The sequence below is a fragment of the Diadema antillarum genome, unplaced genomic scaffold (assembly GCF_040938485.1).
Source record: "Diadema antillarum isolate AM-2024a unplaced genomic scaffold, OU_Dant_1.0 seq00001057_RagTag, whole genome shotgun sequence".
Taxonomy (NCBI): domain Eukaryota; kingdom Metazoa; phylum Echinodermata; class Echinoidea; order Diadematoida; family Diadematidae; genus Diadema; species Diadema antillarum.
The window spans coordinates 439,444-718,303 of record NW_027271885.1 but is presented as its reverse complement, the minus strand read 5'-3'; the positions used below and the strand labels follow the sequence as shown (position 1 = coordinate 718,303).

At 39.3% G+C, this 278,860-nt stretch overlaps 5 protein-coding genes across 5 annotated transcripts; 4 read left to right on the top strand and 1 right to left on the bottom strand.

Annotated features, from left to right (window-relative positions):
* Nucleotides 1-1,314: 1,314 nt before the first annotated feature.
* Nucleotides 1,315-7,070, bottom strand: LOC139743202 (uncharacterized; the record flags this gene model as incomplete). The annotated part of the gene is made up of 7 exons (XM_071653700.1): nucleotides 6,900-7,070; nucleotides 6,305-6,433; nucleotides 5,361-5,492; nucleotides 4,144-4,337; nucleotides 3,314-3,529; nucleotides 2,210-2,326; nucleotides 1,315-1,377 (listed from the first exon to the last, which is right to left on the bottom strand). Coding segments are annotated over exons 2-7 (849 nt in total), but the record flags the coding sequence as incomplete, so codon positions are not given.
* Nucleotides 7,071-20,835: 13,765 nt separating this feature from the next.
* LOC139743201 (uncharacterized) lies at nucleotides 20,836-34,442 on the top strand. The gene is made up of 3 exons (XM_071653699.1): nucleotides 20,836-21,208; nucleotides 23,706-23,805; nucleotides 34,295-34,442. The coding sequence occupies exons 1-3, from the start codon at nucleotides 21,067-21,069 to the stop codon at nucleotides 34,440-34,442; spliced, it is 390 nt and encodes a 129-aa protein (XP_071509800.1). The 5' UTR covers nucleotides 20,836-21,066.
* Nucleotides 34,443-36,112: 1,670 nt separating this feature from the next.
* On the top strand, nucleotides 36,113-60,831 carry LOC139743199 (uncharacterized). The gene is made up of 9 exons (XM_071653698.1): nucleotides 36,113-36,212; nucleotides 48,574-48,861; nucleotides 49,920-50,030; nucleotides 51,253-51,465; nucleotides 57,245-57,391; nucleotides 57,886-58,054; nucleotides 58,563-58,841; nucleotides 59,477-59,605; nucleotides 60,519-60,831. The coding sequence occupies exons 1-9, from the start codon at nucleotides 36,113-36,115 to the stop codon at nucleotides 60,769-60,771; spliced, it is 1,689 nt and encodes a 562-aa protein (XP_071509799.1). The 3' UTR covers nucleotides 60,772-60,831.
* Nucleotides 60,832-61,357: 526 nt separating this feature from the next.
* LOC139743198 (uncharacterized) lies at nucleotides 61,358-212,429 on the top strand. The gene is made up of 140 exons (XM_071653697.1): nucleotides 61,358-61,568; nucleotides 62,358-62,465; nucleotides 63,035-63,215; nucleotides 63,824-64,050; nucleotides 64,978-65,115; nucleotides 65,660-65,824; nucleotides 66,515-66,664; nucleotides 67,392-67,766; nucleotides 68,397-68,614; nucleotides 69,140-69,332; nucleotides 69,737-69,919; nucleotides 70,857-70,976; nucleotides 72,296-72,523; nucleotides 73,625-73,849; nucleotides 76,259-76,444; nucleotides 78,270-78,500; nucleotides 79,455-79,571; nucleotides 80,379-80,571; nucleotides 82,269-82,444; nucleotides 84,925-85,186; nucleotides 85,969-86,249; nucleotides 87,307-87,402; nucleotides 87,999-88,304; nucleotides 88,955-89,123; nucleotides 89,995-90,173; nucleotides 90,755-90,910; nucleotides 91,846-91,959; nucleotides 92,781-93,008; nucleotides 93,637-94,008; nucleotides 94,546-94,710; nucleotides 95,868-96,140; nucleotides 96,792-97,031; nucleotides 97,505-97,666; nucleotides 98,289-98,456; nucleotides 99,249-99,482; nucleotides 100,573-100,731; nucleotides 101,603-101,899; nucleotides 102,397-102,543; nucleotides 103,180-103,281; nucleotides 103,873-104,301; nucleotides 104,802-105,104; nucleotides 105,715-105,898; nucleotides 106,695-106,846; nucleotides 109,428-109,625; nucleotides 110,616-110,811; nucleotides 112,151-112,356; nucleotides 113,175-113,414; nucleotides 113,921-114,124; nucleotides 114,907-115,074; nucleotides 117,068-117,350; nucleotides 118,038-118,285; nucleotides 118,910-119,047; nucleotides 119,489-119,678; nucleotides 120,580-120,761; nucleotides 123,226-123,450; nucleotides 124,142-124,285; nucleotides 125,261-125,389; nucleotides 125,780-125,948; nucleotides 126,824-126,918; nucleotides 127,573-127,737; nucleotides 128,407-128,559; nucleotides 129,408-129,587; nucleotides 130,565-130,786; nucleotides 131,592-131,939; nucleotides 132,398-132,685; nucleotides 133,253-133,388; nucleotides 134,345-134,501; nucleotides 135,166-135,469; nucleotides 136,158-136,374; nucleotides 137,552-137,637; nucleotides 138,397-138,747; nucleotides 139,377-139,514; nucleotides 140,785-140,940; nucleotides 141,473-141,688; nucleotides 142,374-142,559; nucleotides 143,092-143,271; nucleotides 143,703-143,900; nucleotides 144,659-144,775; nucleotides 145,320-145,522; nucleotides 145,928-146,276; nucleotides 146,999-147,157; nucleotides 147,683-147,914; nucleotides 148,502-148,695; nucleotides 149,432-149,626; nucleotides 150,379-150,480; nucleotides 151,313-151,513; nucleotides 152,022-152,279; nucleotides 153,998-154,048; nucleotides 155,588-155,725; nucleotides 156,149-156,274; nucleotides 157,474-157,587; nucleotides 158,002-158,133; nucleotides 158,652-158,801; nucleotides 159,748-160,217; nucleotides 162,205-162,372; nucleotides 163,115-163,297; nucleotides 164,145-164,262; nucleotides 165,194-165,476; nucleotides 165,783-165,945; nucleotides 167,234-167,422; nucleotides 168,111-168,291; nucleotides 169,595-169,740; nucleotides 169,953-170,090; nucleotides 171,480-171,590; nucleotides 172,146-172,261; nucleotides 172,854-173,014; nucleotides 173,832-174,059; nucleotides 175,753-176,088; nucleotides 176,673-176,939; nucleotides 177,344-177,505; nucleotides 177,999-178,169; nucleotides 181,008-181,162; nucleotides 181,632-181,772; nucleotides 183,171-183,312; nucleotides 184,273-184,406; nucleotides 184,992-185,168; nucleotides 185,615-185,821; nucleotides 187,061-187,223; nucleotides 187,840-188,018; nucleotides 188,635-188,754; nucleotides 189,418-189,524; nucleotides 190,278-190,443; nucleotides 190,943-191,053; nucleotides 191,721-191,868; nucleotides 194,376-194,488; nucleotides 195,936-196,154; nucleotides 197,253-197,348; nucleotides 197,901-198,143; nucleotides 198,807-198,986; nucleotides 199,652-199,771; nucleotides 201,854-202,048; nucleotides 203,016-203,180; nucleotides 204,307-204,470; nucleotides 205,189-205,351; nucleotides 206,247-206,463; nucleotides 206,932-207,153; nucleotides 207,776-208,164; nucleotides 208,685-208,897; nucleotides 209,846-210,009; nucleotides 211,102-212,429. The coding sequence occupies exons 1-140, from the start codon at nucleotides 61,358-61,360 to the stop codon at nucleotides 211,451-211,453; spliced, it is 26,976 nt and encodes an 8,991-aa protein (XP_071509798.1). The 3' UTR covers nucleotides 211,454-212,429.
* On the top strand, nucleotides 211,892-238,720 carry LOC139743197 (paired box protein Pax-6-like). Its single transcript, XM_071653696.1, has 8 exons — nucleotides 211,892-211,930; nucleotides 229,400-229,586; nucleotides 232,220-232,378; nucleotides 234,463-234,620; nucleotides 235,415-235,553; nucleotides 236,345-236,550; nucleotides 236,897-237,073; nucleotides 238,206-238,720. Exons 1-8 carry the CDS (start codon nucleotides 211,892-211,894, stop codon nucleotides 238,518-238,520), a joined length of 1,380 nt encoding a protein of 459 aa, XP_071509797.1. The 3' UTR covers nucleotides 238,521-238,720.
* Nucleotides 238,721-278,860: the final 40,140 nt, after the last annotated feature.

Here is a 278,860-nt window from a genome sequence, read left to right as displayed (position 1 = left end):
AGATCAAGGAAGTCCTCTTTCGTCATGTGGGTAACTTCATACCGATTCCTGTTCCTTGCTGTTTGAATAACTGGTATCCACTGGTCGGGGTGATGGATTGTCACTCCCCTTTTGTTCCTTTCGATGCAGGAATGCATCGCGTCACATTCCATTTGAGTATGTCCGCTGATCAAGAATTTATGGTCAATGATGGCAACATTAGTGTGCAGAACTGCATATAGCAAAGTGCAAGCTATAATTCTGTTCCGATTTTGGCCTCCACAGCAGTCAGAAAAGAAACTTATGTGTGTGGTATCAGGATCAAGTGACTGCATGAACTTTAAGAGGCATGAGCCAATCTCACATGCTCCCCGCTTCGCTGTAGTCTCATGCCAGACAAAGCAATTTCCACATGCAGTAGCCTGGTTGTATACAGTGAAATTATACGTAGACATTTTCCGCTTGTAATAGAACGAAGATGTCTGGCCATAGGGTGTAGTCAAGACCTGTTGAAGATCAAAAGTAAAGGAGCTAAAGCTAAGATTGGATCGATCTTTGCTCGTTCCTTGTCTCTTTGTTTCTCTTCTCTTGCACTTTCCTTTTCAGCAATGTGTTTCTTGTAGTTCTGCTCTTTAACTTCCCTTTCTTCCGGAGTTGAATTATTGAATGAAGCACATGTGTTACATTCATCTTTCTTCGGATGATGAAATCCCAAATTATATTGGGAATTGAAAATGTTTCTATACACTGCGAAGGAAACTGGTTTCGATACAGACGATTCGTACATTGCGTACATCTTGGAAACGCTTAAAGAAGGGTCCAGATATTTCCTTTTTGAAGACGCACGACAGTAATGTGATTCAACAACAGGAAATGAATCAATGTGTTCACATACTTTCTTAACATCTTCTTCTGAAGTTTTGTTCACTGACGGTAACTTTCCCCTCCTGTCTTCTCGTGCAAACGGGCCTTCATACTTCTTCAATGTATACTCAATAAGCTTGGAACCAATTCCCAAAGTACTGAGAAAGAAATGTTTGCACACTCGTTCCCTTTGTGATGTGAGCGGGAGATGGTATTTGTACATGTGACGCACTCGCTTCTGACTTTTTCTCTTTTTTCTAGGTATTGCTTTGGACCGAGAAATATGGTGATGAATAAAATCTCGCTGACGGGTGTAGGAGCCCGTTTTCCAGTAATCCTCGAACAATGTTTTCCTGTCTTCATCAGAGAACTTAGAGAAGCACTTATGGGGACATTTTGTGTTACACTTCTTTCCTATCTTTCTGGCAGGGATTGTTTTATTACGTACAACATATTCCTCTCCCCGATTACGTTTCTTGACTGCTGTCTTTTCTTCCATTCTTCTGGATTCCGTTTTCTCTTCCTCCCACGTTTCTGAAATAGAAAATAACACATGATTAACTCTTTCTTTCTCCTTGCTACAAGTAGCACACAGAATGTAAAAAGGAAATTTGTTTCATAAGTTTATTGTAAAAAAGTGGGAATATACTGAAGGTTCAAAAATAATCCACAGAAACATGTCAATATGCAAGTGAAAAGTCAATATTAGATATGGGCCATGTTTCGTGAATACAAAGGTACTGTCCTACACTGAACCGTTTAGCGTCTAAAAACGTATGCGTTTTTCAGCGAGTTTACAGACGTAAATTAGAGGTCGAAAAAACGGCACGAGGCAGTTCTCATATTAGTTTCCCTAAAATTCTGCAACAGTAAGTAATAATGATAATAATGATTGATGAGATTTGTAATGCGGCAAATCCACTCTGTAGAATGCTCCACGCGAAAATAGAAGAGTAAGATAGAAAGTAAATTATTAATACAAGGCATGGGTAATCAAAAGGTAGCATTAAAGAAGTGAGTTTTAAACTACTTTTAAAGGACTCTGATGAAGAGCAAAGTTTATCTAACTAAAAGGAGATTATTCCATACAGTGGAACCAGTCTGATCCTTGTGTGCCCCAAGTTGTAGCGAATTTTGGAATTTAGAATTTAGAAACTAAATTTCTGGCGCGTTTGCAATGGACTTGATTGTAAGCTATTGCAAGTCTGTAATTGAACTACAGTACATAACCCGTGTATGAAGAGCCAATCACACTTTCCGAAATAAGCAGTTACTAAGTGTAGATAATGATTTGACAGAGATTTTTGTTGTTGAAATACTGCTCATATTATCATAATTCATGACACCTTTTATATCATATAATCACCTCAGACTGACTGTCTTGAACCTCGTGCATGTTATCTTCATGTTGGGTATGCTGACCCTCTTGATGCTCGAGGGAGTCACGGTCACCTTGATCTTGCTCCGTCTCATTTATTTCATCCTTCGAGTGATATATGGAGACAAGAAGCCAACGTAAGAGCATTATCTGAATATCTAACTGGACTCAGTAAAACAAAAAGAAACAGAGAATACAAAAAGGGGGTTAAATTTTTAGCAAAGTTTTCATTAGCCTTTCAAAAGCTTTGAAGGTGCCTGTGATGACATGTTAATAGTTTTAACTGAAAGCTCATGCTGTCTTCAGGGAACTATGTTATAAATTCACAAATCTATGAATTAAGAATAAAAAATATCGCTTTTATTCAAAACACGGGAAGAGGCTGCTATCGTTCTGCCTGGCTAAATTTGAAGGAGCTTAGTCAATTGCCGTTATGCCATCAGGAGAAATAAGCAAAATGCTAGTACAAGCACAATTGATATGATTGTTTTAATAAGTTTGTGATTTAGAGGACTTATTGATAAGGAGAGCCTTAAAGACATTATGTCCCTTTTGCATTGAATTTGTGTATACAATTGGTGTAAAACAATAAGGTATATAATGAAGAAGACACTGTTACAAAAACCTTTGTGTAGTTTTTAGACCTGTAGGGTCTTCACTTGTGAAGTACAAACTACCGTTATAATTTGAATTTATTTTTTCGAACCTCGAAAAAATATATTAGTCTCTGACACAGTCCTTTTTAATTACTTTTTACAAAATATTGAATAATGTCTTCTATAATGTACATTATGTTCATAATGTGTTTTGTAATTTAAATTACACACAGATAACTATTATTTCAAGAAACAAAACTTCCAAGTGTCTGAGCAAGACTATCTCTCATGCACTGTTTACGTGCATTATTTGAATTTTACATGATTTAACTATTTCACATTTTGAATATACAACCTGCCCACCATGCTCTAGGGTTTACAGATGTTTGGATGGTTTTCTGCTGATCTGCAAAAAGGACGATATGTCTTTAATTGTGTGATTGCTTGTTGTCACACTGATTTATATTTGAAAGAGAAGAAAAAAAATCCGTATTACCTTCTGCTGTTCAGCATCATCAAGGTTAAGTGAGACCTCCGGGTCTGGCTGCTCACGGTCGCTTCGCTCTCGCTCGAAGTCTGCATGGTTAAGTGAGACCTCCGGATCTTGCTGCTCACGGTCTCTTCGCTCTCGCTCGAAGTCTGCATGGTTAAGTGAGACCTCTGGATCTTGCTGCTCACGGTCGCTTCGCTCTCGCTCGAAGTCTGTAACATCCTACATATATATAATTATATATATATATATATATATATATCAGAATCAAACAGAAATTTAATTCTCATAAAGAACTAAACGCAATTTTAATTATCTATAATTAGTACGAGTCACACACAATGCATCAAAACATATCTGGTTTCAATTCCGACACTATTTCCGTTTACATGTGAACGAAGTGTTGAAGATTTCTTGTTTAGTTCTTATGCTATCTGCATTAGTTTGTTCGCAAGAAGAAATCAATATTAGAAATATTAGTTCATTTCCATTGACTTAAGTTTTTGTTTGATTTTGATTACAACATAGAAACATTAGAAATAATCATATGTTGTGGTACAGTCTCTGAAGAATTAGAATAAATATTGACTGGCAATGTTTATCACATTCAAGTTCATGTATGCATGTGTATATTGAATAACGAGCTCCAAGCTTACTGTAAGTCACCATGACAATATTTTTTATGAGAAGTTCATGAAAATAACAATAGTATGTCAAGGTCTGTCTACTATGTCAAGTATGTGAAACCTCACGCGGAATTATTGGTGAACTGTTAGTATTTAGTTTCTTTTTGATATTTTTAAATTAAAGCTTAGACTTAACGTGCTAACTCTTACCTCCCAAGCTTTGCCATCGTGACAACTGCAAGGATCCTTTGCGACAAAATGTTCATAGCAGATCAGCTTCCAACATGTCATACATTCCTGGTAAACTTCACGAGTACATCCTCTATTACAACAGAACATAGGTAGGCCCTGTTGCAGTTCATACAACGACTCAGGAAATGCTTGACTTATATCCAAGAAAGTACCTAAAATGGAAAACAAGTTAACACTCGTTGCCGAATTCCAATCACTTTAACTTTTCATTTATATTTCCATTCAATTGATCAAATGCCTCTTTTTAGTAAAACAACTAATTACTTTGAATGATTCCAAACACATTATCAAATGTCAGTTGCCTTATTGCTCACTTGTGTTTTAAGGGGGCGTGGCTCATTTCCATTTTGGAGATGGCTTACTTCAAGTCTTCGACAACAGATTCATTTTCATGTTTTCACACTAATGAAATTATAACCTCTTCGCCCGATATGTTACAGAGGACTTGTATGTTGTTTTATCTTACACTTTCAAATCAATATTCCCTTATGACCATGAATTAGGTAATTACGTAGAATGTGACAGCCAACATTGTTTTAACTAACTGTTACCAACTCATGGCTTAAGTAATACATAAAATTATATTTCACACGAATAATACCCCACCGTCGTTACCAAGAAAAATGGGGTAGCACTGGAAAATGACATATGCCACTTATTCATATTAATTCACTTCCAAAATTTTAATAAGATTTTGTTGTTGATATTATAACCATGTGATATTTATTTAACTGTAAGAACGTATACATGAATTCTGTATCGTGTCTGCTTTGCTATCCTGCTCCTTAATTCAGTTTCCGGACTGCATACAATAATAATTTTATTTCACTAGGGTTTGCAGACTTGACATCGAATGGATGGTCATAAATGGAATTTAACAAAATTGTAGATGAATTACCCGAACTTGTGTCGATTTTGTTTTCTTTTAAGACACATACTGTCATACAGTCCCATTTGTAAATGCAATAATATATAATTTCTATTCAAGCAACCTGACCAGTTAAATTCAAGCCATTTACATTTCTCTAATTCCCATAAACTCTGGCACATGCCCATAAAACGGCTGTGCGTTCTGCCAATAATAATTTCTTATCATATATATCCACTATTGATCTTTCATTCAGGCTATTCGCAAAGTATATGTTGGTTGACAATTCTTAATCTTAATTGAGTACCTTTTGGGGTCAATTCTGGTAGAGATGACTCATCTCCACCATCCTCGTCATTAGTATCTGTTCCCACCGCTTCCTCAATAGAGTCTCCAGAAAATTGCATGGGCTCAGTGGCCTGGTAAATGTGGTCCATTCCTTTAAAAAAATGTTACAGAAAACTCTAGCATTTAGTTCATGTTTCCTTTTCAACAAATTATGATAAAAGCAATTGGATAGGTTTCACGAAGTGCTAGCAATTTGTTATCATACGCACTGCTGCTAATTAAGGGGCTTTCACAATCGGTCATGTGATCGCTTGCGATTGCTTGCGATCCTGTACAAAGTATACTATCAAGAAATAATGGCAATAGCGATCGCACAACCAATTGTGAAAGCCCCTTTCCCCAGACAAAAGGGGTAGCCATCGAAAAATTACATGTGCCACTTATTTCCTTTCATTGTCTTTCAAAATGTGAACAATATTTTGTTGGTGATATCATAACCATGTGATATTTATTCCAACTGTAAGAACGTATACATGAATTCTTTATCGTGTCTGCTTGGCTATCTTGCTCCTTAATTCAGTTTCCAGACTCCATACAATAACCACATTTATATCACTAGGGTTTGCAGATTTGACATCGAATGGATCATCATAAATGGAATCTAACAAAATTGTAGATGAATTACCCGAACTTGTGTCAATTATATTTTCTTGTCAAGACATATACTGTCATACAGGCCTATTTGTAAATGAAATAGATATATAATTTCTATTCAAGCAGCATGACAAGTTGAATTCAAGCCATTTACATTTATCTAATTCCCGGAACTCTGGCATATGCTTGTGAAACGGTTGTGCTTCTGTCAATAATAATTTCTGAACATCGTATATCCACTCTTAATCTCTCATTCAGGCTATTCGCAAGTTATATGTTGGTTAACATTTCTTAATCTTAATTGAGTACCTTTTGGGGTCAATTCTGGTAGAGGTGACTTATCTCCACCATCCTTGTCATTGGCTGTTCCCACTGATTTCTCAATTGAGTCTTCAGAAAGTTGCATGGGCTCAGTGGCCTGGTTAATGTCATCCATTCCTTAAAAAAAAATGTTACAGAAAACTCTAGCATTTAGTTCATGTTTCCTCTTAAGTATATTATAATACAAGCAATTGGATAGGTTTGACCAAGTGCTAGTCATTTGTTATCTATTATAATTATGTCACAGGAAGACTTTAGAATACGCAGTAGAATACTATAATGAACCTGTCCCTAAAAGTATTTTAAATAATGCAGATAAATTCTCACGCTCATTTAAATTTATGTGTGTGCTAATTTATATTTATATAAACACACTTTGTTCAGTCAATTCTGCCAAGGACAGCTCGTCAGCATTACGGTAGTTGGTTATGTTCATTTTTATCATATTTCATTGACCAGAATGACTCAAATCCAGACCTGCACTTTGTTGTGATCAACATCCATGGACGAATTAAGCTAGGCAATTACAAATTGGTATAGTGCAATGTGTTTTAATTTTTATTTTAAATTTTCCTTTCCATACCTGGCTTAATCAATTCTGCTAGGGGCAAGTCGTCGTCGTCGTCACCACTGTCGTCTTTGTCACTACCATGTTGTCTGGGCTGGGTTATGTGGTTCTTTCCTGAAAGAGTATGCAACAAATCACTCGAAAACAATGGCAATTTTTAGAATGTTTTCTTCCAGCAAATCATAATACAAGCAGTTCGATAGGTTTGACCAAGCTCTAGTCTTTTATCATAATTATGCTCAGGAAGACTTTAGAATACGCAGTAGAATACTATAATGAACCTGTCCCTAAAAGTATTTTAAATAATGCAGATAAATTCTCACGCTCATTTAAATTTATGTGTGTGCTAATTTATATTTATATAAACACACTTTGTTCAGTCAATTCTGCCAAGGACAGCTCGTCAGCATTACGGTAGTTGGTTATGTTCATTTTTATCATATTTCATTGACCAGAATGACTCAAATCCAGACCTGCACTTTGTTGTGATCAACATCCATGGACGAATTAAGCTAGGCAATTACAAATTGGTATAGTGCAATGTGTTTTAATTTTTATTTTAAATTTTCCTTTCCATACCTGGCTTAATCAATTCTGCTAGGGGCAAGTCGTCGTCGTCGTCACCACTGTCGTCTTTGTCACTACCATGTTGTCTGGGCTGGGTTATGTGGTTCTTTCCTGAAAGAGTATGCAACAAATCACTCGAAAACAATGGCAATTTTTAGAATGTTTTCTTCCAGCAAATCATAATACAAGCAGTTCGATAGGTTTGACCAAGCTCTAGTCCTTTATCATAATTATGCTCTGGAAGAACTTCAGAATATGCAGTCAAAATAGTATAATGAACTTGTCCCTGATGTTAATGGAATTGAATATCTGTCAATGATTTTTTTTTTTTTTTTAAAGAGGGAAATTACAAGGACGTTACTCTCTACCACTTTACCGTAGCTGGGTTTTTTTTCTGTATATACCTGGCTTGATCAATACTGCTAGGGGCAAGTCATCGTTGTCGTCACTGCTGTCGTCTTTGTCACCACGATGAAGCACTGATTCATTCTTGGCATCGGTAGTAGAAAGTTCCTTAAGTGGGCCTTCGAAAAGTTGTCTGGGCTGGGCTGTGTGGTTCATTTCTGAAAGAGTATATCAGAAGAGAAGTGTGTAAATAAATATTGGCAGAGTAGCACAACGTTAACCAAGGTACACAGACCATACGTGTTCTAATTGTTCAGGAAATTATTGCACTCGGTCCTTACACATGTTATTGTTTGAACTATACAATTCTGGTTTTAACAATCAACTTTTTTGGATTCTTATTAAATTTCTTGTTCTACCATTTCAAATCTTATCTTTACTTAACACTGGCCGATGACTTTTGTTTTGAACATATTAATTGTAATACTCACTTTACTCTCCTTATCAAGCTGTGACAACATCTCAGTCTCAGCTAGTTGTATTTCAAATTATTACAATCACATCAACACACCGAAGGTGACTGAGATTAGTTCCATTAATATTGAATCCTTTGTTTTCGTTATCCTATCATTTTAAAGAAATACATTGGTTGATATGGGATGCCCCAATACAATCTCGCACAAATCATTACAAACCTTGTTGGGTTGAATTAGCACGAGGAGACTCCTCTTCTTTTTCGATGTAGGAGCTGGTACTTGGGGCTTCATCATCACTGCAGTCATCATCATAAATTTCCTCAGTGTCTATAATTGTCGCCTTCCAGATGTCCTTCCTCCTTTTACCACATTTCATTTCTATTGTATTCCCTGGTAGAGGAAGTCCGATACATTTCACCTCACTCAGTTTGACGACATTGCGGGATTTATCTCTTTTCCATTCCACATACATCAAGAGGTCAGTTTCAGGTCCAGGGTGAACACCACTGTCACCACTGACGTCTTTGTCACTACCATGTTGTCTGGGCTGGGTTATGTGGTTCTTTCCTGAAAGAGTATGCAACAAATCACTCGAAAACAATGACAATTTTTAGAATGTTTTCTTCCAGCAAATCATAACACAAGCAGTTCGATAGGTTTGACCAAGCTCTAGTCCTTTATCATAATTATGCTCTGGAAGAACTTCAGAATATGCAGTCAAAATAGTATAATGAACTTGTCCCTGATAATGTAGAGTTGTAAAAATGGAATTGAATATCCGTCAATGATTTTTTTTTTTTTTTTTAAAGAGGGAAATTACAAGCACGTTACTCTCTACCACTTTACCGTAGCTGGGTTTTTTTTCTGTATATACCTGGCTTGATCAATACTGCTAGGGGCAAGTCATCGTTGTCGTCACTGCTGTCGTCTTTGTCACCACGATGAAGCACTGATTCATTCTTGGCATCGGTAGTAGAAAGTTCCTTAAGTGGGCCTTCGAAAAGTTGTCTGGGCTGGGCTGTGTGGTTCATTTCTGAAAGAGTATATCAGAAGAGAAGTGTGTAAATAAATATTGGCAGAGTAGCACAACGTTAACCAAGGTACACAGACCATACGTGTTCTAATTGTTCAGGAAATTATTGCACTCGGTCCTTACACATGTTATTGTTCGAACTATACAATTCTGGTTTTAACAATCAACTTTTTTGGATTCTTATTAAATTTCTTGTTCTACCATTTCAAATCTTATTTTTACTTAACACTGGCCGATGACTTTTGTTTTGAACATATTAATTGTAATACTCACTTTACTCTCCTTATCAAGCTGTGACAACATCTCAGTCTCAGCTAGTTGTATTTCAAATTATGACAATCACATCAACACACCGAAGGTGACTGAGATTAGTTCCATTAATATTGAATCCTTTGTTTTCGTTATCCTATCATTTTAAAGAAATACATTGGTTGATATGGGATGCCCCAATACAATCTCGCACAAATCATTACAAACCTTGTTGGGTTGAATTAGCACGAGGAGACTCCTCTTCTTTTTCGATGTAGGAGCTGGTACTTGGGGCTTCATCATCACTGCAGTCATCATCATAAATTTCCTCAGTGTCTATAATTGTCGCCTTCCAGATGTCCTTCCTCCTTTTACCACATTTCATTTCTATTGTATTCCCTGGTAGAGGAAGTCCGATACATTTCACCTCACTCAGTTTGACGACATTGCGGGATTTATCTCTTTTCCATTCCACATACATCAAGAGGTCAGTTTCAGGTCCAGGGTGAACACCACTGTCACCACTGACGTCTTTGTCACTACCATGTTGTCTGGGCTGGGTTATGTGGTTCTTTCCTGAAAGAGTATGCAACAAATCACTAAAAACACACAGGCAATTTTTAGCGTGTTTTGTTTCAGCAAATTATAATACAAGCAGTTCGACAGGTTTGACCAAGCTCTAGTCCTTTATTTTAATCATGCTCAGGAAGACTTTAGAATATGCAGTAATAATGGTATAATGAACTTGTCCCTGATAATGTAGATTAAATGAACTTTCAATTTCACGCTCACTTATCTCTACATAAGTGCTAATTTATGTATATTACACACCCTGTTTAGTAAATTCTACCAAAGGGCAACTCATCAGCATTACGGAAGTTGGCTATGTTTATTTATACATTAAATTTTAATTGACGAGATCGACTCCAATCCTGCAATTCGTTGTAATCAACATACCTTGAAGAATTAAGCTAGGTATTTTAAAAATGGAATTGCATATCTGTCAATGATTTTTTTTTTTTTTTTAAGAGGGAATTTACAAACACGTTACTCTCTACCACTTTACCGTAGCTGGGGTTTTTTCTGTATATACAGTAAACCTCGGATAAGTCGACGTCGAGTGAGTCGAAAATCACTTAACTCGAAGCAAAATAAAAAGTCCCGATTTTTCCCTATGTATTTTCTCTAAGAAATATTTGGATAAGCCGAAGTACGAGAGTCGAATTTCGGCTGTGTCGAAGTAAAACATTCAGTCCCTTTTGTACAAAATATACGTAGTTTACATCACTTGAGCCGAAGAAGATTTGTCTGGCCTTCTCATTACATTTAGAAGAGAACAAAAAAATCGGCATGTCGCAGAACCCCGTCCCTGGCCTGCTGCAGGTAAGCATGCACACTCACCGTACCGCTCTGCACGCATGTCGAATACATACACATGTATACTAGTACATGTTTACACACAGCACATCGATCCATATACTTTATCCATACACACAGCACATCCATACTTTATCCATGTCAAGCCAGAACTCCTTGGTCAACCAATCGCTGCTTTAATATTTTAGTGACAGGCCAAGTGGGCGGAGCTTGTTTGTGCGTGCCTGGCTGGCTGTATAGTTTTGTTCAATGGAGGTGGGATGGGCCTGGGAGAGTGTTTGTCTCAGGGTAGGGTGACAGAGATGTTGCACCATAGACATAGCACATCGGCACATTGCCACATTACAGCGCAGACATTCTCAGAACTACGTTTAACTACTAGTATTGATACAAATTCCATGTTCAATTTAGAACAAAAAAAAAAAACATTATCTTCAAGAACAGACAAATTTGAATGCAAACACACATACGCACGCACGCACACACACACACACACACACACACACATATGCATGCAAATGTACTATAATACATGTACATAACTGTGAGTCGAAAAAAAAATCGACTCTCGCGAGAGTCGAATTTCACTTAAGTCGACGCATTTTCGTCAGTCCCGAGAGCTTCGACTCATGCGAGGTTTACTGTACCTGGCTTAATCAATACTGCTAGGGGCAAGTCATCGTCGTCGTCACTGCTGTCGTCTTTGTCACCACGATGAAGCACTGATTCATTCTTGGCATCGGTAGTACAAGGTTCCCTAAGTGGGCCTTCGAAAAGTTGGCTGGGCTGGGCTGTGTGGTTCATTTCTGAAAGAATATGCAATAAATCACTAAAAACACTGGCAATATTTAGAATGTTTTCTCTCAGCAAGTTATAATACAAGCAGTTTGATAGGTTTCACCAAGCTCTAGTCCTTTATTATAATTATGCTCAGGCAGACTTGAGAATGTGCAAGTAAAAATAGCGGGATTTATTACTTTTCCATTCAACATACATCAACAAGTCAGTTTCAGGTCCAGGGTGAACTGGATGAGTGAAACATACAAGTATTTGAGTACTTTTAGAGTACGGTAATTGGGTTAATAGTTTCTGCCAAACTTCATTTCAGTTATTTGCTCTAAAATTAATAGATATTAATCTGCATTCATGCCAAGGAATAAACACATAGATATTCCGTTTAACTTTAAATTACATTTAGCCACTTAGCTGCATACTAAAGTACATCACAAATGTTATAAATATTACAAAATTATTACAAATTAAAAGACGGAGCGAATAGCATTCTTATACATCATGACATGGAAATGTCATACATTCCCCTCCCCTAACATTTGAAATTGAATATATCCGGCAACAAACGATGGATCAATTTTAAATGGCATTTTCACCCTTACCATCAGACTTGTTCTCCAGAGGCCCTTCCATGCTGACGTCTATATGATTGTACTGTGAGGCTTCCAGTAACAGTTAAATGGTGTCCTAAAATGATTTAAGAGGATACAGATACAGAAGATTTACATATATTTGATATTTTATATGGAATTCACGAGCCCACTGTAAATCTGAAAATGGTATAGATCTAAGGGTTGTCCAAAAGGTCAAGTAAAGAGGGTAGTTTTCAGGGCAGCTGGACATGTCATGTACGCAACGTGAATACTGAAAACGGTATGAAATTCAGTCATAATGGCTGTCCAAAAAATTGTATATTTTTGTGCTGTTACGTACTTACGGTCCACTCCAGTGTCATTTTTTGTTTTGTTAAATGCAAATGGACAAATGGATGGGTTTACGCAATGCAAATGACGTTTTTTTTAGAAAAATAGAATGGTGTTCCACGTCTAGATAGAGATCTAGACAAACTCAAACTACAGTAGATCTAAAGACTTAGCATATTATTGAGGTAGTGGCTATTCTTGCGACGAGTCATCGCTCGCACAGCCACTGACTTAGCTACAGTCGGTATTTTGTGTATCGCGAGATAGCTAGCGATAGACGAGTCTACTTGTCTAGTCTCTAGAGCCTAGTAGAGGCATAGATCAATCTACTCGTGAAATAGGCCCCATCACTACAAATACATATGATATGGGACCTTACATGCTGATCGATCATAACTCTCTATATCAAATTACTGATCGCGCTCAGAACCAACAGATGTGAATTGTACAGACTACAGCTAGGGCCTACAGGATTTATACGGCAGTGGGGCTGGTGAGCACAGTATCATAGATCTACTCGTGTTTACGACCCCACCAAACGGCGTTTGCGCGCTGTTACCACATTGGTGGGGCTGATATCCACCGTGCATCTTTTATATAACCCTAAACCTAACCTATCAATATGTCGCGATTTCCTTAACCCTCGGCCTTGAATCAGTCTCCTACATGTATATCAGGATTTCCCCAACCCTACCTAGGCCGTGAGTCTGCCTCCTTATCGCGATCTTCCTAACCCTAGGCCGTGAATCTGTCTCTTATATCGCGATGATCGATTCAAGTAATGGGGCCGGAAACACGATTTTGCCTCTCTAACGTTAGAATCTAGAAATATTACCTAACGCTAGATCTAGATTTTACACAAAATAATGAATGGGGCTGTGCGAGTGACGTGACAATGTAGGACTTAAGTTCGAAGCCGATATCGACCCTACCCGTGATCCGATCTCGCTCAAAATTTGGAAGACTGACTTGATGTTTGAGAACATTTCCTGCGAGTGTAACTTATTTAGATCTAGATCTAACCACTAGTGTTAGGTCTATCTAGAGTCGAGCCTCTAAATGTTAGGTCTAGAAATTTCGTGAAATTCTACTCGGGAGAACATATATTATGAGCATGGATACGAAACTAAATTAGCGCCCAAACTAACATCTAGATCTAGGGTCTATACATATCTATACATATCTATATTCTATAATATTAAAATTATAGACCAGATCTAACTTTAGTCTCAGACTAGATTATAGTCTAGGTCTATCTAACTACTTACTAACTTAGATCTAGATCGAGGTCCAGCAAATCTAAATTGTAAGTAATCCTATGAGAATCATGCTGCTAATTCTACAAAAAAAACCCCAACAGCAATTAAAATAGTGTTAACATAAAGTCGTCTAACTTAATTAGATCGGCATTATCGTGAAATAAGTCCCCAGTCCATTCACTGCCGTTTATTTCGTCAGTGCTGTTGCCCGTTACCCTCTCCCATCGACTTTGTATACGGAGCGAGCGCACGAGCGAGGTGAGTGGTGGCTGATTTCACGATTTGGCCCTTAGATCGATCTAGATCTACTAAGGTTTATCCTTACCATTTTTCCGATTCGTCTGAACTCTGACGTTCGTCGTCGATCACGGGTAGATCTACGGAGTATGAGATAGTTGACGTCCTTCAATTCAGCAGTCCAATGCAATTAATGATATCATATTGAAGTCAATTTTAATACCGGTAGACTCTGCGTACTAACCGTACCCATTATGCATACTGTACATGATGTACATGGCATATTGAGCATGCAGCCGATGCGCTAGCTCATCTCAGGCGGCGCGCGCGCGCGCGTCAGTACAGTTAGAACGACGATAACGCCTTTTCACTTGTCAGGACGCATTGCAAGCGAAATTACGAGAAAGCGTTATGTGGTTGTGCATGAACGATAACCCCTTTATGCTTCTCGTACCATGCTTTAGGCAAGAGAAGCGAAAGAGCGCATTCACGTTAACCCCTTTTTGCTACCACAAAGACGTGCATACGGCACGTTATCGCCTTTTTCTTTTGGGATTTTTTACAAAATTAGATCGAATTTGACATATCTGTTGATATGAAAATGTAGCTCATGCCATCTGCTTTCGAATGACAAATTTTTATTTTCTTGGAAAATTTGAGCCCGAAGGTGCGCTAACCCCTTTTTCCATTGAGCCGACGGTATAATATACATAAACTATGCATGTACACAATGGTACAAGGATAATGAAAATGGAGGGTCCCAATAAAAAGCCAAGCAAAGCAAAACGAATAATGACTTGATGAAACTACGAACAGATATATGAAACAAAATCAAAGAAACCGATGTCAACTGACATAAAATCAAACTAGGAAGGAAAGAAAACTAAAAGGCAAAAGAAGAAAAAAGAAAAAAAAGAAGAAAAAAATGAAACTACAACACGCGCCATCGTGGACACAAGCAAACTTGATTCCATGATGCAAGAGTAATGATAAGACGCACCCTGGATTGATATTGCGAAGAATTGTGTACATTAATTATACCGGTAAGAATGCAGACGACATTAATGCAAATGATAAGACTATGCAGACGATAATAATGTTGAACGGTGGTTACCATGCCAATGCTCCCAATAAAGTGCCAAGCACTGCCAATATAAGCTGCCAAATACTGTATACGCTATAATTTTCGCGTACATAAATTTTCGCGAATTGCCGCTGTCACACATTTTCGCGAGTGGTTAAATTCGCGATTGAGGGACCAGAGAAAATATGAAGTGGCAAAGAAAGTGAATTTTCAACTTACTAGCAAATAAGAATGATACTAGTTATACACTGCATGAAAAAAACTCACCAAACGCTGCGAACTAGTAAGTTAGAATTCAACATTTTTGAAGTGGTTAAGTCCATTGCGCTAGATTTCTGACGAGTGGTCCCCTTGCGATAATGGATTGGCTCTCTACAGTATTCATAAGTAGACGTGGACGTGCGGAAACAAGCTTAGCCAGTATGGTCTGTTCGTAAAGCCATGACATAGTATACTAGTACTGAAATGTTCGTATCATCAAGGCAAGGGATTCATTTTGGAAGGTAATATTTTCACGTGTTGTTAATTTCGCGAATAGCTCCCGACTCGCGAAATTCGCGAAAATAAAACCCCCGCGAAATATATAGCGTATACAGTAAACAGTCAACCGAAAATAATCACTTATCTATAGCGCGCTCTACTTCACACACACACACACACACACACACACACACGTACACACACACACACACACACACACACACACACACACACACACACACATTCACCTATACAGTATACAGTCATTATTACAGGCTGACATACTACAGACATAATCACAATGAATTATTGATTAGCAATAATTTCAAGGTCTTCAGTAAACTGATAATTACAATGGCTCCACACACGGAGTTCATAATAAAGTTCAACCTATATGCAGTATTTCTCGCTCATGATAATTCGCTTATGATTGTTCCGTGATGAAATTAATGTACAATCAGGGCTCATTTCAACAAGTTTTGTGAAGCTTTGATACCATTAAAATAATTATGCAAGAAAGCAGAATAAGTTCCTCAGTCCAATATCATTTTTATTTCTTTCTATTCTGTCATTCTTCTTCCTTTACCGCTTCTTTTTTGTTCTTTTCTTAAAAGACTGTTATGAATAATTAGGTTATCCACAGAATGATAAAAAGATTATTAGGTGAAGCGTTTCAACAAGAAAATCTAAACTGTAATTTGAGTAAAATGCTAATAAAGTGAAATACTATGTAACTGATTTTGCAAAAAGGACAAAATGCAACAGGATTAAGCATTGGGCATGAAATGCGAATCTCTGGTTCGTAATATGTGCAGCCTGAATAAAAAGTTCCTCATTCAGCCGCGAAACACAGTCACCGAATTGGTGTTGCTGCCCTCTATTGTCCGTTTGATACACACAGACAACACAAGGCTACCCAGTCATTCAATCAGCCGCTGCGGGTCGCAGCCACAGAACTCTTACACAAAAGTTCTGTGGTCGCAGCTTGTCAATGCATAGTGGAAAGCATACATTGAGCGAAAAATCGACAGAAAACATCGACGATCAAGAATGAGAGGGAGGGAGTGAGGGAATGAGAGTATAAAATTAAAGGTCTGGAGGAATAATCAAGAATGTCCAAACGCGACTTCGAAACGGATGCGAGAAAGGAAACCATAGTTGTAATGAGCACGAATAAAGATACTGTAATACAAAATTATTAACGCTAATGACGATAATAATGGGACCTACAGTATATCTAGTAATAAAGCACAATCTCAAATAATACACTGGTCCCGCTTAGGGTAAACTAGAGAATTTTTTCTCGCTCTTTTTTTTTAAAACAACAACAGAGAAAACTTGATATAATTACCTCTAACTTGCTTTTCAATGTATTCATTTTGTCTTCTACTATTTTCTTCCATTGCCCATTCAGGCCTACGTGTCCCATTTGAGTGTGTGTGTGTGTGTGTGTGTGTGTGTGTGTGTGTGTGTGTGTGTGTGTGTGTGTGTGTGTGTGTGTGTGTGTGTGTGTGTCTGTGTGTGTCTGTGTCTGTGTCTGTGTGTGTGTGTCTGTGTGTCTGTCTGTCTTTTTGTGTTTTGTGTCTGTATGTTTGTCTGTCTGTCTATATCTATCTATCTATCTATCTATCGTTATTATCTATGTATATATATCTACCTATCTATCTAATTTTCTCTTTCTCTTATTCTTTCGTGCTTACTTGCGTCCCACCTAAAGCCAATTAGGGCAGCTTATTATATCCCAAATACGTTTTATCTTCACTAATGAAGTTCTGTATTGAAAAAAAAAAAATATTCCGAGATATTGAATATGCCATGGTCATCAAAGTATATGAGGGGAAAAATAAACCAGTGTTTGTTTCACAATGAAAACGTTATTTGAGCCTTATGACGGACTATAATAAATCTTTCATTTCAATCCATCATATCAATATTTCCGGCAAGAGTATGCTAAGAAGCCGATTCTCCAAGTCATTGCAACAGTTTCCCCTATATTTTGTTTACCATTTGATGTAGTTTGTATATGCTGTTATTTTCGTGAGGGTTTAATTTTCGCGAATTTCGCGAATCACAGTCGGATCGCGACAACATACGAAAATGTCGCGTTCGGCTAAGGCACTCAGGTAATACTGCTTTGACGATACGGATGGTTTCTGTTCTCGCGAAAAATGTTTCTGACCTCCTCATTAATATCTGCACGCGAAAATAACAGCATTGTCATATTTGGCACATATAAGAAGAGCAACTCAAACTCTGACCTTACCTTTGAACTTTCTCAAGCTCACCCATAGAGCACTATATTCACCATCGAAAGTGTAAAGAAATATATAGAAAAAAATTCCATGGCCATGTTTTCCTTTAAAGTTTTCTTTATCATTTGTCATAATACTATTGTCATATTTTGCATATGAGTAGAGGAACTCAAACGCTAAAAGACTTCACTTTTGAAATTATCAAGGTCACTGATTAAGGCGATATTCATCACAATATAAAGAAATACATTGAAAATATGCTGAAATCACGTTTTTCCTATTATATCTTCCTTATTAGACCAATCATTTTCATATTCTCCACAAAAGAAGGTCAATTTAAACATCACTTTTTGTCATGGTTCAAATTGTTAAATGTCACCACATGGGGGGTGCTATTCATTACAAAGATCAAGAAATAATTCTATGCTACTTATATTATGGGAGAGGGATACACGTATGACAGCAATTTCTTCAGTTTGTCTCTCTCTACAAAATTGAAGGATTGCAACTGCTGACTTTAATGATATCCAACAAATAATGCATGTCTGAAAAAAAAAAATAACCACGGGACTCGAACCTGTCATCTACTGCTTTCTGAGCAGCGACACTACGACCAGCTTTTTAAAACCCTGCAGGTTGCCGACACGATGAACTTGGAACAAAATAATACCCAAGCTCCGAGTTGTCCAAGGCGGACCAGGCATAATGAAAGCGAGAGTTTTAAGCAGAGAGTGAAGGCTTGAGTGTGAATTTTTCTTCAATTAAGGGTTTGTCTCCCTCCACAAATAAAATTTGTGAAATCGCAACTGCTGATTAATGATGTAACCATGTCGAAAAAAAAAGGAACCACGGACTTATCATTATTTCATTATTATTAACTGAAATAGAAAAAAAAAGCCACCAGTCGAGTTTGTTGTTGCCATGACACCTATAGCGATATCGGACATTGCTATACATGTATGGACGAAAATGTTTGCAATAAAATGTATAGGAAAAGTCATCAAATTTAGTTGAATTGAAAGCTCGCTACATACTTCTGGACTCATCATTGATATTAGACCTATATGTCTCGTCGATCTCACGAAGTACGGCTAACAAAGTGCATTCACACTGAATCATGTTTCGACCGAACTGTTGAAGACGTGTCGTGGTGTGACCTCGGTTGTGGGAATTCCCGCGAGCATTTCCCATTATGAGCTACGTGTATATCCCCCTCTACCCATCTGCGTTATCACTACTTCATTCCCATAATTTTCATTCTTTTCATTTCATTTATTTTCTGTTCAATTTTCAACAAAGACTGTCAATGCACAAAACATAGCATGCAGAAGAATAGTCCTATATAATAATTTCACATAGGCCTACATCGAAATACTATATAAACACAATACATTGAAGAAGAAAGAGGAAATGCTATTTACTGCATAATGGTGGAAATGTTGAAAGTGAAGGGTGAGCTAAACAGCAGAGCTTGCATTGCTTTCCTTTTATTATATGTTTCCATTACTCAGCTATTCATGGTATGAAGCGCACTATTTCTTCCTCATTTGAGTAGTCCTACATTCATAATAAGTGAGAAAAGAAATTAAATTGTTCTATTTTTTCTTTTTTCTTCAAGAGTGTAATTTAAGGAGGAGATTTCTTTCCCAGCAAATCAGTGATACATTTTGACTTACGAATTCTGACTGTTCTTTTCTGTCTGTTTCGGGGTCTGTCTGTCTGTCCGTCTGTCCGTCTGTATTTAAGTCTGTATCTTTTGGTTAGATCGTTAAACACATGAAACCATAATAATAGTATGGTAACGTAATATACTATGTCATCAGCATAATATATTATGCTGATGACATAATGGTCCTTTTTCGTTAGATAGGCATATACAGTGATATTGAAATTCATAATATACTTTGTTTCAGATTGGTTCTAACGTAGGTCCTGTTTATAGGCAAACCTTGTAATAACGGACCTCTTCTTCGAATACTGAGAACGAATATGCTATAACATCTAGTATAGATAATGTTCTTGTAAAGTCATTCATCTGTGTTCTTTCAAAAATGGAAGAACGGGAAACGAGAAAGACGGCCGACATGATGCGCTTTACACGTATATTCCGGCTTTGCTGTGCTGACGTCGAGCATAATTACACATTATACTCAATGTTCTTATATCGACATGTTCATTGAACATATTCATATGTTCATAATTATACGCTGTATATTCATATGAACATGAACATATAATTATGTTCATATGTTCATATATGTTCATATGAACATAATTATGGATTATGTTCTTGACTACTATAAAGTCAAAGTATTTCATGGAAACCCACGTGTAGGTAACCCGGGTGCCGGACGAATATCTCGCCTTGTTAAAAATGGGATATTTATGCACCCTGGAAGTGAGAAACTCATTTCTTGTTTTCTCGGGGAAGATCGGTTGTGTTAAGTAACAAAGACTTGTCGACCAAGAGATTTCAAAAGACCATTCACAAGTATGTGCAAGTACTAAATAATGGACATGGGACACCTCAGACAGGATAGATCATAAAGAAAGTGCACTGAAACTTACGTCATGATTCCCTAACCAATTTTACGCAAGTCTCCGGTGTGCATAGAACCACTCGATTGTTCCACCATTTCATAATACAGTACCCTTTCCATTGTACAGGCCCTTGAATATTGCTATGCATACAATACAGTGTACGACGATCGCGAGCGCGAGACCCCCCAAATCCGGAATCGGTCCATAGATAGTGTACATGGATCCAAGACAACCATGACGTTACAGCAGTACTGCCTAGCCCACTGATTTTTAACATACACCTGTAACGCATGAAACTCCGTAATGTGCTAATAGTACGCGAGATCAAGAGGAAGTTTGACGAAGTTTACGCAAAGCCCTCAGAGAACGGAGAAAAAAATGTGCATCGCTGGTCGATGATCTTACCAAACAACATGGAGAGCATTTGACGAAGGAAATAATGAGGGTGACATTGCAATTTATTCAACGATAAGATACATATTTCTTTCAGCAAAGTGTGAGAAGAGAAAGTCGCAGGGAATACGAAGAGTGGGTTGCACGGCGACGAAGCTAGCTACCCACGCGATAATGGGGACCGCGCGGGTGAACACACTCCCCTGGGGTGACGGGGCAGCGCGCCCGTGGATCATGCATTGGAATTTACCCCTGCTCTGGAAATTCTTTACCATCGTGGCTCTTTGTGTGGTTTTTAACACCCAAAGTGTTGCAGGTAAGGTTAAGCTAAACAGTTTATTAGATGCTATATAAACCACTGTTGTATCTTATCTATTGCAGATTCTTGTATTATTTTTCAGGAAGGAATCATCATTGACCATACTCGTGTAGTGATGTGAAGAGATTGACGGGCGTTTTAAATGAAGAATTGGTGAGAATACATAGATGGTTAACCAGAAATAAGCTCGCTCTTAATGTTACAAAGTGTGAATTTCTTTTAATTGGGTCAAGAAAGAAACTCAACTCAGTGGAGCCACCATGTATTAAGATAAAGGACACTGTTATTACTCGTGTTTCAAATTGTAAATATCTGGGTGTGCAAATTGATCAATATTTAGAGTGGACAAATCACATCGATTCATTGTATCAAAAATTACAAACCCTTTTATATTTGTTAAAAAGAATTCGACCTTATATAACAGAGCAAATGGCATTGATTTTCTATAAAACTATTATTCAAAGTAGGATTGATTACTGTAGTATAATCTGGGGAAACGCGGGGAAAATACGTATTGATAAAATTCAGAAATTATTGAATAGAGCATTGAGAGTTTCTATGAATGTAAAATGGAGATTTTCGAGTGAAGCATTATTTGATTTGATACAAACAAATGCAAAGTTAAAGATAGATACATTTATTGAAAGAAGTGATAAACAGTTATTGTATGTGATGTATAAAATTGTAAATAGGATTATGCCACAAATTGTATGTAATTTATTTCTATTTAAGCAGACTACTTACATACTGAGAAAAGGAATATTGAAACTAGATGTACCACACCCAAGAACTAATTTTAAGAAACGTAGTGTAACATATCGAGGCGCTAAATTATGGAATAATCTATCAGATGATGTAAAGCAAAGTGTATCTTTTCTTACATTTAAACATAAGGTGGATAAATTATATACGTAGTAATTGTTTGCATAAACTGTAGCACTGTGCATTAATCGTTTTCCTTTGTTTTCTTTTTTCAGTATCATTCTCATTTTCTTTATGTAGTATGCATGATTTCCTATGATATGTTTTTGAGTGTCTGTTTGTTTGATTTTTGTATTTAATTTTTTCTTCTTTTTTTGAAAGTTTCCTATACTATGTATAAAATGTTGTATTTTGTAATTGTATGATTTTTTACTTCACGGACTCACAGAAGAACAGCCATTGGCTGAAGTGAGTGACCCGTGGTGAAATAAAATAAACTCAAACTCAAACTCAACTCATCAGATAATTATGACCTAGATTCTATGTATTGATTGTCATGTCACTGTATAAAAAGTCACAATTTCACACCATACACACCACTAAATACTGAAGATGCAACACTAACACACAGTACGTTCTTGTTGAGCCGTGGTAAAATACATTCATTGTAGCAGCTGCAACACAGCTAATCTGGGCGTAATGATGATCAACTGTAAATTGCATAAAGTTGTCTATTATAAATACATTGTGTACATTGTAATTGTACTTTGTAGTTACTGTAAAACGAGAAATTTTCGCGTGCATTTTAATTTCGCGAATTTCGCGAGCGCCAAAATTCGCGAAATTAAAATGCACGCGAAAGTTTTTGTCTACACTACATGCATTGAACGCCAGTGGCAATTCGCGAAAATTTCATGCCGCGAATATATCATGTTTCACAGTAAAAAGTTTAGAGGGTAGCGGATAGTGTCTAGTGATTTGGAGAAACTTTGGAAATTAAATTTATGCTACATTATCATTGATGATTGTCAAATTGCAAGCAAAAAGCATCCTGTTTGAGAGAAATATCAAAGGTTCTTCAAACATTGATCATCACATCAGAACTTTGCCCTCTAATCTAGGTTGTATAAAATCACCACAAGTGGTAAATGGACATCCGCAGTGGTGCAATCACAGTTTGAGGAAGGTTCCGGCAATGCATATATCAAGTGTATCTCTGTGCTAATATGTACATACAGGTATTGATGATCCCAGGATTATAGAAGTACAAATTTTAATCTTTTGGTGCCTGTTTGTTACTGTGCCCTGGGCTATGTCAGTGATGAGGTCTCTCTCTTTTAGTTTTTAGATTAAAATTGAATTGTGTCTTCATCTAAAATCCTGAAAAGTCAATGTACATTCATCTGAAATACATGATTACCTCTGTCATTTGCAATCCTGTATGGGTGTGATGCAAATTACCCTGTATTCCATGTCATACATCAAAATATTCATTCGGTAACAAACTCTCATGCATAAGAAAACATGCAAAAAATTTTCTGTTGTACACGTGTACTCCTGTTTCAGACATCTGAGCAGTGAGTATGCAAATTCACAAACTGGATGTTTTAGTCCTTTTTGCAGTCAATTTCTTGTGGGAAGTCAGATATGGCCTACATTGTAAGTGATGCAAGTCCATCATATACTTTGGATCTGGGTATTTCACCCCTCTTTGTGAGATGAGCTGTAAACTTACAGTTGTAGGTCAGTTTGTTTTGCATCTTTGACAATGACTGTTCTTTCCGATTGACAGGAGTTTGTGACTGTGGAACTGACTGCGTGTCCAGCTGTACTGCGGGTCAGTACTGGGACAGTAATGCCACAGCCTGCATCGAATGCCCCCCTGGATACTAGTAAGTTTCTCAATAAATCTCCTCTTCCTTGGCTGCATGTCTTCCATCCTCATCCCACCTTATCACCTCCTCCTCCTCCTCTTGCTCCTCCTTCTCCTCCTCATCATCTTTATTTCCCCCTTCCACCTCCTCGTCTTCTTCCTACTCCTCCTCTGCCTCCTTTTCTTCCTTGCCTTCCTCCTCTTCCCCTCTCCTCCTCTTCTTTGTCTTCCTCTTTCCTCCTACTCCTCTCTTCATCCTCCTCACTCCTCTTCCCCCTTGTCCTCCATCCCTCCTCTCTTCTCTCCCTTTCTCCCCTTCTTTTCCTCCTCTTCCTCTTCTTCTTCCTCATCTTTTCGTGAGCTCCTCCTCCTCTCCTCTTCGTCATCCTCTTGCCCTTTCCCCCTCATCCTTCTCCTCCCCCTTCTCTCTGCTCTCTCCTTTTCCCCTTCCTCTCCTCCTCTCCCCCTTTCCTCTTCTTCCTCCTCCCTCTTCCTTTCTCTCCTTCTCTCTTCATCCCCTCCTTCTCTCTCTTCCTTTTCCCCTCCCCCTCATCTTCCTCACTCTTCTCTCTCTCCTCCTGTCTCATCCTCCTCCTCTTCTTCTTCTTCCCTTCATTCCTCATACTCTTCTTCTCTCTCCTCCATCTTCTCTTCTCTCATCCTCCTCCTCCTCTTTTCCTGCTTCCTGTCATGCTCCCCCTCTTCCCTCTGTTCTCTTCCTCCTCCTCCGTCCTTTTCAAAATTCCTCTCTCTTCCTCTTCCCTTTTCCTCCTCCTCTTCCTCCTCCTCCCCATCTTCTTCTTCTCCTCCTTTAAAAAATTCCTGACTGCTGTCTGATTGGAATAACTCCACAATAATTTTGCAATTTGAATGTTACAAGAAATTGTAGTTTATTGATTTTACATCCATTTTAAAGAGAAACTGAAATTTAGTAAAGATTTGTGTACTGGTCAGTGGAAGATTTCTAAGACAAAGACATTGTCACTTCATCTTGAAATTAGAATAAATATGAGAATCCATATCACTATTTTTGTACAAACCTATGGTTTGTAATATGAAGCGTAAAGTCTCCATGCAAACACTCTCTTTAAAGTTCAATTTTAGAATTTAAACTTCTTTTATTCTGTAGTTGTTAAACTGAAGATACAATTTGTCAAGTTAAAAACTATGCAATTTCAGACCATGGCTAAAATCATCTTTCATTCAATATGAGATGATAAAATCCAAGTGTTTATTTCATAATTTGCAGAATTTACACTTTAAGCCTTTGCTTTTAATAAGTGGAACTCTTCTTAACAACACTTTGTAGGGCAATTAGAGCTTTGTAAATTATGTTCCGGGCATTTCCGTGAGTTGTGCGACATGACCACCAAAATTTTACCCGCATATTTCAGGACAACTGATAATCTTACTTTGTTCGCCATAGTTTGAAGTGTGTGAAACCAACTTTACCTTTAAGAAAAGTTCCCTTTTGTGCATTTTTATACCTTTTGAAACCAGAAAGCATTTTTCGACCTAAAAATCCCTAAAAATGCATTTTTGTTGCTCTCTGTGATTATTTTATATATTTGAGGCTCAAATCAAACTTTGTTTGGTTTTACAAATCAAAAATATATCAATCTAGCAGTAAATAAAGTGGAGACCTCGATATAAGATATGTACTTCGGACACCAGCGTGCTCTTACATAGCTCGAGAAGCTGCTGTAACGTGAGTTACCGAAATATGAACTTTTTAACCTAGCAATTTTACTATGCCCAACTGAGACATGGTATTTTGGATTATCAAATAACTATGCAGCACACATCCAAGAAATATAATGGGACTTATAGTCTTTGCTTCAAATTCTCATAACAGAGGTCTTAAAATTGTAACGTGAGTTACCATGTAACGTGAGTTACCACAATGTAACGTGAGTTACCGACATGTTTTTTTCTTTAATACCAAGAAATGATATGAAGTTTGTGATTGTAAGTAACCAATGAGTACATGATTACTGAACTCTTTCTATTTCCAGTAGATTGTTATTCTCTTGGTCTCTCTCTATCACCAAACAAACTGGTCTACATTGTACATGTACAATGTATTATTAATTTACACATGTTCATCACATGTTAACTTCTGAAAGAAACTGTTCCATATTTACTCTTTAATATTACAGTGCATGTATACTGATCTGTTACGAAAGTTGTTAAAAGACATTTCTTCTAAAGCTGCATGGACCTTGTTCCAGCAAATTATCAAAATTTTGTGATAACTATTAATAGCCTCCTGATTGGGATAATCACTGCATGATTACTCTTGAAAAGTTCTTGTTTTTGTCATTCAAGTGATTACTATTTGACATTTCATAGTTTACATGTATACCTACAACTTGTACCTGTATAGACCAAAGCCATTGTTTATGAGGCTGAAACATTAACATGTATGAACAAAATTTTATTAAAGATTGGAGCTCGCTTCCTGCTGTTTTTTCTGAGATTTTTGAGAACTGAACATTGTGAATTGGACACGCTTATAAATGTGTTTTATACTATTCTACTCTCAGGTTTTAGCTATATTGTTGCAAAATCCTACAATGAAACTTTTCCATGTTTACTATAATTTACTTTACATGCTGATCTATTACCAAAAACTTGTTGAATGTGAACCTCATTATCAGACATTTTCTTTAAGAGCTGGACAGTCATGTACCTTAAAGCAAACTATCAACATTTTGTGATATTAATAGTTAGCCTCCTGATCACAAAATATTTGCTATTCATGTTTTTCATTGGGATTTACTGCTTCAGTCTGCTTGAGTCCTCTAGAAAATACTGGTATACTTTTTACATGTATGTACAATTTAAATAATGGCTACTTGACATTTCATAGACCAAAGCCATTGTTTTTTAAGGCTTAAACATTTATGAACATGTTTCATTAAACTGATCAATACTGGTAGCAGATAACTAAAATTTATCTGCAGTTTCTGTAATTCAAGTCTAATTTCTGTACTAGTTTAGTATAAGAATTTGTAAACAAATCAAACATACAAACAGTTGATTATTGAGTAATTCAAACAATTATCAAATAATTACAATATAAATTGCATTGTATAAAAGTTAAAAGATTTATTGAATATATTCATTTCTGAACCTTTAAACTCTCCACAGACTACATGTACAGGTCTCTAGTCTCGTGACTCAGTGTATTATATTGGAATAGTTTATGGATGACTTGTTTTATCTAGATAGCCTGAAATCCATTTAAATCTAGTAAAATAAAAAAAAAAACAATCAAATCAAATTCTCAATCAAATCCTCAATTTTGATGCATTTGTTAACTAGAAAAGAGTGTAATTTAATGAAATAGTCTCTGTTTCATATCATTTTGTTGAATACTATTTTTGTCTCAGTACAAATGAAAGCTTGGAAAATGACTCAATTAAAAATGAAATTTATCTTCAAGTTGGTATTCTAAATGTAAAGTTTCCTGCCTTTTGGTAAGCTCATGGATAAAATGGGATTAATTACTGTCAGATCAATGTTCAAATCAATTTAGATTCTTTATTCATGGAGTTTGTTTGTGAAAAAAAGTTGTCTTGGTAAGTTTTCTTTGGATTATTAAGACAAAAAATCGTCTTGTGATCATGTGGACAAACTGTAACGTGAGTTACCGTAACGTGAGTTACCCCTTCACATGACGATACCTGGAGAATGTAAGACAATTGGAATTTTTACCATACTCGGTGATGTATGTTGTTAGTCCATGACTTTGACACAATAGATTTAAAGTCTCTCTGTTTCTTGTTTGAGGAAACTTTTGAATATAAGACATGCCAAATTTTTGCATGTCCAAATTATGTAACGTGAGTTACCGACATTTGTAGTGTTTTATCTCATAGTTCTCATAAGAGTCTGTGGATGTAATGTTGCTGTGAGGTAGGATGGAGGTGCATGATACTCATTCACATATAGTAACTCATATCACTAATTAGGTTTTAAGGATATTGATCTCAACGACCTAATTTTGAGTTCAAAATGTAACGTGAGTTACCGTGGAAATGCCCTTCCTCTCACAAATGGATCAAATTTTTGTAATTTTCCTTTTGTTTTGTGCTTATTTGATGCATTTAACAAATGCAGCAAAATTCAAAGTTGCCACTTCGATAATGACCAGAATGATGTATAATTTCTGTAAGAAGGTTCCCCAGGACTTACTGTACAACTGTTTGTACTGGTTTGAAAACTGGAATGAGGGATGGCTTTCATTAGGCAGTTGCCTGCTGTTTCTTTGAAATTAATTTCCTTCTGACAAATTGTATCTGTTCATTTTCTCTCTTTCCTTCTTTTGCTTCTGTCTACCTGGTACCTGCTCTATTTAAATAGTAAATTTGTTCATTTATTTTTCTCTCTTTCCTACTTTTGATTATGACTGTGTATCAATCTAGTACTTTATATGTCAGCTCAATTTCACTTATTCTTTTATCATCACTTTCTTGGTGGTTTGTTATTCTGATTTTCTGCAATTATGTGACCAAAAGAATTTTACCTTTAAACCGCTCCTCTTTAATAATGATCATTGCCTTTCTTGTGAATGAATGAAGCCCAAAGTAATGTGCTCAAAACATGAAATGTTCAGATAACAATGTATTCATGCACTACTTGTACAGTACATGTATACAAGTAGGTCTTATATACAGTATCTAGTACAATGTATTACTATTTTTTTTTACTGTACATCATCAAATAAAATAATACATTCCTGAGCAATAAGCTTTCCAATTCCCAGATATTTGTGTGAAAATGACATACCAAGACAATTACAACTGAGCACTGGATGATTGTGAAGTTTCCTGTGAAATGACTTAGAATACATCCCATCATGCCTCAGTCCCATGTTGGTATAATTTAATTGTTGATATTGTGTACATACAATGTACATACAATGTATGGTAAAGGGGAAAATAAGTACGTATCAATGTGCACAGTGTAGCCACATCTGAAATAAATGTATAGCAGTTTAGCCGTTTACAAGCAGTATACTGCAGTGGTCAATAAAATGTGTGTTTGGTAGTTGAATCAAAGGGAATAGAAGGAAGGTATAATTGAATCATGCATGAATGCAAGAATCAGAGTATCCTTATTTCAGGAATCAAAGTCCAGTTATAAATGACCTCACTAAAACATATCAGTCAAGTGTCGTACAGTCTGTACATGTCTGTAGAAATGAAGAGCTTCTAAGCTCTTGTCTTTGTTTACTTAGAAGAGAAAAATACACCAATTCATTTGATAGAAGATAAAGATAGATTGCCGGTTAATGTTGAATGGCATTGATTACTGTGTCATCAGGTTACTGTCAACTATTGAAATCATCAAAACCTTTCAACTATTCAATTCGGCTAGGATTTACAGTTCCGAGGGGGAGACAATTTGAATCTAACTGTCTGTTTGTCCTGCTGTCTGTTTGCACAGTAGCCTTTCAACTGATGGAAATGCCTGTTATTTCCCCAGTATAGAACAAGGCACTTTAAGGCATCACAGACTAATTGTTGTCGAGAGTTTGTAGTTACTCAACCTTGCCGTGCGTGCAGAAAAACCTCGTGCACACCGATAGAGCTTTATATGCCAAGTGGAGGTGCTGTACAGTGTCATGGCGACTGGACGCTAAAGCGAAAACACGCCTCTTTGTCTCCTGTTTACTCAGGGTTCGCTTGCTTTCTTAACTATCCCAGTACAGACTCTACAGGTGCTTCAGTCCGTTTGTACAGGGTCCTGGTTTTATTTAGCTTCCCCTTTTTAAGGCTAGGACTGGTGGCAGAGATCAAGAACCACTTGAAGGTTGTCTAGAGCTTTGCCTGTGTGTGTGTGTCTCTCTCTCTCTGTGGAATGATTCATTCACCTGCTAATTGTTATCTAAGATAAATCATTACAATTATTTTTGTGAAAGCTAAATGATCAAAGAGGTTGAACTGAAAATGGCATTAAACTTTTGATCTCGATACAAACTACACCTGCATTCTGTACTTCTAAAGATTTCAGCTGTTCACGCATCAGTGGAGTGACAGATGAGCATCGATCTATTCCAATGATCAAAGAGGTTGTTGATGTAAATTTTGGAAGGGGAAAGAAGTTGCTTGTGTGTGTGTGTGTGTGTGTGTGTGTGTGTGTGTGTGTGTGTGTGTGTTTTGATAAAAATTTCATTTATCTTTGTCTATTGTCTTCTTGACATTATTTTCTTTTAATGTAATTTTTTTTTGTACATTTCAATGGACTGTTAAATGGAATAAAAGAATACACTGAAAAAAAAATAAAGTGAGGAGAATATCATTTGGGATGGCACAACATAAATGATATCATGTATGACATGGATCAAGGTTTTTTTTTTTTTAATTGCTCAACTGTAGCCTACATAGTACACAAAGTTACAGTTTGATTCAACAAAATATCCAGGGGTCGCACTTAACTTTTTTTTTAACTAGCCAGGTGGACTACTGTGTAGAATCAATTTTGACACTGAAGCAATATTTTGGCTAGCCAGACGGACTAGTTACTTCAGAATTTTATGATTTTTAGCTAGTCCGACATGATTTTGGGTGGCCAATGGCCAGTGGACCATCGCCAATTTCGAACCCTGATATCTGAAATTTTCTAGCTAGGTTTATTCTAAATCATTCATTCAGATTATCAATCCTCCACAGGTTGTGTATCATTTAAGATTAGAAAATATGTAGAACTGTTGGGCCATATCTACTGGAAGAGTAACCTACATATATTTTTGTACAATGTACAGTACACTGTATGCAGTGAGAATTTAGATGGGATTCATTTTCATAATGTACTAAGTTGAATACTACTACAATTGTATGTACATTTTCAAACATTCTTTCATCAGTTCAATTGCAAGGCAACTACTGTACATTGCGTAGTTCCTCCGAAAACTTGGTGAAGCATCTGAAAAAGAAATACCCATAAACCCTCCGAAGTGAGTCATTTTGCTATGTATACATATTAAACACATATTTCCCATAGACACCTGCTATATAAAACCCTCTATACGCTCTTTTTTTTGGGGGTCATTTACATTGTACTTGTACAGTGTATGTGCTAATTAATGCTTGGTACACTTGAGGAAAATCCAGTTTTACAACACTGTAGGTCAGATACAGTATGTCCTGCCCATTTGGGCTCTACATTTGAGAAGTGAGGTGGGTTTATTAAGAGTCAATTTGAATTTGTTGTTTTTGTACATCATCCACCTGTTAATTGATTCTGCATTCACTAGCACAAAGAGTGTGTTCTAAAGGCTTTGAAGCAATCAAAAACAACAAGAAAAAAGTAAGACATGGATGAAAATAATTTAAATGAAGAGCAAAACCATCCATAAAAGATTAAAACAACCAAAGTAATCTGAAAGTTTTGAGGACTGTTTTTTGCTGACATCTTGTGAAGCCAAAGAAAAAAAAGAAGGAATTAAAGACAATTTTGTTTCATGCATTTAAGGAGACCAAGCATTTTCCCCATTTGGCCACCAAACTCTGGAATAACTTACCAAATACAGCTGTATAGAACTTTATGGAAATCCCAAACTGAAACATCTTGATAATGAAATGTAATACCCTTGATCTATTCATTGAACTTTTCATTTGTTGTTTGATCTTTATCAGGAGCTCTTGCAGCACACAAGCATACATTGTACAATACATTGTACTGACAGTATTTATGGTCTCCACAGAGCTCTGTAAATTTACATCATCATCATCAACTACACAAGTATGACTACAATGTACGTTTGTACCATTGTACTCGATAAGGATGAAATGTACACCAAATGACATTGAATCTAGACTTGCTAGTACATGTTGGCTTTCGTATCCTGCATGCAATGTACAGTACATTGTATGTCTTGACACCAGTGGGATTAATGAGGGGAATTGCCCAAAGTCTAAGATTGTTTCCCGGATACGATGTATTATCAAAGGTTGCACGTTTTGCGAAGTGCCATTGTTTTCCATAGCAACGTGTAAACAATCAATAATGCATAGTACCACTGACGCTGAAACAGCAAGGTGCTGAGCTCTGTATTAAGGCTATAAAATAGTTCAAGCTTGTGACAGGTACATGTATGGGAATATTGATGTGAGCATAATATTATCTCTCTGGGCAGAGAGAGGGATAGAGCTATAGAGAGAGAAGGCAAAGCCGAGATACAAATAATGCAATGTAAATCCAGAGTAGTGTGAAGTTGAAAATGCCCTTTGCATGATAGTGTGTTCAAAACATTGTGGCTTTCTCCCAATGGATTAAAAATGAAGTAAAAATTAAGATTGCATTCGTTACAGTCTACGGAGTCATTCAGTTTAATAGGCAATGTGTCATTCTGTTAGGCATTGTTTCAAACAAATGTTTCTTTTTTTAAAGTTTTATTGGAGATCAAAGATCAATCCTGCTCCAACCGTACATTTTGTATTTACAACACAATATTTAACAGTGTACAATGTGTTTACAAGCATATTACACTGCGTAGCTAGACAGTTGTGTAACTGTAGGCCTACAGTTTACACTAAACACCTCTGGGCTGGAATCGTTGATGTACCCAGTTTATGTTCTGTAACAACTTGTGTTTATGATACGTACGTGTACAGTACCAAGTAATTGACATTTAAAGGACATTCCTGTTGTAAATTGCACACATGTATTACAGCTGTACATATCCGATATACATACACTGTATTTTAGTATGAATTACTGGTCACCATCATCATCACTTCCATCAACAGAGCCTTAAATGTTGTAAAAGATCTTCAAAGATGACTACATGCTGTTCAGCTGGAAGTTGCAACATCATTGTCTTAAATTTACCATGAGGATTGTAATCAATGCTTTCTGAACATTCAGAAAAAATGCATACATGTATTTGTACATAATGTACAGCCTAATGGTTCTTTTTTCTTTGAAAACTCAAAAAGTATTGTACAATACTGTATTTCAAATTTTGCAAATGGTTGAGCTACACATTATGATGTACATTGTAGTACATGTACAATTTGTATCTCATGGCAACTTTCATCCGAGATGTCCTACTCTTGATATTTTGTTGAGATGCAAGTACCTCTGTACATTGTTGTACATTGCACATACCAGGTACAAGTTGTATGTACCTACATTGTAGTTAAGAGCAAGTCAGTCAAGAGGGCCCCTTAACCCGTTGAGGATGGACTGATTTTGCTGCAACATGCATTTGCTATAGACACCTGCCTGAGTACTCGGTATACTCGGGACTCGTTCTCAACAGGTTAAGGTTTCAAACCAAAGTATTGTGTTAACTTGCAGTACTTCTAGCAATTCATCGTTGATCTGAAATGAACAACAAATCTTGTTTTGACGATATTGTAAGTGATATGCCTCAAAAGTGTATTTATAAATCACTTCTAGCAAAAATCAATAATTCAAGATCTCTATCTGTACACTGTGCACCATAGAGGAGACGTGATATTGATTTTCTGAAGCCAGTGTTGTAAAACTCTTCAGGGCCTTAAATGTTTTCAAAGGCTTGCTGAATACAATAAACTCTAGACCCCCATAATACAAAATGCATATTTGCAGTACTTTATACTTTAAAAGTGTTGAATTGGAAATCATTCATTCAATTTTTTTTTGCAAAGATTCCATTCCCGTTCAATTGCTTTTCTTTTTTCCCTTTGAGTGCAGGATAGAAAAAGAAAAATCAATATTTCTTTCGCTCCTTGATGAAAAAAAACAACTCTATGTTGTCAAGGTTTAATGAATACCCCAAATCAAGTAAACGTAAAACAAGTCTACATTTGCAATAAGCTAGGCCTGATGAGATTGTGAGTGCTTGACTTTATAACCTCTGTACTAGTTTAAAATGCACAGGTCAATTCAATTCAAATCAAATCTAATTTCCAACATCTACAGTTTACATTGTGCCTTCAGATACCATAATTGAATCAAAACTGTGTTACTGCCTGGTAAGGTTACTTTTATAGGATCAGGATTTATTAGCATCATGCTTCACACATCATGCATTTTTAATTCTTAATTCAATTTAATGGTCAATTCATTTCCATCGGGAAAAAATGCATTTACATTGTATACAACAGGGCCGCATACTACATTGTAACTCATTTCTTCTACTGAGTCTGACCTGTCAGTTGGTCTAGTAGGTATCTATTTTTTTCCATTTTTAAACTGGTAGATTCCAAAAAAAAAGTTTCTGAGTCCGACAGTGTTTTTACTGGTCAGGGACCGTTGGACCAGTGCCAGTGTGCAGCGTTGGATACAAAGTGGTACATGTATCAATATTTGATGACACACTGCAGAATTGCTCCAAATATTTCCAGCACACTAGAAATTATCACAACATTTTGGGCAGTATGCAGCACTGCCCTATCATGGATCCTACTAAACCAGTTCACTTTATAGAAAAATGTTTAAATGGGATGTCCAAGCACAAAAAGGTGTAATTTGCTATAAATTAAAACTGATTTTCTATTTTCTCTTTTCAGTTGTGCAGGTGGGAATGCTGCCAGAGTGCCGTGTACTGCAGGGACTTACAACAGCCTCGCAAGTCAGGATGAAGAGGCGGACTGCTTGGTGAGACCCAACCCTTGCCTCATTGACCAATCACATTCTTACTCCTGCCAGTCATTATGAATATTCATGAATATCATGCATCGTGAATATTCATTGTGAATATTGAATTCAATATCAAAAATTAAAAAAGTTATGAAAAAATCATATTGTCTATTTACACTTTGTACTACAAGTGAAAGCCATTCTTGCAAGGATTCTGCAGTAAAATCAATATTAAAAAGGGAAAGAATTGATAAAGTATATAGATCTCATACTACTTAGTTTAGTCTCCATTTATTATATAAAATAAGTACAATGTACCATGACTGCTGAACATGTATTCTTCTAACAGAATATTATCAAGTTCACACTTTGAAGCATTCAACAGCCTAAAGTCTGGCCTGACAAATACAATGCACATTGCTGTAAATCTTGTTATCATTTTGATTATGGAAGTCATTCAATGCTACAAAATTTTGATCATTTTGGATTACTCACAAATACTGTATTGCTCACATATTATGATGTGCCTTAATTTTATGAGAGTACGTGTAGTAAGCTTCTCTGTTTATCATAGTTTAGTTGAAAACTGCAATTTGAAGTGAATTTCTTTAAGGTTTTGAATGAAACAATGCAGTGTCATTTTCCTTTTGATATGGTATCAAAGTTTGCAGTGTATGAGCTTTCTTTGAGAGAAGTGGATTCAGTAGTGTTGATGTGAATGTTATCAAGATGAGAGAGGCTTCTTTAATAATTTCAGGACTGTGCTGCGGGTACCTACAGTCGGGATGCTGCTGAATTCTGTGAGTGGTGTCCAGCCGGCTTTGCCTGTCCCACCGACGGTCTCTCAGAGCCCATAGAATGCGGTCAAGGTGAGGATGAATGTCAAGAGTTTTCACAAAATGGAGCTATTTTAATTCGTAATTCTCCCTATGGCATGATATGAGATCCCGCTCGTGCATGCGCCAACAATTCGCTTGCAATATGGTGCCGTACTGAAATGTCCATCGCTGACTAGTTTCCAATTCGTAATCAATCGCATTGCCTTGACATCAATGTTATTTTAAGCTTCTACTGTTTTGTATCATTATGATGATCACACCAGAAAAGGTTGCATTTTGTTTTGGTACATGTATCTATTTCATTTAAAAGAACAGACGAAACAATATAACATAACAAAGAAAAACAAATCAGTGAAGACAAACAACCTAAATATTACAATTTTATACAGTACTACTTGTTAATGCAAAGGAAACTTCCAAATGAAAAAGGAAAATTAAAAGAGAATCTCTAAGAGAGGAAAAAAACTCAACCCAGCCTGGTTATAAATTCTTTTGATGGTGGCCTTTTAAACCTTAACCTTTTTCATTGTTGTGTCTGTGCATGTGTGTGTGTGTGTGTGTTTTTGTTTTTGTTTGTTTGGCATTGTTTGTCCACACTTTGATGCTCTGAAGAAAGATAAGTGTGGTTTATTTCTTTTCAGTTTGTGTCTACATGTTAAGTGAATGAGGAAGGGACAATATCAATGAAGTGTGCAAAGGATGGATGATAATGTTAATATAATCTTTCTATACCATGAATGTTTTTTCACCTCTCCACAGGCCAGTATTCTTACAATGGGAGTGACACCTGTAACCTGTGCCCCATCGGCCACAAGTGTCCCTCCGCATACCAGGACCCCGTGCTGTGCGAGGAGGGGTACTACTCCAATGGCGAGGGCCAAATCGATTGCCAGGAGTGCCCCGCGGGGTATGCCTGCCCGGACCGGAACAGCACCCAGGAGTGCGGGGCGGGCTACATCAGCCGCCTGGGGGATGGCTCTTGCTCCTCCTGTAGCCAGGGATACTACAGGTGAGAACCACTGTTCATTTTTTTAAAAAAGCATCATGTACAGGAATACGTCTGATTGAGGAGAGGTTTCTTCATTGTTTCTTCATTTTTTCCTCTAGAATGAAGGCACAGAATTTGTGATGAAATGATGACAATAACATTGGTGATTGTAATTAACAATGATAAGTTTTTGTTATCTTCATCATTCTTATGCTATTATTGATATGAATATCATTATTATTGTTGTTGTTGTTATTATCATTATTATTATTTATCATAATTATCTAATTTGTATCACTTGCTACTTTTATTATCATTATTATCATCATGGTTGTCATTTTAGATTATTGGACAGTTACTGTATTAGATGGTTGAAGAGTGTTTCAACTTTGACAAAGTATAAATGGCTGGTAAGGTAAGATAGGTTTGTGACCTTGGGCAATAGTCTTTCAAACAGCAGTCTTGATAGAAATGTGAGGTGTTTTTTTTTTTTCTGTGCTGAGCGCACAAAAAACATATTAGCAGGCTCTTGAATTTGTGCTGTGCAATTGTCAACCCATTCAAAATGTGGGGACAAAATTGAGAAGATATCTTTTCGAGTTATAGAATTAGCACTAGCCAAAAGAAGCGTGAAATACGCGAAAATTAATCTACTGCAAAAAATTCCGCGTTTACAGTACTGACCTCTTTCTGGCTGACTGAAGATACATGTAATATTTATCTGTTATTACTTTTGTATGTAGATATCATCAGAAGTATAGCCCGACAAGTATTTGTTTAAGAAATCTTGAATACATACTCGTGTAAGATAATGACATGCATCTTCGTGAGTGTATGTAACACTCAAATGATATTGCTAAACTCATGTGTTTGTACAAAATGTATATTGGACTGTATTGTGAAGCCTACATGTACATGTAGGTATGCTAGAAAGGAGATACCCCATCAATTGCTATGATCCTCAACGAACTAATGCTAATAAAAATTGCCAACCATTGTTATTCACAATCAACTTTTGTCCCAGTGGGAACAAATTAGCTGTGTGCGTGCAGGCGTACTATACCTACCCTGTACCTCGTCATTGTTATTATCCACCAACCCATGCGATTGTATTCGGAATAAAGGAAGTGAAATTCACATTATACCTCTCTTCCACATGAGCGTTGTGTTCCCATGGTTACCATTATGTAGATGTAGTTGGTCGACCTTCTGTCAAATTGCTAATGGTCGGTTCGAAGTTGTAGTCGTTTTTTTTTTTAAAGCATTTGATTGAAACCTCAAACAGGTATGGTCAATAAGTATCGTGGAAAGGGAACTAGAGAACATTATGTGTTGTTTGAAGGGTTGAGAACATTTGTATCCGTATACCTTGTTGTATGTGTTTGGAGGTGAGTCCTTTTTTTAGACTCGTATTACCCATCAATAACAAAGACGTTCTCATCTTCAGTGTTATCAAACAAGGTTGGGATAATCCAAAGTACACATTATTCAGTGTTTTCAGTTTCTAATTTAAACCAGCAATTTGTTGCTAATATTAAAAAAAAAATTAAAAGCAGAACATTGTCTTGGTTAAATACACAGATTCACAAGGTTTTCTGATGACTGATTGCAATCTCTTTGTTCACATATCTACAACAAAAATAACAGCCGGTTTTGCCTCTTAAAAATATTTATTCTTTTGCAATAGTTTTTAACATACAGTAATTTGCCCAATACCCTTTTGAAACTGATTTCTTAGAATTCAATGCTTACTTCTGGAGAGGGGATGGATTAAATTCACAGTTTTATGATGGATGTACAATATTTGCAGTACCAATTGTGTGGAGTTTTCTTGATACTAAGAACATTTTTTCCTGTCTGTACTTGATTCATTTTGTGTTGTCACACTTTTATTTTTTATTTGACTATGTGCCAACTACTGCTGTACGTACATGCAGTCCAGACATTGGTAAATATTTGATCGAAATCCCTGACAATACTGGTACAGTGTTTGCAGATACAACACTTTTCCCATCATATTGGCTTATTCCATTATTTCAAAAAAGAATTGATCAAGCCACTGAATATTGCATTTTTTTTTCTCGTGGCTGTGCGAAAGCTGAGCAAGCTAACCTCATTAATAGACAATGCAATTAATTTACAGTGACGGATAGCTGTCGCCCAGCCTTAGAGTATTGGATGTGTCGTAGTCTGATTCACCAGGCAGCATCAGATTTTAAGAGATTATGGAAGTTGTCATGGTAACTATAATTATTAAGATTGAGCATTTAAAAAGGCTCATAAATTATCATGTGTCTATAAAGGTGTTTGTATCCATTCTCCATACTGATATGAGTTCAGGTTATGAAGCAGACATTTAATAGTCTCTAAATGGTTTTTAACAGAGTATGGCTCAGAGACTAGCATTATACAAACTGTAGATCACAGTATTTGATGAGTTTATTGCCACTCATTGCTGCAGGATTAGTCTGTTTTGGCAGACTCTATCATTGAATGTGTACAAGGTATATTTGATGATTATGTAGTAGGTGGATATCAAAAGCTCGTCTGGTTAGGTGCAATTTAGCAAATTGAGTGCAGTGATATAACTATGATTGGACTGTCACAACATTTATCAAATGTAGGATATGAAATGTTGAATGCATTAATAGCGAATGAACTGAACTCAACTCAGCAGTGACTGAAAGGCTGCTTTTGGTTTAAAGGGACACAGTCCTCACGAAATTTAAAAAAATATGTTGTTGTTGGTACCTCCAATGAACTACTTTCACCAAAAACAAACTTTAAAATCACCAAATAAGCTCGTACATTTTGGTTGAAAAAGTGTGACTCTGCATGGTGAATATGCTAATGAGCAAGTCTTGGCGGAGAGTCATACGTCGTCGATGCACAACTCTTCCCAGCCGTGTTCTGCTCGTTATCCGTACGCTCCCTAGTTTACCCGGATGCATGAAGACGTCGGTGGCTACTCCGACTCGTATTTGACATTGTTTCTACGTTGTGTGTGTGTGTGTGTGTGTGTGTTTGTGTGTGTGTGTATGTATTGTGTATTATATTCGCACGTGTGGACGGTACAACTAGATGATAGATCTACGGTAGATACGCGTACGCACCCCGTACGCGGTTTGCCCTTCGCACTTTTCCAGTCTCAAGCGCAGCTGCAGCCCTACCTGTCGCCGCTCATGCATGTTCTATATATAGTACGTACAGAGTGTACATATTTGTAGGTAGAAACGATTCTACACAGGCCTGCTAGTACACTACAGGGGCGATCGCATGCATTCAGCGTCGTCTGGTCAGGCTATCTTACATCAGTAGTTTTGCTCGAATCGTGCAGAAAATTTCCCAGGAATATCCTTTGTTCCGTCCCAGACCAACAAAAGTATCGTGAAAGGTGAGCTGTGTGGCTGGGAAATATCGGTACAACGATGCCGAACATAAGAAACTTAGGGCCTACAAAATCTCGAAATCGTGTTGTGACCTACCTGTGCGTGGACAATTTGTGAAGCGATGTTTTTACGTGGACCGGCAGGCTGTGGCCCTCGGTTATAAACCGAGAAAACTCCTGAAACCAGATGCAATCCTGACCATTTGCTCCCCCACATCAGTTATAAAACAGAAATACCTCGAGCATCGACTTCGAAGAAAACCGAGGGAAAAAAGCGTAGAGAGGTAAGGAAAGTGGCTAGCTATGTTTAATTTACCGTGGGCCTGCAGCCGGGGTTGGACTGCAGTACAGTGCCACTGAGCTAGCTAGCTGCTGCCAGTGCCGACTGGACATGCATGCAGGCTTTCAAGTGATCCTACTTTTCCTACTTTTTCCTACTTTTTTACTGCTTGTCCTACTTTTCCTACTTTTTTGCTCAAAATCCTACTTTTTCCTACTTTTTCCTACTTTTTTGGTGAAAAACCCCGCAAAAAAAAATGTGCATGGCTACTTGAATAGTTGATATTCAGAAATGATGAGTAGACTCTAGTTGCAGATTCTTACCGATGGGAAGAGCCTCTATCGTCAACATGAAAGAGGGATAACACAAACCAATCAACCACAAGACTGCTGCCAGCCTCAGCTTTTGCTCCTGTGAAGACCTTTTTGTGAATGATACCACTGATACTGTTGCAGCCTAGGACTTGGAGCAGTGCTTTACCAGCTCTCATCATTGCACAAAATTACCAGGTAAGCTTGCCATATACTTAAAGGTAGAATTTGACATGTGACTTCCAAAGAATACAACTGTGGGAAAAAATGCCACCTACAGCCAGTTTTAATTGATGTAGCGTTCAAGCATATTATGTCTCATGCATGTGCTGGCATGCAAATCCTCAGAAACCAGAAATTTCCTTTGCTAAAATATGATTTACCACGTAAATCGTAAAGGTCATATTAAAAAAAGAAACAACACCTTCAGATTCCCTTTGCCTGAAATCCTTCAATACTATATGTTTTGATAATAATTAACAATGACAAACTTAATTGAAAGTAAGTTTTTCACCACAGGAGCTAGATCTGGTTGATGTGAGGATGAGTAGTGCCCAAGAAAGCATGAATTGATAGGGACCCATTTGCATGAAACTTGCATATTACTGAGGCTAAGTCAAAAGCACTCTGGTGACATCAGTTTGATCTTTTGGTAAGAGTTCAAGAAAAGAAAATGTAAGTTGCCAAATTTGTCAAAAGTCAAAACTCTGAAGACTTACGAGCTTTAACATGAGACATGACTTGTGATATCCATTTGAATCAGGGACAGATGGTAGATTTACGACTACTAGAAATCTTGCTTGATTCACCTGAAGTTAAGTAGTTGAGGAAAGTTACCGTAGTTGCTGAAAAATCAGATGAACAGGGAGAAATGTGTATTTAACAGATCCCACAAATTGTGAACAAGGAATGAGAACAACAGTAATTACTCAGCCATCTTGAAAGATAAAGACTAATAGGAGAGCAGAAGCTTCTTCATGGACAATCTTAAACTTGATGGCTTTTTACATCTTACAAGTATTGTTGAAGAGGTTGAATTGTATCACATGTAAGACATACATTACCTCGAAGAACTTAGAAGAAAGCAGGAAATGGAGGAACTTCATGGAAAACAAACACAAAAACAATATTTCAGCATTGTTTAAAGCGATTGAAGTTGAAACCATGAGACGTTGAAGTCCATTTCCTGAAGACACAGAACTATCAGAAATATAGAGAGAAAAGCCATCTAAAGCATACCTGAAAAAACCTCAAACAATCAGGAAAGCTAATGAATGTTAATTCTACAAATAATAGCAAGTGTGTGAATGTTGAATTTGAATCGCCAAGAACAGTTAAGTTTGGAGGATACAACTTGCAGAAAAATTAATGGAACAAAAAAAACAAAACCAAAAAAAAAAAAAAAACAATGGAGAATATCAAAATTGAAAGGGCACAAATACACTGTATTTAAGGGAGGGGGATGAGAACTGCATGGTAAATATATGAATACAGATCATCTAGTGTGTATTTGCGTAAATGGCCAAAAAAGTTTGTTAATTGGAATTTTCTGAGAAATCAGAGAAGCTACTGTAGCAAGGACTTAAATGATAATGACAGTCACCGTTTATTCCGCAGATCTTGTAAAGAGTAGTTTATAAAATTGACAAGCTGAAATACTGAGCCAGCAAAATATCTGGAGAATAAAAAGCAGAACCTTAGCCTTGTAAAATTTCAAAGGCTGAAGGATATGATATTCTCAAAATTATATGAAGAAATTTGATTTCAAGAATATTGAATGAGCTTAAAAGTGCCTGGAATAATATTGCAAAATGGAGAAACTTCCTGAAAAGATCAAAAAGTTGTATGTATATTCAACAAAAAGGTTCATGATGAGCTGAAATGAAGTTGAATGTAAAGAATTATTAACTATCTGCGGTGAATTTGGCAAGAATTGCAAACAGTAAGAAGTCACTGGAAAGTATAGAATGATAAGTTTCTACCATTCTTTCTAGATTAACAAATGTAAGTTCATTCAAGAATACATGGAATCTAGCATCTACAGAACACCATAGAAATGAAAACTGATTTATTTTTGTTATCTACAGAAAATTATCAAAAATAGTCATTTTTGCTGCCTATAAAGTCAGTAAGACCACAGACAATAAGGAACCAAAAACAGATGTGCATATATGCTCCTTACATTTTGTAAAGTGGAGTCATTTGGTTATATTAGTCTTCTGTTACTCTACATGTGACAATACTACATTTCCCTGATTGATACTGAAATGTAAAGTATTTGTTTGTTTGTTTGTTTTTTTCTCTCTCTCTCCTTGGATGTTTTGTGTTCTGTTGGTTAAAGTGTTTCAAATTGAGCTTGCCTTATGTTTCCATCTATATCACATGATAATACCAAGGTAATCTATATCTCTGGAAATTCAGTGATGGACACTGTGACATAAACTCACAGTATTTGAGTGTGTAGATTTGTAGTGGGCCAGGATTTGCAAAATAAAGATGTTGATGCATTGGTAGGTATAATTTTACTTCGTAAGGCCTCACTGTCATGAGACAACCCATTCCTCATGCATGTCTTGCCAGAAATTATGATAACACATGCTTTCAGAGACTAATACTGACCGCTACATATAAGTTGTTTAAATTCTCCTGTTATTTTAAAATGTTTGAATACAGGTTACGTGCTTACATGTATTTGAAATTGAAGGTCTCTTAGAAAGTTAGTCTATTGCTTATCTTACGGTCATTCAGCTGGAACTTGAAAGCATACTAACCTTGTCTTGAGCATCACTTGAATAGCTTTGTCAAACATCCTTATTTCCAGTCTTCTTCACACTTAAAAATGAAACATATCTTCACAACTTCAAATGAATGGAGATAAAAGTGTCATTTTTGTTTTCGATTGCTTTTGTCAAATATCCTTATTTCCACTCTTTTTTTCACATTTTGAAATGAAACACATATCTTCACAACTTCAAAACATTCAAATGAATGTAGATAAAAGATGTCATCTTTCAATTATGGAAGTGTATAGCGTACCTTTGGCATTAGTGTATAACTTACACATCATGGAATGTTTAAGATATATTTTGTGGGATGATAAGATTATGTGACCGTGCATCACAAAACCAACCGACAATAAGTCGCACATACTGATTTTATGTTAGGACTGAAAATAGGTAATACGGGCCAACCCAGCCAATCTTGAGTGTTTCATATTTTCTAAAAGAGCAAGTCTTCTTCTATATTATACTAAAGTTTGGGATCATAAAACAACTTTTTGGCAGAATAGTGTGATTAGGTGTTTCTCATAGAGTCCTCTTTTCATTTCATTGAAAAAAAAAACCTGTCCATACTCTTAACTTTCAACTCCAATAACTTTAGAAAGGATGATGCTACTACTTTGAAAGTTGGCATTGATCATCTAGAGAATGTGTTAATAAAGCATGCACAGATTAATCTGTTAATCTCTGCATTGTTGTTGCTCCATCGGTTAACATCCTGTTACTTGTTCCATTCATTGCAGAGCTAGCACTGCTTGATAAAGATAAAGTGCTTGAATAGATGCTATACTTCAGAGCCCCTATACTCAGTTCACATTTTCCAGAGTGTGTGCTTTCATTCCAATATTAGGATAGGTTAGGAGAGTCCAGTTGAATTGAGTCATACATCATTTTGAAGCTTAAAGTTTGCTCTTTCAGAATCTGCTGTTAACTAAAAATCCATGTCTAGCGACTTTTGTTGGTGTTGCAATGCAGGGTCACATATATGGTAGGTGTTCTTGTCAATCACAGAATGATGTCTTTTCTATGCAAGTATTGTAGTAAGTGATCAAGATTCATATTGCCTGTACGATTGAACATGCATTTCTGTTTGTTTCCTGACATTGTTCTAAGGAATGTCTGCCTTTGTTGTATTTTTTAGGTTCTCCCAGGAGCAAAAGTGAGGCTGAGGCAGCAGGGTTGTGAGTACAAATTAAGATTTACATGTGACATCAAGGATTCTGGTGAGTCTCGACGAAAACTACTCCAAAAAGTCTGCACATGTCCTGATTTATTCCTACTTTTTTTTCTCAAATGTCCTACTTTTTCCCTCTCATGTCCTACTTTTTCCTACTTTTTTAGAGATTCTCTTCCTACTTTATTCCTACTTTTTTACATTATCCCGCTTGAAAGCCTGTGCATGGCAAAGTGGAGCGAAATCATATCCCTACGACCCCCTGTGTTTACCCTTCCCGGCTCACGTCATATTTTTTTTTTTTCGAGGAAAGGCGATTATCTGACTACTTACAGAAATATTGAGATACAAACAATATTTTCTTTGAAGAATTCGACTCTCTCATGCACAGGTTATCTTCGGTTTGAATGCCAAAATCGACTGGACGGAGTCGATCGAGTGTACTGTGTATTGGTATGGTAAGGATTTGCGCGCGAGAGTGGTTTCTACGCTAAGAAGTATGCAACACGGACGGAAGCTAGAAAACGACCGTGCCTATTTGATGTCAAGTTCATGGTATATTTGGTTTAAAAATACATATAAATTTATGTTTACAATATTAATTTTTCGTAAATTATATATATCTACGCTTGAAATATTTTGTTTGAAATTATAAAACCACAAACTTTCACATTATAAGATGAAATTGCAACTAATCATTTGAACACTTAAATTGGTTTTAGAGGCACGGCTGTCAACTTGGTGAGTAGGGCATGCACTACGTAGCATCTTTTTGCCAGCTCTTTCACGATCGCTTGCAGGAATTATTTTTCAAAAATCGCGTACGGAGACAATTTTTGATGTCCAAGCGTATAAATTGGTGAAAGTTAATATTTTTTACTCTTCTTAATTATCAGTACAGTGAAAATCTCAGGACTGCTTCCCTTTAAGAATCTTTGAGAGAAAAAAGAACAAAAAAAAAAGACTTTCTTCAAAAGGACCAGTTTTTGAATGCGAAGTGCCTGAAGAAACTTTTAAAATACAAAATAAATCTAATGAAAAGTTGTGACATTTTACTAAAGCTTTGATCTCAAAATACTCCAAAACAAATCATTATCCTGGCAAATCACATCAGCCAGACATGATTTTTTTTTTTTTTTTTTGTAGACCCTTTTGATATATTGCTAGCAAATTCCAAATGGTGGAAGATGAATTTTGAACTCTTTTAGAAGACGTTTTACTGTAGAGCAGTTTTGTAAGGAAATGTTTAACTGTTGATACTTGGAAAAGGAAAAATTAGTGAGATGTACAGTGTATTTACAGCAAGTGAAATACATCTGTACTGCAGCAGTTTTATGCAGACAGTACATATATTCCATTTGATGATAGAAAGTAAAAATATTTTCATGTGGCTATAGAACCTACAAGTAGCCTGTTCAGTATTGATGCTGCTGTAGAGTACCTGCAGGATCAGCTCAAATATTATTACCCTGATGTTGCCAGCTGTTGGACCTATACACCTTGGTGAAGAGGGACACTGTTAGTATACGATTATATTTTAAGCCATCTTTTCCTGGGGATGAGTGTAGAGGGCTAGAAAGTCACTTAATGAAAGATGGCCATTTTTTTTTTTTATAGTAATTTCATTAGAGCCATTGTTCAGCAATTCACAGTGACTATGATTTTTTAAACAAACCTATGTATTTTTTTTTCTTCGTAAGTTTTGTTGTGTGAGTACACTTGTACATGTATGTGCTCAAATTATATTCTTGTTTGCTTAAATCTTGTTTTGTCAAAATTGATTTCTCTTTTGGGTGAACTGTCATTCAGTCCACTGTAAAAGTGGATATTTTCACGCGACTAATTTTTCACACTTGGCCCGGTAAGAAGAGTTTCGCGTGTTTTTAATTCCGCGGCATCAAGACATCCGCTACAGGAACATATGGCAAACAAAAATATTTGAGTGCTTTTATTTTCGCGGTAGCTTCTGGTTGCGCGAAATGCGTGAAAATTTTAACACAGCGAAAATTTCCACTTTTACAGTATTACATTGTATCAGATTCAGTGGAGAAACCATGGGGATGTGGGATTTTTGTGTGTACATGTACAGTTTTATGTGAACTGATTTCGCTTCAGAGGATAATTAGGATATGGGACCCATTCTGCATGTTAGGTGTTTGCAGTGACTGGAAGTTATAGCAGTCGTGGTTACCTTAGTAACTGCTTCAATAGCCACAAATGAGAAGTTGGTTCTTGGCTGCTGTTTATGAAGTTGAATGTAATCATTGCAACCTTCCATGAATTTCCAATGATTGGCCCCAGCCTGTAAGTTTAAGTTTGATGGAAAAATCTGCCTGTTTTGCTTCAATATGCCATGATTTGACAGCAAATAATAATCTGTGAAAAACCATAAAAGATATGAAAATGTGATTTATAAGGTTTGAGGAACTTTTTGATGTTGTTTTTGTTCGTTCAAATCGTGGTTAGCCAGTGAATATTTATTCACATACAATTTATTGCAACTAGTATGGTACAATGGAGTTAAATGAGCTTAAAGAGAGTTCATGCAACAATGTTCCAACCTCCCATCTTGCATACAATGTGTAGCTATTTGTCAATGAAAAATCAAAATATAATGTAGTATAGTGTACTTCCTGTGATATGTTTAATGTAGTTGATTTATATGCTCTTCTTTCAAGTTTCTTTACTAAAGCCATGTACTTTTTAGTAGGGTGCAACTTTGCCCAGCCCATTCATCAAATGGTTTGATTTAAGTTTCTTGTGATGCAAGCAAACAGGGTGCTTCATTATTTTCAGTAGCCTAGGCAGCACTCCATTGTGTGGGAATGTGTGCACTGATCAACAGTTTAATGGTAGTTATAGAGAGGCCACACTGGGCTATTGTGTGGTCAGACCGCTGGTGCGTAATCGCAAATTCCCAATTGAAGTCGAGGGCAGTCAAGCATTGTATTGAAGCCACCAGAAAGAGAGAAGGGGGGGGGGGGGGAGACAATGTTTTTAAACACGCTTTTTGCAATAGCTGCGTAGCAGAAGATAATTCACATCATGCAAGTACTGTTATAATTCCATGGATGGAGTTTTTTTTTCTTTGTGGATTGTTCTTTGTGCTTTAATAGTAGTGTACCTTAGAATCTAATGTTTATGAGCTGGACAAATTTTCATGCAATCTACACGAAGTTTGTTTGTCATAAAAATGTTTTTGTTTTTTGATTGATTCTCCCATTCTTTTCTGAGCTGTAATAGACTGGATAAAAGTCAAAACTGTGATAGATACAACTTCTAATAGGGGGAAATAATGTTGATCATGATCAAGACCCATTTTATTTGCAAGCAACAATCAGTACTGATGTACTGTACATTGTCAAGGTACTTCGATGTCAAGTTATGCACTTCGATATCCTTGCATGTCTGTACTTTGTGAATATTATTCCTGTTGTAGCTGTTTAGTGTTTTCACTACAGGAGGAAATGTTGGTTTGCTGAACTCTGTGCCATTATGATGTACCATTATTACATGTAGTTCAACAAGTATTATGTAGGCATGTGGTTATTTTGTACACTGCGAGACTTGCAGGGCTTGGCAGTATACAATTGTAGGTGGCCCAGTGGTCCAGGGCCACTGAAATTGATGTCGGGCAACCAAAAGTTGATGTTAGGCCATCAAATTTTCAAAAAGGCTATTACGGTGTAGCTTTTGGTGAACCAATCGGGCATCTAAAAAAAAAAAATCATATTTTATTTCGTTTTGGGCAACTACTTTTCTTTTTTGGTCTGCTGACAAAATTTCATACTTGAAGATCTTGTGTCCTGATAGTGCCCACAGAGAAAAAAAAAATTAGTGTTGAGCCTGGGGCTTGTAAAATGAAACATGAAACATGTCATTTTTTGTATTCATATTTCACATGCATGCTCCCAACTTTCATGTAGTTAGATTTGCCCTATTTTCCTGTAAGTATGATAATTGCAACATGTGCTAATAACTTGGGGCCATCATGATCATCTTTTGAAGTTTGAAAAAAAAATGTAAAAGTGAATTGAGTTTACTAAATTTCGACAGCATAGTATTGATGAATTCCAACTTATGAAATACATGTAAATATGATTAATCGTCCTCGTTAATGGTCATTGATTTAAATGCTTTTGTGCTATCATGGCATTTTTATTTTACTGATATTGTCTACAGTTAACTTTGAAATAATATGATATTGTACGTGTACATTTTTACAATGAGGTTTTATGCATAGAATAAGAGACGTACATACGTGTAATATGTCCCAGGTCTGCGAAATATGTGAATTCTAACAACTTTTATTGAATGGTCATTAGTTGTTATTGAGGTTTGTGTTTTATATGCAGATAAGTGCGTAATTTCTTGTCTTTATTTGTGGATTTATTTATCTATTTTTTTTTTCCAGTGGTGCTGCTGCTTCAGCCTGTATCCCTTGTCCAGAGGGTCACTCCTGCACTGACCCCTCCCAGACACCTGTTGCCTGCTCTAAGGGTTACATCGCCCCCCTTGGTTCGGACAACTGCACCCGTTGCGGCTACAATGAGATCACCAACGGTGCCCAGACGGACTGTGTCCCCTGCCCGGCGGGCAAGGCGTGCACAGACCCCACCCAAGACCCTACAGACTGTGTCAGCGGGGAGTATGCCCTCCTAGGGGGTGGGGTGTGTCTGAGCTGCCCCGCTGGTAGTAGGTGCCCTACCACCAGTACCATTGAGGACTGCCCCCCAGGTATTACCCCTACATGTACTTGATTTTTTGTAGCACTCTTAGATTTATACTCATTTGCAGAGAATGAAAATTTCTTTTCTCAAGGTGTAATATGTTCCATGAATAACAGGAACATGATTTCATATGTACCTGGAATAAATATGGGGAGACTTTAGTGTGGCAGTAGTTCAATTAGATGGCCCTAATTGGTGGCCCTGGGCCACTAAAAATTGATGTCAGGTCACCAAATTAGAAAAAAAAAGTGTCTTTTGGTGGATTGTGGGGCAACTAAGATTCAAGATGGATTGTCATATTTGCTATTATTTCAGGCCACTACATTATCTCTTCTTGTCGGTCGACCAAAATGTCACATTAAGAAATTTCATTGTCCCTAAACTGGCCTCCACAAAAAAAAGAGGAAATGTCGCGTCCTGATTACAAGACATGCTTTTCTGACTTTGAGGGCAAGTTTAAATGTGAAACTTTCACAAGAGCTCACTGATAGAACTTCACAAAAATGAAGATGAATAAAATCCCTTTAAAGAAAGTCTTTTAGAGTGATTGCATTTCATTTGTTGCATTGATTTTAAGGTGTTAATGAACCCCATAGAGAAATTGGAGACTACAAATCAGTGTGACGGTCAAGAGCAAATGATGAATCAATATCTGACTCTCTATGGAGCCATTGTGGCTCAATGGTTAAGGCTGCAGACTCTCAATCACAAGGTCCCTGGTTCAAGTCCTGCGGCAGCTGCAGGCCTTTTATCCTAGTTGCCTAATCCTTTTTTAAGGACTTTTACTGAAAGACATTGAGCCTTTCTGGTAATTTGTTCTTTTTAGTCATTTATGACCACTGGGTCATGTAAAGTGTAGATTCCAAACACAAAACAACTTATAGAACTTGCTACCATAAGTCTTCATATTTATTTCTAATTTTGATTGTGAGCTCATGTGATCATTGATGTTTTGTTTATAAAATCAAATAAAATGAAATCAAACTCTGTGGATACACACCCTCCCTCATCTTAGACAGTCATGGTGATAGTTTGTCTGTCTGTTCTTTTGTTCCATCATCCTAGGAACCTACTCGACTGGGAGCACCACCGACTGCACCCAGTGCCCAGCAGGTCACAGCTGTACCAACTCATCAGCCTCACAGTGTGAGCCCGGCCAGTATAGCCCCATAGGAGGTGGGTATAGTTGAAGACAACATTAACCTGTTTGCAACCTATGAGGACTCTGAAACTTTTATAGACATTTCACAGGCCCCACCAAGCTGCCATTTTAGCTCTTGGCTAAGGCAAAAACACTTGTCATACACACACACTCAAATGTACAGAGACAGTGGACTTTCCGTCAATATACAATGTAGCTTGCCAGTTGTGAAATAGACCCTCTGTATATCTCCTCACTATAGGTATCTTCGACAAATCCCACAGTTATTTCTTAACCTGTTGGAGACAGACTGACTGTGCTATAGCATGCATTTCCCATAGACACCTGTCCGAGTGTACTCAGGACTAGTCTTCAATGGGTTAATGGGAAACTCATTAATAATTACAGAGGCACCTGCTGCTTGTTGCCATGGTATCGCTGGCATTCATCTTAGCTCAGTGGTTAACCCTTTTCATGTCCAGTGACTTGGCTGTGACTTGCCAGGGTTTTCCATTGGCATATCAGATGATTCCTTCAAATTAAAGAATTCTCGCTTTGAGGTTTTATTGGAACTGACTGGCAAATTGCCCTTCATTGCCGTAGATACAGAGTAAGCTGCACCCAATATTCAGCACTTTGTAATGATGCATACATTTTTGACTTCCTTTGGTTCTAAAGACTGCCCAGGGAAAATAGACAAAAGTGGCCATAATAGAAAAGTGGTCTTAAAGGGACTGAACAGTACTGGTTGAGGTGAAGATTCAGGTTTGTAACATTTTTTGTTTTTGTGAGATAATGAGAAATCTCTTATGAAATATGAAAGAGCAGGTAATTTCAAGAAGGATTTATCTTTTATTTGATGAGAATTGGGCTTGAAATGGCTGAGATGTCCAAAAAAGCGATCCTAATAAAATTGACAGGCCACGACTTCTATTAGGATCTCTTTGTTTTACCTTTGTTTTAGATATCTCAGTCATTTCAAAACCAATTTTCATCAAATAAACATTTGATTCTCTTTAGAATTGTATGCTCTTTAACATTTCATAGAGTGGTTTCTGTACAGTCCCTTTAAAGTGACATAATCCAAACTGATTCTACTTTAATAGAAAGCTGCAATTGGCATCCAAATTTGAGGTCTCTGTGGACAGGTGGTCGTTACACTCAGAATGTTCTGATAATCAGAGATGACATCATGTGTTTGCCCTCTTCCACACACATCAAGTAAACCTATGGTTTTTGCAACTTGAATTCTTTCAGATGTGAACTGCTACTCCTGCTCCGCGGGCTACTACTGCACCCCACTGGCGGGTTCACAGACGGCTTGCCGCGAGGGCTACTACTCCGAAGCTAATGCCACCAGCTGCCTGGAGTGTCCTCCGGGCTACCAGTGCACCTCCACCGTTGCCCAGGAGTGTACGTCGGGCTACTACTCCCTCGGGCAGGCTAGCTCCTGCTCCCCTTGCCCTGCAGGTACAGTTTGTCTTCAGATTTTTGACTCACACCCACCTTACTTTTAGACTCTTGCCCTCTGATTGGCCAATTACAAGAGGCAGGAAAATTTTGAGTGATGTGAAAGACAAAGAGGTGTCATGGACCGTGAAGTGCTTGAAATTGGTTGTTCACAATACAAATATTTTAAAGCTTGATTACAAGTGTGAACAAGACATCCCCCTTCACACATGCACACAATTGATCCGTGTGTGTTAGTCACTGTGCACAGCATAAGAGTAACTATGATTAGTGATCACTTGCTCGTAGTTAGTATTGTTTCAAGTATAAAACAAATATTGACTGCTTTATCATTCAGGATCATGGTTCAGATCCTGGAGCCGTGTTGATTCTAACCGATATGCTATGACCCTAAGCTCCGCCAAAAGTCAGAGCTTGTCTATTAGAGAACCAACTTTAAGTGAAGGATTTGCATTACGTCCCTCATTACAGTCAAAATAAATATGTTAAATGCCTTTGTTTGCTTTAAGGTTATATGCAAGAACACTAGGGTTGGTATGTGTTTTGGGCTTATCAATTTCATAGAAAATGTCTAGCTTTATTAACCTGCAGAAAGAACTGCTTCCATTTAGACATACAGAATGGATGAGGAAATACTGTACTATGATCATGTGTTACAATTTTTTATTGCCTGCTTGTTTGTGTTTTCATATGTGTTTTTTTATAATCTCTTCATGATTATGGTAGTTTTTGTAAGCCCTTATGTTATCGATTCTTGGCAATTAAGTGGTCATGAGAAGCCCAATGCATGAAGGACTTTAAAGGCACTCAATCGTGGCGAGTGGTTTGTGCGGCACGGAGACGAACGCAACACGCTGCCTCCCCCATTCTGTATCAAATGTAGTGACCCCGAATGAGAATAGCGCTGGCTCAATGGGTCAGTGACCAAACGCTAGGATACAAGAGAGCTCTCTGTGCTAATCTCCTAACCCAAAATGGCTGTCCGAGCGAGCCACGAGAGCTTCCGAATGGACGCACACTCTCAGTGCGCATGCGCATGAAGAGAGGCCAAAAGAGCCACGTGTCTTCTGGCCTCTCTCCTCCAATCATCCAATCAGCTCGTGGGGACAGTGTTTGTGCATGATGCGTACACACACACGCACACAGACACACATGTCTCAGTGGCAGCATTGTCCCACACGTTTATGGGTATAGCACCGAGTCTGGCATTGCGCAACTGCATGCACAAACTTCGGTCGTTCGGAGTTTACGTACCATTAGGGATGACGATCAGCTGCCTTTAAATTTTCTTTCACTGCTTCATGGCACTATGTTTAATAAATTTCTGAGTTCAAAGACATGTGCAAAAATCTTGGAATTAATCACAATTAATCATGTTTTGTGTGACTTGAGAATAGAAACATATAATGTTACTGTGGATGCAGTTTGTATCTTGCATGTTCTCATTAGAGTGTGTTTCTGCGTCAACAATATGCTATTTTCATAATGTTGTGAATGCTATTTGTTAAGGCATTCGTCGTTGTATATGGGTGAGAATTTTGAACGATGTACAATTGCCAATTTTCGTACCTTATGACATTCTTTCCCTTAGAACACGCCAGGATGATCTAAGAAACCAGATTTTTTCATGTCATCTCAAAGATTGGTAAATTTCCTTTCAGGAAATATATGGTTTGGTTGACTTTTGCCTGATATTTTTCATTTCACAAGGACTTAAAGCGTAAAAATACGGTAAAAACGCTATTTTCACAATAATTTTTGTTTTTCAAACTAATGATGTGCATTTTTAATGGTACGTGGCATCTAATATCTGACCATGTTCTGGATCTGACATATCATGGGTATGTACCACAAAATTATAAGAACTTTATGAGCACGTATAAAATTACAGAGAACAATTAAAATATCAAAGTCCTAAACAGACGAACGTCCGTCATGCTTTTATTTCTATCGCTGCTGCAAATTCTACTTTGTCGTCCCAACTGTAACGTATACGAAAATTTGGTGTTCCACCTAATGAACATATCCTGCAAAAATTGTACGTCTGCTGGCTGTACATGGGACGTAATATTCTTTTATGCAAAATTATACTCAGTCTTCGTCACGGACGTGCTTCCGCTATTTTCTAATAAAGATCGTAGCCCATGAAACGTTATTGGCGATATTGTTCTGAGTCGTAATCAACTAAGATCTAGCAACACGATAATATGTTTGTTTTGAGTTTCTGTCCATCCTTTGTCAAATAGGAACCGAAATTATATTTTTTGACGAACCTCCAAGAAAAAAAGAACGTCCGTGTTGATTAAAACGTTTTCGAGTGGGACACCATCTTGCTTTGATGGCGAAGGTGCATTTTACCTTTGGCTCTCTAGCCGAGGAGCTGCATGCCATTTTTGGAGCGGGCTCAGGTTCGTCCGCAGTTTTTGGACCATGAAATTCATCAAAAACCAAGCAAATAATTAATATTTTCTCTGAAAATTCACCTCCTGATCCCCCTCTGAGCAATACATATGTTGTAAGGATGTCAAATTTCTTATAATTTGCATTGATAATACCTTTTCAATTTTTTGAAAGAGTTAGGAAGGCTAGGTACTCTCTGCCGATTAGTTATCCGTCCTGGAACATGACCCTAGTAGCAGAACGAACGTCCGTGATAATTCCAGAGAACGTCCGTGACGTATGCAACCCCTCCGATAGGGATAACTTGTCCCGAAAGTGTCCTGTATTCTTTAAAACTTTTGGCTCGAATAGCGACAAATAAAGTTTTACAAAGTAAACAGCGAGTTTAGAGCAGTAGTTTCAGAATTTTTAAGGCGTTATGTCATCATGATGAACAAACAATTGAAAATTTACTCACAATTTTACGCTTGTTTTCCCTCTAATTATACAAAAAACAGCTAAACACTTAAAACAAAGTTATAGGAAAATGGAATTTTGCGTAACCTGTAATTTCTGTGCGTTTAAATTTCTTTCTAATGAGGTTCTGGAGACAATTTGTACTGTTACAGGTTCTGAAAGTTTCGCTCACGGACGTTCTGTCCGAGAAAGGAAATTTCTAACAATTACAAATATATCACTGCACATAAGATTAATGTTAGTTGAAAATATTACCAAATCACGGAGCCGCTCATACCCGAAAGTGAATGGCGTTCAGCACTCAATTTACCTGAACTAACAAACGGAAAACGTTTTTTTCACGGATGTTCGTTGGTTGAATAAGTCAATGGATTAGATAGGAGAAAGAAGATCAGTGCCACTTTTTAGTGAGAGGTGCTCTAAGTGTTTATCTTTTGAGTATGGTAGCTGCCGTCTCAAACAGAACACATCCAGTTTTGGTCTCCATAACGGACGTTCGCTGTAATTTTCATGATATTAAATGCCTTAATTCATTCTTATTTTTCCCTTCATGACGATTTTTCTCTCATTCCCTCAATAGCCTGTACATGCTGCGACCAAACAGAAAACAAAAACAAAACAAAACACACCAAAACAAATACGAAATGTGCTATGCAATCACATTCAGGATAATGACGGAAGAAGTCTGTAATGAGCATGTGTTGAATAAGAAACGGAAAAGTTTCAAAAGGACGTGGAAGCAGTTGAATGAAAATGACTGAGAAACAGAGAAGGGATCGAGCTCCAACACACAGAGAAAAGAATTGCCAGTGCACTCCCGTTATACCAAATTCCTCTGGAGAAGTTGTTGTTTATTTGTTTATGTGTTTTATTCATCGAAATTCCGTCACAAGCGAACAAAAATCATGCAGTATACAATTATTGTCTGATGAAAACACAAATCCTCCGCTTATCATCACATGGTGCTGTTTTATACTCATCAGTGAAAAGCAATATTCATTTGTAATTTTTTCCAAGATTTTTTTTTTTCATTTTACATTTAAGAGGCAGAGAGATCGTCAATTTGTTTGTGCTTTTGTGCTTACTTTGAAAACACATGTAAAAAAAAAGTAATGATTAAGAATAGGTTTAAGGTTGCACTTTGATACGTTCGCTCTTCCAAAGATTCCAAAGGTTTGTTATTCCAAAATGAAAAAAAAAAATGTAGTTAATTCAGGAGGTTTGTTATTAGAAATGTTCTTCGAAAAATAGATATTAAGGATCATTATTTTTAGGTCCGTTCTTCTAAAAGTGGAATGGGCCTGATAATCGTTTAGGTGAAAACGGTTATTATGAGGTTTTGAAATTGGACGATTTTAGTTGTTAACTTGTTTCTACACATTTGGATAAGTGAACATAATTTTTCATGTTCCAATTAATAAGCCTTTCGATTAACCTTCGGAGATTCCTATCATTTATCGAATAAAAAAAGCTTCATAATTATACGAACTCTATCAATTTTCGTATTGACAAACTGTATGACTAACGAGCCTCTGAAATGACGCGCTACAAAAGGTTTGTTATAACAAACCATATTGTATAATGTCGAAGTCACAAACATCCATCCAAGTTATATGGACTTATTGTGTCTTGTTATGACGAAACTTCGCAGTATCGAACCTATTATCATTTCTGACTAATATAATAACACAAATTCTCCTCAGTAACAGTGTGTAACACAAGGAGCAAACACAGAGGGATTTCTTCCTAACGAGTTCGTTTGCCCTCCCCAGCTAAACTTCGTATTTCTATAACTTAGCACATTTCTGTTGTTTTTCTATATTAATTCTTTGTCATAATTTTAGCTGTGACCATGTTCGTTATATAAAAAGCAAATTTTGCATTGTAGACTTTATATAACAAGTTTAGGACCTGAATATTTACTTCATGATAACGAAATTTTGATAAATATAATCGTTCTCAAGGATGGACTACGTCACTGAGATTACACGTACGTTTGTACGTTCATTTACGAGAGATGGAAAAATTGTTTTCTTTGATTCCTCAGTATGAGAAAATAAACAAGCTTATATAATTGAGAATTGGTAATATCTATTCAGGATTTTGCAGAGGAGTTTGTTCTCGACATGAAATTGCTGTTTGTTGTGAGTAGAATGCGTTTCCAACTCAAGAGAGCTGCATTGTTCAATATCTTGTTTGTTCCGAACGTCCGTGAGCTACATGCGAACCTCCGTGATGAAAACTATGCTATGTTTGTTGGGTTATAGAGACTGCCCAGATGAGATACATCTTAAAAAGGTATATTATTATTTGGGAGTGAGGACTAAAGTACGGGATAGTGAAATAAGAGGTGAAAATATTGAGTTTCTGTAAAATGCGCGTAAAGTTAAGAAAGTGTTTAGCGGAAGAGCAATATTTCCACAGAAATGACGAATTTAGTTAAATCATCAATTGTCTACCATTACGTACAGGTTAAGAGTACAAGCTTGATATTCTGCAATCACGTACTCATGTCCCGTAAGATATTTCGTTAGGATTTTGAACTGAATCAGATCTTTGGAAACTATGTTAAATGGTATTGAAATGTATGTGCAGTACTATTCCTCACGGACGTTCGCTGCTCTGGACATGGTAAACTTCAGCGGTGAATAAAAACTTGTTCCTCTGGGAAAATCCTAGTATAATTGGGTTCATATTAAAGCTTGACTTATACTCTTTCAGGTAAGATGAATGATTTGGAGAATTTCCTACTTTTTAAATTTTGCCTTGTTTTGGCTCAATTGTACATCGTTCAAAATTCTGACCCATATACTTGTTTGCATTTTTCATGTATTTGTGTTATGTTGGTGGATTGATTCATGAGTTTAACTTGATGAAGCTATGCTTTCAATCATTTCCTCTGTAAAACAAAAATTCTTTGCAGGTTTTCAGTGTAACGTCACAAATGCAGCCCCAGTAGCTTGTAACAGTGGCTGGTACGCCGACGCTCCTCTGAGCACCTACTGCCGACAATGTGATGCAGGGTACTCGTGTGCTGATGCGACCCAAGCGCCTCAACCCTGTGATAATGGTGAGAAATGAAATGATGTTCCTCATCCTGTTTTGATATTTCCGACCTTACTCCCTGTAAAACGTATGACATTAGAGGTGGACCAGAGAGGGGGACATATTCAGAACATGCTCATCACACCTTAGTTTGACAAATTAAGGCATACTGACACCATAATCCAGGGTGCTGGCCTGAAATGGAAGGTTTAGGGTTCAAATCCTGGCTGGGTTTGTACTTTCAAAAAGGCCCATCTTGACACAGGTGTATGAGTAGGAACCAGACAATGAAGACTGAGGTAATGATGGTTAGTGACAGGGTCCAGCTGGGAGTATTGTGGAATTTTAATTAACGCTTTCTCTTCCAGGGACTTTGGACACTGTTTAATTAAGGCTATAGGATTTCCTCTGCCAATCGGCACTCTGAGCACATATAGCTTAAAGAGGGCACCCAAGGTAACAAACGCCGTACCAGTGTTTAACCCAGAAAGATCCTTGTTCTTTCTTTACCATATCCAGGCCAGTACAGCCAGGCGGGGTCAACGACCTGCACAGACTGTCCTCCGGGTTATGCCTGCCCGGATAAGACATCGGCTGGTAAGGAGGAGTGCGCCCCCGGGTGGTACGCCACGGGAAAGGCCACCGAGTGCACGCCGTGTACATCTGGAAAGTACTGCACAGACACAACGTAAGTATGCAAGAGACCGATTGGCCCACACACTGGGGTGCTTTTTTTGCTGATTAGGGCAGAAGTGTGGAAACTAATTGTCCATGAATAGAGATTACCTAATCCCCCACTCCCTACTATGTTGCTGAGACATTTCTGTTGGACTGAGGCATATATTTGAATGAGGCATATGTCTGCTAACTTAAAACCAGGAAATTTTTAAGCAATTACTTAATACTTGAGGTGTGAGGTAGTGTCGCTGCCCGGAAAGCAGTAGATGACAGGTTCGAGTCCCATGGTTCCCTTTTTTTTAGACATGTTTGTTAAATTATAGATCAGCGGTTGCTATCTTACAAATTTCGTAAAGGGACACAAATTGAAGAAAATTCACACCTCAGCTTTTGCCCCTCTGCTTAATGATCTCTTGCGTACCTAATGCTTGTAAAAAAGCTTTGATGAGCTAAGTGCCTTGCCATGTAATGGGTTAAATGACACAATATTATGATTTTTATCATTTTTTGTTGGGCAGATCAAACTCGGAGATCGATTGTTTTCCGGGGACCTACTCCTACACCAACGCCACAACCTGTGTCAGCTGCCAGGCCGGGTTCGAGTGCCCCAACACCGACGGTTCCGACATGCGAGCCTGCGAGGCGGGGGAATACAGCACCAGCGGGAGTGTGGCTTGCCTGGTGTGTCCACCTGGCTTTGCCTGCCCCAGCACTGACTTGGACTACCAGGAGCCGTGCGTGGTCGGGACGTACTCCACCGGTCAGCAGGCGGAGTGTTCGGCATGTCCAGCTGGAATGTAAGTCATTGAAGATACATCGCCTGCTTAGGAAAAGGGCCCTGAGGTCTGCAGGCTCAATAAGTAAAAAATCACAAAAAATTATGATCACATTTTATGAAAGAGCTTTCACATCTTTTTCAAATTGTGTCATGAACAAAAATTTGATTTTGGGGTGGAATTTCATGCTAGGGCCCTTCTGCTAGGTAGGCGACGATATGTCATTCACTGAAGAAGAGTTATTCAGTTCAAAATCTTTTCTCGTGTCCAAGCATTTTGTATTCAATCATCTAGCGTCATCTGTGTTCAGAATATAATGAATCTTCGTTCCCCTACTTTTATATAAATTCATGAAATGTGTGTGCATGATACCACAGAGAATTAAATCTCATTTTATGTAAAAGCATCACTTTGTTTATCGTATTCTTGTCATGTATTTAATTGAACTTCAATATTTACTTGAAATTCATACAGAGAGAAATTCCATAATCTTTATTTGCCTTAACTCTTCTTTTTGTTCGCAAAAAGAGATAACATGACAAAGATAAGGAAGATACAAAGCTCAGGAACCTTTTGACCCAATTTATGTTTCTGAATGATCTACTTCGGCGAGATGTATGACCACGGTATTTTGACTCACTCCTACCATGTTGTAGGTATTGCCCTGTACCAGTTGATGCTGTTCAGAGGCCATGTGATGACGGCTCATATTCCCTGGGCAATGCGTCCGTCTGCACTGCCTGCCCCCTCGGCTATGCCTGTCACAGCAAGACTGAAGCACCTACGTAAGTAGCCTGGGTGTCTTATTTGCTATCCTTGTCTCTTTATTGAAGTTTGTTAAACAGTAAAAGAAAATATTGAAAAACAGAACAACACTTTAAGAATAACAATATTATTCCATCAATAAATACAGTCTACATTGCCGAGGACAAGACCTATAAATGAACATGCATGGCATATGAAATTGACAACTTTGACAATTTGACAATGGCAATGTTACTGTGTAACATACCTGCCGTATACTGTTACAAAAACATGGAATCCTTCAAAAAGATATGAATTGGTCTATTTCATATGTCTTATGTTTCATTTTCTGTTACTGATTATTACCACCCCTTTAAAAAACAAATAAAACATAAAGCATGGTATATATTTAGTGTTTTACACATGTGTCATACTTGAATGCTAATTTGACAAGTTGTAAAAGTTGTCAGTGGAAAGGGAAACTCATGACTTCTCAACTGGTTTTCCTAAATAAGTGTGCCATTTATTGCTTGTTTTTCAATATTTTCTGAACGTACAGCTGTACACACCATGAAATGCATTTTGAGTCTTAACTTCTTGCCATGTTTTGCATATAGCATCCACACCCAATACTGTATATTCCAAAACTTTTACATTGGCTGTAAATTGTAAATTTTGCAAACCAGGAGGTGTTGGGCAATTTGACAAGTGGCTACGTTCATGATCAAGACATGAATGTACTAGAGTTTGCCTGTTTATTGTTTTGTATTATGTATGAACCTAAACACACAGCAGTCATATGTTGAGGCATTACTGAGAAATATATGATATACATGAACACAGTGTATCTGTCACTTGTGTTTGTTCTTTTTGGTAGTAAGGGGAATCAAATGAGGTTTGAAAAGGATGTAAAAATTAAGATTGAGTAATTTTCTTTTTATTTTCTGCCTGCAGGTCATCAGAGCTGTGTGCGGCTGGAACGTTTTCCCTCGGGGGCCAGACACAGTGCAGTCAGTGCAACCCAGGCTACTACTGCCCCACCATCTACGGCTCAGAGTTCCCCTGTCCTCAGGGTTACTACAGCGGACTCAATGAGGTTAACTGCACCATCTGTGAGGCTGGCTACCAGTGCTCTGACCCAACATGTGAGTCTTCTCGCAACTGGAATTTGTTATTTTTGTTTAATTTTTATCCCTTTTTCCTGTAAATATGAGGGATAGAATGCCCAAAGTGTGCTCACTTTTTATCTACTTTGTATTTCCTTTTTAATCAGATGATGAGTTCATACATGTATTCAGGCTATTTTGATTTTCGAAGAAAATATGTCATGTCACAACAAAAAAGGTCAGTGTAGAATTACTTGTAAAGTCAGAATCTGTAAAAGTTTTTATCCAAGGTCTATATATTTGTGGGAGCAAGTGAAGCTATTTTATTTTTAATCAGAGACATTACCTTGAGATTTTGTTAAAAAAGGAAGTTCTGCATTATATGAGTTTTTCCAGACAGTAATTACACTGTATGCACTATAACAATTTTTTTTTCCTTACTTGAGGGTAAAAATGACACTTATGTTGCATGACAAGAATTTGGTAAAGGACATTGGTGGAAAGTAACTTATGAGCTCACCATTATAGGCAATAGTCATACAATTGTACACTCAAAATTCTGAAGTGAAAATGATGATGTAAGATGTGTTGTAGACAGGAGTGAGAATCAGATTGTTTGAAGAACAATTTATTTCTATGATTGATTCTCTCACACTGCGCACAGCTCCGGTTGTTTGCCCGCCTGGCATGTGGTCCCCGGAGGGCTCCCTCTACTGCCGGGAGTGTCAGGCAGGCTACACCTGCGACGAGGGCTCCGCCAGTGCCACGCCCGAGGCGGACCTCTGCGAGCCGGGAGGCTGGTGTGACGGCAAGGACCGGTATGAGTGCCCGCTGGGTACCTACAACCCTTACAATGGCTCCAAGACTGAGAAAGAGGCGTGTCTGGCATGCCCACCAGGTGAGGCTACATTGTATGTACTTTAACTTAGCCCATTGAAGACTGGTCCCGAGTGCACTCAGGCAGGTGTCTATGGGAAATGTGTGTTGTAGCAACTTCAGTTCATCCTCAAGGGGTTAATACTTTGGCTTATAGGGGCCTACACATACGACTGCGTATATCTGACTGTAAGTTTGAGAATTTGAAAGGAACTGAATCACTTTTATGAGGAATTATTCGTGGTTTGTTTATGGAAATAATTAGTTTTGACTTCTCATTTGAAAGGGACCCATGGCAATGACTAGTAAATTTCAGGCACTCTGCATATGAGTTCAGTTTGTTGTGAATGCCATGAAATTCAGATTTTAAGGGGGTCCAGAGGTGTCTGGTGTCTCACAACTTTTGAATTAGTATTAACTATCAGAGTCAGTATTTATATTTTTAAAAATATAATTCACACACATTGAGGAAGTTTGACACCACGTTAGTGGGGCAGTTGTTCAGTTTATTCAATGGCTGTCTTAGTAATTATTGAATTGATTTCCTTCTGGCAAGGCTACAATTTAATTTCAAGGAAAAAGGCAAGTAATTTGATTCTTCATTGCTAAATCATTTCATTCCTATTTAAGACAATAATTTGTGTCACTGCTTCTGCCATTTTCTCTCTCTCTTTGTAGTTCATCATTTTTCAAGAAGTTGTAAATAGATCAGACACAAGGAGTCTCAAAAAAGGAATGAAATTGAGTTTCCATGTTGCAATTAGGTTCTTCCCGTTTCATGACATTACATTTATCTTTTGATGTTCTCCAGGATTCTACTGTGACACAGAAGGAATGTCAGACTACGTCAGCAACCAGTGTCCAACTGGCCACTACTGTCCCACTGGCACCACATATGCCACCAGGTTCCCTTGCCCTGGTAAGTAAGGAGACAGCATTATCTGCCATGAGTTTTCTTTTAATCTTTATCTTTATATGACCATTTGTGTGCGTTGTGTGCCGATTGGCAAGAAAAACCTCATAATGATGTTCATAATGTCCAAAGTCCCTTGGTACAGAAAGGATTAAGGAAATTTTCTCATGGATATTCATTCATGATGGAACAACTCCACTCAAGTTCTGAACACAATGCATAAGTTTTTTAAGAAACAAAGCCAATGTTTTCTAACATTGATAACTGGAAATTTTGGTTTGATTATAGATTTGACATCAATATGAAGGGCTTTCAAAAAAAATCATTAGATTGCCCAAATATTTTGCAGAAGAATCAAGAAAATGCTAAATGTACAGTGTACTAGCTCATAGCCCACCAGGAAATATGTCTCTCTAAAATGTGACACAAATCCATTCCATTAACAACTTACCACCACCAGTCAAAATGACCCAAATATTTGAAGGTCTCAGAGAAGAATGAGGTAATAGACATCTGATGTGATGCTAGTGAAACTCGTTGAGATCTATATTGTGATTTTTTTTCCAATATCCCAGGCGGTACTTACAATGACCGGATGAACCAGTCCTCAGAGGCTATCGCCTGCATCACCTGTCCGGCTGGAAATTACTGTCCTGAGGGCAGCTCGACCGACGGGACCCCGTGTCCAGCGGGATTCTACTGTTTGGCTGGACAGTACTCGGGCTTCCAGAATCCTTGTCCGCTAGGAACCTATGGGTGAGTGATCTGACCTCCTGCTTTATCAATGTCCAATAGTTTTACCATTTATTTTGTAGCGGAAGCATCAAGATTCCACACCTTGACATCCATCAAGATCGAAGGCTGAAAATTTATTGCAATCAGTCCTTTTCTGATAAGTTTGTTTTCTTATTGTTTCACCGATAGGAGAATTTATTAGAGCTTTAAATAGTCTTATTATGGAATGTCATGTGATTATTTCACAATGTATGTATGTTCCTGCAGTTAACATAGATCCATGTCACCATTCAGTTCAAATGTTTGCTTTCCTTTCAAAGATGTATTTAGATTAGTTACTGATTATGAGGATTATTCAAAGATCCTACAAATATTGATTCTCCTTGACGCCATTTGTAGAATTACTGAAATGGAGTTCACATAGAGAGCAATATTTGATAATGTCCTCCCCCCCCCCCCCCCCCCCACCCACTAGAGGCTATTCAATGTCATGAAATTTTGATGAATGTCATAAGCTCTCTTAGAAATGCCATGAGAAAGGAAGAACTACAAGTACCTTTCATGAGTCATCCATTCCAACATCCAATAACTTTATGCTCTGTGCTTGCCCTGTTGATATTTCCTTACAGTGATGACATCGGTTTTGAGAACATGACCATGTGTATCACCTGTCCTGCCGGGGCTTACTGCCCCTTTGGCAGTGCGAATTCCCCCACCACCTCGCCCATCCTCTGCGAACCTGGCACCTACAATGGGGATGAGGGCGCTGGCCACGCCTACAACTGCAGGCTGTGTGACCTGGGTCGCTCCTGCCCCGTACCTGGGCTCACCAACAGCTCGCATCCCTGTGCACAAGGTATGCGTGACTCGTTGGGTTAGGGTGTTAGCATGCTGCACCGTTATGTAGAAATGCTTTGGTCCAGTGGTTTGTGCACTTTACTAGACTTCTTTGAGGTGACTGAGGGTTCAAGTCCCCTTGTGACACTTATTTCTTTCATTGACCAAAATGGGCTGTAGCTCAAACACTCCTCTTTGACCAGCCAATCTGGATGGGTACTTGACAGGAAGCTGAATGTGTTTCTGGTTAGATATGGTTTCTGTTGGGCAGGTTGCAGTATCCTGACTGCAATGTGGAGTGAATGTAAAGTTGTATGCTTAGTTGCAGTTTGGAGTCCAGTGTATGGAGCAGTATCTTTTTGTTAAGTGGTCTAAATACCACAAATAATGTTTCACAGATCCAGTAGCATGGTGAGAGAAAGGTGGTCTGATTGAATCCATCTTCATTGATTCGCTGCTCACCTGGGTACATTAAAAAACCACAACTGTGCAGACCTGCTAGGACAAAACTGTCCGTCAGCCAATAATTATGCGCAGTCAAGATTCTTTGGTTGTTTATATACTTATTCTACATAGAGGTCAGTGCTAAAGCTGTACACAATATTGTTCAGGAACTCCTGAATATATCTGAGTCAGGCCAGTCTTCCCATTGCTTTTTGTTCCCTCACTAAATGGTCTTTGAAGTCAAATAGAAATCTGCAGTTATTGAAAAAAAAAAATAGATCCCTGATTCACAGTCAAGACATACTTTGTTCTGTTTGCACCCATCAAAGATTCCTGATTCAGAGCATTTCAGTGCCAGATGTTAACCCATAGAAGACTAGTCCCATGTAAACTTAAGTAGGTCTAAATGATGGAAATGTGTGTTATAGCACAAAAAAAAAAAAAAAATTGTCCTATTAATGGGGTTAACACTATCCACCTGTTTTGTATGTTTCTTTGCCAGGTTACTACTGTCCAAATGGGACCATCACCAATGATCAGTACCCCTGTGCTCCCGGAACGTACACAGGGTCAACGAGTCTGACTGCACCTGAGGAGTGTGACCCCTGCTGGGAGGGCTACTACTGTGACTGGGCTACAGGTTTGACCTTTGACCTCTGACCTTTCTGATCCTTATTGTTAATCGCCTTGAGATGGAGTGATAGACATAGTATGCCATGGACACATAGTATGATTGAGAGATAGAAAACTTGTGTGATGGAAATGTTGATTGTATTATGGGAAGCAACAGGATTCATTGGTAATGTGGCATCTGTCATTATGCTCTCTGTCTTTTAAAAATTGTGCATTTTGGAGAGTAACTTTTTCAAAAGCCTTCCTAATTCATAAATGCACTTTTAGATTTTTGAGTTAGCAACACATTATACAAGATCAAAGTTTATGTTTCACTTCAATTGGGACATTTGTATATATTTTCTGATTGTGTGCCACTTTGATGAATGTCAGCCTAACCTTAGCGCGCACAGGGAAATAGAGAGTTGCTAGTTCAATGATGAAATGACAATAAGCTTTGCAGCAAAATTACCCCAGGACTTGATTTAATGAAGTAAATCATGTCTGCTCCACCTATCCTGTATGTAAGCCTACCTCTGCCAACAATGGCTCACTCTTTGCTTGACCAATAGGTGAAACCGTCAACCCACCCCAGCCCTGCAGGCCGGGTTACTACTGCCCTCTGCAGACGCCGAGCCCTGACCGCTACCCCTGCCTGGCCGGAACCTTCTCCCCCCTGTCCAACCTGTCGCGAGCTGACCAGTGCACCCCATGCACCCCTGGCTACTACTGTCTGGGTAAGTGTCTTCCCTTCTTGTTAATCCCTTCATTCATCCATATTGTTCATTCGTTCGTTCATTTGTTCGTTTAGTCAGTCGATCATTCACTCAAACGTATGGCACAATGTGCCTTATTGATACCATTTGCGGACTATTGCTGCAGTAGTCACCTGGGAGAACCACAAGGGTTCTGTTTCAATTGCCCATTTTCTTGTATGGTTAGGTAGTTGGACAATTTCACTGGGGTAGCGCCCCACTCTCTGTGATGAATGAGTAAAGTGGGATCTTTTATGTGTGTACGTCATGACTAACTCACACACGGGACCTCCATTTAATGTCCTAACCGAGGGACAGAGTGTTTTGGCCCTCACTAGAGGGGACGGAATGATTACACACAACATTGCTCAGTGAGACTCGGGGAATTGAACCTGGGTCCTTTTGATCGTGAAGCAGACGCACTCCTGACTGAAACAAATCACTGTCCTGCTCATATCTTGATTCTCTGCATCTTTATGAACATCTGTTATGGTGAAAGTGATGCAGCAAAAATAAAAAAATATGCAAAAAGATCAGACCTTAGCCTGCAAGAAGTTGGCAGAGTTTTTGAGCTTTGTCTGATAGCTGGTGTGATTATGATTGAGATTAGGAACAATGTCTGGCAACTCTTGCTCTTATGACACTCTCCATTTACTTTCCTCCTTCTCCTAGGCGGAGAGCCAACAGAGACCGACGTCTGTCCTCCTGGGTTCTACTGCCCGGAGGGGACAGAGTACGCCGAGCAGTATGGCTGCCCCAACGGGACGTACAACCCTCACACCCAGCGCGTCAATGTGTCGCAGTGCCAAGACTGCACTCAGGGTGAGGATAATGAGTGATGATGGTTGTCATGACAATGGATGCTATTGGTTACGGTGATGATAAAACATACAGTGTAGCACTACTATTTGTAAAAACGCCTTTTCTTAATCAGTATCAAAGTGCTGGAACACACCAATCACACAATATGTGATCAAACATCACACTGGAAATTACAGTTAAAAATAAAGACTGTGACATCTATTTACCAGAATGGTGATGTGATTGTTTGCTATCTACTTCTGTATATCCAGCAAATACCAAGAGATTATCTGTCCCAAGCAAACCTAAACACAAGGATAATTAAAAAGAAAAAAAACAACTTGGCAGCTGGATGACTTAACGCAATGAACTCAGTTTGGGATTGCTATTTTGATGCTGCTAATGTTATGACTACCATGATTATAATGATGTGATGTTGTAATGAAGCAAAGTGTAATAATTCTGATTGTGATAGAGATTACAGTGATGAAAAGAGGGTGATAGTGATTGTAATAAATGATGAGGATGGTGATCATGACTATGGTGATGATGATAATGATGATAGAGATAATGATTGTTATGACAGTGATGATGATGGTGATGATGATAGTGATACTGATAATGATTGTGATGACGATGATTATGATGATGGTGATGATGAAGGGAAGAAAGTGGAGTTCATTGCCCAGAAAGCAGACAGTCAGTATATTCATGCATTAAAATCTTGAATTTCTCTTGTTTACCTCAGGTCATTTCTGTGAGTACGGCGCCGTCAATCCAGTTGACTGCCCTGCCGGTACCTACATGCCTGACGGTGTTGATGTAAATGGTACCCTGTACGGTTCACCGGCGCAGTACCAGGACAACTGTCTGGAGTGTACCGGAGGTTCGTACTGCACAGCGCAGACGGTGAACCCTTACCCGTGCGGCACCAGCATGTTCTCCAAACCGGGGAAGAGCAGCTGCGAGACTTGCGAGGCGGGTTACTACTGCGACAATGCAACAACGTCGTATGCCGACATGACCACCAACAAGCGGTGTCCGGCCGGCTTGTACTGCACGACGGGATTACACTCCCTCAGTGAGGCCACCAACTGTAGTACCAGCCACTACTGTCCAGAAGGTAAGCCTTCATTGACTGGCTGATTTATTTTTTGCTTCCAAAGGTGCAAATATCCCTTACCCTTTGGTGACAAAGCTAGAAAACTCCATTTATACAGTGTCAAACCACATTATCCTAGTATTGGTTGTAGCTGGAATTGATATTCTGAAGTTGTTCCCCTTTTTCTCTCCCTTAAAGCAGTTATTCTTTTGTATGGTCCATACATCAAAATCATTGTGTGGTTTATACCTGCTGTCATTTTCAACTCTTTCTGGCTTCAGAGACTTTGGACAGTGTTTTTTGTGCAAGTCAGAGTTTGTGCAAGCTACAGTTTTTTGTGCAAGTCCGCACTTAAAGGACACAATTAAAATAGTTTATTTTGATGACCCACAGCAAAGTCTGTGTATACAGTGTTGACTGAATTCTCCTTAAGTTTGTGTTTTGCTTACCTGAAGACATAGCTGTTTGATGAGGGGTGCATCTTGTGGTGTTCAGTGTGATGATAATGTGATGGGTGTTCAAAGGTGAGACCGTAATACTGAAATAGATGTGCTATATCAAAGATGTTTAACTCAAAATTAACAAAGCGCAGATAGAGAGAAAGCCTAAAATGTCATGCCTTCTCTCTTAAAAAATTTTTTACTTCTGTAGCCACTCCCGAGGAGCTGAATTGTCCGGTGGGGACGTACAACCCAACCACCGGGCTGGGTGCCATCACTGAGTGCACCCCTTGTGATGCTGGTTTTTACTGCCTTGAGGGGGTCAACACAACCAATGGTCCATGCGACCAAGGCTACTACTGCCCCACCAACATTAACAACCCGTATGCCACCACGCCTTCATTGATTGGTTCGTACGGTCCGCAGCAGGTGGGTTACACAAGTTAATCTTACTACTTTTTTTTTTCTCCCTGATTTAAGGATTACTATTAATAATGATTGTCATGTTTGAGCACTTAGGGTGAATGTAAAATATACAAGAGCATACAATTCTAATAGGAATCAAAAGTTTATTTGATGAAAATTTGTTTTGAAATGACTGAGATATCCAAAAACAAAGAGTTCCTAGTAATGATTTGGACCCACCTTTTATAAGGACCACTTTGTTTTACTTTGTTGTTGGATGTCTTAGCCATTTCAAAACCGTTGTTCATTAAATAAACTTTCAATTCCTTTTAAAATTGTTCGCTCTTTAATATCTCATGTAAGTGGTTTCTAATTATCTTGCAAAAAGTTGAAACTTGAGTCCCCATCTCAACCAAAACTATCCATCCTGTTAAGGTATGGAGGTCTTTAAACTTGGAATTTTAGTTTGAATAGTTATTCTGTAATTGTGATTTGATGGAATAGTTAGTATTAAAATGATTCAATGTGATGGTGATGTGTGCTTTGAAGGTGCCATGCCCAGCAGGGACCTACTTTGATTCCACCGGAGCGCGCTTCGAGGCGGACTGCATCCCCTGCCCATACGGTGAATACTGCCCTCTAGGGTCGGCAAATGGAATCATCTGTCCCCGCGGCTACTACTGCCCGGAGAACTCCACAGCCCCCATCCCGTGTATAGCTGGTCGTTATGGCAACGATACAGGTCAGTGCATCACCCATTACCCAGGTTCTCAATATTTCTCATTGCTTTATATCATGCTGGCAAAAATTTACAAACAGTCCAACCTCAAGATCACATAATATCCTGTTAAAGTGAAATGAAGTGCTCCTGAGTTTTTCACATTGTCTTGCCGATAGTCAAGGGCATCATCCAGATGACATAGTTTCTGAAGATGTTTGTTAATGAACATCTGTATTGTCTGCTGCAAACTTGTGGGCAATAAACCAGTTACATAAGAGTAATATGTTGCAAAATGGTTAAAGTATTTTTTGTCCTACATTGTATATCCTGGCATATTCTCATATTCCTGTAGACTTTGTATAGGATCCAAGAGGTTTCAGTTTGCAATGGGTTAATAAATATCCCCTTTTCATTCACACCAACAGGTGCAGGAGCATTGACAGACTGCCCCCAGTGTGACCCTGGGTGGTACTGTGATGCCCCCGGTCTCCAGGCTCCCAGGGCCCAGTGTGATCCGGGGTTCATTTGCTATGGTGGGGCGTACACCTCTACCCCTACAGACGGAGTAACGGGAGAGATCTGTCCTGCTGGAGGATTCTGTGTAACAGGTGCGCTCAGAGAGACGGGAGAGTGAGGTGGAGATGATGGTGATGATGATGATGTTAATGGTGGTGATGATGATGGTGATGGTGGTGATGATGATGGTGATGATGGTGATGATGATGGTGACAGTGATTGTAATATTGATGATGATGATAATGATGATGGTAATGATTATGATCATGATGGTTATGATGTTGTGATGGTGAAGATGGTGATGATGATGTTACCTGTATCTGGTAATGACTATGATGATCATAATGATAAACATGATGATGATGATGATAATATGATGGTGAAGGTGATGGTGATGGTGGTGGTCTATGGTGATGATGATGATGATGATGATGATGATGATGATGATGATGATGATGATGATGATGATGATGATGATGATGATGACGATGATGATGACGATGATGATAATGATAGTGATGATTAATGTGATTGTTGTTTGAATATGATAACAATGATGGTGGTGGTGCATATAGATGTGTTTGTTGTTTTGAGTATGATAACAATGATCTGGAGTTTTTTGTGACATGTGAGAGCAATGATGAAAAAGATAATGACAGTTCTGGGGGATGCAATCGTGGTAATGTTAGTGATGATGGTGGTGATGGTGAATGGTAAATATATTGACTAATTTTATTCTTATGATATATGCAACAATTTGTGAAAAGGATTATGGCACAGGGGTAGTAGTAATTATAATAATAGTATGAATAATGATGAATTTCACAGTAATGACAAAGTATGATAGATTTTATAGTACAGGAGACAATGATACATATGATATTAATCGTGGTGGATTATGATTAGTATGGATTTCAGATCTATTTGATCAGTTGAAAAAAACAAGCAAAACAATAACATTTAAATGCTGATGAACAAAATATTGAATTCATCTAAATGCAAAACATTTAACACCATTTGTGAATCCAGGTTCGTACGAGAGCGCGCCGTGTCCGCCAGGTACCTTCAGCAACGTGTCAGGAGCTGTAGATGCCCAGGGGTGTGAGGACTGCCTCCCAGGGTATTACTGCAGCAATGCCAGGACTCCAGGTAATACAAGCACACCTCTCCGTACATACATGTAACAGCCTCGGGATATACTGTATACAGCATATATATTTTGCCAGTCAGGTGCTATTCACGAATCTTAACCCTAACCAGGCCGCCCTTTTTTGGGTGTTCTGTGGCCGGGGAGGGGTTGATTCAACCCCCCCCGAGATCTCGGCCATCGATCGCGCAATCGCCATGAAATTTGGCACGTGCATTGCCTGTGGCGTATTCTACCACGCTATACAAAAAGAAATGGAAATTTTCGTCATAATAATCAATTATGCTAATTGTTGTATGCATAAAATCATACATTTTGCTCTAAATCAGAAATTAAAGCTCCTAGAATTGCTATTTTTGGTGAAAACATTCTTTGTAGCATTCCTAACAATGTACTTGAAAAAAATTTGGCATCAAAATAAATTTCTTATGTATTTTATTGTTTTATTAATTTCTTATGTATTTCCTTGTTTTTTCGACCTTTTGTTTTATCTTTTTCTTTCCGCAAAATTTATAACAGATCCTATTTCAAGCATAATTATGCTAAAATCAATTAGTTTCAGCCTATAAAAGTGAAAATAATATATCTTTATGAATAAGAAGAGAAAACTCCATTTGCATAGACTTTATACACAAAATCACGTTTTTGAGCCATTTTTGGCCTGACAGGCATGTATAAAACGTCATGCAGCGTCGTAACGATATGCGCGATTTTCGCGAAAATGGTGTCAAAAGATGCGCGAGACTTGAAAGTAAAAAGTGAGCAAACGGCGCAGTCAAAAAATTTCGCGCGGCGGAGTAGTCACGAAAAATGTCGAGGGGGGGGGTTGATTCAATCCCCCCCCCCCCGGCCTTTTTAGGGTTAAAACACACAAAGATATCAACTCTGATCCCGACATGAGTGTGAAGTGCACGCAAACATTTCTCCGTCCATTGCTGTACTCCATAACAGCGAATTTAACCTCCCATGAAATAGTCGGGAATTCCTGATTTGCACAAAACATTAAACTCGCCAAAAGTATACGGAAGATGTGGTCTCAATGTACAGTTCGTCTTTACAAACAGGTCCAGATGCATGGAAATTATTTCCCAGGGGATTCAAAGTGATAATACATGTATTTGTACTTGTAGCAAAATATGTTCATAATCACATTGCTATCAAAGAAATGTCTTCATATGAAATCAACATAAGCTATAGCAAACAAAATTCTCCTAAGTTAATCTTTCTTTTTAAATTGAAGCATGCAGTAAAAGAAGAATACGTCCCCTTGATTAAGACTTCTTCTTGGTACTCATACTGAGCTGCAATCTTTCTTCTACAGAACCGACGGGACCCTGCAACCCAGGTTTCTACTGTACGGGCGGGGCCACTAATCCCAACCAAACGGTCACCCAGCCGGGCTACTACTCCCCCTCTGGTTCCACCCAGCCCTACCCCTGTGCTCAGGGCTACTACATGCCCTTTGATCGGGCTGGGGAGTGCTTCATCTGCGAGGCGGGCTATTATTGTGAGGATGAAGCGATGACAAATATGACGACCTGTCCAGCGGGTAAGACTCCTCGAGATTTGCGAAATCTTTTGATTTCAGGATGGGAGGCAAAAGGGGTGGTACAAATTGTAGGTACAGTGTAGCATGTAAAATCAATCAGGGCATGTGCAAAATTTTATGAAAATATGATGATTCTGTAATTTGTCTCCTTCTACAAATTAAATTTGTGAAGATCGCAACTGCCAATCTGTAACTTAACAAACATTTCAGAAAAAAGGAACCAGTGGGACTCGAACCTGTCATCTACTGCTTTCCGGGCAGCCACACAGCCATTAACTGTCTCTGGTTGCCGGCAGTGACGCGATGAACATGAAACAAATACTGAAGCTCTGAAATTCCGACATTGCTATGTTAATGATTCCAAGAAATATTAGATGAAAGGAAGATATTATTCAGAGTGGTGAAGGTTCTGGTGTTTCTTCAATTGTCTCCCTCTACAATTGAATTTACAGATCTGTTAATTACAGATCAGCAGTTGCTATCTTAACAAATTTAATTTGCCAGCAACCAGGGACAGCCTGGTGGTAGTGTCACTGCCCAGAAGATTGATACTCACACCTGAACCTTCATCCCTCTGAATAATATCTTTCTTTCATTTATGACAATTCTAGTTGGAAATAACGCTCGGTCGGTAAACGGGACGTAGCCGCTGACTGCTGTATTTTTAAGATTCATTGCTTGTGCATGTGACAGCTTACACAGTATGCATGGTGACTGGACGCAAGCATCCCCATGCTAAAAATTTGAAACAGCCCAAAAATCAGGATGGTGCGAGGAGGGGACAGAGGGTTAACTCTCCTTCGTGTATGCTCTACTGCTCCTACCGTAAGAACCAAAATTTAGAAGAAAGAAATATGAAGGAAAAAAGGTCGGTTTGACTTGATGGATTTGGGAATTATGTATTTGTAAATAATGTAAGAAAAGAAAAGCAGGACACCACGATCATAAGCACCTGCTTGACATAAATCAAGGCCTCAGGGTAAGATTCGAACTTAATTTTGACTTACATGACTATGACATTATGACATAACATGACTATCGTCTGTGTCAATTAAAGCAGAGATGTCAGTGTCGGTTTCTCATCCCTCTTCCATCCATCAGGTGCATACTGTCCCGAAGGATCCATCATCTACTCCTTGTGTCCTCCCGGTAGCTATAGCAACCTGACCTACCAGACACACCTGGATAACTGCACCATCTGTCCTCCCGGATCCTACTGCAGCGAGAGGGGAGCCATCAGGCCCAGCGGGCTGTGCGCGGCGGGCCACATCTGTTACTCAGAGGGTCTCTACGCCACGCCCGTCTACAACAACGACTCCAGCGATGGTAGGCTGTGTATTCTGTTTGAGAAGAGAGAGAAAACTGTAGAAAACTGTCGTGGTTGTATGAAGATCGTGTGATAGGGTTGCTCTGAGTTTTTGACAGCTACATTGTGCTTGCACATTTGGAGAGTTATGAATTTTGAATGTCTCACTGTGCCACATTCTTATGCACTTGTAATGTTATGTTTGTTTTGTAAGTTATGTGTCTGATATATGTCAAGAAAAGGCGCCAATGAAGTTACTTTGAGCTTAAATTCTGATTCTGAATGATGTAATTTCATTTCATTTAATTTCATGTGCATGTTTGTGGAGATATGCTTGCAGGGTCAAATACAGTAGAGAGTTTTATGTCTGCTTTTCAGGATAAAATAGTAAAAAACATATACCAATATTAAGTGACTCTACCCTCCTTGATGATAAAGAAAATACAACTTAAACTCTACCTTTAGCTCTATGTTCAGTTCAGTTCAAATTTATTTCATATTTCCATTTTCTCAATGATGACATTACAAAATTATTGACAACAAAACAAGAGTACAAAATGTATACAATCATGTCTTTTGATTGTAGAAGAAAAAGAAAAAGAAAATATACTTGACACAAATGTACATGGTCACATCGTATGAAAATGTCACTAGTAAGTATAAGAAATATGATGGGGCCTACATAAAAGCTTTAAAGCTTGTAAAACTGTAGGTTCCCGAGTTCATAGGCATATAATTTTACACGGAGAACGGATATGTTTGTCTTGACCAACAAAAATTACACCAGTACAAAAAAATAGATGAGTAATAAACTAATGAACCACATAGATATCGCACAAACCAGACTGCATACAAATCTCGCAGTGTTTGAATAACAAAAATGCTGTATTATTAAAAGATGTATCGGTACCATGAAATAACTTAAGTAACTTGGTGCTGCGGACAAGGACAAAAGACTGGGAGCGTAAAAAGGTTGCTAAAGGCTTGGTGGTGTGTATCCACTAAGTAATAACTGTTTTAATTTGCGTTTGAAGGTGAATAAAGATAAGGAAGAAGTGATATCTAGAGGGAGATCATTCCAATATCTGGGTCCAGTAAATATAATTGTCTTCTTTGCAAAAATAGTGCGAGTACGGGGAAGGTGATAGGCGTCACTCTGGCGAGTGGGATAACAGTGGATAGAACGATTCCTTTTGAACATGTGGATAAAAACAGATGGTAATTCATTAGTTGTTAGTTTATACATGAAAATTCCGAGATTATAATAAAATAAGTCTGAAATTTTCAGAATTCTGTTTTGATGGAAAAAACAATTGGTATGGGCAAAATATCTGGCGTGGTTTATGATTCTTATTGCACGCTTTTGAATACGGAGAAGGGAATCTAGTAATGAGTGAATTGCATTTCCCCACGCCAAAATTCCATAATTGAAGTGTGGAGATATTAAACAAGAATATATACTCTGCAAAATATGAACAGGAAAAAAATGTTTTAGCTTATTCAAAATCCCAATATTTCTAGACAAAATTTTACTTACAAAATTAACATGAGTTTTCCAGGATAATTCTTGGTCAATCCAAAGCCCTAAAAACTTTGTGTTATTAACCTGCTTTAAACATAAATCATTTATTTTGATATCATATGGAACAACATTCAAAGAATTACTAAATACCATATAATGAGTTTTTTCTATGTTCAAGGACAATTTGTTCGCATAAATCCAGGATTGCACGGACTTGAGCTCAGTATTCATCATATTTATTAATGCATTAGGGTCTCGATGTGAAAAAAACAAGCTTGTGTCATCGGCGAAACAAATGAATGACAAAATTTGCGATGATTTTGGAAGATCGTTTATGTATACTATAAATAAAAGTGGGCCCAAGAGGGAGCCCTGCGGGACTCCACATGAAATAGGCTTTAATTGCGAATCATGGCTATTGATATTAACAAATTGCTTTCTTTCTGTTAAATAACTCTTAAACCATTCTAAGGGGGTACCGCGGATTCCATAGTGACACAATTTATAAAACAAGATTTCATGATCTATCGTGTTGAAAGCTTTAGAAAAATCAAGAAAAACTCCAATTGTATGTTCAAAACTATCTATAGCATGAGCTACCTTGTCTATAAAAGTAAGTAAAGCATGGGTTGTGTTGTGTGTACAAACCCGTCTTAATTATGCTTATGTAAGTAATCTTCAGTTTATACCATGTCATCCTAGGAATCAGATTTCAATCTCTCCAAAGTCCCATCTGATAGCATACGAGCTGTGATTTTGTGGGTCACCTTCATGCTTTAATATATGTTGATTAACCTGCCCCCTTCCAAGATTCTAAACTTCCACTGAATTTGCACAGGTCCATCATGTTTTTGTAGGCAATGACTTAATATCTCTCCTCTTTCTTGCATCGCTGCTTGACCTCCAGGTCAAATCATCGTGACGTGGGGAGATCAGTGTCTGTCTGGTCACTACTGTCCAGAGGGTACCACCCTCATGGAGGAGTGTCCGCCGGGTACCTACCTCAACTACCGGGGGGCGGAGTCGGAGGCTGACTGCGTCGAGTGTAACCCGGGGAGATACTGCGAGTCGGCTGGAGCATCTGACGAAACAGGTGGGGAAGGAATATGCTCTATTATTACTTCATCTTTTCCCTATCGAGAGATCCTTCTGAATTGTTAAAGGGACTGTACAGTTATGGTTGAGGTGAGGATTCAGGCTTATAACATTCTTAAGTGAGATAATGAGAAACCTCTTATGAAATATGAAAGAGCATGTAATCTTAAGAAGGATGCAACGTTTATTTGATGAAAATTGCTTTTCAAACGGCAGAGGTATCCAAAAAAGTGATAATAATAAATGGTGACGGGCCATGCCTTTTATTAGCATCTCTTTTTTTCACCTTGTTTTGGGATATCTCAGCCATTTCAAGACAGATTTTCATCAAATAAACTTTTGATTCCCCTTAGAATTGCATGCTCTTTGACATCTCATAGAGTGGCTTCTGAATATCTCGCAAAAGGTTAAAAGCTAAATCCTCACCTCATCCTGAACTGTACAGCCCCTTTAATATCATGTTCGATTAAAGAAAGAACTATTGTAGAAGTAAGCACTTGGAGAGCACAAACATTGGCCAAGCAGTTCACTTCCACCCATGCATATAATCAAGCTTGAAATGGCCCAATATCTCAAACACAATGATGAAGAATCCTTTGTAGTGTCTCTACCGTTACTTCTTCTGCTCCTTGAGCACATGCTGAGTGTTTGTATGCCCACCTCAAATGCTTGCAGCTCGAACTCCATCATTTGTTGACCCTGTTTCTTACTGATAATTCTTTAAAGATTCAAACAAATTCCTGTATCTAGACGGTGAGCTGAATCACTACCAAACTTAACCCTAAAAAGACTGGGCTATTTTTGTAGCTCGAAAGACTGGGGGGGGGGGGCCTAAAGGGCCCCCCCTTAAGATCTCGGCCGTGAATCACGCAATCGCTGCGGAAATTTGCACAATGGTAGTGTGCGATGTAATCTACAAGATTGTATATTTAAATTTTCCAAAATATTCTTCTTTTATTTTATTTTGATTAATTATGCTAATTTATGCGAGAAATCAGACTTTTTTATCTAAATCAGTAAATAAAGCTCCAAAAGTGCTCATTTTTGGTCTAGATATTCTTTGTAGCATTCTTAGCAAATGTACTTGAAAAAAAATTCAGTATCAAAATCAATTTCGTATTTATTTTATTGTTTTATGAATTTCTTATGTATTTCCTTGTTTTTCAACCTTTTGTTGTTTTTTTTTCAGCAAAATTTGTGGCAGACCCTTTTTGAAGCATAATACTACTAAAACAAATTGATTTTAGCCATTGAGAGTAAAAATAAGCATATTTATATGAACCATGTGATAAAACTCAATTTGTATTGACTTTGTACACAAAATCACATTTTTGAGCCATTTTCGGTCTCACGTGCATGTACAAAAAGTTATGTAACTTCAGAACCGTACCCCCGGGCGTCACAAATTTGGTGTCAAAATGTGCGGGAAACTCGAAAGAAAAAAGTCATAGAGCATCGCGGCGAGAGCATTGCGTGTTGCTGAGTAATCTTGCGAAATGTCGAGAGGGGGCCTTTTAGGCCCCCCCTCCCCAGTCTTTTTAGGGTTAAATCATTTGTTTCTTGTGTCAGTGTCAACTTTTCCTGAAAATCCTATCCAAATCCGTTTCATACAAGTAAATTTGTGAGTTATTGTACAAACGGACAGATAGATGGACTAACAGACAAACAAACTAACTCGGACAAATGCATTTATCTCCTTGGCAGAGGTAACAGCCTATCATCTACAGTGTATACCGTGAAGTGATACATAAATGATGCTTTAATGATGTCTAGATAACTCTTTAATCGTTTTAATGATTTTCATCTCTGTGTTGTTGCTGCAGCTGACTGCTTTGCAGGATACTACTGCCTAGGGGGCGCTATACGAGGCGATCCGTACGACAACGTGACGGGGCAGGTTTGTCCGAAGCTGTATCACTGCCCCATTGGGTCCTCCTCTCCCGTTATCTGTGACGAGGGCACGTACTCCAACCAGACGGGGCTCGAAGAGTGCCGGAACTGCCCCGTGGGAATGTACTGCCAGCCGCTCAACGACCCCGTGCCTTGTCCACAAGGTCAGAGCAAATGAACTCAAAATGTTTTTGTTTCCTTTGGTCCCTTATTACCAAAATTTCCAAATGTGGTTTAGATTTTGACCACAGATTTTCGAAACCATGGACATGGTCTGATATTAAGCCATATGTATATGGAACATTTTTCAAATGGTAGACTAAAGAAACCATAGTGTAAATGTAAACCATGATCTTAATGTTGACTAAATGAATTGAAGCCAGCTGAACTCCACAAAAGCTGACCTAATCATGATTAGTGCACCTCCCTAATCTAAACTTCTTTTGGGAAACATACAATTTTACACCATGGTCTAAATGACATCAAGTGACGCGTGGCGTACAAAGATCTAGAGCACATTTGGGAAAATAAGACCTTATGTACCCTTGCATTTGGCTAGAAGATTGCCATTTGGTTGATTCTTCCCAAGCTTAGATTTAACCCTGGACAGGCTGATTTTTCTCCAACACACGTTTTCCATAGACACCTGCCCGAGCATAATTGGGAATTCTGAGGATTAATAGACATGAGGTGAACTGAGTCAGATGTAAAAAAAAAGTAGGACAGTGCACTCCCATTAAAAACAACACAGATATAACAAAATGTTGTTATGATGAAGTGATCATTAAGGTCCTGAAATTATCAGCTATCCATTCTATGTAGTAATAGTTGTGTACATTCAAAGACACATTTACATTTTCCTTTGACCGTTGTGAGATAAACATGGTAAAAGATAATGCAAGTAAGTTCTCCATACTAACATTTTGGAGCACAATTGTTCTTTGGAACAGAAGCAAGTTTAAGGATTTCCGTGCAGAGGTCCATTGAAAGATGATGAAATAATTTTTAAATCAAGCATGACAGGTACTTTGCATACATGAACCATGAACTAAACATCAGAATGTTGATAAACGGTAGTGTGATAATTGTACTGTTGCCATGGAAACATCTGTCTGCAGGCTACTACTGTCTTGGAGGGGTTAACTCAGCCAACGACCCACGTCCGTGTCAGAGTGGCTATTTTGGCGATCGAGAAGGGCTGCAGGCAGAAGACGAATGCACCGAATGTTTAGCAGGTAAGAGGTGTCTCTTCCCACTGCCAGTGTTGAGGCAGAAAATGTGAAATGAAACAACTCACTGAGATGGCTAATAAGAAATTCTTGGATCAGTGGGGACAATTCGCAATAATTTGATATTTTCACAACTTGCTGTATTTTTTTTTTTTTTTTTCAAATCTTGGATGTGAAGATGACTGAAAGGGAAATTTTTTTCCCCTTTGAAACAGGACATTTGGCCTTGAGAGTGTAATTCAATACCAGTGATGTTTTTCTTGTTATTATAATTGTTCAGGAGAAAGTATGTTCGAGGGTTTAACTGGCAATTCATATAAAGACTTTCACCAGTAACATTGGGATTCAGAGAAGTAGGCCTCTTGGTAATGTCATAAATACTTGCTCTCTGTGAGAATATGTCAATCTGAAACACTATGTAATTTGTTTGTTTGTTATTTCTTTAGACACTCTCTAGAACAACTCAAGGTGCTCTGCTGTGGACAATAAAACTGAAGAAATCTTTATAGTACATTAATAAACTCTGAATGATGAAACAGTCAAACAAGGTGACAAGCGATGGAGCTCATTATTCCCAGAAAGTATCCATTAGATTTGCTGAGCTCCAGTTTTGGAAAGCATTATACTCATAACCAGTAGACAAGGTAATGCAATTTGAGCTTAATATGCAATGCTCAAGAGATAAGAAATTCAGTTTCTGGCCATTTATATGGCCAAAAGAGAAGATATAGAAGAAATGATGTGATGATGGATTGTGAAGAAACATCAAATGAGAGAACATTTTTCCTCTACTTTGCCTCATCTCCATCTCAGGATCCTACTGCGAGACGGACGGCCTGGCCAATGTGACGGGGCCGATCGCTGCAGGGTTTTACTCCCTGAGACTCGCCTACCAGCAGGGACCGTTCGATGTCACCACCAGCACGGACTACTCCGTCTGCCCCCGTGGGTACTACTGCCCGGAGGGGAGCGGCTACCCCACCCCCTGCCCCAAGGGGTCCTTTGGGTAGGTCTCACTTCCTTGCTCTCATCCTAAATTAATTCTTTATGTGCCACGTTCGCACGCCCGACTCAGTCGATGGCGTGCCAACTTTGCATATTCTGCTCGAATGCACAAACCCGCCCAAATCGATGGATAAATCGCCAAATGCCACTGACAGTACAATGAAAGCGTTTGTTGCGATTCCGTTCCTCTCACACATAGGTTGCATTTTATGCAGTGATTGACGAGCAAGCGGTGTTCCCTACTAGATTTTGGTGTAAATTCTAAGTTTCTGTAACTGTTTTGTGTGCAAAAGTCATCATGCCTTTACAATGATGCAGCTACTGGTTATTTTAAAGAAAGACAATTGTACATTTGTCATACAATTTACATCAAAGCAAAACTTGGTATTTTCTTTAGGACTTTGCTCACTATGATTATGTCCAGCTTAACAAGAATCTATAAAATGTGAAAAACAGAAATGTTTTCCAAAAGCAAGACTACGTTGGTGTCTGAAGATAATGTGGCACACAGGGGTTTCCACCATGACACATAAAGAGTTAAAGGGAAATTCCATCCTCATATTACATTTGACTCTGTATAAAAAAGAAAATGTAGACAAGTCAATAAGTGTTTTATTTTTTAAATTAGACCTATAAAAAAGCTATTAATTGTAAAGGTTTAAAGAGAGAGAGGCAAATTGGCAACTCTGTGTGATGTAGCTGTTGAGCAGCTTTCTATATGTGTAGTAGACAAAATTTAATTAATTTGCATTTCTCTTTCACATTTGGGGACAGACAGAACTTATTCACTTATAACATAGGAGCATGTATGCATAAAACATGATACTCCTATTACCATACTAAGAACGGGTCAGAAGCGAAATCTCTCAGAGTTCACACAAGCCATTCAAAATACCAAACAGGCAAAAGTTGGTTAATGGTGGGGTTGCATCATAGAGAACATCTTTGAGATTCAGGCTAACATAAAGATAATATTCAACCTGATCTGCATTGACCCATGAATCGAGAGTTGTATGGAGAGCAGGTGGTAGACACTCTAGCAGCCTGCTGCCTACCTGAGAACCTGAGACAAGCATAGCATGTGTACAATTAAAATCAGGATCAAGTTTTTCTTCTAGTACAGTTTGCAAATGAATGTGTCCATCTCTACATATTCAACTCTCAGACCTCTTTTAGTGAGATGACTAGGGTATACATAAGACTCTTAGCTCTTTTCCCTTTCTATGCCATGGATGGTAAATAGTGTGTGCAACACTGGGTTTTTCTGTGCCAGCCAACACTCAAATCACATAAAAGGTTATAAGGGAATGAAACTCAAATACACATGTGCATTGAGTCTCTTCTGTTGTCCAGTTGTCATGCCAGTCTTGCTTCTTTAGTATGCTTCTAAACTTGTATTTTTATTGATTTTCTTATTTAGAGTTGCCTACATGTACATATGACACGATTTATATTTTCAGTGGGGCCATGCAGTCTTTATTGAATACATAATTATTATTTTTCCCTGTTAATTTATTACAATGTTTCCTTATTACAGTGAGGTGTTCAAAAGTTTTGGTATCTTTGTATGCCATGTTTCTGTCACAGTGTACCATTAATTTCATTCTTTGGTCACAAAAAAAGAGTGAAGTGTATGTTGTGTTCTGTTGAAAAATATATGAAAATTGCATTCAATGTTGAATGTGTGTGTTGTGACAGTGCTACTGAACAACTGACGGCTGAAGGTGACTGCACTGTGTGCACCGCTGGAGAATACTGTCCAAACACCACAATGACCTCTACGGCCGGTCAGTGCGAGCCTGGCTGGTACTGCTATGAGGGCTCCACCAAGAGTATGCCCACCGACCCTCTGGAGGGTGGGGAGTGTCCCACAGGTATGGCAGAGGGAGGTCTGTCTCGCCCCTCCACATCTTTGATGATGATGATGATGATGATGATGGTGATGATGGTGATGGTGGTGATAGTGATGATGGTGGTGATGGTGGTGATGGTGGTGATGGTGGTGATGGTGGTGGTGATGGTGGTGATGGTGGTGATGGTGGTGATGGTGGTGATGGTGGTGATGGTGATGGTGGTGATGGTGGTGATGGTGGTGATGGTGTGGTGATGGTGGTGATGGTGGTGGTGGTGGTGATGGTGTGGTGATGGTGGTGATGGTGGTGGTGGTGGTGATGGTGGTGATGGTGATGATGGTGATGATGGTGATGATGATGATGATGATGGTGATGATGGTGGTGATGATGGTGATGGTGGTGATGGTGGTGATGGTGGTGGTGATGGTGGTGATGGTGGTGATGGTGGTGATGGTGGTGATGGTGGTGATGGTGGTGATGGTGGTGATGGTGTGGTGATGGTGGTGATGGTGGTGGTGGTGATGATGGTGGTGGTGGTGATGGTGGTGATGGTGGTGATGGTGGTGATGGTGGTGATGGTGTGGTGATGGTGGTGATGGTGGTGGTGGTGGTGATGGTGTGGTGATGGTGGTGATGGTGGTGATGGTGGTGGTGGTGATGGTGGTGATGGTGTGGTGATGGTGGTGATGGTGGTGGTGGTGGTGATGGTGTGGTGATGGTGGTGATGGTGGTGATGGTGGTGATGGTGGTGATGATGGTGGTGATGGTGGTGATGGTGATGGTGGTGATGGTGGTGATGGTGTGGTGATGGTGGTGATGATGGTGGTGGTGGTGATGGTGGTGATGGTGTGATGATGGTGGTGATGGTGGTGATGGTGGTGATGGTGGTGATGGTGGTGATGGTGGTGATGGTGGTGATGGTGGTGATGGTGATGGTGGTGATGGTGGTGATGGTGTGGTGATGGTGGTGATGGTGGTGGTGGTGGTGATGGTGTGGTGATGGTGGTGATGGTGGTGATGGTGGTGATGGTGGTGATGGTGGTGATGGTGATGATGGTGATGATGATGATGATGATGATAGGATGATGATGATGGTGATGATTTTTGATGATGGTGATGATGGTGATGGTGTGGTGATGGTGGTGATGGTGGTGGTGTGGTGATGGTGGTGATGGTGATGATGGTGATGATGGTGATGATGATGATGATGATGATGGTGATGATGATGATGATGATGATGATGATGATCCACAACATTTTTATAGCACCATATACACATACATATGTGTTGTAGAAACATTCAAAGGCACAGACTCCTCCAAGAGAGTTACCAACTGAATGCCTGGTGAAAAATGTGAGTCTTGAGTGAGGCTTTGAAGTGATCCATCTTGCTAGACTTTACTTGTCCTAATAAGTCAGTTTGCAGTTCGAAATACGCGTATAGTACAATGATCTCTGAACCACAGACTTTTGAAAACATGCATAGAAGTCAGAGCAGTTGAAAAACAGCCAACTTCGAAGGTAAAAGTGATGATGTACAATTTGTACATGTAAGTGCTGGCTTTTGTTAACTTGGTCAAGAAGAATATACATTGGCCTGTACATGCCGATGTGCACCTGTTTATACATGCATATTTTAACATAGTTTTCCTGAAGACCTAAGTAGTATGTCAAAACAATTACAAGCCGCTGACCTTTGTCTGCACATGCTCACTTTGTAACTGTCAATAATAATGATGATAATTATACTACTAATTATAATACTAGGGGGTATTTACATTGCCCTTTACCAGTTAGTCTAAGTGCTCAAAACTGCAACTATTGGAGCTTATTCATGTGCTCTTGTAGCTGTAACCCTGGGTGATTTACTATCAAGCTGGTATGAAGGAAATGAAATGATCACAGATATGTAAACTTGTAAGATCTAATAATTGAAAGGAGCAATGTTTGTAAGTTATCCATAATGCTATGACTGTGCATCAGACCTGGCTCCTGGAATGATACAAAATTCAAAGGTTCAGCAGTTTGTGTAGCAACTTTTCATCAAGCAGTAAAAATCTGCTCAGAGCTACGTGAATATACTCCTGTTCTTATGTACAAATCTATTCTCCGGGTAGTCTTTATGATTTCTTTATGATTATGACTTCTTTTGATTACATTACAGTTTTTGATGGCTTCTTGATATGATAGTGCTTGTGATTTATCAGTGTCAAATGAAAGATCTGGAGGAGGGTTGTAGATAGGCTTGGTTTGTCATGGTCAAACAAGAATGGTACATATGCACCTCAAAAGCTGAATTTTGTTGCATTGGGGGCACATGTAGATACAATAAGAAACAAAACAATCATTCTATTTCTTGAAGTGTAGCAGTTCAAAATCTAACTTGCAGAATTTTAGCAGAAAAGAGAGGAGAGGAAAATAAAAGTGACTAAATTGTAGGAGATCACTCTCACACTAGGATAACTTTAAATATTTCTCTTTATTGCCCTCTTCGCACTAAGGTTACTACTGTACAGCTGGTGCTGACCAGCCTGTAGCCTGCCAGGCAGGGAGGTACAACAATGAGACTGGCCGGTGGTCCTGTAGGAACTGCCCTGCAGGTTTCTACTGCACCCAAAACACCACCGTGCCCGAGGAGTGCGACGCCGGCTACTACTGCCCGCTGCTCACCGCCACTTGGAACGAGCACCCATGTCCGGAGGGGACGTTCAACAACTTGACCGGTCAGCAAGAGGAAGGGGACTGCATCCTCTGTCTGCCTGGGTAAGTCATGGGGTCATTCGTTTGGTCAGCGGGGCGGTCAATGGGGCAATAGGATTTTTTCTGCTAGCCTCACTAGATAGCTGGGACTGTGGGAGGATGCTGACTGAACTACTGTATGCGCAATATATTTCGCGAGTGGTTTAATTCACGATCATGGAGTACTGTACTGAATAGAGAAATGTACATGCGTACGTCACATTGACATCGGGAACAGAGTCAATATTTTCGCGTGTCTTTAATTTCGCGAATAGCACCTGACTCACAAAATTAGCAAAAATAAAAACGTTGCAAAATATTCGGCGTATACAGTACCTGCTAGATGTTTGCCCAGTGTAGAATTGTCTGGATAGGTAGGAAGGGGGAGGAGGAAGGGGTGTTAGTTGATGTAATTGTCTGCTGGTGGTTGGCTGCAAGCACCTACGTAAGCACAATATAATTTCTTGTCAAGCAGGTTGTACGTGCTTTAAATTCTCATATTGATACATGTACCTTCTGTAATTCTTTGAGTTCACATTGTCTCAAATATTGGCATTGGAAACTTGATTGAAATTAGAGAACATTTTTACAGTGGAAATGAAGTATCTCTTTCTGCACGCTGTAAAGTACAAGAATATATATCCGTAACTTTGAATTGATACAGAGCCTTTCGCTGCATCAAAAGAAAATAATCCTCTTCATCTTTAACTTTGAGATTTAGGTGATCAAAGTCATGGTCGGCATTTTGATATTCTTCCCTGAATGTTTCATTAGTATGACTGAATAAATGCTCGTTGTGTTTGTAGACGATACTGTGAGATCCCTGGCCTGTCCTGGCCCACCGGGGAATGTGATGCCGGCTGGTACTGCATCAACGGCTCCCAGTTCTCCCAACCAACGGAACCCTCCCAGGGTGGGCGTTGCCCAGTCGGGTCATTCTGCCCCCAGGGGTCGGTTTATCCAACCTCCTGCTCACCGGGGATGTACTGCGATGTCGAGGAGCTTGGGTCTCCGGCTGGGAACTGCAGCGCCGGTCACTACTGCACCGGTGGGGCCGTGGTTGCCAGTCCAGATGGAGCAGCATCGGGTGAGTGTTAATAGGCATGGCTCCTGGCATGAGCACTGCTTCCTGATGATGGAGGTGATGCTGTGCAATTCTGTTACCATAGTGACTGAGATGATGGATGAGGATATGAGATTAAAGGCATAATTTACCATTTGCACGTGAAACAAAAACCCAGGATTTGAGGATTTGAGATTAAAGGCATAATTTACCATTTTCACATGAAACAAAAACTCTGCATTAGTGCTTTAAGATAGTTCTAAAATGTGAGTTAAGGATAGATACAACCGGTGTAAAAAATTGAATCCATAAAACTGATGTTAACTATTGTTAATTACACAAAATGTGAACAATAGTTATATTAAAAATGTTTCCAGACTAAACTGTCTACAGTTATGGTTAATTGAGAAAAATACTGAGATATCTCCTCATATTTTAGGCTTTATTGGAAAAATTTAATGTGGTAGAATGTTTCGTAATACAACAGACCAACACATATGCATCAAATGCGATATCTTGAAAAGTTTTTGAAATCACTGCTCCCGAAGGTAAACATGACCTTTAAAGAAGAAGAATAGATTTCATGCTATGAATGATGATTTTAATGTTAAGGCAGTTCTCAAAATGGTTTTGTTGATGTTAATGTTAGCTTTTCTGCTGCTAATGATATGGAAGGTTACAATTATGTTGATGACAAATTTGATCATTGATTTGATGAGATAGTGAGGCTAATTGTAATGATGATGACAAGTTTATTAAATAGTGTTTGGATGAAGATAATGAAGATGTTGGTAGCAAAATAATCAAGATGATTACAGAATTATATCTGCAGCTTTAGAGAACCTGTACCGTTGTTAAAGGAGAAGATAATGATGATATTGGCAGCTAGATAGTGAAGATTATTACAGAATTATACCTGTGGCTTTCGAGATCGTGTACAGTTATCAAAGGAGAAAATATCCATATATTCCATATACATGTAGTTTTGCCTCAGAGTTGGAATTGTCGGAAGGTGTGTTATATTTTTGTAGTAACCCAAGAGTCTTTCCCCCTCTCTTTCTGACGTTTTTCTTTGTCTCAGGTGACATATGTCCAACCGGTCACTATTGTCCATCAGGAAGCTCTGAACCGCAAGAATGTCCCCCTGGAACTTTCCTCAATACAACTCAAAATGAAGGTGAGGATGTTTTCTGATTAGAAAATTATAGTGAGATGTAAATGACACATCTTCTCTTTAGAACGATATTTGACTTGTGTTTCTTGTATATGAAAAGAGATTAAATCATAATTACGTGTTGACTAAGTATATATTAGTATCAAGAAATACTTGAACATATTGAGGTATATGAAACAACTAAGTATCTTAGGGATAGCTCTCTGAAGCCTCCCTGATTTTGATTTGTAAATGCTGGTAGCCCTGGAATTTCCATTCTCCTGTGTCTTCCCTACTTTTTAGTAATGAGCTATTCTCTGCAACATCATGCTCCTTTTCCCCTGAATCCAAGAGTTCCCTCTGCTTGGAGCAATAGAGTACCGAAGTGATGATGTCACAGTCTTTTGTTACAGCTCGGATTGGAACCATGTGTGAGCATAGTTAGCAACGTATGTATATTGTTCAGAGATGCTTTGGACAGGTGAGGTTGTTGAGATCCAGTTTCTATGGCAATGAATGGCTCTGACATCACACTTTGATATTCTATTGTAATCCATGTCTGAATTTCAAAACATTACAATCTATGTATCTTTGACCATCATCTACTGAACACCTTTCAGACTTGTCAGACTGTATAAGCTGCACCCAAGGCCGGTATTGTTCAGGCTACGCCAACAGTGAACCAACGGCGGACTGCGATGCGGGCTACTACTGCCCGCCGGGCCAGAACGTGTCCGACCCTTACGAATACCGCTGCCCTCAGGGTCACTACTGTCCAGTGGGTAGCCCCGAGGCCATCCGCTGTCCGGCGGGCTACTACCAGGACCAGGAGGCCCAAAGTGACTGCAAGACTTGCCCCGCCGGCTTCTACTGCGACAACAGACTGGAACCTGTCGTCCTCTACCAGAATTCCACCTGCCCCGAAGGTTTGTGACTAGCCCTTCTTCAGCAGAAGAATCTAAGCTGATTTGTACAATCACTCAATATTAGATGTTTGTGAAAGAGAATTTAATTACCGTTGACCCTGTGGCACTCTATTTCTACTCTGAACAGTTTGTTTTTCAATCTGTGTTTTCCTTTTGTAGTATGAATCTCACATTGAGTACAAAGTATATCAGGATGGCCAATTGAGACTCATCAGTAGTCTGGGAGTCACCAACTCTAAAATTTTGTCACAGACAGTGAACATATGAAGCAAATTGTGTTTCTCTGTCCAGATTTGAATGGCTCAGTATGTCGTGGTGGATGTAAAGAGTTTGATTTGCAAAATGAATTAAGTGCCATTTTAAACATTGTGAAATGAGTCCATGAGCAGATAGTGCAAAATGAAACATTTCCAATGATACGTCACTAGTTGCCTAACAAGGAATATTCTTGTTAATAGTCATGATCACATTATGGCCTATATTTTCCTATCATTTCCTCTGGTTTTTAACAGGTTTGATATCAAAGGTCTCAAATTGGCAAAAATGGAGTAAACTCCTTTTGCAATCAAACTCTCAATCTTTCAAGTTTTTTTTTTTTTTGACTTGTGTTGTGATGATCAAATGACTTTGATATTTTGTTTTACTCTCAGGTTCGTACTGCCCTCCTGGGACACGCTACCAGGATGAGTTCAAGTGTCCGCTGGGAACCTACAGTAACCTGACGGGACTCAACGAGAGCTCCCATTGTTCCCCGTGTCCTGGAGGCTTCTACTGTGGCGAGATGGGTCTTACCGAGGCCACCACGCCCTGCTTCGCTGGGTGAGTGAATTGGGGAAGTCCCTAACCTTTGGGGAAAGCCCCAAACCTTTGGGGAAAGTCCATTAGTTTTGGGGAAATCTTTTACCATTGGCTCATCCATACCTGCTGAGCATTGCTGGAGTGTGGGAGTGGCTTCCTATCTGTACACTGGCATTTAAATCCCTAACTACCGGATATTTTTTTAAGGGATGTCAATTTTGATTGATGATCAATAGTACATATAGTTTTCAATGGTTGTCCCTTTTTGGCGTCTATTACCAACCTGTATCTAGCCAATAGTGTGTTTGCAAATATTTTCAATTCATTTACTCAACTCTCTAGCTATTTGCTCTTTGAAGATAATGCTTGTCTCTTATTTTTTCTTTTGTCATTCATTTCATTCAAATTCTCATTTAAACTCTCATGCCGAAAGTTACTTACTTTTCACATTTTACTGGCTGCTTGCTATGCACCTGTTCAAAGTACATCAGTATTGTATTATAGTACTTAACATGCAATATGATAGTCTTAGCACTTTGGGCATTACTAAAGTCCACGAAATCTGGCTAAAGAGGGTTTATTAGAAACGGGAAGGTCACTTAATTCCATGAGGTCAACTTTTTCAATCTTCGAGTGAGATGAAGTGCAGTTGCTTGGTAATCTTGATTTCAGTAAGACTTTGCTGGAAAGTTTTTAACCTCACAACACCTCAATTTGTTATATTTGTAAAGTATCCTGATTTGAAAGACAAGTATTTTCTTATCAGTTTGCTTTCATGAAGACCTTGCTTAAGAAGTTCTTGTGTTCTCACGGTCTCAACTTGACTTGTTATATACCATCAAAGCCTCTTGATTTGAAAGATCAATATTCTCCTGTTGTCTTCTGCCCGCAGATATTACTGTCGCATCTATGCCCAGAGCAGCACGCCAAACCAGACGACAGATGCCAACGTCTGTCCCGTGGGTTACTTCTGTCCGGAGGGGACCACGGAGCCCCAGTCGTGCCCCCCTGGGACTTACTCCGACACTCCCCAGCTGGAGAGAGAAGACCAGTGTCTGAACTGTACAAAAGGTAAAGGCAGCCGTAGCAGTAATTATCTCTTAGAATGTCAGTGTTGTCACATTGCAGAATATTGTTTCTGGCACCACCACCACCAACGATACTTCCTACATTTTTAGCAGTCAGGTGAGAGTTGGGATATAGTGATGATGTTTGTGCTTAATAATAAAGTTGATGTGATGTTGGTGACATGGATGTTCTTAGTAATGATAATTACAATAAAGATGCCTTGAATAGTCAGCCAATGATTTTGACGATTGTGATGATGGTGTTGATGGTGGTGATTGATAGCAAAGATGAAGACTATGATAGTGTTGGTGTCAATTGATGAACTTAACAGAACTTAACAGAATGTTTGTTTGTTCAAGAAAATTACCTTTTCTTGGTGTACATGACTGTGTTTTCTTTTAGTCCACAATCATTCTCTGATACCACTTCCCCTGTACGTGCAATCTTATGGCAGAAATTGAAAGTGTGCAAAGCTGACTCAAAGAGCACTGTAAGACATGTATACCTATAAACTGTGGTGTGTACCATCCTGGTAGTAATCATGCATCTTCCCAAATGTTTTGTCATCCATGCAAATCGTGCAGGTTGGTTCTGTGGTGACTACCACTTGACCGAGCCAACCGGACTCTGCTATGAGGGCTACTACTGTCCATCTGGGTCATCCAGACCCGACCAGGAGGAGTGTCCAGTCGGTCACTACTGTACCAACGGGACATTTGACCCCACACCATGTCCAAGAGGTCAGTCAGGAAATAGTCAATTGCCTGTAAAAATGAAATTTGTATAGAAATTCTATAGAAATTCTGTAGAAATGACAAACTTCATGCATGCGTATCAGAATTTCTCCAACGTAATTACTAAAGACCACGTGTATGTGGATAGGAGGGGTGGGCTTCAATCACTTTATTTCAGTGGTGTAAAGAAACTTGTGGAAGTAATTTGCAGAAAGATGGTCTGGACGGACAGATTTACATTTTGAAAAGTTGGAACATCTCCGTGAATAAATTTAATCGGATGATGCACGTGATTATCCCCAGCAGTCTCTTCAATGTTGACAGTGTGCAACAGATTAATCCAAGAACATGTAAATTATATTCCAAACTCTATGTGGACCATTTTGTGTCAGCTGTAAATTCAGTTAAAGCAAAAAATCCTTGGCTTCTGGCTATTAAAATATTTTGGCACTAATCAAATTTTACAAAGATTTAGTCTGGACCTTAGCATAGGGTTAGTACTTGTAGTTTTGCTTGACCTTGATATGTTCAGTTGCTGTCAGTTTTACTTTGCAGGAAATGAGACAGTATCTTTTTTTTTGTTGTATAATATGAGACCCAGAGATGTAAGATCAGGGCCCTGTTTCACTACTACTAGATATTATCAAGCCAAACAATGAATCCAAGGTTGGGACAGACTCGGATCAGGTCTACAATGTACACTGTAGATTGGAAAGATTCTTAGACATCCAGGATGTATTCTATAACGTGGCAAGGTGGGCACAAGATGTTGTTCCCAAATGACTTAGTGAAACACTTCTGTAACATCTGAGGACTGATTGATCCTAAGATTGACCCTAAGATCAGTTGAATTAAACTTACGATTGATCGTAGAGCTATGAAGTGAAACAGCTCCCTCGCTGTCGTGAAGAGGATTAATGACTGAGAGATTGTCTTTGCAGGTCGCTACTCCAATGACACGATGAAGGCTGCGGACACTGACTGTTACCTGTGTAGTGGAGGCTATTACTGTGAGACAGAGGGTTTGACGGAACCTACTGGTGAATGTGGAGAAGGTATGGTGGAAATCGAAAGTAGCTATTTCCCCCTTTTTCTTGAAACCTTATTCAATTCTCAATTCAATTCATTTTGATATGATTTGATTTGATTCAGTTCTATTCAGTTATATCCAATCCGATCCTGTCCAATTCAATTCAATTGATTTAATTTAATTTAATTTAATCTAATTTAATTAAATTCAATTTAATTTGATTTAGTTTAATTTGATTTAATTTAATTCAATTCAATTCAATTCAGTTCAATTCAATTCAATTCAATTCAATTTAATTCAATTAATTCAATTCAATTCAATTCAATTTAATTCAATTCAATTCAATTCAATTCAACTCAATTCAGTTCAGTCTAATCCAATCTAATAATCCAATCCAATTCAATTTTCATTTCCATTTTTTCAAACTCTTTCATATACAACAATTACAACAGATTGATGTTATACCAAATATATAAACATTCATTTGAAAGCAGAAGAGAAAATGGGCAAGTGCATATCAAACCTACATGAAACTACAAATACACGTGTATGTGCTAAATTTTAATTAACAATGCACAAAACTTTCCAACATGAAGCATTATACAAAAATATTGAAAATTTCAGCTTGCACAGTATGTTACAAGGCTCATCTTGTGTAAGATCGATTGTAGTTACTGTTTGTAGTGGATGAGTTGTTGGGGGAAGACTGGTAAAAGCAAACTACTACTGGGCTAGAAACTTCTGGCGTATTGGCGTTGTGTCTTTTCCACGCTGGCTGTGATGATGTGATGTGAAGTGCTGTATTTCATCGAGTTTGCCTTCACCTTTTGTTGTGGCTGGACACAGGCTACTACTGTCCACCAGGAACCATCCACAGGGAGCCCAACACCACCTACTGTCCAGTTGGTCACTACTGCCCGGGGGCCGTGTCCTACCCGATTCCGTGCCGCAACAACACCTACGTCAACTACACCCACGCCGTCCAGTGCAACCCTTGTCCGGCCGGCTACCACTGCAAGGCCTCAGGTGTCCAGGAGATTTGTCCTGCTGGCTACTTCTGTCCCGAGGGCACAGGTCAGTCCTTTTAAATTGGTCTTAAAATCACAAGAACATCCTCTAGACTGCTCGTGGTGTTACAGCTGGACTCCTTTTTCGTAATCTTGTTACCCATTACAGACTAATAGTGTTGCTGAGAAGAAGCTAATATTGTAGGTTGAGAATAATAAGGGTGTTAAGTTGCCACAAAACCCATAGTGTTTAAGACAATTTAAAGCCCTTCTCATTCTCAACAGATGTTATATACTGTACCTAGACCCTCCTGTGCTAGATTCATACTGATTTTTTACAAAATACATTGTACACATGACCGTAAAATGGCCAGCATCACTGTGGCTGACCTGGTGTTGCTTATTAATTATTGATGCTACCCCTCTTGGTGTGGGAGACGAAAAGTATAGAGTAAGGAAACAAAGAGTTGTAGCTGTCATGATAATTCATTCACATGTTGCCATAGTGTGTTTATAGATTCATAATCATTAGGATTGGTCAAGTTTGAATAAACTGAAATCGATGATAAATGTGTTCTACAGACTCTTCCAAGCAGGATGTAAACACTTGTGCTGTAATAATGCTCTCAAGAAGATAAATCATTGGCTTCGCATTCAAATTATTCCTTCTGACCTTTCACCTTGTGGTTGCTTAGGCTATGACCTCATGTCTTGCCCCCGAGGGACGTACAGCCCTCAGGAAGGACTCTACGACGTCAGTCAATGTCTGCCGTGTTCGTCCGGTATGTACTGCGACCAAGAACATCTGGACGCTCCGACCAACGACTGCAACGCCGGCCACTTCTGCGCCTATGGAGTTGACCGGTCTCAGCCGGACGGGAACAACGACACGTGCCCCCCGTCGAGCAACACGTCCTGCGCCTACTACGACGGCCACCAGACGGGATACGGTGGCGTCTGCCCAATTGGATTCTACTGTCCTATCGGGACCACCCTACCCATCCCTTGTCCCAACGGAACTTATGCTTCCACGGAAGGACAGGCAGAATGCACGACTTGTCAAGCAGGTAGGACAGCTAGATTTAGCAGTCAAGGCATTTGATACCAAAAGAAATCTACAATGTATGATGCTTTCAAAAAATTGTAATCATCCTAATAGCTATTTTCTACTTGTATTCACACAGACCCGAAGTTAGCTGTGACACTCGAGTCTTGAAAAACATTAATTTGTGTGTGTACACCTACGTACATGCAAACAAATGGTTAATTATTGTGATAGTATTGTATGGTGAAAATCAGTCCTGCTTGATATTTTGAAAGCATCGTGACAATTTTCCCTGCCATGCATGTGTGAATTGTAAGTGGAGACTTTATTATTTTTTCAAAGCCCATAAGGCCACTCAACTTGCCACAGTAGGTCCACAAAATTAGAGGTCCTGCATCCTGTTGTGATCACTGATGATTTTTTTTTAAACATTGCATTTGATTTGTCCTGCCCAATTTTTGTATTTTGGCCTATTGAGTTGCATGTAGTACATAACTGCCCTTTCTGATACTTATGCAATGTTAATTGAGTAATGATGATGGTATTTGTCTCTTTTTAGGCTACTATTGTCCAGAGGGATCTACAGGCTATGACACCAACCCCTGTCCCGCGGGTCACTACTGTCCACCTGGAACGACATTTGCAGAGCAATACCAATGTCCATCAGGGACGTTTAATAACCAGACTATGAGTCAGAATGCCTCAGCCTGTATCTCATGCACTGGTGAGTAAAATCTTCATTACCTCCATCACAGTCATCACTACCATTAACACCACCACTACCATCATCATCATCACCATAGTCATCATTTTACTCGTCATCATCCTCATCATCTTACTCATCACCATCATCATCATCATCATCACAATCATCATCATCATCATCATCATCACCATCATCATCATCATCATTATAATTCTCTTCCAACATCATCTTACTCATCATCGTCACCATGTGACCACCATCATCATCATTAGCAACATCATCACCACCATCATCATCATTAGCAACATCATCATCATCATCAGCAACATCATCACCTTAACCATCATCTTCATCATTGTCATCATCATGACCATCATCACCACTATGATTACCACCATCATCATAAATCATCTTCTGTCAGCATCTTACTCATCATCGTTTTACCATCATCACTACCATGATTACCACCATCATCATAAATCATCTTCTGTCAGCATCTTACTCATCATCGTTTTACCATCATCATCATCATTGCCATCAACATCATCATCACCACCACCATCATCATCATCATCATTGTCGTCATCATCTTTATCATCATCACCACCATCACCTTCCGTCATCATACAATTCATTGCCGTGATCATCATCATCATCATCATCACCGTCATCACCAGCATCGTCATCACCATCATCATCACCATGTGTATATCTTCATCTTTATATAACCAGCGCTATCATCATTACCATGTGCTACCATGATTATTATTTTCACCATTATGTTTTTCACATTGCTCACCTTCATTACTGCCATCATTAGAACTTTCTATCATTAACATATTAGTCACCATCTGATTGTAATGATCATCTTCATCATCATTAGTCACCAACTAGTACACTGTAGATGATAGTTATAAATGTATATGTTTGCAGAGTTGTTGATGAAAATAACCATAAAGTTTAGCCCTCTGAAGCTGATGGATCCAGGTGTTTGCGGGAAAATTATCAGGTTAATACATATTTTGATAGTCTTTGAGGTAATTTTACTATACACATTTGTGACAAAATAATGCACTGCCATATACTCAGAATGGTACAGGATACAAAATTGTAACACTGTCTGACCTGAGATGGAATGGTATCATTTAAAAGATTACTCTATGATTCCTTCCCAGCTGGGTACTACTGCCCAAGCCCTGCCCTGACGTGGCCGGTGGGTGAGTGCGATGGGGGCTACTACTGCCCCGGTGGCGATGACACAGCCACGCCCACCACAGAGTGCACCATGGGATACTACTGCCCTCAGGGCTCGGGTCAGCCGATTCCGTGCCCCGGTGGCGAATACTGCGCAGACGACCGCATGAGCAACACGTCGGGACTCTGTGACGCTGGCTACTACTGTTTCTCCAAGGCAACCGTTTCTGCACCTACTGATGGAAATGTCACAGGTTTGTATAATTTTGAGTGCAAAATACGTAATAGCACTGATGATGTGATATTATTCAGCCAGTTTTAAGTAATGTATACGCAGTTATTTTCTCATACAGATATTTTTGCGTATGGGGAGGTCATAGATATTTCATAAGATGTTGGTTTCCCGAATTGATGCCTATGCTAACTCAAGTGCACTATTACCCTATTTGATTGAAACATTTTTATGTGATTTGTGAAAATTACACCCTCGCAAAAATAACAGTTTATACAGTAGTAATTATTTGAGTCTAAGTGAAAATATCTGGAGTAAGAGGTGTATATTAAGGTTTTGCAGAGCATGATATGGAAGTCTGTAGTGTAGAACATTGCATCAAAGTATTGCAGTGCATCAAGGTGTGAGGCCTGGTGCATATTGAGTTTTCATAATAGAGCACACTATTGATTGTAGCTGATAAGTCCTAATGTTTCAGCATTGTATTTGACTAAACCTACACGTTGTATAATGATTATGAAACCCTGAAAGATATGGATAGCACCATTTCATTAACATTCAAGAGTTTGTTATTTTTCTTATTCTCATTTGCCTGTTATCAATGCAAGAGTTTTTGTTTTGTTTTGTTATTCTCGTGTGCCTGTTTCTATTTAAATCTTGTCACTCTGTTCAGGTGACGAGTGCCCCATGGGAGCCTACTGCCCCCAGGGTAGTGCCTCTCCATCCCTCTGCGACGCCGGCTTCTTCTTGAACAGCACCCGCAATGACGAGGAGGCGGACTGCTTGAGCTGTATCCCGGGGTCGTACTGCGCCGGCAGCGGCAATGCAGTACCGACAGACCAGTGCTGGCCTGGCTACTACTGTCCCTCTGGGCAGAGGGAGGCAACCCCAGCAGAATACAACTGCACCCTTGGTAGGATCCTAGTTTTATTCTGCACCTTTCTTTGATATTGCCTCCTCTGTTCATCTAGAAATACTTTAGCATGAATCGTAAGAATGCACTATCAGGTCAGATTGTAACAAGTGATTTTGAATACCGTGACATCATAATGAATGATTTTAGATGTCTTTCCTCAGAGACAAGTATTTAACTGTTCAGATATCTACTAAATGTTCACAATGTCTCTATCCTGTAGCTTGCATGGGCAGACTACAGGAAACCTTGGGTGATATGTCAAATTTTTGCCTCCAGAGATAAAAAGATTGTGGTGTATGGTGGTGCCATTTTCTATGTGGGTGTGTTCCTTCCATATGTTGTACCTTGTTGGTTTTAGTTGTAGATGAGCAAAAGGCTACTGTGACTCATTGAGCTCAAAAACTAATGGACTGATTTTGATTGCTCAAAAACAGTCGTGGGTTGATTTGATATCACATAATTCTTCGCAGGTCATTACTGCCTGCGTGGAAGCCCCACCCCCGTGAGATGTCCATCAGGCGAGTACCAGGACGAGGTCGGCCAATCAGAATGCAAGGATTGCCCGGCTGGCTTCTTCTGTGACAGCACCATGGAACCTGTGGTCCTCTACAATGACTCCTACTGTCCTAAAGGTCAGTGGCTGCCTGCAAATCTGACTTTAATCTTTTTCCTCTCTCTCTGTCAATTTGGCAGAGACGGTGACGTGATAAGGGTCAGGGTTGTCAACATGATAATCCAGAGGATAATGATGAGGATGGTGATGATGATGATGATGGTGATGATTGTGATGACTGTGGAAATAATGATGGCTATGGTGATGATGTTGATGGTGATGATGATGGTGGTGGTGATGATGATGGCGACGATGGTGATGGTGATTATGATGGTTATGATGGTGATGATTGTGATGAGAATGGTGATAAAGATGACGGTGATGATGACAGTGATAATGATTTTTATGATGATAATGATAATGAGGGTGAGGATGATTAGGATTATGATGATTATGGTGATGGTAATGATGATCACTATGATGATGGTGATGATGATGATGATGATGATGATGATGATAATGATGATGATAATGATGAGGATTGTGATGATGGTGGTGATGGTTGTGATGGTGGCGATGATGACGATGATCATCACACAATGATGGTGATAACGGTGGCGATAATGCTGGTGATGGTAATGATGATGATGAAAATGATAAAGATAAAGATAACTCTGTGATTCTATTACTTTCCTTAATAGGTTTTTACTGCCCACTGAAGACAGAATACTCCAGCCAGTTCCCCTGCCCCCAGGGTACCTTCAACAACCTGACCCACCGAACCAACGAGGGAGACTGCCAATCTTGCAGTGGAGGATTCTACTGTGACCAGGAGGGGCTGGAGGAACCAGTGGCAGAGTGTGCTGCAGGTGATGCACCTTCACTCGTAACTATAGCAACAGATGATAGTGCATTACATCCCTACCTTCTCTCAGTACTGATAATTTTTTTGACCTTACTCCCTAATTTTGTCAGTGACTTATTCCTGATGTATTACCTGAATAGTGCTTCATTTTTTTATGGCCGTTAGCTGTTGGCCCTTAAGACTTTTACATCTACTGTAGATTCCATTATTATTGTTATTATTATCATTTTTTTTTAAAACTGGGTTATCAACTGCCAGGTGAGGTACTGAGGATCTAGTTCGAGGAGCAGTTTGGTTTCAGGGATCATGTATCCTTTCTTAACCTGTAAAATTCTATATAGATCTTGTATGTTCATTATTAACCCCTTGAGGGCGAGTCCCGAGTACACTCGGGAAGGGGTCTATGGGAAATGTGTGTTGTAGCAAAATCAGTCTGTCCTCAACGGGTTAAAGTTGATAGATGTTGAGAATTTACGATCAGATGTTGCAGTATTCCCAAGATAAATTGGTGAATGAATACTGCATATGCCATGTATTTAGTGAGTCTAATTTGTTGTGAATCGGGACTTCCCCACAATTTCACGAGTGGTCGAATTCGCTATTATGGAGTAAAGTACTGAATGGAGAAATGTATGCATGCATGTCACATTCATGTTACATGGGGTCAGAGTTGATATTTTCAGATGTTTTTGAAATGGGGAAAATTAAAACCTCATAAAATATGTGGCATATACAGTACTCATCAAGCAGAATTTGTGATCGTAACTTTGTCATGTCGTATTTCACCGAATTCCAGGCTACTACTGCCGGTTGGGTTCCAACTCGTCCACGCCCACCTTTGATACGGATAACGACGAGTGTCCAGTCGGTCACTACTGTGTCCAGGGGTCCGCACAGCCCCAGGCTTGTCCGCCAGGCACCTACAACCCTTCCACTCGCAGGGAGGCGGTCAGTGAGTGCCTGAATTGTACGGGAGGGCGCTATTGCCCCGACTACGGGATGAACACCACGGGACCGCTGTGCCAAGCAGGTGAGGATGACACTTTACTGCATAATTTCTCTGATTGTGCATTGTAAATCTGCTGAGAATTACATCACACTCTATTCTTGACAGCAGTCTTTTGATTACATGCCGACACCAGCTTGTTCTTTCTCGTGTTGTGAGTGCTGTCTTTTATTCTGTATCATACTCTGTTGTTTTATATGCTGTAAACTCATACACAGACTCGCTGAAAAACAGCCCTGAGGCTGATTTTTTTTTAAACTGTATTAAAATAAACAAAACAAACAAACCAACAAAGCAAACAAACCAGTTCCAGTCAGACTGAAGGATGCTATGTGTATGAACCATAATATAGCCCTGGCTCGGAGTGTTGATCTTTTCCTGTATTCTTAGCCCTGTGCAGAGATGCCAGCTGTTACTTTTTACAGTATTTTGAACTGTTTGATTTGATCTCACTTTGAAATAGAAAATGTCAAAGTTGAACTTTAATTTTCTGCATTTTGCAGCTTGAGGAATTAAAGATAATATGTTGTCTCATCTTTATATTTGTCTGTTTATGATGTTCTTGGTGATTGATTGATTGATTGATTGATTGATTGATTGATTGATTGATTGATTGATTGATTGATTGATTGATTGATTGATTGATTGATTGATTACTTTATAGTCTCCTCTGGAAATTCTGTGTACATTGGATATCTCAACAAAACAAACATTAAATACATCACAGGTATACCACAGACATATCACAAAATGTTATTAAAGCTACAATGGTTGTAACTCATAGTAACATACGATAACATGACTGTACAGTTTCAGTTTCAGTTCAGTTCAGTTTATTTATTTTAGCACGGAACCTGCTTCAGCCAGTGGCTGTACTTCAGCTGGTCCGTGCCCGATAAAATCACATCATACATCATCATACATCATACAATGACAAACATATCAAACAACAAAGAAAGACAAAAATACAGTGTACAATACATTGATTAAATACAATACACCGTAAAGACTCAATACATTAACCTGACATTTACAACTTAACAAAAACTATTATATCACTTTTATACTGTTCTTTGACTTTTATGGAGATATCTTCTCTTCCTTCCCTCTACAGGTTATTTCTGTGAATCAGGAGCAGATGTGGCAACATTCCAGGAGTGCTACGAAGGAACCTTCTGCCCTGAAGGGTCCCCCATGCCCAGTCTATGTAGCCCAGGCTCCTGGTCGGATATGAGGCGTCTCACAGCACAGTCTGAATGCTACAACTGCACAGGTACAGTACTGTAAACACCTGAATCCCAAGACTAGTAGTAAACTGTCAGCAATGTACACATGCACAACTCCAAAGGAAATATAGACTGTCACAAATATTCCAATACCTGGTCATCAATAACTGGCACAGTGAGACTTTCAAGATAAAAAGCGAGCTCTTCTTAAAATTGAGTAAAAGACAGCAATGAAGTTACAACATTTTTCTTCAAGTAGAAATCTGAATTATTGGCCACACAATTATGTGTAATGAGCGCCTTCTGCTCAGTTTTATCAGATTGACTTTAGACAATAAAACATGATGAACTGACAATTGATTGATATGAAATGAAGCCAAGAAGCAAACACACATGCCGAAGACAAATGAAGACTAAATGAACAAACATGCAACACCAGTTGTCCTGATGTCACATTTGTCTGAGTGTACAAAGCTGGCATCGTGTTTTGATCTACTTAGGAAATAAACATTTACACTGTTGTGGGCATACTGTAGATTTCTGGTAAACATTGCATTGAAGGTACAGATTCACATCTTCTTTCAGTTCAGCAGAAAGTATTCATGGAGCATGCATTTTATGATTAGTGGACAAGGACTTAGAAGGACAGGGCTATACAAACCAGGAAACTTCTAGATCATTTTCATCATGATAGTCATAAACATCTTTTCTGTTTTAAGTTGTGGTTTTTTTTTGGTCCTTGTTGATCCATCTTTCTATAGAACCAATAATCATTGTTAGTCAGTTATGTTCTTTATTTTTGTTGAACCAAAACATGGAAATATATTCAAGTCAAACCAGAACAAATTCCTTGATACTAATTTGCTTAAAAAAAGCTAACTGGCTAATGGACAAAGCTTTGTCTCTTCTCACTTCTAGCGGGCTACTACTGTCCACGTAGTGGTCAGACTGCCTCAGACGACCTCTGCTGGGGTGGATTCTACTGTCCTGGTGGTCAAGATGAGCCAAACCCAGTGGAGTACCAATGTCCAGTCGGAGTCCACTGTCCCAACGGCAGCGCCTTCTACTTGTCCTGCCCCGGAGGGTCTTTTGCCAACTACTCTGGAGCGTCGGAGTGCGACATCTGTCCGGAGGGTTTCTACTGCACTCCGGTCACTCCGGTCAATGCCTCCCTCAATGCTCAGCCCTGTCCACCAGGCTACTACTGCCCCTCAGGTAAGAGTTGGTCAGGGGTCAAAGGTCAGCGGTCACACACTGCAGGTTACTCTCAAAGGTGTATGTGGGATTCTCTGTTGGAAGAATGACTAAAGGAAGCAAGTGACATTCTAATACGTTATGTATGTTCAAATTTTAAGGAAATGCTTTCAGTATGGATTTAATTTGGGAAAATATCAAGATAGATTAGCCTTTACTGTAGACGTGTGAGTACTGTTAACTGCTTGGAAAGCACAAAACTGTGATTTTGTTGATAGTGCCAATGGAGAAGAATAAAATGTTGTAGGAGGGCAATTTGTCACATGCTTCCTTTTGTCAATGTAGGGCATTACGGATACATGTTAGATGTCAGTGACTGTTTTGCTGTATGAAACCAACTTCATCAAACATCGAGGTAGCAAGTTTTTTGTGTAATTTGAGAGTTGGAATGCAGATGTTCATTCCACACTTTCATTTTGATCTCAGATATTCACCTTTATGGGGTTTCTTTCCACCAGGCACCGGTATGGACTGGCAGCCATGTCCAGCGGGGACCTACAGCGCTGCAGAGGGCCTGACGAGGGTGGGCGAATGCTTGCCCTGTGACGGAGGGCAGTACTGCGAGGGACCTCATCTCACCGAGCCGAGCGGCAACTGCTCTGCAGGTAAGGGGGAGAGGAAGGCTTGCGGGGTTGCCACTTGGTGAATGTTTCTAACGTAGACTATTTTTGCATGTGTTTTTACTGATGAAAGCCACCATGGGCAAACATTAGAACTGTTTAAAGCTCATGCCCATGTACTGTAAGCTTAGTACGCCTCTGAGGGAAGACTGGTATGCTTGCATCATAAATTTACTGTATTTGCCAAATATTTCAAGAGGTTTTTACTGAGCTTTTTACGACTCAAACAACGCACAAAATTATTCACTCTGATCATGACAGGAATTTGACATACACATGTACATGTTTTTCTCTTTATTGCTGTACACCACTATCATGAATTTAATCCCTCGCAAAAAATTAAACTTGCTAAATATATGGTGTATATGTAGCTTACCAGCAAAGATGAACAAGGTTAAAGGAAATGGATATCAGCCAGATTGTGCTATACACTGCATGTCAAAGTTTTGTCATTTTTTCATCTCTTATAGTCTCCTATTCTCTCTCATAATTATTTTCCTTCGTTCTATATTTTCCCTCCTTCAGTGTGCATTGAAATGTTAATTTATTGGTTTTTTTTTGTATGTGATATGTGTTTTATAAAAATGGTTTATTATTAGTTGTTACTTTTGCCATTGCCAGGCTACTACTGTACATCAGGAGTGGACCGTCCCGATCCAGGCGCCGATAATGACACTCTAGTCAACTCTACCTGTGCTTGCCCAGCTCAGACCTACTTCACTGGTAAAGACCTTCAAATTAATTTTCAGCTGATAGTATGAAAACTAATGGAAGAAGGAGCAGAGTTTGATATGCTATTGATCTATTGAGTATCAACTATCTTTGATAGTACATTGAACATTCTCCAACTTCATCAGATTCAGAACCTTTATCTTTAGAATGATGTGCAGTCAGTGCTGCCTATAAACAATTAAGCAACAGAAATAGTCTTGTGTGTTTGTGTGTGTGTGTGAATTTAGCCAAATGATGTGTGAGGCAAGTGGGGTTAAAATGTTGGTTCCCACTTCATTATCCTGATTTTGTCTGTGGTTTAGAGGAAAATATATGATATGCACTTTGCTTGAAAGGTAAACAATGTGTTGAAATTGATATTGTCAAATGTTGTAGGGATGCACATACAATGTGCTAATAGATAGCAAAATATGTAACTGGTTCCAGACTTACTTTTTTCTGATTGGCTAATAGATACTGCAGGTTGGCATGATTTTCAGTCATTGTTTCTAATGTAATGGCCTTATAATGTGTATGTACAATGTACAGCCCCTGTACAAGCATTGAGTGCAGTGTTTAACTGTTATCTGTTTCATATTCCAGGTGAAGGGGGTATTTGTCCCATTGGCCACTACTGTCCTGAGGGATCGTCAGAACCGATACCGTGTGAAGCGGGAACCTACACCAGTATCCCCCAGCAGGCCCTGTGCACCGTCTGCCCCGAGGGGTACTACTGCCTGGCCAACGCCACCGAGTTTGAGAGCGCGAGGTGCCCCATGGGTCACTACTGCCCCAACGGCACCGAACATGCCTACCAGTTCCCGTGCCCGCCGGGTACCTACCAACCGCAGCTCAACGCTGAGTCCATGGACGAGTGCCTGCCCTGTCCGGGCGGCAAGTACTGTGCCGGCTACGGGAACAGCAACTACACAGCGGAGTGTGACGAGGGGTGGTACTGCACCCTCAGCGCCTACACACCCAATGGCACCGACAATGGCGGAGAATGCCAACCTGGTTTCTACTGTCCAATGGGTGAGTCACCACGACATCGAATGGTTTGTGTTTTCGTCACCTGCCTGGAGGAACGGCTCCAGCTAGCATGACATTTCACTGCAAAATCAAATTTGTCTGTGTAACATGTAATTTGACAGAATTCGAAAGTTCTTTTCATATGACATGATCATCATTTCTTTGGTGATTATTTTTTTTAGCTAATGAGGATTAGGGACCTTCTGCCAGGCAGGCAGTGTTGAAACCTGCCAAATGCCCCCGATTTGTCAGAAGGCTTACTGAAAAATGTAATTATTTCTTCATGTCCCTATTAAATGAGATACAAATCGTACAAACCCCACTGATTTGCAAGTTAGAATTGCCTATTGATATGCATGTTACACACAAATATCTTTCTGAAAGTTTTCTGGATATTCCATGTTTTTTATGTGTAAGTGATTGATTCTATGACACTGCCTTTGGGTACGTTATTGTCAGTACTTAAATCCTCATTTTGTCTGTTAACATTATATAACACACAGGTTCGGATGCCCCCATCCCCTGCACACCTGGCTACTACTGCGACATATCTGGGCTCGCCACCCCGACCGACATGTGTGCCCCTGGGTACTACTGCTCCCTGGGGGCCACTAGCCCCACCCCAACAGACGGAGCCACAGGGGACGAATGCCCGGCAGGGTTCTACTGTGGGGAGGGGTCGTCCTACCCCAGCGCTTGCCCCCTGGGGACCTACACCCCTGCCCTGAGGAATGAGAACATCACGGACTGTCTGGACTGCACACATGGACAGTACTGCGGAGAACACAACCTCACAGCGCCCTCAGGTGTCAAGTCTTGTTATTCTCTTGCCTAAATCAAAGTCTTTGGAAAATGTTGTAAAAACATAAACTTTAAGATAGAAAATGACACAAACTATATGAAGCAGCCAAAAGTGTATAAAAGTTACTTGCGATCAACTAACAGTGTTGTGCTTATAGTAGGCGAGGTGAAAAGTGTTAAGTGTTCGAAATGTTTATTTATGATACAGTGTAGGTCCTTTTGCATGAAATCTAACTTGTTTGATATTCATTAATATCATAGTGATTATGTAATCTTAGCAGTCGTGATTGTGAATGATAAGACACACATGATTATAGTATACTCCATATACAATGTATTTATTTAGTGGGATTTATATTTTCATAAATATTGTGAGCAAGGTGCTTTTCACAAATTTAACAATGCACATTATTTTCAGCTCTGATCTTGATATGAATGCGACATACACATGCACTTGTCTCCACTTATTATTATATATTCCATTATCACAAACTTTTACTAAATCCGTTGGATGTTTCAATTCCAGAAAAAAAGAGACTTGCCAAAAGTATGACAAGTGTAGAGTACTCAGAAACGCTCTGTTTAATATTCTTTGTGATGTTTCTGATTGTATAGGAAACTGTAGTCGGGGCTTCTACTGCACACCGGGTCAGCAGGTTGCCGACGCTGCCCCCTGCCCGGTCGGCTACTACTGCCCTGAGATGACCTTTGACCCCATCTTGTGTCCCAGTGGTACCTACCAGACAGAGGAGGGCCAGTGGACGTGTGACACTTGCCCACCTGGCTACTACTGTGACAAGTAAGTTATCGATTTGGGCAACCAGCTAAGATGCCAGTTTGTTTTTTGTATGATTTCATTTTGTGATGTTAGCTGTGTACGTTTCTGTCAACTTGTCCATTAGTATTCTATTTACTATCAGTTAGGGCATTTGAATGTCAACACTCATACATATACAGTATATAAGGGTAGATGCTCAATGGGTGTGAGTACTTTTGTGTGTGTTTATATGTATGCATACGTTGCAGTATTTGAAGAATTCTGTAGATGATTCCATTAAAACAGATACAGTCAACTCATGGCAACGTCTTTCTTACCTCTTCTGTTTCAATCTTTTCCCCTTTGCATTCCCAAACATTTTTTTGGTGCTCCTTTTCTTTCCTTTTTCACACTCTTTCTCTCTGCCTTGATGTCTAACTCTTTGCCTTTCCATCTCTTTCTCTCCATCTTCCTATCTTCTTCTCTCGCCTTCTCTCTCTCTTTTCTCTCTTTCTTGGCATCTCACTGTCCCTCCACTGTCTGTCTGTCTGTCTCCATCTGTCTATCTTTTCCTTTCTGTCTGTCTGTTTGTCTCTGTCTGTGTCTGTTTGTCTCTGTCTATCTCTGTCTGTCTGTCTGTCTATCTCTGTCTGTCTATCTCTGTCTATCTCTGTCTGTCTATTTGTCTGTCTGTCTGTCTGTCTACTTGTCTCTGTCTATCTCTGTCTGTCTATCTATCTCTGTCTATCTGTCTGTATATCTCTGTCTGTCTGTCTGTCTATCTCTGTCTGTCTGTCTGTCTATCTATCTGTCTGTCTGTCTGTTTTACTTACTCCAGCTCCAATGGAGTAGTGACGGCCAACATCACCTGCCCAGCTGGTTACTACTGCCCGGCCGGCACCAAGCGGGCGGACGAGTTCCCCTGCCCGAGGGGTACCTATGGCAACGAAACGGGCTACTCTGACGAGTCACAGTGCACTCCGTGTTCAGGTACTCCTTCAATGTAGCTTAGTCTGTTTTTTAATAGTTTATATGTGTTTACAAAAAACCTTTGCCTTTATATTCAGCAATTATAAATAGATCACAGTACAACTCACAATACAAGTGATTCATTGGACCCAATGGAAGAACAGAATCATTCTACTTAATGTAATAACGAATCTTAAATGGGCAATCCATTAATTTTGTAATCTTTGATTTAAGTTTTTATGATATGGAAAGTTTTCTATGTTATTTTTAGTGTGAAATAGAAAACAAACAAACATTATAAATATATATTCTGTCATTCCTTTTGACCTCTGTTGTGAAATGTCCATTACCATGTTTGAGAAGCATCTAGGCTTACATGTAGCTTTGATCCAATTATGAATACATCCATTGTGTTTATTTTTATTTCTTTGTTGATCTCCACCAGTGAGATTCTTGCATGACATACAGTAGATTTGCGATGCTTTGTGTTCGAACTACTTTTCCTGCCGTGACATTTGACCTAAGAGTGTGGCACTGAAATTTATCTTCATGGCAAATGCTTTCTGTCCATTTTTGGAGGTTGACATATGCATGTAGTGTCTGTTTCATCTCAGTATTTGATTTTCCACTTCCTTACAACCATTCATGGAGAACCAACTCTGACAGCTTTAATACAGTTTGTTTGAAAGAGCAAAAAAAACCAAAACAAAACAAAACAAAACAAAACAAAACAAAACAAAACAAAACAAAACAAAAAACCAACAACCGCATTGCATTCTTTGTAACAGGTGGTTACTACTGTGAGGAGGTTGGCCTGACCTCACCCACAGCCATGTGTGCTGCTGGTTTCTACTGCCGACAGTACGCCAACACATCGACACCTCGACTCGGCTATGATGCAGACGAATGCCCTGCAGGTAAAGAGAAAAAGATCTAAGGATGACCAAATTGCAATGAGCTAGATCACACAAGATTTGAAGATGAAATTTCGAGTTGAATGCTGTGGAAGTATGTTTATGGTGCAGAAAATAGAAAGTAAATCTGGGATGTGTGTGGATAAACTGGTGTGGAGAAAGGCTTTATCACAGTCAGAGCATTGCTTTGAAGTGTCATACATGAACCAAGATATCTGTAGCCTTATGAGAAGGAACTGCACATGTGTAGTGATCTGTGATAACTGATAAATTCAAACATGTACTAAGTAGAGTAGACAGGAGCCAGTACATATGCAAAACTTTTGCTGCAGTATCAAAAGACATATCGTCGCTGGGGCGACAGACCTCGTATCTACAAAATGTCAAATGTTCAGGAGAGCCAAAAAACATAGCGGCCAAAGCACTAAAGCAAATGGGAAAGCCTTTCCTTTGAAATGCCGTGGTGGCTTCATATTTGAAGTAAGACAGTTCGGATTTGGACAGGATATCACTTAACCCATTATTTGACTATTAATAAAAAAAAAAAAAAGTTATTTTCACCAAAATTGCAGATACAAGGTCTTGTCACCCCAGCGATGATATTTTGATTTGCAAGTACAATAACCTAGTCAGAAGACTGATTTTATATCTTCATGACTCAAGAAGTTACTATGGTAATGGAAGAAGACATATAGTGACACAGCAGTCATATTTCTATAACTGCATTTTCAAGAATTTTCCCCTGGAATTTGTTTCTCTGTAGGCTTTTTCTGCCCAGAGGGTACAGCTGAGCCATACCCTTGTCCAGCCGGTACCTTCAGCGCAGCTGTGGGTCTCCACAACACTTCAGAATGCACCCCATGTCTGGCGGGCTACTACTGCGAGAGTGTCAACCTCACAGAGACTGAAGGTAAGGGGGCTGGCCTGACAGAAAATGTGTCATTGAATGGGAAGCATCTTGTTAGAGGAAGACAAAATAGGGCAATGCCTGTTCGCAAAGCATTGTGGGAAGCTTGGCAATGCATCGTGGGAGTCTGTAGGAAAATCTCCCTCCTGTACCAGTAGCAAATAATTGTTATTGGTGTAATTGTTGTGCAACTTTTATGTTCATGTGCCACACCCAATGTTTGTATCATTTCTGGTATTGCTTTGATCTCAGTGTAAGTTAAGATTGCTGAAAGGTAGTGACTGTCTTTGAATTAAACAACATCATGTGTGTGTGTGTGTGTGTGTGTGTGTGTGTGTGTTGGGGGGGGGGGAATGTTTTTTGAAGGGAGATGGTTACTTCACTGGATTCATTGGGTGAATATGTTAAACATTCAACCTAGATCAGATTGTAACATAGAGTTTAGAAAGTTATTTTTAGTTGTGGTGATTTGCAGAAGGCATTTAAAGAAAAATTAAGGAAGTACAAGAATGACTTTGCCATCTTTAGTAAGACTCATTTATGAGGAGGTAAAGGTATGAATGGTTTTAGTTTGGATAGCACATGGTGTGTGTATAGGACATTTGATGGGGATCAGGGAGGGTTTCCACAAGAAAGGTCTTTCAGAGATTCCAGTCTATTGGTAACACTAGGGTTATATTTACCAAATATTCATTTTGAGCGGCCCGTCAATTCATTTTGAAACAAAGAATCATAAGAAGTCTATAGTGAGACCTTTACACCATTACCTTCATCTTCACAGGACCCTGCGAGCCTGGCTACTACTGTCCAGTTGGATCCTCGTCTCGCACAGAGGTCATCTGCACTCGTGGCGACTACTGCCCGGTGAACTCGGACGTGCCGACCGGCTGTCCAGAGGGGACCTTTAACCCCTACTTGGGCCAGGACGCAGTGGAGGACTGCACGTACTGCACGCCAGGAAGCTACTGTGAAACACAGGGTGGGTACAGCAATATAAGCCAGATCGCAGTTTCAGTTTGCCCATGAGCAGAAAAAATGTCATTGGTACCGACCATCATGTGTGTTTTTAAATTCACTGAGATAAGCATATGCAATGAAATTATTCATGTAACAGAGCTGCCTAGTCTCCCTGATTCTGCAGAAGTCTCCCTGAAAATGTCAAAATCTGTTCATATCTGGAAAAGAGAATATTAAAATCTCCCTGATTTGGGATTTATTTTCGGCCATTGAAATGCATGAGACACACAGATATCTCCCTGATTGCCGTGTGGAATCTTTCTGATTTGGATGTTGGAATGTTGGCTGACCTGAATCCGTCATGTTATCCATATAAGTAGTGCTTGCCAACACACCCATCTGAGATATGGTATTTTGGCAATTTTAATGATAGACAAAAATTGTTCATGCAGTCAGTTTGATCCTAAATGAATGAAGGTGGATGCTTCCCCAAGTGTTAACTGACGGACCATTCTGATTACCTGGTCTACTCAAGTTTGTTCTCTGTTTGAACATGATTCATGAATTCCACGAATTGTCTCATCAAGCAAGCTTATGCATTATATCGCTGTGAAAAGAAGTGAAGTGTCTACACAACTGAGAAAAAGGAGGGTCATTTGATCACATTGAATGCGCACACAAGTTACACAATCTCCAAACCCCATTATTCTAGATTTTGGACTCTTTTTACTATAGAGAAAGTATACTTTTCTAGCAGCATTCTACATATCCACAGCAGAACAGAAAGGCACATCAGGACTGAAAGTCGGGTACACCAACTTTTGTTATTCTACTTTTTGGACCTCTAAATACAGCCTGTACTCCAAAACTACTCATCATCCAGGCGAATTGCATCAGCAAGACAAATTTCGTGGTAAAGCTTTCCAATATATTACAAGCAAATTCCATATGGTGGAAGATGAATTCCAAGTACTAGGTTTTGGCTTTAATACATTGATTGATTTCACTGCAGGACTGGATGCACCGACAGGACCCTGCGAGCCCGGTTATTACTGTCCGGCCGGACAAAACTCTTCACGCCCATATGACTACCCTTGCACGGTTAGCCACTACTGTCCACTCAACTCCACCGAGCCACTGCTGTGTGAGAACGGAGCGTATATGAACCAGACCCATGCCTCAGAGTGCTTCGTCTGTCCAGAGGGATGGTAAGGAGAGAAGTTGTTGTGGAAGTGACATTGTGATTAACCTGTTTCATACTGAATTTTGGAATCCCCATAGACTTAATTCACAGGTCACCAGGTTCCCATAGGTAATAGGTTAATTGCACAGCTGTATGATAGTGACAGTAGTTTTGGTAGTGTTTGGTAGTATAGGTAATGTCATTGCAACTGGTGGACTAATTGCCCTTCATCAAATAAGCAGTGCTTATTCAGAGTGTAGAGAAATGGCTGTTATGAGAATCATGGGCGTATACAAAGTTGTACTCAGGTTGGATTTGAACCCTTGACCTCATAATTGCTAGACAGGCATCATGTCCACTAGACTCCCAAGCTTCTACCCGATAGCCACTGATGGTTCTCATCCCTTATAGCACTGGGTACTGCATATTCATTCAACTTGAATCCTCTGTCATATGCCATATTAATTTCCTGTCCATACAATGTAGGTACAGTGTATGTTTGTGATATATGTGCACATTTAACTCATTGGCACAGGAAAGTGTTAATTTGAGTGTACAGTACAGAGGTGGATCCAGGAATTCCGTAAAGGGGAGGACCCTTTGCAAAATTAAAGGGGTGGAGCACGTGCTACCCCCCATGTTTTCCTTTTTATTTATTTTTTTTTAAAACAAAAAAATAAAGAGGGGGTGCGTGCCTGGTGCACCCCACTCTGGATTCACCTTTGCAGTAGGTAATGGTAAAGGAGTATACATTGTAGAAGCAGAACTTGATAATGATAGTGATTTGTATGATCATATCACTTGCACTCTACTAATGATGAAAATGATGACATCAAATGTTGGTGGTACTGGTGACAGATGCAGGTCATGATGGAAATCATATCATGGCATGGACTTTAATGAAATCAAAGCTATACTTAAAGTCTTTGAAGAACTTTGAAGACCATTGAATGCTATTCTTATAATCTTTGAAGACCATTGATGCTATTCTGATAATCTTTGAAGATCTTTAAAGATCTTTGAAAATCTTTGAACTAGGCAATTGACGCTTTTCATATAATCTTTGAAGATCTTTGAAGACCATTGATGCTATCGTTAAAATCTTTGAAGATCTTTGGAGACTATTGAATGCTATTCTTATAATCTTTGAAAATCTTTAGAGACCATCAATGCTATTCTTATATTCTTTGAAGATATTGATCCTATTCTTGCATTGTATAATCTGTTGAAGGTCTTTGAAGATTTTTAAAGACAATTAATACTATTCTTACAGTCTCTGATGATCTTTGAAGACATTGATGCTAATCTTGTAATCTTTGAAGATCTTTGAAGACCATTGACGCTATACTCTATTTGAATTACAGGTACTGTGTCCTGGGCAACCTGATTGGACCATGTCCAGAGGGCTACTACTGTCCAACAGGGACCGGCATTGACTGGCAGCCGTGTCCAAGGGGAACCTACAACAATGAGACCGGTCTTGCTGACATCCTGCAGTGTCGCCAGTGTCCCGGAGGCTACTACTGTGGAGAGATGGCCCAGACGGACTACATCACTCTCTGTGACCCAGGTGAGAAGGCATCTGTGCCTTTGAATGTTTCGACAACTCATATATGGTGCTATACAAATGCTGTGGATCATCATCATCATCATCATCACCCGTCTGGGCATTGTAGTTAATTTAAGTCCTGTCGGTAGTATTGCCAACATAAACCTGTAGTCATTTCCATTCTTTTATACATGTAATTAGCATGGTCATCATCATGGTCATCGTTATGGTAATCGTCACCATCATGTGTATCTTCTTACCATTGTTACTGATGGTAGTCATTAATCATTCAAAAAATATAACAAATGATGATGTTGATGATCATGAGATTTAATCATCATTATATTGAAATACAACAGATTTACAAGACAGTATGTTGCGCCATCTATTTACACTGTATGTGTTGTACAGCCTTTCTGAGACTTTTGTGGCTTATTTTGTGATAAAGACAGTATTGACAGTGTTGATAGACATGATAATGATAATGATGAATACAAGGTTGATACACAGGTTTTCCATACATCTTCATCATACATAAATTATCATCATCTAATGAATATGTTATTTTAAATAACCATTAATCTCTCCCATGTTCTAAGCCCCTTTGAATGCTTGACAACCCCCATGTCATCAATGTTTCAATAATTCATCATCTGAATGCGTTTCGATTGTAACCCCCTGCTTGTCGCATTGATTACCCCTCCGTCGGTTTATGTGTGAAATTTGTTCATAGTTGACTCATTGGCAGATAAAGTACACTATATTAACAAGGTGTGTACAGAGATTATGATAGTCTTAATCCGTTGTGATCAACTTACGATCAATTTCCTTTCATCCAGGTCACTTCTGTGAGTACGGCGTTGACCGAGCCGACCCCAACGGAAACAACAACTCGACCCTGGTCAATGGGAGCTGTGCTGTGCTGGGTGAGCACACGGGCGTGGGTGGGATCTGCCCCGAGGGGTCATACTGCCCTCTTGGTTCAGATCAACCCATTCAGTGCCTGGCGGGCTCCTACGCCAACACGACTGGACTGGCGACATGCTGGGATTGCCCCGAGGGATACTACTGCCTCACAGGTAATCATCACTCCTTAAATTGCAGCTTCTATACAACTAACTCGGTACAAATGTAGTAAATACAGCTGTACATGCATCATAACTTCAGTTTATGTACCTGTATTTCATGAAAACCAGAATGATGAAAATTGTATATATTATGAAGTAGTGTTCTGTGTGGTAGTAATATGTAGTTCATAACAATAGGATAAAGTGGTAAAATGATGTGCAAAAACTGAAATGATGCCTTCTATCATTTGGAAAAAAAAGCTTTAAATAGCTGTTGGTACTATCTCAAACATTTATTTTTTTCAGAGTTTGAATTACTGTTGGAATAATATTGGCCCTCAAACAAAGAAGTTCTTCAATATTCATTTGACATATTTGCAGTGGGGCATTGCTTTGATGCACAAGACATTGGCCCCTCTTGCTTATTTATTAGAATTATTTTCATCAAGCTACAGATTTTTACCGTATGAGAATCTACATTTTCAGTGCATTATGTCATCATTTTGTCCCCTCTTTAGGAGCTGTGACATACGAGGACACCCCATGTCCAGAGGGTCATTACTGCCCCGTCGGGACAGCGTCAGAGTTTGAGAATCCGTGCCCGGCGGGGACGTACTTCAACACGACCCATGCCACTGAGAGGGCTGACTGCATCTCGTGCCCTGGGGGCTACTACTGTGAGATGGACGGTCTGGGATACCCAACGGGACCATGTGACCCAGGTAGGAGGAGCAGTGGATGTTGAATAGATTGGCGGTAGGAGCAGGGGATATTAACCCATTGAAGGCCAGTCCTGAGTATATTCGGGCAGGTTGAGGACGATATGATTTTGCTACAACACGCACCTCCCATAGACACCTGCCCGAGTATACTCGGGACTTGTCCTCAACGGGTTAATGGGAAATGCGTATTATAGCAAGATCAGCCCTGTCCTCAATGTGTGTAAGAGTTTGGAGGAGTAGAAGTGGTCCTGTGGTGTAGGCTTTGTACTCTTGAATGTCAGCGCATGAGTTCAAGTCAATACTTAGCCCCATGCTAAAATTTGTATGTTCCTCAATATTACACTCAGCACATCTGATCCAACACTCGTAGAGTCCGCAAGCCATAACATGGAGACCTGGTTAGATGGTGAGACCAGGGGGAGGGCATTTCATCAGTGATTTTCACCAATAAATTTGCTCTCAGCCAGTCACATGCAAGGATATCAGTAACTTAAAACAATTTTTGGGGGACTGACAGTTTCATGAGATGCTGCTCTGGCAATGAGGAGATTAATCTACAAGTATGATGGGATGGCATCCTTCTAACTTGTTGAGGATGGACTGATTTTGCTACAACATGCATTTTCCATAGACACATGCCCGAGTATACTCGGGACTCGTCCTCAAGGGGTTAAGGTGGACTTAATTGGTGATTTGACAAATTTTCAAACAAGTAAATGCTATGTTAGGGAGAGAAACAGGAGAAATAATCTGGTTCTGTCTTGGTTTTGTCTACCCGTCAGGCTGGTACTGCTCAGGGAACTCGACATCTGCCACGACTCTGATCGCAGGAGGGGAATGCATGCCGGGAACCTTCTGCCCCGTTGCATCCTACGCCCCATCAGACTGCACCCCTGGGATGTACTGTCAGACGGCTGGTCTCGAGGAGCCTACAGGAAACTGTTCAGCAGGTTTGTTGATCTAGGGACCACACACTCAGGTTTCTTTCTTGATACTTGATACTTGATACTGTAATCCCTCTCGCAGCTCAAAGAAGCTATACTGGGATGAAACTACACATGTGTGCCATTGGGAGGTGCCATGGTGATGATCTCTATTTACAATAAAAGTGTGCACTGTGCGAATAAAATCTGAATGCATCCTCCTTTAAAGGATGAGTGATCCAGAAGAAGGCTGCAGGGTTGTAATACATGGGAGAGCAGCTTCTCTGAATGTTGTTAAGGTGGTGGCATGTACAACTTGACTAGGTAGGCGGTTCCAGATCCAAATTGTCCTTGGAAAGAATGAGTACTTGAATGCATCAATAGTTGTCTTGGGTATGTTGAACTTGAGGTCATGATCGTTCCTTCCATAGTAGGTTGCAGGGGTAACCGCTGAGGGCAATGGTAGGCTTACCACTCCATAGTGGATTTTGTAAAAAAGTGAACATTGGTCCAGGAGTCGCCGGTGGTGTAACGTGTTCCATCCGTGTGCCGACACCAGACGGGTAGATGATGTAGACCATCTGTAGTCACCAGCAACAAACCGGGCTGCTGCCCTCTGCACTTGTTCGAGGCTGTTAATGGACGTCAAGGTGTGAGGGTTCCAAACCTCAGAGGCATACTCCAGTTTAGGCCTAACCAATGCTGTGTAGGCTCTACACTTCACTTCCTTTGAGCATGATGGCAATGTTCGGCGTATAAGTCCCAGGGTCTTGCTGGCCCTGCACCTGATGTTTTGACAGTGTGTATTCCAGCGTAGGTCAGGTGTTACAGTTACTCCAAGGTATTTATACTCCGTAACTCTTGGAATTACACCATTCTGAAGGTGGTATTTGTAGATTTTAGGATTGCGTTTTCGAGTGATTGACATTACTCCGCACTTCTTGATGTTGAAATTCATGAGCCACTTGGATGACCATAATGATAATGTCTGGAGATCTTGTTGTAGAGTGTTGTAGTCATCTTCTGACCTAATTTCCCGATAAGTCACACAGTCATCAGCATACAGACGGATGGGTGACGACATGCCATCCTGGATGTCGTTGATGAACAGTAGAAAGAGGGTAGGGCCAATAATGGAACCCTGCGGAACTCCTGATGAGACCTCCTTCCACGATGATTTGGTTCCATCAACGACTACAGCTTGTGACCTATCAGCCAAGAAAGCACATATCCAGTTGAGAGACTCTCCAGTAATGCCATAATAGCGTAGCTTAATAGAAAGTCGCTCATGTGGCACCCTGTCAAAGGCTTTCTGGAAGTCTAGAAAGATGACATCAGATTGGCTGCGATTTTGGAGTGTCTGAGACCAGTCATTGACAGCAGAAGTGAGTTGTGTTGTAGTTGATAAGCCTTGTCTAAAACCATGCTGGGAGTCTGCAAAGATGTTGTTTACTGCTATGTGCTTGGATAAGTGACTCAGCATGATATGTTCCATGACTTTGCAGGATATACAGGTTCCATTGTATCTTGTGTACTCAGAGTCAATGTGGTCTTTTAATATGGCATTTTCAGCCTCAGGAAACTAAATGTCTAATAAAGATGTTCTGGGAGAGATTTCATGGTGTCAAACACAAATAAACACTCTCATATTATTTCAAGATGAATGTTGTTCACACATGTGCATCATATGTTTGTATTAATGCAGATCTTGCATTTTTGATAATCTGTAAAATACTCAAAATTTCTGAGATTGTCAGTTTTTGTCTTTGTTTACCAGTTTTTACCAGTTTTTACCTCTGTTCAGTTATGCTGTACAAATGATGACAGGCATAAAATGTAGAATTTGATCGTAGTGTGAGTGTCTTTGTGAATCATATGAATTTCATAGACTTGTAATTGGAATGGTGGACGCCTGTGAGGGGAAGTCAGAGTAGCAATGTGTTTCTACGTACTTTGAACAGAATGATGTCTTAATGCCTAACTTTTAGCAATATTTCATCTTCCCCTCTCCTCTCTATAGGGTTTTACTGCACTTTGGGAGCATCAGACCCCGCCCCCACTGACAACACCACCGGAAGCGTGTGTCCTGTTGGTCACTATTGTCCGGTAGGCAGCCCCGCCCCTCTGGCCTGTCCCACCGGGTACTACCTCAACTCGCAGCAGAATGATGCGATGGAAGACTGCCTCCCATGCCCCCTCGGAGAGTTTTGCCCCGGGGTGGGGCGAGAGGAGTCAGCTGGGCAGTGTGACGCCGGCTTCTACTGCCCTGGAGGCCAGAACGTGTCAGCACCGGCGGAGTACATGTGAGTATAGCCAACTTTTGCGTGACCATGTCCAGTTATCACACCCTGTCTAGTGATATGTTCCACGCACTCTCAGTAATCTCGATGTGTACAGTTTGTATGTCTATAGTTTGAGACCAATATATATAAAACCAGAAACGTATGTGGCACGAAACTTCTGCATAATTTGAGGCGACGGTCTTTATTGCGGCATTAAATTTTTAGAGATTGCCACTTGCATTCAATGCATTGTGTAGACAAACACTTTTACTTGGATTTTACTTTTTAGAACCTTGGCTCATAAAAAAATTGTGAAATTTTCAAGCATGTAATGTAAGAGATGTATGACAGTATAAGAGAGAATTCACACTGATGCCTGTTAAAGACAGTTGCATTAAATTTGGCTGTTGGGCAGAAACTTGGTGATCTAGAGGGTATAGAGCCTGTCTCACAATCACAAGATTAAGGGTTCGAATCCAACCAGAGCATGTGTCCCCATGATTTTTTTCTCATGGCTATTACTCAAAACATTGAATAATTGGAGTTTATTTCCATCAATGAAGGGCAGTTTCTCAGTCAGTTGCAATTTCATTAATTTGTATTCATATACGTGACTGTACTTGTAGGATATAAAAGAGTAGATAATACAAAAAGATAGCTTGCCTCCTCGCCTCATTGCATAACTGTCCTTTTTTAACTGAATTTCAGCTGTCCGGTGGGTTATTACTGTGTCGTGGGGAGCTTTGAACCCCAGATCTGCGAGAACGGCACCCACCAGAACGAGGAGGGCCAAAGTTCGTGCAAGGAGTGCCCTGCCGGGTACTACTGTGACAACACCATCTCGCCGGTCTCACTCAACTACACGGGACTCTGTCCCCCGGGACACTACTGTCCCGCCGGGACCAGATACGACGTGGAGTTCCCGTGCCCCATCGGTACTTTTAATAACCAGACAGGTGAGAAAGGGGGTTTTTAGTTCTTGGTATGATTCATTTCATAAAGATGTCATGTAGTCTTTGCTTACAGTCACCTGATGAATTCAGGTATTATTCATTTGGTATTATGTATTTCATAAAGATGCCATGTAGTCTTTTCTGACAATCACCTAGATGGATACAAAGTTTAGAGTAGAAAAACTTCTGCCAATTACACCAACATGCGTATAGCCCAGTAGAATGTGCAAATTATGGTTTTATTTGAGAGCATACTTGTGATATTTGAAGCAATTTTTGAACACATGTTCATCACAACTAACACTCATGGCTTTGTTGTTATTGTATTTTGATGGGTGTTTGTTTAGTTATCATGTTTAATGCATTGCTGAAAATTGTCCTATCACAGTATTGTGGTGCAATATATTAAACACAGCAAGCCAATGATTATAATTCTTATTTTGATTTGAGTGAGAGAATTATGTAGATGCCACTTAATGCTACCATGGTTACTTGCTTATGATAATTTATGCAATGTAACAAAATGCAATTTGCCAGAGAGAGCTGTAGTGCATATTCACCCGACTGTATTGCCAGCAAGTATTGTATGAAGTCAAAGAGTTAAAACGATGAATATTGATTGTGCAGGTTTGACCGAGGAGAGCCTTTGTAGCCCCTGTCTGGGAGGATACTACTGCCCCACCCCGGGGATGGTGTACCCCCAGGAGCTCTGTGATGCGGGCTTCTTCTGCAAGCAGTACGCCAACATCTCGGCTCCAAGTCAAGGTGAGGAGAGAGAAGTGTCCGTTTCAACCCACTGAGGATGTGCTGATTTTACTGTAACACCCATATGGAAACATTTTAGTGGTAGAATTTTTCATGGGTTTTAGAAATGAGAACTTGTTTGTATATAAATACTGTACGTGTATGTGAAAGAATCTCACATTATCTCTCATAGTGTAAATGTACATAATTTTTAACTCAAATGAATGATGCAGTTAGGAGAGCTCTAAAGAAATGTATGTTTTCCTTTGCATGATTTATTTTTAGGTACATGTATCTGTGGTTTATCATTGTGCTTTTAACCACTCTGTGCCTCAGAATAATGATGCTAGAATAATGCTACATTATAAGTATTTTTTATCACATAATGACAAAGTAATGATTTTGAGGTGAAATTTTGGAGTGGAGTCAATTCAATCTGTTTTCTCTGATGGCCCCCCACAGGCGACGATGCCAATGAGTGTACCCCTGGTCACTACTGTCCAGAGGGCACCACGGACCCCGTCCCTTGTCCCAAGGGGTCATTCAGTGACCAGTACGGACTTCAGGCCGAGGGAGACTGCCAGCTGTGTACGCCTGGTCACCACTGCTCTCAGACCGGACTGACCAACACCTCTGGACTGTGCATGGAAGGGTGAGTGAAATAGGGAGATGCGCCAGGGACTGGTGATGGTGCCGTTACTGAGTCAGGATGGATAACATGACATTTGCTCCTGCAACAATTGCTCTGCTCTTATTTTCTCCTAGGTCTTAGGGTTAGGATTAGGATTGTGATAGGGTTTTAGGTTTAAGTTTGCTGTGAGGATTTGGATTAGGGTTAGGGTTATGTCTGAAGGTAGAATTTATGGTTGGCTTAGCATGCAGGTATTTCATAGGAGCAATTGTCACAGGAGCAAATGCTATGGAACCTATGCTGCCATTGTTGGTCTCATGTCAAGATGAATTTGGTAGAGAAGTATAGATGTGTAGGTAATAATGCTGTCTACAAGGGATGCAAGTTGTATAGGAACAAATTTTACTGATGTTGGCATACCATCTGCCTTTGTACCTGAGTGTGTCATACAAGGTCAGTACTGTACAGCGTGTCCCAGAAAAAATGAAACCAATTTCATTGCAATTCTTTGCGATCATAATCACATAATATTTGTTTTATGAGATGTACATGGATTGAAAGATACACTTCTCTTTTTTCATTTGATGCACAACTCATACGTATACAGTATGTTGCATATCCCTCTGTGAGGCCCTCTTTCTTTGAAGGGGACATTCCACAAGAAATTGCATAAAAGAGATCCAACCCTAGTTCTGATAACTAGCAGGATAAAGATCTTGTAAAGTGGTTATCAGAATCGCAATGTTACTGACCACTTTGTACTATGGTCATTGGCACAGGTGTCCTGTACTGACCTACAGTGGTTCGCCATATACTGCCATATCAGCTTACTGTACACGTATATTGTACAATCCTTTGAATGTCTAATGGTTTTGGTAACATTCTGATCTCACCTGGCCTATGCGTGTTTGTCTTGTGGCAGGTTTTACTGCGTCCTCGGGTCTTGGGACGCCACCAACGTCTCCTGCCCCATCGGTCACTACTGTCCGGAGGGGTCGGCCACTCCCGAGCCGTGTCCAGCGGGGACATACAGCAACACACTGGAGAGATGGAATGTTAGCCAGTGTGTGGACTGTGATGAGGGCTGGTACTGTAATGACACAGGTACATGTGCTGAACTCTTGTGTGTGTGTGTGTGTGTGTGTGTGTGTGTTTGTGTGTGTGTGTGTGTGTGTGTGTGTGTGTTATGTGGGTGTGGGTGTGTGTTTATGTGCATTTGCAGGCCTCGAAATAGGATTTTGGAGGGGCACGGCCATTTAGAAAAGGGCACTTTTTCCAAGAGGCCAGGGCACTTAAGTCAGTCAGAGGGGCACCAAGGCCACATTGGAAAGGGCATGTTTGGTGTTTATGAAAAAAGAAAGAAGAAAAACAAACCGAGAAAAACAAACAAACACACACACACACACACACACAAAGTGCAACACACAACAAAAACCTCTTCCCTACAGCTGTAACACATTCCCGATCTCCGCGTTTCTATCAGTGAAACAACATTTTTTTTAAACAGGAATAAAACAACAGTAGGTATTGATTGAAACTCGACACCCTTTCAGGCCAGCCAGGCTGCCATGAAACTTCAAAGCACATTCCGACAGCTGGCTGGCAAAACCACAAGGCAAAGGAATTTGCGTGCGCGTGTAGATTGCTATGATTAGTCTGTGACAGACAGTTCATGACCTCCAAGAATGCGCCAAGTACGCGCGGTTTCTTCTGTTGATTGGTCTCTCTCTCTCTCCACCCCTCCCCATTCCCCAGTCTGGCACACCTTGGCATCGTGGGATTTTTCTTTTTTTCTTGGTGAACTTGGAGTTCACTCTTCACTACTCTATCTGAATATGCGCTGCCTAGCTAGTACATATTATATCCCTCATGTAAAGCTTCTTGCCATAGGATTGTACAGAGCACGAACATGGTGTAGTTTTACTAGCTAGCTACGAGCAGCTGGATGCGGTGCAATTGGTTACTAGCCAGCGGGATATAGTACTTTTGGGAATCCACGATCTGCACCCATCGTGATCGTGCGATCGATATCGACATTTCTCACTTAAGAATGTACGCAGTGCGCGTAGTAGCGATACTTTTGAGCGACAGTCCTGTGCGTGGCTTGTAGCTAGCGCTAGCAGCGCTTTGGAATTGCGCGACGGCATAATTACAGAAATCTGTGGTGCGATGGCGTGTGTGTGTAACGTTATTTGCAATTAGTGTGATCAATGCATTCAGCTCAATTGACAAAGTGACTGGTTCAAGTAACGGAGGAATGATCGCAGGAGGACACCATATCAGGTACGAATTGGGAATAAACTAAAACCGATTTTGAAGATGATCTGGGTAACGAAGCTGCTTTAGGCCTACTTCTAACGTAGTCCTGGACCTCCTCGATCTTTCGGAGTTTTGCACGCTGTGTAGTAGTGTAGCTCGTGTGTAGGAATCAACAACAGCGCAGCGGTGTCGTTCGCTACGCGCTGCACGCACTGCTGCTGCACAGCTACGGCCTAACGGTAGATTTATCGTTCAAGAAACCTGCACATTTTTCCAAAAGGGAACCGTCATTACTCTAGTAAAATGCTCGAGAGGGATATAAAACAAATATCGACTGCTTTCTTTCGGGCCATGGTAAAACTATTTGACCTCGGTGATTTCTCAACAGTGCCATGTCCCTCGACTTCGTCTCGGGACATAAGCACTGTTGAGAAATCACCTCGGTGCAAATAGTTTTACCATCTCCCTCTGCAGCAGTCGATATTTGTATACTCGCGGCCGCTGCGCTGCGGAGGCAGTCCACTAGTCGGGACGGTAAAAGCCGGTCGGGCGTACATGTAGGTACACGTCGTCTCGTATCTCGGAAAGATACTTTGAGTTTGAATCAGATATATCGGGACGCGAGTGAACTGAAGGTATGATATTTGAGATCAGGAAAGTTGTTCAAGCTTATTAAAGAGACTTTGAGAAAGGGCATATCATACGTCATAAATAATAACTTTCATTCTAAAAGGGCACCACGGCCCCAAGAAAAAGGGCACATTTTTTTTGGCCGTAACTTTGATCAAAAAACAAAAGGCATTGCGGCCAACGAGAGGGGCACCGACGGCCATGGCCGTCGGTGGCCGTCGGTTAATTCGAGGCCTGCATTTGTATGCACAGATCCTTCAACCTTTCCACAAAAATATTTTGAAGTTTGAATTTCTTTGGCAGTGGGTTGAAGATAATTGTCATGGCATTCTTATTAATTTTCACTGAATTTTTCTATTGGAATGAAATTGATAAAAAAATGTGTCGGTGATAACATGTAAGGATGGCGTGCGAAGGAGTTGTAGTAGTAACTACATGTATACAGTAGTTGATTAAAAACATTGAAATGGTCACATGACCTCTATAAAGTGACAATTCGAGATATTTGTACTTACCGGCAATAAGGCAAGGTAGAAGATATGCTATTCATTGAGGAAATCAGGTAATGGTTTATACTGAATTCTTAATCTTGTCATTGCAAGGACTTTTTAAAATGTTCCCCATGACTAAAAACCACCACACAGCCCCCATAATGCTTTGCTCGCTTTTGTCTCCACAGGGCTCTCAGCGCCTTCTGCTCAGTGCGACCCGGGCTTCTACTGTCCGCCGGGCCAGAGCGTTCCGAACCCGGACGACTACCCCTGCAGCATCGGCCTGCACTGTCCCACGGGAAGCCCTCTTCCCGTCCCCTGCGAGCCGGGCTACTTCACCAACTTGACCCAGGCCGCCGAGTGCTTGGAGTGTCCGGCCGGCTTCTACTGCGTGCCAGAGGAGGTCATTGAAGGTGAGTTGATGGTAGACACGAAAAAAGAAAAGAACTCTTCTTGGATACAACATCTTCTCATTCATAAGTTTATACACTGTAAGTTCTTGTATGTGTATTGTGTGGGTGGTATGTTGCACATATGATACTCGAGACAAATAGTTTTTCTACGATGTGTGTGACTCAGCATAACTTCCATATTTGGGATTTGAAGTTGTTACTGTTTTTCGCTGTTGTCTGATTAACATCTGGGGGTTGGGGTGTTTGAAAAGTATGAGATCAGAAAGAGAATATAATAGGAATAAATCATGATATAATTTGTCATATTGAAAACGTGAAATATATTGTGCTATCATTATGTAAAAAGTAAACTTTACTGTAAATTCAACCATAGGTACATACATCATCACAAACACAGAACAGAGACATTGATTTAAACAAGTTATTGTGAAATGTTGATGCACCACTAACTGTTACTATTTGATTTTATGAGAGACAACATATGTGTAATTACTTCAAGGCATTGCTGATAATGGTAGCTACACGGACCTTTTCTGTAAAATAAGTGATTTATCATAGTATTTTGTTTGTGCAGTTGATTTACAATATTTGTCAGATAATGGATTTTTGCTATTGAGGATTGATAGAGAACTTAAAAAAAAGACAGCAATGAAGAATGATAACTTGATTATGTTTTACCTTTTGTGTGAAGGCAACTCATCGGCTGGCCACCGGGAGTGTCCCCAGGGCTACTTCTGTCCGGCAGGGACCGGGCGTAACTGGACGGCTTGCCCGCCTGGCACCTACGGGGCCAGCATGGGGCTGGAGTATGAGGAGGATTGTACAAACTGCCCAGGTGAGATGAGAGATTGGCTGGTGGGATGTTAGGAGGAGGGATGAAGGCAAGGGGAGAAGGGATCGGGGGAGTGATGGTGGCAGTGAAGATGATGGTGATGATGATGATAGTGGTGATGATGGTAAGAATGGGGAGGAGGATGTAACATTCATAATGATGCTGTGATTGTATTTGCTGTGGGAATGATAATGTGATCAAACTTGAGACAATGAAAGATGATGATGGTGGTGGTGACGATGATGATGACGATGTGAATGTGGATGTGAAAGATGTTGATGATTAAAAGGATGAGGAGAAGGATGTGAAATTCATAACGATAATGTGATCATATTGATTGTGGGAATGATTGTGATCAAAGTGGAGACAATGAAAGGTAATGATGATGATGATGATGATGAGAATGATGATGATGTGGAAGATGATGATGTCATGGTGTTGGTCATTGGAATGGTTGTGATTGAAATAGAGACAATGAAAGATGATGATGATGGTGGTGGTGGTGGTTGTGGTGATGATGATGACAATGATGATGTGGAAGAAGATGGTAAAAATGGTCAGCATAAGGAGAATGATGAGAAAGTCATAATGATAATATCGTGGTATTTGTCATGGGAATGATTATGTTAAAACAGGGACAATGAAAGGTGATGATGATGAAGAGGAGGAAGAGGGTGAGGAGGAGGATGAGGGGGAGGGGGAGAAGGAGGATGGGGGAGGGAGGGGGGAAGGAGGATTAAGAGGAGGAAGAGGAGAAGGAGAAGGGAGTGATGATATGACTGCTAAACAAGAAGTTGTGGGAAATTGAAATGATTGTTTTTAGATGAGTATACCATTTTGACCTGTACGCAGGAGATTACACGTTGGATATATCACAACGATGAAATGTTGGAAGAAGTACCCAGTGTGCATTGATGGATAGGTCATCTTTGTTACAGGTGTGATTATAACAGATTTTTGTCTCTTGGCTGCCTTTAGGTGGATTCTACTGTGATGGAGTCAACCTCACTGAGCCTACAGCCGAGTGTGCTGCTGGATATTTCTGCACATCCAGAGTGGACCGGTCGAACCCAACTGCCTTCGTCAATGATGGCTGCACCTATGCAGGTAAAGTCATTTGCCTGTATCTCTGATATTTTTCCTGTTCAAATTGGACATGCTCTTTTATTCTATGAAGCATCAGTCTATTTCTTTGCATATGAACGATGAATAGAGTCAAAGTGTACATTGTACATATATTTATGTCTTAAATGATCTTCATTTATTTTTTGGGGGTAAATCAAAAGGACTTGAAATCTTAGGCTTATTTCTTTGTTGAATAGATGGAATAGATCAGCTTATTATAAGGGTTTAAACTTCTCTTGAATATATTTCCTATTTTAAACTCATTGAGGATGAGCTGATATTGTTATAACATACATTTCCCATAGACTCCTGAACAAGTTTATTTAGGACTTGTCTTCATTTGGTTCTTTTTTTTTTTTTTTTTGATTGAAGGCAACCATACTGGCTATGGTGGGGTGTGTCCACTCGGCTACCACTGCCCCCAGGGGTCAGAGCTCCCGGTGGGGTGCGCAGAGGGGACCTACCAGGATGAGGAGGGCCAGGATAGCTGTAAGGAGTGTCCAGCGGGGTACTACTGCCTCCCCAATGCCACCACCTACCTGTGAGTACCGGTATAAAGGGTGTTGTCTCACCGTGACATGGGTGTGGTGATGGGGGGGGGGGGGGGGGGGGGGGGGAGACACCCATCACCACACCCATGGACCAGTGGGTTAAAAATGGTCTGAAGTGGATATCTTCAGAAACTGGCACCTACAGTGTACACATCATGCACACAGTTCTTTAACCCTTCGAGGATGAACTGATTTTGCTATTAACACAGTACGCTTAGTGTAGATACAATACTGTACCTGCCCTATTATACAATGTACTCGAGACTAGTAAGTCTTCAACGTATTAATGCAACTCATGAAGGATCGTTCTGTGGATCTGGGTAACAATGAAATTGATGTGTTGCCTTTGCCTATGTTGGATTTGCTGTGTGGACAATATTGCACAAGGTGACTGATTTTCCTTTTGCAGGGATGTACACTAGTAGTAGCTGCAGGATGGGGACTGTACCGTACCATCACTTTGTAATTTGATTGCCCAAGCTTTTGCTTCCAAGACATGGGAATTTTCAATAGATTTGATACCTACGTAGCATGCCAAGATTTTATAAGCTGTTAGTTACATGAAGATATATTGATTACTGCTACAATGTATCTGTTCATGTGAAAGTCTCAAAGCTCACATTATACAGTGCCCCAATATGATGAAAGGATGACACAACCTGTGACAATTGCACTGGTCTTATTTTCTCCCAGGGCATACATGTAGGGGTAGGGTTAGGGTAACAAGTTTGGGAGTGGGATTTATGCTTGGCTTAGCATGCAGACATTTTGTAGGAGTAATTGTCACAGGAGCAAATGTCTTGAACTGATGATAAGAGAGCCTGGAATTGATTCTTTACTTTTTTTTTTCTTTTTTCTTTTTTAGGGATACCATATGTCCTGCTGGCTATTACTGTCCAGCTGGAACGACCTATGACATCAGGAATCCTTGTCCCGAGGGGACCTTCAACAACTTGACAGGTGAGTACATAACAGTGATGGGGTTGGTGATTCTAGTCCAGTCACCGTAGCGGTAAGGTCACTATTTTTGATAAAGTTGTCCTTGTAAACCTGGATGAGCACCAGACATATTGGTCCATTGAATGCTGTGTAAACTAATGGGAACAGAGACTAAATGTGGTCTTACATTTAAAGCGTAAGGGAACTTTACTGTCAATTTGCCTTATCACATGAGAACCTGGTGAGGAACAACTAAAGCTATGATTTGTCTCATGAATTAGCATGAATTGATTTATATAAATAAAAGAAAATGACTTACATGAATTCAGCCTTACAGCTTTGTACAGTAGATTATTTCATCCTCTATCCTTATGCAAAATTTTAAGGCAACCAGTCAAACAACAGTGGAGATCATGGGGGTGAGGGTGTCATAATAACGATAATAAACAATAACGAGACTAATAATACCCAGAGAGTACATGTACATTATATTAGGGTTAATGTCTATTGTGCATGTTTGGATTGTAAAAGATTGACTGTCTTAAGAACTGTAGAGGTTATTATAATTATTATTATTATTTTTTTTTTTTGGTGAGATTTGAGTGGTACTAGCAGAAGTCATAATTTTCATCATGCTTTGACTGTACTCTGATTGCTGTCTCCCATGCATTCAAGGTGGACACAATGAGTCATGGTGCGCCCCCTGCCTACCGGGCATGTACTGCCAGGGCTCTGGGAATCCTGACCCAACGGATTACTGCGATCCGGGCTGGTACTGCATCGGTGGTGCGTACGAAGCCCAGCCGATGGACCCCAGCTTTGGAGGCCGATGTCAAGCAGGTAAACTGACCAGCTGAGCTGGGGAAAGAGGAATGAGATTTCGACTCTTCGAAAGAAAAGAATACATGTACAAGTAAAAAAAGTTGAGCAACAGACCGATCGGACCTTGCAGCAAATCAGCCATTAACTGTGCTCACAGCAATTATATCTATCATACTTAATCCGTACATGTGTATGCATGGGAGAGCGAAGGTATGCCGGAGTTGCTGTCAGGTCACATCATTCTATAGGGATGGGATGGAATGGCTAAAAGAGAAATATGTTAAGTTGTATTTCATGATGTGCAGTCTGTGTTAAGTGAAAGATTTACCATTCATTTGGAGTTGACTATAGATACTCTACACAGTGGAAATACTATTGAGATGAAATTCTGGTTATTTTTTTTTTTTTTTTTCAATCATGCAGGATGTTGGATTTTAGCATTTTTTAAAGAATTTTACTCATTTAGAGTCATTTTAGGTTTTGTTTGTTGTTTTGTTGTTTTGTTTGGTATTGTACTGCATGACAGAGCAAAGTATGTTAATAGGATTTTAATTATTTGCATCAAAGTGCTAAATATTACAAGCATACAGTACCAATAGATGCAGTTGCTTCATAGTCAGTTCATACACGAAATAATGTCCTCTGACTCTTCTAACATTCAAATTCATATTGTACATCCCTGTCAAGGTGAATACTGCCCTCAAGGGGCATCTGCTCCCATCACATGTGACCCCGGATGGTACTGCCACAATGCCAGCCTGGACGCTCCGTTTGCCATGTGTGCTGCGGGTTACTACTGCAGCGGTGGATCCATCACTGGGACTCCTATGGGCAGTGGAGGTAAGATATAGTCAGTGGTGCTATTACCTCTTGTAGTATTTAGTACTGCATTGTTGTTGTTGTTTGTTTTTTACTAAAACTACAGCAGATTTTTTTTTTTTTTTTTTTTTTTTTTTTTTTTTTTTACATGAAATACGTTCAGATCTCCAAACCATACTGAATTTGAAGGAAAGAATCTGAATTTTGACAATTCCCAGGTCTTGTTTCAATAAGAGTTTCCTATATTTCTGGATAAGTTGACTGCACACTCCTACTGCTCTTTCTTTCCTACTTTTGAGCCAAATCTTCCCTATTTTCAGTCAGAAAGGTTGGGAGGTCTGTACTACCTTCCCCTTCCCCCCCCCCCCCCCCAAAAAAAAAAGATGAAAAAAAAAGTGTGTATTACCACACATCTAGCTGTAGAAAAGTTAAGAATACTGTATTTCCACCAGAAATATGCCTTTTGAGTCTTCAGAATACTGCAATGCTATTGATAGGGTTGGCATTTCTGGATGGTGATGATCATGGAAAGGATTGTTGGTAGCAAATACTGGTGTAAACGAATTAGGAATGGTCCTGACGCATATTGGTACAAGAATTCACTAGAGGTTGAAGATGATGAGGTGCTCTTTTGCGCAAAGGATGATTGTCCTAACTTTCAATTAACTATATTTTTTTTTCCAAAATAGCATTGATTTCATTTCCTTCAGTGCCAAATCAGTACAAGGGCAACTTGGAGATGTACACTGGATGTACAATGAAGGAGGCATGGCACCAAAAAGCACAGCTGGTATCGGGCACACCTAACAATACAAAATATTTACAGATACGTATTAAACGATGACTGCATTTCTTGTTAACCTCTGCAGGAGACCGGTGCAGCCCGGGTCACTACTGTGTGGAGGGGAGCCCCTCGGAGGTGGCCTGTCCACCGGGTACCTACCAGCCCAGTCAGCTGGCCCAGAACATCACCTACTGTCTGGACTGCCTCGCTGGCAAGTACTGCAACGAGAGCGGGCTAGCCCAGCCAGAAGGAAACTGCAGTGCAGGTGAGGACCACTTACACTGCTGTGATACAATAAGGAATAGAGGCTTTAGGCCTCAGCACACCGATCACAGTAGCAGCAACAGTCCAGTTTTTTGCTGTGGTGATCCAAAAAGAACCATGTGTGGACCTGTTTAAAAATCAATCATTTTGATACAAAATTACCAATTTGTTTTACTCTTATGTCAAAATCAGAAGCAGCAAAGTCACCAGATGAATATTTATTTTGTAACAAAATTAGCAGCGGAGACGTGATATTATAACATAATCAGACTGACATGGTTCCTTTTGGCGCACCATAGCAACATGCCAGACCATTTCGGTTACCGTGCTCGGGTGTGCCGGGGGCTTTACATTGATGCCATGTGTATCTGTAGTCCTTGAAGGGACTGTTGTTAGGTCAAAGAAGACTCTAGAAGAAGGGAGGCGACATTGGAAGAGTGTAAGAAAGGCATATGGTAACAGTCGCAGGGCAGCAGTTAGCTTTAAGCAGAGGTTGCACTGCCTTTAATATTCATATATATATCTCTTTCTCATTTTACATCACAATGCAAACTTTCAGACAACACATGATGTCATATAATTCTGTCAATGTGTAATGTGCAGAGATGTGAACTTGTGGTGTTCTATGCCTGAGGAAGAAAGAAGCTGTGGTGGTCAATATACTGTATACGCCGAATATTTCGCAAGGTTTTTATTTTCACGAATTTCGCGAGTTGGGTGCTGTTTGCTAAATTCAAGAAACGCGAAAACATCGACTCTGATCCCGATGTGAAAATGATGGCGAAAATTTAGACTCGCGAAATATATGACGTATACAGTACTGTATGTAGAGTGATTCATGAGAAAGCTGCAGTGTATGGGGCAACATTCCTTTATGCTTGCACTGAAAGCACAATTCTGTTATCAGTCATATTTTCTCTCTGGTACATGCCCTTAACATAGTCCTTAATATTGACCTTCCTCCTTTGTTCCTTGTAGGTTTCTATTGCCCTGGGGGACAGACCATTCCAACTCCCAACGAATACCGCTGTCGCCCCGGTTACTACTGCGAGGAAGGTGTCGCCGAGGAGCATGCCTGTCCCGCGGGAACATACCAGGACGAGCCACAACGCTGGGACTGCAAGACCTGTCCCGCCAGCTTCTACTGTGATGACACCAACGGCCCCATCGTCAACTACACCTCATACATATGCCCTGAAGGTTGGAGACCCATTGATGCTTATCACCGTATATTTAGAATCAAATTCTTTGTTTAATATGCTTTTATGTCACTCTGTAGTTGGTCTTTCCATTTTACTCAAGCTACATTGCTGTTTTTTTTTATTATCTTCACTCTGTTTTCTTGAATGTGGGGATGGGGATGATTGTTTGTTCTTCTTGTAGTGTTTGTGCCTTTCCACATATAATGTATCCATGTTAAAACACAAATTCTCCCATCTGGCTATTTCTGATGCAGAGGTCTTTAAGTAATTGACTACAAGTCTTTGGGAGTATTTTTGTCTGACAAACTATTGCGGTAGATGTGTGAAGGAATTGTATGAAAGTGCTCTCTTTGCTGCTACTGAAAATCAGTTTTTGGTCTATGGCCAGTTTCTACTTGTAAGGTGATAAAAATGATTCTAACCCACTTAGAGCTTTTGTTTTGCTGTAAAGAAAGATGATAAGCAACTTATATTATATCTTCAGTATAAGCTAAAAATGGTATGATTATGCTCTCAGAATCCAAATGATACCTTGATGGTGGGAACTATTGTACTGTACAATAAAAGAGGGCTGCTGTTTTCCATGCAGGATGTAGTAAACTCAATGCAGAATCTGTTACTTCTGAGGATTTAAATCAAAAGATTCATGTTTCCTGTCTGAACCATGTACTCACAGATATTTTGTGAAACCATGGAGAGATAATGAAATGATGTTTCAGTCTTTCTAACTTTTTTGTGTGATTCTTCCCGAAATTTATCTTGCTATGATATATCCAACACTTTGTTTTTGTTTCATATTCCAGGCCACTATTGTCCAGAAGGCACCAGGGCCGCTACGTACTACAAATGCCCTGTCGGCACCTTCAATAACATTACGGGTATCAGCAACCAATCAGAATGCTCGGATTGTCTCGGAGGTTACTACTGTGGAGAGCCCGGCCTGACGTACCCGCGCACGCTCTGCGCTGCAGGATACTACTGTCGCCGTGCCTCCCGAAGTGCCACGCCAGACCAGGGCAACGACGCAGACGAGTGTCCCGTGGGTCACTACTGCCCAGAGGGTACCACGGAACCCGTGGCATGCCCTCTTGGTACCTTCAGCAACAACACTGGGCTTATGAATGTCACCGAGTGTGAATACTGCACACCAGGTGAGTTACTCCATGTCTCTTGTCATCCCTTCTTTCAAGTTACTTGGTTCCACTAAAGAACACTACACTGTAACTGTTTTTGCAAAGTTACCGATTCGGAAGTATGGTTCATGGCACAATTTAAAGAGTTACTATTGCGAATCTTGAAATCATCATAATTGACAAATGTGATAGCATTGAGATTATCTACAGATACTGTGTACATCATATGTCCATCTGCTATTCTAGGAGAGTTTGTAAACAAAAGTGGCACAACCTTTTTGTCACACAAATGTAAATTTATAATGACAACACAAATGTGCTGTATTTGTTTTGGTTTGAATAACAGCAATCTGTCTTCCTATTTACAAGTAACCATTCAGACTTTTTCTGGTCTTCAGAAAATATTTAATTTGATAAATCCTGCCTTTAATAACAACCCTTTGTTGCCAATTTTACTTTATCTTCATCTTGCAAAGGATATTACTGTGATGTGACTGCCCTCACTGAACCAGTCGCGCAGTGCACCATGGGATTCTATTGCGAGCAAGGTTCGGACAACCAGGAGCAGTACGTGTGTCCGGCGGGCCGCTACTGCCCGGTGGGGACGTCTGTGCCCTTCAGGTGTCCAGCGGGGACGTTCTCCAACGACACGAGACTCAGCGAGGAGGCAGAGTGTAGGAACTGTACGGCTGGCTTCTACTGTCAGCAGACCGGATTGACGGAGGAGGAAAGCCCCTGTACTGCTGGCTACTACTGCCCTGAAGGTACTGTAGGAGTGATAACCAGCTGCTTGTAGTAAACACTGATATTTAACGATAATGATGATAATAACAATAGATAACATTTGTACCTTACAATAACTTTATTTGGCACTTTGTTCGTAATACAGGCATTTTTAAGTGCATTAATACAGAACCAAAAAATTTGATTAACCTGTTGAGGACAGCCTGATTTTGCTACAACATGCATTTCCCATAGACACCTGTCCGAGTGTACTCAGGACCAGTCTTCAACAGATTAAGATACAAAATTTATTTACAAACATCCTGATGTGTATATAGCAACAGAAAAAAAAAAATAATAAGATTGATGGAATAAGTGAGTTTTGAGATTTGACTTAAGATTGTTTAAACTTTCAGTGTTTCGGATATGCAAGAGCACTTTGTTCCCCCCAAAATGGAGCAATAAAAAATAAGCCCTATTTACATCTTGGGTAATAGTGCAAGACATGTACAAGCTTCAGTCTCCTGCCCCTGTTCATGCATTACATGTGGTCATGATATTGACAGGGTAATTTGATCATGTAATTTTCTACCCCCACACGATCATAGGATCGTCCATCCCGGCCCCCATCGAGTGCCCCATCGGTCTTCACTGCCCGCTGGGTTCGGCCGAACCCAAGGCCTGTGCCTCGGGGTCCTACACCAACAGGACCACCCAGTCCTCCTGCCAGATATGCCCTCAAGGGTGAGTCTGACAGTCATGGGGAAGATTCCTCCAAAAATTACGCTCTTTTGTCTGAACATCTTCATTACTGCTGTGTCTAATTAAGATGTGTCCTGACAAAGCCTTGTAGCTTCTTAAGACTACACTTTGAATCTTGCCTGTCACCTTTTGCCTGGAGTGTTGTGATTTTTTTTATTTATTTAGTAATACTTATTTATTCAATGCCATCTAGTATGTATTTATCTTTTTTTTTTTTTTTTGGAGGGGGAGGGGCTTACTTCTGCATGCTTTGCTAATGCGCTTTGCTCACTTCTTTTACTTCACAATAATCTCCCTGATTCTACATATCAAATGTTGGCAGCTCTGATTACATTGAGAGTGATGATGGGAAGAAGGATGTGAATAAGATGAAGAATGAAGATAAAACGTCAAATGTAAACTAAGATGAAGGAAAAAGAAGAGGTGGAGGAGGAGGAGGAGGAAGAAGAGGAAGAGATAGAAAACTAAGATAGGAAACTAAGAAACTAAGATTTGGAAAAGAAACACAAGAAGAATTGAGATGAAGAATGTGACTACTGAGTTCTCATCTTTCTGCACCAGGAGTGTCACTGTGTGATAGATACTGTATGTCAGAAAATTTCACAACTATTATTGCCCCATGTGTAGATATGTGTTACCAACTTGTTAGTTACTAATATCATTTTTATCACTTGGTTATCACTGTCATTATTCCATCATATTCATGTTTTACTGTCATAAATTATAATTGTTTCAAGCATTGATATCCCTAGTACATACACTGTACATTTGTAGTAGTAGTATAATACACGACTTGTTGTGTATTATAGAGCGATATTAGTCAGGTGGCATTTCCTTTGAACGAGGCACATAAGAAAGAGCTAAACTGAATGTTGTGAGAACTCTCCCATGAAATGCCTCTTTTTGATGACTTGTGCCATCGTATGATAACATACTAGGTTCTACTGTCTACCTGAGAACGAGACTCTCGGACACCCTGACCTGGAAGCAGGCTACGCGGACTGTCCGGCGGGTTATTACTGTCCGACGGGGACCGGTCTGGACTGGATGCCCTGTCCGGCCGGGACGTACAGTGACCAGACAAACCTGTACATGGTGAGTTAGATGATCCATGAATGGCATTATTCAAGTAAAACATCTCAGAAACTTGAAATTGAGAACAAGAAGGACATGCACACTCCCAAGGATGAATGGATGTAGCACCCTTCTTCCTCTGATGAGACAAGGGTTTAATGGGATAATGCATAGTTACTGTTCTCACTGACATGTATGCTGCACTTCAGAATCAGGAGAGCAGCATTCATACACAATTCAACTTTTATTTCCCCATGACAACACAATCATTCATAGCCTTGAATTACCTTTATGACTTGGCCTAATCTTCTCTCTGTGCAGTGTAGATTAGGGCAATATTATATAAAATCAGAGACACCACATTCTTATCTGAAGTATCTTATTTTTATGTCGATGTTTTGAGGGTTACATTGCTAGCAGCCAATTCCAAAGCTGTGTACTTAAGCTACATGTTGTATGAATTGATTGACACTTTCTTAGGTGCATTTATACAATGTAGTCCTCTTTATGAACAAGTCAGTGTCAGCCTAAGATGTCTTTTATTTTAAAGTTATATGATGTGTTGTTGTCTTTATTGTAATAGATCTGTTACAAGTATTCAAAAGGAAAGCTTAATGTATACCACAAAATGAGCATCGTTTTTTCCTGACTACATTCTTTCGTTCTTATTCTCTCCCTGTTAAAGATTGAGCAGTGTACCGACTGTCCTTCCGGCACCTTCTGCCCCGATGCCGCCGCAACCAACTTCACGAACCTCTGCCACGAGGGATACTGGTGCAACTCCGGTGTGGACCGCGGCACCCCGCACACGCCCGGCAACAACGAGACCTACAACGACACCTGCCCTCTCCTAGGAGGCTATACCGGTGTTGGAGGGGTGTGCCCCAGGGGTCACCGATGCCCGGAGGGGGTGGGGCTCCCCATCGGATGCAATGAAGGAACGTACCAGGACAATGAGGGTCAAGGAGAGTGCAAGGAATGTCCAGAAGGTACAGCACGAGGGCGCTATCATTTCTAACTTGAGTTAGATGGACTCTTCAAGCTTTTTTTTCTTTGTGTGTGTGTGTGTGTGTGTGTGTGTGTGTGTGTGTGTGTGTGTGTGTGTGTGTGTGTGTGTCTTTAGAGCGTCGATGCTGGTTTACTACATGTGGCTGTGCATCAGGCAGATTGTACAGTACTGGTCAATCATTGTAGGTTGTGACTTTTTTTGACCTACCAATACTTGTATTTGGTGGCAAAAGAAACAAACAAACTAGCCAACATCATGTTTGAGCCTGCACCTCAAAGTGGTCAATAACAATCAATGTATGATTGAATGATAGAGATTTTCTTGTTATTGTTGTTGTTGTTCCTTGAGCGTTACTGTTCCATGTGTATTTTTGAAACTTGCTTGTTACATCAGTGAAACTTTCACCCTAGATTTTGATATGTGTGTGTTTTGTTTTTTTTGCTTTGATAACTGATGATTTCTCTAGCGGCTGCTCATCGTAAAAATTTAGATTTGCTGTGAGGAGTGTTTGGTAAAGAACTACAATTGAACACTGTAAGCCAAATTTACAATCATACACACAGTGGGTTACTAACTAAAGTACATTTATTAGGGCCTATGGAGCTGTATTATTTCTGACCGCTTGACAGTCATTCTACACTTACTTTTGATATTTTCACTCAATGCAGGCTTCTTCTGTCCAGCGAACTCCACGGACTACCAGTACAACATCTGTCCAGCCGGCTACTACTGTCCTAACGGCACAGAGCACGGTCAGCAGTTCCCGTGCTGGCCGGGCACTTACAACAACGCCACCGGTCAGACGAGCAACTCCTCCTGCCTGCCCTGTCTGGGAGGCATGTACTGCATGGGATACCACAATGAGTGGCCTACCAGCAACTGCAGGTACTGAGTTATGTGTCAGTGGACTTTGGAGGTAGAGGGAGAAGTGATGCGGTGGTTGCCATGGTTACTTTCATTAGGAAGATGTTATTGCTAATTGGCATTGAATGTCAGATAGATTCAAAGGTTGTAGAAAAAAAAAAGATACGTAGAGTGATGCTTTATATTTAAACTATATTTCAAGATAAGTCACACTGTATGTCCCATGTTGCTTATTTAGTCTCAGTGATGAATATACCAATTTTCACCTATTCAGTCTCACTGAAAAATGTGTTTAACTGTCATAGCCTTTCCATGATGTATAATTGTATAGCCCCCAAACGGTTACATGTCTTAGTGACAATTACTGCGATAAAGATGTCGCTGATTCTGTTAAGTTTTTCTATGCCACGTGTCTTTCAAGATTCTCTATGCCCTTTTTTAATCCCAGTGATGGCTGGTACTGTATGTCCGGAGCCTCGAGTCCAATGCCGTCTGACCCCAGCATCGGAGGTCGCTGCCAGGCTGGTCAGTACTGCCCAGGTGGCTCGGAGCTGCCCACCGACTGCGACCCCGGGATGTACTGTCACCGGGCGGGGCTTGCTCTGCCCCAGCTGGAGTGTCATCCAGGTGAGAGGGCGGAGCCCCAGGAGGTGCAGGGTGACACCAGTGGTGTCCTGGAGTAAACAGAAAGAGGGCATCACTGGTAGTCAGTGAGACAGTAAAGATACCATTTTTAGTTTTGTTTGTTTGTTGTTTGTTTGTTTCATTTCCACCTGAGAAGATGGCTGGATAGTCCATATTCATCTGCATGAGCTGGTCTTCCATGGGGTCCAGCTGGATGTTACGTACAAAACTGGTGTAGGTGGGACCACTTCACCTTTGTGATGAATAAATGAAGCTGGATCTTATATGTGCATGAGTTGTAAAGCAGTACGTGTAAAATGATAGGGACTGACAATATTGTGAAATTATTTCGAGAGAAATTTTGCGCCAGCATTGATAAAATATGGTGGATGGTATGCAAAATCGTTCCATCTGGACTTATTTGATGAACACATTGACCTAATTTTTAAATTTTTTATCATGTTTTTTTTCTTTCTGAAGGGTACTACTGTATCAGTGGTGCATCCATAGGTAACCCTACAGACAACATTACAGGCAATGTCTGCCCCGAAGGATACTACTGCCCACAAGGCAGCTACTCTCCCACAGCTTGTGACATGGGCTACTACCTGGATGCCACGGAGCAGTCTGAGCTTTCCAGCTGCAAGAACTGCACCGAGGGTAAGTAGTGAAAGCCCTTGTGTGCTTTTAAGCATATCTGTAGCCTGAAATCTCAATTTTAGAGATGAAAGAACATGTTCTCAGTACCCTAGTGAAGGTTTCTTGCTCATTACAAAAAGCACCCATAACTGAGAAATGTTTATTTCAATTTTATTCTATTTTAATTCCGCGTGCGACCATCTGTCCTGCATTAGTAGTGAGTTTGCTTAATAGTACCCCTACAAAGCCCTTTGTCTGCAAACGTCTTTATCGAATGCTTCTTATTGATATCGCCTCGATTATACAACATAGGTACGCCTACACATAACGTGCGAACGTCTGAGAGTTCGAAAAGCAATAACAAACATCAAAGTTCTTGCACAGAAAGTCATCAAACTGCACAGTCAGAAACATTAGATAAGTAGTTTTAGATCAAGGTGCCTGTTCTTTGCGGTGTTTGGGAACTGACCTTTTTAATTCAATATCTCTGTATTGGAGCAACCCCACATTTTCAGATTTCTCAGAGATTTTAAGCATACATCACAACAAACTACGATGTCAGAAAATATGAGATTTTTGTGTTTACACGTAGACACACAGAAAACCCCAAATCCTGTATGTATACACTGTCCAAAGTCCCTAGTTGACAAAGTGTTTAGCCTTGAGGTTCTTATGTACATTGTACATGTACATGTATGTATGTCACTGCCCTGCAGATTGTATACTTTGTGGCATATGAAGTGTCTATTCTCTCATGTCACCTTGTGTTTTTATTTGAAGGAATGTATTGCGGAGAGGAGGGATTACCATCACCTACTGCCGACTGCCAACAGGGATACTACTGTCCCCAGGGGCAGACCGTGGCTACTCCGCCAGACTACGCCTGCCCCGAGGGCCACTTCTGCGAGACCGGTAGTGCCGTCCCGACGCCGTGTCCGTCAGGGACCTTCCAGGACACTCCGGGCCGGTGGACGTGCAAGACTTGTCCCGAGGGATTCTACTGCAATGCAACCATCGGCCCAGTGGTGTGGTATGGGTCTTACATCTGTCCCAGCGGCTACTACTGTCCGAACGGCACGGAGTACGCAGAGCAGTTCCCTTGTCCATATGGAACTTTCAACAATCTCACAGGTATAAAGCAAGATAGATCGTACTGACTATAACTGCCAATTATATTTTTACACCTACAAACTAATGTCACTACTTAAACATGATTACAGTAAATCATGTCCTAGTTTCATACAAAGCCCCCCTTTTATGTCAGAACCAAATAAACTTTTTCTTAATCTCAGGTGGTTCAGAAAGTGTTAGATAAAGTATATGCTATCAAAGGGCTGTACTAATCTCATATGTAATGAAAAGTCCAAAATTTTGAGTGACACTATCATGAGATTTGATTGATTGTAAGATTTGTTTTAAGCACAACACAATGGCTAATAGCCTTTGTCTTTTTCTTTATGCTGTTGGAACCAACATTTTAAACCACCTGTTTTTTTGTTTTGTGTGTGTAGATCCATACTGTATTTATTAATGGAGAAATTACTTAGCATATTATTGAATATTTTGATATTTCATATGTAATTAGACGTGATGTAGTGTGGCAAGTGGTGTAAAAAGACATATTATAATGCAAACAGCTGCGAAACACTTTCTGGGTTTTTTTCTGCTCCCAGCAGCAGTGTTGATATTGATTCCATACAAATCTACTTTCAGTAGACCTGCTGGTGATTTACTTTATCACTCTCTGATATTTCTGGTAGGCATACCATCTGAAGACGACTGCACACCTTGTACCGGAGGCTATGCCTGTGATCAGACGGGTCTCTCCTATCCTCCAGTTCTGTGTGCCGCTGGTTACTTCTGCCGACGAGGATCCAACATCACCACACCGACATATGGTGAGGGGGAGAATCTCTTCCCTATTCATCCGTCCATTGTCCCTGATTCTTTGTGAAGATTCAATATTATACCCCATTATAAGCCAGTTCATACATTGTAACTTCCGTGAGATAAAGCGTCTGTGATGCAATGATTATTCTTGAAATCCTTACAAATGTTGCTCTCCAGCTAGTGCACCTGAGAGTGACAAAGTGTTCAATAAAGACCATTATTTGGCAATATTATTAGAGAAACTTTGTTAATTCATTCAAGTACAAAGCAATTGCGTGTATATGGATGCTTTTGCAGGTGTTCAATGACCGAGCATTTTGGTCATATGGTCTATGCAAGTTCATTCAGTGTTTAAACATGAAACTCATGAATATTTACGTTGGACAAGCTCACTACATGTATTATTTCACCTTGAAAAAAAAACATTAAAGTGAAGTGCCTATTGAACCAAGTGAGAAAAAAAGAAAGCTAATTTGTACCTTCCAAGCTGCACATGATTCTGTATGAACTTATACAATTATTATATAATTGTACAAAATTGTAGGCACAGTTTTGTCATGCTGGATTGTGCTCAATAACTATGTAACTACAATGTAATATGAGATTACTGCTCAAGGTTTAACAATGGAGAATAAAGCAAATCTTCAAAGGGTGAATACTTTCCATGAACTCTTTGGGATTCTCCCACCTGCAGTAAAATGCAATCTTGAAATGGGTCCACTCTGTACTGGGAATTCATTGCAGTGTATATTGTGACACTGCCACCAACTATTGTAAATGCCAGACAGATGGGGATGGTATACATGTACGTGTAGTATTGGTAGGGATGAGGATTGTGCTTTTAACTCTTTGTGAGATACCAAGAAACCACTTATGCAGAATAGTACAGAGCATACCATTCTAAGAGGAATTCAAATTCTATTTGATGAAAATTGGTTTTGGAATGGCTGAGACATCCAAAAACAAGGTGAAACAAAGTAATCGTAATTAAAGGTGGGTCCCACCTTTTATTAGGATTACTCTGTTTTTGGTATCTCAGCCAATTCTAAACCAATTTTCATCAAATAGATGTTGACTTCCACTTGGAATTACATGCTCTTTCATATTTTATAAGGGGTTTCTCATTATCTAACCCCAGAATGTTAGAAACCTGAAGTTAGGTCTCAACCAAAACTATATTGTATGCGATCCCTTGAAGGGACAGTGTGTGTCAACAGTGTGTAGTGCTGTGTGGACATGATGGTCAAGGGCATTTCTATTAATTTGTCGTATCAATAGATGACTTCAACAACGAGTGTCCAGCGGGCTCATACTGCCCAGAAGGGACGGACAGCCCTATCCACTGTCCAGAGGGCTACTTCAGTCCAAACATCAAGCTTCAGTCAGTGGAAGAATGTCTTAACTGCACAGAAGGGTACTTCTGCAATCAGACTGGTAAGTTTCAAATTCATGTAATCTGATTTGCTACATATTGTATATCGTTGTGTACCTGGAAGAATGATGCTAATGCATTTGAGCACATATTTGCTGCTTATTTCTATAGAAATAATGTGATGTAATGATGCTGATAATGAATGGATGTAATGGATGTAGTTTATTAAAGTGGAGCTGGGACTGATGATGATATAGGTGATGACTGATATAAAGTTGTTGACCTTGTTTATATCAAATAGTCGTGTCATGAACATCATTAGGTGTATGATGTGAATGTGCATTTGATTCCACCAAGAAAAGGAAAAAATTGGCTCATGGGCTGTTTAAAGTAAAACTTGGCAATTATTGTGCACTTGTAAACCTGTTTAAGTCTTCAGTGCACATCATTCTTTTTCATTTTGAGCTTTGAAGTCCCAAATTACTCTGTGAAAATTGAGAGGTAATTTCTGTCCTTCTTTTTCCTGGTAAATTGAATGCCAAGAGTTGCCAATTTGATACACTCTGAAAACTTTGTGTATCCTCCCACGTGCAGGACTGACGGAGGTCAGTGGTCCTTGCTCGCCGGGCTACTTCTGCCAGGAGGGCTCCACCACGCCCTACCGACAGATTTGTCCCGAGGGTCACTACTGTGGACTGGCGACCTTTGACCCCACCCCGTGCCCGAATGGAACCTTCTTCAATGACACTGGCATCTCCACTGAGGAGGAGTGTTTCCACTGCACACCAGGTTTCTACTGCAATGGTCTAGGTGAGTGTGAACACACCTCTATTCCGTGGCTGTGTTGGCTGTTGTTGTAAATTCTTTCTCTTTTTATTTTCTTGTGGTGTACAATATTGTGTGAGTGTAGATACTGGAAGCAAATACAAATTCAATGTCTTTTCTTTTTTCCTTTGTGTCTGAATACCTTTAACTTAATGTTATAAATATTCTTGATGCTACATGTGTGAACTGAAGGTATCTGTATTGAATGTCTTAAATTGTCAACAATTTTTGAGAATGTTGGCTTTATGTAGAGTGTTTTCCTTGTATGTAGAGCAGAATGTTGCAAAGGGAATTGCATGTTGAAAGTCTCAGTCTTTTTTTGTTGTTGGGCAAATTTGCAGCACTCTGTTTGTTAACCTGTTGAGGATGGACTGACTTTGCTACAACACACATTTCCCATAGACACTTGCCCAAGTATACTTGGGACTCGTCCTCAACGGGTTAATGTAGGATTGGATGACACTATGAGATCTTATAAATCTGTTGACAGGAGTTCACTCTGTCATTACCTAGGGTAATACTGCCAAGGACGATGATAATACTTAACAAGTACACATGTGCTTGCTTGTGTAGTGTGTGTGACCATGTACAACTTGGTCAGTCTTTGTGTATGTTCAAGCCATCATGTTTATCAGAGCTCGTGTTTTGGGTTGTTGTAATCTTTGAACAGGCCTGGTGGAGCCGACGGCTGAGTGCGATCCGGGCTACTACTGCCCCCAGGGATCTTCCCACGCCAAGGCGGTCATCTGTCCGATCGGCAAGCAGTGTCCACTGGGCAGCGCCGAGCCGCAGGATTGCATTGCCGGTTCTTACACTGACAGTGAGGGTCAGTCCGAGTGCCAAGTGTGTCCAGAAGGTATGTAGCACCCTCATGGTCCTCCAACAAACATCTTGAAAATACCTGCCTTGATATCTTCCACAGGAGCCAACAGTATTAGAAGAAGACCAAAATAAGAAAAGAAAATAAGACATAATCATAAAGTTAACTTACCATACATAGGGTGAACTGTTTCCTGTTTATGTTTTCCACTTTCAGCTCAGTGACAGATTAAAATACATGATGTTGGGTTTGTCAATCTGAATTTAAGTGAATTGATTGCAATCACATAGAAGCAGTAGGATGATTTTATTGGTATATGTATCAAGGTTATGTAGGAAGATTTATGTGAGTGATTAATGAATAAAACGTTGAAAAATCTTATGAGAGTTAATCCCCATGTTTACAAAATTTGATGGAAATGCATGCAACTATTTAATAAAGCTTACATTCAATGCTTTAGAAACTATTTGACAAGTAAAATAAAAGATGATATTACAACATGTACCTTTATCTCACTATAGTCCTGGGAGAAAGAAAATTACTGTTTTGTTTGTGTCTTCCCCCCAAGGTTACTACTGTGTCCCCGAGCTGGTGGTTGAGGGTGATGCAGGGACCACCAGGACAACATGTCCACAGGGATTCTTCTGTCCCAACGGGACTGGACATGACTGGCAGCCCTGTCCCGCGGGAACGTACGGCCAGTCCCAGGGACTTACCGAGGTTCAAGACTGCACCCCGTGTGATCCAGGTGAGTTCCCCAAGGGATAATTACCCCCAGCACAGCCACCCCACCCCACCCCACCCACTAGCTGTACAAATACAACATTGTACCACTGACATTTGCAATCAGGGCTGACGAACAGATGTGTACTTTACAATGAGTGTACTTTAAAAAAAAAGTGGCTTACGGGTAGCTTTCTTCTCGTAGAGTGCAAATGCCAGTACTTCAGCAAGAAAATGTGTCAGCCAATTGTACCTACTGCTGTACATGTAGCTTTGAACAGCATACCAAAAACAAAACAAACTACAATGTGTTGATGCACACTCAGTTTTCGCTATGATCAAACTGTATACAATGTAGTACATGTATGTATATATCGTACTTGTATACAGTAGGTTTAATGTCTGCAATGCTTCAGATGTTTTACCTGTGCTGAAACTAATCATCCTAACCCTCAGGTCACTATTGTATGGGAGTCAACCTCACGGCTCCGAGTGACTCCTGTTCCCGTGGCTTCTACTGCGTGTCCGGAGCGGACAGGCCCAACCCGCTGTACCTGAACGACAGCCAGTGTCCGACAGACACCGTCCATCCCATCATCGGTCACATCTGTCCCGAGGGTCACTTCTGCGTCCAGGGATCAGAGTACCCAGAGGGTAAGACTGGACTTGACTCTCCTCAACCAGACTGAGATGTTGCCTGTATCCTGCAGGAATTCTTTCTTTAACCCGTTGAAGACTAGCCTTAAGTACACTCCTGCAGATGTCTAGGGAGAATGCATGTTATATAAAATTATTATTATTATTATCTTTATCACCGTTCTTATATAGCGCATAATACCTTTGGCAAGGTCTCTATGCGCGTAGGCAAGGTCTCTATGCGTTAAAATCTACACTCTTCATCATTGGGTTAATCTTTACCTCTTGTTGTCTGTCCAGGAATGCAATGTAATGTCTCCTGATATATGACTACCATCTACAGTAGTATTGAGGATACATTTTAGTACTTCTTCTTATTGCTATTTTTCACAACATTGTAAACGTAGTAAAATGGTAAATGTAATATGATATTGTTTTTTATAATTATAATAAAATGATGATTATAGTGATAATAGTGATAGTAATATTGAGAGTAATGGTTGTGATAATGATAAGTGATAATAATGAATACAACTGCTTCATACTGATATTGATGATGATGATGATGATGACGATGATGACAATGACGACGATGATGATGATGATGATGATGATGAGTGTCACATTTCTAGCATTCTTCTGGTTCTTCTCCCCCTTCTTTACGTTGTTATCATCATCATTATTATAATTAGTTGCATCAAATGAAGCTTTCTTCTAAACGCTGGTCCAGTAAATATGTCTTAATGTTTTTATGTTCCATTTTGGTATCCCATCAGGCTGTGCAGCAGGAAGTTACAACGATCTGCCAGGAGCCTGGGAGTGCAAGGACTGCCCCATGGGATACTATTGCTATGGCAACACCACAGACTACCAAGCCAATGAATGTCCCTCTGGTGAGTGTGCCGCCCCCAGCCACTTCACCAGTCATTATTGTACACATTCCAGATGAGTAGAAACACTGCTGTACAGAAATACACACAAAGCCATGTAAATTTCTTGTAATTAATGTACAGTAAGCAAGTTTTCAGTGTAGGTGAAGGATAGCTTTACAAGTCATCTGAATTAGATATCCATGCATCTCATCCATAATCTCTGAAGATGATGTTCATATTTTTTGTGGGGAAAACAGCTTTAACAAAGTGAATGATTGTTGATGGGGGGAGGGGGGTTTCCTGTAACACCATGGTGGTGTTACCAGAAATATGGTGTTACAACAAACCTCTCTTCCTCATTTACATCATCATGCAAACTTTCACACAAGACTCGATCGTTGCTGGTTTTGTAATGTACTTTGCAAGCATTCCATGCATTGATCATTGATGAGGATATGATGGTTGGGAAGGTGTAGCATTCGTAGATTTAATTTTATTTGCTCTTGGAATGAGAGTGCAAGGCAAGTTGCTTATACACCTATTTTCCGTCCCGTCTCCCCACCAGGCTACTACTGCCCGACCAACACACCAGACCCCTACGCCTTCCCCTGCCCACCGGGGACCTTTAACAATCTGACCGTCCAGCACGAAATCGCTGCCTGCGTAGACTGCCTGCCCGGCTGGTACTGCGCTGGTTACGGGAACTCGCACCCCACGGATGAGTGCGATGAGGGATGGTACTGCAGTGGTGGTGCTAATGAGACTCAGGTGAGTATAAGTTATAATTTCGTAATTGAAGTGGAGTAGGTTTGAAAATTTACCCTCTTATATTAGATTAGCAGTGATTGTTTTAATGAGTTTTAAAAGGTCATTCAATAACTCTCAAGGATTATGAAAAAAAAAGTTTGCGGAGTCATTCACGAATATGCCGTAAGTCATTTGGTCATTTGGTCATTAATTATAAAGAGAAGAGTAAAAGGTTGCTGGTATGTTGCATACATACTCAAAATGTGAGTGAGGATCTTCATTGTAATCTTGGATAATTTTTGTTTTTACTTCATCACAAATAGCTTTTATTGACAAAACAGATGAGATAAAGATTTTGGAAACCTGTGGCAGTAAAAGATGCATTTTCCCCAACTCATTGAGTTTTATTTGATGTTACCATGGCAGCCAACCAACAATGGAGGAGAATGCCAGCCAGGGTACTACTGCCCTCGTGGGTCGTCTGCTCCTGTCCCCTGTACGGCCGGAGAGTACTGCGACCTCGCTGGACTCGCCCGGCCTACCAACTCGTGTGACCCGGGCTACTACTGCCCGACGGGATCGGACAATCCGCGCCAGGAGGACTGCACCGTCGGTCACTACTGTCCCCTTGGAAGCGCCTTGCCTGTGCCGTGCTCAAACGGGACGTACAACCCATCGCTGAACCAGGACGAGTTCTCTGATTGTCTGCCCTGCCAGGCAGGCTACTACTGTAATGAGACAGGAGCTAGCACTACGAGCGGAATCTGTGCAGCCAGTGAGTTGAATTGTCACATGATTGCCTAGTACACACATTCTTGTCATCCATATTTTGCAAAATATAACCCAGAACATGCCATCTAATGTGAGCATGATTACTACCATCAGGGAGGTTATCTTTTTGTCAACCTTTTTTTTTTTGTCAGTCTGTGCATTTGTTTGTCTGACTAAAAAATAAGTCAAAAGTTATGAAAGGATTAGCATGAAACAGAAAAAGTCAAGACTGATCCAAGGAAAAGATTATTAGAATTTTTCAATGATTTGGAACACGGGCTGGATCCAGGGTCTATCTGTGATTAAACACTGTTTGTCATTTCCAAGTCCATTATGGATTTCAAAGTAACAATTCAAAGAACTTGTAGGGATAGTGGTCTTCCTGCTGAAGTATTGAAATACATTTCCCAAGGTTTCAAATTTGTATGTTATTTGTTTTTCATGCTAATATTGTATAGTCGTGATCGTTGCTCTGTGTTGTGACAAGATTGGAATTGCTGAAGACATCTACCACTCACATACAGCATGTATGGGTTGCAAATTGTTATAATTTCATTTACTTTCAGCCGAATCTTCATCTACATTAATTGTATAAGCATAACGTAAATGTTATGCAATAACTACCTCTTGATATGTTCTGTGATGTCATAACAGAAAAGTCCATAATGCTTTACAAGGAGGACTGATATCTAACATACTCTCTCTTTGCTGAAAACTTTCCTCTAGGGTACTACTGTCCAGCTGGTCAGGTGACCCCAACCCCGGCCGACTTCCTGTGTCCTACCGGTCACTACTGTGTGGAGAACTTGCCGATGCCCACTCGCTGCCAGGATGGCACCTACCAGGACCAGATGGGACAAGATTCCTGTCTGACCTGTGAACCAGGTAATAATGATATAATGCTGATGCTGATAACGGAGATGATGATGATGATGATGATGATGATGATGCTGAGGATGGTGATGATGATAATGATGATAAGTAACATTCATAAAGTGCCTAATACAGGCATTTTTAAGTGCATTGATAGAGAGCAGAAACATTTGATTAGTAATGATCACGAATATTGTGATATGTACAAATATGTACCGTAGCAAAGAAGAGAAAAAAAAATATTAGTGATTGAATGAGTGAGATTTGACCATTGATTCAGACTCATCTACACTTTGAGCGTTTTGAATATGACAGGGGAGTATGTTCCAAGCACCTGGCTCAATCACAAAAAAATGCTTTAGCACCATAAAGGGTACAAATGTGACAAACATGATAGTTGCAGAGTAGAAGAAGATGTACAATGTCATGTAACAGGGGGAAGTAGTGACATTAACCCATTGAAGATTAGTCCCTGGGTATGCTCAGGCAGGTGTCAAATAATCACTATCAAATAATTCACTGTCTTGTCCCATTCAGGATACTTCTGCGACAACACCCTCTATGCCGTCAGTGACCTGTCCAACGCGTCGTGTCCGTCCGGTTATTACTGCCCCGCCGGCACCAAGCGAGCCAACGAGTTCCCGTGTCCGCCGGGCACGTACAACAACCTGACCAACTCAGTCAACGAGTCGTCCTGCACCCCTTGCCTGGCCGGCTTCTTCTGCCAGACTCCCGGTCTCAGCGACCCGGAGGGCGAATGCTACCCAGGGTAGGTGCCTTGGATATTTGTGGGTTGCAGATTGGACCAATGAATACCCACAACTGGTATTCTAACCAAAATGAGAATATTTTTCAAGTGGACATGTGATACTTGTATTTAGCTGTCTTTTGTACTCTTTGTGTGCTACAGTATGTTTGCACTCCCGGCATAGTTGACAGTTTCTTATCATCTAAAATTTTACTCAAATGCATGAACCGATCAATAAATAAAATTCAACTTACTTCAAGGAAAGTGAACAATCACCCCATTTGTGACAAAAATATCATTTAAATTTTTTGCCAATAATGTGAAACTGTCATCACACATTGTCAAAATGTATGATGGACTTATTGGGAGAACCATGCATGGTGGCGGAGCATATAGTCTCCACAGCGACATTTCTAGTTTTCTTGGTTAGAGTTGTTTTTCATCAAGCTAGCATTCTCCTAAAAAAAAGGCCAGTTACAATTTTTGTAAGAAAAATTTGTGTTTTTCACCAATAATCCAGCAGACTTACTGAAGAAGACAGAAATCATAGAACACTTTATTTCAAAAGACTATGTGTTATATGGTTTATCATATTTCTGTTGCCATAGATACTACTGTTTGATGGGAGAGGACGACCCGACTCCCAACCCGTGCCCTGAAGGGAACTACTGTCCCTCTGGTAGCTACAAGCCCACTCCTTGTCCGGCAGGAACCATCTCTAGTGGAATCACCAACGAGAACGTGACGGACTGCGCCCCCTGCGCTGCTGGTCGCTACTGCACTGCCAACAGCTCCAGCAATGGTTTGTCTCTCTTCCGTCATCACTTGCTCGATTAGGCTGTTTTGTCTTGATTTTGGTTATATCGAGTGGAACTTTAGATTTTTGCGACGGGGATGTTTAGAGGAAAAAAAACCCCAACTATTCTGAGCATTCGCAAAATCGCTCATCAAAGCAATCTACAGTATAGCTCGCATCATCTAAGTTTTCACTACGTGTTCTGAGCTAATTTTACTTTTGCCCAAATTCAGGACGCAGAGAGCTACTTGATGCATCGACCATATGGGGGCACCATTTTATTTTTTATAGATTACGTCCTTGTGTAATCTGAAGCTACTTTTCAAAATGACGCAAGGAGAGAGGAGAACATCCAACGCAATTATTGTTGTCTCATAAGTCCGCGTCGCAAATTTAAAGTTCCCTAATACTGTAAAAGCAGAGTCGAGATGTTGCAATGTGGAAATGTTTGCTCTTCTCATAAGACAAGAAACTAAAGACAAAATAAAAATTTGCACTTTTTTGTGCTTGATGTAATATTATATGATTTATTTGATGTTTCAATTCCACCTGATAAAACAGACATGTAAAATTCATCTTACCCAAAAATGTCGTTTCTTGTTTTGTTATTCACTAAGATGTAAGAAGTGGAGGTAGTGATTTGAATGATAAGAAGAAACATTGCAAAAAAGACCCCTCCCTCCAAAAGTAAAAAACCCCAAAGCAAATATATTCCAATTATCCGTTGATTATCTCTCCTCAGGTGTGACGCTGCCTTGTAACGAGGGCTTTATCTGTACCGGTGGCTCGGACACGCCCAGACCTGGCAACGTTGCCATCGGTTACATCTGTCCCCAGGGCCACTACTGCGAAGAGGGTGCCATTAAGGAAGTGCAGTGTGATCAGGGAACGTACGGTCCTGCGGTGGGTCTGGGTGCCTGCTACCAGTGCCCAGAAGGTAAACATGGCATGCTGGATACCGGTATATTCAGGCGTAGGAGTGGATGCGACTCTAGGATGACGGTGGCAGTAACAGAAATGATGTTACATTTTCATGTGACAGATTAGTAACTAATACCAAAGGATCTGATTTTCTGGATATGATTATGATATCACAGTTGTATGAATTATGGTATTCTCTAACTGAGCATGTTTCCAATTTTCAGAATAATCCTGCAAAATTTCTGTGATTTTGCCACAATAGAAATAATGTAAATATGCACATTTTGAGATTACTAACAAGAAAATCATTCTTAAGTTGTGTTAGGTGTAGTTTGCTCACATGACTATAGTAAGGTGTTTTACTGGCTCTTCCCATTTCTTTGTCATGTTTTGTTTTGTGTTTTGTTTTCATTGGTACTGCATATAAATCACCCTTTTTTTGTACAATGTAAAATCGAATTTGTTATATTGTAGCTTTAGAACCGTAATAATCTGACAGTGTGTGTATTTAGCAAGGACATAGTAGTTCAATTTTCTTTCACTTTACTTAAGGCTGGAGGAAACTGTGTGTTGAAATGCATCTCCTAAATTGCTTGTGATTGTCACATGATGATATGTTTTTGTTGTTGATATGAACATCAAGCTGATTCTTCATATAGTAGACTGCAACATCCTATTTACATATGTATGTCTTGTTGATATGCAAATTAGGGTTGTTACTATGCTAATGATTCATCTCCTCATGATGCTTCTTCATTTTCCCGACAGGCTCAAGCTGTCCGGAGACCAGGATGAATTTCACCTTACCATGTCCAGAGGGGTACTACTGTGAACCAGGCACCAGGGATAGTGGGATTCCGTGTCCACTGGGTGAGGAGGAGATCTAGGGTGGGGTGGTGGAGATGATGATAATGATGGTGTATTGATGATAGTGATGGTGATGATGATGGTGTTGGTGATGGTGATGGTGATGGTGATGGTGATGGTGATGGTGATGGTGATGGTGATGGGGACGGTGACAGTGAGTGATGGTGATTGTGGTGGTGGTGGTGAGGATGGTGATGGTGGTGTTGGTGATGGTTATGGTAATGTTGATGGTGGTGGTGGTGGCGGTTGTGATGGTGATGGTAATGGTGATGGTGATGGTGATGGTGATGCTGATATGATGGTTATGATGATGATGATGGTGATGGTGATGATGATGGTGATCGTGATGGTGGTAATGGTGATGATGGTGGTGGTGATGGTGAAGTGATGGTGTAGTGATGGTGTTAGTGATGGTGATGGTGATGGTAATTATAATGGTGATGGTGATGATGATTGTGATGGTGGTAGTGGTGGTGATGGTGATGGTGGTGGTGAGGATGGTGATGATGGTGATAGTGGTGATGGTGGCGGTGGTGATGGTGATGGCGATGGTAACGGTAATGGTGACGGTGATGGTGACGGTGGTAGTGGTGGTGAAGTTAGTGATGATGATGATGGTGGTGATGGTGATGGTGGCAGTTGTCCGTGGTGGTGGTGGTGATGGTGATGGTTGTGGTGATGGCAATGATGATTGTAGTTATGATGGTGATGGAAATAAAAGACAAGGGTAAATAGTAAGTTAGTTAGATTTGCAATTTAACAATTACTTGCCATTCATTCTTTTGCGGAGAAAGTGAAAATTCTAACTGTATTTATATATGTGTTCATTGTACAGGCACCTTCAGCAATGTGACCGGCTTGGACAACGTGACCCAGTGTCAGGCCTGTCTGGCTGGAATGCACTGTAATGAAACGGGTCTCTCCTGGCCCACTGGCTTCTGTGAAGCTGGATTCCTTTGCATCAGTGGCGCAGCTGAGTCCGCTCCAGATGACGGTGTGAACGGGCCTTGCCCCACAGGAGCCTACTGCGAGGAAGGTACGTTGGCCCCTTCAGATATGAAACTTAATTTCTTTTGGTCACAGTTAGTTGATGGAAGATTTCATTGTGGTCTGTACTGCAGGGGAAGAAAAGGTGCTAACAGACAAACAAACAAACAAAATCTGTAATCTAGTATACAATGAAAAGAAAGAGAATACTGGCATTTGTATCAAAGAGCATTTTATATTTCTGTGAAATTTTAGAAAAAACTACCAGGCATTGTAATCAGTTTCACAGTAATGCATAATTCAATACAGACTTAAATCACCTATCTAATGTGCTGTAAATAAATGTGCCAAATACAGATAAATGCTTAAGCAAATATATTGGATCACTGCATACTTACATATTTGTACATGTATAACTGTAGGGCTTGCTGTACAGGATGACTGTATGTACAGTATGTGTACACCAAAATCCTATACTGGGGATGAATGTTTGGTCATGAGGTACGTATGTTATGTAACATGCCCCCCTTCCCTTCCCCCCTCCCTCTCTCCTCTAGGTGTGACAACGGAAGCCTTCTGTCCCCCTGGGACCTACAACCCCACCCCAGGGGCCAAGGCCCTGAATGACTGCCTACCGTGCTCGCCGGGCAAGTTCTGCCGGACGAGCGGTCTGTCGTCACCCACTGGTCACTGCCTCGAGCGCTATTTCTGTCCCAGCGACGCTGAGATCACGACCAGTCGGCCCACGGACTACGAGTGCCCAGCAGGGTTCTACTGTCTGAATGACACGGCCACCCCCTATGCCTGTGATCCAGGTAAAGTGACATACTGCCCTCTATTGCCAAAGAAATGCCATTGAGGACTGACAATTCAATTTCAGTTTCATTCACTGAATGCTGTTCAGAAAGTTGGCAGCCACTGCAGACTATACGGATATTCTATGTACTAGTCCATTGAAGTTTTTAAAGCAAAATACGTTGTGTTTTTAAGAGTACAAGTACTGATACCGTGTACATGTTTGATAGGAGCATTATGTTTGTGAAATCAAGACTTGGGGAAACAATTTAACCGGAGTTAAATTTCTACAGCTGTATGGGATTATATTTTTCCTTCTCATCATTAAAGCAAAGTCAAATAGTTTCCATCTTGGGGATGATATCGGTTGCATTTGTGCTTCATGATGCAATGTTTTCACATGTTTCTAATTTTGCCTGTATTAATCAGCACATCAAATTCTTTAATATGAAACCATCGGGAAATATGGTGTGTAAGGCCACAGCATATTCTCATGATGATTAATACAATTAACTCCTAGACAAACTCATAAATCATATTTAAGATACACAGCATCATTTCATATGCTGCTGCCAGAGTGTTTTTTTTTTATGCCTCCGCAACGAAGTGGCCGGAGGCATTATGTTTTCGGGTCGTCCGTCCGTCCGTCCGTCCGTCCGTCCGTCCGTCCGTCCGTCTGTCCTTCCGTCCGTCTGCCTGTCCGTCCGTCCGTCCGTAGCGTCCGTACGTCCGTACGTCTGTCCGTCCCGTTTTGTTTTTGTCAATATCTCAAGAACTATGTGGTGGTTTTACATCAAACTTGGTATGAGGGTATATCCTTGGGGGATGATACTTTGTGTGGATTTTAGGGTCACAGGGTCAAAGGTCACAGGTTATTTTGTGAAAAAAAAATTGAAATTTCATGTTTTTCTCCATATCTCGCAAATGGTTCAAGGTATCTTCATGGAACTTAGTATATATGCGTGTACCGATGGGCAGTGATTATCTAGGGAAGTTGGGGGTCATGGGTCAAAGGTCAGGGGGTCAAAGGTCAAGGTCAACTCCTCAAAATATCACTACTTTCCTTAAAATGCAATATGCCTGAAGGTTTTTTTTAAAAAAACTTGATGTATGGCATGTATTACCCAATGTATATTTTTGGGGAAGTTTCTTGCCAAAAGGTCAAAGGTCAAAAGGTGAAAGGTCAAGTGAAAGTGCTAAATTGCACTTTTTCCTCCATATCTCGAAAGTAACTCGAGGTATCATCATGAAACTTACATATTCATGCATGTTCAACCTAACAGTGATTCTCTTTGGAACTGTGAGGTCAAAGGTGAAAGGCCAGGTTTAGATAATGCTATTTTCCCATTTGATACTGAAATTATACTTTTTCTCAATACCTTGAAAATTACTCAATGCATAAACTTATAAAAGGGTCAAAAGTCAAGTAAAAATCATCAGTTCCCCAAATACCTGCACTCTGACATTTTAATCATTCATCCAATTGAACCTAGTTCTAAGAAAGTGAACATTCAGCACATTTGTGTCAAACCTGTCATTTTAATATTTTGCCAATTGTGTGAAACTGTCATCACACATTGTCAAGATATTGTACTATAGACCAGAACCATGCATTATGGCGGAGGCATATCAGTAGCTGTAGCGATATATCTAGTTTCATCCTGTGTCAGTCTTTAACTGTGTGTGTCATGTTCACCTTTGATGTAATGTTATTGTTTTAATATTTGTGGATTGGCAGGCACCTACCAGCCCCACACGGGGGAAACGGACTGTCTCACGTGTCCAGAAGGTTTCTTCTGCCAGACCAATTCCAGCCACCCCGAGCCGTGTTCTCCGTACTCCTACTGTCCGGAGGGGTCACCAGGCCCGGTCAACTGTCCCAATGGGACCTACACCATGGACAATGTTACCGGACTCGCCCGGGCGGAGGAATGCCAGTTCTGCCCCACAGGTTTGTCAAGGTTTTCAAATTGTTTGGGGGGGGGGGGTGGAGGGGGGGGGGGGGGGGGAGAGGTAATACGTGAAAAGCGGAATGAGGATGGAACAAACATACATGTATCTTATGACAAAGAGGATCATTATGAGCACTTTATTTCATTGATCATATCATCTTGTGTCTTCTCTAGATATATTATTTATGCAAGAAGTTACCATTCTTTCTTGCTTGTTTTTATTGATTATTAAAAATAGCAAAGGGAATATCATAGGATTGATTTCCAAATTAAGCTGTGTAAGATGTCAGTGATGTGCATGTATGCTAAAGAAATATTGTATGATTGATTTCCAAATTGAGCTGTTTAGGATGTCGATGATTTACTAGGTTAATATCATAAGTAGACACATTTCTCAGTCAATATCTAATTTCATATCAAGAAATATAAGCTTAAAAGATATGATAATTGTATGAATGCTCCTTTGTAATAAATCCTTAATATATTTCTCTTTTCTGTGTGTATTTTTGTGCTTGTGCGTGTGTCCAGGTTCCTACTGCCTTGGGGGTCGGATTGCAGGCCCCTGCAGTGCTGGCTACCTGTGTTACAGCGGTTCCAACACCCCAACACCAGATGGTAGTGAGCCATGGATGGGAGAGATATGTCCTTTTGGCTTCTACTGTGAAGAGGGTGAGGGAAATTATGCTGCACTAGACTTTGATATGTACTAAGTCAATGTTGTGTCAAGATTCCAAGTGATACAGACTGTAGGTGTAATTTGAAAGGGAATGAAACCCAACTTTACAGTGCTAGCATGAATGTTGAGTGAATGGGGCGATATCAGTAGAACACATCAGTGATGTTCTAGGAAAATCAGACAATACATCCAAAATTCATGAGTCGTGTTTACAGATCGGACCAGGTGAGATTGTTTAGAACCAGTTTCCATTCTGATGAATGGGTATGACATTGCACTGTCGTACTTTACATGTATTGCACTGGTAAGAGATATGGCCATATCCTCTTTGAGAAGGGTGGTTGCAGACTGCACATTGAAGACACTACCCTGAGAAATTTATTTGCAATACAGACAACTCAATGGAACAATCAGGAATGTGAATAAAATCACAGTACCCCCTGCCATAAGGGATCAGAACCGTCGCTAGTTTGGAGTTTATTATTTATGTTGGTGATGGACAGTTCTTCAGCTGCATAATTACGTATGTTGTGCTTGTAATGAAAAAACAGCAACAAAATATTCAGTGCAGGAATCTTCAATTTGAATGAATTATGTACATGTATGTTGATATGTGAATGTCTTTCCTGCTCATCCCCTGTCTCCATCCATCTCTGGCTGGTTGTCTGATCTCGCCATACCCCCTCTGCCCCAACCCCAGGAGCTGCCAACGTGTCTGCCTGTGAGCCAGGGAAGGTGATAGCCTACAGGGGCGCCATGAGCGAACTGGAGTGCCAGCAGTGTCCGGCGGGATACATCTGCACAGAGGACAACGTCCTCCCCCAGCCCTGCACCCCTGGTAAGAACAAGGGGATCCACAGTGCTACCCCTGCCTGACTCCTGGGGTAGCCTCCACTTGAAGAACTGCTAATGATTGCCATGAAATTTCAATAATTCAAAAATTCATACATGTACTTTTATAGCAAATTGCAGGTGTAAATTTGTTATTGTTTCCTGATCCAAAATCCAAAATATGCATCTACACAGTGTATGTCCCTCAATTTTTTTTCATCTCTTTCAAGGATTTTTCAATTATCAAAGAAAATAATCTTATTTATTATGTGAAAGGTATGGAAAAGATTACTAGACCCTGCAACAGCAAAATTAACAATGCACAAAAATTTCTGACAAGTAGCAATGCAGGAAAATGCTGTATCTGTGTACAAAAATCTCAGCAGTAAGAGGACGTTGTGGTTGATATGAATGTTTTGTTTCTCTGCAGGTTACTACTGTGAGTTTAATGCTGATCCCCAGCCCTGCCCCAACACAACATTCTCAGCAGAGTCTGGGGCCACCAACAGTAGCACCTGTCAGCCGTGTCCAGCGGGATTCTGGTGTAACCAGCCAGGTAGGATAGGGTGGAGAGTGGATTGACAGAAGGTTTAACTGAGACAGAGAGGAGGAATATGAGGAGGAGAGGAGGGTAGAATGTCTGATAGATAGTCAAATGAGAAGAAGAAGTTGCGTGAGTTGAAAGCTACAACATGATAGTTGTGTGTTGGGAAAGATAGACATGAGTGGGTGAAGAAAAGTAAGTGGCGAGATTGACAGAAGGTGTAGCTGATTGAGGAAGCCTGGGAGGACTGCAGCATAGATTATCGAATGGATAGGTGGGAAGAAGTTACGTGAGATCAAATGAGTAAAAGAGAGATGCCTACCAATAAAATTTTATCGTATTTAGTATGATAAACAAAGTGAAATACGATAATGCGATATTGCCTCTAAAAAGTACAACTTTTCATGATGCCAACCTATATGATTTTATAGTATTTAGTATGATAAACAGAATGAAATACGATGATGTGATATTGCCTGTAAAAAGTACAACTTTTCATGATGCCAACATATATGATTTTATAGTATTTAGTATGATAAACAGAGTGAATTATGATAATGCGATATTGCCTCTAAAAAGTACAACTTTTCAGCTTTCAAAAGAAAAAATGAAGCCAGTTTAAACCACAGAAACCTGCTTCATCACATAGAATGGTGTACTACTAAATTTTTGTGCACCATTTGATCGGGGAAACTTTTCCCAAAATCTTGGTCTAGTTCTTGAAGTAGCACTCCAATTTGTGAATAAGCGCCCAGTTTGAATAGCTTCTCCGTCAGCCTGAAATTTTCTCGATCCCATCGTAGGACCTAGTGGGGAAACCACTTACGAACCAAGTGCTGAACCAAGTAACGATGCAAAGTATGCATGTGTCAATATCGTGCTACAGTTTGTAATTTCCCAAGCATGCTGTTTTCAAGCTAGTGGAGATCAGACGCACTGTCATAATATCAGACTGTTTTCCCCAAGCCGCAAAATAACCCGCCAGTTTGAATTTCGACATGCTGAAGCCATGCCCACTTTATGATATTGAAGAGAAGATGTACAGAAGGAGAGATACAATGTAGAATCTCACCTGTCTCGTGTTATACGTTGCAGCAGAGGTACATGTACGGTCCTAAGATGATTAAACTCCAGGAAAAATGAAAACAAAAACAAACAAATCTACAGTGCTGTGAACTCTCTTTCTTTCCCTGCTTCTCTCGGCCAACCAGCTTTCACGGATTTCACCGTGTCGCCATGCCCGTCAGGTCACTACTGCCCTGAGGCAACCCCAGAACCCCTGCCTTGCCCCCCAGGAACCTACAGGGGTGACGTTCAGGCGGAAGGTGAGTTAAAAGTAGTATTTTTTCCCCAACTGATATAATTTACAATGTGTTCATCATTTCTTAAAGCATAATTATGTACACTGTATAACCTGCTAGCAAAAAGGTTACCTCTGATAACAACAACTGTTTGATTTAAAAGTGGTTGTACATGTATGCTTGTTGCTCTGAAAATCTGCAGCATAAGACCTCATTACACTTGTTAGTTGCCACAGATCCAGAGAACTGTCGTGTTGATATTTTTTTCTTTCTTTTTTTTCCATTGGTGCCAGAGATAGCAAGTCATCCATTATTCTACATGGCTTCATAATTCTGGATGAAATTCATAATTTTGTTGTGTTCATACCGAACATGAGACTTCTGCCAATGTTTATTATGTCTAATCTGTTTGTTTTCTGTTTTCTATTTGCTGTGCAGGTGTGATGGACTGTACCATTTGTCCAGCAGGGTACTATTGTCCCAACGACACCGCCAACATGTTTGAGATTGAGTGTGATGAGGGACAATTCTGCCCCGAGGGAGCCTGGGAACAGAGGGACTGCCAACCAGGTGAGACACAGCCAAAAAATTAAACAAATAGACATATATACATACACATGCATGTGAAGCTGCATATTCACATACAGAAATACATGCATGGGGACATGCAAGTACAACTGTAAACGCAGACATGCATGCACATACAAGATTTGTAGGTCTTGATATTGTGGAACTTTGATGAAGTGTGCAAATGTATATATCAAACTAGAAATCAGCAATGACCTGAAATCAGTTAACATAGTTTTACCAGTAAATCTAATTTATGGTTTAGATTTACTGTATATGGAGTAAAGCAAAATAGGCATGCATAACTTTTGCTTGCAAGTATCAGCTTGAGGTTATTATTATACATTGTACATGTATGTTTGTTGACGTGTGCAATGTGTAACACGTACAATTTATGCAGAAAAAATTGCACAGACCATGGACTATTAGATTTAAACTACTTTCGTAAATTCTGGCCAATATGTCTACTATTAAAGAAATGATTGTAACCTTTTCCTTTTGGCTGCCACAATCCTGTCTAGGTTACTACTGCAACCGGTCAATGACTCAAGAAAAGTGTCCACCTGGCTACTACTGTCCAGTGAGGTCAGCCTACCCAATCCCGTGTCCAGACGGTCACTACTGTGGGGAGGAATGTGGCTATCTGAATGACACCAATGCCCCCTGTCCAGGTATGGTGTTGATTTTGATTTTGATTTTGATTTTGATTTTGATTTTGATTTTGATTTTGATTTTGATTTTGATTTTGATTTTTTTGATTTTGATTTGATTTGATTTTTACATGGTTCTTGTGATTTACAGTGTAGTTTGACTTGTAAAAACATGCTTACAAGTGTGGTATGTACAGATGCTTATTTGCACTTTATTTTATATCCCTTTATGACACAAAAACATAATTGCCTAGTGTTCTTTTTTACAAGGTGTAATGAAATATGTTCCTATATCCACCAACAAAATATAAATGCCATTATCTTCATTTGCTGGTAGGATTACAAGTGTATATACGTGTACACCACCGATTGTGTATCACATGTGCAGATAAACACAAGATACTTTGTTGGCTAAAAATGACTATTGGTATTACCAAATCAAGAATTGACACCACTTTTTCATCACATGAAAAATGATTGCATTGTGTTCTGATTTTTGTCTGATTCTACTGTGTCAATGCATACACTCTGTGTGTCGTTAAAATAATCAAGAATAGATTGGATCCACAATCGTTCATTTAGAACTTTGTACAAATAATTTACTCAAATTTTCTTGAAATGCAGATTTGTGTGTACTCATGATGAACTCATTCTGCCGCCAGCACATTATTCTGATATACGTGTAAGAAAATTAATGCAGAACCTGTTAATCCCAAATGGGGAATTGCAAAAAGAAGAAGAAGTCGGGTCACTTTTATCAGTGTAATGAAGAAGGACACAGGCTTTGATAGTGTTTATGAACTGAAAACAGCCATGTTACATTGTAGATAGACAGGTTTAGAGGTGCAACTTCGCTTATGGAACCCGAGTTGGCATAGACTGAAGCTTATACATGCCCTCCAATTAGTAGTTACAGTAGTTGTACTAATGTAGTTAATCCATCTGTCTTTTTTCATTAAACCCACAGGATCCATCACACCAGTCATCTGCCCTCTGGGGTACCGAGAGAAAGAAGGCTCTCCCCGCAGCACCTTCGAGGATACGTGTGAAATCTGTCCTTCTGGTTACTACGGCAACATGCCCGACAGGGCCAACTGCACCATCTGCGTTGCCGGCGTCGTCTGCCTGGAAGGGGCAACCACCGACGAGCCGCGGGCCAACGGGACCAACCACGGCGTGAACGTCACCAACTCCTTCCCCTGCCCCGTGGGCTACTACTGCCCGGAGGGGTCCTCGGAGGCCACGCCCTGCGGCACTGGGACCTACCTGGACGTGGAGTATGGCCAGGCGGTGTCGGACTGCCTGGTGTGCCCCATCGACCACTTCAACCACCTGACGGGACAAGGCGGCTGCTTCCACTGCGGTGGGGAGGCCACCACAGAAGGCGCCACCGGTGCCATTGAGTGCACCTGCAACGGCGCCAATGAGGAATTCCAGGTACAGTACCGTCATGTTTAATGTGTAACAAATGTACACAGAAAAACTGACCAGAAATGAACATTATTTATTAGTGAAAACTTGAGCAAAGAAAATGGCATTCCATCGGGATTCCAACCTGAGACCTCCGGATGCTAGCCCATTGCTCTACCGACTGAGCTATAGAAAGCCCTAGTTCAGTGTTCGTCCCAGAAACCCTAAATTCTCAATGCTCGAATGGGAATGGTCAGAAGCTATGGCAGTGTGTTTGTGTGTGACACACACGTACACACTTGCACCCGGCATAAACCTTAAGGGTAATTGTCCCCGCCGAACGAGTTCGAGCAGGGGACTATGAAACGGGCTCCGTACGTGTGTGTGTCCGTGTGTCCGTCCGTCCGTCCGTGTGTCCGTGTGTGCGTCCGTGTGTGATCAAAATCTTCAATTTGCTACTTCTCTGTCATTTATGAGCCAATTTTGATTCTGTTTGCTCTATATGATAGCACTACATGGGAGCTTTGAAACATCTACACAGAATTTCAGTCGTGACCTTTGACCTTGACCTTTGACCTATATTGTACATTTTGCTACAAAATGCTACTCCTTCGCCATTTCTAACCCGATTTCGATTCCATTTGCTTTATCTGATGGCACTAGGTGAGGGCTTCAAAACTTCTACACAGAATTTTGACCTTTGACTTCTTTGACCTTTGACCTTGATTTTTGACCTGTATTGTACATTTTGCTACAAAATGCTACTCCTTCGCCATTTCTAACCCGATTTCGATTCCGTTTGCTTTATGTGATGGCACTAGGTGAGGGCTTCAAAACTTCTACACAGAATTTTGACCTTTGACTTCTTTGACCTTTGACCTTGGTTTTTTTTACCTATATTGTACATTTTGCTACAAAATGCTACTCCTTCGCCATTTCTAACCCGATTTCGATTCCATTTGCTTTATGTGATGGCACTAGGTGAGGGCTTCAACACTTCTACACAGAATTTTGACCTTTGACTTCTTTGACCTTTGACCTTGATTTTTTGACCTGTATTGTACATTTTGCTACAAAATGCTACTCCTTCGCCATTTCTAACCCGATTTCGATTCCGTTTGCTTTATGTGATGGCACTAGGTGAGAGCTTCAAAACTTCTACACAGAATTTTGACCTTTGACTTCTTTGACCTTTGACCTTGATTTTTTACCTATATTGTACATTGGCTACAAAATGCTACTCCTTCGCCATTTCTAACCGAATTTCGATTCCGTTTGCTTTATGTGATGGCACTAGGTGAGGGCTTCAAAACTTCTACACAGAATGTTGACCTTTGACTTCTTTGACCTTTGACCTTGATCTTTTGACCTACAATGTATATAGTACATTTTGATACTAAATGCTACTTCCGGCGGGGACATATTTTACGCACCGCGTAATTTCTACTTTTCCTTGTTCAACTTGGGGATAAATGCGAGGGATCACCGAAGTGATGCAGCTTTTTGCGTATGTAACAAACGCGAACAGAAAAATTGACCAGAAATGAATATTATTTATTAATGATTTATTAGTAATGTTTGATGTGTGCTGGGTTGATGTAAAGGCTTAGATTGATGAGTGCCATTGCTTTTTAGTTCAGTTTCAAGATATGATTTTTCCTCTTTTTTTTATTTCAAATTTTACATAGTGTGTTACTACACTCTGTATGAGTAGTCTGTGTATTACTTGTGTGTATGTTTTGATTATTGAATCTGTATGGTATTTTGATGGTGGTGCAAACAGGCACATTATAGTCTGTCAGAAATCTATCTTAAAACTTTGACTTTAAGCAATTATAGTTTTTGTTGTAACATATCTTAATCATGTACTTGTGTGTACTATGCATAGAGAATAACTGATAATTATTGTGCGCTGTAAAAATCTCTTAAGGTAATTTATCATTATCTTCAACTGCAGAGTAGCTAATCATTGTGATTCTAGATTGTGATGAACACTTTTCCTGTCCAATTTCAGTTCACGGACCGTACCTGTATCTGTCAGCATGGTTACACTTTGAAGGCGGACGGAAACACAGAGAGCTGTACAAAGACGGTCTATGAACAGTGTGAGACCGGAACATACCGGAACCAGGCCGGACAGTGCTGGACGGCTGAGGAGTGGGAACAATACTGCAGATATGAGGTGAGATCATGTGATCATTTGGAGGGAGAGAAGGAGGGATAGAGGGAAGGAAAGAGAGAAAATTAAGTAGATAAATAGATACATAGATAGATAGTTAGGTAGTGTAGGTAGGTAGGCAGATAGATAGATAGATAGATAGGTAGTGTAGGTAGGTAGGCAGATAGATAGATAGATAGATGGATAGATAGATAGGTAGATAGATAGATAGATAGATAGGTAGATAGGTAGATAGATAGATAGATAGGTAGATAGATAGATTGATAGATAGATAGATAGATAGATAGATAGATAGATAGATACAAAAATAGATGGATAGATTAATAGATAGGTAGATAGATAGGTAGGGAGATAGATATATAGATAGATAGGTAGGGAGATAGATAGATACATTGTAGATAGATAGATAGATAGATAGATAGATAGAAAGATATATAGATTTAGATAGATAATAGAAGGAGGGATAGAGGAAAGTAGAGAGAAAGTTAGATACTAGATAGAGAGATAGGTAGAGATATGGACAGATAAACATATAGTCAGATAGAGAGAGGTAGATAATACAATTGTAGATAGAGAGATAAAGAGAGGTTGAAAGAGAAAGAGAGATATATATCTGTGATGTGAGTGAGTCTTTATTACCTAAACAGGATGATATATAATATACATGAATAATGGTAGATATATATTGGCAACATAATTGACAGATCTTCAAGTTGAAATATATATCATATGTTCATCTCACCAGCAATGTCGCACCCCAGAGGACTACATTGGCTTCACCAAGGGAACACCCAACGACTGCCAGTGTGTGACTGATGACTTGGAGGAGATCTGTAACAGGGAGTGCCAGCTGGCCCAGGAGAACAGACTCACCCTCGTCTGCGATGACCCACCCTACATCGCCATCACGGATGCCAACGGAAACCAGGTTAGGGGTCACACTTTTAGATATCACCTTCATGACCTTTGACCCAATGAAATCCCATCTGGGTCGCGATGCATAAAGAGATGTAATCAAACAGGATGTCAGAAAATCAAACCTTAGTCAGGTATCAGCCAATCAGAATTGAGTATTTAGAGACTTGTGTTTGATTTTCTGACATATATTTCATCTCAAATGTTATGCAACAGGGCCTTGGTACTCATTTATGGTCACATCAGAAGCTTAGGGATGTAACTCCATTGACAGTATTGATAATTGTATACTCCTGGGGCAATGTATTTACAGACTGTTTTAATCAAAAGACACCAAAGGAGTTCATCCAGTTATTACCATATAAAATCACCCAAGCAGACTCTACTGTGCCATGTCCTCAATCATCTCATTGGCAAATTACACAAGGAATACTTATTTCTCTTTTTGTCTGATTTGTGCACAGAATCTCTCTGTGTCATCAATTTGAATGTCAGATGTACTTACGTGTATATGTACTCCTACTCTATGCTACAGCTGCCAATGTTATCACTTGTTTAACTTATTCCTACAGTGTAATCGGAAGTCAGGCAGTATCTGTATCAGGGTTACTGTGAAGTGTATCACATATTTCTTGAGTAAGTAGGCAATCACAACTGTGAGCCACATACTGGCTGAGCACCATCCTCTGGAGGGTCACATCATGACTTACAGCGTTCTACCTCTAACCGAATATCAGAGTGTCTAATGTCAATGTCTAACATTAATATCTCACTGTATTATTTGAAATGCTGATAACCAATCACAATTTTCTTTGAACTGATATATTGTTTCTTTGTTATCTTCTGCATACGTGATACAGACTCGGTTCTCGACAGACTCGCTTTCCAAGGTCATAAATTCCCGGAACTCCATTTCAGCTGACCAATGTACAACACTAGATGGCAGCACACAGAAGATCAATCTGGCCATTTGTGACTGTAAGCCACACTCTTTTCTACCTTTTACCTCATCAGATATGAATTACCTTTTAGTCAGAATCAGTGTATTACTGTCTGCTACAAGCTTGAATATATGATGTGATAACTTACATGCACTCAGTGCATAGGAAAGTGAATACTTGCCAATATTGTTTCAAAACTTGCATTGTTTTCTATCCAAAATGTCACCTACAAATGTAATGCTGTTTATGCATTCAATTTTATGTTCATACAATTGTAACTTGCTATATCTTTTTTTTGTGCATTGTATCTTCTACAAGAACTGTTGTTGAATTTGTTTCTCTATTTGTGCATTTGAAATAATGCAAATTTTTGTGTTAGCGAGGGAAAGAAAAATAGAGAATCAAATTTCACTTAACCTGGTTAAACAGCATATTCATGAACCTTACTCTACTAATTAAGGTGCAGTCTAACTTGTACTAGTGCTATCAGTAAGTTAGGGTAGTTGTAATTAATTGTGTAGTTTGATTTATGTGTGAGGTGGATACACGTAAGTTGGAAGATATTGTTGCTTTGAATTAGTTTTCAGTCATTCCTTTTTTCATAGATTGTAACAATTATTGCTGTATTTGCTGATTTAGCAAAAGAAAAAAAATGTTAGCCACATGTTTGATCAGATATATTTGCTATTGAGAAAGTAACCAATCCTGAATACTTTTATTGCATAATATGTAGTAACAGATCATCGCTTTAACCCGTTGAGGACGGTTTGATTTTGCTACAACATGCATTTCCCATAGACGTTTGCCCGAGTATACTCGAGACTCGTCCTCAACGGGTTGATGGTCCCAGTGATATGGAAGTACATGTAGCATTCTATCCTTCAGGAACCATGTAAAGATAGAAAGTCCTGAAAAATGTTACAGCAATCTTCTACAAACCCTCAACATTGAATTGCTCCCTTCCACAGCTGATGGAATGACAGGAGCGTACAATGCAGATCCAGACAGTCTGTCCGAACTTCTGCAGTCCAACACCAAAGAGGGCGCCACCAACATTACGGGGGCGAACACGGCTCGGCGCAGACTCCTCTGGGTCAACGAAACGGTGAGGGACGGACGTCGCCGCCTGCTGGCCACTACTGAGGTCGGTGGCAACAGTTATACCGGTATCAACAACCCGACGGTGTGCCTCAGGTATGGGGAGACCATGATGTTCACCGTGGACAATGACAACTATCCAGTATATGACAGGTAAGGAAACATGTAAGAAAAGTTTTCCTGGAATTATTGGCAGTGTCAAAGGTCATATCGCCTGGTGATTATCACCTATTCTAACACCTTTTTCTTTGTTTTGCCTTGGCTGTTTTTCAACCATGAAATATTGTTTCTGATCTTCTTGCAAGTTGAGAGTAATACCAGTGCAAAAAAACAAACCTGCTGTGTCCCCTTAACTGGGACCCGAAGACTCTTAAGCAGTGCTGATATGTTGCCATGGAGCATTTTGATTGTCACATACAGCACTTTACCCTGTCTCTCTCTCTTATTGTACCATTCTAGGGAGAATCTATACAATACCAATGAGAGGTTCGATTATGGCGGATTCCGTGAGCTCGCCGAGCAGCAGACCCAAGTGCAGACGTCAACGACTCTCTTTGCGTACCGCTTTGTCGACCCTGGTGTCTACGTTTTCACTCTCAGCAACAACACAGCAAAGAAAATGGTAAAGATTCAGAGGCAGAAATGAACCAAGAATCATTGTATATGTAACATTTTTACAAACAAATAATCGTATATATGTCACAAAGTAGAATTTTTGTGAAATCTTAACCCATTGAGGAAGAGCTAATTTTGCTATAACACACATTTCACATAGACACCTGAGTATACATCATGTACTCACAGGGACTAGTCTTCAACAGGATTTAAACATCACCAATGCACATAAAAATTTGAACATGGGGTATCAAGTATTCAAGAAAGCATCATTGATGTAAAACAAATCGAAACATTTGATAGGTTAAAGGAACTTCTCAGGGTAAATCCAGGCAGAGGTTAGCCTTGTCTTGTTTTGGGGGCATTTGTGACTGTGCACCTCAAAACGAACATAAAGTCGCACACACTGATTTTGCGTGAGGACTGAAAATAAGCGAAATGGGTCAACCTAGCCGAACTTGACTTTTTCATATTTTCTGAAAGAGCAGGTCTTCTTTTACATTATGCTAAAATTTGGTATCATAAAACGGGCAGGAAAGTGTGTTTTTTAGCAGTTTATCTCGAACATTTTTGATAGAATAGTGTGATTAGGTGTGTCTTCAGAATCCCTTTTTCATTTCTGAAAAACCTTGTCCACACTCTTCACTTTCAACTCTAATAACTTTTGAAAGGATAGTGCTACTGCTTTGAAAGTTGGCATTAATTATGGACAGAATGTGTTAATGAGGCATGCTTAATTTCAGTTTAATCTGATAATCCCTTCATTGTTGTTACTCCAGTGGTTTACTTCCTGTTTTTTGTCCCATTCATCGCACAGCCAGCACCGTTTGGTAAAGATTAAGCGCTTGAATAGACACTGTACTTCAGAGTCTCTTTTCTCAGTTCACACTTTTCCTGACGTTGTGCTTTCTTTCCAATATTTAGATAGGTTAGGAGAGTCCATTTGATTTGAGTTATACATCATTTTAAAGCTTAAAGTCTACTCTTTCAGAATATGGTCTTAACTAAAAATTCATGTCTGGTGACTTTTTGTTTGTTTTGAGGTGCACTGTCACATTTGGTGATACACGACTGATGTGTACAAAGCGTTGGTTGAGAATGATAAGGATGCTAAGTTGCCACTGAAGCCATGTCCCGATGAGTCGCGAGCTGTCAGAATTTGTCAGTATTGATAGAATTTGCACTAGATATTTGCAAAGCTGAAATCCCACCATGAGCATATTTTGTGGGATGATTAGATTGCGATTTATTTCCTCCCTGCTAATGGCGGATTTTTGTCTCATTCTGTCCTGCAGTACATCCGTGTCATGGCAGAGAACGCCCAGTGCTCCGAGGAGGGTCCCTTCTTCCCGTCCACGCCCCGTTACATCATCCAGAATGGCATCTCGCTGGAGTCCGGCATCCTCCTGGCCCCAGACTGGATCACCATCGGTCTGGTCCTGGGTCTGAGTGTCCTCCTGTCCATCCTCCTCATCCTGGCATTGGTTCGTATCCATGGCAACCGCATCATTAGCATCAGTATCATCATCATCATAGTTGTCATCCTGTCTCCTTCCATCTGCACTTAAATGCTAGAGCTGTGTTCCTTGATATACTGATATACATGTAATTTGAAGTGGAAGCAGAAATGTTATCTATTTAAATGAATGATTCTTAAATTCTTTTTTCTTATAAACACAACAACAGCAATGATTCTAGTGTTGACTTGTTTTGTGATTGCAGCTGATTGACAAGTTGCAATAAAATTAGAAATTTACACCAAATCTTGTGTCGGAGGATATTGATGAATGATATGGTGTAATTATTTCTCTTTTTGTTTGTTGATAAACATTTGGTCTCAGTGTAGGGTATTGAGCTTTTGAATTACACTTATTCTCGAGCATGGAGAGAGATGGAATTTTTCTTTTCGTCATAATTGAAATAGGGTTGAAATGATACCAGTTGTTTGGAGCAAAGGTCTTTGTCTTCCACAAATTTTCTGCCCCATTAAAAGTAGATGGTGTATGTACATGTTGTATCTAAGCGTTGGTTTTTATAACCTCACATGTACTACACGTTTGACCATATTAGATCAAGTTTGATTTTTTTTCCCCATCTACCGGTTTGTGTCTTGATGTTGCAGTAGTTTATAAATCTCAGCAAACTTAACGGTTCCCTTTTCTGCTACCACAGATGCTGTTCCGTAAGTACGGCTGGCAGAAGCAGCGCTACGTGCGCCCCAAGTTCCGGGGCCTGACCACGGCTAATAACCTGGATGACCTCTCATCCAAGGGGTCAACCGTTCATCACACCAAGAAGTACCACCGTGCCCTGGAAGCTGGCAATGCTGAGGCCGAAGAGGGCGCTGTACCAGGTACTAATGACAAAATTCAAAATATATGACATATTACACACTAATTGAATAGGACAGTCATGTATTAAAGTGATTTATAAAATGGGTTCAAGAATGTAGCCAATTGGAAGCGCTGAAATGAGTCACGTGTGCGTGCATTATTTTCTTCAGGTAAGCACTAAGAAGAGTCTCTCTTCCACCTCCCTGGCCTGACGTACGTCACAATGTTTTACACTAGCAGTGCGCACTCAATCAGTTGTTACAAGTGCGTCACGCGCTACTATACGCGCTGTCAATCCTGTAAACAACTTCTAGTTCGGGCCGCGGGCTGCCACAACAGCCGGCGGCCTTTCTTGTGCATAACAGTACGTGGCGTACGTATACTCTTATACGTACGTACGTACAGTACTTATAGTGTGCGGGATTTCCGAGTGCGACGTGCGTAAATGTTTGGGACGAACATCTTCGGACATCTTGACTTTTGAGCGAGTGCTACATGTAGCTGACTGGTATTGACCCACAAAGGTACGTGAATAATGCTGTTAGTTTTCGACCCATTTTATAAAACTAATGATGCACAGGATTATTTGGTGGCGTTAGTGCGCCTCGTGCATGTCGCACCATTGTCAATACTCTCGAGCGCGCCGCACCTTCACTAACACACTCTATCCTGTGCATCATTAGTATATAATGAAACCTGTGAGGAAGTAAACACAGTGCACCAGCATTTCTCTTTCTTCCCCAGATGATGTAATTATAATAAGATGTATGCACTAACATGAACTCACTTCATTGATAAAAGAAAATTTTTGGTAAAGCACATGTTGCAAATCTCTTGGGTATTGATGTGCTGAGTTGTGAGTTACTTGACACATTGCATCTGCTAGTGAGAAACAAATTCAGATTTTCATTTTTGTTCAATGACAGAGTGCTTCTTTTGCAAACTCTCTTGTTGATATCCAGTTGCATTGTTTAACTAAATGAATAAGAAAATATACATATAGCTGGATATGGTACATGTGAATTTTAGAAGAAGCTCACGCAACCCACAGGTTTAAAATTAAGAAATGGAAGATCTGCTTGTAGTATTTCTATGCTACGTACATCGAGTTTGATTCTCCTTACATGGAGTGATAAAGTTTACTAGATTGAAGTTATACACACCATGACTTAAAGATTTTAATTTCCTTTGGAATTCAGATTAAAGCATACATTTGTTGACAAGAACACTGCCCTCTTTGGCCTACAGGTGAAAGGTTTTTTTTCACAAAATAGATAACATCCGTCTGACTGATGTGATCTCTCTTTCTTGCCCATTCTGTAGTTGAAGCCATCCACGTGAAGGAGGACGAATTCTGGGACTACGACCGGCAAGTCGATCTCGAAGGATTCACCACCAGCGACTTCTACGACCACCTATCGAGGCAGTCACGTCATGTTACAAACGAACTTGGAAGACAAAAGGATGAGGTATGTGTAAATCCTACATGTTACACATGTACTTTGTAATTTTTCATCAGAATATTTCAACTACATTGTATATATACCACTTTCGCGCTTTACCGTTAAAGTATTGACAACAATGGTAATCAGCTTGAACATATCACCCCTCTTTAACCTCTTAAATGTTTGTTTTATATTTCTTCTTAATATAACATTTATTTATCTTTCTTAACTTTCAGGCCAAAGCCCTTTATCAGAAACTGAGCAACCAGACGCAGTCCCTCAAAGGATTGTGGGTAGCCAAGCTGAACCTGAAGGGTAAGGTTGCCCTGGCAACGGAGGAGGACCTTGCAGCATACGACGCCAAGAAGGAGGAGGTGAGAAATACACCGGTTTAACCCTTTGTGTGCCTTGAGTGCCGATTGGCACAGAAAACCCCATAGCATTGTATACACTGTCCAAAGTCCCTGGTACAGAAAGGGCAACATGTACTTACAATCCTGTGCCACAGGAGTGTGCGATCATTGGCATACGTATAGTGTAGAGAAGGAGAAAATTACACTGTAGTATATGCAAAGACTTGTTGTAGCTGACAGTTCAGAATTAATCAAACTTTGCATAGAAACAATCTTTAATAGAGAAATGTTGTCTGCTTTCTTTGTCGCTGAAGTGGTAGCACAGAATTCTATAATGTACATGTAGTATGACAGTACCTGTCCTGAATTGAAATTAATAATGATAATGATGATGATATAATAATAATAATAATAATAATGATAATAATAATAATGATAATAATAATAATAATAATAATAACAATATAATAATAATAATAACTAGAGAAGCACTCTGAGAGCACAGACCTCCGCCAAGCATGCAAATCATTTTCACCACTGATCTTGTTCTTCCATAGAGATATCAGTGATTTCTATCCATACATACATTGTACTTATAGCATTGTGTGCTGAAAGTTGCCTGATTTCCCAAAATAGAAGCCTTTGTTACATCATAAACCCTCAACTGCACGGCGCGCCTCACCGCAGCAGAAACTAGAGCGCGCACTTTAGTGCGCGCTGGCAAACCTCAAATACGCGCAGCCTGAAATCCCAAGTTCATTGACCCTACCTGCCAAAATATCAATAATCCTTCATAAATTCCCCCAAAATTCTCGGATCACTATCAAAAGTTAATCATTTGTTACTTGAATGTGTCATTCTCAACCTTTCCTGCACGTTTCATCCCAATCCATTAACTACATTTTGAGTTATTTTGCACACGGACAAACTAACTAACTAACAAACTAACAAACTAACAAACAAACTAACTAACTAACTAACTAACTAACTAACTAGCTAACTAACGAACTAACGAACGAACGAACAATTAACCCAACGGTAACGGAAACATAACCTCCTCCCTTGGCGGAGGTAATAATAATAATATTGATGATAATAAAAATAGTGGTAGTGCCTCTACTTGGTAGGCAAGTAGGCAATGCAGGTTCAGATCTCAGGCTACAGTGTACATGTAGTTGTTTGCATTTTACACAGTGTTTGTAATAATACAGATTGAGCATTCGTACTCACCGATAGTAAGAGCATGAAAGAAAATTTCTGTAGATATAATCTTGCCTGTCCTTATTTAAGTCTGCAGGCTGTGAAATTAGATTATTGTGTTTGCAACATTAAATGCCCTTAGAGATATTGCTGCGATTTGATTGGTCGTTTGTTTTTTTTTTAATTCAAATTTCTCCCAATCTCTCGCAGCTTGAGATGGAGTTGGAGCGTCGTCGTGAGCTCGGGATGAGGATGGAGGCTTACCTCAAAAGACAACAGAACATCCTGTCGGAAGACGAGCGATACCGCGAGGATCACCAGGTAATAATGAGGGCAGTGTAGTAAAATGAAATGACAGAAAAGATTTCCACAGAAGTTTTGATCGTTTTGTAAATCTGAATTTCGGAGTCAACATCACGGTGCATTTTTTATCAAAAGCTTTAATTAATGGAAAAAGATGCAATATTTTGTTGAAGACTAATTTGTTTGAGAGAGATTATTATAAGTTGTTATTATGCAAGCTACAGTGTACATTGTACGTGTACAGAGATATCACTGACATACTGTACATACAGTATACATGTATATACACATGTATATACATTCTATTAAAAAGTGGGATAGCACTAATTTCTTGTTTTCTTAATTAGCTTTATCATGTACTTGATATTCTGTGTTTGTGGTCTGTTAGCACTTTTTTTAATGAAAACTTTATAATTTACTTACTTTATGATGATTTAAAAAATGAATTTCTGGTAACATCCTCACACTAAATTTGGCTTGCACTGAACATGTATCTCAAAAAAAAAAATGATCTAGTCCTAGAAAAGGTGACCTATATAATGATTATTTTTTTTCTGACTCCTCCACCCCTAGGTGTCTTTCCTGTCCAGTCTCAGCGAGGCAAACCGTCTCCTTGATGAGTATTCGGAGAAACTCGCTTCAGGGGCGAGCTCCCTGGAACACGAATTTGACAACTCCATGCAGAATCAGTAAGCTTTTCCGTCTGTTTGTTTATCATTTTTTTCTCCTTCCTGATCATTTGTTACAATTGCCACTTATTCCTCAACTGCAAAGGATGATCGAAACATATTGTATTTGGTCATAATGTTGTGCCAAAAGTTTTGTTGCATTACAGCAGTGTAGCATTTTCTAATCAGTGTTCTGAAATAGAGAGTTACATTTATTTATTTATTTTTTGTAGAATCTGTACCACATAACAAAAATCTTGATAAGACTTTTAAAAAAGAATCGTGTACATAGATAGGGAATCAATCGATCGATCAATCGATCGATCGATCAATCGATCAGTCAATCAGTCAACCAATCGATCGATCAATCGATCAGTCAATCAGTCAACCAATCGATCAATCACTCAATCAATCAATCAATCAATCAATCAATCAATCAATCAATCAATCAATCAATCAATCAATCAATCAATCAATCAATCAATCAATCAATCAATCAATCAATCAATCAATCAATCAATCAATCAATCAATCAATCAATCAATCAATCAATCAATCAATCAATCAATCAATCAATCAATCAATCAATCAATCAATCCTCCTTTTCCCCCAGCATGATCCATCGCATCGGCGCTCTCCTGAAAGAGATGCACTCCGAAGTATCTGCTGAGTGCCAGCGGCTTGGGGCCTGGGGGGTCACAGGTCAGGGGTCAGGAGGTCTACTGATGACCCCTGGGTCATATGACACGCCGATTCCAATTCAAGATCTCTTTGGTGAGTTGAGCAGCAGGTGCAGGAAGTCGTATGTCACAAATGTAAAACCTCATCAGAGAGAACTTCCAATACAATGATGTGTTTTAAATCAGTGAAATAGCAGCAGCTTAAAACTTGGCTTTGTTTAAGATTGTCAACAATATATGTTGTAACATTTTGCCCATTAAGATTGTGAAGAATTTGTAGGAAGTTATCATTAACAACAAACCGTTATTGCTTTAGTTTAATTTATTGTTTTACCCACAAAGTAGACTGGGGCTTTAGATGCAATTGCCTTCTTTCATAACAATGACCCAGGTAGGAAGTATATACAGTTGTTGTACTTGTAGCAAGATTCAGTTTAAAAGTTATTTAGTCTTAAATATTTTCTCCCTGCATGACATTCTTTATTCGTACGCTTGCATCCATAAAGTAGATTGACGTGTTTTCAGCATTCACCACTGCACGTGATGACCTTAAAAATACCATGATTTGTTTGGTCGTTTTTGTGAGTGGGTATTATTCTAATTGACATACTCATTACTTTTATAGGGTACAGCTGTAGCTGTTTGGCAGTCAGTGTACACTCATGCTTCATCTTGGGGTAGTCTGTTTTGCTTTTGATATTAGGAGTACTCTAAAACTATATATGTATAAATGTAGAGTCAAATTCAATGCAAATTCTTTTGTCGTTTTTCTATCAATTGTGTAAAGATCATTTTCTGCAGAAGGATTTTAATGTATAGAAATCCAAACAGAATGAAAGTGTTCATCATCCCCTAGCTGTTTGTTTCCATGGAAATACGCTAACCGTCTTACATATATTTGTGATGTTTAGGAGAGGACGGGAAGTTGCAGCAGACGGAGGTGACGAAGCGCGACCCCAGCACAGGTCTGGTGGTGCCAGTGAAGGGCGCCCTCATGCTGCTGGCGAGTGGCGAGGTCAGAGAGGTGCCCGAGGATTACTTCGTGCACCCTAAGACTGGACGTGTCATGCCAATCAAGGGCAACGTGGCATACGACACAATGGGCTCTCGGCTTATCGTCACAGTCGATACCTCTTCAAGTAAGCATTAAGGGTTTTTTTTATCAAGTGCAGGATTGTCATCTTGTCATTTAGTATAATGCCAGTGTTTAACACACTAAAATGAATTCCCATTTGGATAACACGTTAGCTGAAATAGTTTGTAAGTGTGTTTACAGTATGCTTATGAGACCTCTTGTGGTCACTGTATTTTGGTACATTACTACATGTATCAAAGTTAGCAAAGACTGCTTACTTTTTGGTATGCTTGATTTCTAAAATAAAATGAATACAAGTAACTCCTTTTATAGTGGAGGCCTTGGGACTAGCAGTTTTTATTTGTACAATGTAGTATCAAAATGTTCTATTACCCAAAAGTATTAGGTACAATTTGTATATAGGGATATGTAGATAATCATTTGGGAATTTGTATTTTTCCTTTGTTGTAAAGAAATTCCATTGTAACCATTTTTATGCCTCCGCCACGAAGTGGTGCCGGAGGCATTATGTTTTCGGGTTGTCCGTCCGTCCGTCCTTCCGTCCGTCCGTCTGACCGTCCGTCCTTCCGTCCGTCCGTCCGTCTTTCCGTCCGTCCGTAATGAATTTTGTGGACAAGGTAACTATCAAAAGCTGTTGAGCTATCCTAATGAAACTTGACATGTATGTGTATTAGGGGGTGAAGTTGTGCCTATCAACTTTTGGGTGCACATGCTCAAGGTCAAAGGTCAAAAGGTCAAGGTCAAATACATAAAATTTCACTATTTCCACCATATCTATGCAATGCCTGAAGATATTTTCTTGAAACTTAGTGTATACATGTATTACCCAATTTAAATTCTCTGGTGAAAGTTTGGGTCATGAGGTCAAAGGTCAAAGGTCAAAAGGTCAAGTAAAAGTATTAAAACTTCTTTTTTTTCTCTGTAAATTGGAAAATTGTTCAAGGTATCTTCATGGAACATAGTAGATACTTGTACATGTACTGACTGGCAGTGATTATCTAGAGAATGTAGGGTTCATGGGGTCAAAGGTCAGGGGTCAAAGGTCAAGTGCAACACTTCAAAATTTTACTATTTCCCTCATGTTCATGCAATGCCAGCAGGATTAGTATTCTTTTTTTTACACTTGGTGTATGCATGTGTAACCTAATAGAAATTCTCTGGAGAGTTTTTTTTCTTTTTCTTTTTTTATTGCCTCAAAGGTCAAAAGGTCAAAGATCAAGTGAAAGTGCTGAACTAACTTTTTCCTCCATATCTCGGAAGTGGCTCAATTTATCGTGAAACTTACTGCATATCTATGCATGTTCTTCCTGAAAGTGATTATCTTATGAATTTTAGGGTCAAAGGCCAGATGAACATGGTAACAAATACTATTCAGTACAGAAATTGCACTTTTTCTCCATACCGGTACCATGAAAATTACTCATCGCATTAAATGTATGAATGGGTCAAAGTCAAGTTAAAGTCCTTAAATCCCCAAATACATGCTCTCCTATTCATCCAATTAAACCAAGGTCAAGGAAGGTGAACATTCAACACATTTGTGACAAACTTGTCATTTCAATATTTTGCCAGTTTTGTGAAAATGTAATCACACATTGTCCACATGAACTATCTAGACCTATTAGGAGAATCATGCATTATGGCGGAGGCATACCAGTCGCCATAGCGACATTTCTAGTTGTTAGTTTGGGACTGCATTGCAATGTCAAAGTGCTCTGCCCCTCTCTCATCCCCAGCTGAACTGCCACGGTCTGACGAGGGTGTAATCCCATTCGTACCATACCCCATGGATCCCAACACGGGGGCCCCAGTCCACTCGCGGGTCATCGAGGCGGAGCACTCGGGCGAGATCAAGCTCGGTGCGCCCATGTCGGACCTCTCCACCGGCCTCCAGTGCCCCATACTGGGCATCACCATCCACCCAGAAACGGGCGTGGCGTACCCGCTGTGTGGCACCCACGTAGACCCGGTCACGGGTCTGCCCCTCCCCATTGAGGTTGGATCCCTCATGATTGACCCCAGCAGTGACCAGCCGGTGCCGATCCTGGACATTGCCATCGATGCAGAGACAGGTGAGGGGATTAAAAGAAATGATTTGAATGACTTCTTGGGGATAGGATAATCCTCACAGTTTAATCCCATTTTCCAAATTGAATCAAATTTATGTACGATGAGGGGATGAAAAGAAATGATGTAAATTACTTCATGGGATATGGGATAATTTCACAGTTTAATCCCAATTTTGAAATTGAGTTAAAATGGAGGACCCAAGTGAAAATTAAGGCCTGTAAAATCTGGTCCACTGCTCATAAAAGAGACTTTATAAAGAATTACCAAAAAATATGGTGTTGTTAAAATTTTGGTTTTCCATCTGAATTCTTGTCTTGATTGATTATATCACTGTGGTCATTTTTCAATCAGAACATTCATGTGAATGCACCATATTTCTGTGTACTTGCTGAAAGAGCTTGTTATTTAGTAGCCAGGACAGATTTTGTACTCTACTTTATTCTTGTACATGTTCATGTACATGTATGCTAAATTTTCAAAGACCTATCCCCTGTTATGCAGCCAGCCACATTTGACTTTAGACATTCTCTGTGCAATCGTGTCTCGGCAAATTGGTAACGATTTGTGATTATCTCGTGGTTGCCAGGCGACGTGATTCCCATCGGTGGAGTCACCCAGTCTCAGTCCAGCGACCACGATGCGTTCTTCCCCCTGGTGCGTGGGGAGAAGTTCTCCGAGCCACTGAGCATGCTGGTGTCTCACGTCGGAGGAGCCAGGCTGCAGGGCGTGGAGATCGGACCGACGGGTGGCAGCTACCAGGCCCTCCTGGATGCAAGCCTCATGACGGCCGAGATCCGAGTCATGGACAAGATTAAGACTTACCTGGATCACGTCATCGGTGAGAAAAACAAAAGCTGATTCAGAAGTTAATCAAGGGTTTGGGACTTTCGTGTTATTGTACAACGTTGGATGGTACACCCTTTGGCTGATATAACAGGATGTCCAGAGTGAATGTGCTAGAAATTGATGTACTGAAAAAAATGGATGTGTTAATGCATTTCTGGCTACATATGAAAAGTAAAGCATGCAAATTTTGTGCTCATCACATGTAATACTATCATATTTTGATTCATCTTGCCCAGTCACGCCTTGCACAATTACTCATTTGAAATTTCCACTATACAGTAATCACGTACAACATTGTAAATATGTTATGTTCAACTGCATTCATTTGTGCCTGATAACTTGTATATCTCTTTTGAGGTTAATCTGAATTTCTGACTGGAATGAAAACTTTGATTCCTTTTTCAGGTCCAGACGGAGCCAACTGTCGCCACGAGCAGAATCTCCTGGAGACAGCGGTCAAGGAGATGACCAACATCCGGCAGCGGTCAAGGACTCACATGATTCGAGATGCCCTGGATGTAGAGAGGAGACTGGAGCGAGCCAACATCCTGGCCGTCAGCGGAGGATCACCAGGTATGGTTACCACGGCAATACTACTTATGGTGGTGATGGTGGTGATGATGATGATGGTGAAGCATTTGACATGCATGTGTAATGATAATGTATTTATAATATAGTAAATATGAACATATCAGCAACAAATGTTAAGATGTACAATTGTACACCAGAATGATATTTGCACTCTGAACATGTACAAGTGTGGGTGAATTGTAATTACATGATGATCGGCTAAGTGGTATAGTGTACAAACCTGTATGTTGGGTGGATTTAGAATATGGTGTAAGGTTAAAAATGCGTATTTGTGCTTTTGCTTTTAATATAGATTTTATTTGAGGAACAAGAAAGCTGAAAGTATTGAAAGTTGTCAGTCTTTCACAAACTCTGTAATGATTTTATCACAAGAATTAATAAAGATTGTTCTGTGATTTGCCGAACATATTGCAGTAGATATGAGTGAAATGTCAAGGTAAACTAAGCATAATATATTTGACTCTTTCGGTATCAGGAATGTATGAGTTTGCCGAGACCGGCCAGATTCTGCCCATCTTGGTCGGCACGTTGATGACCGACCCCGCCGGATCGGGCAAGAAGGTGCCAATTTTGGGAGTGGAGAAGAACCCGGAGACGGGACGACTGATGCCTCTTGGAGGAACCATGGAGGACCATGATGGAGATGGTGAGTGACCTCATTAGAGCAGCCCTGGTCCAGTTTCCTCTCTCTTTGAGTGTATTCATACATCAAATCTTGATTTAAATTTCAAACTTGTAGGCAAATTATTCTCCCTGTAAGTCAAAATTTAGAGCAGATTTGCATTAGAAATAGAACATGGCAAATGTTGTAATGTGTACGACATAGGGCATATATTTTGCAAAGTTTTTATTTTCACAAATTTCGCAAGTCTGGTGCCACGTGGATGTAATTGCAAATTTAACAACATGCTAAACTATGAACTCTAAACTGGCATGAATGTGACGTGCAAGTGTAAATTTCTTAATTTATTACTGAAGTTGTTGCGAGGCCCCAAAGCCCAAAATTGAACTTGTTAAGTATATGGCGTATACAGTATTTTACAATTTCCAGCAGTGGATGAACGCATAGTTTCTCTGTAGATACTCCATAGCTAGTAAATTGCCCATTTTTAATGTTTTGTCGTTGAAGGCGTTTATTTTGTCACATCAGCAAACATACCTTTATAAATATTTTGATATGCTTATGACTGTAATTATTTATTCCAGTGTATGGCATTAAATGGGCTATCATGATAAGAATATATTTTTGATATCCCCTGCAGTAATCATCGCATGATCTTGATAATCATGCATGAAGCACAGTAAGAATCTTAGAGTGGTAGCAGTTAACCAGCATCATACATGTATCTACACTTTGTACTTGTATTTTATTTGGCCAATGTACACAGCTGTCCCTGACACAGGAGGTAACATTTGGATTTTGTTGTATCGACCAAATCTCAGACCCCCCTAACCTTTTTCTATACCTGCATGATGATACAGTATACCAATACATGTTTCGCTTTTGTATCTCCTGGAATTGAAATTCTGAGTGCCTATGTGTTGACTTAAGAAGTTCTTTACCCATAGAAGTAATATTTTCATTGTGATTTGTAGAGTTGATGTGTGCATTGTTAATTTGCCAACTCAAACTACATAATGCTTTCAGATACCCCTTTTAATTGCCTGAATGCAACCCTTCTTTATCCCTTTCCATGTACTACATGTACATACAAGTGTACATGTTGTACAATCTCATGTACGTGTATTATGTGCTGTTTTGATATATGGTGTATGCTGCTGCTTGTACATGTAGGTGTGATGTTTATGGAGTTAGTGTTCACTGTGTGTTCAAAAAGGCTTTTCAGTTAGCATTGCTCAAGAAGGCTATGGACAGCCAAGTTGGCCATTATTAATGTAACATTGGATATCAGACAGGTAGTAAACGTTCAAATGATTTAGATTGATATGTTTAATCTCTGATGTTGTTCTATGTTCTGGTTTGAAATTCACACAATTTGCATATCATGTGCACGTCACACGTTGCGACGGTATTGATCAATTTAAATTGTTTTCCAGAAGAGTATCTCATGTGTTTTACCTTTTACTTAACTTCTACGGAGTCAAAGGCTTTAACTGTAAAACTGGAAATATTGTGCTGTGCATTTCGCACAACCAGAAACGAGCGCAAGAAATAGTAACACGTGAATATTTTTTTAATGTCAATAATGTTCCACTAATGTATGTTTTGATTCAATGGAAGGAATCAGAAACATGTGAAATCCATCTCACTATTTAAAGCTGAGTGGGAAAAACTACTCACACACCACTTTTAGAGTATATATTGAATGACACAGAGATAAGCCAAACTTCAGAGGTTCTTTGAGAGATCAATGTGAAACTTACTTTATTATTGACTGATATGAAGACAGTTTTGATGAAATAGTCAAAACAAGTTTTCTGGTCGAGATGTTCATGTAGCAGCTACAAATACTGACAGTATTTGGTTCTCTCTGTTAAAGGGAAGATAAACCCTAAGAGCAATGTGGATTGAGTGAAAGCAGCAACATTAGTAGAACACATTACTGAAAGTTTGAAGAAAATCGGACAATCGATGCAGAAGTTATGAATTTTTAAAGTTTTGGCGTTGGAACCGCTGGATGAGGAGACTACTAGAAGTTATGACGTATGAGTGGACAACTATACAAAGAAAATATAAAGAAAATTCTACAAAAATCCATTTTTCATGAAAATTACAAATGCCATCAACTTGATACTGACATACAGTATGTTAAGGGTAGCAATTCTTCCCCCTGCTTTCTGAAAGCGGTCGGTCAAGTGCTCTTTCATAATGCTTGAAAAATGAATTTTTGTTGAATTTCCTTTATATTTCCTTTGACGTGTGGTCCTCTCATACGTCATAGCCTCTAGTAGTCTCCTCATCCAGCGGTTCCAACACCAAAACTTAAAAAATTCATAACTTTTGTACCGATTGTCCGATTTTCCTCAAACTTTCACTGATGTGTTCTACTAATGTTGTTGCTTTCACTCAATCCTCATTGCTCTTAGGGTTTATCTTCCCTTTAAAGGCATTATTTACCATTTGCAGATGAATCTAAAACCCATCTTTAGTGCTTCAAAATAGTTCTATTAAAAATGTGAGTTAGGGATAGAAACAGCCAATGTAAAAATCTTAAACAGTATTTTCAAAGTAAAGTATTTTTAAATATACAAAATGTGAACAATAGTTAATATACTAAGCTTGAATCTGGAATAAATCATCTACAGTTACGGTTTAGTGAGAAAAACTATCAATGATAAATCTCCCTATATTTTAGGCTTTATTGGGAAGTTTTTACATGGTAGGATGTTTTCTGCTCCAACTGGCCTACATGTACACATACATGTATGCATCAAATGTGATAACTTGAAAATTTTTTTTACTCACTGCTTCCAATGGCAAACAGTTACCTAACTGTACCTTTTAATCTTACGCAACCTTCAGGTCTGGTTCCAATCATGATCGGCCACTTGGCTGTGGACCCAATGACCGGTGACCTGAGTCCGGTGACCGGAGTCCGAATCAGTTCGGACACGGGTACAGTGATACCGGTCACCCTGTCGGGTGGGGCCAAGAAGACCAAGCCGCCTCTTGGAGCGGTGAGTGCATCATCTCTTGACCTTTGTCCTTCACATCAAAACTGAATGCAATAAAGAACCCCCCCCCCCCCACCACACACAAACATTGAAGTGTTAGAAATATCCCAATTGTCAGTGTAACCAAATTGATTTTGTGCAAACTCCTGAAACGCTTTAATATATGGCCTGTATCAATACATCGCAGCTGCAATATGTTATACAAGCCTAGATTCAGTGCTCTGGAGTAACCCTACTTTTTGCAATCATGCATGTAATAACAGCCGCAGGGACATGACAAATTTTGTAAAAACATCCGACATGCATGTTCTGTAAGTCAGTTTAAGGCTTTTCTGAACATTCTTTCATTCTTAAGGTTTGCTTCTAGAGTTTTTGTTTGAAATAGAGATGATAAGTTTGATAGCCAGACAAGGTGATTGTAAATGACACTTGACTGCAGATGTTTAAAAATGTCTTTGTCTTTGTTTCTCAGGTGTCCATGCTGGAGGATGAGCTTGTTGCTAGGCGTGGCTTCTGGCGTCGCCAGCGGCAACGGGAGGAGGAGGTGATTAACATGGAGTCTCACCTGACACATCAACTCATCCTAGAGATAGACAATCTCTCACCCAGCAAGGTAAGGATGTCTAGGAGGTGTAGATAATTGTGTCATGTAAATAATGTGTCAATTACAATTACCTCCTTCACATTTAGACATCTGTAGAATATAGTGGTGTGATAGAAAAAACAGTATAAAATGTCCCATTGTTTATAGGTATACACATGGTATGTTTCTCTAAATATGACAGTGAAAAATATTTTTCCTCTCTTCAAGTCATGATTGATGACTGACATCTGTGCAACACGATACTCTATTTAAATTTCTTCATCATCATTTTTATCTGTTTCTGGATTTCATTAAGTCCATCAACAGTCATGTGTTGTGCATATGTTACCCTGCACCACAAAACAAACAAAAAGTCACCAGACGTGAATTTTTAGTTAAGACCATATTCTGAAAAAGCAGACTTTAACCTTTAAAATGATGTATAACTCAAATCAAATAGACTCTCCTAACCTATCTAAATATTGGAAAGAAAGCACAAACTCAGGAAAAGTGTGAACTGAGAAAAGAGGCTCTGAAGTACAGTGTCTATTCAAGCGCTTAATCTTTTCCAAAGCATGCTGGCTGTGCGATGAATGGAGCAAAAAACAGGAAGTAAACTACCAGAGTAACAACAATGAAGGGATTATTAGATTTAACTGAAATTATGCATGCCTCATTATCACATTCTGTCCATAATTAATGCCAACTTTCAAAGCAGTAGCACTATCCTTTTTAAAGTTATTAGAGTTGAAAGTGAAGAGTGTGTACAAGGTTTTTCAGAAATGAAAAAGGGACTCTAAAGACACACCTAATCAGACTATTGTACCAAAAATGTTCGAGATAACCGGCTAAAAAACACACTTTCCCGCCCGTTTTATGATAACAATATTTAGCATAATGTAAAAGAAGACCTGCTCTTTCAGAAAATATGAAAAAGTCAAGATCGGCTAGGTTGACCCATTTCACTTATTTTCAGTCCTCACGCAAAATCAGTGTGTGCGACTTTATGTTCGTTTTGTGGTGCACGGTCACATATACACTGTATGCACGATGTACATTGTGTACAATGTATGGTATCTTGTAACTGCCTGTTTTGAATAACACCTACAGTACCAACATGGCAGGTAAGTGCACAGCTCTGTGAAGTGAAGATACATTGTATTTGATGGGATATTGATAGATTTAATGACTCTGCCCAAGTCTGTTGTTATATATTGTGATATGTTATATGTATATATCTCCTTTTATATGTTTATATTTGTGATATGTCATACATGTATATACCTCATTTAATATATTTCATTTCTATGTGTTTATATATATTTCACATATTTTATTATGATTTATTTTATATCTTTCTTACCTATGTACTTTTTATATACTTCTTATTTATGTGATTATTGATTTAATGTATGGTTGCTTCTTCAGGTCGAGTCATCCCTCGAGACAATCACGGAGCAAGTCAAGGCCATCGCAGACCACCAGCGTCGAGAGGTGGAGAGGCGCATCGAGACCACAGAGGAGCTGAGCAACCTTCTGCCCAGCTCCATCATGGCTGTCCTCACCCAAGGTAGAGGGAGCCCTCCAAATCTGTCAGAGAACTTTGATAGTTAATAGCATGTAGATTCTGTGGTGCAGATATCCTATTTTAAGTCTAAGCAATACAGAGACTCCAATTCTCTGATTTCGTTTGGAGATCTCCATCTTTGAGACCCATTGTCTCTAAATCCCCCGCTGTCCCACTTGAGTTTGAATTTATCCCTTTCTGGCTGTGTGTCTCCTGCTTAGAATGTGGCTTTGTTCTGCACAACATTAGTTACATGTATGTCATGTACATGTCTGTTCGGAATATAAGGCTAAGATAGAACCAGGGAACCTCAGATCTGTAAACCTAGAGCTTCTAGGGCTCTGAAGCAGATCCTGGACTCGAGCTGTAAGGGACATCACACTTGTGTGCATTATTGCACACGCATACAGTAATTTTGTGCAGCTTATTCGTGTGCAATTAGATTCTCCAATTTGCAAGAGAGTCTACAGTGTAGGTAGGAAAATCTCCCTTTTAAGAGATACCTGGAGATAGAGTCACATTGTAGACTAGACGTATCTGCGGAAACACTTGGGTTTTGTGTTTTTGTGATTTTTTTTTTTGTCTTTTGTCTGTCCTAGTCTGCTGATGTATAGCCTACGTAGCATTCTAATGATCCAGAAAAAGTACCCAATATACCCTGTATATTGTACGCAATGCTTGCAACCATTCACATGAGAGCCTGAAAAATCTGCTTGTAGTTCATGTCTTTGTTAGGATTTACAAAATTGTATTTGATGATAAAAAATGGTAGCATACTCAAATATTCATAAGAGAATTATCAAATTTCACAATGTACAGGTGTACTTCTTACCATTTGATACATGTACACATTGTATATTGAGCTGTGTGAAAGTGACAACTAATCATGATTGGACCTGCAGGTGCAAACTATGGCAAGTCATTACTAAGCTGTATGTTTCTTGATTTCAAATTTCCTCCAAGGTGATGACCCGGAGAGCGTGTCAGCAGATAAACATAACTTGGCTCACACCAAGTACACTGATTCAGTGAGGAAATTCTACAACCGGCTTCAGGCTGAGGAGGCTAAGTACAAGGAGAGGATGGAAGAGTTACAGGTAAATATATCTTTTGTTAATAAAATGTGTATGAAATTAATAATAGACCATGAAGAATGAAAACAAAAAAAACAATAACTAAATGGTAGCATAGGCAGCAGTTCACCATGATACACTGTAGACATCCCCATGGCCTTATCAGTGGTTCATACAGTGTAACAACCAACATGACAAACTGGACGTGTGCTATGAACAAACTCTGTGGAGAATTTTATGCATCTTGGAAATATTGTATCGTTATAACAACTTCAGTTTATACCATTTTTAGTTCCAATGTACATGTATTTGGTATTTGTGTGACTTGGGGCACGTTTCATAAAGAATGGTCGTAAGATTGATCATACGATCAGTGCCATTCACAAAAGTTACGCTCAATCTGCTGTTAAACTTGTGCTGTTAATCAAGTGTAGGGCTTAAGTATAAGTTTATGAAACAGACTTACGATCAGTATTAATGTAACACTTGATTCACTGAGTCACGCTCAATAAATCCAGTGCAAGACTAATCGTAATTCTTTATGAAACAGGTCCCTGACAGAATGATGGAGCTGTAAAATCACAACTCCCTTTTTGTGTCATTTTCCAGGATGCCTTGAACCCAGATGCCGAGGCTGGCGCCCTCCATCGCTACCGCCAGGCCAAGGCCAGGCTGCAAGCAGACCTCAAGGACCAGCTCCTGAGCAGGACGGAGAACATCGACGAGGACCGGGCGGGGCTGGAGTATGGCAGGGAGAGGACCGAACTCCTTGCCTTAGAAGCCAAGGTGAGGGGCCATCCTCCAGTGGATGTAGGGAATGAAGGAGAAATTGACCTACCCAAAGTTTTGAGGACAATTTGGTCAAGTAACGGTGAAACTTCAAACAGATGTGATAAAGGCAGTGTGAGAATAAAAGGAACAAAACAGAACAGAATATGCTTTGAGTTATGCAAACTGAATTTTCACTCTTTTAGGAAAAGAACAGAAGAGAGCAAAACACAAAACACATAATACATAATACATGTATGCCATCTGAGATGGTTCTTTGAAAGATGGCCTGAAGTGATGTATGGAAGAAACTGAAGGATGTAATGCTACATGTACATGTACATGTAAGTCTGTTTGATAGAGACCTTGCAATAAGATGACAGATAAGCAATTTTGTGATTGTTTTTGTTTTTGTCAGTCATGATCTTTGGAATAATTTTAGCTGATACAAATTCTCCCCACAGGCGTTGCTCACGAATGCGATCATAATTGCGGGCACTTATGATGCCACCATCACTGGTGTCTATGGCGACACCACGGCAACGGAGCAGTCCAGCCGAGAGATTATCCCTCTCCTGAAGCAGCTGATTGCGATGCTGGAAAGGGGCTCCACCTTCACCCTCTCGGCTGACCTCATCCAGGGACTGCAGGGAGGACCAACATCTGTCACGGTGAGAAGGGAGAAGGGAGGATGGTGTGAAGAAGAGGATGGTGTGAATGAGATGGTAATGCCAAGGAGATGGTAGTGTGAAGGATAGACTGGTGTGAAAGAGAAGGTGATGTGAATGAGAGGATGGTGTGAAGGAGATTGTAGTGTGAAGGCAATGATAGTGTGAAGGAGAACATGTTGTTAACCCTAACTTACCTGGGGGGGGGGGGGGGGGCATAATGGCCCCCCCCCCCCTCGACGAATTCCGCGACCATTCCGGCGCGCAAAATTTTTAGACCGCACCGCTCGCTGACTTTTTACTTTCAAGTCTCGCGCAACTTTCGAGACCAAATTTGTCACGCCCGGGCATACCGTTCCGAAGCCACGCCCCTTAAAAAAATTTTTGTCAACCCAAAAAATTGCTCAAAAACGTGATTTTGTGTACAAAGTCAATACAACACATACAAATTCATGTTTTTAATTTTAATGGCTGAAATCACTTTATTTTAGTATAATTATGCTTCAAAAAATGTGTATGACAAATTCTGCTGAAAAAAACAACAAAAACAAAAGTTTGAAAAAACAAGGAAATACATTAAAAATTGATAAAACAATACAAAACATAAGAAATTAATTTGATACTGATTTTTTTTTTACGCACAAATGTTTGGAATGTCACTAGGAATATTTACACCAAAAATCAGCATTCCATAAGCTTTTATAAGCCAATTACAGACGAAAATGAGGTTTTTTGCATATACTTTTTTGCATATACATACACGTAGTTAATTAATTCAAAATAGAAAATGCAAATTTTTTGAAAATTTAACTTAACAGTATTGTACATTACATCCGGCTTTATGCTCATGCAAAGTTTTGCGGCGATCACGCGATCAACGGCCGAGATCTGAAGGGGGGGCCATAATGGCCCCCCCCCCCCCCAGGAATTCAAGCTCGCTAAATAGCCCAGGTAAGTTAGGGTTAAGGAGAGGATGATGTGGAGGATTGGGGTGTGAAGAAGAGGATGACTTTATTTAAAGGATGGGGTGATGTGAAGGACAGAGCAGTGGACAGATGAAATCATGATGGAATTTAAAGTGGATATGGAAGAAAATTTGCTGTGGAATTCAAGAAAAAGAAAATTTGGAGAATGAGATTGGGGGGAAGATTTATTTTACAAGAAAATACTCTCTTTGGTAAATGAGTGTAATCTGTATTGATCAACAGAGAAATATAAAAGAATAATCTGCATTTGCCTCAGGTTGGAGCTGCCAGCAGCATTATCAACCGCAATATCGCACATGGCCAAAATCTGGCTGTGAATGTCAACCAACACCAGACTTACATACCACCAGGGCAGCCTGGAGGAAAGACTACCGTCAACCTGTTGCAGGCTGCAGCACCGGACTCCAGACCACAGACAGGTAGGCAACATCCCTCTTTCTGCCAAAGATTCCTGAACGTTAATGGATTGTTGTGAAAGTGTATATTAACAGCACTAAGTGTTTGCACAGATGCAAAGATATGTGTTATTGAATAATGTGGAGTCTCTATGTAAGATTTGGTATACAATGTATGTAATCATTGTAGCTTGTCAAGCTGGATTCATTTACCTGAATTGCTGCTAGCCTCCTGTCAATAACTGTGTGAATAAAGTTTCAAACTTGATGAGATCAGTCTCAAAATGGCAGTTAGTTTGAACAGACTCAATGCCAGTATGAAAAGACAAGAGGTGAAGAGTTTGAATGTAAAAGCCGATAAATACAATTTTCGTATCTTTTTAAAAGTAAGGTCATCATCAAATCGAAGAGTATTTAATGTTTTTAATGATATATACAAGACAACAAAGAGTATTGAAGTTGTTATCAAAATATGACACTTATTTTGATTATAATCTTTGTTTTTCAGCAACATTAATCTCAAATATCTGAAGTGAAAAAAAATGAATGTGTCAGATATTTGCATTTAAACTCTCCCAGCGGTATTCATGAAGATCTTGCTCAGATTGTACTTCTTTGCCACCTTATTCCTCCCGTGCAGCGGTGAGCTCCCATGACATCAGGAGCAAGCTGGTTGTCCAGGACACGCTCACCTCGCTGACGGACGACAAGAAGACGGAGATGGCCAAGACCCTGGTGGAGAGACAGACCCTGGAGTGTGTCCAGCTTGAGGAGGAGCTGAGAGCAGACGAGATCAAAGCTGTCAGCGAAGTCATCAAGGTTGGTATCCGGAGGACTACATTGTACATGGCACTAACAGGTGTAGTCCAGAGGAAGGTGGAGATGAGGATGATGATGATGGTGATGGTGGTGCTGGTGCTGGTGCGAGATGATGGTGATGATGATGATGATAATGACAAAGGTATATAAAGTGTAAATGATCATTTTAATGATGCTGATGATAATGGTTTCTGTGGTAGTGCCCGTGGTGGTAATGATGATAATGCTGATGATATTGAAGATGCTGATAATTGTGAAAATGGTGATGATTATTGTAATGATGATGATGATGATGATGATAATGGTGATGGTGATGATAATGATGATGATGATAGTGAAGCTGATGATTATTGTGATGATGGTGGTGATGACAGTAATTATGATGATAATGATGAGGAAAGTGATGCTGGGGTTAATGATGATAATGATGATGGTGGTGATGATGACAATGATGTTGATAATGGTGCTGAGGGGACTGAGACTGTAGGTAATGTTAATAAATTTTATATACATGTATGAATAATCATGTAGATACAAAGTACATGCTTAGAAAAGATGAAGTATAGCCTATCAAACTATTCATAAAATCCATGTTGCATTTTCTTTTCCCACCTAGTCTCATGAGGAAAAGAAGGAGAAGACCATCAAGGAGATGAAGGAAGAGTTGAGAGCCAAGCTGAAGGAGGCCAAGACGGAGCAAGACAAAGAAAAACTACTCGAGGCTTTCGTGCTGCAGGTACGGGCTCAAGTGACTCTGCAAAGGCCAAGTGCTTCATTGGGAAGGAGATTTGTGTGTGTGTGTGTGTGTGTGGGGGGGTGGATGTGGGTGTGTGTGTGTTAAACAGTAGAAGTTTGGAGGAGTTTCAGATTGTTATGTTGTCTTTTCAGATTAAAGCTACAGGGTGTCGCTCTCATCTTCAGTAGCAATTATAAGTCACCATGGCAACAGCTGAAATGCTTGTGACTGTTTGGTTTCATTCCATCGCTAGGGTAACTGCAAAAACAAAAAAAGTTTTAACTTTACTGTTGAATGAAGTATTGTGTTGGTGTCTGTCATGAAAACATGTGGCAAAAAAGTTCCCTAATTTGTCTTTGTTTTACAAATATGTATGTACCCTGTATAGTGCTTTGATGTACAAATTCATATTTGTTACCATTATGCTATGTGTATGTGAAACCTTTCTAGGATAGCATCTGTTGGTATACAATCAAATATTCCTGAGATTTTTCAGGAGTCACAGCTGTATTGCTGAATACTGTCTCAGAATTTCATAGAAGGAAGGAACCCATCTATACAATATTGTAATTAGGTCTATGTAGGGCAGTTTGTCAATTTTAATAACTAGTTGTTTCCACTATATTGTAATCCACTGTTTATTTCTTGATCTTGACTCTGCAGTCATCCAAGGCATCAGCAAACATCGAGGCTGAGAAGCAGAAGCAGCTCGACTCGCTGCGCAAGAAACTGAGTGAGAAGAGAGCAAGAAAGAAGAAGGAACTTCACAAGTAAGTTCTGGATCTCTTGATGGTACAATGTACATTTACCTGTCGGTGATTTGACGGTACATGTATGTCACCTACATGTATTCTGTCTGTGATGTGAGTGTGAGAACTTTCTCATTCTTTACGTTTCAGTGAGCATGGTCCTACCATCTTCATGAACATACTTACCATCTTTATTCTCCTGAGGATAGTGAGAACATGTTCACAGAAACTGTGATTGAGTAGGTCCCTTGTAGGACTGCACCCACATCAAAGAAAGAATACATGGTGTACCATAAAAACCACCTACCACCAAACCATCCACCATCATGGAAACCCTCAAAGAATGCATCCTGCAACCCCCATTTGTATTGAGTCACATTAGGTTTCATGAGTGATTTTTTGATTGCCATTTGATGACTGGCCTGATATTGGAACAGTGCTGATAGTGAACGACAAAGTTGTCCCATAACTTTACTTGCCTGCAGCCTTTGGAAGCTCTGGGTAAGAGTCAGTTAATAAATTTGACCATCATCTATGTAGTACCATGCCAGCACAACTGAAAGATTAATAGCATCACTGTTTGCTGAAATGGAAATGGGGGTACAGGTAAAAGATGGACACACTTTATCAAGTTGCACAAACATATTATTTATTGAGTTTATCCATTCAGTTATTTAACCGCCTGCCTTCCTCTGAAAGAATTCATATGCATGCCAGAGATGACTTGCAGTGTTTCTGTGATGGATTACACTTCGTGCCATGTCGCCCTTGCAGCAAACACCTTTCGGAAGCCAAGAAGGAAGGCCTGAGCGAGGACATCGTCCCCGAGATGACGTCTGAAGACGAGGATGAGCAGGCCAAGCTCCGCCACCTCCTCATGCTGCAGCAGAACAAGCTGATCGCTGAGCTCCAACAGTCATACATGGAAGACGACTTGGAGGTGGGTGTTACCATGGCAACCAGATGTAAAGATGTTGATGTTGATGGTAGTGGAAGTTACCATGATGATGATGATATAGAAGGCCTTTTTAAAATGCAAGTAACATTGCGTAAGTCAACCTTAATTGGACTGAGGAAAACACATCAATTTTAGGCAGTGAGCGACTGGTGCATGTACAACGTTTGTACAGAGGAATAATACACACAAGGCTAGAAATATAAATTGGTACTTCTCATTTTCATTGACTGAGCAAATTATTTGACATATGCACTGTCAACATTTTGTGGAATTGACTGTATCTAAGAAACTTTCGTGAAAGTTCTGTAAAAGGTTTGACAGTTTTCAACTTGTAGAATTGTTTCTCAATGTGCATGCCGATGTACATCAAGTCCAGCTAGATCTGGTATGTTTTGGTGCCTTTATCAGCTTTGTTGTGATGTTTTTTGAGCAAAAGAAAGGCAAAATTGATGCAAGGTACCCTTTTTTCCTGATTTTCCAGATGGAGGCCAAGAGGAAGGGAGGATTTGATGAAGATATGGAGGAGAGGATGAGACAATTCAACCTCACCAACCGACCCAAGATGGCTGCCATCGTCGATGACATGGCAACCGTAAGTTTGCAGCTAATTCATTGCTACACATGTGATTAAAACAGAAACAATAACACGCAGTCTGTATAATTCCTCAAAGGTTAGGAAAGCTCTTTATGACAGTTGAAATTGACAGTGAGACATTCTTGGAAGCATCAAGATTTGTACTCCCTTATTTTTAAAGGCTATCTAGTGGATAAAGAGGGAGATATCTGTTAATGACCAAGCAATCACAACAGCAATAAAAAAGCAAACAAAACAAGAACATGAACAGTACCATCTATGAAATTGAACATACCGTATCTTGTTGAGTAGCACAAAATCTACAATCTGCTTTATTCTTCAGCTATTCCGTGTACATGATGAGGATACATGTATGTTCCCAACCACATGTATCCAGTAAGGAATGTAGATATCATACCATAAGTGGTAATGACAAGATAATGCTGCAAAGTGTTTACAGTAGGCTTCTCTGTTTGAAGACTTTAATTGGTACAATACAAAGTAAGCATGAATCACAATGGATCTGCTATTAAGGAATGTTTGAAGAGATTGGTGTCTGCAATTCTTTCATTTTAAAATATATTACTTACTTGTATTTGTTTTTGCTTTTGTTTTGTTTTGTTTTGTTTTTGGTAAAGGGACATGTTGTAACTGTTGGAATACATATTCTAATTACTTTAATCAGAAATCGTCAGCAAATGCTAGGACCAACTCCAACATGAAGGACAAGATGAGGTCAAGGATGAACAAGAGGCGAGCCAACAAGTCGGCCAAGGACATTCTGCCAGCGGGCGTTGACCCAGATAGCACCATTGCCTTGGAGTATCTTGCAGGTAACCGTGGTGACCGTGATGCAGGGGATGCTGAGTGTGGTGGTGATAGAGTGAAATATGGTGACCATAGTAGTTTAAAATATTAAAGGACAAGTCCGCCTTCATATACATAAGGATTGAGAGAATGCAGCAATATTTGTAGAACACATCAGTGAAAGTTTGAGGAAAATTGGACACTCCGTTCAAAAGTTACAAATATCTTAAGTATCTGCGCAGTCACTGCTGGAAGAGAAGACTACTACAGTGTATGATGTCACATACGTACAACTATATAAGGAAAATAAAAAGAGAATTTCACAAAATTGTACTTTTTGAATAAAGTGCACATTTCTTTGACCTGCTACTGACGTATGTTAAGGGTAATATTATTCCCCCTACCTTCTGAAAGAGAGAAGTCGAGTGTTCTTTTGTTATGGGAGAAAAATGGAAATATGTTGAATTTTCTTTATTCTTTCTTTATATCGTTGTACTCATGTGACATCACAAGTTACAGTAGTCTTTTCATCCAGCCGTGACTGAGCAGAAACTTCAAAAATTCATAACTTTTTAACGGATTGTCCGATTTTCCTCAAACTCTCAATGATGTGTTCTACTAATATTGCTGCATTCACTCAACCCACATGTCTATGAAGGTGAACTTGTCCTTTAACCTGTTAAAGACTAGTGTGAAGTTTACTTGGGCAGTTGTCTAATTTGTATGTGAAATCCATGTTTATTTTTGATTTATCTGAATCAGCCCATTCTCAACAGACTATTAAAGATGGTGAGGAAAGCAAGGGGGTGGGGGCGGCTGATCATGATACAGGGATATGCTGCCTAACTTTGATGTGATGTCTTGTGGATAAATGTGATATACATGTATGTTTGGGAATGATATGATAGGATAGGATATGATTTGAAAAAATCATGAGGACTACATGATGCCTGCAATGATGTTGGTGAGGCTAAAATGAAGCTGACTGAGTGCAAAAAATAAAAAATAAAATAAATATATATATATATGCAGTACTCTCTGCGTAATCGGGTATCGCTTAAACGGGTACTCCGTTTAATTGGGTAGTAATGTCAAAATCAGTTCCAGTGCACGTTAAAATTACCTGATAATCGGGTTGCCTCTCCGCATAAATGGGTAAATAATTTTCTTCTAATCTAATTTCTACCCATATTTTATCGCAGATATAACACTTTAAGAAATTATGAGGGTCAAATTTTCTGTGGGTAATGGCATGCTCTGCTTAATTTGCAAAGAAGACTTATCATTTGGGGTGTGATAAAACATGAAAACACAGTCATGCACCACTACCGCTTGCCACATGTAAACGAACATTACACAATGTCATGTAACTGGCACTCACACTTGCATAGACAGACAGGAGTTGAACACACTTGCGCTCCACCCTTGCTCCGCAACAACATTCACAATATGAGAAGTTTGCAATGAAAATCAGGCCATGCAACAACCACATAATTTTGCTTTTCCCCAGTCACTTCTCGAAAAGTTATAGTAACCCGACGTTCTACTTGTACGTGACTAGTGCACGCAAAGAGACGTGTTCATTTCAGAAAACGCCTGCCTGTTAGCGAGGAGTCTATTGTCAAACGACAAAGTTTTTTGAAGACATATTTGTCCATAAAAAGAGTATATTATAGTGCTCGTTACTGAACAAGTGTAAAGTATAATGTGCCGTGCAAGCACGCGTGTTAAGCATACAGTGTAGGTGTTTAGTGCAGCGTACAATGCATATGCATACACATTAGGTCTGTCAAAATAAATGTTAATGAAAGATGTTCTTCTATTAATCGGGTACTCCGCTTAATCGGGTAAGAAACGCTCTGCCCCAGCCTACCCGATTATGCGGAGAGTACTGTATATATATATGTACATGTTTATAAAATGTATATCCTCTGTAGATGACATACGGTTGTAGTGTGATTACAATAAAGCTAAAACTTCTGCCAATAAAAAGGGCTAGTTGGTGATGAAGAGAAGAGGATGTCACTGAAGGTCATGATCTTAATGAAGTGTAGATGATCATGCTGTATTTATTTGACTCGGCTGATCTGAGGTCTAAGATTTCCTTCTGTTCTTTTCATGGCTAGATTTCTCCATCTTGTTGTCTTTAATCTTTTTCTTTTTATGGGTGATTTATATGCAGTATATGAAAATGGGTGTTTATTCTCATTCTTTACATCAGTACTAACTTATTGATATTATTGTTGTTATTATTATCATTGCAGTTGTTATCTTTATTATCATTATTTTAAATTATTATCATTATCATTATTATTACATGTATCATTATTATTATTATTTATTATCATTATTACTGTTATTATTGTTATTATTATTATTATTATTATTATTATTATTATTATTACTAGTACTACTACTACTGCTACTACTACTACTACTACTACTACTACTACTACTACTACTACTGCTACCACGTAACTACTATTATTAATATCATCATCATTATCATTATGATTATTATTGTTAATCTTAGCTGATGCTGCCCAAGATGAGGCGGATGATATCCGAGGCCTGAGTGCGGCCCTGGAGGTCATGTCAGATGTCACTAAGGAGGAGGAAATCAAGAAGGTGGAAGATGCCATCCAGGTAAGAAGTGGTCCTGGTCCAGGGTTTTACCACCACAGTCCATTCTCTTTCTTTCTCACATACTCCTTTGACCATCTCAAACCCAATATACAGTACATAATGTATGTCCCCCCCCCCCCCCCCCCCCCCCCCCCCCCCAAAAAAAAAAAAAAAAAAAAAAAAAAAAAAAGAAAAAAAGAAAAAAAAATTACAATCATTTTTCACATTGATAACACCCAATATGATCAAACTGTTTAAATGCCTTGTCAGGGTCTTGAAATATAACATCTTAGCTCTGTTTTGCAGAAAAACCCCATTCAATTTGGTTAAGCGGTCACAGAGAAATGCGAAAAGTTGTAAAGCATGTCATGAGTCTGATTCTTCCAAGCTTAGCACTTTGATGTTTTCGTGTGTGAATACAAGAGACAGAACTTGGAGGGAAGAGATTCCCGACATCCTCTACAAAATTCCTCATTTCTCTTTGACCACTGAGCAAATCATATGAGTTTTTTTTTGTAAGATGTGGACAATGAAATATAGTTTCATACCCTGAATTTGTATTTGAATTGATTCACTATTTTTAAAGATATCATTGCGGAGGGTCCTGTTGTAATTTTGTTAGGGACATACAGTACACTACTCTATCTACTGACTGTACAATTGGTATTATTTAACATTGCATTGAAAAAAGTTACAAAATGGTCCTGATGTGTTTATGCATTTATCTCACTGTACATGTATGCAGTCTTTCCACATTTGTTCAAAAGCCATTTAGTAGGTTCTTTGCATAACATGTTATCTAATATATTTTCTTACATACAGTTGTAAATGGTTTTTTTTCCCATCTCGAAATCATTTTGTGTTGTTTTCATCTCTGAAATCACATGGAATGTACTGTACATGTAAAATTGTTTGAAACGTGGAATACAAAATGATAGATTAAAACAGAATACAGGAATACTGATTGAAGCAATTAATTTTGTGATCTGCCATCTCTTTGTAGTGTGTACGGCGTATATGTATGCAAGAAATTCACTTTTTTGTGACTTTTCTCAGAATAATGGCAACGTGGAATAGACTTCTAAACATTGATTGGGTCCTCTCTTGTGGAAACGCTGCCGCAATCTTTCATATGTACTGATAGTAGAGACTTCAATGTATACAACTGTGACATCACATCATCATGAACCAAAACATGCTAAACTGCTTCCTAATGATCTGGCGTCCACTGCTGCATTGCTAATATCACCTTCTTCTATAAAGAATTGACACATTAAAGCAAATAGAGTAAGTCACAAAATTGTTAGGATTTCAACCCATTGAAGATGATTCTCGAGAATACTCAAGCAGGTGTCTGTGGGAAATGTGTGTTGTAGCAAAATCAGCCCGCCCTCAACAGGTCAAGTGTGGATAGATTATATTCATTGGAAATGTATCATCAAATTGTTGTTTTCCGCTTTATTTTCAGCAAATTTTGGCCGAGGAGGAGTTGACCCAGGAGGAGAAGGACAAGCTGCTGGAGGAGTACAGGGAGATGAAGAGCTCCACCCAGCAACGGCTGGAGGACGAGCAGCAGAGCCAGCGGGAGCACCACATGGCCAAGCTGGCCGCCCGCAAACGGCTCCGGGAGGAGGTCCTGAAGGAGGAAGCTGTTGCTAGGGAACTGGAACACCTCAGCAAGCAACAGGTACACTGTGGCTCAAAAAAAGTAGTTTACCACAGAGTTTTGTATGTACATCTTTTATATACTGCAAGAGAGTATTATATTATTTTGTTAATATGAAAATACTGCAAGGAGTGTTACCTGTAATATGCACTGCAAAAGAATATCATATGTGTTGCATGCTTTAAAAGAATAATGTATTTGATATACATTGCAAAAAGAATATGTATCATGTACTTCAAAGGAGTTTTGTATTATGTGCTAAAAAGCATACAAAGTATAAAGGTATGTATGTAGTTACGTGTGGTACCCCTCTAACAGAGAGGTACAGTGTAGGTACAGGTGGTATCCTCCGACAGAGAGGTAGGTACGGGTGGTACTCCTCCGACAGAGAAGTAGGTATAAGTTGTACCCCTCTAACAGACAAGTTGATACAGGTGGTAACCCTTTGACAGAGAAGTAAGCACAACAAGAACAAGTGGTACCCCTCAGGCAGAGAAGTAGGCACAGGTGGTACCCCTCTAACAGAGAGGCAGGTACAGTGGTACCCCTCTGACAGAGAAATAGGTACAGGTGGTGCCCCTCTAACAGACAAGTAGATACAAGTGGTGTCCCTCTGACATAGAATTAGGTACAGGTGGTGCCCCTTTGACAGATAAGTAGATACAGGTGGTACCCCTCTGACAGAGAGGTAGGTACAGGTGGTACCCCTCTAACAGACAAGTAGATACAGGTGGTGCCCCTCTGACAGAGTTGTAGGTACAGGTGGTACCCCTCTAACAGTAGATACAAGTGATGTCCCTCTGACAGAAAAGTATGTACATGTAGGTGCAGTGGTGCCCCTTTGACAGAGAAGTAGGATCAGATGGTACCCCTCTGACATAGAGATAGGTGCAGGTGGTAACCCTCTGACGTAGAAGAAGGTGCAAATTGTACCCCTCTGACAGAGAAGTAGGTACGAGTCAGAGGTTCCACTCTGTGCAGAGAAGTAAGTGCAAGATGTACCTTTCTGCTATCTCTGGAATACAGTATCATGCATAGTTCCCACCTGTTGTTGGTTTCCCTGATACCATTGTTGAGCTGACCTCTGGTTGACCCCCGGTGTCCTCCTTGTTGTGACAGGTTCTGAGAGGCACCGAGGAAGGAGGTGACGCCATCGCTGAGGTCCACAGCCGAGCCAACGATGACGACGCCAACTTCCAGAGGAAGAAACTACTTGTGAGTGACAAGAAAATAATAATGATAATAAAACGTGAATAGTAAAGAGTTTGCCTTAATATTATATAAGATACACACTCTGTATGTGCTGTTTTAATGTCTTGATAGCGAAATATGAATTTTCATTATGGAATTTTGCAATTTGAAAGAAATATGGCGTTATGTGAAGAAATCATCTGCAGTGCATCGATTGTCACTCTCTTTGTAAGTGATCAGCATGGAATAAATTTATCTAATCAAGGTAATGGAATTCTACTACTTCTACAATGTACTGGTATTATATACTGTATGTGTAGATGATCATGCTCCTGCTTCTTTGGATATCAGCAGTACTCCTGTGCACCGAGGACACATTACATGCCATTTGGAATCTTTTTTTAATCCTATCATTAAGCCTTAACAGCCCTTTTACCTTCAGTTGCTTTATAGGTCTACAGTTGTACATTGTACTTAGAAGTTGAAGACCGCTTTTAGTAAACTGTAGCCATGTGCTTTCCAAAGAAGCCACCAATGAGAATGATAAACCAAAGTCTCGTTCTTTCCATCCTGCAGGAGAACCAAGAGCACCGCCAGGAGGCCCTGGAGATCAGCCAGAAGGCGGAGCTCCGCTCCTCGTTGCGAGAGCTGGACACCGAACAAGGCAAGATGGAGGACGCCCTCGCGAGGCAGCTGGAGGCGCAGAAAGCAGAGATGGTGGAGAGAAAGGAGCAGGCCTTCCAGAAGGACCTCCTCCTGAAGGGGAAGCAGCTCTCCCAGGAGCAGTCAAAGGAGATGCTGGAGAAGCACCAAAAGGAGGTTGGTGACTCAGTGGGGTGCAGGTGTGGTCCATGGGAGAGGGAGGTGGTAGTGGAAGGGGGGGGGGGGGATGGTAGTCAGAGAACTGGAGGAGTTCTGCCTTGGATTTCATAGAAAGGGAAGGGATTGTTGTTAGAGAACATGTAGTGCCCTTATGAGTTTCATTCATTCATTCATTCATTCATTCAATTCAGTTCATATGTTTGTTCATTCATTCATTCATTCATTCAGTCAGTCAGTCATCCAGAGTATGAAGGAAATTCTTACATAATACTGAAGGGTGCTCGGAAACGGATAATGAGAACATAGGAATTATGAAGTCTCTCTGAGTTCAATGTATCGTACACTAAGCTGAGTTTGGTTATTCATAGCAATAGTGGCTTCACTTTGGGATTTATGGATAAGGGCACAGAAGCATGTGATGCTGAGATTTGGGCAGCAATGAATGGGATCATGGGAGGACAAACAGTTTCTCAGTGTTATGCAATAGAAAATTAATATCAAATGTGCATTTATTATGTGCAACAAGATGTGATTTTGTCACAACTTTGCCAAAAAAAGGAAGAAAACTAACAGATGTGAACAAGATTGGTATTCGTCACTCTCTTGTGCCTGCTTGGGATATCAAACACTGTTCTGTCGTTGTCGTCGTCTCCTGTTTAGATGGAGAACCTCTCTCGCTCCATGGATGAGGAGAAGGAGAGGCAGCGAGGGGCCATCGCCGCCCGCATCGCTGAGAGGAAGAGGCAGAAGGAGGAGAGTCTCAAGCAGACGCAGAACGCCGAGATGAAACAGGAACTTCTCAAACAGCGAGCTGAAAGGGATGAACTCGCCGACAAACAGGTACGGCACCAACTCTTACCACTCTTAAGTTTTTAGCCATACTGGTTTCTTGATTACAGTATGATATGTTTTGTGCAAAAGTTTTGTGGAAGAACATGGCGCCAATGTCGAGATGAAAAGAGTACAGCATGTTGACCCGAGGCCAAAGAGTCTTGCCACTTAGGGCCCCCCTTTTTGAGGGGTCGGAGATGATATAGGGTTTGACTTTGTGTTGTTTATCTTAAACGTTTGCTTGTCAGCAGCCGATGCTGTTAGAGAAGTGGCATCAAGTGAAGCTTGGCAGCTGATTTGGGAAGGGAAATGGCATACTGCTTGTCAGCCAATTAACCCGTGAAGTGGCAACAAGAAAATGTTAAATCTCCCCCTTTTTTTGTTGCTTGTCAGCCGATTTTTAGACACAATCACCTGTCATCCAAATTGTCTCTCTGCTCCCTCCCCCCCCCCCCCCCACAATCCTCAAAATGAATTCACATCCCTGTTCCCATGAACTGGGCCCCCTCACTTTTAAAAACATAGCCCTGGCCCTACTGTAATTTTTTCTGAGCTGTGTTTGTGCTTGATAAAGAGCTCCTTCAGCTGGGTTACCATGGTAGGATTTCAGTGACAAGGGATTTCCACTTATTACATTGTAATTTTTGTTTATTCATTAATTTGTTGGCCTACAGCACAAGAATGTTGAGCGTGAAGCTCTCATCAACTCCCTGAATGCCGACAAGACCACCAAGGCAGAGAACGTCATCTTCCGAGTTCTTCGGCAGAGGCACATCAAGGAGCAGGTCCACCAGGTGAGGACATGGCTGTCACATGATCATTACATGCACACCAAGGAAACATCACATGTACACCACAGAGATATCACATGCATACCAAGGAAACATCACATGCACACCAAAGATATATCACATGCACACCAAAGAAATATCACATGCACATCAAGGAGATATCACATGCTTACCAAGGAGATATCACATGCTTACTAATGAGATATCACATGACATACACACAATCATCATATGACTCCATAAAAGCATGCTAACTACATGTATGTGAAACAGAGAATACACATTGAAATGTGGGTTCTAATTAAAGACGGAGATGAAGAAAGTCCCACCACCCAATAGGGTCTTTTAAGTTTTCCCTAAAAATGTCTTTTTGCATTTACTGAATGATATTCACCAAGTAACATTTTTCTGTACGTAGTTAACTTTGTATTGCCATATTCAATGAAGCAATTTATATTTACAGTAATGTTGATCCTGATATTCACTCAGAGAGAAAGGCACATCAAGGTTTATTCAGTGTAATGAGAGAGAAATTGTGCAGTTGGCAAAAGAAGATGACAAATGAATACTTTCAATCATGAAAGAGGGAGTGCCATATTTTCAATGTCTGATGACGACTGGTTGTATGTTTTCCTCCTATGACGCTGTTGGTGACCAGTTACGAGTGAGTTTGCCAAGCATCATTCCCAGTCTCGATGTTTTGATGTCCATGTGAAGCCATTTTATTTCAGCAACCATTTCATGCTAACCAACTCCAGGGGGGTGCTAAGTGAAGATGTGACGTCTTGTCTTTATGTGAAGCACTTCTTACAAACGTGTAATATCACGCGCCATCATGAGCAGTATGTGTTACAATGAGGACATCCCAAAAATTCCTAGTATTGTCTTCTTCTTTTTTTTTAAAGTTCAAATGCATGTGCAGAATGATGATGACTATTCCCCCCCCCCCCCCCATCAAAAGTCAATATTGGCGTCAAAATAGCATAGAGATAAGGAGTCAAGAAGGCAACAATTAGGCCCCAATGTGATTTGGATCATCTTTTTATATGTTACTATGTGTGACTGAATTTGCCAAGACACCATCTATGACTATTCCAGCCTGTGACGGCCCTGGTAGCATCAGCTTGCAAGAATGCACTGTATACAAGGATTGTGTTTGCATGGGCTTTACAAGAGTTTCATGTTTTGCCATATTGTTATTTCAGTGTCAACTCCATTTCTCATTCATTGATTTGTGATTTGTGATATGTACTAAACTTGCAGCATCATGCCGTGAAAAAAAAAAAAAGAAGAGAAATTGTCTCTTGTAGAAATGTTTTCAGTCAACTCACAACAGCATGTAAGTGCACAAATTTGACTTGTAAAGGCACAGCATGGGAATGTGTGTGTCTGTCGTATTAGCATGAAATTATCACTCTGTTGGTGATCTAACACAGTGGAGGAGCAGTGTGCATGGTTAAAAAAACAAACAAAAAATGGTTGTTATGAGACAGTGTTAACTCAGGGTATCTGCATATATTGTTTGTTGCACCACAGTGGTTTGTGTTGTATTGATGATGGTGAACATTTGTCAGGTAACATTAATCCAGTAGATAAATGATTTAATTTCCTTCCTACAGTAGGTCTCTTGAATGTGAGTTGCCTGAGGAGATAATAGCTATGATCATAAAGCCCTGAATTTCCTAGTTAACAAATACCAGTCAGAATAGTTGATTTCTTGATATATTTTGTTCGTGGAGATGATACACAATAAGATAAACCTGTGCTGCATCTTTGATATGAGAGTGGCCACATCTTTCTTTTAGCAGTCATTAAGCAGTCTACAAAATCAAAGTTTGCATAGCTACAAGTATGTGTAACCCTTGTTTACACCTCACACATATATTCATGGCCATGCACAATGTCAAATGAAAATAGTAAGTTTACAGATACTGTATATGTACCCCTTCTCCTTGCATTTGAGCAAGCTGTAAGACACTTCAAAAAAAGAAAGATGTGTTAGTTGCTACCTGGTATAGAATTCAAGGCCAAAAAGTGATACATGATGAGGTTGTTAAAACCTGCTGACATCATTTCGCCCTCCAGGAAGAGCAAATGGAGCAGGAGAAGGATGCGGAGGTGGCCCGGATCAAGGCCAAGGCCACAGAACAGCTCCAGAAGGACCGAGATGCTCTGGTAGAGGCCCAGCAAAAGGAGTTCCTGGAACTGGTGGCCAACTCCAGCTCCATGTCACCCTCGGAGCTGGAGGACAAGAAGGAGGCACTCCAGCGTCAGCACAAGGTGGGAGGGGTTTGACTTAATATTGAGATGGGAGGAGCCTGATGGGGTTTGGGAGGGGCTTGACATGATGTGGGAGGGACTTGACTTGATCTTGGAGGGGCTTAACTTGATCTTGGAGGGGCTCAACTTGACATACACTGTAGGAGGGCGTGGATTCATTTGGGAGGGGCTTGATGGAGGAGGAGCTTGACTTCATGTGGGAAGAGCTCAACTCGATATAGGAGGGACATGACTTCCTTGGGAGGGGTTTGGTAGAGGAGGGGCTTGACTCTGTTGAGGAAGCAGGGGATGAATGATAGTGATGGTGAAAGCAGTGATTGTGGTGGTGATGATGTGACAGAAACGGATTGTGTTGATGGAGGTTTGTTAAGATGTTTTAGGTTATGACAATGAGGTTTGGTAATGATGGTGATGAGGACTGCAGTACGATGAGGAGGTGGTGATTTTGATGCTAGTTGTGTCAGTTTTGATAACGACAAGTTTGCTGATATTGTTAAAAGCTGTAGATGAAAATGATAAAGGTTTATCATTCATGTCATCAGATTAAAAGTCAAAGTACAAATCAAATCCAGTTAACATAATTACAAGGTTCTGATAACATTCTCAGGTAATTGTGGTTGAATGATCTGGCAACAAATCTGAAATTGATGGAGGTAAGTTTTTAATTCAATCAGTATTCTTAGTAGTTTGAGTACAATTGGTGAAATCTATGTTTCATCTTTCAGTAGTGTGTGAGTTATATTTAAGAATTTGTGTTTGTTGTGTTTGTGTGTGTGAGAGAGAAAACGGATTAATAGAATAAAATTTTACGATGCATAAGATGTAAGCTACTGCTTCATACTGATTTTCAATAGATAGTTACACCTTGTAAGTTATAAATGAGGTAGAAAATGAGGTTATATAGCATTCCATCATACTGACCTGTGAGCACTCTTCTCTTGCCGGACACTCTTCTTTTGCTGGACAGAAACAACTAGCTGAGTTTGACCGTGGAGCCAGTCAGAAGATCGAGCAGGCCATGAAGGATTGTCTGCCAGCCCTAGAGGTGAGGCAGGCCCAGGCTCGTCTGGCCCTGAGGGAGAAACAGCTACAGGAGCTGGCGGAGGCCATGAGGGACCTATCTCCAGAGGAGGTGAGATGATTTCATTTCAATTCAATTCAATTCAATTCAAAATTATTTTACTTCCATATACAGTACTGTCTACGCCGAATATTCCGTGAGCTTTTATTTTCGCTAATTTCGCTAGTCAAGTGCTTTTCGCGAAATTAAAGACATGCAAAAATATTGACACAGATCCCGATGTGAATGTAACATACGTGTGTACAATTTCTTTGTTCAGTACAGGACTCCATGATCATGAATTTAACCACTCATGAAACCATCGAGAATTCGCGATCCGCAAATATTTAGACTCACAAAATATAATTATGGCGTATACATTAATACAAAGTAATATACATAACGCTTACATGAGTACATAATATCTAAGGAACTTTGAATCATGTAAGTGTCAACAAAACGTGAATATAATTTATTATTGTAATGATATCAACTCTAGTTTGGATAAATAAACAAGTAAACAATACAATCTTAATTCATAACTCTACATGGAAAAGAGGAATTCACAAGAAAAGCATAGCTTGTAAAATTTGTGAATAACTCTAGAAGGTGAGGGCATCTCAAGATCCGTCAAGGACTCCATGTATAAAATTTTGATATTCTGATGTCAGTCGAAATATTCAGAAATAAAAAAAGGACTATGACAAGGACAAGATAAAAAGATTGATGGGAGTTCTCTCTGGTACTCCAGTGGACTTGGTAGGATGCCTCTTTGGATTTAAGTCTCTAGCTGGTGGTCTAGCTGCTCAGAGCACTCAGGGTCTGGTCCTGTTAGACACCACATATTGCTCCTGAAGCAGAGACTACAATAAATCTGTATGTCATGTATGTGAAGCTCAAGTTGATTTGGTTGAATTAATTCAGAAGGGGTTTGTGTTCTAGCAGCAGTTGCAATTTTCATACTATAGTAAAAAGTAGGATGCCCGGATTGTTTGAATTCAAAGTATGAGTAAGCATTCACTTTTTAGTCACTTTTTGTTCTTGGTATTCAGTATGTGTGTACTACATGTAAGTAGATGATTTAATCTTCATACTTACAAATATTGAACGATAAGATTTTACTTTTCTCTTTCTTTTTGTCTAATTTGAGAAAATAGAAATTAACTTTAATCCTTTGATGTCGATCTCTCCTCACCAGGCCCTTGTCCAACAGTACACCGAGCTAGCAGAGAAGGCGGCTGCCGAGGCCCAAAAGTTCCGCCAGACCAAGGTGGCCGAGATGCAGTCAGAGCTGGACGGCATCAAGGCCGAGAAAGCCAAAAGGGACGAAGCGAGGAAAGCCAAGATGGCAAAGGAATTGGCGTAAGTTGGGATCATTGTATACTAGCTAGCTCAACCTTGATTGCAATGTACGTCCGTCTTCATACAGGTTTTATAGCAAAACGTGTGTGCGCTACGTTGAAAAAAAAAGGCAGATACACGTATTACTACACGCAATTTTCAAACAGAAAGAAATCAGGTTTTGATAGAAGAAACTCTAATCTTTCTATCAAAGCCATTTTTCTCGGCAAAATAACACAAATGAAAATGAATTTAGGCCACGAATGCAGGCGCTCTTGCCAGCATTGTAAGAGCGTGGTGTCGGCTTCCCGTATAGTATCACTTGATGCCACGGGAATGTGGTATAACAGGTTCCCATAAGGAAACAGGTTGAATTGAATTGGATTTATTGCCACATCATGGGGTGGAACACCCTGATCAGCAAAGCTGGTTTTCATAGAGGTCCACATACATACATAAAAAACAGTAAAATGCAAAGATTATATACAGCTATAATACAAACAAATGCCATGTATACACAACAATACATATATGGATACAAGACACATAGAACAAACTTAGATTCAAAAGTAGAATAAATACGCAGATATTAATGGCGATTAGATACATGTATGACAGTTAATCTAGAAATAGATAAACAACAGTGGATTCGATTACAGTCCTCTAAGATCAAACAAACTGAGAGTGGTAAGTGGGATGGTAATGAGGATCACCTTTTCCCTTCTCTCCATCCCTCCAGTGCCCTGGAAGATGAGTTGGAGAAGGAGAGAACGAAGGAAGAGGAGAGAGAGAGGAAGAGACTGGAGGAGAAGCAGCGAGCCAAGGACCAGCAGAAAGAGGAGGCTGAGCGTAGACTGCAGCAGGAACTCAAGCACAGCGAAGGCAACGAGGAGGCTAAGGAGGTATGGTGACTTCTACTACCAAACCATAAACAAAGATTGGCTCATTTGGGTGTGGGGGTGGGATCACATCAAGAGCCAAATAATGAACTAATTTTCATTGTTGTCTTGGGTTGTTATATTGTTAAATCAGTGCTGTGTGTTTGTTTTTCTTGATGAAGGAAATACAACAATTTGAGAAGCAAAGGAGGTATGGTGACTTCTACTACCAAACCATAAACAAAGACTGGCTCATTTTTTTTTTTTTTTTTGTATATTGGAGGTGCGGTGACATCAAGAACCAAATAATGAAACTTAATGTTGATCATCTCTTGCATTGTTATTATTATCTAAGTCAATGCTGTTTATTATTATCTTAATCAATGCTGTTTGTTTTTCTTGATGAAGGAAATCTAAACATTTTAGAAGAGCTGAAAAAAATATGGCTTGGTTAGATGGATTAGATACACATACATGCGTGTTTCTCATTTGTAAAGTGTAATCTGAAGCTCTAGTTGAGCTCATAAACTGAGATACATTAATATGAACTGTGGATTCGTAAATGCCCTTGAAAACAACATGAGCGGCAAGAGGTGAAGACCATTCCAGGGAATAATTTTCCAACACAAAATTGAGCAAGCAGTTTCACCTTCTGAATAATACACTGCCATGCATGTCAGATGGTATCCTGCACACTTCTGTGGGATAAAACTGCTGCAAAAAAAGACATTTTGTGGGGCATGTGTGCAAAAAATGCTTATCAAATTGTGATGCGGTGCCAGGAAAATTATTCCCTGCATACCCTACTCATGATAGAATTTAGTGAATGATGAGCGAGTGGTTTACTGGTTTTTGTTGTCCAGAAACTAATCAAGGAGATATCTGATGGAGTGAGTTATTTTCTGATTTATGTCTTTAGAAATTGATCAAGGAGCACGAGGAGAACATGAAACGCTTTGAGACCAACTTCCAGAAGGAGCAGCAGAAGAGCTCCGAGCGGACGCGGGCGCGGCTCGAGGCGAGGCGGAAGAAGAAGCAGGAGCAAGAGACGTCGCGCATCGAGGGCGAGTTCAAGAACCAGGCCGACGTGGACGAGAGGAGGACCTTGGATAGGATGAACCTCATCCAACAGCAAGGTGAGGAGGGAGTGGTCTTTTAAAGTTGGTGTGTTCCTTTTCAATTTATTTTTTCACCTCAGTTGTGCTTTTTCTTCTGTAGTAGGGAAGTAATACAAATACAAAATATTAGAATCATATATTATGACCATTCCTAGGCAAAGCAAATCATAAAGTTTTTTTAACGATTTATGTGAAAGAATGAATAGGAAGTATGTTTATTTTGCAAGTGTGACAAAAAGTAGAATATCAATAGAAAAGAGAGGTCCACTAAAAAGTGGACCTTGTAAAGCAGACATCACTTCAAAAACAAAAACATTTTTTGCAAAGTTATGAACATGAAAACTTTGTTATAACGGAGTTGTAATGAATTTATTTTGATCCCTACAGAATTCCAACTGTTATTATGGGAAGAAAAGGGGAGCGTATTCTCAAGTGGCATGGGTGTAGTTTTCAATTTTTATATACATAATATGCTTTGATTGCCAGGGGCATCTGAGTTGAACATGACCAGTGTGAATGCGTGGAGGCCCGAGACCCCAGGGGACTGGGCCCAGCGTAAGGTGGACGGCCTGGACGACAGACCCGACTTGCCGGACGGCGTCAACGAGGCCATGTACTCTGCCCTCATGGCTTCTCCCTTCTTCACTGACCTCAAGGAGATCGAGGAGATGCTCAAGGACACTCTGGGCTTCAAACCTGGGGTCAAAGGTCAGTCTCCCAACCGTCAACACCCTTCACCTCTTACATGTACTGTATTTAATGTACAAATATTTTGTTGTTAAAATATTCCTTACGTGTAGCTTTGTTCCTTTAAGATTTTCTTGATGTGCTTGCTCTGAATGAATTAGTTGAAAAAATTCTGTCATTTGTATTATTTCTTCTTCTTCCTTTTTTTACATTTCATTGCAGTGCTTACATCTATGATTGTAATTATGTAGAATTAAGACAGCATGTAATCCTGGATATGCCTTATGACAGATTCCTAATTATTTGAAGATATTCTGTCATATTTATTTATTTTTATTTTTTTACATTTTATTGGAGTGCCTACATCTTATTACATGTAAAGAAGATGGCGTGTAACCCTGGAAATGCCTTTTGATGGATTCCTTCAAAACTTGTCCAGAATGCAAGTCATAGAAGTCCTCACAGGTCCAACAATTTGACATGTCATCATACATGTCATCATGAATGCATTATAGCAATTATAGGCGACATAATCCAAATTTATCACGTTTCAGGACTTCCAAGACAATCTTGGACAGAGTTAGAATTTGGAGTATCTAGTCCTTGCATTTATACCAGTTGCTGTCATGTTTGATTTTGGCAGGTTCCATCAACGAAGCCTTCATTGACCTCAAGGATGCCCAGTGGACACTCGGAGATGAGATCACGCCCCTGGACATCGACAGCATCTCCCCCAGCCAGTTTGTGGTCTACCGCTTTGGTGTCTTCATCACCCACCTGCTGCGGCTGACGATGCGGACGCCGGAGGTCACGCTCCTCCTGGCGTCTTCCCTGCCCCAGAACGACTATGGGCGCAACATGTTCCGCCACTCGTTCTTCTACCAGCACGCCAAGCGCATCCTCTTCGTGCGCCACGAGCGTCTCGATTCTGTCGGCGAATTCGTCATGGTCATCGTCCACTGCCTGGCCCACATCAAGGTCGGCGACCTCAAGGATGACACCAACCCCTTGTTCCTGAGAGAGTTCTTTAAGGTAAGCATCTCACTTTGGTCTATAAACATATCTTTGATATCAGAGGCATTGTTCCTTCTTATCCTGAAAGTAAAGTTACCTGGGACCAGATACTAGAATTTGGACAATATTTGACATTTCATTTATCACCTTCCACTTTTATACTACATGTATTATACTGTAATTTGTAAACTGTAATTTGTTGTTGTTTTAGGTTTTTTTTCTTGCTATCAAACGTCAGTGGGCCATTCATGAAAATTGACAAGAAATTGAGAATGAAGAATTATTTACCTAACTTGTATAACACCTGTGAATTTTTGGCAAGGTTTCAGCAAAGGCTACTACATGTACAACTGTACCAGTGTAGATGCTGCGCTCATCATTGTACATTGTATGATGTAGTAGACAGTAAGTGTTTTATGATGCAAGATGTATTGGGATAACTGCTGGCCATGTAGAATTGGTAGAGAGGTTGACTGTGCTGTGAGCGAGAATTCAGAATGCACTCATGATATTCGTTTTATCTTGTGACAATTTACAGGGCATGAAGATCATATGCCAGGACATGTTCTTCTCGAGGTCAAAGGTCACACAGGGAGCCAAGGCCCTGATGGGCAACGTGATGCCAAAGGGCAAGCGCCCTCTGGAGTTGCTCTTCAAGCGAGGCAAGGACGGCAACGAGAAGGCCAACATGGTGACGGAGCTGGTAGACACACGGGTCAAGAACACCGACAAGGACAACTTCTCAAAGGAGGTTGGTTTCAATTTCTTCTTTTGCCGCGATTCAACAGAGAATTACATCACTGATGTTTCCCTAATGCACAACTGTCGAATCATTCAATTACATTTATCTCTTTATGTGCTTCTAAAGCAATACTGGTACCTCCAGATTGACAAATAGCACTCCATCAACATAAATAAACACCAATTATTCATAAAAATTGATAAAAATCATTGCCGTCCAACATCAGTGTGTATGCCCATGATTTTATTGTCATGGTTACTTTTCAAACAGGTTCAATTACTTAAATGAACATTTGTCAGTCAGTAACCATACATACTACTTGACACAAAAATCATTCATTTGAATATTTCCAGAGTTAAAATCAAATTATTTATTACAAGTCACCTTTCCTTATTTCATATTGACAGACCCTAGAGTGAGTGAGATACATCACCCAGGGGTATTCCTGATAGAGTGTAATTACAACTTGTAGATAGACAGTATAAAGATATAGTGCCCCTTGAATGCATTGTATGGATGCGGCATGGATTCATGACAAATAAAGTAAATTTGTCCATCATGCAACCAGCATACAGTGTAAGTGGACATCCCATCCTTAACTGTTATCGGAGGAAAATTCATGAAAATTTGAAATGAAGAGGATGTACAATATGTACTTTTGTTCTCCTGTAATTTAGATGTCAGCAGGGCACTAAATTGAGTGGCTCTCGTCTCATAGAGGCACTTGTGATAGAGTGTAATAGATATAGGGATTATCTATATTATATAGGAGTGTTTCATTTTGAATATGGTACGCCTACTGATTAATTTGTACTTTGTCCATCATGAAGCATGAGCATAATCTAAGATGAGAACTGTTGTGGAATGAATGAATGCGTATTAAAGAATGTGAAATGAAGAGGAAGTGGTGTTGTCCTCCTACGAGAGACATTGAATGATATCATTCTTTCTCCACAGAGCATCAAGGAGAGAATAACAGAGGAACAGGAGCAGTCATCAAAGTCTCGTCTGAGGGAGTACATGGTGACCCACGGTGGCTTCAAGTCCACCTCAGACTTCGTGGAGACCAGGCTGAAGGAGCTGAGAGGCAAGAAGGTGGTACCAGGGGAGGAGAAAGACAAGTGAGTCCTGGTCTGGGGATAACATATCGTCTTTTAGTACCTTCGCCAAGGGAGGAGGTTATGTTTTCATTACCCGTGGTTTGTTAGTTTGTTTGTTTGTTTTTCGGTGTTCAAAATAACTCACAAAGTTGTGAATGGCTTTGAATGAAACTCACAGGAATGGTTGAGAATAACACAAGGAACAGATGATTGAATATTGGTTGTGATCCAGAAAGTTTTATGGACTTCACGAAGGATTTTTGAATATTTTGGCAGGTAGGGTCAAAGAACTTGGGGAGTTTAAGATGCACATTTTTTGAGGTTTGCATGCGCGCACTTATGTGCGTGCTCTAGTTTCAGCTAGGGCAAAGCGCACCGCGCAGCTGGAAGCTTATCACGTTATGAAAGGCTGTATTGGGAATTGGATGATTTTCAGTGGAAATTACCGATCTCTGGAAGAACAAGATCAGTGGTGGAAATAAGCTGCTTAGCGGAGGTTTGCGCTCTCAGAGTGCTTTTCTAGTTGCTTGTACTTTATTTCTGGATCTGGTGCTATGTTCTGGTCCTGGCCTGAAATGGTTATGGTTGTTGTTATAGTAGACCGATGCCCAGTTCTTGTAAATGGCTTTGATGATATCAGCTGTAAGGTATTGGGAAAAATTGTGTTATTGAATTAATTTGATATTATTTTTAATATGTTAACCAGCCTTGTATCCAGTGTAGTGTTCGAAAATGTCTCTGCAGAATGTCGCGCTAATTTTTGAAACATCATAATGAAGGCAAAGTCAAGATATTGTTGCATTACACACCTGTACCACATTACATTGTATTTTCTTAGCAAACGAGAACTGTCTTAACCTGTTGAAGATGAGCTTATTTTTCTCTGAAATGCACTTCCCATAGACACCTGCCCAAGTAGGGTTATGCTCAGGACTAATCTTCTTCAGGTTGATAAACCGCTGGCTTTTACTGAATGGTACATGTTACACTTTGTAAACATTTCATACTGAATTTCCAAATGATTTTATTACTAAAGATATATATGAATTCATTACAACCATAAACACCTAGTAAGTGTAATTCCTCTTTTTCTGTTGCCCCCACCTCCACCAGACCCGTTATTACAATCCAGGCAAGCTCAACGCTCCGCAGCCATCGCGAACTCGTTGACCTCCAAATCCAGCAGACCCAGGGACAGCTTGACCAGCTGAACTCCCAGCTAGCCAAGGCCTTGCTGGACCTCCAGGCAGCCAGGGAAGGGCTGCAGCAAGCTGAGGAGGGCGGCGCCGGGGATGCGCCTCCCACCACCACGTCGGGTGTAGCCCGGGGCGGGGAGAAGTCGGCCGAGGTGATCCGAATGCAGGCATCGGCCCTGGAGATGAAGGTCACCAACCTGACGAAGAAGATCGAGCAGGTGGAGGCAGAACTCAGCAAGAAACACAAAGAGAGAGATGGATCGTCTTAGCTCCCTACCTTTGACCACTCCTCAACTGAAACCTTCTTGGTTTCGTTAATTGTGACACCATTTTTTCTCTTCATATCTTAGCTGCTCAGTTCTGCCCATCTCTCAACTTAAGCCTACACCTACTGTATCTCATCCATCGTTGACACAGTTTTTATTTTTTGATAGTTTGTTCTGAAGTTGAGTCAGCGCACACAGATTCATGATGCTCTGTGTATTCATCTCTGTCGGTCTACCACAAGTTCACATATGATGAAATGTTTTGATCAGATGCACTTTGAGTAGCGAATCGTGTTTTAAAATGCAGCAATAGACAACTAAAAATGCCGTAAGATAACTGCATATCCTACTCAACAATACAGAAGTTCTTGCAATCTACTCGATAGCTGTTGGAAAGGTGTTGGTAAATTATTAGTGTGAAAACATGCGGAAATAGTTACCATGACTATTGGTACTTTTGTCCAGTTATTATTGAAGGAGGTGAGAAAGTTTTGTTGGAGAACAAAGTAACTCAGAAATCTTCGAAGTATATGTGCCTTTAAAAAAAAAATTGGTTTTCCAAGTCCTATGGTGACATAACCTATTTGTACATACTCAGTATTGCATCCTGTACGTAAAGCCGTCCATCTGTGTTTGTACAATGTACACGTTTGAATGTGAGTGTTTGTGAATTTTTGTGTGTATTTGAAGTGTTAATATATTCTGTTTTTTCTTAGCATTTCTTAATAGTCCTATTAAATGGGATATTTTGCAGCTTAATCCATAAAACATTTCTGGACTACATACATTGTAGGTCATCAATGACCTCTGGTGTCATTTCGCTACTGAAACACTATTTGCCCGTATTCATGCTCTAAAGGTGGAAAAAATATGAATACATAAGTTTCATTATATGAACTGTGTAGTGACCTTGTACGTGGAAGAGACAAAAGAAACTATTCAAACGAAACTCAATCATGAATGCAGAGCTAGCATTCTAGAATGAAAGCCTGTGTCCATCTCCTTTGGTTTGCTTGTTTTCCTTGGCCCCACCTTTACTTTTTGATGGTCAAAGTTATCTTTACAGAAAAAAAAAAGTAATGGACATATCTTCTCTCTGATGCTTGTTTAGTGCAGGTCCTAAAATACACCACATTTCATCAAAAAGATAAGTGGCAATTCTGGTTCCAATTGTATCAATATCCATTTTTAAAATACAGTGTGAAGAAAGTGGGTTTTGTAGCTACGCAGAGGATTATTTATTTTTCTTTTATTCTTAGTCAGAATTTCCTCCAAAGGAATTCCGTTTGCTGTTTGTTGTATGCAGTTTTTGAAGCAAGGTTGATTCACTTATAGACTTGTAGGTCGCAACCCTCTGACTTCTACAGCCCAATTTTGTTCCGTCCGACTAGTTCGTAGTTTGAAAAGTTGTTGGCGACTCCTCGGGAGATCTCATAGATTGACCGTAGTCTCTAACTTATGTCGAGAAATGACATCCTTGTTAATTTATGCCCATGAAATTCTGCGTGGAGGGTTGAAGTTGCATTGTAGTTGTGGGAAAATGTAAGTAATAAAGAATACCGTGTGATACGTCCTTCGTTACTGTATGATTACGTGAAGAAGTCAAATAATCGTATCAGTGATTGGACAATCAAATTGCCTCATGATGTTGAAACAAAATTGAAATGTTGGGATTCATTTTCATTTTCGAGTTATATTTCAAAAGAAACACTTTCATTTGACGGACAAATATTGGACACATTAAAGGGATATTGTGGTGTTAACATTTTCAAACTTGATTTGTCTACATGATGATTAAATATGTAAGATTCATATCAAAAGTCAACCAGTTTTGTTCAATCCGAAATCTTATTTTCGAAAGTACACTGTATAGTCGACCTTGAAATGGATAATATTATTTTTCTGATTTCTATAATATGAATAGGATATCAAATTATTATTTTATCAAAGCAAAAAATTTACAGTGATTCACTTTGTGTGGAAAGTAGTGTATTCAAATAGAGACTTTCGTACAAATTGTGTGATTTGTATTCTAAATGTACATACAAGTTTGTATTGTGTGTTTCTGTATATTAAATCATATCCTAGAAGTCTTTCACAGTTTGTGCAAAAGAGAATATATCTTGTTTATCAATGTGCAGAACTCAGAATTGGATCATGTCTTTAAAGTGTCTATTCAACAAATTAAAATGAAATACTGCTCTTCTTAATGTGATTATTAAGAACTGAGGAGCAGAGGACCAAAAAGTGTATCTGCTGTAATTTCGTTAATTGCATGAAGGTTTTTTGTTTGTTTTTCTTAAATTTTTTTGGTGATGTTAACATTGGAAAGTATTTTAAATCATATTCTTATGACATCATTGACTGATATATCTACCTGGGTCAAAATTTTCCGGTGTCAACTGGAATTTCTATAAATCTAGCACCTTGATCAAAGCAATGATTCACGTTTGTTTGTTTTTTTTACTATGCATTCCATATTTTTATCTTGTTTGATATCAAATATTTCTTACTATGTACTACTCATTTTTTTTATATAAAATTTGTACATATTCAGATTTCAAAATGTAGATGATGAAATAAGACATATTTTAAATATTTCTCCTGAGCATATCATAGTTTGTCTCATTTTTAAAAAAACATGCGATTGTATATTTATTTTTGTGTGATTATTTGTAGATGTCGTCCCTTTTTAGTGAAAATAAATTTTGAACAAATAGTTCGAGCTGTGCTGGAGTGTTTTGTATTGTGAGTGAAAACGTCACTTATTCAATCAGAGAATACTGTAGAAGTGGATATTTTCACGCGAAACATTTTTCACGTTCGGCCTGTTAAGAAGAGTTTCGCATGTTTTTAATTCCACTGAAACAAGACATTAACTACTTGAACATTATGGCAACCAAAATATTCGCGTGCTGTTATTTTCGGGATAGCTTGTGGTTGTTAAAACGGGAGTCCACTTTAGAAGCGTAGGTCCTAATAGAGATACACATGTATTTGGATATGAGGGGGCCAAATAATCGTCGGACTGTACACTAAACCTGGCAACTGCGTAGTGCATCCATGTGTTGTGCACATGATAAGTGGTACATGCAGCTTTTTTGTTTTTGTTTTTCAATAATCTCAATTTGATTTCTACAATTTTACAAGTATGATTACAACAAAACATTCATCTTGAACGTTTTCAAACAACATACAATCAACAGTAATTAATTATTAAAATAAAAAATGTAGTCTTTTTCCTACCAGTCTCACTGGCAGCCACACACACACCCACCCACATACACACCACCACCACCACCACAAACAGTTTACACACAACTTCATACCCAAACCTTTATTCTTTACCTGGTCGAATAAATAATGATAGTAATGATAATAATGATGATGATAATAATAATGATAATAATAATAATAATAATAATTATTATTATTATTATAATTATAATAATAATAATAATGATAATAATTGTAATCATAATCATAGTCATAATAATACTACTACTAATAATAATAAACAGCATCATTCCCTATCTTCATACTAGAGGGCAGATGTCAAATGGTTGAAGTATAGAAATTTGCAGTAATTTTTTTTTTTATGTTAACATTAGAACACTGCTGAGAGAAGTGAGTGTGTGTGTTAGTGTATATAATGACGAATAGGGAAAGGAAAATGGGCTGCCACATATGTAAGGCCAACTTAAAAAATAGAAGAAGAAAAAAAAATAGTCTCTCGTTCCTGTTTGCATATTTTTCTCTTTTTTTGTTGTTGCTGTTGTAGCATTGAGAAGACTTTTTTCTTCTTCGTTTTAAACCAATAAAAAGACAAAATTTCAATTGATTTTCGCTGTTTCCAGCCATTGAACCTCACACATGCACAACCTACACACATTGTACAGTAATTATAAAAAACGACTTGAAATTGGATTACCCAAATAGCGTTGTGTAGTGATCTGCTGTTTTTAAATTCAGGGTAAAAAAAAAAAAAAAATCTGCTCTTGAAAGGTAGAAAAAAGTGCCCGATCCTCCTCTTTTTTTCAACAACTTTAGACGAGAAACTAATCATTCTTTTTATGTTTTTTACTTTTAATTGTTCACATGAACGTAGGTTTACAAGTTTATCCTTTGAGTATCATCAGCTGGCAGTTATGCGAAAGGGGAAGGATCCCTCCTCATGTTAATCCGGAAATTAGTTTCTACTGCACATAGAAATACCACACACCTTTTTTTTTTTTTTCCCAGTAGCAAGACAAAAAGCTGTGGACATTCCAGACGGTCTAAGCAAAGTGTCTTCCTTTACTAAAATCATTTTACAATCGCTATTGCAATGACGAAGTTGAAAACTTAAAGGGATGATATAGTTTTGATTGAGATGGGGCTTCAGGTTTTCACCTTCTTTTGTGAGATATTTACTGAGAAACCTCTTATGAAATATGAAAGGGCGTAATAATTTCAAGAGGAATTCAAAGATTATGTGAAGAAAATTGGTTTTGAAATGGCCAATATCCAAACAAAGTGATCCTAACAAAGGTGGGATCCACTTTTTATTAGAATCGCTTTGTTTTACTTTTGTTTTGGATATCTCAGCCACTTGTCATCAAATCAACTTTGAATTCCCCTTAGAACTGAATGCTCGTTTACATTTCCAAAGTGATTTTCAAGTGGACCCTACACGTATCTCGCAAAAAGTTAAAAGCTAAATCCTCATCTCAATCAATACTATACCATCCCGTGAACTCTGACGAAATAAATTTCTGTGTGAGCGATATTGGACAGAGAGAGAGAGAGAGAGGGGGGGGGGGGAGGAGGAGGAGAGAGAGAGGGAGAGGGAGAGGGGGGGGGGGGGCAGTCAGAGAGCTTATTGAGAGTGAAGACAGAGACTAAAGAAACCAAAACGCTGATTGCAATTCACCGAATGCCAGCCGAGCGAGAGAACGGACGTCAGACGCAGAATCCGCACCGCGCCCGCGCCTTTCTTCGATCGTCTGGTGACAATGTCTACACGGAAAGAAAACAAATAATTTAGCATCGCTTTATTGTCTTGTTATTTGCTCGTTTTCAATTGATATTCGCGGAGGTCGAGAAAGAAAAGACTGCTCTCGTTATGAGGTAGCGTATCACCGTAGGTGCCTATTGTGGCAAAGAAAAATACTGAAAATCGATAGAAACGTCTGTTCATTAACAATTATTATCACCGTGTCATTAAGTAGTCGTTAGTGTTTGTTACAAGCAAACGTAGCGATTTGTGGATCTTGGGCCTAAGCCAGGTATTAGGGCTACTTGATGATGTGGCTACTTATACTTCATTTTTTTTTCTTGGCAGCTTTACATAAGCGTCGATCCCTTTGAACATTTGCATCTTTGCTGGTGTTGAGTGAATAAAAGGAGAATGTAAATAGAGAGGGACAAAAGTGTTGCAGGTGAATATAAATGTTCCAAATGATGTTAACAAAAATGGTGGTGAAATTCTTTTATTCTGATATACTGCTCAGAATTATCCGTACTTGTATACATGTGTGTTTATGCGTGGTATGTGTGTATGTGCTCACGTGCTTCAAGTCATGTCCATATAAAAAGGAAATAGACATAATCTAAACAAAAATATGCAAAAGCATAATTTATGAAAAATGGAGAAGGAAAACCAAAGAGATGAATGTTGTGAGGAAGAGGAAAGCTTTCGGTTTGTAGTATAGGCTCCCACATGTATATATCTACGTATATATGATTATGTATATATTATGTATGAAAAGCTTGCTTCCAAAAAGCGCTAAACCCACCATTTTAAATAGATTTAGCGCCTTTTGGAAGCAAACTCTTCATATGTAGATGAACAGCAGCAATAGGTTTCTAATCGGTGTCCAAGAAAGGATTGATTCACAACAGTAGTTCATACACGTATGAAAACTCCGTGAAATACGTATAGTTTTGAAAAAATACACGTCGAACATACGTATGGGCGAAAATTCGTCAAAACTACGTCTTTCACGGAGTTTTCATATGAACTACTGTTGTAAATCAATATATGTATATTATATATTTATGTATAACATACGTTTATGTTTATATATGGGCGATATATATGTATATATTATATAGTGCGAGAAGAAGAGCAATCGTGGACGTAGCTAGTGGTCAGGTCAATATGCGTGTTTATTTCCGAGCTTTCAGTCCCGTTTATATACTATATATATATATATATATATATATATATATATATATATATATATATATATATTATATATATACATATATACATATACATATATAACTGTATTTGTTTCACTTGTAACATCCGATTATGGTGGACGAAGAGATTAGATAAACAGAAGTTCGTAAATTTGCATCTAGTCAAGTTCAGACTGATATGTAGAGAACATAAAATGATTGTGAGACATCATGAAGAGACACGAAAAGTAAATATGATGCGTATAGCACGTGCATTTTCATCAATTCTTTTTCATTAGCTTGTTATATGTTTTCACAAGACACGATAGAGAAAGGACATCTACGATTTTCAAAGACGGATCGCTGGAAATAATGTAACCCGTCGACACTTCAAGATGATTCTGTCCTTTCCCACACAGACTGCAAGCGATTGCTTGGTCTTGAAATTCATTTCGTGTTTATAACCGCAAAAAAACAACAACAACAACAACAACAACTTACCACTATTTTTCATGAAACAAGAAAAGAGATCTCATATTTCTCTGCAGCAGCGGCCTACGATCGATCATTTCCCGCTCTTCAACGACTCTGTCATGAGTCAACCTGACATGGCTTGGAAAAGTTGTGAGAACGAGAGATTTCAATCAAAAATAAGAATCACATGATCTGGCTGGGATTCATCAACTTATTTAATTTCAGTTCTCACTTTCGATACCATTCAGCTCTGATTGTTGATTTATCTGTCAGTCAGTCAGTCTGTCCGTCTATGTCTCGCTTCATCTCTCTATTAAATTGTTCTATGAATATACTTTTATCTGTCTTCGTAGATTTTTTGCTTGTCTTGTTTACTGAAACTTCACCGTCTGTTTATCTCTCTCATGTACTGCGCCTTTGCAATGCCTGGGAAGGTGGAATCTGGACGATAGCAAGTCGTGTTTTCATAACATAAGATGGCTGACTTGTGCGGGTCATCACGACGATCACACAAGGCGGATTCTCACGTTCCCGGATGGGAGAATTCTGGTTGACTCCTAGAGTTTAAACACCTATCGCGCTGTCAACGAAAACAACGCGGGTAAATGGACATCGAGCCGAACGCATTGTTTTGTTGAGGCACTCCAGTTGTTAATGGCGGGAAGCGCAGTCCCCGTCCCTGGGTCACGTGTGGTGGTATTGTCCCTCGTCTTAGCGAACAATGATAAAATAGCAATGCATTGTGACGTCATGTTTTCCTAGAAGATGGGCAATACTAGTGGAGGGAGATGATGAAAATATTCGAATTCTATACTAGACTAAATCAAATGAAAGTTTAATTTCATCAGCTGTTTTCCCACGGACAGGTTTGAAGCCCAAACTCCCTGCAGTGAGAGAAAGAGAAGAAAAAAAAAATCATGCAGTGATCATGCAGGGAAACCTATAGGTAAAAGCTCGGATGCCATTAATCGGGTAATTTTCATGCAATATCCTTTCATGCAAACCTACTTTGTCATAGATGTTCAAGAAACAAATAAAAGCCAAATAAATCTTGTATAGAAGTGACTTCAAATGACAGGATATCAAAACCAATAGAAATTTTGATTTCATTATTTATTTATTTATTTATTTATTTATTTATTTATTTATTTGTTTATTTACTTACTTATTCATTTATTTACTTATTTAGTTATTGATTCATTTCGATTTTATTTCCGCAGGGTAGTTGATAGGCACGCAGTCCTTGAAATTGATAAAGTAATGCTTAGTCATTCATGCGTTCACCATAAAGCCATGCGGTGGAATATAATCCGTCAAAATATTTTAGCTTATACATATTATGTACATATTATACACACATTGGCTAAAGCTAACATGATTTTTTTCGTCCCTCGTAAAACGTGTAGAGTACATAGGAACTACATATTTACATGTTTAGAACTGTATCTTTTGCAGGCAATAACTTTGGTATATTATGTGCACAAACACAATAATGACAATGATGAAAAGAAACGTGCTGTACATCAAAATTAATTACCGTATAGTATTTCAAACAATGTTATTTAACTATTTTTCAGAAAAGGTTTTAAATATTACGGAACTGGATTAATAGCACAGCTAACTGCTAATGATGTCAGTTATATGAAATTGTATATTCTAATGAATCAAAGATATACACAGGATACTTTTAGTTTGTTTTCTTTCAACTGGCTGCAAATGATGGTTTTTATAGATTGCACGTCGGTGGCAACTAAGTTGCATCTGCAAGCTTGTCATGACTGTGTGGATAGCTACTGCAAAAATCTGTAACTAGGTCTTGATGACTTGTATAAGGATTTTATGGCGATGAACCAGGACCTAAAATAGTTTTAATGTAAAATGGGCTAAGCTCCATTTTGAAACATTTCAAAGTAAATCCATCATTAGAGAGAGAGCAAAATTAAACCTTTGCAGTAATACTTCATTTGTAACATAACAAGGAATATTCTAGAAGTAACGATTGAGAATATCCTGAGTTTTCTTATTATTTCCTTTATTTTTAGCAGCTTAAATCACAAATATCTCAACTTAACAAGTATGGATTAGAATAATCCATACATCCATAATTTACGAAGTACACAGGATAAGTTGCTTCTAAAGCAACCTCACTTAATAACAAGAGTAACTTTAGGGGATTATGCCTTCAGTTGTGCTGCTCCAAAACTTTGGAATAAATTACCTGAGAAATGAGGAAGGCCCCATCACTTGCTGTTTTCAAATCTTTGTTGAAGACTTACCTTTTTTTCACAAGCCTTTGATTAATTTGTTACTTATTTTTGTGTGTGTCTATTAATCAGTAACAATGTCAGGAACTCTGTTACATCACAGCACAGTATTATTTACATAGTAGCTGCACTATACAAATTTGTCTAATTATTATCATTAATTATGGATTTAGCTCCTTTTGCGATAAAACTATTCTTATACATTATATAGTGACAACTGAAAGACACCAGAGGATATTGCTGTGTTGCATAACCCCTCATAGAGCTTTTGGGCTTTTAGAACTTAAGCCTCCTGCTGTCAGTATAGTTGTGTATACTATGATGGTTTAATGTAATGTAATATAATATGATATAATACAATGTAATGTAATATGATATAATTTGATATAATTCAATATACTATAATATGATATAATGCAATATAATGTAATACATGTATAATATTATATAATATTATATTATATAGTGCAAACGCCTTGTAGTGTAAATGAAGTATAATGCTGATAAATGTAACATTCGATTTTTCTTTTATCCTGGGAGCGCAATATATTGTGAGAGATGATGAAAAGGGACGTCGGAGGACGCCAGCCGGGATTAATAGTTATCACAATTAATAAATAATTATGTATATGTGTGTGTATATCATAAATATTATATATATGTATCTATATGAGAAAGAAAGGAGAAATCGGTGCGTAGCTTTGACATCATTATTCCTATATATATAAGCTATACATTAATGTCTACATCTGATTATACGAGTAGTGTTAGAGTTAATACTCACAAAATTAATATACGACACTAAAATATATGGGCCTACTCACACCAAACAAAATAACATTGGATGAGGGCAAATATCTTTTCATTCTCATTGTGCACAGTTTAGTTGTATACACAAGAGATCATGCAAGTGATGCAAGTGCCCTTTACATCGACGTAAATAAGCGCTGAATCGACCAGTGTTTTCAGCAAGAAGTTCGTCAGTTTGAACACTACACTGTACGAAGTACCCCTGCGAGCATATGAATTAGAACTAGCACTAGTGCCGGGCAAAGTCTCGGTGGTCTGGTGGATGAGACGCCTGTCCGGAGATCAGGAGGTTGTAGGTTCGAATCATGCTTGGGTATGTATGCCCTAATTTCTTTTGTCATGGATACTACTATACTTACCAATTCAGTGCGTATTTTATGTCAGAACATGCACTGTTAATTATTCATGCCTTAGTGAAGTGCATTTGGAGCATTGTTTCCTGTATGTAATGATCATTGTTCGTTATGTACGACTGCATATGCTGTAACGCAAACAAATGTCACGTGCTACCACTTGTTGATTAACCATATTACATCTACTTAAAAGAAAACCCAAACATATATGTAATGTAAAGTCATAACAGTCAACGCGAAGCACATGAAAATGATGAAAATCACGTAAAAAAAAAAAACATGAGCATGAAAAATGTTCCAGAGTTTTCCTTTTTCTTTTTGTCTTGAAAATATGTCGAAGAACCAGTTACGTTCTGTGCTGTGAGATTCGTGCGCTGGCAACATACGACGTGTTGCGCACACCATTCTCAGGCACACGCAAGGCGCGTGGCCGCCAAAACCCTGTCCAGAATTCCAAATGAAATCAGGCGATATGCTGTCGTTTCAAAAACAACTTCTTAATACGATCATATTCAAGACGGCATTTGCTTTTCTCTACTAACATACGCTTTCCTGTCTGATGAATCACCCGAATTCCCCACCTGCATCGCCGCCATGGGACTGGATGTGGATAATAATTCGTGACAATCGACAAATTAGTTTGAAATAATAGCGATTCATTACGACTTTTCTTGCAAACGACACCTAATACGCTAGATCTTTCTCTGCTGAGTGTAAACAAGGCCACGGCCAACGACGGCCGCAGTGCAAACACGACAAGAGCTGCGCTGAGAGTTCAAATATTTGATTTTGAAAGGCATCATTTCAGGCTAAATGATTCAACGAATATTAATTCGAAGTCCAGGAGGAAGGCAGCTTGTTTAACAACGCTCGTTTCAGCGCGCGAGACAAATCAGAGATCTGCAGTAGTTGGGAATTAGACACTTGTGACGTTTTGATGAGAAAGGAAGTGTTTGAGTGTTGGTCCAAGAGGAGACCAAGAACGAGACGAGGGTTTGAGGCTACATAACGGGTGTTTTATTTGACCTTGTCGGTATCTAGGTAAGAAAAAAAAATAAGGTAGCCGGCAGGGACCCGCAGACAGATATAAAATCATAAATTTCATTATTTTGTGGCCACTTCATAGAATATAGGCCTATACTTAAACAAAACGAATACAAACACTATGGTCCCCGTGGTAACTTTCGTTACTTCAAGGCTTTAGTTGATATTTGGCAGCGTTAAATAATCAATTTAACGATATTACGAAATCACGTCCCCTCAAAGATTGATCTTATATGACCTTGTTTTATATGAAAGTTTTTGCTTTGTGTTTCAAACTGTTAACTAGGTCTGTTGTTGCCGTTGGACTGTGGAAATTACATTTGCTCGAGCAATTCGAACGTTTGTTTGTTTATCTGTTCATTGTTGTTTCACAGTGAATGCATCGCTTTTACTATGAACTCCATACAGATGAATGCCAGAAGCATAGTCTCTGTCATATTATGCGTGGATGCCAACTACGCACGTCACAACCTCTATTAGTTTAACAATGAAGATAGATCTTCTTTACGTTTCATTGTAACTTTGATCCAAACCATGGAGACAAATTCCAGCCACAGAAATATAATGATATTTTCAAGAAGCACTGAACTTAGACTGTTAAAGGCACGTGTGCAGAAACGTATAGAATACTTTCCTAAATTGGTCTTTTTTTTAATCCTTTTTTTTTTTTGGGGGGGGGGGGTAATTACTGTGGTCCTGGGGTAATCGAAACCCATCAACCCCGGTCTGATCATAAATGGACAACCCCCTCGGAATATCCTTTCGTCTAAAGGGATGATATAGTTTTGGTTAAGATGGAGCTTCAGGTTTTCAACCGTTTGTGGTGAAATATAAGAAACCTATTTTGAAATATGAAAGACCATGACATTTTAAGAGGAATCCAAGGTTTGCTTGATGAAAATTGGGTTTGAAATACCCAAAACATGGCACTACTATTTAAAGCTTTGTCATGGAACCCACCCTTTATCAGAATCGATTTGTTTCAATTTGTTTCATTTTATGTCAATGATATCTTTCACTCTTCCATTTGCTTTGAACACTGAGAAAATGTTGAAACTCGGTCGAACAGCTAACCTATGACAAACGTCCTTTTCGTAGCTCTATACAAACTTCCATACAAAATATTCACGCCTTATCAATTCTCATCGCAATCAAACTTAAGATCTCCCGCTTCACAAGCAATATAGGTAAATGTCCAACATTTCAAGGATTGACTATAAACCTGACACTCTTACAAGAACATAAAAGTAGGAGGCCGACCCTACTCATCACACATGATTTCTATTTCATAAAATTTAGAATCGTATGATGATTTCTATATTTACTTTGTAGAAGTTATCGAATACATATATCTAATGATATGATGCGGTTGTTACGTAAGTATAACCCTTGTAAATCACTTGCTTTTCTTAAGATACGACTTGCAAGAGGGGTGAGTTATTGGCACAATCAAAAGAATCCACATCAAGCGACTATCTGTACGTCGGTAGTTCATTTGTTATTCTTAAAAGAGCATTTCCTTTACTTGATATTTCCTACCCCATGATTGGCTTTTCCCCTTGAGCCATGTGTGTCCGATGTTTAATTAAAAGCTAGCTGGGGAAGGCTTCAGACAGGCCCAAGATGAGGGCTCATCACTCATTAGAACGTGATTAACAAGCGGCTAAGATACGGCGCTCTTGTCGCTATTCAGTGCAGGACGTGAATACAACCAATCTCAACAACAGAGATCCTATTCAATGTCAGTGAAGGAGAAAGGAAACTTTAACCTGTCAAAATAGCTTATGCTGGATGCGTCAAAATACGGAATGTATTGTTTCTTAAACGACACAACTTAATTGGTGTTTACTTTGTTGCGTATAGATGTACGTCTTTGTCAGTCTATGCATACACCGTTCTGTTTGGAAATGCCCTTCCCCATTCCCTCACCCTGGACTCGACAATCATATTCACTTTCATATTTCATGAACTATCAATTAATTGCAGATACCAACCTCTTGCACGTCGTAAAAGCCGCTTCTCATTTTCATAGCTTCAAGTATTAACGGCTATCGCCGGATATGGTAACTATGAAATTCTCCGATGACGTTATGGTTGAACGTATCTATTGAATGATAAAGAAAACATTCTGCAAAACTCCATCCGAAAAAAAAAATGAAGCAAACAACTCATCAGTTGCTCTTTTTCATAACAGCAATCTTTAACTGGCCATGACCATTTTACTTCGCTTTCTACCCCCCCCCCCCCGCAAAAAAAAGATTCATTGAGTAAACAGTACAATGTAATATTTTTCAAAACGTCTCACATAGGGTCACCCCGTCCAACCCATCCCTCCCCTCCAAAAAAAAAGACTTGTTTGTTTGTTTATTTGTTTGTTTCAACTGGAGTCAATCACATCACACTGAAAGTTCTTAATGATACAATAATCGATGCGCAATGTAACAAAATCCTGATTAAGATATTTTCAGAGCACAGTGTAGCTGCATTAACAAGGAGTAGGACAAAAACATTACCTGCAACATAATTGAAAACAGCAATTAGCCGAAAGAAAGAAAACAATTACTATCTGGACTATTGAGGGATTCCGTTCTTCATCGACGTAAAGGCAAATAATTTTGTTCACGCAACTAATTGCGTAGTCAGACAGAAGAATAATATGAATTTATCTATCTATTTATATACAAAACTCCTGTTTGGTGTCTTGTTTCGTGAACATGCAATTTCCTCGCCGGGATAAAGCGTTTTTGATGCCATTTTAGGTTTTTTTTTAATCACTTTCATTATTACATATATATGATACACAAAATTAGGATTATGTATAAGACTCAACATATTTGTTTTTCTTCTTCAAGAGTTGACAATGCTTCCTCAAAAAAGAATGAACACAACTTATTTTTGCAGTTTTATGAGGTTCTAAATTATTCTTTTCCCCTTTCACTTAACATGTTTCACTTTCGCATGTTTTCAAGATTATTTTGGTCGTCTACATATGCTTACAAGAAGATTTGTATACATCCAATATCCTCTTTCTTGCTTTATAAAGATCTTAATCCAACTCAATATAACCTTATACCTTTTTACTGAAGCTTGTTTTAGATTATGAGATTTTGATAGTTTGCAAGAGAAATCGGAATGAGCAAACATCATATTGGTAGGGGTTCTACGTGATCAACGAAGATACCAACAACGTTAATGCATCACAATTTGTAAGATTTTTTCATATCAGACTGTAGTTATTGAAATTCCAATAAACGGCAAGGGACATTAATGATAAAGACGGAGATAAAGATAAATATAGATTCCTTTTCTTTCTTTCTTTTTCTTCTTCTTCCTTTTTTGAACTTTAAAGCCTAAAAGTGTCATGAGCATCGTTTCATGGATTGTATAACATGGAAGTATGACATTATCATTATTATTATATAAGTGGTTTTCTTCAATAAGAATAAAGCTTATTTACCATTGTGTTCACTTGCTTAATTTCACACATTGACCAGACCAGTGCCCTCTGCTGGCTGATAAAGTTTCTTTCTTAGAATTTCCCTGTTAAGCCTCTTTTTTTCTCTCTAAATGTGTTATATATTTTGAACATATATACTGTTAACTTATATAATGTTAATATTTTTTTTACCTTACCTTTTGCTTTGTAACGAGAATTTGGAAATAAATGAAATAAAATGAGATGATTTAAGAACAAAAGTGGATTACGACTAGAACCCCAAAGAAGATTTTCAATTTTTTTTTTTTTTGTGAGTTATCGAAAGATATCAAAATACTCTTTCTACACAATGAATGCACTTTCTTGAGTAGGTGACACAACTTGACAGATGTGTAGTAACTTTCTGAACGCCCGCAGTAGCTACTCTCAATACACTTACTCGTGCCACTGTACAACAAAAAAAGAAAAAAGAAAAAAAAAAACATGTGGGAATGAAACATCGTGTTCGCATGCCAAATAATCTTCAAAGATGCCGCCGTTTCTCGGCATTCGCTACAAACGAAACCGACCATGCAATGACTCAATAAAATGAAAGATTTACTTCAAGTCTGACGTGTGATTGACACGTGTATTTTTTCCCGGCATCTCTTCAGCCTGCGGATAGTTTGCATGGAGTGTTCAAATATTGACTCATTATTTCTAAACAGTCATTTAGACGAAATCATCTGTAAGAAGGGCACTTTTAACCGTTCTCCTTCCTTTTCCATGTTAAGGTTGAACAATTATTCTTTTATTCCACAATATTATTGAACAAGCTGTTGTGAAATGTTTTGAAATGAAATGACAATTCGCTGAGTCTTTGTTGACATTTTACGTCGGATATGATTCGTTTGATCACGTGTTTATAATAACAATAATAACGATTTCATCTTGGTCATTACTATTCTAACGACTGCATAGAACATATGTCAATCATGTAACACAGCTGATGTGTCGACATTTTTATCGCATAAAGCAGACCCATTGTAGAATTGACTACTGTAAAACTCTCTATATTTACTCTCTGTTATATTCTATTCTGAATGATTTTGGCGTAACTTCACGTTATATTCAATTCACCTATTCACTGCTTTAAAGGAAATTGTACCATAGTCCGCTTACTTTTGGTTTGCTCTCTTTCGCCTTCATTTTTTTTTTTTAATTTCATACCTCTTTACATTTTCCACATCCTCACAAATCCCTCCCTCAGTCATATTCTCTCTCTCTCTACCTCACCCTCTCTCGGTGCGTCTTACTTTCGTGCATTATTCTTTGCACAGACGTATTCGTATACACCACACGTTCACACAAGCACACCCGCGCATCGTAGACGAGCTTCCTTTCCTATTGGTTCTTTGCTCATTTTGATACGGTACCTTTCATTCTTTATTCTCTCTCTCTCTCTCTTGCTGACTGTTTTCATCACACACTTATCTCTGTTACCTCTCTCTCATCCAATTGCTCGTTATCGAATTCATAGTTGTGACGTCACAGAAGCAGCGAGCGAATCAGGCACGTGCAAGTCCGACAGGGATAAACTTTCCCCGCAAATCTGGGCGCGCCCTAGCTGCCTCCTGTATTGCTATCTGGATTTTTATTAATTTCGCCACAATCAGTTAAAGCATTGTGCTTACATGATGCGTTATTTACCTTTCTTTTGTTGAACCCTTTCGAGGAAAATAAATCTAGGTATAAATGTCGTAAGTTGTGCATGCCTCGCGTCAGTAACAGAATTGCTGTCGAGTCGAATGCACGCTGTATTTACAAACCAATATCGGTGAATTAGAAGTCGCCAGGAGCTACATGTTGAAGATGGCTTTACAAGGTAAGAAAGCAAAAATTTTCTCCTATACAGTGATAGTATAGTATAGAGTTGAGGTGAGGATTTAGCACTTAACATCTTGTGAGATACTTGGAAACCACGTTCTGAAATGTTAAAGTGCATACAATTCTAGGAGGAATAAAAAGTTTATTTGATGAAAATCGGTGTTGAAATGGCTAAGATATCCAAAAACAAAGTATTAATAAACAAAGCAATTGAAAGGTATGTCATGCCTTTCCTTAGGATTGCTTTGTTTTGGATATCTCAGCCACTTCAAACCCAATTATCATCATATTATAACCTTTGAATTCCTCTTAGGATTATAGTATGTTTTTTTTTATATTTCATGAGAGGTTTCTAATAGTTCGAAAAATCATCATAAGAACCAATGCTGGAAACCTGAAACCCAATCTCAACCGAAACGTTTTATCTTTTAAATCAATAATTATAATATACTCGTATGTGGTCATTTTATTGAGATCAATATAATTATCTGTGGGCGTTTTGATTTTCTTTCACTCAACATGATTGGACTGAATGAATCTTTACGTCCTATATTCCTTATCAATACTTTTATTCTCCTTTGTGCAATGCTCTTCGTATATAATGTATTGCTTAAAAGTGACCATACACAGATACAGCAGCAAGAAATTTGTATTATTTTTTTCTGCTCTATTTTCGATTTTCTATGTGTTGCGTTATACTTATTTGAAAGTATCATATGGATACTTTTTTAACACATTTCAAATTCAAATTTAGATTGAAATTAATGTCTGGTTTTCTCCATTAAACATATCACAAATAAAATGCAGTAATTTTATTTCCACCTTTTTTTTTTCAAAACCAATGAGAGATACAATCCGCACATTAAAGCATAATTAAAATTATACACTAGTCAAGCAACAGAATAGGAAGATTATAGTGACTGTAAGCCTGGCAATGAAATGGATAAATAAACGGTGATCATTCTGATTGAATTATAGTACAATATTTTGGTGGGATTGGAAAACATTTGCTACTCATAAAGGTTAAAAAAACTAGTGACTCTTTAATCTGAAATCATGTCAATGACCATCTCTAAGATCGTCTCTGTTAAATGATGTCATATTTGTTCAAATTGAAATTGGTCACGTGTCAAATTTATGACACAAGCAAAGATAAATCGTTTGTCGAAAAGTCCTCAAATAGAAGGGAGTGGCTCTAAGTTTGTTCAGATCATGCACATAATTATCACATGACCTGTCATTTTATCATTTGCTGTCATTTGGTCAAGGCATGTCATTAGCTTTCACTAGGTCACTACAGAGTAAAGTGAAAATAATTAGGCCTAGTCAAGGATACGGCTGTATTGAAAGTAATGGAAAGTCAAGGGCGGATCCAGAAATTACGTAAAGGGAACGCCTTTACAAAATTAAAGGGGAACGCCAGCGCCCCTATTTTTTCTTTTTTTTTCTTTTGTTTTAACAAAAACATTAAGAGGGGTGCGCCCCCACCCCTTGGATCCGCCACTGATAATGATACATGTACTTCGTAGTTACTTAGTACATACGGTCTTTTGCTTTAATAGGGAACTTACCACCGTACGATACCTTTGTGCCAGCGGGCCCCGGTAACTTCTCTCCCCGGGATCTTCGGCGTCGGATGGTCAGCTTGGTACCGTGTTCTGCACGTGCGTGTGACTTTTCCAGAGAGCTTTTCTTACCCCATGCATATGCAAGCAAGCTTCTTGGTAAGCTATTTGTGTCTGAACATTATCGCAGCTAACAGCCTTGTCAGCTGCATACATCATGATCAGATGTTTAAGATATCAAAATCAACTTTGATTTTAGAAGCTGAATTCGGTATGTGCGATTTTCCAATATAGATTTTATCGATTAAATTTCCTTTTTCCTCATTTTGCATTTGCTTGTGGAAATTAATTTTATTAGAATTTATCTAACTGGCTCTATTGAGCAAAACATAGACTGCTATCATCTATAAAATATCTTTGAAAATCTACTACCTCGATTTGTTTTTCAGAACTCGGCAAGCGAAGCGTTTTTAATCGATCTGTTTTTGATAGGCGTTTAGCAATTTTTAAAGTGCATTTTTCAAAACAATATAGCCGTCACGATGATTAATTTCTGTTCGAACTGTCCGTGTTACTGACCTATATAGTGTATCTCATGTCATGTGAAATTCTTTATTTGCACTATGCCTCTATGGAAAACACGTACGTTATAAATTGGATGATGAGTCTTTTAAATAGTGCCGTCTTGTGATAACTCGCTGTCGGTGTCCCTACTTTCATCAGATATCCAAAATGATCAGGGGTTTCCCGGCAAACACATAACTTTTTCAGAATGTTTCCTAAACGGTTTTTTTTTTTGAGGTTCTGTTCGTCTTCGTATAAAATGGACGTTTATAAAACGTACATAAAACGTCAAAGTTTGGACTTTTTTTTTTTGCATTTACCGCAAAGCACAGGTTTTTGTTGTTGTTGTTGAAAACGTTTTAAAAACGTCAATGGGCGTTACAATACGTTTTTATTATGTCTGCTACATCTTCGTCCTGTATAAACGTCCACAAAACGTTTTTACTAGGTCTGATACATCGACTTCGTCTTTAATGAACTTTTTAAAAACGTTTTTATTTGGTCCGCTACGTGTTCGACATTGGCTACTTTATCACGAATATTCATGCGTACTTATGAATATTCAAATAAGAAAATATAAGATTTGTGTGTGATCTAATTTTAGTACCCATGTCTTCATACATTACAACATTTTGCTGGTATATTAAAGAATGTGATACAGATTCATTAATAGGGAACAGGATGTAGTATTAGGTATAGGTGGTAGGACATTAGGAACAGATAAGGATAGGATTATATAGGATTAGGGTTCATTAATCCCAAGTTGTGCCCGTATAATCTCATAACTATATAGGGCCCTATTTTTTTTTCAATACCCAATAAAAAATAACCACTAGACGTTCTTAAAAGGTTCTCTGGACGTTCTAGACGGATATGAAAGGTTCTCTAAACGTTCTGGAACGAATCATAAGACTTTTGTAGACGTTCTTAAAACGTTTTTAAACGGTCTAGATGGTTTTTAAAGGTTTTCTGGACGTCCACAGAATGTTTTGAATATTCTTTAAAGGTTTTACTGACGTCTTTAACGTCCAAAAGGTTTTTATAGCGTCCATTTGAAACTTTTTAAATACGTCGAAAACCTTCCACAAAAAGACGTTCTGAGAACGTTTTGACAAAACGTTCAAATAACGATCTTCGAACGTTTCAAGATCGCTCAGAAAACGTCCACGTGTTAGCTGGGTTCCTGTTTTCAAACATTGGCACCATTTTGTGTGTACCCATAGGAATCTTAAACGCCCATAATGCAGCAAGAAAGAAAGGCGATAAATGAGCACATATTTCATTGAATTCTAAAAAAATAACAAAAATGATGATTATGATGATGATAATAATGATAATTAACAATGATAATAACAATAGTTGTAATCATGATGATAATGATAATGATAATGATAATAACAATAATGACAATAATAATGAAAATATATAATAAACATAAATAGGTCTTCATTATCCAGGGAATAACTTGTCGAAGTGTCGCAACTGCTCTACCAGAGGGCTGTGCCATTATTATCCCTTTGCCAGGTACCTATTCATTCACCTGGGTCCAGAGAGCCGTTGGCACGGAGTGGGAGTGTAAAAAAATCTTGTCCACTCAGTGACGTATAGGCACTCATTGGGAGCTTATCCGCTCACTGCACCATATTATTCATCTGATGATGCACAATATAGTATTAATGATAAAGTAAATTATAATGTGAATATTTAATATAAAAAAGGAGAGTTCCTTCGGGTTTAAAATGGATCATCTTCTTTTATACCCCATTTCTTTATCATGAGAATAGATTTCTTCTTCCTTGCGTAAAGTCACACCTTCATGACAACGTATTATCACTACAAACTTCTACAATTGTTTTACACTTTTCTCAGTTTACGTTATGTTACTTATGACACCTTATTTTCTTATACCAAGGAAAGTGAAATATCTATGTCCTTTTCGAAAAATGAAATAAAATTTGAATTGAATTGAACTTAATTTAAGAAAATTGTCAGTGAGTTCGAATCAGGTCCCTGGCATCCCGTCGTACATGTGACTAGGATAATGACCCCACAGGATAAACTAATAATCAAAGATAATCCAGTCACCACAGTTTCCGAGTTGGGAAACATGCGAAAGGGGTGCAGCATGCTGCAAACGTGTAGAGAATTTGTTTAGGCGTCAGTTCTCGACCTCAAACTTTGCTTCACTGTGATCTGATTTCTTCCCGCGGTTCTCTTCTTATCACCAGCTGGACGATTCTACGATCCTCCGCCGACCCGCAGCAGTGCCATTGGAGGCAGCAAGCCCAAAGTAGCGACCCCGGCAGTGGTGGCCAAGATCGAAAGCCTGAAGAGGGACAATCCAACTATCTTTGCTTGGGAGATCAGAGACAAACTTGTGGCGGATGGTAAGTTCAGAGTCAATTATGGTATTAGAGTCAAATATACACACTTTAATGCAAGAAGCTGCAATAAAGTTAATCTATGGAAATGTCCTAGTCCGAAATTAAAGCAATCTCTTCGTCATACAGGTCTATCTTTTTTTGTAATGCAATAAACCTAAATAATCATAATAAGCAAAATTATAATTTATTTAAGAAGCAATATCAAAAAAAACTTTTGTCTTTTTATAGAAACTATGTAATTAACCATCTTTTTTCATGTCTGTTTTTATTTTTTGTTTTGTTGTATGTTTATGTTTTGTGTATCTTCTGTATAAAACTGATTCATGATCTCTGAAAGGAATTTAGATTCCAATGTTACATAATTTTGACAACGGTGTAAGCGCTCCTTCAGGCCTTATTGGCTTTTTATGTGTACATCATTTTCCATTTTACCTTTTGCCTGTTGTAATCTGTAACAATTTATGACTGTACCATTGATGTTGTTGTTATTGTGTTTTTATGTGATTGTTTGTATGTTCTATCTTGTAACACTGGATGTTTAATGTTGTCTCTTGTGATTTGAAATGGATATAAACGAATTGAATTGAATTATAACTGATGTGATGTACTATACATTCTTTCTCCTGTCTAAGCTTTTTCTTTTCGACATGCTAGTTGTGATATCATAACACAACTTCTAACTCATAGTTATTAATGACGTCATCTTTCACGATTCACCATTTTGACAAAATAAATGCTGTTCAACTATGATTTTGTCTCAACTACCAATTGAGTATATGAATATAAGAACGACCCAAGTCCATGGAAGACCATTTCGAGTAAACTTAAAAAAACTTTATATCCTTTTTATTTGTCCAATAATATTCTATTTAACTGTGATGGGAAGGCAACATTGTTTATACAAATTAGAACATACATTATTATGACAATTAACATTTACATTAATTGTGGAGAGGCCATTTTGTGCAATGGACTTGGGTCGTTCTTTGATTCATATGGACTTGGGTCATTCTTTGATTCATATACATGATATTCTGCTATAGAGATGAGAGAAGGACGAGAGAGGGCGCTATAATATGAATGTAAGAATGACCCAAGTCCTTCATTCTTACATTCATATAAGAATTAACTCATTTATTTCAGGCACTTCCGGGGGTAATTAGGATTTATCATTTATACACAAGATGAGTCCATGCATAAGCTACAATTTCCCATGTCAAACTGAATTTGGCCAAAAATTGGACTTGGGTCGTTTTTATATTCAGGTCTTCAATTGCATTCCTTTATAGAAGAACAGCTACAGTCCAAATAATGTGGCTATCATAATTTGAGACCTCTTGCAAAATGATGCAATTATAGATAATCATTCAAATGACACATTTTACATTTTATTTGTATACAAAATGGCCGGCGGAGCGTTTTCAAAAGTATGTGTGTGTATGTGGGGGGGGGGGGGGGGGGGGTACTTTCGGGTTTCATGAGCTAACAAGAAAAAAAGTCTTCAATGGAAAAACATAACCTTACCGCGCTCACACTTCAAGATCTCTATCTATTTCTATTTAGTGCCACTTACGTACTTCCGGGTTAAAAAAAGTCAGGTGGGGACCCAAAGTTATGACACCGTATGTATTCCTTTGTATGGTGCACAAAAAGTGTGGGGGCCCGAGCCCCCACGGCCCCCACGGTTCCGCCGGCCATGCAACATCCTCATTTGTATCGTAACTGCAAAATTAACAATAAAGTTATTAGTTGTTGATTTTTACTTTCTCTCGATTCTCTCTATTTTATCTGGTCCTTGCTTATATTCAGGTGATTAATTTCATTTTCACTTACAATGTGCTCTTTTATCCATCCATTGGCAGGATGAATAGCTACGATAGACAAAAGAAGAAAACTATTCAACTTGTAAATTTTATTAGCCACATACAAGGATGCAACTTCCTACCGAATCTTTTATTTCTTTTTTTTTTCAGCCGAGTTGTTCAAACATAACATTAGTCTTGAAAAATCATACATATCTCGTGGTGACATCCTACTGCGGAAAAAAAAGAGGTATATTCATTCATTCTCTTCATGATCCTATGCAGGCGTTTGTACAACGTCAACCGTCCCCAGCGTCAGTTCGATAAACCGCATATTGCGCAATCGAGCTGCAGAACGCGCTGCCGCAGAATACGCACGTGTGACTGAGCAGGCGTACTTACGCGCCTACCCGGAGCTCTGGTCGGGCTCCTCTCGATCGCACGTAAGACCCCCTTTCCTTTATTTTTTGGTATTTGTTCTAGACACCGTGATTTTTTTTTCTCTCTCTTTTCAGTTACTATGGTTTCCTCAGTAATGTGGCGGTGTGTAATATGTTTTAAATGTCATATCCTCTTTTCAAATCGTCTAAAAAGTTAAGTAGGCATTGAAAGTAATCTTGATGATGGTTAACTTCTGCATCACGTCCCAACCACAGACGTTTTCGTTACATCTCTCTATGAAGTAAATGTAGAAAGCCAGAAAATAATGTTGCAATTTTGTTTTTGCTAAAATTTATACACAAAACAGCTGTGGTGTGAATGTGACAAAATTTTCCAAACAGCAACGTTGTGATGTCTTTTTTCAATGAGCTATTGTATTTTTTGACGGGTATAAGTAAGTGAGACAGCGAAAAAAAAAACTCAAAACTTTACATTTCCGATCACTTACGTGAAACATAACATTTACGTTACCGTAACGTACAAACCGAATATCCTAAAACTGTCCTTTTTTGGTTTTAATGTATAGTGTCTTCAAAAGACTAAAGAACTGCCAGCTAAAGCAAAAATTTATGTACGAAAAAAGATACATAAATATCTATGAAAATATTTAAAATATCCATAGACATGTTAATGGCATGAGTGACCATTGCATTTTAAAAGACAAGTATTTTCTGGGTTTTTTTTATATAAGGTTCAATACATAAGAAAAAGCAAGTTCATAAATTCGAGATTTAATGTCCCTTCTTCAAATCTAAAATATGACAATCAGCTCGTCCCTGCCATAACGGTAACACAGGCGCTGCGCCTGGACAATTTTAAGGGTGCGCCCTCTACGGTGACGAACCAGTCTTGCCACGAGCCATCGTTGGGGCCAGGCTGCTGCAACACACCGACACCTCCCTGTAATGACTCACTGGCACCTTCGGTTGGGACAGGTAAGTTTCAGAATTATGCTACCAGTACAGTCTGACATACACCAACTGGATTTGACACCTGCCAGTGAGATGGGAATTTTACAACAAAGTATCAGCGGGGCTACTCTTGTGACATGCAGTTGACACTATACTGACATTCTATTGTTTGATTTGATTTGATTTGATTTGATTTTTGGTTTCTGTATTATCATCGTACATGCATGTATATGAATATATGCATACATAAACATAAGATGTTCATGAAATTTTCTTCATTGCCTTTACATAATGTACAGCAAAACGTATGAGCAATACAACGTATGAGCAATACAACTTATGATCAATACAACAATGAATTCAATGTAAGAGAAAGAAAACGTTATTGATGTTACACGTAGATGACATTTGACATGTTTTGGAAAATGTCGATAATAATCAGCGAATCGACCCAGGATTGGCGTGACAAAAAGGACATTTCACTGGTATTCGTATTGTTACAAAATGTTTTTGCAGTTTGTTCTTTGTAAAGATTTGTCGATATATAACGCAGAGATTTTCTGTCGTCCTGATGAGAGGGGAATTTGTTTGCTTATTTGTTTGTTTGCTTTGGGAGAGGAGATATTCGGGTGAGCGCTGTAGATATATTGTTGTTCTAATCACACTGGAGTGTATCAATTTAAATCGTCTTTGCTCGTTTGTCATACATAGCTGACATGACTTTCTTTCTCGCCTTGTCTTTTCTTATTTAAATGATGTCGATGAATTTGTAATGACGTTTATTCGACTGATAATCAATTTCAACTTTTGCACAGTGACTACTCCTCAAGAAAACGATGATTTAAGGAATGACGTCATCGATGTCCAAACTCATGAGGATTCCTCCACCCGTGAAATCCTCCCTTCGACATCGTCATCAATATCGTCCACGTCTCCAACGTCGTTTTCAATGGACGACTTCGTCAACATGAGCCTCCTTGACTGTCAGGGTGCCGCCGCTGCTGCGGCCGCGGCTAAAGAGGTATGAGTTGACTTCGAGGCTTTGTTTTGGCATCTCTTCTTAAATCAGAACCAAAATCCATCACAATCACAATCTGCTCATTAAAGTACACTCATTTGATTAAAGTATATTTTATAAACAAAGATAGTCAACCCCTATAATCATCTTACAATCCCGATGAAATCCCATTTTCTTTGCTCATTTTTCCGCTAATGAATTACATTCTTTCTGGTCAGTTTATTCTGTCTTCAAGTTGATCTGACAACTTTGTCACGATGTTTGCGAGTGCGTTTGTTGTCTTCGTTGGCTTGTTTAAATTTGCTCGGTGATTTAAATATCTCCACAAAATTCTTATATTTGCTCACAGATGACGAGGGCTGCTGCGTGCGCCGCGGCCGCCGAGCGCAAGAAACTCCGTCGCAGCCGGACGACGTTCACGCAGACGCAATTGGCCGTGCTGGAGCGCGAGTTTGCAAACACCCACTACCCTTGCGTCTCGACGAGGGAGGAGCTGGCTGCTAAGACGAGTCTCTCGGAAGCCAGGGTACAGGTGAGAGCCTGTTTGGGGCTCTTTTCTTCTTCTTTTAACTCTGCTGGTGACTTTAAGCTATTATCTACTCTATTTTCTACCAGTGACCGTGCTAACTATTCCGTATTACTATTGTGCCACTTGAAACGAGTATCAAGACCTGGGGCCCGTTGCATAAAAGTTACAATATGATAACTTTGCCATCCAATGGTAACTACCATGACAACGATACTCAACAGCCAGTCAACATCAAGAGTTCCATGGAAGTTACATTTGGATGGCAAAGTTGCCATAATTGTAACTTTTATGCAACGGGCCCATGGTGTACAGACAACCAAAACTAACGGAACAATACTCAAAGTACGTGATATCAAAAATACAAAAAAGACATAAAAATTACGTCCATTCATTTAAAATTTACCATCCAATTTAGGCAAAAATCATGTAAAAATAATGTCTCCCGCAAGCGCTGGCAAGACATCAATTATTTAGCATTTGGGTTTGTCGAAGTTTGACAAAACGTTGAGGCCATGATAATGCATCTTATGTTTTACTTTCAATATCACAAAAGTAAAACATTCAAAAATTTGTAAGCACATGCCATTCTAATATTTCAAACCTACATAAGTGTAAATTTTTGGTATAATCTTCACCGTAAATCTTTCAACGGATAGGAGAGGTTTCTTCCACGAAACATTCATCACACTCAGAAAGTAGTTGTGATAGTTTGATACACTATTTTCCAAGAATTATCACTTGCAGTGTATTCACACTTTCGAAACAGTAAACCGTCCTCATGGAGTTGTTCAAGAATAGATTATTTTTCCAGAAAATTTTCGAAATGTTAAAAAAAAGAAAAAAAATAATCTATGTATACTTTACAGCCTAACTGACGAGTCGACAGCCTAACTGACAAGTCGGCAATTAAAATTGCATTCGGGTGACGAAAAAAAAAGAAGAAGATATTGCACAGTTATTGGTTTCGTTTTGCCTGTTCACCGAGCACCGTCATTGTAGTTCGTCCAATGCATTATGCATTTTTTTAAATGCATTATCGGGCCATTCTTTTGTAACATACTGTACAGGTTAATTTGTATATTAGAAAGACACACATTTGTACAACATCCATGTGTGCATTATTTTCCAGGTCTGGTTTTCCAACCGACGTGCTAAGTGGCGACGTCATAAGAAGCTGCCAACCCAGTCGGGGATGGCATCTCAACACCAGTTACCATACCAACACGTTTCCATGACGACGGCCTCTGCAGCGGCTGCCGCCGTAGCAGCAGGCTTCCTGGAACACCATCCCTCCTACTATCCGCTGTACGGCGCCCTCTCCCGGCCCGAGTCTTTCAAACCCATACAGACCGAGGGCTGTAAATCTCTACTGAAGACAGCAGGAGAATCATCTGCCTTTAAACCAGTGACGTCAGAGGCTCTTACTCCTCCTGCATCTTCCTAAGACACTGATGTGACGACTGCCTCAGCTTACCGAGGATGACATTTTGTGTTTGTGTCAAGATATCCTGACCAGCACCCGACAGTGTCATCAAGTGGTCCGAAATGGCCTATACCGGGAGAAAAGAGAGAGCTCTTCTGCATTAGGGATAAGACAGTGCTATGTATTAAAGTGAGCTTAACCCAGGCAGAAGTCGGCCAACTACTCAGTCATTCCCTGCTGTCTAGACAATAAATATGATGTAAAGAAACATATGTGCTAATGTAATTAGCCGTTGTACTGTTTGGCAAGAATTGTGGTCTGCTGACAAAATAATGAAAGTCATTCATTGTTTATAGGAATGCGATGGTACTTTATAGGTCTCCCGTTTTATAACAATGCAGTATGCAGATATTTTAACAACAGTGCAATATTCAGATATTCGTTATCAGTGCTCCCATAAGAGGATGTCGAAATATAGACAGTGCCCATGGAGTGTAAGAGGGTTTTCTTTTTTTTTGTGGTCAATCTGCTGTTTAGATGTGCGACGACAGTAATAGAAGAATCTGTATTGTAAATGACAGCATTCACGAGAGGCCTTGATTATTGTAAATACATTTCGTTAGACGCATGAAGGTATTTTCTGACACAGCTCATCTGTAATGATGCATTTATTACTCAGCGCTATTTATGTACAGCCGTATGATCATTTCAGAAATTGGTATTTACTGTTCTCCCATTTCATTTCCCATCTGAAGATAAATAATCCTCTTTTAAGTTTATAGTTGAATATTGACTTAGAGTAGATGGATTTGTCTTTGTTCGTTTGTTTATTTGTTTGTTCGATTTATTTTCTTCAACATAATTTCATACATGAATTAAATTTCTATTTATAGTGCAGTGGACTCCCGGCCGTTATAACTAAGTCTCCGGGACAGGAACTTTTCTTTCGTTATATCGTGATTTCGTTCTAACTGAACAAAATTAATAAACAATTAAAAAAAAAAACACACACACACACACAGAGCTGATAAAAGTTGCAGCCTGAATGTTTATTTCGTTTAAACCCAATTTAATTTTTCTTTTATAATCTTTTTCGTTTATAACGGGAGTGCACTGTAATATAACAGAAACGATTATAGTGTATGTGTGATTCAAAGAAAAAAGTAAACATTTACTTTGATAATCATTCCATTAACAAAAACCTGTATTCTAAATTTGCTAATATAGTGAGCACGAAATTATGCAAAAGAGACACTACCCCTACAATCGGTCTAAGTAGGTTAAAGTAGGTCTTTTATAGACGCCTCGTTTATTCCATGTGGTGAGCAAGTTAAAGGACAAGTTTACCTTCATAGACATGTGGGTTGAGTGAATGCAGCAATATTAGTAGAACACATCAGTGAGAGTTTGAGCAAAATCGGACAATCCGTTAAAAAGTTATGAATTTTTGAAGTTTCTGCTCAGTCACGGCTGGATGAAAAGACTACTATAGCTTGTGATGTCACATGAGTACAACGATATAAAGAAGGAATAAAGAAAATTCAACATATTTCCATTTTTCTCGCATAACAAAAGAACACTTGACTTCTCTCTTTCAGAAGGCAGGGGGAATAACATTACCCTTAACATACGTCAGTAGCAAGTCGAAGAAATGTGCACTTTATTCAAAAAGTAAAGTTTTGTGAAATTCTCTTTTTATTTTCCTTATATAGTTGTACGCATGTTACATCATACACTGTAGTAGTCTTCTCTTCCAGCAGTGACTGCGCAGATACTTAAAATATTCGTAACTTTTGAACGGATTGTCCAATTTTCCTCAGACTTTCACTGATGTGTTCTACTAATATTGCTGCATTCTCTCAATCCTTATGTATATGAAGGTGGACTTGTCCTTTAAGGCCAACGCACACTATACGACATTCGGTCGCAGGACTGACCGACTTTAGATCTGAAATAATCAAAATAGCCTCAGAATAAACATGCTTGTTTATTTCAGATCCAAAGTCACGGAAAGTCGGTCAGTCATGCGTTCGAAAGTCGTATAGTGTGCGGCGGCTTCAAAATCTATGATCTATTTTATGATCCTAGTCGCTTTATCATCATGTCGGACATTAAGAGCATTTTGATAACACTCTTTTGCAATAACAATGTTCAATTTTTAAGAGAAGAATAGGGATAGAAAGCAACAGGGAAAAATGATTAAATCTCTAACAACCAAACACAGCAACAAACTCTAATGTGATAACTGACATGAACATGACGTAGAAATCATTTAAAATCATTTGTTCTAACCAATGTCTTTATGGTATTAACTCTTCTTTAATGATATCTTTCACTCGGTCATTATTTGTTCTTAGTTACTGTCATCTTTATTGTAAATAGCTCTTGTCTGACGATAACTTTTACGCGGTCATTATTTTGTGAAGTAAATCATTCATATCAAGTACGTCAATTCTTGATGTGTGTGTGTGTGTGTGTGTGTGTGTGTGTGTGTGTGTATGTATTTTGGCAAAATATGCGCACAGTATTGTGCTATAATGTTGGTCTATGGGCGAATGTGCAATTTTTGCATAATGTTTATGATAGTTATGTACTTGTGATTGGCACTGCTAATATCATACGCATGAATATTTCAGTTATTGTAGCAAAGTGTGCCGTCTACCTGTCCTGAAAGAATGAGATTTGTCAATCATTTGTTGTTTGGGTGTTCAGATACATGTATTCTCAATTCTTAAACTGTCTGTATGGGCTATGCCACAGATAATTTATGAATGCGTGTACCATGAAGTTTGCATTTTGCATTTTGCAGGCTCCTTTGAACATCCCCATCTATTCTCAGTGTGCCTAATGCAATTTTGCTTTATTCCTCATTCTTTTTTTGTCCAATATCTAGGCCTACTCATAGGTATAAAACCATTTCGGTGAAATTCATGCTCATTGCTTGGCAGAGATCATATTTTATCAATTACAACTTTTTAATGGATAATGTTCTGTACATATTTGCTACTTGCACACGAATAAAATGTGCTACAAGCTGTTTCAATTGTTCGTCCACGTTTTAAAACGGCCGTGCTGTTTTGGAGCAAATAAAACAATTAAAACGACAATGTTGTGTGCACATGCTTCTAGTACGTGTGTATGTTTGTGTGAGTGAGAAAAGTGTGCGGGCATCTTTGTATGCATGAATTACAGAAATATTTTGTTCTTATTTTTTCATTGTTATGTATGCATCATGTAACATCACATGCGTGCATCAGGCCAACATAATAGTGCACTCTATATTACAGAGTGGTATTCTTACTTATAGAGGTAAGAAGGATACGCACCTTTATCCCTAAAGGAGATTCAATGCACCGGAGGAGTTTTATAACATTATTCTTCTTACATTACACAACGGTTCTCCTCAGATCACACCACATTCCCCTACTTGAAAACGAATCGATGTTTCTGTTCATACCAATATCATTACTACTAGTATATAGGCCCCTGCGCTTAGATAGTGAAATTAACATCTAATAAATACATACGCTCACCAGTTCTTTGAAATATCACATTGGTGATGATCAAAGGGTATTGAGTATTTAAAAGCAAGAGCACACATACACTCGTTATGACTGATCACTGGAAAATCTGTTTCCATGCTATATAGACAATCCTCCTATACAGTCCTGACAGTATAGCGCATATCACAGCCGTTACTCTCTAAAACAAATGGAGTGAAAATTTTCACTCTTGAAGGAGTGAATACAAAAAAGAGTGAATTTAGAGTGAACTTGGAGTGAATTTAGAGTGAAAATGTTCATTTTCACTCGTTTTAGAGTGACCTCAGGGATCACTCCAAAATCTTCGAGTGATCCCTGAGGTCACTCCAAAATGAGTGAAAATGAACATTTTCACTCGAAATTCACTCCAATTTCACTCGAAATTCACTCTTTTTTGTTTTCACTCCTTCAAGAGTGAATATTTTCACTCGATTTTTTTTTTTTAGAGAGTAAGTCAGTATATATACATAGGAGGGAATTCCGTGGAGCCAGATGTAATTTCCGCGGATCAGACTAGTACCCCTGACGGTAAATATACATAATGATCTTTCGGTCTAATGCAATGTGTTCGGGACACCATTATTGGTCGGTGAATTTCCGAATTATTCATTTCACTTTTTTTTTTCGCTGACACAGAGTAGTTAAGAAGTAGAAGAAGGGAAAAAAATACAAAAAAAAAAGGTTCACGAGGCAACTCGAAAAAAATCGGGCCAAGGACGAGGAACACAATTTTGTAAATATATTTCATTCGCCATTTTAAAAGAAAAACATACATGAATGTATTAGCAGTGGTGCAAAGAATTGACGCGAAGCCAAAATCGGAAGCGCACGAGGACGAGAAACTACTTTCTCTTTTCGCATGGCCTTGGCCAAGCATCTTTTCACTTCCGTTTCCACTTCAATCAAGTTTCCACGTGACTATCGGCCTATACCCTATATGTGTTTCCTGAACAATTACTTTTGACACGGCTTTCAGGGAAGCTCTTTTATGGCATATTCCAACAATGTCATTTACAAATAATAACTGCACACAATCATGTTCATACACAATATGAACGATATGCCTAGCATGTCTCTTAGGCTGGTTGATCCATTTCTTTATTGTGTGTTCCATTTCGACGTCATTTCTGCTACATCAAGTTTACGGTGCTGACAGGCAAATCTCATGAATTACACAAGTTCGCGTTAAAACTTAACTCATTTTGAACTGTTTTTGAACAGCTTGGTTTGTGACAGATTACAGTATAGCCGCTGAGGAAAAGTAAGATACTGCACAGAGAAATGGGCAACATTGGGTCACGTCTACGGAATAGGCGAGAACGAGAGGTAAGTAGGTCTACTTTCCTATGCTGAGGAGAGGATTAGTCCTATGTTATAGTTTGCAGAAAAGGGTAGTATTTTGTGTCTTCTAATATAAGCGAAATGTTAGGATTTTTTTTTGGAGCAACTTGTAACGTTTAATAGCGGGTAGGTCTATACAAGACATCCATACATGCGCACGCATGCATTTCCAGGTACAGATAGCTATGCATTCGCATAGTACATGTGCCTATATGTGCGTGTGAAATAAAAAAATCCCTCATTGTCAGCCGATAATGGATACTCTTTTACTAGCTGTAGTTACTGTCCCAAGTCTTTTGTATGCTTCATGAGATTTTTCTATTCCATTTGATAAATCACTGCTTTCAAGGCAAACATGTAAGAGCCTACTCAAAATAGAAGACTTAGATTTTTCCAGTCATTTCGATTTCGAATTATTCAAGTCAATTTTCCATTTCGTTTCCTTTTTTCTTCTTTTTCCACTTTTTTCTTCCTAATTTGATCTCATGTCAATTTCATTTCATTTCATTCATTTCACTTCAAACAATGCAAAACATGTTCGTACACAAAATGACACAATATCATTACAATAGTAACAAAGAAAAATACGTTGCAGGAAATGGAGGAGACATGCCGAAAAGCTAAGCTTGTATTTTGCAGTCTCCTCGTGGACAAAATAACTAAATAACAACAAAGAAGCAAGTTGCTAGATATATGATAAAGAAAAAGTGCACAACACATACAGACCAATACAAACTAAGTAACAGACGGACAAACACAAGGAAGCTCTCTTGTTAGAGATAGAGAGAGAGAGAGAGAGAGAGAGAGAGAGAGATAATTGACATTGGTTTCTCTGATTTTGTTTGTAGTTCAGTAATTAATTATTCGTTCTCTTATGTATTTTCTGCGAGTCTCATATCGTGCAAGCTTAGTTTTTTTTAGTGGGACCCTTCATTTCCATTCCCATGTAATTTATACTATGCACAATCTGTATTTGTATGTATATATTGAAAAAAAAAAATGCTTTCTTCATTTCGTTACTCACTATCACATGTATTTAGTTAGTCTACGTTTTTGAAATTATTACACTGCCTATATATTGCATTTAATTTCTTCTGTGTATGTGACGGGAATGTTAACAAATTTGAACTTTGAACTTTTATTCTATTTCGGCTTTATTATAAAAAACAAACAAAAAACAACAACGATGACTAACCACTATCAAAATAAATGATTCAACTTTACAGCTGGGGAACGCAGAAGGGAAATACACCTAATTGAAACTTTACACAACAAAATGATTCACATTAACCCCCCCCCCCCCCAAAAAAAAAAAAAAAAAAAAAATATTATCGCACAATGCAAATTAAAAAATGTAAAAGAATATAGACATATACAAATAAGGTTATAGAAATTGATAAAAAACCAAATCTAACAACATAAAATATACATTGACAGAAAAGGATTCCATAACGTAACATACATGTATTGAAATTAAATTTCAACCAACTGCTGATTAACTCAGGTTTTGGAAGAGAATGAAAACCGGACATAATAGAATGCAAACGTCTTAATGTGCAAAGACACCAATCATGGCTATTAGTATTGAAAGAGAAAGGGAGAGAGAGAGAAAAAAGGAAAACAGACAAAGGAGAGGAAACATCGAGGGAGTTCGACAAGAGAGTTGAAAATAAGAATTCACAAACAGGTGTGGAAGCAAATAAAGTAAGGAGAGGACAACAACATTGTTAGAGTGAGAATGAGCGAGAGAGAGAGAGAGAGAGAGAGACGAGACAAACAGAGATTAATGAAAAGGGGTAAAACAAAACGGATCAGAGGAAAGACATTTAAAAAGCTCCCGGATGTTGAAATCTTTATAAGTAATTACAGAAAAAATACTATCAACAACAACTAACAACACACACGAAATACCGTACATTGTATTTGCAACATAAAACATAGGAAAAAAGAAAAGAAAAGAAAAGAGGAACAGCGTATAGCCCAGGTGGCAATCACATGCAATGCAGATACCGCGACATTATCACGATTATGAGAGAAGGAAACAAATGAATGCTGTTATAACAATTGCCTAAACAGCGCACACACATTCAACTATCCTGGTTTGATGAGTTTTCCGTTCTTTTTTTCTGTTTTCCGTTTTATTTTCACAGGGTAGCCCTTTCAGAAAAAAAAAAGATTTACAAAGGGGCCCTGCATAAAAACGAAGTTAAACTTAAACTTAAACCATGAAATCCATTGCCACGGAGACAAAAATGAACAACTGAAATAAATATTTTCTGAGAAAATTTTCAGCGCTTCAAATTCCCATTATGTTTGAGCTCTACACTGACAAAAGAACAAAGGAAGCAAAGGAGAAAATTGAAAGGAAAAGAGTGGTGGAATGAAAGAGGGATGAAGAACGAAAGAAACAGATGGAGAAACTGATAGTCGGAGACAGACAGAGAAAGAGAGAGAGAGAGAGAGAAAAGAACCTAGATAATTTACTTCTATCCTGTTGTATTTATGATTACTATTGTATTTCACTATTCATTCTTCTTGCTTACAGATTTCAGTTTTAGCGTTATGGCAGTATCTAAAACCTGGTTAAAAAGAGTTGAATACTGATGATCATTGTTTTGTGCACATTACTTTGGTAAACTTCCAGGTAAAGTTGGTGGTGAAGTTGCTATGTATTTGTTAAGATAAAATTCAATTTTTCATTTCATTTCTTTTCATTTCATATCTTTTCATGTTTCTCAATGAATAATAAAAAAAATACATCAAATGTAACAAAATTGAATAATACATGATGTCCAGCTAGGAGACATACATACTGTAAACAGAATACATAGTGGTCGATCTATACAAGTTGGAATATGGGAATGAATGCTAAAGAAATATGAAGGAAACTACTAAAAAGCAAGCTTGTGGATCGTAGGTCCAGATACAGGTACAGATTGAGATGAGGAGCACGGGTACAACAGATGACCGAAACATAATTATAGAGAAAGATAAATACCCCCCCCCCCCCTCAGAAAAAAAAAGCAAATGTACAGGGATATTGCATATTCAAGTAATGTGCAGTTCAATATTTCCAGGTTAGCATGCCTGTACAATGACGGGGCCATCGTTAGCGAGCAGTTAATGAGACCATTCTGAAGAAAATAATTTTCACACAACAATAGGTATATTGTACTCTTAAATGAATTCCACAAGGATTGGAACAATCATCCCCCAGCATTACCACTGATTCCCACTGATCAGTTACTAGCCATCCCCTTTAATATGAATGCTTTAATTCCCTTTGACAACGAAACCATCTCGAATTTCACCAAACAGATCTCCTTTACGTATACGACCATCGGCAGAGTTTCTTAGGCTTCAGTAGCAAATTCATGAGCAGTGGCAAAATCTGGCTATAGCCACTTTATTTCCTTCGTGTGTCCTGCGTTAAACTTCTTGATATCAAATTTTTACATCTTCGTGGAACCTTGTGTATGGTTTAGGTGCCATCGTTTGACCTCCTGCAGGCACCATACTTGCCTCGGCTGAAGAGTTGGGAATTACCAAGTTCTTGACCAACTTTGCATGAAATTAAACACTCCGTATTTGTATGACAATCTTGTGTCAGTTTCGGGACTGTGTGACTCCACCCTTACCGCCTCTCACGTTCTCTCTCCAGAACCTGCCTTCCATACAGCGGCTACCCCCTTTCCAATGTGATTTTCATTTTATTTCGGTGAAAAGAGGGAAATAATGATGTAGACACACTTGATACCAGTGTTCTGTACATACAGGTAAATCAATCCGCTACATTGTAGGCATACAGCTTAATCTGTATGCTCCGGCAATAAGGCCGCACTGATTTTCACAAAAAAGGAAGAAATAAATTCAGGTGCGGCCAATACGACAGCACAACCAAATAATGGCCTGTCCAGCCTAACGAATACGCTGCTGAACCAACACGCGCAATCATGTAAGGGACAATGCGATGTGCTAATGAGCAACTCGATATCATACAGTGAAGTGATAAATCTTATAGACAAAGCTATGTTCGACGATCATATGACATTTTTTTTTTCATCATTAACAACCGCTGTTGTTTCCCTGCCAAATTAAGGGAGATTAAGCGCAGAGCCATCCTACAGTGAAAGGCCACTTCATATACATTAACCTGTCCTGCATGCATCATAACATCACACAATGATCATATAATTGATTATAATTGACCATATAATGATTATATAATTGATTATAATAGATCTATAATTATGTAATCATAGATATACCTCACGCAGCACAATGCTCTGTTGTATAGCACTCTGACTGAATGAAAACAGGAACGTGCACGCTCTTTTTCATACGAGTTTTGTTCCGTATCATTATGGACATTGCGCACACACATTTAAGCCCCAGTCACATAATGCTCTGCGTCCGGCGTTACGTCCAAAAAAAGTCATTTTTTCCGCGGACCCCCGCGGATCCTTTGCCGTCACCAGAAATTTGTACAAAACATGCGGGCAAAAAATGCGGGCGATACGGACAGATACGACCAGATGCGAATACTTGCGTCCACTTGCGGATATTCTTACGAATTGGCACATAATAGTTCTGAACACTTGCGGAGAGTTGCGCATTTTTTTCGGATAGTTACGGATAGTTACAGATTATTATGAATAATTATGGACTATTTGGTTTTCTCTTACGATCCCTGCTAAGTCAGTGTATTATGACAGCAAGGTTATCACATTTTGGACTGTCTTACATTGTACACTGGGGAAAACTGAAATTGAATTACGTACAAGTTGTGAAAAAATCGTAATCCTTTAATTTACTTTACAATAATAAAAGATATATGAAATTTTGAACTTGAAGTTTGAATTTTGTTTGTGCAACTCAAATATGAATAAACGTCATAAATGTATAGAATGTATGTGACCGTGCATCACAAAACGAACAAAAAGTCGCACACAGCGATTTTGTGTGAGGACTGAAAATAGGTGAAATGGGTCAACCGAGCCGATCTTGACTTGGCTACCCTGGGTAAATAAGGCCTTATCATCATCATTATTATTATTATTATTATTATTATTATTATTATTATCATTATTATCATTATTATTATCATTATTATTATTATTATTATTATTATTATTATTATTATTATTATCATTATTATTATTAATTTCAGTTTAATCTGATAATTCCCTCATTGTTGTTACTCCGGTGGTTTCCATCCTGTTTTTTGTCCCATTCATCCACAACCAGCACGGCTTGATAAAGATTAAGCGCTTGAATAGACACTGTACTTCAGAGCCTCTTTTCTCAGTTTACACTTTTTCTGAGTGTGTGCATTCTTTCCAATATTTAGATAGGTTAGGAGAGTCCATTTGATTTGAGTAATACATCATTTTAAAGCTTAAAGTCTGCTCTTTCAGAACATGCTCCGACAAAAATTTCATGTGTGACGACTTTTTTGTGTGTGTTGTGGTGCAGGGTCACATATAACATCACTATACCACAAATAAAATACAATATAGATCGAAAAGTTAAACATTAGAGTAAGAAAATATTACTTGCAGTCATGGAATAGACAAACTGTGGTTACGCTGTCGTTGTTCAGCGATATTCATGACTTACTGGGTTATGTTAAGGAGATATTTATGATAAAGCAATGCTTATTAAATTTACAGAAAAAAAAGACATCAAAACCTTTAAACACCCCTCCCACACCCAAGTACAATATCAAGTCATCTCTTGAAGTAATGTATTTTCTGTTTGAATTTCTTGTATGCATGTCATTTTGTAATGCGCAGTAGAGTATATTATTATAGTAGCTGCGCAATATAGATGTCCTTTATTATTATTATTATTATTATTATTATTATTATCATTATTATTATTATTATTATCATCATCATTATTAGTAGTAGTAGTAGTAGTATTAGTATTATTATTAGTAGTAGTATTATTATTATTTAAAAAAATGTAATACACATTCGATGGAGCGTAAAATGCATGGGTAAGACTATATAGAAATACCAAATTCGTTCTCATTTTATATAGTTGCCCTTGTCCCACACCTTCCCCGGCCAGAAAAGTTAATAAAATGCTGTCACCCCATCCCCTACGCAAAATATTGCTTTTTTTGAAAAATATACATTCGAAGAGTACAAGAAAAAAAATTCAGCACCAAGAGTCAACCGATGTCATGAGTATACATGTTATATGGGTGCCACTTAAAATGACCATTAATTGTGGGAGAAATGTCATAATTTGTCCATGCAGTTCTGCCTCTCCACCGCTCCGACTGTGTTGTAGCATTCTAAGGCGCTGCAGCTTGGCAACAGGAGTAGTGTGCCTTCCCACGGGTCTCTGTGTTCCCATGCGAGTGGAAAACGGAAAACGTCGAAGGAAGTAATTGTCCGCAACATCCGTAGCTGTCCGTAAATATCCGTAAGCGGATAAAACTGTTGTAATACGTTAACTTCCGGTTAATTTCAGATACTTACGGTGGACGTAAGTGAACGCAAACGGACGGGAGGTAAATTTTTTTGCGGATGGTTTGCGACCAAGCCACGGGTAGTTACGTTCAGTTACGGATAGTTACGTTTGGTTACGGTTACTTGCGTAAGTTTGCGTCCGTGGCGTCCCTCTGCGAAATTTTGAACATTTCAAAATTTCGCAGGTTCGGCGACGTCATTTTGCGTTTCTTCACGGATGAGTTACGGACAGTTACGTCTACATACGTCCCTGCGGATGCCTGCGTCCACGCTGCGTCCCCCTGCGTCCACTCATTCGTATCTATCCGCGGCGGACGTAATCCATCGTAAAGCACTGTGTGACTGGGGCATTAGTTTTCCTTCACATTACGGGACACGGAGTTTGCGTCATTCAGTGTTCATACAGTCAAAACTTAGAATTCAACACGCAACACACACACACACACACACACACACACACACACACACACACACACACACATCGATGAGTAATTCATAAGTCACAGTAAGACTTAACATGAAATTATGTTACAAACATTCTACTAGTGATGGCCACTTTGAAGGCATGGTGTCCAATGTACCTATCCTCATAACTTCAAGGGAATGCAAGATGGAAACAATGAGAAGAAAATTTACTCGATTCTATAGACAACATGATATGCATAATGATACTCACACAAACACATACATCGACCACTATTGATCATCTTATCTATACGACATGCAGCTATTGTCTACGATCTTGAGTGTTTTTATGAATTGCCCTTTTCTATACTTTTCTTAATTCCTTAATTCCGAACGTTACATAATATGAAATCAACATTTCATCTAAAAGTACATTGCATCATACCAATCGAAAATCAATGATATACTCTCATAATGATGTTCTCATCAGGAAAGTTTTTTTTTTTTTATATCGCAAAGAGATATTTCTTCTAAATAGGCTGAAGTAGCTTTATTATAATATAATATATAATAATTGCATTGATATGGCGCTTCATACTGGTGTTTCTAAGCGCACTTGTGCTATTCATACAAAAAGACTAGAAAACTAGAAAACACAATAACATTAACAAAACCAGCATATTAACAGTAACAAAAGAAGAAGAAAAAAGAAGAAGAAGAAAAAAAATACATATGATACAATGATGATACAATAATTAATAACTGACTGCGTGCGCCTCCAGGAAAAAAACAAACACATCTTTACTCAGTGGCGTATCTGAGGGGGGGGGGGGCAAGGGGGGGCACTCCTTGGGGGCGCAAAAAACGAAAAAACGAGAAAAAAACGAGGAAGAAGAAAAAAACGGGAGGGGGAGGGAGAATCGGGGGGGGGGGCAGAAGACCAAATCAAACAAGATAAAAATTGATGTTGATGACGAGGACAAAATGACAATGTTTATTGTGTTCACACACGAATTCCATGTTTTGTAATATGGGCGGACGTCCACTAGGGTGTGGACAAGCCCAGGAAGGGTTGCGGAGGTAAATTCTGTCATTTTGGCATCCTGTCCGCGTCAGACGCGGAAAATATGTGCGAATCGGCTTGTCCTGTGACATTCCTGGGAGTGTCCTAGGAATCACTCCGGAATAGCGTGACATACCCCGGAATATGCTAATCGTAGCCGGGCAGCGCGGAAACATCTAGATTACACCAGGAATGATTAAGTCATGAACGAGGACAATCAGGATGACTTGCGGACAACAAGAGTTAGACATGCGGACAGTATCAGGAAATAGGGCAAGGTTGTAAATTTGGAGCAGACTTTCGCTTTGACTGCTAGCCGTCATGGCGGTCACACCAGCAGAAATGCGTTTAGGCCTACCAAACTCCCTAAAAACACGAACATCTCTGTTTTCTTTCAAAGCTAGTTTAAAGAAATATATTTTGACTATTGAGTATAGTGAAATAAAGTATGATAACAAATATGATTTTTTTGTTTATGTTTTGGTCTGCATTATTAGTATTATTGTACTGATATACTGAAGAATAAGTATCATAAAATGGCCCCAACACAAACATTCAACCCACCTATTGCACTCGCACAACACTCACTCACATCTTCTTTTCCCTCTAAAGCATACTATTGTAATGTAGAACAAAAATATATTTCCCAATAAGGCCATCATGCCAGTCAAGCTATACTTGTGCTGACGGTCTGTAGAGCCCACTAATGTCAAAATCGCCCACTAATGTCAAAACAACCACTAATGTCATAACACGTCGACGACAAATGTCAAAATCGGATCAACCACTAATGTCATAAAACGTCGACGACAAATGTCAAAATCGAATTAACCTCTAATGTCATAACAAGTCGACGACAAATGTCAAAATTTCCTAATTTTCTGTAAAATGTCATGACGCGTCACAAGGGCGGATCGAGGAATTCCATAGGGGAGGCGCCTTTACAAAATCAAAGGCTGGCGCGACCCTCGCCCCCCCCCCCCATTTTCTTATTTTCATTTCTGTAGTGTTCACAAAATAAAGAGAGATGGGCACTGAAGGGGGATGTGCCCCCCCCCCCTAAATCCGCGATTGCGTCAACCACAAATATCAATATTGGATTAACCACAAATGTCATAACACGTCGACCACAAATGTCATAACGCGACACAGGGGCGGATCCATGAATTCCGTAAAGGGGGGGGGGGGGGGGCTTTACAAATTCAAAGGCTGGCGCGACCCCATTTTCTTATTTTTGTTTCTGTTAGTGAGGGTGCACGAGAGGGGGAAGCGCCCCCTCTCGATCCATCATTGCGTCAACCACATATGGAAAAACTCATTGCTTGCATTACAGGGGCGGATCCAGGAATTCCGTAAAGGGGAGGCGTCTTTGCAAAGTCAAAGGCTGGCGCGACCTTCCCCCCTCCGAAATAAAGAGAGGGGCACTGAAGGGGGATGGGCCCCCTCTCAATCCACGATTGCGTCAACCACAAGTCAAAATCGGGGATTAACCACAAATGCAATAACACGTCGACCACAAATGTCATAACGCGACACAGGGGCGGATCCATGAATTCCGTAAAGGGGGGGGGGGGGGCTTTACAAATTCAAAGGCTGGCGCGACCCCCTTTTCTTATTTTTGTTTCTGTTAGTGAGGGTGCACGAGAGGGGGAAGCGCCCCCTCTCGATCCATCATTGCGTCAACCACATATGGAAAAACTCATTGCTTGCATTACAGGGGCGGATCCAGGAATTCCGTAAAGGGGAGGCGTCTTTGCAAAGTCAAAGGCTGGCGCGACCTTCCCCCCTCCGAAATAAAGAGAGGGGCACTAAAGGGGGATGGGCCCCCTCTCAATCCACGATTGCGTCAACCACAAGTCAAAATCGGGGATTAACCACAAATGCAATAACACGTCGACCACATGTGGTCGACGTGTGACATAACGCTTCACGGGGGGGGGGGGAAGAATCCAGGAATTCCATAAAGGGGGGGGGGAGGGCGCCTTTACAAAATCAAAGGCTAGCGCGACACTCCCCCCCCCCCCCATTTCTTATTTGTGTTTCTGTTGTTTTAACCTAATAATTACAGTGAGGGTGCACCAGAGGGGGATGCACCCCCTCTCGACCCATCATTGCGTCAAACACAAATATCAAAACTCATTGCTTGCACTACGGGGGCGGATCCAGAAATTTCGTAAAGGGGAGGCGGCTTTACAAAATTAAAGGCTACCGCACCCTCCATATTTTATATTGTTTTAACCCCCCCCCCCAAAAAAAAAAAGAAAAGAAAAGAAAGGGGGCACCAGAGGGGATGCGCCCCCTCTTGATGCATCATTGCGTCAAGCACAAATGACCAAACTCATTGCTTGCATTACAGGGGCGGATCCACGAATTTCGTAAAGGGGATGCGTCTTTACAAAGTAAAAGTCTTGCACGACCCTCCCCCTCCCCTATTTTCTTTTTTTTATTTCTGTTGTGTTAACGAAATAAAGATATTGGGCACTAATGGGGGATGCGCCCCCTCTCAATCCGCGATTGCGTCAACCACAAATGTCAAAATTGGGGATTAACCACAAATGTCATAACGCGTCGACCACAGATGTCAAAATTTTCAAACTAACTGCAAATGTCATAACGCGTCACAGGGGTGGATCCAGGAATAAAGGGGCGTATCCAGGAATTCCGTGACGGGGAGGCGCCTTTACAAAATCAAAGGCTGGCGCGACACCACCCCATTTTCTTCTTCTCGGGCACCATGGGGGATGCGCCCCCTCTCGATCCATGATTGCGTCAACCACAAATGACCAAACTCGTTGCTTGCATTACAGGGGCGTATCCAGGAATTCCGTGAAGGGGAGGCGCCTTTACAAAATCAAAGGCTGGCGCGACACCACCCCATTTTCTGCTTTTCGGGCACCATGGGGGATGCGCCCCCTCTCGATCCATGATTGCGTCAACCACAAATGACTAAACTCATTGCTTACATTACAGGGGCGTATCCAGGAATTCCGTGAAGGGGAGGCGCCTTTACAAAATCAAAGGCTCACGCGACACCACCCCATTTTCTTCTTTTCATTTTCTCTTGTTTTAACAAAATATATAGAGGGGGCACCATGGGGGATGCCCCCCCCCCCTCGAACTATGATTGCGTCAACCACAAATGACCAAACTCATTGCTTCCATTACAGGGGCGGGTCCAGGAATTCCGAAAAGGGGAGGGGTGCACCTTTGCATAATTAAAGCCTGACACATTACCCCATCTTTTTATCATTTATGTTGTTTTGAAGAAAAAAAATAGAGGGGGCATCAGAGGGGGATGCGCCCGTCTCGATCCGCGATTGCGTCAACCACAAAATGTCAAAACTCATTGCTTGCATTAGAGGGGCGGATCCAGGAATTCTGTAGAGGGGAGGAGCCTTTACAAATTTAAAACCTGCCGCACCCCCTATTTTTCATTTCTGTTGGTTTAACAACAACAGAAATGCTTGCTCATTGCTTGTATTACAGGAGCGGGTCCAGGAATTCCGTAAAGCGTAAAGGGGAGACGTCTTCTCAAAATGAAAGGTTGGCGTAATCCCCCTCTCCCTTATTAATATCTTTTTATTTCTTTTGTTTAAACGACAGTTAATGCGGCAGCCTTTAATTTTGTAAAGGAGCCTCCACTTTACGGAATTCCTGGTTCCGCCCCCTGTAATGCAAACAATGGGTTTTGCCATTAACTTGTGGTTGACGCAGTCGCGGATCTAGAGGGGAACACGGTACCCCCTCCCCGTCTTTTTTTTTTTTTTTGTTAACACAAAAGAAATGAAATGAAAAAAAAAAGGCGAGCCAGTTTGCGCAACTTTTTGATTTTATAAACGCTTCTCTCCTTTACGGAATTTGGACCGCCCCTCTAATGCAAGCAATGAGTGTTGACATTTGTGTTTAACCCAATCGCGGATCGAGAGAGGTGTAGTAGGCGATTATGTCCCCCCTGGAGAAACACTCCGGGGGACCAAATCTCCGTGTCAGGTTTCAGGATTTAATGTCTTATAGACCAGGAGCTGGCTGCTGGTCAATTTACCCCATCAAGCCCAAAAGGTTTGACCCCTCAAAGTTACTGGGGCCACCCCCCTCATTACAAAACTGGGCGTCAGCCTGATACCTGAGGGCGGGGTCGTCCCCCAGGGACCCCCCCCAAAATGGCCCCCGGCGGGTGTAATTTACCCCATGGAGCCCATGGACCAAACCTGGTCTAAAAGAATGGCCTAGGGGTGTACATAATAAAAATATAAAAGCTGACAAAATATCTGGTCGGGAAAGGGGTTGCCAGACCGTCCCCCCCTGGGCCCCCCCTGGCGGGTGTAATTTACCCCACACAGCCCATGCACCAAACTTGGTCCAATGAAAGTACTATGGGTGTACATAATGAAAATATAAAAACTGACACGATATCTGGTTGGGAAAGGGGTTGCCAGATCCCCTCACCCCCCCCCCCCCACCACCACCACCCATTACGCCCCTTCGTGGGTTTAATTTAGCCAACAGCACCCATGGATCAAATTTGGCTGGGGGAAAGTAGGCCCCACTATGGGTGTGCAAAAAATAAAGATAAAAGCTGACAAAATATCTCACTTACAAAGAGTAATCAAACATATCCCCTACCTTTGCTACCCCCCCCCCCCATTTTTTAGTGTGAAGGGCCTATACGGTTTGGAGAGGTATGAATGAGCGTGTCATAAAAAGTAATAAATGGAACTTCTTGAATTAAGATGAAGTTATGACAACAGAAGCATTGTGTGTGTACATATATCCACATGCCCCATCCCACTCCCTCCCCCGAAAGAATGGAGTTATTGATATCTACACTAGAAACATACTCAGACAGTGCAGACCTTTGCCAAGCAGCTCATTTCCACCCATCCACACATGCTAAAAACTGCCAAATTTCCCATATAAAAGCCTTTTGCTCTTAAATGCCATCAACTTCCAGGTGTGTGGTAGTGCATTATACCTTGAGCACATGCCTTTACCTTTAGTGTGCATTGATGCAAACCTCAAATTCATGCAGCTTGAACTCCCAATTCCATTGATCTCATCTGCCATAAGATAAAAATCATCAAAATTTCATAAAGATTCCCGCATCACTACCAAAATTTATATTTATCATCTGTTTTTAAAATGTAATTGTGTTATTATCATCTTTTCATACAAGTTTCATCCAAATGTGTTCTCAACCTTTCAAGTTGTTTTGCATACAAACAATAATGCAGACAATACTATATATAAGTAACATAAAACCTCAAGTGGCAGAAATAATCACAACTGTATGCAACATCCTACAGTTCAACTGTGTTACCATGCATGTGGAGCAAGCTCATGTACAACAGTACAAGAAACTGTATACCTGTGATACAAAATTGTACATGCAGTGGGTGCATAGGCCATAGTGTGTTTAATTGCATGCATATATTTGTATGTTGTATACATTTTACTTGTTGCATGCAATTATACATTTCGAAGATCGGCAACACGTGTATCATCAGTCTGCAAACAATAAAAAGGCGGTGTTTTCCTGACCTTGGTAAGTGAACTGGGCTTTCCTATTGTAGGTACTATACTGGTAGGCCCCTATGACAGTGAGTACATGTATTTCATCACTGGATGACAATTGGTGTCAGTAACAAAGCAAACAAAGAAAGGTCAAGAGTCTAGATCTTGGACTAGATCTAAGTCTCAAATATGCTATGATATGGCTAGATATCTAACGTTAGGACCTATATTTCCTATACATGCTATAGCTTGTAGAGTACCTAGTACTATTTGGCGAAACCAAATGAACTGGAACAGGGGATGGATTATCAGCGAGATGTAGTGTATTATGAGTCATAACTGAAAAACCAATAAATAGAACATCAATGTTCTCAGCCTATATAGGTTTAAGTGTCAAAGGTGTGCATTGCTTTAAATTTGCATAGAACACTTAAACCCTGAATTTGTTAAAGTCACTGCACTTCCTATCATTCATAGCTAGAGTCAAAAAGGCAGAATTATACTACATTTCAATTTCTCTATCTAATAGACAACTTTGATTTTAGGATTAGAAATAGCCTTATTAATAGCTATATGTATCATAAGTGTTGAAGATGCAGATGTTCCACTGAATGAATACTTGCAGAATTTGGTATGAAGATTAGGCAAATAATCTGAAACTCTCTTTAAATATAGCAAAAGAAATAACAAACTGTCCCTGTGTTGTAGCCTCTCCCAGGAGAGGCTGCAGTGCCAGTGTGGTGCATGTAGTAGTCTTTGTGCAGACTCATTGACAACCAACAAAGGTTTGTACCTGTAAACTATGAGAGCTGCACAAGGTATAGAAAACAAACAACTAAAGTGAAAACAAGCTTATGTGTACTTTCGCCTCATACATCAGTGTAAACAAACTCAGAGTTGAGCATAAATACTGTAGCAATGCACAATTATAGCTTTGGCTCTAACAGAGGTGTAAGTGAACGACCTTTGGTACAGATTCCTATATTTTTGCAGGTATTTAAAATATTATCTTACTACCAATGGATTTGATTTGCAATTTAAGCAATTTGAGGCTTCATTTGGTCACAGCTCTTCAATCTTAAGGCTCTCTGTCCATGTTTCTGGCATGGTAGACATGCTGCATGTACTGTAGCTTGTTAAGACATCGATATCACAATATTTGCAACTTTAATCAGGCTGTTTGTGATTTCTTTTGCTATATTTAAAGGGAGTTTCAGATTATATGCCTAATCTTCATACCCAATTCTGCAAGTATGCATTCACTGGAACATCTGCATCTTCAACACTTATGATACATATAGCTATTAATAAGGCTATTTCTAATCCTAAAATCAAAGTTGTCTATTAGATAGAGAAATTGAAATGTAGTATAATTCTGCCTTTTTGACTCTAGCTATGAATGATAGGAAGTGCAGTGACTTTAACAAATTCAGGGTTTAAGTGTTCTATGCAAATTTAAAGCAATGCACACCTTTGACACTTAAACCTATATAGGCTGAGAACATTGATGTTCTATTTATTGGTTTTTCAGTTATGACTCATAATACACTACATCTCGCTGATAATCCATCCCCTGTTCCAGTTCATTTGGTTTCGCCAAATAGTACTAGGTACTCTACAAGCTATAGCATGTATAGGAAATATAGGTCCTAACGTTAGATATCTAGCCATATCATAGCATATTTGAGACTTAGATCTAGTCCAAGATCTAGACTCTTGACCTTTCTTTGTTTGCTTTGTTACTGACACCAATTGTCATCCAGTGATGAAATACATGTACTACTGTCATAGGGGCCTACCAGTATAGTACCTACAATAGGAAAGCCCAGTTCACTTAATACCAAGGTCAGGAAAACACCGCCTTTTTATTGTTTGCAGACTGATGATACACGTGTTGCCGATCTTCGAAATGTATAATTGCATGCAACAAGTAAAATGTATACAACATACAAATATATGCATGCAATTAAACACACTATGGCCTATGCACCCACTGCATGTACAATTTTGTATCACAGGTATACAGTTTCTTGTACTGTTGTACATGAGCTTGCTCCACATGCATGGTAACACAGTTGAACTGTAGGATGTTGCATACAGTTGTGATTATTTCTGCCACTTGAGGTTTTATGTTACTTATATATAGTATTGTCTGCATTATTGTTTGTATGCAAAACAACTTGAAAGGTTGAGAACACATTTGGATGAAACTTGTATGAAAAGATGATAATAACACAACTACATTTTAAAAACAGATGATAAATATAAATTTTGGTAGTGATGCGGGAATCTTTATGAAATTTTGATGATTTTTATCTTATGGCAGATGAGATCAATGGAATTGGGAGTTCAAGCTGCATGAATTTGAGGTTTGCATCCATGCGCACTAAAGGTAAAGGCATGTGCTCAAGGTATAATGCACTACCACACACCTGGAAGTTGATGGCATTTAAAAGCAAAAGGCTTTTATGTGGGAAATTTGGCAGTTTTTAGCATGTGTGAATGGGTGGAAATGAGCTGCTTGGCAAAGGTCTGCACTGTCTGAGTATGTTTCTAGTGTAGATATCAATAACTCCATTCTTTTGGGGGAGGGAGTGGGATGGGGCATGTGGATATATGTACACACACAATGCTTCTGTTGTCATAACTTCATCTTAATTCAAGAAGTTCCATTTATTACTTTTTATGACACGCTCATTCATACCTCTCCAAACCGTATAGGCCCTTCACACTAAAAAATGGGGGGGGGGGGGGGGGGTTAGCAAAGGTAGGGGATATGTTTGATTACTCTTTGTAAGTGAGATATTTTGTCAGCTTTTATCTTTATTTTTTGCACACCCATAGTGGGGCCTACTTTCCCCCAGCCAAATTTGATCCATGGGTGCTGTTGGCTAAATTAAACCCACGAAGGGGCGCAATGGGCGGTGGTGGGGGGGGGGGGTGGGGGTGAGGGGATCTGGCAACCCCTTTCCCAACCAGATATCGTGTCAGTTTTTATATTTTCATTATGTACACCCATAGTACTTTCATTGGACCAAGTTTGGTGCATGGGCTGACTGGGGTAAATTACACCCGCCAGGGGGGGCCCAGGGGGGGACGGTCTGGCAACCCCTTTCCCGACCAGATATTTTGTCAGTTTTTATATTTTTATTATGTACACCCCTAGGCCATTCTTTTAGACCAGGTTTGGTCCATGGGCTCCATGGGGTAAATTACACCCGCCGGGGGCCATTTTGGGGGGGTCCCTGGGGGACGACCCCGCCCTCAGGTATCAGGCTGACGCCCAGTTTTGTAATGAGGGGGGTGGCCCCAGTAACTTTGAGGGGTCAAACCTTTTGGGCTTGATGGGGTAAATTGACCAGCAGCCAGCTCCTGGTCTATTAGGATGTGATATCCTGATTTCAACCGGCGATATGGTCCTAGGTCTTTTCAACACTGACGGAAATAGTGTCCCTACTCCCACACACAGTAACTCTGCCAGCAGCGATAGCGCCAGTGGCCGATGTGTACTGCGACAGTACAGGACACTGGATCGAAATTTAATCATTTTAAATTTACATTTCAAGTGGTGTCTGTTTGGTACCATGACCGTATCTATTAATAGTTGAGTGGAAGTTCTGGTGTGATTTGGATAACAAAATTACACTTCATATCCGAATATTAGTGTTTGATTCCAGACTTACGTGGTGACTAAGTCGCTGCGTTCTACATAACACTCAGTCCCACACATTCCTATTTTTGCTGGGCAAGAAAATCGTCCTTTTATTGGTATGTGCACGTTGTATCACTTGAGTATGTTTCAGTTTTATTTAGTGGTGCTTACACTGTGGTGGTGGTGGTGGTGGGGGGGGGGGGGGGTTTCAAAGTTAACCCCATCCCCATTACCATGCAACGTTTCACAAGTTCTACGTCTGCATTCTGAATGCCACCATGGGTACGACTTTCGTGAAATTCATTTTGGACAAAATAATGATAATACACCTGCAGTCACTACGTGTATTCTGTATGGCGCACATATTCAATGTTGGTGCCAAAGGCGCTTTGAAAAGGAAGGAAGAAAGAAAAATATACACACATTACCTAGGCCTACATGTACAAAACATGACAACAGGGAAGTAAATGACAAAAAAAGGAAACATAATCCCTGACAAGATTTTTTTTAAAAATATATATATCTTGGATTGCAGTTATATGTAATCCTCAACACGTAATACGTCCCTAGTTTAGATTTGAATGTTCCTGTAGATGGAAGTTGGCGCAGTGGAATATGTTACAGTTTGCATGATCCTATGACCGAGAGAGAGAGAGAGCGATCCCCATCCATGTTAATTTCTTGGTATAAGAATGGACAGTGCATCTCACATGAAGAACGTATAGGCTTCGTCTCCGCTTCAATGTGTATTTGGGAATCGTACAGAGACTTGCAAGTATGCGGGGAAAGAGAGTGAACTGAATGATGTACTAATAACAGAATCTTAAAAATGACTTTTTTTTCAACGTAAAGAACGGAAGATTGGTGATATGTAATCAAACTTTTTTGTGACAGGCGGGAGGAATAATTTTGGTATTGTTGAAGTTTTATAACATCTCCCTGTGGAGATTACATAGCAGCAAATTCGAAAAAAAAATCCAAATGAGAAAATATAAAAAGAAAAAATAAGAAAAAGCATTCATTTTGCGGATTTAGAGAATATCTTTTTTATGAAACTTAAATTATGCAACTGCATGATATCTAATACTCCGCTGAACTTGAATAATATGGTTTGGAAAAGACATTTCCTGGACCCCTATAACACCTATAACGGACTGTTTTTGATGGAATGATGTAAAGTTGCTAGCAATGTGAACATAAGGCGCTCTCGTGATAGTCGTTCTTACTTAGCATGTCATTTGAATCTAATAGTAAATAAGAAAAATTAAGCTTTACCATTAGTCAGTTTAAGGTCATTGGATGCAAACTAGATTTTCAGGTCTGGGAAACATTCTTCAAGACAGTTTTGCATTGTCGGATGACACGGTAAACGTAGTATAGGTTTTAAGACACAAAGAGTTTTATATCATCTGCATAACAATGATAACTACTACAATGTTAGCGAAATACACTTCACTGATTTATTGCGCACAAGTAAAAAGGATAGCGGGCTTCCAACAATACCCTTTCCTGGCTTTGGTACATCAAACATTGCCAAACTTGTGCAGTAGCTTTATGACCAGGGGTAAAATAACAAATGTGATTCTGACGTACCACTGGGATTGTTCAGAGAAATGGGACTAATCAAGGACGGTTTCCTCGATACCCAAATATTTCAACCTTTGAGTCTGCATAGCGTGATTTACTGTGCCACGAGCTGAGCTCATATCAAGCATGATAACAACAGTGATATTCCCATAATCCAATTCTCTGAGCACAATAATGTATGTTAAATTGACTAACAGTGTTTCCACATCATTCGACCAGGCTAAATTGCAGATCTAAATGGATAAAAGAAAACCAATCTTGCAGATAGTTGTCAATTCTGAGAAAACAACAACTTTCAAGCAGTTTACTCAAAAAGAATAAAAGTGAGATTAGACGGTAGTCTCAGAGAAACTCCAAACCTATTGTTATTTCTTAAAATTTGATAAATAGCAACTCTTTTACAATCCTGTGGGAATACACCTTATCTCAGGCTGGCATGTTTGTGATTCTTATAATAACGGGTATAATACCAAAACTGTGCTACAATTCTTAACCAAATCAGTTGTCAGTGGCGTATCTAGGGAAAACGGCGCCCTGGGCAAGCGCGAAAATCTGCGCCCCTAATTTCTGAAAAAGTGTTCAACCTAAACCCCATCCAGATAGAGACTTTATGCTTTTTCATATCATATGCTTTTGAGGTCTTTTGAGGGTGATTTAAATGTAATAAATTTTGGCGATTGAGCGCAACGAGCGAGCCGAAAATGTTTGTATTTCAGCTTTGATATAAAACATGGAATTCTTGTCATTTTAGCTTATTTAATCTTACAATAGACCAGTTCGTAATTACACTCTGCGCATGAGCAGAAAAAGGTCATTTTTACCAACAGGCATTTTGGTTTGTAAATTCATTGAGATAAGCATCCGTGATGCAATAATTATTCATGTGATCCTTATATAAATGAGGCTTGCCAGCACATCCACCTAACAACAAGACTGTTATTTCGCAACCATCGCTATAAGAAAATAGGCTGTTTTGCATTCAAATACAAAACATGAATTCCATAAATTGTTACGTCGGGCACGCTTATGCATTATGCCCCCTTTGAAAACGAGTGAAGTGCCTAACAAGCAGAGAAAAAAGAAATGTCATTTGTACCAATGTGTAAATGAGGTAATTGCGAACTGGCTTATTCTAATCAAGATATAGTGACGGCCTTATAGATAACGATTTATACCAACAAACTGAGGACTTGAAAAAATACTCCATCTTAGTACGCGCGAGTGAGCTGAAATTTGCATAGGCCCTATTTCCGCGTCATCATCACGTTTTGTTCTTATATTTTTATGAGAAATATTAGGCGAGCGAGCCGAAAATTTTTGTTTTCCAGCTTACAAAACATGGAATTCTTGACATTTTTGCTTATTAAATCTTACAATTCTAGTCAAAATAATAATAGTGACGGCGTTATAGATAACGATTTATACCAACAAACAGAGGACTTGAAAAAATCCTCTGAACTAGTACGAGCGAGTGAGCCGAAATTTGTATATTTCTGCGTCATCATTACGTTTTGTTCTTATTTTGTTTTGTTTTTTGCCCCTCCCCCCCCCCAATGTTCGAAACCGTTGGCGCCCTCCTTTGATCCAATCGGCGATCTCTTCAGAATAAAAGAAATTGCAGCCGCTGCTACGTGAAACATTTTGCCTGTTAAATATAAAATGACATGTGTGAACACAATATACATTGTCATTTTGTCCGCGTCATCATCATGTTTTGTTTTTATCTTATTTGATTTGGTTTACTGCCCCGCCCCCCCCCCCCCCCTCCCCCGGTCGGGTCGAGGTTTTTCTTCTTCTTCTTCTTCTTCTTCTTCTTCTTCTTCGTTTTTTTTTTTTTTTTTTTTCGTTTTTTGGCGCCCGAAGAAGTGGCGCCCGGGGCAAGTGCCCCCCTTGCCCCCCACACCGATACGCCACTGTCTGTTGGGATTGTATTTAGTTCACGTGATTTGTTTGGTGAGTTCTTGACTAATAAGTTAATGTTCTATACCATCTATAGTGACATACTGTAACTCACTCAATTCTTACTTGGCCTCACAGACAATGTCATCTGACTGTACGATGGAAGTTTGGAAAGACTGTTGAATTGCCAGGATTCTACCAACAAAATTCTGATTAAAACAATTTTCAAGCTCAGTCTGATCACCATGAGTGAGGTATTTTGGTAAAAGTTAAAGCAATAACAGCTTTATACAGTTTCTTTGTGTCTTTCCCACAATCCGTAATACTTTTGAATGGTAATTTGATGAAGACTTAATGAAGGCATTTACATATTGCTTTTGAGTACAATATCTGCTTGTGAAATTCCCGTTTTATGGACCTTAAATTTCGTTTTATTTGTCAGCGAAGATTTGCTCGAGCTATTTCTTGGGTATGGTACCATAAAGCGTTGGGGTGAATAAACCTTGAGCCGTTTCTCATGTGCTAATATTTATCAACCTTCCGCTGCCCGCCTTGTTACACTTGCCAAGAAACGTGAACACATAATCCTTCAAGATCTGCACTGGCTTCCTATAAGATATCGTATTCAATACAAGATCCTCCTCATTACTTTCAAGGCACTACACGGAACAGCCCCGCACTACATTACAGAACTCATAACCCCATATAAGCCTACTAGATGTCTCCGATCCTCTGCTCGAAACTTGCTTGTTGTACCTACCATTCGAACGAAGTCTTATGGGGACAGGGTTTTTTCTTTTGCTGCACCTACTCTATGGAATTCTCTGCCAGACCCACTTAGAAGTCAGATGCCAATAGACAATTTCAAACAAAAACTCAAAACCTATCTTTACGAAATAGCCTATGATTGTTAAACTTGAAGTCATTTTTCAGTAGTACTGGCAGCTCTGACCTTCAATGTACGTATATTTAAGAAATAGTGATTGTAGGGTAATATATTGTGCTTGGTAAATTGTAATTTTTGTTGCTACATTTTGTATTATGGTATAATTTGTTTGTTTGTTTGTAAAGCGCATTGAAATTCTTTTCAAGTCTGAAATGCGCTATATAAGAACTTGTTATTATTATTATTATTATTATTATTATTATTATTATTATTATTATTATTATTATTATTATTATTATCAAGGGCAGAAGTGAAAAAGGTGCATGTTGTACATACATGTATTCACTTATTGAATTCTTCATCAACACTATAATAGTAAGGTCAGGGAGGTGAGACACCTCCCTGGTTAAGTTCATATTCTTAGGGTCTTAGGTTCATAATATTTACAAGAACAATGAATTTTCTTAACCAATTCTCAATTTGGGTTTCGTCAGAAACACAGCACCGTTCATGTCCATTTGAAGTTTATTGACCACACACCGCGCATACTATTTATAATCATTCTCATCTTATTGGTATCTTCCTGAACTTCTCCAAGGCCTTCGATACAATTAATCATGACATTTTACTTCACAAAATATTGTCTTATTATTGAATACGGGGGGAGGCCTTGGAGTGATTCAGGAATTACCTACAAAATCGAAAACAATACATAACTCTGAACGAGAACAACTCAAGTCTATTATAGGATTCATTGTGGCGTCCCACAGGGTAGCTTGTTAGAAGACCTTTACTTTTTGTTATTTACATGAATGGCTTTTGCAGATCATGTGACATACTCTCATTTATACTCTTTGCTGATGACTCAGATATTTTCTTTTCTCGCCAAAATCCAGATACTCTCGTTCGAATCGTTAATTCCGAATTGAAGAAAAAGTGTTTCAGTGGATAAGAGCTACTGAATTATCACTTAATCTCCAGAAAACCGAGTAATATGCTTTTTAGCAATTCCAGAAGCTTTACGCATAGGTTATTTCTGATGACTCTGCACGTATCACGATGGACGATAAACTTTCGTGGAGGCCGCATAATTTCGACTAATATTGATATCATTGATAGACTCAAGTTTCATATGAAATTACCCTGTTTGTTGCGGTTGTATTTTCTCTAATTTTACCTTATCTTGATTACGGACTCCTAGCATGGGGTAGTGCCAATCAAACTATACTAGATAAACTACTGTTACAAAAGAAAAAAACGAGCACTTCGTATTATTTGTGGCATCCCGCCACGTTCTTATTCAGATCCATTATTCACTAAATATAAGATTTTGAAAATCAAAGATTTGTACCTTTATTTTTTCATCATGGCAAGTTTTGTGTTTAATTACAACACAAATGCACTTCCCAATATTTTCAATTTAATGTTCCCACGGAACCAGTTTTTTCATAAATATCCCACTAGGCAATCGATGAGTTTCATTTACCCCTCCTGAGAACTTTATTGGCTCAGAATACATTTTATTTACGCCGGTCCCAGATTTTGGAATTCATTAAGCTGTGAAGCAAAAAAAATATATTCATCTTTGTATTATTTCAAGTGCAAGTTGAAATTCTTTCTGTTAAATCCTCTCTGATATCTTTTTTCTTTATTAGCTAGGTCTCATCAACCTCAGGGTTCAATACACCATCAATCAGTCAGTCACTAAATTCATTATTTCGCAATGATTTAGCTATAATGATACTTCCACAGCTGTGAGCTGTGAGCTCTGAAGCACCCCAATTCCCTGTTCCATTTCCCTTGTTCAGCGTGTATAGGCATTCTCTTTTTTCTTTTTTTTCCTTCCGTTCATTCAATCTATTCTGTCAAGACGTCTTGTGTTTCTCCTGTTTTGTTCCGTCCTGTCGTAAATTATATTTGTGATAAGTATTTGTAAATAAGTAATTCATAAGATTCTTTGAGTGGTTAACAGTATTCAAGCTTGTTAGTGGACCTCTCAATTTGTTTTCTTAACTAAAACATAACTTTGCATTTTTGCCAGTATGCATTCATATGTTAAACTGTATCATTTTATCTCTTGCAGAGGCGAATGTTTATGTTCATGATGTAATTCCTGATTTATTCTGTTTTATGTTTGTTGGAAAAAGAAGAATGAAAATAAATGAATTGAATCAAATTGAATTGAATAATCCTTTGTTCATGATCTGATTCGTCCAGATTATGCGGTAAAAGATATCATACCGTATATATGATCAGGAGCATACAGAGAAGGGAAACATATTTGCAAATACTTCACAAATTTCCTACTTCGTTGACTTCTACACCTGATAATCAGTTTGTTCCCTATACGATGAAGTGCAAAAAAAAATAATAAAAATAGTGAAAACATTCATGGACAATATGATATTTATACTGCCCTTAGAAGTAGGTCCCTACATGGCAGCTCCTTCTTTGCATATTTTGCCCATAATTTGTATGTCAATAAAATGAATTTAATTCATTCAAAGTTTATTTCGTCTTTCGACAAAAACATAGTATGTACATTTCAATTTCTCAGGCAACAGAGAATGAGGTAAATATAACATTGTATATAGAATATAAGACAATTTGATAACAGGCCTATATTGTGAGATAATTTCGACAAAGGATTGAATAGTATCAACTTCTTTTCTGCGGCCCCTGGTATTACCTTCTCGTTAGTGCAGGATGTTATTAGTGTTATTGGATTTGTCATTTCTGTCGAGAAACAGCTGATAGATTAATGCATGTATGGAGAAAAGGTGATGATTTCCCTTTTTTATGCCAATAATTGGTCTTGCACTGAGAATCATACCAGTTTGTGGGGGGGGGGGGTGTTGTTATTAAGCGTACCTAACCCTATGCCAAAAGAGCCCAATTCCCAACATTAACTCTAAAGTAGCCTACTGCTAGGAATCACATTTGTCAATAACCCCACCATGAAGGACTATTATGGAACAGTTATATTATTATTTCTTGAATCCACTAAACAAATCAAATAACAACACCTCAGCGGCAAATCATCCTTCTGACCTGCTGATTTAAGTCCCTTGCACTTTGACGTTAGCGAATACTACAGTATAATAGTAGGCTTGTTCTTCTAAACCCACCGATCAAGTCCTTTCTCGGCGGCGATTTGGTCCCCCCGAATTTGCGTATAAATCCGCCCATTCGACCCCATCAGTGGCGATTTGGTCCCCCGAATAGGCTTCTTCGTACAAACCCGGCGATTCGATCCCCCTCGGCGGCGATTAGGTCCTTGCGAAACGGATATTTGGTCCTAGGATACTATTTCCTAAATTCGAACCCGGAAATAAGGTCCCCCGGAGTCTTTTTCCGGACGGACATTACTTCCTACCACATACCTCTATGGTGACTCCTTCAATTTTTTTTTTTTAACAATAGAAAAATTAAAAGAAAAAATAGGGGGTGCGGCAGATTTAAATTTTGTAAAGGCGCTTCCTCTTTATCGGAATTCCTGGATCCGTCCCTGTACGGCAAGCAATTAGTTTTGATATTATGGTTAACGCAATCGCGGGTCGAGAAGGAGGCGCATCCTCCTTTGGTGCCACCTCTCTTTTTTTTTCAAAACAATGATAATAAAATATGGGGGATGCGGCCGCAGCCCTTATAATTATTTTGTAAAGGCGCCTACCGTTTGCTGGATTCCTGGATCCGCCCTTAATGCAAGCAATGAGTTTGGTCATTTGTGCTTGACGCAATGATGCATCAAGAGGGGCGCATCCCCCTCTGGTGCCCCCTTTCTTTTCTTTTCTTTTCTTTTTTTTTTTGGGGGGGGGGTTAAAACAATATAAAATATGGAGGGTGCGGTAGCCTTTAATTTTGCAAAGCCGCCTCCCCTTTACGAAATTTCTGGATCCGCCCCCGTAGTGCAAGCAATGAGTTTTGATATTTGTGTTTGACGCAATGATGAGTCGAGAGGGGGTGCACCCCCCTCTGGTGCACCCTCACTGTAATTATATTTATCCAGTACGGGGCCCCGGACAGTAGCCCCAAAGGAGCCCCCCCCCCCTCCCCCCCCCCTCCCCCCCCCCCCCCCCCCGGCACACACACACACACATTAGTTTCATTCAGCTAAAAAGGGTCACGGCTAATTTCTTTTGCAATGGAAGTATATAGTACCCATCAGAGATATCCAAAGCACCAAAGTCAGTTATTTTATCCTGTACGGGCCGGGCCCCAGACAGTAACCCCAAAGTGCCCCCCCCCCCCCTCTCTCTACATACACACACATACACATACACACACACACACACACACACACACACACACACACACACACACACACACACATTAGTTTCATTCAGCTGAAAAGGGTCACGGCTAATTTCTTTGCAATGGAAGTAGTACCCATCAGAGATATCCAAAATACCAAAGCCAGTTATTTTATCCTGCACGGGGCTCCAGACAGTATAGCCCCAAACACGGGTAATTTCTTTTGCACTGGAAGAAGTACCTATCAGAGATATTCAACACACCAAGGCCAGTTATTTTATCCTGTACAGAACAGAGATATCACAAACACCAAAGCAAGTCATCTTATCCCGTATATGGGGTCCTATAGGTTACAGTAGCAAAACACCCATGAAATTTGCAAAGGAAGCATACTTCTGTATAGTGCACAACCGAGATGACCATATTCCGAAAACCAGTCATTTCATCCTGACTGGGCCCAGTACAGTAGCCATAAAGTGCCCCTACCCCACATAATTATTATGACATAATTTAGCTGAAAAGAGTCATAGTTGTTTTTCTTTTACAATCGAAGTAGGCCTTAGTTTACATCATAGATACCCAAAACATCAAAGCCAGTTAGGTTTTCCCAGCCAATTTCGCACTTTTGTCGGTTCATTTGATAGAAAGTTCGAATTCGTAAAATGGGTATTCAAATTGGCTGGTACCCTACGTTCATTCAAATTCGCCTTGACTTGCCGAAAAGGGTATTTCAGTCATTAAATTTCGCGAAAGACAGTTAAATTCCAAACGTGTTCATTCAAATTGAAATCATGGTATTTCTTTGTTTCAGATCATTTTCACGTGTCTTTCTATGTGTGTTTGCGTTTCATCTATAAATTACTGTTATAAAGCAGTAAAAGTATCATATTTCTTATCTAGTATAATTGGATTTGGTTGTTCTGTAACGCTCCTTCTCTTTCATATACATGTCGTTATAGGTCTATACGTGTACCAGTAATGCAGATTAACTTCATTTTTTTATAGTCATGGCAGCACAGTAGATACAGACGTATATCTATAGAAGACGTAGAAAGAATTATTAAAAAAAAAACATTTGAGGATCATAACCTTGACTTCCTGGAACTGGACCACCGCTCGTAATAAAGCGCTCGTAACGGCCAGATAATTTGTGGCTTCTTACTTCTTTGGATTCAAAAAGCACGTTAATAAAAAACTGGTGTCAAAGTCTCTTAAACGAATGCGAAAACATGAAATGTTACGATGCTTACAAAACAATAACTACGATGAAAGAAAATAAGGAAAGAGGTCAAGCATGAACATATCTGTTTAATTGACTGCAGAACATGTTAAATTAGATGGCCAGAAATCAATTTGAATGAACAAGCGCAGCAAGTGATCGCGTGGCTATATCATTATGAATTTATGAATGAACGGATAGTGGAATGGTGTTTGTCTTACATATGGATTTCAGTTGAAAAGGTGTTATTTAGAATAAGGTTAGAGGTAATGTGAATGTTTCAATATGAATTTGAATGAAGAGATTATGACATTGAACTGCCATGTCATCTCTATAGGCGAAATTTTTGGCAAATTTAATTCAACATTAAAGAATTCGATTAAAAGAGGTGCGAAATTGGCCCGGATGCAGGGCCCTTGACAGGTATAGCCCCAAGGTATTCCCACCCCATATGAATTAAGTGTTTTTAGGTGAAAAGAGTCATGTATGCCTATTTTCCTTGGCAGTGGAATTAACAGCTGAGATATGTAAAACACAAACCCATCCAGTTATTTTTATTCTTTAAGGGGCCCCCAGCCAGTAGCTGGAAAGTGCTCCCGTATCATTTTATTCTAAGTGAAAAGAATCACTGCTATAATTTCTTTTGCAATGGAAGTAGTACTCAACGAGGTATCAAAAACACCGAAACCAGTTATATAGCTGTACGGGGCCCCACGGAGTGTTCCTTATAAGTGTCCCCACATGTAATTCCACTATCAAGATCTGCATCCCGATATATTCAATCTGTCAGATCGGGAGAGAGCGGCAAAAGTGTACGGGGACCGGGAGCATCGTAGCAGCAGCGTTTGGGTGATGGGGTTGGATCTGGCAATTTTACAGATCGGGAAGACATTTTGAACTGGTTCAAAATTTCTTCCCCATCTCCCCATCAAGATTGACCTATTTTGAACAGTAGCTCAAACGGGGAGAAAGCAGTGACAGTGTAAATACCGCGGGATGAGCGTAACAATTCCAGGTTTTTCTGACGTAGTAACAGCGGCACAAGAACGGGAAGTAGTCTAAACTGGACACCGACGACATGGTCCCGCTGCTGGCCACTTTCTTGATCAAAGCACGACCTTCTCGCTTTAACGACGCTCTCACTTTAAGTTCTCTACTCTCGTATAAAATCAAGGCCTGTTCCTACGACGCTTCATTCCTGCTTCGATAAAGCTGTTGGCCGCTTTAGCTACGCTGTTCCTACGCACTCCCATACTCAATTACGCATTTCTTCCGCTCTCGCCGCTCTAAAATCGAACGTAGCCGATACGCTGGAAAATGTTTGCCAGAACAGCAAAACTGATGATGAGGAGGAGGCCGTTGTCGTTGTCGCGAAAATGAAGACGAAGGAGCGCATATTTAAGAAGAAGAAGAGATGCAAACAATAATGAGAATAAAGCAAAACACTTTGGAGCTACTGTCTGGGGCCCCGTGCAGGATAAAATATCCGACTTTAATGTTTTTGATATCCGATGGGTACTACTTCCATTGCAAAAGAAATTAGCCGTGACCCTTTCGGCTGAATGAGACCAATATGACAAACCATTGTGTGTATGTGTGTGTGTAGGGGCACTTTGGGGCTTCTGTCTGGGTCCACGTACGGGATAAAATAACTGGCTTTAGTGCTTTGGATATCTCTGATGAGTACTACTTTCGATTGCAAAAGAAAGTAGCCGTGACCCTTTTTCAGCTGAATAAAATCAATGTGTGTGTGTGGGGGGGGGGGGGGGGGAGGGGGAGGGGGTAAGGGGGCAATTTGGGGCTACTGTCTGGGGCCCCATGGAGGATAAAATAACTGGCTTTGGTATTTTGGATTTCTCTGATGGGTACTACTTCCATTGCAAAAGAAATTAGCCGTGACCCTTTTCAGCTGAATGAAACTATTGTGTGAGTATGTGTGTAAAGGGGGGGGGGGCACTTTGGGGCTACTGTCTGGGGCTCCGTACAGGATAAGATAGCTGGCTTTGGTGTTTTGTATATCTCTGATGGGTACTACTTCCATTGCAAATGAAATTAGCCGTTACTCTTATCAGCTGAATAAAGTCAATGTGTGTGTGTGTGTGTGTGTTTGTACGTAGGGCTTATAGGGGTGGGGCACTTTGGGGCTACTGTCTGGGGCCCCCGTAAAGGATAAAATAGCTGGCATTGGTGTTTTGGATATCTCTGATTAGTACTCCTTCCAGTGCAAAAGAAATTAGCCGTGACTCTTTTCAACTGAATAAAATCAATGTTTGTGTGTGTTTGTACGTAGGGCCTATGGGGGGTGGGGCCCTTTGGGGCTACTGTCTGGGGCCCCGTACAGGATAAAATAGCTGGCATTGGTGTTTTGGATATCTCTGATGGGAACTGCTTCCATTGCAAAAGAAATTAGCCGTGACCCTTTTCAGCTGAATAACACCATATTTGTGGGGCCCTTTGGGGCTACTGTCTGGGGCCCCGTACAGGATGAAATAGCTGGCATTGCTGTTTTCATGATAAGTACACCCAAAGGAACAATATCCACCAACTTTTGTCCGTGACCCCCTTCGGCTGAATAAATTCATTTTTCGGGGTCCCTTTTTGTGGCCCCTAGGCTTACGGTACAGGATGTGACTTGCCAGCAATTCATTTTATTGACCCTTGGCCAAATCCTTATGTGATGAGACCATCAAAAAGTGTGACCCTTTTCAGCTGAATAAATGCTCTGGGCCCCCGGTCCATTTCTTTTTCCTTCTTACCTACCGGATAATGTGAACGTTAAACCTATAGTCAAATTTCAGGGAAAGACCCTACTCGGTCTGAGCATTCTGTTCAGCATGTGTGACTGCCGTGGCAGATTGTTTTTTTTTGTGTGTGTGTGTGGACAATTTAGAGCTAGTGTTTAACAATGTCAAGCATGATTAAAGATTAAAAAAAATGTTCGAGATATCATACTTGATGCATAATGTGAAGGTCAGTTGTATCACAAACCATCCTACCATCAAAAAAAAAAATCGAAATAAAGCGTAAAATGTAAAGAGATATCACTATTTTTCACACTAAACCATGACTGTAGACAATGGTAGAAGGTTTAGTCTGGAAACCTTTTTTTTTTTTTGTTCACATTTTGTATATTCAACAATACTTAACATTGCTTATACTGATTCAAATTTTCATATTCGTTGCTTCTATATATTTTAGAACTATTTTGAAGCACTAAAGGTTATGGGCTTTTATTTCACTTGCAAATGGCAAATGATGTGGCACGGCTTCAAAGCCAATCACAGCCTGTCACTTTTGCCCATCCAGCCCCGTCTACCCTCCAAGTTGTATAATGTCCGTCCATCTCTTGTCTACGATTGCCTGAAACGTGATTTCCGAAGTTGTGTGTGAAGGCATCCTATACAGACCTTGACTAGACACAGTTATCCGAAGATAACTTTAAGTCCATACGCGGTGTCAAGATGAGTCAAATTGACGTATAAAAGGGTACTTGCTATTCTCTTCATTGTAATAAAATCATACCCAATGTATTGTTCTCACTGGTCATAGCTCAATTTTGGTTGTTGTTGTTTGTTTGTTTGTTGTTGGTGGTGGTGTTTTTGCTATTTTGACTTGTGTAAACACGAAGCATCATGTCTCCTGTACATCTGCTGATCCCCGCAGCTGGAGGATAATACAGGTACCCCTGTCACACCATATTGATTCGGAATCAGCACGAATTAAGCAGAACCAGCCAGAATTAAGGATTTTCAAAATTCGCGCCGCGTTCGGGAGAATTCAAATTCTAACAGTGTGGTAGGGAATTCAATTCAATTCAATTCAATTTTTATTTTCCACTCATGGGGTGGAACACCCTCGTCAGCCAAAGGCTGGTTTTCAGAGGGGTCCACACATACAGGTTAAAAATACAAACATTATACATACAGTATGACAAGGATATACATCACATTAATATGCAAAGAGCAAGAAACAAGGTATAAGCACCAGGATAGCTTGTTTCAGACACAAAAGAAGAAAAGGGAAAGAAAAAATTATCCTAAGGCCTTAGATTACGACATAAAAAGCAAAAAAAAAATAATGATTAGGGCATGTGACACTGAATTTCAAATACAGAAGAGAATCGGTATTGCTGAGATATTTTGACTGCATTGATGAGTGCAAAAAAAGAATGGTTAAAACTCCATCCGGTTACGCATCCTATATTCATAATTATTTCATATATTCATGTAGTTGTTTTTTGAATGTATCAAGGGAAATATCAGAAGAAACATGTCGAACTACATCATTCCATGAAAAAAAAAACACCTTTATATACAAAACGTCTTTTACCATAATCTGTTTTAGGGCGTGTAATGTCCAATTGCATATCGCCCGACCTTGTGGCATAATGTGATTGACGTACTGTAAAGAGTTCATTCAAATACGGAGGGGTAGTATGATGAACACATCGATACATAACTTGAGCTAAATGCTTTGATCTGCGAATTTGCAATCGATCTAATTTCAATGAGGAATACAATAATCTACTTGGGAATAACTGGTTCACCTTCAACACTGCCCTCAAAGATCGGTTATTTGCAGAGATTGCAACTTATCTAAATTTGTTTTGTTGGTGTTTCCCCACACCACAGAACAATAATCAAAATGAGCTTGAATAGCAGATTTGTAAAATAATGCAGCAGTTTTCTGAGTAATGAAATATCGTATTCTTTTTAATAGATACAGATTTTTCACTACTTCTGATTTCAGATATTCAATATGTCTATTCCATGATAAGTTCTCATCAATATAAACTCCCAAATATTTACAAACATTTACTTTCTTAATAGGTGTGTCTTTTATATACACACAAGAATCACCATATATATTGTTCCATTTCTTCAATCTTTGTTTACTACCAATGAACATATTTTCACACTTTGTAACATTTAAAACAAACTTATCAACGTTCAACCACTTTGAAATAATCTTCAAATCATAATTCATCTTTTCATATATTACGTTTGGGTCCTTATTTGAATAAAGCAAACACGACACGCCGTGTCATCTGCACATAAGGACAGTTTACACTTTTGAACTTTGATAGGGAGGTCATTTGTATATAATAGAAATAACAGCGGCCCGAGGAGCGAGCCCTGGGGTACACCACAGGTTACATTTCTCACAGAGGATGAAATGCCATTTATACATGTAAATTGTTTTCTTTGACAGCACAAATAATTTACAAACCACTTTACTTCTTTATCATCAAACCATACAATTTCAATTTATGCAATAATATTGCGTGATCCACAGTGTCAAACGCCTTTTTCAGGTCTATCATAACAACACCAATTAATCCCCCTCTATCTATTGCTGAGAACCAATTTTCTGTTACATTAAGAAGAGCAGTCTGTGTAGAGAAGTAGAGTAGTGATATTTCAATGACTCCGCTAGAAGAGCATTTATCCGGACAATTATCAGTAAATATCAAATCTACTGCAGTAGTGGAGGTCGCAGTTAGCCCTGTATGTTGCGAAATTAACTGAGTACAATTAATCAAATCCATTTAATAATCCGGTAGTTTTGCCATGACTTTCTGTCACTCAATGCATCACATGATCTAAAAGTAAAAGATAATCCACATTTAGATTATCTATATTATTGATAACAATTTCAAAATCATTAAATACCTCGGCTTTAGAATAAGGAGGGCGGTATCAATTGATAACAAAAATGGGTTTGCTCTTTCTTTGTCTAATTTCGATAATAATCATTTCCAATTCGGTATTATGCTGAATAAGATCTTGCCTAATGACAAATTGATCTCATTCTTTACGTAAGAAGCTACACCCCCGCCATGGCGATTTCTGTCACCCCTGAGTAAACAGTAACCGGGGACAACAAATTCACCATCATCTATGTCCGCGGACAGATGGGTCTCGCTGAGGGTCAGTATATCAATATTTGTTCGTAATATGAAATTCTTAATTTCATCAAAATATTTCAAAAGTGACACACAATTTCAATGGGCTATCTTAAAACCCCTCATAATTAGGTGATACGCTATCAGCGTATCACCTATTGTGATTGTCAAAATTTCTCTTTTTAGGTGATACGCTTTTAGCGTATCACCTATTGTGTTTGTCAAAATCTTCCTTTCTTTCTTTTTAGGTGATACGCTATCAGCGTATCACCTATTGTGATTGTCAAAATTTCTATTTAGGTGATACGCTATCAGCGTATCACCTATTGTGATTGTCAAAATCTCTCTTTATTTCTTTTTATTCTTCTTTCTTTCTGGACAATTTTGTGTCATCAATATCTCAAGAATGACATTACGGAATAACATGACATTTTCAGGGAACATGTCTCATGACAAAATCTAGCCACAATAAGGTTTTCATGACAGTAACATATCTATGACGTCATCTAGGCGCCATTTTGTGATTTTCGGACCATGTTACATGATCGATCATAACTTCATATCTAAAGGTCATGTCTGTATCATTTTCGGCGGACATTAAGTTCAGGTCACGCTCTATCATACATTTTAATGCTAATTACCTAAGACATTATTACGCGCGCGTACGCGCGCGTCAAACTTTTAAAAGGCTCAAAACAACTTACCAATGGGAAATCTCGAAGTTTCAGACAATTTTAAGCGTTTCGCGCGTTCGCGTCCGTCCGCACATTTTCGCGCGTAGTGCGCGTAAGCAAACTGAAAATGCACATTTTTTGACAGATTTGGATTCCTGATACATTAAGTAACAATATCCATTGATTTCCGATCAATTTCGACCTATAACAAAGGAATGCGCTGGCGTCAAAGTTGAAATTTCGTGTTCGCGTCTATGTGGAAATATAGCGAAAAACATGTCTTTGTTTATTTCGCCATAGCTCTTTAAAACGTCAGGTGACCCTATGTTTTTATTGCATATTACAAAAGCATATGAATTGAAAATAACGTCTCAAGTATCAATATTTCCCTAAATACATTATGACGTCATCATATCATCATCTGAAATCAAAAAAGTGGAATTAATTTTTTTGAGGTACTGTTTCTGACATTCATTTGCTCGTATCTCTGTTGTTTAAGCTCAATATTATCCCAAATTCAGATATGTTGTACTTTGAACATTTGCCTTTTAAGTCCAAGTCATGGTTTTGAAATTTGATGACGTCATCATACCTTAAATTGTGATTAAAGGTAAAGATGCAAAATCGGACAAGTTTACGTGTATTGTCTATGGGAGGTGATTTTTTTTAAAACCATGCATTGACTTGACAACGTTTAAGCACCTTTATCTCAGCTGATTTTGCTTCATTTCCTCTGAAACTTAAGTATGTTGTAGCTGAGACAATAAGCTTCAGTAATCATGCATTTTATTTTTTGAAATCTCATCATCAGGTTGACAATTTTGCAGTTTAAAACTGAAAATGAGAATGGAATGTGGACAAAACGATTCCCGATTCAGCTTTCACATACATAAGTTTACGTTCCTCATATTTTCTCGCCGAGACGTATGGCCGAGTGGTTAAAGGCGACGTCTCAGAGACTTGAGGTTGCGGGTTCGAACCCCACAAGATCACGAAACAAAATACTTAGCTATTTTACTTTTTTTCTTCAATTTTGTATTACATATTCGTCCATGTAGAAATCACGTTCGTATATAAACGCACCTATACACACACACAGACACACAGACACACGCCATATCCCTCTTTTTTGTGTGTTGGAGACCACATTGCTTCGACTGCAGCAACATTTTGCAGGTTGACTTTGTCAAACCGATCATAGTATGTAATGACGACGACTGAGGTGTTGTACTTTGAACATTTGTCTTTCAAGACCATGTCATTGTTTTGTACTTTGATGACGTCATCACACTGAAAATTGTGATTAAAGGCAAGGTATCAAAACCAGCCGATTATAGGCTTTATGTCTACGGCGCGTATTTTTCCCAAGTTGCCAGAAATGGCATAGCGACATCAGTCGTTACAAGGCCGCATTTCCGTCTAGCAATGCAATACATGTTCACGCGGCCACGATTGTTGAGTGGGCATTGACTTTTTCCCCCTGTAATATCCATACATTTCTTTTTTGCCTTACCATTTCCGGGGATGTCCCGTGGCCGATTGGTTAGAGAAACGGTTTTGCATGCACGCTCAATATAACTTCAAGGTGCCTATATCACATTCTTTTCTTTGTCGATCACAGATGACCGACACCTGATGACCCCAAGCGTATCACCTAACTCGTCAGCGTGACGAGTTTCATATCTCGTTTTTTTTTATTCTTCTTTCTTTCTGCCACATTTTGTGTCGTCAATATCTCAACAATGACATTACGGAATAACATGACATTTTCAGTCAACATGTCTCATGACAAAATCTAGCCACAATAAGGTTTTCATGACAGTAACATATCTATGACGTCATCTAGGCGCCATTTTGTGATTTTCGGACCTTGTCACATGATCGATCATAACTTCATAACTGGATATCATTTCTGTATCATTTTCGGTGGACATAAAGTTC

What these genes read in the sequence shown, in the direction of transcription:
- LOC139743198 (XM_071653697.1), top strand. Translation starts at nt 61,358, where the DNA reads ATGTGGTCCCCGGAGGGCTCCCTCTACTGCCGGGAGTGTCAGGCAGGC. An exon ending in ATGCACGACTTGTCAAGCAG is followed by an intron (nt 94,009 to 94,545) that starts GTAGGACAGCTA and finishes GTCTCTTTTTAG; the next exon opens with GCTACTATTGTCCAGAGGGA. An exon ending in GGGACCGCTGTGCCAAGCAG is followed by an intron (nt 99,483 to 100,572) that starts GTGAGGATGACA and finishes TTCCCTCTACAG; the next exon opens with GTTATTTCTGTGAATCAGGA.
- LOC139743201 (XM_071653699.1), top strand. Translation starts at nt 21,067, where the DNA reads ATGGGGACCGCGCGGGTGAACACACTCCCCTGGGGTGACGGGGCAGCG. An exon ending in TAACACCCAAAGTGTTGCAG is followed by an intron (nt 21,209 to 23,705) that starts GTAAGGTTAAGC and finishes TCCGATTGACAG; the next exon opens with GAGTTTGTGACTGTGGAACT. An exon ending in GAATGCCCCCCTGGATACTA is followed by an intron (nt 23,806 to 34,294) that starts GTAAGTTTCTCA and finishes TTCTCTTTTCAG; the next exon opens with TTGTGCAGGTGGGAATGCTG.
- LOC139743197 (XM_071653696.1), top strand. Translation starts at nt 211,892, where the DNA reads ATGACTATTGGTACTTTTGTCCAGTTATTATTGAAGGAG. An exon ending in ATATGCAAGCAAGCTTCTTG is followed by an intron (nt 229,587 to 232,219) that starts GTAAGCTATTTG and finishes TCTTATCACCAG; the next exon opens with CTGGACGATTCTACGATCCT. An exon ending in CGGGCTCCTCTCGATCGCAC is followed by an intron (nt 234,621 to 235,414) that starts GTAAGACCCCCT and finishes ACGGTAACACAG; the next exon opens with GCGCTGCGCCTGGACAATTT.
- LOC139743199 (XM_071653698.1), top strand. Translation starts at nt 36,113, where the DNA reads ATGCCTGCCCGGACCGGAACAGCACCCAGGAGTGCGGGGCGGGCTACA. An exon ending in CCAGTATAGCCCCATAGGAG is followed by an intron (nt 50,031 to 51,252) that starts GTGGGTATAGTT and finishes GAATTCTTTCAG; the next exon opens with ATGTGAACTGCTACTCCTGC. An exon ending in GCCTCAACCCTGTGATAATG is followed by an intron (nt 57,392 to 57,885) that starts GTGAGAAATGAA and finishes TACCATATCCAG; the next exon opens with GCCAGTACAGCCAGGCGGGG.